This window comes from Cheilinus undulatus, linkage group 10 (genome assembly GCF_018320785.1).
Source record: "Cheilinus undulatus linkage group 10, ASM1832078v1, whole genome shotgun sequence".
NCBI classification, from domain to species: Eukaryota; Metazoa; Chordata; class Actinopteri; order Labriformes; family Labridae; genus Cheilinus; species Cheilinus undulatus.
In genome coordinates, this window is record NC_054874.1 from 22080206 (window position 1) to 22304232 (window position 224027).

The 224027-nt window shown below is 38.8% G+C and overlaps 13 protein-coding genes and 1 non-coding gene across 21 annotated transcripts; 9 read left to right on the forward strand and 5 right to left on the reverse strand.

The window, feature by feature from the left end:
• The first annotated feature begins 1294 nt into the window (after window positions 1-1294).
• Window positions 1295-16595, forward strand: LOC121516228 (septin-8-A-like). Of its 3 annotated transcripts, XR_005992457.1 has the most exons (11): window positions 1295-1377; window positions 5956-6070; window positions 6176-6371; window positions 8357-8543; window positions 8632-8793; window positions 10053-10149; window positions 10314-10482; window positions 13040-13172; window positions 13302-13489; window positions 14894-15011; window positions 15960-15998. XR_005992457.1 is itself a non-coding variant. In XM_041797385.1 (10 exons), exons 1-10 carry the CDS (start codon window positions 1348-1350, stop codon window positions 16012-16014), a joined length of 1332 nt encoding a protein of 443 aa, XP_041653319.1. In that variant the 5' UTR covers window positions 1295-1347; the 3' UTR covers window positions 16015-16595. The 3 variants fall into 3 exon arrangements, 2 of the variants coding, with proteins under 2 accessions (XP_041653319.1, XP_041653320.1); XM_041797385.1 differs by lacking the exon at window positions 14894-15011 and having other exon boundaries at window positions 15960-16595; XM_041797386.1 differs by lacking the exon at window positions 15960-15998 and having other exon boundaries at window positions 14894-15641.
• Window positions 16596-17270: 675 nt separating this feature from the next.
• ccng1 (cyclin G1) lies at window positions 17271-21977 on the forward strand. The gene is made up of 6 exons (XM_041797388.1): window positions 17271-17482; window positions 18448-18711; window positions 18800-19053; window positions 20154-20232; window positions 20491-20601; window positions 20797-21977. Exons 2-6 carry the CDS (start codon window positions 18448-18450, stop codon window positions 20986-20988), a joined length of 900 nt encoding a protein of 299 aa, XP_041653322.1. The 5' UTR covers window positions 17271-17482; the 3' UTR covers window positions 20989-21977.
• On the reverse strand, window positions 21587-24908 carry nudcd2 (NudC domain containing 2). The gene is made up of 4 exons (XM_041797389.1): window positions 24489-24908; window positions 23750-23798; window positions 23510-23661; window positions 21587-22394 (listed from the first exon to the last, which is right to left on the reverse strand). The coding sequence occupies exons 1-4, from the start codon at window positions 24675-24677 to the stop codon at window positions 22311-22313; spliced, it is 474 nt and encodes a 157-aa protein (XP_041653323.1). The 5' UTR covers window positions 24678-24908; the 3' UTR covers window positions 21587-22310.
• A 423-nt stretch (window positions 24909-25331) lies between these two features.
• Window positions 25332-34750, forward strand: gabra6a (gamma-aminobutyric acid type A receptor subunit alpha6a). The gene is made up of 10 exons (XM_041797387.1): window positions 25332-25378; window positions 25484-25590; window positions 25696-25763; window positions 26191-26411; window positions 26499-26581; window positions 26664-26807; window positions 27614-27766; window positions 27856-28106; window positions 30474-30718; window positions 34349-34750. The coding sequence occupies exons 1-10, from the start codon at window positions 25332-25334 to the stop codon at window positions 34368-34370; spliced, it is 1341 nt and encodes a 446-aa protein (XP_041653321.1). The 3' UTR covers window positions 34371-34750.
• Window positions 34751-35494: 744 nt separating this feature from the next.
• Window positions 35495-101496, forward strand: gabrb2a (gamma-aminobutyric acid type A receptor subunit beta2a). 2 transcript variants are annotated; one of them, XM_041797382.1, is made up of 10 exons: window positions 35495-35633; window positions 35753-35853; window positions 36280-36347; window positions 64516-64736; window positions 88230-88312; window positions 93280-93417; window positions 95031-95183; window positions 97435-97679; window positions 98138-98278; window positions 99421-101496. In XM_041797382.1, the coding sequence occupies exons 1-10, from the start codon at window positions 35560-35562 to the stop codon at window positions 99775-99777; spliced, it is 1581 nt and encodes a 526-aa protein (XP_041653316.1). In that variant the 5' UTR covers window positions 35495-35559; the 3' UTR covers window positions 99778-101496. The 2 variants fall into 2 exon arrangements, with proteins under 2 accessions (XP_041653316.1, XP_041653318.1); XM_041797384.1 differs by lacking the exon at window positions 98138-98278.
• A 5158-nt stretch (window positions 101497-106654) lies between these two features.
• On the forward strand, window positions 106655-136927 carry atp10b (ATPase phospholipid transporting 10B). The gene is made up of 21 exons (XM_041798188.1): window positions 106655-107064; window positions 110858-111062; window positions 111469-111554; window positions 111864-111970; window positions 115120-115251; window positions 115487-115614; window positions 116255-116507; window positions 117512-117708; window positions 119922-120080; window positions 120744-121278; window positions 121359-121459; window positions 121546-121672; window positions 121758-121942; window positions 125957-126224; window positions 127984-128060; window positions 128144-128269; window positions 128362-128562; window positions 128678-128758; window positions 129969-130073; window positions 131830-132017; window positions 134418-136927. The coding sequence occupies exons 1-21, from the start codon at window positions 106655-106657 to the stop codon at window positions 134701-134703; spliced, it is 3957 nt and encodes a 1318-aa protein (XP_041654122.1). The 3' UTR covers window positions 134704-136927.
• A 290-nt stretch (window positions 136928-137217) lies between these two features.
• Window positions 137218-145228, reverse strand: fbxl3l (F-box and leucine-rich repeat protein 3, like). Its single transcript, XM_041797928.1, has 5 exons — window positions 145090-145228; window positions 140295-140671; window positions 140012-140134; window positions 139639-139810; window positions 137218-138879 (listed from the first exon to the last, which is right to left on the reverse strand). Exons 2-5 carry the CDS (start codon window positions 140652-140654, stop codon window positions 138236-138238), a joined length of 1299 nt encoding a protein of 432 aa, XP_041653862.1. The 5' UTR covers window positions 140655-140671; window positions 145090-145228; the 3' UTR covers window positions 137218-138235.
• A 6639-nt stretch (window positions 145229-151867) lies between these two features.
• atp7a (ATPase copper transporting alpha) lies at window positions 151868-171313 on the forward strand. Of its 2 annotated transcripts, XM_041797114.1 has the most exons (24): window positions 151868-152139; window positions 153446-153576; window positions 155286-155790; window positions 158054-158830; window positions 160258-160464; window positions 160568-160731; window positions 160969-161130; window positions 161250-161326; window positions 161827-162049; window positions 162141-162374; window positions 162511-162602; window positions 164375-164502; window positions 165697-165851; window positions 165938-166072; window positions 166270-166464; window positions 166634-166816; window positions 166944-167157; window positions 167290-167436; window positions 167573-167715; window positions 168207-168410; window positions 168995-169112; window positions 169208-169310; window positions 169440-169750; window positions 169926-171313. In XM_041797114.1, the coding sequence occupies exons 2-23, from the start codon at window positions 153457-153459 to the stop codon at window positions 169717-169719; spliced, it is 4566 nt and encodes a 1521-aa protein (XP_041653048.1). In that variant the 5' UTR covers window positions 151868-152139; window positions 153446-153456; the 3' UTR covers window positions 169720-169750; window positions 169926-171313. The 2 variants fall into 2 exon arrangements, with proteins under 2 accessions (XP_041653048.1, XP_041653047.1); XM_041797113.1 differs by having other exon boundaries at window positions 169440-171313.
• LOC121516873 lies at window positions 159058-159224 on the reverse strand. Its single transcript, XR_005992516.1, has one exon. It is a non-coding gene; the product is annotated as a U1 spliceosomal RNA (small nuclear RNA).
• Window positions 171314-171446: 133 nt separating the features above from the next.
• Window positions 171447-184236, reverse strand: sfxn1 (sideroflexin 1). The gene is made up of 11 exons (XM_041797116.1): window positions 184196-184236; window positions 182053-182222; window positions 181807-181977; window positions 180383-180481; window positions 178491-178566; window positions 178140-178225; window positions 177900-178027; window positions 177743-177792; window positions 177434-177483; window positions 175110-175157; window positions 171447-174990 (listed from the first exon to the last, which is right to left on the reverse strand). The coding sequence occupies exons 2-11, from the start codon at window positions 182214-182216 to the stop codon at window positions 174894-174896; spliced, it is 969 nt and encodes a 322-aa protein (XP_041653050.1). The 5' UTR covers window positions 182217-182222; window positions 184196-184236; the 3' UTR covers window positions 171447-174893.
• Window positions 184237-184460: 224 nt separating this feature from the next.
• LOC121516574 (serine/threonine-protein phosphatase 2A catalytic subunit alpha isoform-like) lies at window positions 184461-188086 on the reverse strand. The gene is made up of 7 exons (XM_041797925.1): window positions 187849-188086; window positions 187167-187376; window positions 186881-187054; window positions 186714-186803; window positions 186056-186217; window positions 185826-185944; window positions 184461-185721 (listed from the first exon to the last, which is right to left on the reverse strand). Exons 1-7 carry the CDS (start codon window positions 187948-187950, stop codon window positions 185649-185651), a joined length of 930 nt encoding a protein of 309 aa, XP_041653859.1. The 5' UTR covers window positions 187951-188086; the 3' UTR covers window positions 184461-185648.
• A 3035-nt stretch (window positions 188087-191121) lies between these two features.
• atp5po (ATP synthase peripheral stalk subunit OSCP) lies at window positions 191122-194400 on the forward strand. Its single transcript, XM_041797706.1, has 7 exons — window positions 191122-191211; window positions 191491-191541; window positions 191642-191752; window positions 192337-192466; window positions 193623-193735; window positions 193917-194003; window positions 194125-194400. Exons 1-7 carry the CDS (start codon window positions 191185-191187, stop codon window positions 194233-194235), a joined length of 630 nt encoding a protein of 209 aa, XP_041653640.1. The 5' UTR covers window positions 191122-191184; the 3' UTR covers window positions 194236-194400.
• Window positions 194401-194716: 316 nt separating this feature from the next.
• On the forward strand, window positions 194717-196534 carry si:ch1073-44g3.1 (UPF0461 protein C5orf24 homolog). Its single transcript, XM_041797840.1, has 2 exons — window positions 194717-194928; window positions 195199-196534. Exon 2 carries the CDS (start codon window positions 195202-195204, stop codon window positions 195862-195864), a length of 663 nt encoding a protein of 220 aa, XP_041653774.1. The 5' UTR covers window positions 194717-194928; window positions 195199-195201; the 3' UTR covers window positions 195865-196534.
• A 401-nt stretch (window positions 196535-196935) lies between these two features.
• Window positions 196936-221787, forward strand: nsd1a (nuclear receptor binding SET domain protein 1a). Of its 4 annotated transcripts, none has more exons than XM_041797648.1 (24): window positions 196936-196993; window positions 197771-197946; window positions 198504-199360; window positions 199804-199945; window positions 200089-200261; window positions 200343-202143; window positions 202306-202421; window positions 206150-206372; window positions 206444-206547; window positions 206635-206694; window positions 206795-207025; window positions 209791-209883; window positions 209971-210094; window positions 210167-210367; window positions 213495-213674; window positions 215301-215457; window positions 215544-215749; window positions 215894-216006; window positions 216116-216385; window positions 216471-216587; window positions 218397-218538; window positions 218625-218731; window positions 218827-219025; window positions 220482-221787. In XM_041797648.1, exons 3-24 carry the CDS (start codon window positions 198521-198523, stop codon window positions 221288-221290), a joined length of 6408 nt encoding a protein of 2135 aa, XP_041653582.1. In that variant the 5' UTR covers window positions 196936-196993; window positions 197771-197946; window positions 198504-198520; the 3' UTR covers window positions 221291-221787. The 4 variants fall into 4 exon arrangements, with proteins under 4 accessions (XP_041653582.1, XP_041653581.1, XP_041653584.1 ...); XM_041797647.1 differs by lacking the exon at window positions 196936-196993 and adding an exon at window positions 196998-197070 and having other exon boundaries at window positions 197757-197946; XM_041797649.1 differs by lacking the exon at window positions 196936-196993 and adding an exon at window positions 197622-197666.
• The last annotated feature ends 2240 nt before the right edge of the window (window positions 221788-224027 follow it).

Below are 224027 nucleotides of genomic sequence, written 5' to 3' on the forward strand. Positions count from 1 at the left end.
GAACATGTCAAACGAAAAGACACCATAACACCTAGGTATGCATATTCCAGAATAAAAGTAGTGACCAAGGATAGACAAATAGAGACAAATAAAAATAAATAAAAACCCAGAATAACGTAGACCAGTCAAGGCAACGCAGGAACCCAACTACATAAAAGAGACCTAAGGACCAGAGATGTGAGAGCATCTAAAATGTAGAAAGAGATAGAAGGGACTAAAACTCAGAGAAGTAAGAATAAAATAAAACAAATTAAAATTTATAGAGATTTATTGATCATAAAACACAAATTAGAAAGCTAGGAACTGTAGAAAGTCATTCATGAATTAATAAAAATCGTAATAATACCTGAAAACCAGCCAAAACAAACAAACAAACAAACAAACAAACAAACAAAATCATACGTCCCATGTCAAAATAAAAGCAGAAATAGTCACCCATTGTGTTTTACAGTATAAAAAGAGGCCTTTTTTTATTTATTTATTTATTTTTAACAATGTATTATCATTAATCCTGGTGATAAACGTACTGGGTAACTAATGGACAATATTATTATTAGAGGAAAAACGAAGTTCTGGGCAACTGTAGGTATTTATTCATGTTTATGGCATAATTTCTTTTTATTATTATTATTTTGCATGGAGGTTTTTTATTTTGAAATTTTCACCCTTCCCACTGGGTCACATGATATCTTTTTCTCTGAGTCTTTTTTTTTTCAACAAGATAACAAAGAATTGACAGAATTTTTGCATTTTGCACTGCATATTTTTCATTTTCCCCAAATAAATTTAAAAAAGGAGTTTCTGAGGCTCATTTTAACCATGAAATGGCACTGTCTGAAAATACACTGACCGTTTTAAAACGCAGCTTGGTCCATATATTTGATCTGAATTGTCAAAGAAATGAGGAGCAGCACGTGCAGAAATGATATACATCCGTTCTAGGGCTAGATATTCTTCCGTTTTTCATTACACAATGTTTTAAGTGTGTTTTCCCCCCTCGAAATTCAGAAGAGAGGAAGTGGGGAAATAGGCTATACCAAATTATGACAGTAAATAAAGTATTATAGTGTTATCCGTTGACAGTTCTCATCAGCCAGTCTCTCACATAAACACAGAATGAATTTTACTTTTGGAAAAATGTCGTGGAGCTAGTATTCTTGTACCATACTTCATAAATGACATGAAAAGGCTGAGGCAAGCAGTAAATGGTTAGATCTGTTGTAATGACGCCCTCCAGCAACGAGGGGGTGTTGCCTCCAAGTGGCCATATTGAGAACAGAGTGAGTGTGTTAGATGAGAGGAGCAGGTCTGACTGAACACATAATTCCTGCACCGACTCTTGTGACTATGGCGGCCAATGAGGTTGATGTTTTCGCAGTAAGTATGATTATGTACTGTCTGCGGGTAGAAAATGACTAATGATTTGGTGTCCTCGGGCTGGATATAGAAATTAAACTAGCTAACCGGTAAGATTCAGGTGTGTAGGCTAAGGTGATGGTGATGGGCTGTGTGTCGGAAATGCAGCAGGATCGCGGGGATAGAGACGCATTTGACACCATATTCTATTGGAGGCGAAGGCGCTCTTCAGCATCCAACTGTGCAGAAAGAAACAACACCTGGCTGTTTACCTTGTCAACACCCCTGACAGGTGCACACTGGGACCAAAAGACCGTGCGTTTGCATGAATCACAGGACAGCAGGCTGCAGGAACCGAATTAAGAGGATAAACATAAGTAGCAGCCTCTTCATGTGACAGCTAGCTCCACTAAATTGCTCAGCGAATATTGGAATAGACCAGCCAAACATGTCGATTCGTTGTATCATAGCTAGTCTGCTGGTTAGTGTGCTGTAAACAGGGTGCATTGCAAATGATGGGACACTCCATTAAGTTAAGGGTGTGTGAGTTTTTGTCTCACTGTCAGAAGGGAGTTATGGGTACCAGGGCAGCAAGCAGCTTGGACATCCTCCCACCCAGTGAAACAACATCTAAAGAAAGAGCTCTTTGTGTATGTGTGTGTCTCTCTTGTTTGTTTGTGTGTATAAAGAGGGTGAGAGAGAAAAAGAGAGGGGCAGAAGCGGATGATTGTTGTGTTGAACACATCCTGGTCCTCATGTTGAGCCTCTTGCAGGATGCCAGAATCCCAGTGTGTGTCTGATATAGAAGGACTGAACCATTTTCCAGCCTAAACAGTCAGGGGTAACAGTGCAATCAAATGATTTGCATTATTATGCACACATTCAAAAGACTTCATATGTTTTCAGGGTGGTGTTTAGTGTTCCCTTTATAGTTAAAGGGACACAGACCCACCGCCTTAACCACTGTTGTAGAAAGAAAAAAAAGATTAAAATCCTCTTATATCTCTGTGGCTGCATCCACACAGCAGGCTAAGGTGACCTACATCTGATAATTTTTTTTTCCTATGAGATGCAGATCTGTTGTTGTTTTAATGATTGACTGGCACAAGTCACTGGAATTTGCACAAATCAGATTTTGGCCATTTTTAAATGTGGATCCTAATCCGACACAGGCCAGATATTTTATAAGGCAACATCAGTCAGAATATATGTGACTTTGACAGCACTAATCGCAGGTCAACACTGGCAGGACAGGTGGCAAAGGGTAAACCATGGTCAACCAGCCCAGGCTTTCATGATCACAGACAAGTGTCCTGTCAGAGGATCATAGTTATCAGACTCAGTAAAAACAATAACAGTAAAAGAACTACAGTTAAACACATAATCCAAAATAAGAATACAGCTGCAACAACCAATTGAGAAAGACCTGACAGGAAAAAAAGACTGAATGCTAAGATTAAAACTTGTAATACCCCTTTATGACCATTAGTTCACATTAGATTTGATATGATAACCCCTGCTCTCCATGTATGATTTTCCTCATGTGTCTAAATGTTAAGAGGGATGTTCTTCAGCCCAGTGGTATACTGTGTGGTATGGGAATAAAAAAAATGAATGTGCCTAAATGTAATTGAAAGCAGTAAGTATGCGTAAATTTAAATATCTTTTAAGCACAAAAAGGAGAAGGCTTCAGTGCTTTGTTGAGTCAGTGTCAGAGGATACCTATAAAGCATTCAAAATGTATAAACTGTATTTTTAATGTGAAACAATAATACTAACTTCAAAGGGGCTGTCCGTCTCCACCCCTCTTATGATTGGGCCACAGAGTTAAAGAAATTGGATTGGTCGGGAAACTGAGCCACATGCTGTTATTCTGCATAAGCCATTATGCTGATCTACCCAGTAAGAAGTGAACCATCTTCATAGGACTGAAAAAAGGATAACAAACAAGTTAACCCTGAAATTACCTTTATAACAGTAAAGAGAGCCACTTGGTTTTTCTGCAAGGACTAGGTGAGTGTGTTCAGCACCATGAAGTCTGAAACAGGCCAAAGTTGAAAAAGTAAGGTCAACAGCCAAGCAAAAAAACAAAAACAAAATCTGAGCATTAAGGCTTTCAGTGTGAATGCAGCAGATGTGAGATCAAACAGCAGCGATTTCTGGTGATCATTATGCAGTATCATTTGTCGTCTCTCAGCCTGTCTCTGTAAATTGAATTTTGTTAAATGAGACCAACAGTGATGATTATTTTCTTTCATATTCACGTAAAATGGCAGGCAAAGTGAGTCTTCCTCCTACCAAGAAGCAGGCAAACTTTGCCATCTAAGTCTAGCCTTCTGTCACTCTCTGTGTAAACCAGGCCAGACCTGCAGAACAGGCTGCAGAGCAACAGTCTGAGAGCCTGAGTGAAAGTCAGTCAGTTCGTTTACATGCACAGTTAAGTCAAGCTACCTGCTTATTCAGGCCATTTAACTGCACCGCTCTCCTTGTCTCAAAATAATCAATATAATTGGGGTAGAATCCATTTATTAATACAAATATATGTTCATCTCCTCATTGGTAATTGTGGATACAACCCTTCAACTTAAGGCAGGCATACGATGGCGACTCTATGACAGTTGTGGCGGAGTGCCAACTCATACTGTGCCACTAAATTGCTTACGATGCACAACCATCGTGCACGGTTTATGTTTTTACTAACCTTGCAAAGCATATGGATTTGCCCATTTTCGTGTTTCTTACTGGTGAATCCATCTTACAAAGCTCCCATCTAAACAGTTTGGGCCCGGTTAGAAAGTGACAGGACCAATCAGTGTCGAAGGGCAGCAGAGTTGTGACGTATGCAAGCAGCGATAAGAGGCCGGTGCAATTATGGCGGAAGACGTTAGCTTGGATGCCACTAAAGCGCAAGTTTTATCAGAACTTGTCGTCGTGTACTGACATGTCCACAGTCACCATAGTCTGCATTATGCAGCTATCTATGGAGTTTATTCGTTGGTAGCGGCGCACCTCAGTTTGGGACTACGACATCACGTTTTGTTGCTCTGATTGGTCCGTAAAGATGTGACAGACAGAACGTTCATCCAATCACCCTTCGAGTTTTTTTCAAAGACTCTGCCCTTTCCCAAATGCTGTCTATGGAAGGTTTTCCAGATGGATGTGTGAAACAAATCCATTTGGTGTGTCAGGTTATGTTTTTACACATCAGAGTCCAGTGGTCATGCACAACCCAAGTACTCTCACTGTGCAAGTGGAGGAAAGACAGACTATGACTGTATCTGTGGGGTTTCATTTGAAAAAGTCTCATGTAATATGTTTCCAGTCATATTCCCTCTCTCTCTCCCACTGTCTCTTGCTCTATCACACAAAAACAACATCACTATTCATGTCAGCTTGAGATCTACGAGTAGGCGTGTTTCCTGCTCGTTAATTTCCTTTATTATAGCGAGTAGCATTAGAAAGTAATTCCTGGGGAGCAGGTGGCCTAGTGGTTAAAGGCACTCTCCATGTACGCAGGTGGCCCGGGTTCCAAGCAGCTGGTCGGGCCGTAGTCAGGTTGTGGTCGCCATCGTATCCCCCTGTACACTTCACAACAAATGACGCACAATCTGACTGAGAGTTGGCTTGACTTCCGAGTGAGTTGTGCAACCCAAAATTTGTGTCTGAACCGGATGAAATTTGCACAGTTTACACCTGGTTTTAGCTACTATTGGAACGTCTTCCAGCTGACCATTCTAACAAGTTTGCAGGCAACTAACATGGTGTATGTTGAAATGGTGAAAACTTTACAACTCTGTAAACTTTGGATGCGCTCTATGCTCTACTTTTATTACAAATGCGATGCACACCATCACTCTAGCTTGTGGTGGTAACCGAAGGCAGTCAACAATGCAGGTTCTGCTATACCTAGAAGTAATGCTGTTTGACTTTCTGGTCAAAGTCTGGTGTGGACAGACACTGTGGAGAATGTGCAGAACACCTAGTCAAGTATGGGTCAGATAGAGGAGTATACATGCAAGAGGAATTTAATCTCTGACCATTTCGTCAGACTTCAAACAATTAAACTTACAATGAATTCAGTTGGACTATCATATTTACATGAATTTAAAAATCCAGGTTTTGTTGAACAGGATAATATATTTGATCTGACTGCATGTAAATGAAATGTGACAGTTTCTTTGTTTCAGTCATTATTTGAATCATACTTAAATTACCATCCTTTCTTTCTGCATCGTTTAGGCTATAAATGCATGAGAAAGGCTCAACCCTGATTCTAAAGCTTCATGATAAACAGCCACAACACTCTGTGTAAAGTGTGACATAAGTGCTGAAAAGTCAAATGATTTACAGCCGTGCATGTCTCTACTTGAGGAATGTGCCTTGTAATATTGACACATAAGGTTTTTATAGGCCTGACTTTTCAGGTTTGTCAAGCAGAAGAGAGACAGAGAATTGACCTAATTTGTAAAGCATGCTTTGGGGATAGGATCTACCCAAGGACTTTTTAACCTCATGCTCATACTGACACAAGGTTAATATGCTGAACTATTACTAAAAGTAATTAAATCTTCTTTTTTGATCATTTTCCAAATATCTCAGAATGAAGAGAAGCGAAACTTGGAGCTCAGAGGCCATGTTGGGTTTGACAGTCTCCCTGATCAGCTGGTCAGCAAGTCAGTCGCTCAGGGATTCTGCTTTAACATCCTTTGCGTAGGTATGTATGAAGGCAGAAAATACTCATTATTAAAACTTGAGCTATCATTTATGTAGACTTAGGCTTTTCTTTTCTCTGCTCAGCTTATGTTATACTCTTTTTAAGGTGAGACTGGGATTGGCAAGTCCACATTAATGAACACTCTCTTCAATACAACATTTGAAAACGAGGAAGCCAGCCACTATGAGAAAGAGGTACAGTTACGCCCTCAAATGTACAATCTGCAGGAGAGCAACGTCAAGCTCAAGCTGACCATTGTGCACACTGTGGGGTTCGGAGACCAGATCAACAAAGAAGACAGGTGCACATTCTTTTTTGACTTCTTGGATGCTTTAAAGGCTAAAAATGGATCAAAAAGACAGAGAACCCTTGTCTGTTATTAAAATGTCCCATACAAGTGTAGCAGAAATCTCTGTTGCTGTTTCTGTACTGGTCTTTAAAGATTAAGAGATCCAGTGATTTAAAAACTGTCTTGGTCAGATCAGCAGCAGCTATTAATCATGCCCCCCTTTTCCTTTGTTGTACGCCAACATACTTATATGGAACTGAGAGACAGATCTGGCCTGTTTCTGGCCTGTGAAATGAGGGGGTGAAGGGGAGTATAAGATTGGCTGGCAGAACTAATGCAGTCTCAATAGAGACTGAGTGCTCCAACAGCGAGCACAAAAACTTACTTTTTCTATTTTTTGGCCTCAAAACTAGGAAAATAGTTTGTAACTACGATACTAAAAAAAATTCAGACAGTAATTTAAAATTTAAATCCAGTACTATTTAAGGAAAAACTTTTTACTCTCACTCTTACATAGAAAAGCTATTTCTCTTCATATTAATTGGAACACAACTATGTCAATATGTTCATAGCTATGATTATAGCTTTATATACAATGAGTAAAATACATAAAATAGTCAATCTCCAGAAAACAACAAAAATGTACTTTCAAAATAAAATGGGGTAAAATAAAACATGGATGTACAACCCCAATTCCAAAATAGTTGGGTTGCTGTGTAAAATGTAAATAACGGGATGCAAAGGCTTTGCATCCCGTTATCACTGTCTGGCGACAGTTTACTGTGCCATCCAAAAAAATGTTAAAGCTGTATCATTCAGAGAAGAAGCCATACGTGAACACTATCCAGAAACACTGCAGTCATCTTTGGGTCAAAGCTTATTTTAAATGGGCTGAGGCAAAATGGAAAACTGTTCTGTAGACAGATGAATCCAAATTCAAAATTCTCTTCTAGAAATCATGGATGCCATGTCCTGCAGACTAAAGAGGAGACGGACCATCCAGCTTGTTATCAGTGCACAGTTTAAAAGCCAGCATCTCTGATGGTAGGGGGTTGCACCAGTTCCTATGGCATGGGTAGCTTACACATCTGGAAAGGCACTATCAATGCTGAAAACTATATAGAGATTTAAGAGCAACATACACTCCCATCCAGGCAATAAGTCTGTTTAGGGAAGGCCTTGCATATTTCAGTAAGACAATGCTAAGCCACATACCGCATCCATCACAACAGCATGGCTTCACAGTAAAAGAGCTGAACTGACCTGCCTGCAGTCCAGACCTTTCCCCAGTAAAAAACATCATAAACAAAAATTCTGACAAAGACCCAGGACTGTTGAGCAGCTAGAATCCTACATCAGACAAAAATGGGACAACATGCTGCTCCCAAAACTCAAGCAACTGCTCTCTTCTCTTCCAAGATGTTTACAGACTGTTGTTGAAAGAAGAGAGGATTCAACACAATGGTAAATGTGGCCTTGTCCCTAATTTTTTAAGATGTGTCACTGCCATCAAATTTAAAATTAGCTAATATTTTCATAAAATTGTCAAATTTCTCAGTTTCAACATCTTATGTGCTTTTTATGTTCTATTGTTAATGAAATATGGGTATATGAGGTTTGCAAATCATTTCATATGGTTTTACTTGCATTTTACACAGCGCCCCAACTTTTTTTGGAATTGGGGGTTGTAGATACTGCAGGTGCAGATGACAGTTTTCGACCTGAGGACCCATGGTCATATCTTAAGCCCATGTTTGAGGATTTTGAAATGTATAGCCATGTAGTCTTAACTACAAATTCTACAACTTTGGAAAAAAAAGAAGTTTTAAAGGCAAGTACTGCAGTAGTTTAACTGAAGTAGCAACTATGACCTTACTGGAGGAATATTGACTAGAAGAATCTGTGCTTTGACTCTTTGTTTATCACTGCCAGCATGCCTCTTGATTAATTTCTAACAAGGCTTATCTTACATTTCTATGCCCTTTCTTTCTGCACAGCTACAAACCCATTCTTGAGTATATTGATACTCAGTTTGAAAAGTACCTTGAAGAGGAAATGAAAATAAAACGCTCCCTGTTTAACTGCCATGACACAAGAATCCACATCTGCCTGTATTTCATCGCCCCTAACGGGCACTCCCTGAAGTCCTTGGATCTTGTTACAATGAAGAAACTGGACAGCAAGGTGACCCCAGAACAGGACAGTGTGTATTTCAGCAGTTATTTTCTGTTGTTCCTCAGACCATCACTCATACGATGAATTTTTCACACAGGTAAACATCATCCCTGTTATTGCAAAGGCAGACACGGTGTCCAGGAGTGAACTGGACAAATTAAAGATCAAAATAATGAGTGAGCTGGTCAGTAATGGAGTGCAGATTTATCAGTTTCCCACAGAGGATGAAGCTGTTGCAGAAATCAACTCCTCCATGAATGTGAGTAAGAAATAGAGATCATGCAAAACATGTGCCCCATGTGTTTTTTTTACAAGATACTAGTGCATCTCAAAAAATTAGAATATCATGACAAAGTTTAATATTTTTTTGTTTGTAGACTTGTTACACAGAGTGAAATATTTCAAGCCTTTATTTCTTGAAATGTTGATGATTATGGCTTACAGATAAGAAAACCCAAAATTCTGTGTCTCAAAAAATTAGAATATTACATAAGATCAATAAAAAAATGATGTTTTAAACAGAAATGTCAGGCTTCTGAAAAGTATGTTTATTTCTATGCCTTCAATACTTGGTTGGGCCTCCTCTGTGCCTCTTCACTCTTCAAGGTCCCAGAGGCTGGAGGAAGAGTGGAGAGGCACAGAATCCACATTGCTTGAAGTCCAGTGCGAAGTTTGCACAGTCAGTGATAATTTGGGCTGCCATGGCATCTGCTGGTGTTTGTCCACTGTGTTTTCTGAAGTCCACAGTCAACGCAGCCATCTACCAGGACATTTTAGAGCACTTCAGGCCCCCCTCTTGCTGACAAGCTTTATGGAGATGCTGATTTCATTTTCCAGCAGGACTTGGCACCTGCCCACACTGCCAAAGGTACCAAAAGCTGGTTCAATGACCATGGTGTTTCTGTGCTTGATTGGCCAGCAAACTGGCCTGACCTGAACCCCATAGAGAACCTATGGGGTATCGTCAAGAGGAAGATGAGAGACACCAGACCCAACAATGCAGATGATCTGAAGGCCGCTATCAAAGCAACCTGGGCTTCCGTTATACTTGAGCAGTGCCACAGGCTGATCGCCTCCATACCATGCTGCATTGATGCAGTAATTCATGCAAAAGGAGGCCCAACCAAGTATTGAAGGCACAGAAATCAACATACTTTTCAGAAGCCTGACATTTCTGTTTAAAACATCTTTTTTTATTGATCTTATGCAATATTCTAATTTTTTGAGACACTTAATTTTGGATTTTCTTATCTGTAAGCTATAATCATCAACATTTCAAGAAATAAAGGCTTGAAATATTTCACTCTATGTGTAACAAGTCTATATAATATATGGGTTTCACTTTCCGAAAAGAGTGACAAAAAATATTGAACTTTTTTCACAATATTCAAATTTTTTTGAGATGCACTAGTACTGGTTGCTTCAGTACTTGCTTCTCATCTCTTTTGATTAATATTTATTTTGGTGCTGTAGCATTGTAGTAATTGATTAATAAATTGAAAGTGTTATGTGTTACAGACACATCTTCCCTTTGCTGTGGTTGGAAGTGTTGAAGACGTTAAAGTTGGCAATAAGATGGTGAAAGCGCGGCTGTACCCCTGGGGATCAGTACAGGGTGAGTGCTCTGATTTGGTTTGACAAGCATTATAAACAGTGGGGCTGTTTAGTCACATGCCTGCTGCTGAACTATTAATAGAATTTTACTTGAGATTTAACCAAAATATCATGTTTTCTGTTTTTATTAGCTCACTAAGCTGCATTGTTCCCTTGTTCCCTCAGTGGAAAATGAAAACCACTGTGATTTTGTGAAGCTGAGGGAGATGCTGCTGCGTGTGAACATGGAGGATCTCCGAGAGCAAACGCATGCTCGACACTATGAGCTCTACCGTCGCTGCAAGCTGGAAGAGATGGGCTTCAAGGACACAGACCCAGACAGCCAATCATTCAGGTGAAATTAGGCTTAGTGGTGATGTAATGCATGTGGGCACCTTATATCACTTAAATTGCCATAAAAGGCCTCGGCCCTCGTATTATTATACTGACAAATGAGTTAACTGCATTTACAGTGCTTCTAAATGTTTTTCTGTGATGTATTGTGATGTTAAATTTTTCAGAACCAGACCTTTCAGATGGGATTTGTATCTCTAGGCAAGATTATCTGATTTTGTGCATCTGTGATTCAAAGCCTACCAAATGCTCCATCAGACTCGCTGAGTTTCATGGACTTTTGAAATCTAATTTAAAATGTCAACAAAGACACTCTCCCACTTTGGACCAAATCTTCCTCCAGACTCGCATGAACTCAAAAATATTATCATAAACATGAGGAACGAGGGAAATGTTGGATAGGGATAATAAAGGGCTTGAAAAATGATTAAATAATAATTTTAAGAAATATAAAACCCAAGGAGTTCTAGGTTTTGTTTTTTTTTAATTTGAGGTAAAGGAAACACAAAACTATTCTTTTTCCACTAGAAGGTAGGAGCATAAAGAGTGAGGCTTTTTGACTATTTTTAGACTTTATTTTAATTATTTAACTGGTTGGAATAAGTAATTGATGTGTTTGAGTGTATTTCCGACTTATCTGAACCTTTCGGTGCTATCATAAATTAATGTAGAGATAAGTCTTAGCAATTTTCTTCAAATTGTGAATAAAGTCAATCCAGGTTCTTTGTTATCAGACTGATCAGTGTCCAGCATGAAGCTGAACCAGCCCCTTCCTAAATTCTTGGCAGTTATTATCTTTCTTTCAAATTGAGGATTTTCAATCTGAAAGAATGAAAGTTTAAGAAAAGTCTGTTGAAGACTTTCAAGGTTAAAAGCTGTCTTTTTTATCATAGTTAGAGGGCACTTTGTTTGCAGTCAGCAATTAAACATCCATTCCTCCAGCCAGCAATGAATACAACAATAAAAAATACAAGTCCAATGGATAATAACACAATAGGTAGGAGATCAATTTAAAAGCAAGCACGGTTAATCTTATGAAGTAAGTGATTAGAGACAATAGTACAGTTGAAATCAGGGTTAAAAATCTAACCCTACCACTGCTACTGTCTGTCGCTATTACCAACATCATATATTCCTGTTAAATGGAAATGCTGTACATTTAAAAGCATTTTGCCACAAGAACAGTGACCTGAGTGTTCTGACATGAACCAATAAACCCATTACTGTTGAAGGGAGTCTAAGCATTAAATTATTATCAAATAATCAGCTTTGTTTTCCAAATCTAGTATGGATTTTTTTGTTATGTATATTTATATATTTGAAGAAATGAAGAGATTTCTTGTAAGGTTATAAAAAGTATCAACATAATAAATAAGCATTAATAGAAAAATTGATCTGAATTCAATTCTTTTTAATATTTATTTACACAAAAAATGTCTGATAATTTTCAACTACAGACTCAGACTGTTGCCATGGCAGCCACTCGAAGTAAAAATACAGTTGGGAAGTATGAGCCCAATGTTTTTATGAAGAATATAGGTAAATTAGATCTGTCGTAATTGCTATTTCTCTGTTGTAAATATCCAAATCGATCACAAACGTGCAGTCCATAATTTTAAACACTTAAAAAATATTAACTCTTAGAACTTCTGAAAATAATGCTAAAGAGAACTGCCAGTACTAGGGGTGTAATGGTATTTGTATTTGTCCTGACCCATCATGGTTCAGAGGGCACAGTTTGGTGCACGTAGTCCCACAGTGAAAACATCTCAATTCCTCCAACAGTCTATGGTCTGAATGGAGAAAAACAGCAAACATAGATGATAGTATTACAGTATCTGTGTATCTTTTTTTTCATGTTTGATACAGCGCAGGCTGAACCAGCTATCACAGGTAGTTCTTTTTATTATGAGACAGATCAAAATGTAAGCTACACTACTGTAAGCTGAAAAGTAATAAATAAGGGAAACCTAGAAACAGGCCCATAAATTCAGGACTTTATGTTCCTTTTTAACCCAAAAACTGAACCCATATTGAACAGTGACCCCAAAACCGTGGTAAGAGCTGAACTATGACCTCTGTGAACCATTACACCCCTACCAGCAACTCTTGATTTAGACGTCAGGGTGAACATGTGTTTATGAATGTCTGATGTCTTCAGCTGGGCTCTCTTGTTAAATCTACCTGTAATATAGTTGTTCTCATGCTATTGATATATGCAATTGACTGATTACAAAGTCTGTCATCAGCTTGATTCTTTTTGTCGATTGGCATCACTAATATTTTGTAATGATTTGAGAATATGGTTCTGGAAACCAGAGGTGGAAAAAAGTACAATTCTCTTGTACTCAAATAAAAGTACAGTTACTGTGGTTAATATGTACTTACGTAGAAGTTAAAGTACTGGTCTATAAATCTACTCAAGTCCAAGTATTTAACTCAAAGTATAGAGTAGCTACTGATGAGATGTTCAGTAAGATATGATCTTTCTTTATTGGCAACTTCATGAGAACCACAAAGGGTATTGCACTAATTTCACCTTTAACAACCATCTTCAGCCTCCAGGAAACATATGAAACCAAGAGGAAGGAGTTTCTTGTGGATCTGCAGCGCAAAGAGGAAGAAATGAGACAGATGTTTGTCAACAAAGTGAAGGAGACAGAAGCAGAGCTCAAAGAAAAGGAAAAGGAGGTGAGGACCAATATCGTCCTGAAATCATTGTAGATAGGAAACTTAAAGTTGTATTAAAGTACATATTTAAGGAAAGAAACATGTTTTTCCTTACTATGTGCACTAATCCACCCTCACTATCATCTTTAGCTCCATGAGAGGTTCGAGCAGTTGAAGCGAATGCACCAGGAAGAAAAAAAGAATCTGGAGGAGAAAAGACGAGAGCTAGAGGAGGAGATGAATGCCTTCAACAGAAGAAAGGTCGCAGCGGAGACACTGATGGGACAAGCACTGCAAGGTTGCTCACAGCCATTCAAGAAGGACAAGGACAAGAAGAAGTAAGTTCTTCTTTTCTGTGTGTTTGAATTGTATTTTTACTCAAGCAGGCATCAGTATTAGAAAATATTTAAAACTCCCAGCTTTCTTGTGCTACTCACAGATAAATCATTAAATACCACATATACATGATATCCATAAACATCTTCCATGAGCCAGTTTGTATGTAGAGTCGATTGGAAAGAGGGGGAGGTGTACAGTGTGATTAATGAGATAGTGTTATCTTCCCAGAAGTCATGTTGGCTCAGAATGTGATACAGTGACAGATTCAGACCAACACTGTGCACCCAGACATCGAAGGAAGGGTCACAGCTTGCATGACAAAGCCTTTTGGTTATTTGTCTGCAGGCTGACCTGCCAGACTGTATCTCAGGCAGGGGTACTTTTGTTTACATTCAACTGGTCTCATTGATGCTCATGCCATGTGAGACACAGATAATACTCAGACATCCCACATAGAGTAATAATGATAATTTCTGCAGGAGGAAAATTCTGTGTCAGGATGTATTCTTTGTGCTTAAACATCCATCTACTGTTTGAAGTCCTAGATATGCCATGGAAATCCACATTAACAAAGGTGGCCTCAAGCCTGCAAGGCACATTGATTTGAGACATTACATTTGTTGAATATTTTCATCGTGACCTTAATCTGGAAGTAAAATAGTTTGACCAAAAAAAAACAAACAAAAACAATCATTTGGCTAATGAGTAATTGCTCAATTACCTGTCTCCTACATGGGGTATCAAAGAAAATGGTGAGATAAAATTAGGCTGCAGTTAAACTATAAGCCAAATTGACCTGAGTCCGATTTTGTTTTTTCAGACCTGATTTGTTTTGACAGTTTGAACAGCACCACTGTTTTATATGAATCAACTGAAGCGAATGGGGAAGTCTGATTTTAGCAACAGACAAAGAAAAAAATAATAATATAGAGCACTAAGGCTTGCAGTATAAATACAGCCTCAGAGATAGTAACCAGGCACTTACATGGGGCCATCCAATATTAGTACTCAGACTGTGAATTTTCATATGTTTTGGAGAAGGGGATTTATCGTTACTTTCTGGTTCCTAGTGTCTTAAAAGTTGCCTGTGTCTGCTTAAATTAATAGTAAAAGCTGAGTCAGATAAATTGGCTTTTGATAATTATTTTGGGAAAAAAAAAATAGGTTAATATGTTGGAAGTAAATGTTACGTTGACTCTGAACAGCCCCTAAAATCGAGCCTATGACAAGGAAGTTATTGCTTAAATTAGCAACAACCCAAACATTTGGATTTGAATTTCATTCATTCGTTCGTTTGGGATTCGTTGTATCTCCAGACATCTTTTCCTGCCATCAAGCACCCTTCCATTTTATTTTCTTTTTCCATATATTGTCTCTGTCTATTTTGTCCTCTCCCTTTTCAGTTGATTTATCCAACATCCAGGGATACCAGGAATGTGTCTGCCATCAGCATGGGAAAAAGGCCTGTCATATCTGACATTACTTCCTGGCACTGTATGTGTGGTGTCACAGTGACTGCACGTATGTGAGCCTAATAAAGTGATGGCTCTAAGCCACTGTTTACTTATGGGTCAAAAAGGTAGCTTTGCTTTGTGTTTTTGATTTGTCCCTAATGCTGACTGTGCTCAACACACAATCCGCTTAACGTTTTTTTTTTTTTTTTAACACATTTTATACTTTGTTTCATGTTCTTGTCATGAAATATATTTGCCTCCAGTCTTACATTTATGTTTCTCAGTGAGAAGAGTTGAGATTTACTACAGGAGAATTTCAGTTAATGACTGGATTGAACTAATGACTGTGAGCTAGGAAATATGTACGTAAATTAACATTCAGCAATCATTTGTATTTATAACTGCATTATTCACAAGTTGAATGGTTTTCTTTTGGCCTTTTTTTAAAAACAGAATTTCTTAAAATACAGAAAAAAGTTTTTTCTATTCTGTATAGTTTATAGTAGGACATTAAATTTTCTTACATGCATCATACATCTTACATTTTCTTTCTCTATGCAAACACATAAAAAAAGATTGGATTAACTCTCAAAATCCTGAATGTGTGTCAAATATGTTGCATCCATTTATGTTCAAATAAATGTTGGAAAAATTCAAAACTTGTAATCAGTTCATCTGTTGGTCAGTTGAACCCATTCCCTGGTTCCCCCTCAGTTCTTTGAGCTGTCTCATCACATCAGTCATTTGTGTGATTCACTGCATTTCATATCACACTCATCATGATAAACAAAAAAGGTACTCTGATTTGACTGATTTTGCCAACTGTGTTCTTACAAACATGAGAAACATTCAATTCAAATTTGTTTTCTCTGCCATCAGTCAGCAGCTGCACACAGGACAAATAACTAAATGCTTACTTAACTGTGTATTTGCTCCTTTTCATTTTTGTCTAGACTCTGCGATCAATAAATTGCTTGTTCTGATAAATAACATGATTTTTCTTTCCTTTTCATAGCTTCTTTAGTCTACCATCTGCGTGCTCCTTAACCTCTGGAAGGAATTTGAATTAGAGGACTTTCTACTACATTTAAGGATCACAGACTAACTGTCAACTTTATTATTTTTACTATGTGAAGTAACAATTTTATAGGACTGCACTTAACATCAGCCTGAAGTATTCCATGTCTACTAAACCGTCCTTTAAGCTTTTGAAGCTGCTCTGTAGCATGGTCTCTGCATGGCTCCTAATACTCATTCCTAAAAGTTTTGATATGTCATCGCCAAAATCTCTGTTTTGTACTAGATATGGTTCCTTATTTCATCTGCCATGTTGTGCTTGTAGCTTCTTATTGATGACGCTTTACACTGTGAAGTACATATTACAAAACTACATATTGCTATTAAATGTTGTACAAACTTAGAAGTATATTATTTATAAGCACTTTAAATCAATCATAGTTCAATTACTATATTAAATTATCATTAAAGACTTTCTATCACGCTAACATGTCAGCCCTCATGTTGTACCCATTTAGATCTATTATTAAGTGTTATCATTGTTTCTAACTGCAGAAAACGATATAAAGAAATATGTTATTGTTAATTGAAAACGCCTGGATGTACTGCATATAAATTCAGGGTTTATGTCAGAATGTCAGTAGATCTATAATACAGGTCTTTGCAGGCCTGCTTGGAGAATTGTAAATTACAATGTAATAAAGAGTTGCTTTATTGAAAAATGGTCAGTTCTTTTCAGCCTATAACTGCACTTTTACACAGAAAAGACACAGAAAAAAATGTTGTATAAGCTGCACCCCCAGCAGGTTTGTGTTCCTTCCAGACTGTTCCAGAAAATCACCTCCAGCTGCCTACTAAAAAAGGAGAGGCGCCAATATAGTGTGACAATATGTGGGTAAGATATCCTTCACATTCCCTCTTAGTACAAAATTCACTTTAAGTCTGTTTTCTGTCATTCTACCGTCTGAAACGCCTTAAACCATTTGTTGTTATTGAAAATTAAAATCATATCTGATAATTGATATTAAACCTGAAGATATAAATGAATAGTTGTAAATGAAGCCATTTAAATTTACAAATAAAATGCATTTGATTTCTATCATTGTAATAAAATTGATAGAATGCTCTATGTAATAAAATATCCTGTCTTTCCAACTCTGATTGGCTCGCTCATCTGTGAAGGCGGGACATAAAGGAGAAGGCCAAGCCAGCTATCCAATCGGAATTAAGTTCTATGAACGTCATCCGTCGAAGACCAATGGAAACTCACCATGTTTGGGCATGGGCTTGGTTTTATGCCTGCTCTAATACCTAAACTGCCCTTTTCCCCATCGCCTTACGCCAAGGGTAGGGGGGTGTGCATAGGCAGAAATTAAACTCTGCTTAAAACTTTCTTAAGTGAAAGTTCATACATACACTTTTTGTATTTTAAAACTATTTTCATTCGCTCATTCAAAGCGAGTTGGGACTTTTTCCACTGCTTATTTTCCTAACATTTAAAGCAACGTATCTTGATCCAAGGTAAGAGTACCAAACATTCTCCTGTATCATGTTAGCCAACAGTATCTTAAAGTGGCATTTTTCTGATACAAAACCCTAAATAACTTAGTTTCATTGCGGCAAGTGTCTTTAAATCGTGTACTTGTTTATAACATGGTTAACTGATATAGCATTATGTTAGCTTTAGCGGTCTTAGCTATTGATTATGTTGTTTACGTCAGATTACGATGATATTTTTTGACATGTCTGAAACTAAATTAGTTATTTCATGTCCGAAATGTGTCAGCTAAAAGCTGGAGTGTATATTTAATGGTTTGTGACTCCCGGGCTTCATATTATCATGTAGCTCCGTTAGCTCTCCGGTGGAGTGTGCGCAAACGGACATGTCCTGACATGTCGCCTACCTTTCAGCAGGGCCTGTTCCTTCTATATCACCATTCTTTATGCTTTAAAATGTCCTGAAGCAGACGTGTTATCTACTTTTAAGAAATATTTATCAGTTAAAGTATGTAATACTATAATTTATGATGAAAATCTCTATTTGACAAGTCCTTGGTGTGTACATTTCTGAAGTCCAGTTGAGTCCAGTTCAATGACAGCTGGCAGGGGAGGGCTTGTTACTTGATAGCCTACAAATTTGGAAGCACTCCCATATCTTACTTTTTACTAAGCACTACAGATCCCACAATCAGGGCTAGTCTAACTCTTGAACAAACAGAATTTTGCATCCTGAAACTGAGATTGAATATATGATTATATTTTTTTGTATATAATACACTACGTTTGCCTGTCCATGGTCTTATAAGAACATGTGGGCACGCCTCTTTGAGACACATCCTATTGTACATATATGGATAATCAAAAAACACTTTTTTCAGGTTTGACTTAAGTAGACATACCCATACCTGTGATTTAAAGAGGTTCTACATTTACTGCCATATTCCTGTAGTTTTATTTCTAGTTTGTTTGGTTCCGTTTTCCTGCAGATGATTGACACAGTAACAGGACCTGGAGCACAGCCCTTTGCAGTACAGCTGAAGGCCCTGACAGACCTGGAGGCCCGATACCAGCCTAAACTGAGTGGCTTGAGGATCATTGAAGGCTCCCAGGACAATGGTCTCAGGATGACCACCAGACTGAGAGAGCTAGAAGTAAAGGACCTACTCTCTTTGACTAGGTTCTTTGGTTTCAGCTCAGAGACCTTCTCACTTGCCATCAGCTTGCTAGATCGATTCCTCTCAGTAATGAAGGTTTGTAACTGGGATTGCCTCTAAGTCATGTTGACTTCTTCTGAATTATAGTTTTTTTTACTAATATATTTTTCATAATTATCTATAGATTCAACCAAAGCACCTGTCCTGTGTGGGACTGTGCTGCTTCTACATTGCCGTGAAGTCTTCAGAAGAGGAGAAGAATGTGCCACTTGCTAATGACCTGATCCGCATTAGTCAGAATCGCTTTACAGTGTCTGATATGATGAGGATGGAGAAGATCATCATGGAGAAGCTATACTGGAAGGTGAAGGCCCCCACAGCCCTCCGTTTCCTGCGCCTCTTTCACAACCACATCCAGGAGCAGCTCGATGCTGAGAGGTAAGGACAGACGGCCAAATCAACCTGCAGGGCTGAACCATGACTCAACAAGATTATATTTACTCTCTTAAAATCTGTCCTCTTATATTTGGCTTTGAAGAGAACACTTGCCAAAAATATTCTATTAAAGGCTGACAGGAACAGTACTGTTTTGTTGTGGACTTTAAAATGTGTTGATTGTAGTTACTGAACTGATCTGAGAAGATTGATGCCTACTCTGGAGAGCTCAGCTTCACATTTGTCCTTGACTAAATTTTTTATATTTACACTAATCTCAGCATCTACAATCTCATCTATCACCTTGTGATAGCAAGTATTTAAGATACTATGATCATTTATTGATTCCCAATTGGATATGTATCTATAACTGGGCATGATTTTCTCAAGTGAAGCCAGAGGTTGGAGTTAAATGACTTACAGGCAAGACTTCTCTTTGTAGTGGCATTTGTGTCTGCAATATGAAGACTGCCATTTCTTTGTCCACAACATCCCAGGGCTGGACATCTTTTGAGTCTGAGTTTAACCATGAAATGTAAACTATACAGCAGCTTGATTCACACTCATTTCTGTGGTATGAGCTTGTAAGATGAGGCCAATTTCAATGTGATATTCTCACAATCAAGGGAAGGTAAGTTTGTAGAAATAACATGATGCAGATTTCAGATCTGTTGTCAAGAGCAGAAAACAACTTTTGAAATGCTTGTTTTCTTAAGGGTGATGTTACAATAATTTCTGTTCTATTTTAGGTATGGAGAGACTCTCTAGTGATTTGCTTTGACCACACAGTGCCGAGCAGATCTGTGGCTCAAATTTAAACATTTGATCTATAATAGATTGATAGCTTTATTTTTATGTGTTTACAGATAATACCATCAGTGGTAGCTGGCAGCGCAGATTGTTTCACCTATTTGTTTTCCCAAGTGTTTTTACCGTTAAAAGCCAGAGCTTGCTAAAACATAATTGGTAAATACATGTATGACCACAAGTGTACTACAAATGGAAACCAGAACACTTAACAGGCTGAAACTCATGAAAATGTGTGTTGTTTTGATGTAGAATCTGTAAATAGATATCACATTTAAAGTGCTCTCTTTTTACAGCCTGAAGATCCTGAGCATTGAGAGACTGGAGGCTCAGCTGAAAGCCTGTCACTGCTCATTTATCTTCTCCAAAATCAAGGTAGGGACAAAAAAACAGTTGTTCTTTTTTTTTTTAAATGGTCTATTTCCTGTTGTTTTTTAAGGCTCTTAAATGAGCAGGTTTTCTACCCATATGATTGGAATTGAAATGGTTTTATTGTTGCATTTGTAACGATTTGTTGTAAGTTTCTCTCTTTGACATAGCCATTTAAAATGTTCTGTGCCAGTTTTTTTTAGGTTGGTTTACTGTTGTTGTTGCACTACTGTAATTAAAAATTAAAATGTTTCATCATTGCAGCCATCTCTGCTTGCCATGGCTCTCATGTGTTTTGAGACTCAGGAACAACATGACCCTGAACACACCAACAAATTACAAGAAATCCTTAAGAGTCTGCAGCAGCTTTTGAATGTGAGCACAAACTGTTTTTACAATTTTTAATATGCCCTTTGAATTAAAATACCTAAGTTCTTTTTTTCAGTAATTTGACTTGACTGCTATTTCTCAGAGCCTAAAGACTGCTTAATGTCTTAAATTGGTTACCACTAAAATATGGAGCATACCCTGTTACGTCTGGTTAATAGTGTCTTCTTTTCTGCTTTTCAGATAAAAGATGGAGACCTGGTTTGTGTGAGAGAGCTGGTTGGAAAATGCCTGGCTGAGTACGCCACCACCAAGTGCTCTAGGCCCAACACCCAGAGGCTCCGCTGGACTATTTCGGGACGAACTGCACGTCAGCTGAAGCACAGCTACTACAAGATCGCTCATCTTCCTACTATACCTGAGTCAGCTTGTTAAACCTAGGGCTATGACTGGGTGACCTTGTATGCGGATACAAATATTCCAGCAGTCCCTAAACTTTTTTCATTCTCTAATTGGAAACTACATTTGGGGACTTTTCTTGCAGTTTGGTCACCTACATACACAAAGTTATTTTCCTTAAAGATTTCCATCAATGATGATGGACTTCTTTAAGGAAAACTTAAATTCCATGTTTTCCTCAAGTTTGTGTCATACACTGATCAAGCACACTAAATTTTCTGCCTCAACAATAATGAGCAATTTTCATCAGAAAGTTTATCTTCTACCATCCTGCTATGTTTTGCTTTCCTGGTTGAGTTGCTAGCACAAGTGTACAGTATGTTCTTGTTCAAATCCGTACCAAGGTGTTTGGTATTTCCTGGAACGGGTTGCTGGTTTTAAGCGAATAAGTATTGAACCACCTAGGTCCTCAGTCCACCATGTGGAAGAGGAGGGAGAAGGATTTTGTGAACAGCTAAAATGAAACCAAGAAATCGGGCCCAAAATCCTTAACTCCCACCCTAGGTTGCTAAACTGTCCTGATTGCACACTCCTACCCAAGGTGATGATTTTTTTTTTTATTTTGATACAGCGAGGGAGCTCCGGTTTTCTCTGCTTAAGTGAGGCTAGTGACGCTCTTGTCATGTAAAGCTAACCCAACTGTTGGAGGCCCTCCACAGTTAAAGATGAGTTGTTTTCACAGATTCTTGATTTGTGTACACAGAGTGAAGCACATGCATTCATTGACTATTAACTGATTTCAGTTATCAATTAAATGCAGAGAAGTCTTGAAAAAACATTGGTCATTGCAGTGGAAACATGGGTTGGAATTTGATTGCATTTTCTTTGCCAATTTCCCTGTCTACTCTGAGTTTCTTTAAGAGGCTAAACAAAAACGTGTTCTCAAATTGAAAATGGTGAGTTGAATACACCATCTGGTTAACCCATGTACTTGTACCTTTCAATAAAACTTTATTGAAAAGCTATTGCTGTGCAGTTGTCTCATTAGTAAGGGTCAACACACATTAGAAGATTCTTTGAACAGTAACAGCTCCTCTCAACTTTCCATTTTTCAGGTATGTAATTTTCAAGTCCTCTTGAAAATCAATGTCTGTTACAGCTTAAAAAAAAGCTGAAAAGGCTCCTGTGAAAGTAAGTTTATCAGACAGGTAAATCTTGTACTCTTCCCAAATATTCAGTTCTTCAAGAGGCAAGTATTTTCAACTTCTGAGTGCAGTTCATCCGATTAAATCCACTTTTTATGCATTGTGGTTCTCCTTAGGCAGAGGTATCACCTCCATTAATAACTTTCAACATGTTCACTTCTGTAAGCTGGAGAAGTCTGGACCTCCGCCTGCAAAGTTCCCAGAGATCTCTGCACCACTGAAGTCAAATCCAGGATTCTGGTAAAGAAGAAAGAGCATTTATTCAATAACAGGCCATGGTAGTACATATCAAGATAAGCATATACAGGCACATCTAAAAAGTTCATTTTTGCTGTGATTGAATTCCCAGCGTTTAACTTCCTTACATTCTAGATAGATCTCATACAAAATGAAATCTTTTAAGATGTTTTAATCTTGCAGATAACGGTTTACAGTTTATGTAAATCAAGTACCTCAAAATATTAGAATATTGTTTAATGGCACAATTTGCAAAGGTTTCCTGAGCCTTTATTCCCTCACTGGTTCAGTACACACAATCATTGGGAAGATTGTTAACTTGGCAGTTATCCAGAAGATAATCACTGAAACCCTCCACATGCAGGGTAAGCCACAGACGGTCATTGCTGAAAGGGCTGGCTGTTCTCAGAGTGCTTTATCAAAACATTTTAATGGATATTTGTGTATTTGCTTTGCTGGTTTGATTGATTTTTGGTTGTCTGTTGTTCTGTTTTCTTGTTACTGTATGTATGTACACTTCATCACCAATTTACAAAAATGTAATGGATGGGAAGTGCCCAAGTAACAGGGATGAGCTCAGCCTTCAGAGGGTTGTCTAACAAAGCAGATGCAAACATTTTGGGGAGCTTCGAAAGGACTGGACGAAGGCTGGAATCAGTGTATTAAGAGCCATCACACAGACAGGTCCAGGAAACGGGGCGACCAGTGTTGTGTTCGTAGTATCGAGTCACTCCTGAACCACAAACATCATTAAGATTCTCACCAGCTAGACAGTCTGGTCCACAGTTCCAGACAAAGTGGATTAAAATCTATCTGACTTCTTATCAACTCTTTGAAATGCAGAATTGGTTGATCATGCATGGCTAACATTTCAGACTGCACAATGACACATAAAATCGTTAAACTCCTCACATCTTTGAACAGATTAAAGATAATGAATAGACCATAAACACAGCCTTCAGTTACATGTAGGTTTATTAAGAGAGCCTGGTAAGAGATCGATGCCATCTGACATAATAAAAGCACAGTGGGGAACAGATATGCTCCTGGTGACTTGCTATAATCTTTTGGCAACATGCACCATGACCCTACATACTGCACTTAATCAAACTTACCTCCCGCTGGAATCTCTCCAAGGTAAGCTTTCTCTGCATCTGGTCCTGGACCCAGGCATTTGCACAGTACTCACCCTCCAGCAGGGAGGACCAGCAGTTCCCTGCCTCTCTGTTTGTCTTCATCAGAATGATACGGATGAGACATTTGTCCTCTAGGCACAAAGGAGGAGAAGAGAAATTAGAGTTTTGGAGGTCTAAGGTCTTAGTTTAATAGATGTACATTTCTGGTGTACAGCCTACCAAGTGTCCATGTAGCTTCGTCAGACATGGTTGTGTCAAACAACTTGCCCTAATAGAAAGTTAAAAAAGAAAAGAGTGAGTGTGTGTTTTTTTTAATAAAATGACAACACTGTGATAAGTTGCTAACGTCACTCTCAGGCAATGTAATGAGCTAACTTGAAACCATTCCTTCCTCTTGTTACTTCAGGTTTTCAGTTTTTCTTTCAAAATACCTCTCTGCTCTGTCAATATGTTGTATGCCCTTACCAGCAAAGTAACCTCAGTGACTCACCACTTACTGGCTGCTGTAACTCAACCATAAAATAACAAGAATAAGAAGTTTACTTTAAGTTTATATGCCTGCACTTAATCCAAATTATTTTAAAGTTTCTTTTTAAAGAAGAATTCCTCCTTCTAGAATATTCCTTTAAATAAAAAATCTGGTGGTAATTGAGGTGGACACAATTGATTCTGATACCTGACGCCTGCCCTAAACATTTCCTGGATTTATCTGAGTGTGTTCCACGTGTAAACATAAACATCTGGATTTTTCTTCCAGGCTTCATCCTTAATTTTCCTGCAACCCTTCTGGTCTTTATCCCATCCTCGCTCGCGGAAAATCTTCCTGATGCGAGGGACTAGTGCAAACAAGTAAGTCAAGAACTTTCCCAGTGCCTTCAACATTTTCGGTGCAATTGTTATGTTATTAAAATAATTTTAAAATCAAAAACAGAGTCCAGTTATTTACTACAGACTTTACCTTAAATATTTCTGTCCCTTTGACGTGCAGCTCTATGTCTCTGGTTCCTAAACGACATTTCACATCTTTAGCAGTTGTCCCGTGGGGCACGTTGACTTCAATGAAAACCTCCTCCATGGTCTGGTACCAGGAACCCCAAGGAGTCTGACAGGGGACCACCCCGCTCCTCTCCTCGAAGTGTACAGACATGCTGAAGCTTCACACACCGGTGGGCTCACGAGTCGGTTAGCTGTGTGAGTAACGTTAGCGTTATCTTGCTAACTGGGCTGCTCTGCTAACAGTCTGTGACACTTTTTAATAAGTATCTGCTCCTTTCTAAAAGTCTCAGTTGTGTTGAACATTCAGAGTTGTTTATGTTTGCTTTCAGATACAATGTTTTCTATCGGCACGATCCACTCTAGAAATTTCTTCTTCTTCTTCTATCAGCACAGAGGTCACTTCCTGTTTTGAACAACACAATGGCTTGTAGCGCCATCTGCTGCTGCATACAGGAGAAGAAAAGCACATCCATAGTCATTGATTAGCTGGTATGTCCGTTTGTTCTTGTAAATATTAGGAAGCAAAGTGACGACAAAAATTGGAATAAATCGTACTTTTGTTTAAATTGATTAGCATGGTGTTAAAGGAGACCTAAAGAATCAGTGGTTTGTCTAAAAATGGAGTGGATTTACTAATCTGATAATTAGATTACTGTTGGCGCCTCCTGTTTCCTCCTATTCACTTGAACGACACCAACAGGACCTCTGACTATATTTTTCCTTTCTTCCAACATTTACAGTTGTTTTTTTTTATTATGCATGCCTCTAAAAGCATACTGCAAACTAGGTGAAAATGGGGCCCAAGATGTTTTTTCTACAATTAACTTTAATTACTTTTATCTCTTGTATAAGGTAAGTCTTGCCTCCAAACTTGAAGCTAGATCAGAGTACATTGAATGTGATTGTTTGACATCTTTATTATCATTATTATTATTATTATTATTATTATTATTACAGTCTTTACTATGTAAATGGAAATGAGAAGGTTTTCTCAGACAACATCACCCGCATCTTGGACCGACTTTTGGATGGTTATGACAACAGACTGCGGCCAGGATCAGGAGGTTGGTTACTTTTTAAAACTGAAAGCACTTTTGCACACACTAATAATATATAAAATAATGTGACAAATAATGTTGGGATATTTATGTGCATTGTGTACATTGCAGGTGGTGTTACAGAGGTGAAAACAGATATATTTGTCACCAGCTTTGGACCCGTTTCAGATGTGGAGATGGTAAGAAACTGTAGCTGTAAGGAGACCTTTAAGTGCTGACTGTGTGAGATAACAGCGCTTCAGTGACCACTGCCTTATGGGCAGTCTGCCATGAAACCATCTAATGAGGTTTAATCTGTTTGACCAGCCTTAAAACGCCATTATTGATTGTCTCTAAATTGATATGACAACATGTCAGACGGAGCAAATAGCTAAATGGATTGATTAATAATTATCTAGGGTAAGTGGCATCCATCATTGCCTCGTCATCTCTCCTCACCTTCCATTGCGAGCTGAAGTGGCTCTTTTAGTATTTTGCTTTCTGATGAATGATGGGACTGCATGTTTAGAGTGAACCATATAAACATTTGCTACAAATACGTAGGACTGATCAATCAGAAATATAAAATACCATAAAGTTTTACATCCATATTTGTTTATACCTCAGGAGTACACCATGGACATGTTCTTCCGCCAGATGTGGGTGGATGAGCGGCTTAAATTTGAGGGCCCAACTGAGATCCTGCGTCTAAACAACAAGATGGTGGACAAGATCTGGACCCCAGACACTTTCTTCCGCAACTCCAAGAAGTCCCTCTCTCATAACATGACCACGCCAAACAAACTCTTTCGCATCATGCAGAATGGGACAGTACTCTACACCATGAGGTGGTCTTAAATTTTACACTTATTGTACTGATCTTTCTTAGTTAATTAATAAAATATGACTTGAGGCTTGTCTCTGCATGCTTTCAGGCTGACAATCAGTGCAGAGTGTCCAATGAGACTGATGAACTTTCCCATGGACGGACATGCCTGTCCTCTCAGATTTGGAAGCTGTAAGTAGCACGGATTCATGTCCTGGCTCATTAACTTGTCAAACGTTGGGTCTTTCTTTTTCAAAATATCTTTGCTTTTTAGATGCCTACACAAGCAGTGAAATCATCTTTACCTGGAGAAAGGGACCAATAGCATCAGTTGATTGTCCTAAAGAGTCAATAAGTCTCCTGCAGTATGATCTGGTTGGACAAACTTTGTCGAGCGAGATATTCAAATCAAACACAGGTAATACTCACTATAAACTACTCTTACTTGTAAAAAATTAAAGCATCCATTACAACTCATAGTAAAGTTGATATAAAAGGAAAGACTTTTCTTAGCAGCTGTCCTCTTTAAGATGATTAAGTAGACAGGCCTAATGCATGCACACAGTGTGACTTAAAAAGAACTATAGGGTTTAAAACCCATTCAGCACAGTGACAGTAAAGAGGAAGGATGGAGTGCTGTGCCCATGTGGGTGTGTAAATGTCTGTATTTGCTTGTATGCATTCTCCCTTTTCTTCAGAAGAAGAAGCGCTCTCCTACTCCTCCTTGAGACTCATGGAGTAGGGAGGAAAATGATGAGGCAGTCTCTAAAACATAGAGATGATTCCCATTAAGAAAACAGATAGAGAGGGAGCCTTTTTCTGTGTATGTGTGCCTAATGTAGTGTGAGGTTTTTTTGTACTGTGAATGTCTGCATGCATGTGTTTAGACAGAGCAGGGCAGTGTTACGCATTGTGACACTGCATGCTCTCCTCCTGCCCCCTCCTCACTTGCTCCTTCCTCTTCACTTTATCCCATTTCCAAATGTCTGCTGTGCTCGCCCCTCCTTCTCTCCTCCTTTTTGTCCTTCCTCTCCTCCTTCCTCCTCCTCTCCCTCACATGCTGCCTCTCTGTTAGCAGGCTATTCCAGGCCTAACAACAAAAACATATCTTTGTGTCTCTCTCAGCTGCAGTTGTGTTTCAAGGGCAGACAAGGGCATCTGTTCCGTGCCACCCTGTTCGTCCCCACGGGGTTGCTCTCTTCACACGTGCTGTTTATCTTGCAGGTCAATACTCTGTGCAGGTGGTCCACTTCCACCTCCAGAGGAAGCTGGGCTACTACCTCATACAGACGTACATCCCTCTTATAATGGTGGTAGTGCTGTCACAAGTCTCCTTTTGGATCAACAAAGAGTCTGTTCCTGCACGCACAGTTGCTGGTACACCCCATCTCCCACCAGCATTTCCATACTAATCACATATCATTCTCTACATCAATGAGTGTTTGATAATTGCTTTTCCTCTCCAGGCATTACTACAGTGCTGACCATGACCACCCTGAGCATCAGTGCACGTCAATCACTGCCCAAAGTAGCATACGCTACTGCTATGGATTGGTTCATCGCTGTGTGCTTTGCTTTTGTGGCATCGGCTCTTGTTGAGTTTGCAGCGGTGAACTACTTTGCCACCCTGCAGGCCCATCACCTTAAAAGGAAAAAGGCAAGACAGGACAAGCTGGAGATGTTGGCTAGCACCACTGATGATGGGGAAACAGTTTCGGTGAGCACCTGACCTTATGTCAATAATAAAGGGTAAACTGAATTTTTACTGCTATCATGGAGATAATTTAAAGAAGTGCAGCAGATATCTAAGCAACTTTCTGAGCCAGTTTCATATAAATTTCAGTTGAGTGCAGAGAGTTGAGAGTTTTACTGACTAACTTGAAATAAACAAAGGAACAGCATTTTTGTCTGTTGGTATAGCTGGTTTAAAAGGGATGTTTCAAAATTTTTCACATACAGAAAATGAAAGGATGCCCAATCAACTTTGATGAACTTCATCTTTATTTGAGCTATAAAAACAATTTATATGAGGTATGCTTACCTCTTGCTAAAGAAACACAGTCTGCTTACAATAAAGTTTTCCAGTCAGATTTTAAAGGTCCCGGGTCATCCCTGGCTACCACTGGATTAGAAGAAAATGACGCCCTATTCAGTAGAAGGGAGACGCTGACAGATCATCTCTACATCCAGATATAAAACAAGAATAAACTGCACAATGCTGCTTATTTTTTGGAGTGTTGGTGCATGAAGAAGATAAGTACAATATGCTAGTAAAACAGACCTTTAGATGGTGCAGATAGCAACGCATAGGAAAACGACCCATGCTGCTATTTGCTGTCATGCTCCCTTGTCTTTAGATATCAGAGCCTTATGAATTGCGATATTATTATTTGGTTGACCGGATGTTTAAATTAATTTATTTTTCTCAGTTAAGTCCTGAAAAAGCATGGCTCTTAATTTTTCTTGTCAAAATGTTTGCTATAGAATTAACACAGCAGCACTGCTGCATGTTGAATCTAAGATGTATTGTACACTCAGGTGCAAGCTTGATGTTCTGATGTGGACCATATTTAATCGTATTTTTAAAATTTGATGTGGGACAATTAAAAATTCATCAACAGCTGCATTTGGCCAAAGTTTGGACACTAAGGGGTCACATATTGTAAACCAAAAAAAAAAAAAAAACATTTTTATGTAAATGATGTATTTATATTTTTTAAGCACTCAAAAACATTGTTTGACACCTTTAGCATGTCTTTCTAAACATTCATAACTCAAAATGCACCGATGCAAAGGCTGTGGTCCTTGTCAAACTGGTCACAGAGTTGACTCCTGATCTTGGCACTGTTTAGTGCAAGTAATCCCCTCTCACTTAACATTTTCTTTCACTGTGCAGCTGCTTTTTCAAAAACAAATAGAAAGGTTTCTCAAAAGCAGTTTTTGAGGGGGGCAATTAAGTTGCCATCAAAAGTAAGGTAATTGGGTGACCAGATTTCTGGGATGAATATTGGGGACATTTCCTTCTTCTTCCAATATTGTTATTATGACATACAAAAAAAACAAAAAACACATGCACTGGCCCCCCCAGTCCCACCACCAAGAACTGCCCCTGCTTTAGCAGCACATTTAGCTGTATCAGTCTTCTCATCCTATGGTTAGCAATAAAGCAAATTAGAATATTTTCTAGAACAAAGTAGCATTTAAAAAGGACAATTCTATGTTAAAAATCAGTTTATCATTTGTAGAATCTAAACAGTTTTCAAGAATATGATGTTTTAAAGAAATAGGACAGTTAACTACATTTGATATTTAAACAATAATAAAAAAAATACATTTTTCTGTCAAATTTGTTTTATTTCACAGCACATCTTTTCCAAATTCATGCAAACATTTGGAGAGGGGGTAAACTTATTATTGTGTTGCAGTCTAAACCCGTTCAAATAGTTAATGATGGTGAATACAGGCACTGAGTCTCCTCGAAGTGTGATGCAGTGATGTTGATAATGAACAGGAAGTCTGCAGCTCCAGCCTCCACTGGAGAGAGAGAAACCATGGCACAGATAGGAGGTCTGTTTCTATGCATTTCCAAGCAGTCACCCTGCCTCTCCCATTCTTTGCATTCAGGGCACAGCCTGCATTAAATAGTAATATCTGCTGTTGTAGCGCTCTCATCTCCAGCTATATGCTTTATGCTAATACAGTAAGCCACCACAGCATCCTCCTGGGATCCGTCTCACGTGTAGGGCTCATAGTTAGATGCTTTAAAAATAGCCTCAGTGTGAGAACAGAGAACAACTCAAGCACTCCTCCCTGTATAATCTCCTCACCATCCTATGGGCATCCAGCAAACTACCTGCTGCGTTCTATAGGGATGTTGGCATGCCATTGAGAGAAAGCTCCTGTGGGAACAAACATTACTTCCAGGCTTAAATACATGACTACAGCATGTTCATATAATAAACCCTAGATACTAACCGGTGATTCTCCTTTTACACACAACCTCTGCTTTCTGTCTCACTGAGCAGAAAATCAACACTAACCCCATCTCACCTTTCCCTGCTTTTTTCTCCAACCCCCCCACTAGTCTGATGGCAGCCCTCAGGAAGGCCTGAAGAAGAGAAACCATTCACTGGCTCGCAGTGAGCAGGGAGATGCTCCTCCACTGCCCATTTTCCTCCAGCAGGGCTCAGCTTTTCCTCAGATCCCACAGCTGGCTGGAACTAGCCCCATAGACAAGTACTCCCGCATCCTTTTTCCCCTCGCCTTCGCCCTGTTCAACGGGGTCTACTGGTACATCTACCTGGCCAAGGACACCATGGAGAGAGCCAGGTACAAAAGTCACATTCAACTCTCTTTTCATAATAATTTGTATCCTTTTGATGTTATAAGATTGATGTAAATGCTCACCAAAAGCGTATTCATCAGCACCAGAAAATATATTCCCCAACAACAGCACTATGTATACCTATTTTAATGATATAAAAATATTGATGAATCTCAAAAACTTAGAATATCACAAGTTCATTTCTGCAGATTTAATTCAGAAAGTGAAACTTGCATATTCTAGATTCATCTCATAGAAAGTGGAATATTTCAAGACGTTTTTGTTTCTTGATGATAATGACTTACAGCTCATGAAAAACAAATCCACTCTCTCAAATTATTAGAATATTTGAGTTGCAAAGGTTTGTTGAGCCTTCATCCTGCACTCTGGTTTGGTACACACAACTGCAATCATGAAGAAGACTGCTGACTTGACCATAATCAAAGACAAGGAGGGTACGCCACAGAAGGTCACTGCTGAAAGGACAGGCTGTTCTCAGAGGCGCGTTCCACAGCACAACCGTCATGAAAAGAGAAGAAGAAAGCAGCACTGTGGCAGTAGCGGAGAGCTCTACGAAGTCTCTTTTGAATATAATGCGTTGTAACGCGACTTATTGAATGTAATATATTACTATCTGTTTTCTGTGTAACGCGTTATATTACTTGTTATTGTATAAACGTAATATATTACTGTAACATGTTACTTTTGCAACGCGTTACACCCAACACTGTTTACAGTTATCATAAAAGTGGCCATTTCTTTATTAATGTAGAAATTTCAATGCAAAAATCCTATTGTATCTTAAAGATTTACATCTCTAAATTTGAACTAATGAGCCATGAGCCACAACTTCATGATATCCATCTTGAATTTACTGTGAGTTTGATCGTGTCAAAGACATGATGAATATTCTTTATCATTCTATTACTTTTTATTTTAATTATTCTTTGCACACTGTTCATATGTATAACAACAACAAAAACAAAGACAGCTTAGATATGTGCAGGAGAGGTTTGAAACCAGAAAGGGCTCATATGAGGACCTCCTCCATAAAAGATGGAAACAAAATTGAAAGTTTATACCAATATTTACACCCAATGTCTCGGCTGTAAATGTCAGTCTATATTGGCTGTAAATATTGGTCATATGTACGAATATGTTTGTGGAGTTTTAGACAGGACCAACAGACCAACAGCACACTAATAACCCCCCCCCCCCCCCCAAACTTTTTTCATTTTTGTGATATTGTAGCCTGATGCTACAATAAAAAAATTGTTCTCATTAATCTGCACTTCATCCCGATCATGACAAAGTGAAAACAGAATGTTACAGATGTTTGCAAACTAATTAAAAACAAAAAACAAAAATATCACATTGACATAAATATTAAGATCCTTTGCACAAACACTTGAAATCTAGCTCAGGTTCTTCCCACCTCTCTTGATTGTTGCCGAAATGTTTCAACACCTTGACTGTAGCCCATCTGTGGTAAATTAATTAGACTGGGCATGATTTGGAAAGGCACACGGCTCTCTGCAGGCCTCACTGCTGGAAAATGCATATCCAAGGGAAAAAAACCCATGAGGTCAAAGAGGCTGTTGTTGCAAGGCACAGATCTGAGGAAGGCTACAAAAAGTTCTGTTGCACTGAAGGTTCCCAAGAGCACAGTGGCCTCCATAATTCTCAAATGGAAGAAGTTTGGCACAACCAGAACTCTTCCATGAGCTGGTCGCCCAGCCTAACTGAGCAATCGGGGGAAAAGGGCCTTAGTAAGAAAGGTGACCAAGAACCTGATGGCCACTCTGGCTGAGCTTCAGAGACCCTGTGTGGAGACAGGACAAATTTTCAGAAGGACAAAAATCACAGCAACCCTCCATCGATCTGGACTTATTCAGAGTGGGTAGACAGAAACCTCTCCTCAGTGCAAAACACATAAAAGCCTGCTTGTCTTTCACATGGAATTTGTTACAAATTCTTGCACTGAGGATTGGCTATTACCAAGGCACTCTGCCATTCAATGCCAAATTTCAGTTATTACTTTTTGATAAATTTGAAAAAAAAAATCCTAATATTCTGTCTCCACTTTGTTATGATTGGGTACTGAGTAAAGAGTAATGAAAATAAAACATGTTTTTACTATAGCATCAGGCTGCTTAAGTCCTTCTTCTGTATTCATCTTTATCCATTAAACTTTTTAGTGTTCTTATGACAGAATTTTGTTTCATTATTCATCCTAAAACTCAAAGCATGTTTTAGGTCTGAACTACATATTTAAAAACCTGTATTAAAATTGGTATAGAATGAGAATAATGAACTCATTTTAACTTTTTTAATGTGCACATTTGAGAGCTCAGAGGGTTATAAAAAGGTCACTTGAAAGGAAAAAGGACAGTCATAAAATGATTTTTTTTAAAAACCCTGAAAAATAAACAAAAATCATTTTAGTACTTGCTTATTTTCACATTTAAAATCTTTTTACCCTGCATGGGAAGTTTGATGAGCCGCTGGCATAAACACACGGTCTACTGGTGTGATCACATCTCACAAGTTAGCTTCCCTTTGGGGTTTGACCTTGGACCTTTTGAGTCTTGTTTGACATGGCAGCAGAGTCAAAAGTTATCATGCAAAATACTTAAAAAAAAACAGATATGTATGGGAAGGATTGTTTTACTAATGAGCTGAAAGGAGAAGAAAAATCAGATAATGACTACAGACATTTATACACACTTCCTTTGTATGTCAAAGAAGCACAGACCTGTCTTACCCTGCTCTAATTTATGATAGCTTCAGTAGAACAATAACTACCCACAGTTTTTGTCAAGGACTTTTATCTAGGCAGTAAAGACATCAATAATTTCTCATGCTGAAACAGCCCGGGGAGTTGAGACGAATAAAAAAACAGGAGAATGATGTTAGGTGGCGTTGTTTCTGCATTGACGCCAGCACTGTGGCTTTTATCATCATCGTAGGTTTACAATAGAAAGGAGGCTGGCTGCTCAGTTAATTTGAAAAGAAAAGCATGCATCAATATCTCTCCTCTTTTGTGTAAGGGTTTACCTGAGGGTTGGTAAAAACCCAGTTGGCTTTAAAGACAACTCTGCTGCTCTGTAGGGAGCAGGTCTCGTAGGCAAAACAAACCAGAGCCTACTTTGTGAATTAAGCACATAAAAATGCAGCTATTCTCCCCCCGCTTATAAGTGAGCCACTTATAGAACACAAAGCTCCATGTCCAAGAAAGAAAGAGAGACATCCAGTGCAGAAAGACGAAAAAAGAAAGAGAGAAGGAGACGAAGGAGAGAAAGATGTGCGTTATGTAACACTTGGGAGTGCAAATCTGCTCATCATGCTTCTCATGTTCCTGTCAGAGAATTTTTATGCTTGTTTTGTTTATAATGCTCTGCAGAATAATGAGAGAGACAAGATGGAGAGCGTGAGAACAGCTGCATCACATCTATTCCTTTTACGTATATTTTAGCCACATCTCCTGCTCAGCGCTCATGAAGAAGACACTGAGAGGAGGAGAAGAGGGAGCACAGAAACAGTGTGGGCACTGCAGAGAGTCTGATTGAGGAAAGAGAGCGAGGAGGCAGGTTTCTGTAGCCTCCTCTTACATTTTGTGCTCTGCTGTGTTGCAGGGATGTGGATGTTCAAAGCTAAGAGGACCTGGAAAAGGGCACGTGCAGCCAGAGAGACCTTCAGCATCCAGCCTGCCTCACTTCACCCTCCTCTCTCTCTCTCTCTCTCCTCTCTCTCTCTGTATGTGAACAAGCTCTCAGCAGTCTCTCTGCTCTCATCCGACAGAGGAAATGAATCAGAAACTCATTTATTCTACTGCCACACATCTATTCATTTCACAGGCTGTGACCACTGCCCACTTGTGCTCTGATCAGAAGCTGAAGAGCTGCCCTTCACGGGGTCCTCAATCACTTTAAAGCGCATACATAACAACATCTCCGGCCCCTGGATCAAGAAACACACATGTATAGTATATCCTATATATGACACACTTAAGACACATGCAGACCCCAGAAACACATCAAAAAGAAGTGGATGATATAATCTATGATGGCTGTAACTGGTGGTGATGCAACAGTGAACCAATGCTTTCAGAAGCCTGCCCTCTACAGAAGCACAGCTCCAACTACAACAAGATCAAAGGCAATTTAGAGGAGGCTCGCATCCCTCCCCACGGCTTCAGGAATGTACTCAAACCTGAGAAAATGAATTGTGGGGATTGTGTTTTCCATCCCACCTTTCTTACTCTGACTCCCTGGTGCTCCCTTTTGCATTTTCAGATCCACTGCAGGTCCCTTGAAAACATCTCAGGGAAGATTGAATTCTCACAGGTGCTGATGATTTTAGAGATCTATTTTTGTACAGATGGTGCATGATTGTTTACGTCTGTTTAAAAATGTGATGGATGGATTCCCTTTGTAGCCCTTTAATATGCCCAGTAGCATGAAATCTGAAGGAATAAACTTGATGTTAACTTGACATTTTGGCCACTTTAACCCTTTAGTGCATCCTCGTGTTTGACCTTGTCAGCACACCCACTGAACCATCTATCATGTCGTGTAAAAACAATAAAACAAGCCTTAGATAAAAGCTGTTGTTGTTGATTTCTCTTCTGGCATAAGCGCTTGTTTCTTCATTACGCACATCCACTTGTCCCTTTAATATTTTTCTCTGCAATGGAAACTGCTCATCCACCATCATCAGTCTCCACTCTTTGATCTTGGGCTGGCTGCACGCATGCGCCTCTCATTGGCTCCTCTGCACCGTCTGGAGTAAGTTGGATGTGCGCTCTCCTCACTCGCATTGCCAGACCACCTCATAAACTGTTGAGATGGGGAGGATCAGGAAAAACCACTTTGGGATTTTGACTTTTTCCTTATTAGTGACTTTTGTCTGGACTCAAAGGTAAAAGCATTTTTTCGTTTTTCATGTCCTTGCATGTCTTGTAGGCTCTGTGAAAGCGTGCCTCAAGTGTGATATTAATACGCTCTTACACATTACACCACCTTTTTTTTCCTCCCCAGCGTCAAGGATCTCCAAGATCCGAGCAATATGCCTCTGGTAAAAGAAACAGTGGACAGACTGATGAATGGATACGACATTCGGTTGAGGCCAGATTTTGGAGGTAAAGAAGAAAAATGGGGAAAAAAAACCCGCGAATGTCATGTTTTCACGCCCTCCTGACGCGCAATACATGCCTAATGAATCGCAAAATCTGCTTTAATTTACATAATCATCCCTTCACAGCCCAAATAGGCCTTTCCAATTAGGGCTGTGAGAAATGATGAGCATATTTCAGCTGATGAGGAGACGAGACAAGGCTTTTAATGTGATCGATCCTGCTCATCAATGTTTGATTATCCCACTAAAATGATCAAATTAACAGCATTTAAGCTTGAAGGTTTTTTTTTTAATCCGCTCAGGCTGATGATGCACAAGTCTCCTGTAGGTGGAGGAGAGCAACCTGAGCGCGCGCGTCACGAATTTGATGAATTTACATGTTAGGAGAATGATACATGTATGTTGTATTAACGCCTGGTCTCCTCCGCAGGTGCTCCTGTGGCTGTGGGAATGAATATAGACATAGCCAGCATAGACATGGTGTCCGAAGTCAACATGGTAGGTGCATCTTCATCATTATTATTACCCCCATTATATGTTTGCCAATTGTGCCTGGCACGGCTGGAAAGCCTCTGAAGTGGGCTACTTATCACGGGTCAGTGTCTGAGAGCGAACTGGGATAATGTGAGCCAGGTCGAAGCGAATTGTGAATATTTTACTCTGATGGAGGAAGAAAAAAAAAGGATTGGAAGGCTTCCGTTCCCAAACACATCATCGCCATCCTCCTCTCAGTCTCCGCATTTGCAGCTCTGGTTGGTGTGTTGCTGCTGCATTTGAATTCAAAACACACACTCACTGGCGCACTCGGACGCACAGACCCGGCTGCGCGCGCGGAGAGCTGCATGCATGTTTGAGCGTGCGCGTTTGTGCGTGCGTGCGTGTGTGCTCCTTCTGACTGCTTCACGTTGTCAAGCCTCGGTGGTGTAATTTTGTTGACACGCACCCCCCCTCTCTCCATGCAGTCTAAAATGAAAGAGTCCTCCCTCTTCCTCTGCTAACTGGCATCATTTGTTGTTTTTATATTATAAGGCTTTTTAATTCGCCATCCAATCCCATCATCACAGGCCACGTAAATGATCTTCCCCCTACTTCTCAGATGACGTCAGCACTTTTGTTAATAATAAATGTCTAGGCTCACAGCGGTGCAATCCAAAAGGAAAAGAGTGGAGGAAAAGGGTTTGAGTTTGGCGCATGGATATGGAGGTTTGTGCCACTTGGAGGAGGACAGGGGGAAAAGTTCAGCAGCCCATGCAAGAGCACCACCTATTGATCCGTGTGACAGAAAGTAGAGCTCTGCTGCATTTGTCTCTATATGCTATTACGGCCTTTGCTTGAGTGATTTTGGATGCATTCAGACAAATATGAAGCATAGCTTCTGCACAGTGTGAGAAAAACAGCCTCTCCATGGAGCAACATAATGGAGTGTGTTATATAAGACCCTGAAAAACAAGTAGGATATGGAAGGACTAGGAGACGTGTTTTCTATTATTAATTGAGCCATTTATAAGTGAATGTTAGGTTTGGTTTTGGCAGCTTGTCAAACCCGTGTAGGTCATTTTAAGCTCATGAAGACAGGATGTGAGTTTGCTTTGGATGGTCCAAGCTCTCCTTATGATGGGAATGGTTTATTTTGGTGGAGGATGCAGCCAGAACGGAAGTGCCTTGGGGGTCCGGGAGATTTGAAATAGAAACCCCTCTCCCTCTTTTATTTTCCTTCTCTTTTTCCTCTCCTCCTCCGTCCCTCCCTCCCACCACTTCAACTGGATCCCTGGCTGTGACTCTGGGCTCAGCAGCCATGTAATCCACCTCTGCCTTGCTCCAAAGGGTTATCTTACTTAAGAACTAGGCATCTATGCAAGCATTCATCTGGAAAAAAACACTGCTTCGTCCTTCCTTGTGTGTGTGTGTGTGTATGTAACCAAACACAAAACTGTGCACAAACAGTGAATGGCGGCTGACGTCATGCATCTCCCTGTGGCTATGAGCGAGCGTTCATCTCGTTTATTTCTCACAAAAGCTCCCTGCCAAATCTGCACAAGCAAAATTTGACAAAAATTTAAAAAATATCCCCAAACCTCTGTTAAAAAAAAAAAAAAAAAACATCTTTGTGGGACTGTGCTACAACAGAGGACGAGATTGATCTGAGAAAATCAATAATATCAGCGTGATCACCAGGATAGAGCTGCTGACCTGTGGATGAGAGGCTGCTTTGATCTTCCTCATCAGGGCCGGTCGCTTTTAAGATTAAAGAGTGAGGAGGGGGAGACAACAGGAGAGATGAAGCAGGATGAGGGTGGGAAAGAGTTGAAGGTTACTCTGATTAGCTTCAACATCTCCTTGAATGAAATCCACATTCAAATGGAGGCTGAGGACTTCTGCAGACCTTTGGTTCCCATTAAAGAGCTTCGTCCACAGCTCTTTGGACCCCTTGGATACACATTTTAAGTTTGAAAAATAGTTTTATTATTGTTGAGATTTTTCCATACTGATTCTTTATCAGAGTGTTTTCCAGTTCCTTCCTGAGGATACATTCACAACCAAAATGGCCGCTCATTTCCACAAAATGGACATTGTTTTTGCATCTTTTAGCACAAAATTACCCAAGTTTCCCTTTGATTTCTTTAATATTATATTTTGGAATAAAGTGGAACGTCTAAAACAACTTGGTGTAACTTTGGTGGTTGAGCAGTTGTCGGAGGCATGGCATTCGTTTGTGACGGCTGGCTGTGTGAGGGCTTGGATGAGGATTTGGTGGCTAGAACTAGCTCTACTGTACCACTTTCTGGCTGTAAAGGATTACAGTTTTTGACTCCATATTTAATCCTGATCAATCTCATTTTTTGTAAAGACCTGCTTTTATTTTGAAAGAAAATAAGGATCTTTGGGTAGATCTACAAGTAAGATATGAACTTGACAGCAGAAAAAGGACTGAAAGGTAACAGTAAGAAGGTAAATGTTTGATATCACAAGGTGCAGATGATTTTTGACTTGTCCACTGAGATGAAGTAGACATTCAGGTGTAGTGGTGGACTTACTTTACATCACTGTGCAGCAGGAATGGCTTTACAAAAGTGTGCTGAAAGGAACAACAAAACATGCAGTTAAAGCGATTTTAAAAAAATTAGTGCACGGATTATGGGCCATCACACTTGAGAACAATGCATTAATGCTGACAGCCCTGCTGCTCATATGTTTAATGTGAAGCAAGCAGGGGTGGAACCAGAAATCAAGGCTATCCCAAACTTAAGATCAAAAAAATCTAGAGATGCACGATATTATCGTCATGATATCAGTATCAGTACATAATAGATTAAAATGTGAATAACCGTGTCAGCAGAAATATTTTGGCTATAAAAATCTGCCAACATCTGCTGTAAATGTTGACCCTACAAACAAATAAGACAGTGGAGTTTTATTAGGCTGGACCAACAGTCCTACATTAGCTTAAGTCTTTTCTTTACTCATCATCATTTCACATATTTCAAAGTGTGTTTTAAGGACTGAAGTTTTACATCTGAACTACATTTAAAGTCCCTGTAAAGTGATATAAAAAATGAATTGTAGGTTTGTTGTATGCCAGGCTATTGTGTTATAAACCACCAGGCCAAACTTCAGTCATAAAAATCAACTCTAAACTAACTTAGTTAAGCTTCAAAATCATGAAAAATGAGGCAGTAAACTGTTCTAGGATGGTGTGGGCACATCTGTTGAATGAAGCCACACCCACTCATGAGAAATACAGTCCTCTCAAATTTCAAAAATGCTTCTGATCAGAGTGCAGCTGCCTGGCTCTGTGCCACAGCAAAGAGACAGAAGTTGGGAATTAAATTTACTGTTTTCTGGCACAAACCTCTCTGTTATGATACTTTAAATAACCAGATAGATTGGGGAAATTTACCTCACAATGAACAAAAACACAGCATGCAGCTGGCTGTTAACTTTCAATAAAGGCAGTAACATCAACTAACATCAGACTGTACTAGGATGAACTGCTCTGTGGTTTTATATCATTGTAGCATTAGTGTGAATTCCCAGTTAAGACCAGTGATGTCATGGGCCCCTATACTCACCCTGTCCAAATTAAACCAAGCCAGGAAAGAGGTCAACAACTTTCTAAAGGTCTAAATCAAAAATTCAGTCACACATATCTAGTGTGCTAAAACACAAGTTTGGATTTCACTTTAGACAGACTTTAAATATTGTATTGATATCATTTTCAGCCAAGATTGGTTTGTAAATACTGGCCTAGCAGATAATTGTAAAAATCCAATTTTGTGCATCGTTCAACAAATCCATTCATAATAGGGGCAAACAACGCCGTTTCACCTTTAAAAACTTGCTTTTGAGCTAACAAAACTTAAAATGGAATCATTCAACACAATATCCCCATTATTCTAAAATCATAATAGAACATGGCTGAAGATCAATTATTTTCACTCCTGCCTCATAAGAAAATGTCTGATGTGTATTTTATAACTAGTGCAGAATAGAATAGTCTTTATTATCATTGTACAAATACAACGAAATTGAATGCAATCCTTGTAGTGCCATGACAACAAAAACTACTTAAAATCACAGCCATAAAAAAGTAAAAAGAAGTGCAAACAAAATATAGAATCATACCAAAACCTATAACAAAAGAGTTAAAACCATTTAAAAGTGCCTAACGAGATATAAAAACACATAACCACCCACAACAGGGCATTTAACATTCACATTCTGCAGTTGTTATTGCACAGATTCTTTTTTAAAGTGCAAAAGATGCACACAGAAGATGTTCATCAGGTCTAAGCAGCATGCATTGTAGTGATGGTGTTTGCATAAAAACTGCAGAAGCCATCACTTCACTGAGTGCTGCTAAGAACGTTGTGTAAAAGAGCATTAAAATCTCAAATATTGGATTCCAAATATTGATTAATTATGAAAATGTCCAACAATTAATACAATATTAAAAGTATTTTTCATACTTCAGTGTATGAATGAGCTTGTAGAGGTTTAAAAAAAAATCTGATTTCTGTCAGTTTTGGCTTTATGAATGAAATTTCATGTTGTGATCAGTAGGACCCATTTGTTTATTATCGCCCATTTCTTTTAACATTTACCTATCATAACTGTCAGCAGCATCTTACCTCAAGGCCTCCCTCCCACTGCCCCTATGGAATTAAGGCACAAATGTGAGAGAAAAATATAGATGCAGTTTAATTACAGAACAACAGCCCTCTAGACAAAATTCAGGTTCAGGTTAATTTGTTTGTATCCATTGGTAGATGTGTTTTGCTGTCAGTGAGATAGTAGTATCCATTATGGCACACAATTAAATAACAGTAGTAACATGAAACAGCCCATTAGAGAAAAAAGCTATTTAAAACATACTAGAAAATTGTTAAAATCCTTAATTAAAAAAAAGCTGAAAACACCAGTAAAAATATTCAAGATTCCACCAATCATGGCATATAATGGAAAGAAAGTCACTAAAAATAAAAAATATGAACTCACAGAAACCAAGTGTTCAGGCTCAAATCTATGACTAATCTACCATTATTTTGATGATCACTACTTTAGTCTAACATAAGTTGTGACACATGGGGCCACATCACTGGCCCCATGTGCAGATGTTATAATCCTCCATCTTTCCCGACTCTGTCCTCCAAATACTTCCTGTTACTTTCTACTGTCCCATCAATTAAAGCTTAAAATAGTCCAAAGATATTTTTTAAAAAGGGGAAAACAAGCTCCCTAGAGTTCACGCTACTGCATGTTTTGTCAGGAAAAAGTAGTCCATAGCACCTGCAATCATAACTCCTGGGAAAACAGGAAAAAAAAAACAATCTGAGAAGATTTCTTTGTCACCTTTGTTGCTTCACAAATGAGTAAAATGATTAATCAGTCTAAAAAAAAGGATTAAAGCTAAATCTACTAAGTTCCATCAGTTTAAATTCAGGCAAATTTATGGTGCATTTTAACATGAGAAAGTGGCAGAAGAAATTAAAACATTGGAAATGTTGTTACAGCAGGGACATTGATTCAAAAGTTCTCATCCTACAGGTCCATGAGGTCAGAAAAAGACTGATTTTAAAGCCACTATGAGAAGTTTAATGGTGGTTAATAAGCAGATTAAAATTAATACAGATATCCCTTTATGATCTCCAAATGCATAAGACCCTCAGATAATCGAATTAGCCTAGTCAGCAGACAAATGGCTTGACACCTATGTAGCTGTCCATGCAAGTAACTCTATTTTTTCATTAAAACATTTAAATATGCTTATTAGACTACACAAAGATGCATTTGTGACACTCTTTCTGTTTTCAATGTCTCATTCAGTCTAAAGTCACCAGTAAACCCGTAACACTGTGGTTTGCTAGCATTAGCGTTAGCTCTTTTGAGGGCGTCAGTTTCAAATGTGACATTGCTATAAAAATGCTGCTTATGCACCAAAAGCTTAAATTTCATGTTTTCCTTAACTTTCCGTGTACAAAATGTGCACTACAGGCACCAGTTAAGCTCATTTGGTAGAGCAGGCAGCCTTATACAGAGGCTAGAGTCCTGACACACTGGTTGCATGTATTCTACCACTCTCTCCCAATATTTCCCGTGACTCTTCGGCTGTGCCTTCAAAGACAAGGCAAAAAAAAAAAAAAAAAAAAGGTTTACTTAATACAGATTAGCATGGAAATTTTGTTAGCAGGAGTATTTATGTAGCATCAGTATCTTGTGAATAACGTGCCCCTCTGCTGTCAAGGCAGTGGCAGGGCTGAATGAAACAGACTGTGTAATGACAAATGCAAAAGGTCCATATTTGACTGTTTTCCTTAAACCAGGCAGCACAGGCTAAAAACTTTCCTGCAATTAATTTTCTGTTCTCTCTCTCTCTCTACTTAGTTTATGACTCTAGGCACTTCCCTATCTTTATAAAGAGTATTACACTACTTTAACATATACAGGACAAAATCAGTAATGAAATTAGACATATCACTTTGTCAGCAGAGGTTGCCAAAACTGCAACAAACCATAAGTTCCTCACAGGAGCTTTAAGTGGATTACAATGGCTCAGAAGTGATTCTTAGGAAAACTGACCTCCATGTGTATGATCACTGGCTGGATTATACATCCGCAGAGTGTGACCCTGCAGGTAAATGAAGTCATTTCCTGTCAGAAGCAAAAGGATCTGACTGAATTTGAAGTGTGTGTTTTGGAGGCGGCCTGCTGTCATGGCGCTGAGCAGATTTTTGGTTGCAGACAGCTGCTCGCTCCTCTAATTAAAGACAGGACTGCCTCTGGTGCAGAATGAACTCTGCATTTTGGTCCGGGCTGACTGAAGCCATTGTGGCATCTTTCTTCTGCTCTGACATGAAGGGCATGATGGATGTTGAGCTGGCTCTATGAGTACATCCTGGGATTGTAGTTTTTGTTTGCCTCTGTGTGATGTGCACATGTTTGGGGCATGTGTGCATGCTTTGGCTGCAGTCATTTTTCTTCTTTGTGCATCCTCGTGTGATCCGCAGTGATGGCCCGTTGAGGCTCAAAGGTCAGCCGTGTTGTTGGGCGATAAAATCGAGCAGGTCAGTCAGCAGCGTGGACGCTGCTGCTTTGCCTGCATGACATTACAAATGTGCTATTTTGAGAGGGAAGCGTCCTCCGAGTCTGAGGTGTGACCACACATCCTCGCTGGGTGGGCTCTGCTGACTCACAAGGGGGGGGTTGTGCAAAATATGGCACAGGTATGATATCCTGGCCAAGGCCCCCCTCCCTTCCCCAGTTTATCTCTGTTTAGCACGCTCATCTCGCTCTATCACTCATCTCTCTCTATCAGCAGCTGGAAAAGCATTTGCATATCGCTGTTTGTTTTTGCTGAAATCACAGATCCAGGAACCGAACTCTGGTTACAGTGCATTATAACGAGTTCTGCACACACAGCCAGTGCAGCTGATTAAATACAAGTTGTGTGTGTGTTGTCTCAGCGATGCATCAGTGCTGCATAATAACATCCCACATCCTGCATGCATCCATATGTTGAACAGCACTCCAAGGCTGCTTAAGGAGGGAGGTAAATGAGTATTTTCTCTCCTCATCTCTGCTAGTTAATTACATGTAAAATACCTGAGGTTGGTGGTTGTTAAGAGGCACTGCCTGTACTATAATACCACACTCTGAATGTTAATTAGCTGGCTGTGAATTAAAAGATTTAAACAAACCAGCTGTGGTGGCTTCTGGGATGGAGGAATTAGTGGGGCGTGAGCGTTCCCTTTATTACGATCATTATCCTGACAGGCGCTGGTTTCTTTACATGAGTAAGGGGATCTGGCCGTCAGATGACAGAGAGGGGAGGAGGGGGGTGGATGACCAGAGGGAACCCAGAGCTGGCCCTCCTTGTTGTCCCCCTGTGTGTCTGTGTGAGAGAAGCCAAGCTTTCTTGTGTCTGTGAATTAGCAACCATTTTGATCTTGTTTGTCCAAACTGATCCTGTTCCATTTTATTTTCAGCTTGTGGAAAATAAGCTTGTGTTATTTTTACTCAGTGTTGCCATGACGACGCAGCCTTTTTCTTTCTCTCTTTTTTTTTGCTGGATCTGGGGAAGTCAAGGAAAAGCAAATAAGGCCTTCTTTTTTCTTCTAGGGACTTTTTCATCATTTATAATTCAGGTGAATGATGTTCTGTCTTTGAAGGGACTTGAGATTTTCGTTGATTATCAATTCTGCATTTTGTTATAAATACTGATGATGTAAGGACTTAACAACATGTTTATGGTTAAACAGGGTTGCAAAATGCTTGTTACAGTAATAAATTGTGGATACTTTTATCCGTTAGCAGATTGAGCTTTGATCTTTTAAAATGATCTTATAAGCCTATCAAATTTTCAGACCAGCACTGTCTGACATCACTAGTTTTGTCTGATCAAATGTCCAAAACTATATGTCAGAACGTCATTTAAAAAAGCTATAGAAAAAGAAAACTTGAATATTCGTGAATTTAGGAAGTTGCATCCAACATATTGGCAACTTTTGCATGAAAATTTACTACTGCAATAACTTGACTGTTGTTTCGTTCATCCAAAATATTACTAATCACAGTCTGCTCATTTCTCCTGAAAAAATGCTACACAATCTCACACCTTAAATCATGTTGCACACTGTAATGAAAGACAGGTTCTTCTTCTGTGTTTATCCTGTGCAGATGGTTCTGCTATGTTTGCTTCACTGTGCTTTCCCACAAAGTTTTAGACAGGATGCAGTTTGTCATTAGTTATGCTGAGTGGATTCACAGAGTAACAGATTAACATGGTCAGGAGAATAATTACAGTATGAGAACAACACTTTATCGTGCAGCTGTCTTGCAGGTATGCTGTGCTCTCTTGTGAATTTTTAATGCACTGAGGCTGGCTTCATTTGAAGACAGATGAATGTCAGGGGAGATCTTAAGGTTTTGAAATACACAATTATAGCATTTTTGAAAGCAAGACCTTGTTGTAAAGGCTACAATCCATGCAACTGATCAATACTGACAGTTAAAATCTGAATATATGCTACACTTTGCAGCTTGTTTGGTAGAACTGTTTAGTGTAACAGGCTTAACAGGTTTTTTTTTCTTTCTTTTTTTAAACTTAAGTGGTAATGCTACAACTAATGGCTTCCTGAAAAGTTTTTTTTCTTATGCCTTTAATCTAATTTTCAAATTTTAAGAACCCCCACTTTTATTTGGGTTTGCCTTCTACTTTTAAAGCAATGCAAGCTTAAACACAGTTTGCACATTCTGCCTCCAGGAGGCTCTCAATCAAAACAGTAACAAAAGATGATGAGTACATGTGCTGCCCATCTCTGATGCTTACTTTCTGTTCAAATGGAGGACTCAGTTCAATAAATATAGGGCTGCCAAAAGATGAAAATCTTTATTTGCAATTAATCTCAGCATATCTGTAGTTAATCACAATTAATCACACCCTTTATGTCACATTTTAAAATTCCAAAATTTTACATTTTAAACTGTTTTTGTGTCATTTTGATTCTTCTACCATCTTAAAACATGGGGTTTCAATACAGACCTGCTTTGATTGGTAGACAGAAGATTTTAACATGAACTTAACTGTGGAAAAAGGAACTTGGTTTGGATTGAAAATTAAATAAGAGGTTCAGATGATTTTGACTTTTCCACTGAGCTGTCTGTAAATGTTTTAAAGTATAATGAGACATGAAGGAGCAGCGATGTACTTAATTTACATGACTGTGGCTGCAGTGTGAGGCTGACATGCCTTAATCCAAATGTATTGAAAGTGACAATAAAGCATGCAATTAATTGAGATTTAAAAAAGTGCAATAATTGCAGACCTGATTAATCATGATAAACTCAATTAATCTTGACAGCCCCTAATAAAAACTTAGCTTCACAAGGCACCTCATTTTGTCTCATAGATGAATTTCTCATAATGAGGGAGAAAAGCTGTTGAAAGTGCCCTTTCTGGTTTGCTCTGCGAGCTAGTAGTTGAAAATGGTAGTTTATTGATTAGGACAATGATCATCAACTGGAGGCCGGGGGGCCACATCAGGCCCTCCACAGCTTCCCATCTGGCCCCCAGAAGATTAATTAGATTCAGAAAATATGCTGAGGAAAATATACTTTGTTGGATTTAGGGTATATTCTCTTTCTTTCCTTTTTTTCTCTCCTCAGTCCATTCTTGATTAAGCTGCTGTTTTCTGCTTCAACTTAACAGTTCAGGTGCTTTGAAACTGTACTTTTCACTGCCTGAGAATTAAAATGAAAGACCTTGTTCCTTCATGTGTTTTTAACCAATCAGGATGTAGCATTTTCACATCAAGCCCAGGAATATATGTGGCTTAAATATCTCAGTCGCTCCCTTCGGGACTGAGTTCACTGATAAAGGCTAAATATAAGCTACATTTAAAAGACAATAAAATTATTTCAGCAATAGTATGTTAATTGGATAAAAATATTGATGTAATTTAGTTTATTTAACAGTCCAGCCTGAACATAGACCTAAGCTGGCCCTTGTACAAATGTAGCTGGTAACCCCTGCTGTAGGAAACACGCCTTATAAGCAGTTTTTGTTGAGAAGACGCCTAGATTCATAATTCCACGATTCCAGTAACAATGAAGCATCCAAAGTGGGCGTAGCATATCTGTACTTGACTTGGAAATATCTATTTGGGCCACAGTGTGGGTAGCAGAATGCTGAGCCGGCATAGAATATTTGTAGTGCATCACAGGACAAGAGAATGGCAGCTTTCAGTAACAGTTCTTGTTTCCTCATGTATTTGATGGAAATCCAGGAAAGTTGCAACTATAAAACTTAAGAATTTATCTGGCCTTGAAAACTGTTGGGAATATCTGAGGTATATATACTGTAAATAAACAACATGGGATTAGTCATTTTAAAATAATTTAGACATTTCAGAGTGATTATTCTATATATTGGAGCTTTGAAGAGCATTATTCATAGATAAAGCAATTTAAAGGGCTTTAAAGGGTTAAAAACAAAAAAAAGTTTTATTAAGACATGATAAAGACTAAAATAGGACATTAAGTTTGAGCTATATTGTGATATATTTAAAAAGAAACAAATAAATCTGACATTTAACTATTAACACTAAACTTTGCAGAGTAATGTCAAGTGTAAATTTGGTGATAGTCTTTCTTGCTGGCTGATGCAGGAGCCAAAAATCAGTGTTCCTTAAAACAGGCACCAAGTTAGAGAGCTCCATTAAAAGCCTTTAACGTGCTGATGACTCCCTAAATGATTCTGTCAGGCATTTCTTCCACTGGAGCTAAGTAGCTGAAAAATGACCAGTTGCAACGAGAGTCATAAAAGCATCCATGTTGTCACTTCCCTCAGGATGAGCAAGCCTGGCACTTCATTCAGACTGCACTAACTCCCCTTGACCCCTAATATTTAATTTGTACTTAACGGGACACAGAGAGCGCCACTAAGAACAAACTCAGTCTGACCAGTTGATGTGCGGCTCGGCGTCTCCTCCAGCTCAGAGATGCAAACGGACACGGGGCAAAGATGTCTGCAGACGAGCGTGTTATGATCCAAACGTGGAGCTGTCTCCTCGTGGCTGTGCACAACAGACGTTGTTATTAAGGGCAGATTCTCCTCTCTGCATCTGCTGGGCCGCTCTGCAGCAGGGACACAGCACATAAAAGTGTTAGCAATATGGTCAACGTCTGTCTGCGCTGTGGAGCTGCAGAGAGGAGAGAGCTGCTCACACCAGCTATCATACACTTGGTTTAAGGGTACACTGTGTTTGTAATGGTTTTACATCTCTCAAAGAGCACAATGGCATGCATGGGAAGAATTTTTTACTTAAAGCTAAGGCTAATGAATAACCTATCTCCTCCTTTGACCTTACTGGATATTAGATAATTAATTTCCTTTTTTAAAACAATTTTGATGCTTGGTGGGTCACAATAGGTTTGTGCAGACAAATGCCATCATACGTCATCATGTACATTTAAAGTAGGAAGTGCTGTGAAAGGCAGCGGTCCGGATTATATTACAGTATATGTTTTTTGATGTGTGCACTTTTTACTACATTTCTGCAAATCAAGAAGGATATTTCTGGAGGGAAACAGTAGTCTGGGACACATTGAATGTGTGATATGTTAGCGTTACTACTTTGGTTTAATATGCAAAAAGAATTATTGCTCTATGTCATTTTGTTGCAATTCTACCCGTGGTTAACTACAATGAAGCTAGTTAACCACGGCTTCAGACTTTCATGCTTTTGAGCCTGCTCTGAAATTGTAAGAAGAAAGTAGCAAGAACAGATATTTGTGTTCAAATGTAAGGAGTAAAGGTAAAAAGTTTTCAGAAAAACAAATACTCAAGTAAAGTTCAGATATCTTAGGTACAGTTATGAAGTGTTTGGACTTTGTTACTTCTCATTTTTGCATTTGTATCATCCATGCTGATCCTGCTAAGCAAACTTTCGATGATGGGAAATGTATGAGTGGACAGTAGAAGAAAACTTCATAATACAATCAATGCAAATACACCTGTGATTCCAAATGTTATCACCTTTAGTGTTAAATCTCGACTTTGGAACGACCAGGATGCCCCAATCCGAGGATCTAAGGCTAGGAGATCGATAACTCTTGGAGACAGACCCTATAATGCTTTAAAAGAAATAAAATCTTAAAATCAGTTCTAAAACAGGAAGCCGGTGGAGTGAAGCTAAAAGTGGGGGGATGTCGTCTGTTAAAACCAATAAGAGGCCTTGCTGCACTTTGAACAAGCTGGAGGCAAGAGAGTGACTTTTGATTTGTAGAGAATTAATCATAATTTTGAAATATAAGCTACATAAAAAGGATTATACTTTTATTATATGCCCTTCTTTGTTTACTGTCTGTCAGCCGGTGAGATTTGGTCATCTTTATAATAAAAAAACTGTATATATATCAATATCAGTATCAATACTGGTATTGGCTAAAATGAGGTTGACATATTGGCATATCTATTACGGCAAAAATCCAATTTTGTGCATCCCCATTCGCCACACATCCCAAAACCTATGAATGAAACAAGGCATGTTGCACAATAATCATTACATCTCAATTATCCTGTTTTCATGATTCTGGGAAGCCAAATTGGGGTTAGCATTGAAAAGTAACCAGTCAGCAGGAACTTTTTTTTCTGTCAAAGAGGAAGTAATTAACAGAGTTATGTATATACTGTCCAAAATCTACTCTTTTTTGTGAGTTAGACACATCCAAACCTCTATTACTAAAGTATGTCTAAGCAGTTTCAAAGCATTTTTTAAAATTTATTCCTCTATACATTGACTAGGAGATCCAAGAGTGTTCAAACTTAAAATAGTGTTCAAAAGATGACATGGAATCCTCAAGGTGCAGAAAATTAAAAAGGAATTTAGAAAAAAAATTAGTAGTTATTTGTGTAAAAATCCCATATATAAACTGTACTTTCACATATGCTGAAAACTCCTTTTAAAATTCTGATGGTGAGCTGCGTGATTGCACACATAAGATTGAGTTTTTTACCCAGACTTTAGCCACAAGTTTTCCAGCCTGCCCATGGTTAATTTTTGCTTCAAGTTGTGTTGAGCTGATGTGAGAAGAAAATCCTCTGCCATCACAGAATCCATGAAGAATGATGCTTGTATCCTGTGATATACAGAGCTTAACAAATTTATTAGACCACCCTAACCCTAACCAAAGTAAGGTTTATGCCACAGCTGCCCTAAATTAACAGCATTGGTAATTACTAAAATCATTTTCTATGTTTCTGCAATGGTTACACCAATATGTAGAAGCTCTTTAACCAAAATGATATTTTTAATGCTAAAATATAATTATTATTGTTATCCATGAAGTTTCAAATGTACTGATTTACAAAAAAACTGAAAAAATAGTAAAGCACATTATTATTTCTTGATTAATATGTCAAATAATAGTTATTTATTTGCATTCCTGAACAGAAAAATTAGTTTTAGTGGTTGACTGTTATGCTTGATTAATTTCTGACTTCTCAGAGAAGCCCAGTGAGCCAGCTCAAATTTGGGTGAATTCAGTTTGAAATCCCTCATTCCTGTTCAAAATGGTAAAACGTGGAGAGCTCACTGAAAATGAAAGAGTCCGCATTAAAGCACTTCATGATGCTGGATGGCCTCTGAGACAAACATGACCTCATTATGTTCACCAGTATGTCTTTATATCTCCTTAAGGTCAAACTTGTTTAGCACATATAAACTTGTCATCATAGCACCAGACTGTGATGCCATGTCTGCTATTTCTGTGATTTTTCATGCTATCCTCCCAAGAAATGATGAAGGGCAGTCCTGCCTGAAATTTTTAACAATCAGGAGTGCATGTGTGAAACAGATCTTACATAACCAGCCTGGAGTGATGGAGACAATAATATAATACAAATAATTCTAACATCAGCATCTTTTTTTATTATCTAGCAGCATTTATTGGCAGCTTCCTCCATGTTGGATGGTGACAGCTGACGTAGTTGTAATGGAGGTCTTGTCCCAGCTGCAGCCTGTCAGATTACTTCAGTGAAACACAAATGTAGTGCTTGTCACTGTGTCAGGTTGTTAATGGGGGTTTGTTAAACATATCTGTGATGAGACTGTCACTGTAATAACCAGCTCTGTTGGTTCCTAAGTAAGGCCCGCCCCCTGTATTCCTCCATCCCGCTCATATATTCACTGCTGTCATCATATTTTTCCCTTTCGTTTTTCAATGTTGGTGCTCTCCACAAGATGTCTCCCTCACTGACGCTCACTGGGGTGCTGCTGTGTGTGTGTGTGTGTGTGTGTGTGTGATGTTAATGGAGTTTCTGAGGAGTGCTTCTTGTGACAAGGAGACTGAAGGTCGCTTTGGAGACCGACACTCTCGCACGGGATGCTCTGTGTCTTACTTATCTGCTGCGTTTTTTTTATGTTTTGGGTCGCTGCATGCTGCAACATCTTTTTTACCTGCTTTATTTCTCCATCTTGTGTGAGAGAGGAAGAGACTCATACAACAGAGCTTTTATCGCAGGGAGATTATTTTAACCCAAGAGCCAAAATGTTGAATGATTCTGTAATCAATTGCACTTTGAGGGATTAATAAAGTTATTTGAATTTGAATCTTAAATGTACAGGATTCTTCTTTGTTAATGTGACTAGATGTTGATTATATGGCACAGATAGAATCTTTGAAGTGTATTGCTTCATACTGTGGGCTTTTGTGGACTGAATGATTTGTTGGGCTGCATGGTGCTGCAGTGGTTAACACTGTCACCTCACAGCGAGATGGTTCCTGGTTTGTATCCCATTGGGATAGGACCTTTATGTATGGAGTTTGCATGTTCCTCCTGTGCATGCATAGGTTCCTTTGGGGTACTTTGGCTTAGCTGGCAGAGCCAGGAGAGTTAAAATACCCAGGGCTTAGTCCAACTTAAGAAGACCTGAAGACATGCTACCTTAAAATTGCTTATCAGGCAATTATATGTAGGATGCCCAAGGGCATGGCTGGTCTTGATCTGATCAGCAGTTTTGGCAGTAGCTTTTGGGATAAAATTTGCCTTTTTTTTTTTTTTTTTTTTTTTACCAGGCTCTGATTACATTCCCCACTCTTTTAGCATCCAAACTTTTTTAAGGTCCTGGTATGGCAGTGCAGAATCCATATTACAGGCCTAACAGTTAAGTTCAGTGGCCAGCCTACTGTCACCTCAACAAAGTAAAAGGCTTGAATCACTTTAAAGAGATTAGAAAGAAAAAAGTTCATATTTAGTACAATGTTACAACATTGTCTTTTTTAAAGCTACATTTTTGGGCTTTTTTATGCCCTTATTTTAGCGAGGAAGACAGTGGATAGAGTCTGAAATAGGGATGAGAGATTAGGAGAGAGACATGCAGGAAAGGACCCACAGACTGGACTGAAACCCAGGCCACCCATGCACATGTGCTGCGACCTCACTGCTGGGCCTTCTTACCAACCTGAAAGATTCAGGGTTTCTGAGAAAACATTTAGGGCTAAAGACCTAAAGTCACATCTTCGCTCCACCTATGCTTCCTCCCACAGTCCACTCTAAAGACAGTGACTCTAAAGACTCCCATATTGTATGGAAATATCTGTGTTTTAAACCATACAACCACTCACACACTCATGAGTGTCTGTTACATTGGGGTTGACATTAAAAAATGAATCCACTAGAGGGTGCTGTCTCAAACTGACCTCAACAACTCCTTTGTAGCTCCTCTGTCAATCCTTCGCCCACCTGTTGTTGTCATCCCTGTGCCCAGGTGAGCTAATGTTACATGTGTATATCAAGTTCAGACATTTTTCAAAGTATTTTTCTTCACTGTGTTTTGCTGCTCTGGCTAGAACTGTTGGCTACATCGCTCAACACTGCCCCCATGACTACCGATGGTACTGCAACATTTGATCCATACACGTGAACTTCAAGAGGACGCACAGAAAAAAGGACAAATTCACACAGAGTATGGACAGAAAGCTCTGTCCATATCAATATGGGTTATGAACGCAGGGCATAAACGGTTGCGGTTACAAGGTTGCACTAATTTCTCATAGAATTGTTACTTTGTTCACAGTATGTGGTTAAAAACACTTGTGTAATACAATTTTGTACTGGAATGTTACCTCTGATGCACTTTCTTTGTTTTTTTGCTGCATTACCAGTCTACAGGGTATAAAAGTTTACAATTGAATAGTAATTTCTGTAAGTCCTGAAGCACCGTTTGTATCAAACTTGGTAAACATTTAAACACTTTAGAGTTTAAATAAATAATCAACTTCAGTAATCTATATGTACTCATTTTTTGCCTTTTACCCAAAACAATTACCAGTCTTATCTTACAGTAGGGCATGCAGGTTATTCTTTTAACACTGGTATCAGATCAGTATCGGCATCGGTCGATACCCAAAGCCCAGGTATCGGAATCGGTATCAGGACCAGAAAAGGTGGATCAGTGTATCCCTAGCTTTGCAATTAATCAAGTTTCAATTTCAATATCAATGTTGGCTTCAAGATCACAAAGACAAGATAGTAGAGATTTAACAATTACCCTGCAGCATGTTTTGACAGCTGGTTTTGTCCTGTGGTAAATGTTTCAGCATTTGTTGTAATATTTTGGCTATGAAAGTAATGTAAAGTGTGTTTTTACTTATTTATTTTTATTCATTGTTCACTTTTCAAAGTTCTCAGAGTGTTTATGTTTGACAAATGCATGTGTTAAGCTGCTAAAAAAGCAATGAGTAATTGTTGAACAATAAGGGTCTAACCATCAATCAAAATGATTGTGATTATGATTTTATGCCTTATCTTCACTTTTTTCAAAAATAATCCTGTTGACTTAAACCGCCGTCTTCTGGCCAACAATGGCCTAGCGGTAAGGTCGCATCCCATGCACAGAAGCTAGTCTTCCAAGCAGATGGCAGGCCTGACCTATGGCCCCTTTCCCGTATGTCTGTCTCTGTTCATCAACATAGTGGGAAAATAACTCTGTATGTGAAAGCACGTATAAAGTCCAGTTTAGCTATGTCAGCCAGTCCCGTGTAAACGAAAGTCATCCCATGGCACATGAATGACATTATCAGGAGACAAACACTGCACAGTGTCACATTAAAAGCCCAAATCGCTGTTTTCCCCATCTACACAGAAACATTGTAGACAGAGTTTCTAAAAATCTTCACCCTGAAAGAGTTTCCCATAGTTTTCAATTACCTTAAATGCTGTTTTGATGCAGATGAAAGGCCAAATTCTACTGAAAAACCTCATGTTAACAAGGCATGCATTGTCAGAAAGGATGAGAGTGACGGGATGTTTGTTTATATGTCAGCCCTGTGACCAGAGAGCCAGTCCTGGTTGTACAGCTTGGATTGGCTCCAGCCCCCCTTGACCTAAAACACAACAAACAGATGGATGTCTTTATTTCCTGCTGTCTCCATACAGCACCAGAATAATGAACTACATTAAAAGCTGGAATAATCTTTGTATCTTTACAGTCTTTCAGCTGTAAATCAGGTCTGTTTGTCAATAACTCTGACTGTACTAAGAGAGATAGTGGTACGATGCAGCTGTATTTTGTGTCCTTCTCTGAGCTCAAGTGATGTCCGAGCGTTGGTAAGCAGCACCATCTGTGAGGCCATAATTATGCTGCCATTTCACAGCACAGCCAGGAGGCAGCGTGCCGGCCCAGGTGTTCTCTGTGCAGGAGATGTGCCTCTCTATACTCTGATACACCCAAATGTGCATGACGAGAATTGGTGCATGCACAAAAGCATGAGAAAGGAAGAATTTTGAAAGTGATAAGCAATATTTGTGCATGAAAAAATAATTCAGATGCTTTGGGGTCCTGCCTTTTTGCATGCAGGGTAACTATCAGTGATCTCTGTGAGAAGCAGTCATTTTATCAGTCATGTTTTTCCTGCTATGTTAAGTTAAAAATCTGCTCCACCTGTGCAAAGGCTTACTGCTGTTGCCATGTTTACCGTTATGCATTATAGTTACTGACAGAGAAGGTAAGAATTACAGGGTAACTCAGGATACAAAACATGACATGTGCCCTGTGTTAAGAACAGTGTCACAATAAAGTGATTATAGGATAACTGATAGATGGCTTAAGAATCATACATTAGATATTTAATATTAAGTGTCCATAAAAAGGTAAAGTGCAGGACTATGATATATATTTAGCACAATTTGGTATCAGTTTCACCTCTTACCATACTTCATACTGTATCTTTTTCTCACCATTGTCCATCGTTATCCTTCAGCTGTATCTTCATTCATGTGTAAGCACCTTCGGTGAATCATGAAGTGGGGATTGAAATCAGAAGAAATCTGTTTCAGGCATGTTGTTTGTTTTCAAAATTGTTCAAAAAAGAGGTTAGAATTGGTTACAGGGTGTTAAAATGGGTTAAAATAGTTAAAATGGGATAGAAGCAGCAAAACTGGTTTAAGACTGGCAAAAGGGGGAAAATGGGTGGAAAATTCTGAAAGTGGTTAGAAAGTGACAAAAATGGGCTAAAAGTGGCAAACATTGGGTAAAATAGGCTCAGTGATTGTTTTTTCTGTCCATGTATATAGTTTGAGCTTGTGTTTTATTCCATATGCGTATTAGTACAGTCACAAGCACAATGGCAGAATTGGAAGAACAAACTGCAAATATGGTGAAGGGCAGCCTAGAGCACTGGGAAGGATGTTTGGAGGGAAGCTGGAACAAATTTAATGCACAGCAAAATGAAGGATATGAATATCCATCATCTTTTGGATGTGAGGATTTATAGAAGTAGGGAAATTCTTCAGAAAATGCAGAAAATATTGCACGAAACCTGAGTGATATAAAGGAGGCTTTTGAGTCCAATATCTCAGGGGTCGCCATACTGGAAACGCTGTCTTAAACTAACTTTAGATGAACCTTCACAGAGAGCTGGAGCTGAGATGGGTCCTAAGGCCTTTGCACACAATGTTTGCATCAGTCCAAGTCATTTAGATGGTGACTGATGATTCAAAACTGTACCTGCTGCTTTCTTCTCTCTTGCTCGCTCACGTCCCCCCCTTTCTCTCTCCCTCTCTCGCACCATAACCTCACTTTAAACACTGTAATTTGCCCATGTATTATGTGGACATCAACCATGGAAAGATAACAGATCAAGGCGTAAGTTTGTCCTCACAGCTACCTTACACAGAATGAATTAAAAGTTGCTCTTCAGTTTGGCACAGCTGTGACGTTCGGGCAGCTGCTGTACGAAAATCTCTGTCATGATGAATGAATCCAGTGTGATTTTTAAGGAGTGACAGAGCCACAGTCTCATCCTCACAGCTTATTTTTGCGCTTATTTTTACGCTTGAGGAACTGCAGTTTTTTGCATTCGGCTTCATTTTTCAACCATGGAGGTTGCTGTCTGATGTCTACATGCTGTATTGCACATTACCGGCACAGAGAGCTAGCATTGCTAAAGTTAGCAGTGCAGCTAATAAGTCAGGAGAAAGACGACCTGCTCTCTCCTCTCTCTCTTCTGCAGTCTCTTAGGGTTTTCCCTTTTTGTAATTTTCATTTATATATAAAAGGGTCAAGGACAGAGTGTACTGAACTTAAAGCCCCTTGTGTTATTTTGAACAGTGATATTTTTGGAAAATGTAAATATAGTTTGATATAAAAAAGAGGAAAGCAAGAACTCCAAACATGAAAAAAGATAAAATGAGGAAGGAAATACTCAAAAAGCATTTGTTAAAATGGCCAAATCATATAAAAAGCCCACATTTCAACCAAGTAGGTCTTCATCAGGGCTAACAGACAAATACTGGGTTTGTCTGTTAGCCCTGAACCTACCTGTCATTATATTGGATCCCCCCACCCCCCCAAAAAAAAGCACCCAACTTTGTTTACAGGGAATTTAGGCCCTTTTTAGTGGTCCACTGTCATTTGACTAAGCTCACCAAGAAGAGCTGGTTCTTTGGGCTTTCAAACGGCTCTACATCAGGTACCAGTTTGGCTTCATTTGACCTGCTAACTTTTTCAATGTTAAGACGAATTATTGATATTTTTTCTGGTGTTTTACTGCAATCATGCCTAATTTTTGAATTAATGAAAATATAATTCAATTATTGTTGAAAATATACTGTCCTTAGTGGTCAAGCATGCATACATTTTATTAAATCAATTCTCCTGTAATGACAATTTCAGATAATTTGAATAAATGCCTGCTGAGGATTTCCTTTGATAAGAAATTATCCTGAATAGAAATTCAGTTACATTTTGCAGTTTCGGCTTCATAAATGCAAAATTTTGCTGCTTTTTGTGTTTAAGCCAATTAATGACGTATTCGTGTTTTTTAAGTCTTTTGAAAAATTGCGATAGATACTCCTCACTTACATACAAAATTAAAAACTCAATTCGTTTTACTGTGATTCTAAACATATGATGCAGCTCAAAAATTCACCGTATTGTGTTAAAATGCTAATTTAAAGCTATGACTGTGAAAATCAGAAGTTGAAAATGTGTCGATGACACACCAGATACACTCATGCTTCCTTGCAACCACATTTATCAAAATGTCAGAGGACGTTTGGGTCCAATTTCCCTAAAATCAGAGCAGAGAGAACCACTCACAGTGATTGTTGGTGTGAGTCTGTGCCTCCATGTTGCTGAATAATTTCTGCTCCAACACAATCACGTTGCTTAGATTGTTACCACGGGGCTGCAGTTAATATAGTTAGCTTCAGTTTTCTCATTTAGTCAGAGAGAGGGTTGCAGTAACTTCCCCTCAGATGATTCCTGCTCAGAGTGTTCCTTCATCAGCACGGCCAATCATGTCAGGGAAGATGGAGACGTATCGCAGGAGAAGCTGCCTCGGTGGGTGAGGTATGCTGAGCCTGCAGGCGGCAGCTAACGATCCCAAAGGTGATAGAGACATCCGACCGACGGACTGATAATGAGACAGAGAGGGAGTGAGTGTGAGAGAAAGGGTTCACTGGGAGCTCTTGTAAAACAGGATAAGGACGCGGCCGTCCTCACTTGACTTTTCACTCCTGAAAAAATCAACATGGCAGCAGCTCATGTATTTTTAGATGCCCTTTTTACGCAGCGCTTTGGTGGCGCGCACACTGCATGCACTCAGTGATAAGACTTGGAGAGAGAGAGCAGGGATTGCTTTGCAGAGTCATGATGAAAAAAAAAACAACAAAAAAAGACTCGGGATACGTAGAAACATGGTGATAAAAGTAGCAATGATGGCTGCTTCGAGTAAAAGCTCAAGGGCCTCATTTCACAGGCCGTATTTTTTAATTTGTTTTCCTACTCATCGATTGCACTGCAATACACTGCAACAGAGCAGATCCAACTGCAGTGCTGTGTTTTATTGAGGCTGTGTGGGTGTAAGTCTTTTTTAAGAGTGAGAAGCAGAGAAAAGACGGAGAGGAGAGGAGATACGGTTTACTGCTACATCTCTGAGAAGGTGTAGAAAACAGTCTGTACTGTATGGATGCATGATAAAAATCTCAAATCTCTGCAGTTTGGTGATTTATTAGGCGCAAGAAGAAGAGTGAGCAGAGACAGACAGGGAACAAATCTACTGGCTGTTTGCTGAGAGTGTCTTGGTCCGTTCGAGTGGAAGCAGTGGATATTTTTAGCGTGAGACAATACTCAGCCAGCTGAGAAAGTTCCCCTCTGGTTCAGTTTGGAAATTAAGCGAGGAGAGTTGAATATTAACCCCACATCCCCAGCCGCCATGTTCTCTGTTACACAGCATGGCCTTTCATAACACTGACGACCTTTTAGCTGACCTTCTCTTTATGCTGAGTCCATACATCGTGCTGTGAGGCGTCTATAGAGTCACACTCAGATGACACAGTGCTTATGCTTGACATGATCCCCAGGAGTGAATATACACACACTCATAATACCAGCTGAAAGATTTAGTCGACACTGTCTAGTAGGCCTGGATGTTACTGGAATAAACTGGCATTGTGATATCTTTTTTCCTGCCATATATATTGTGACATAAAAATAGAAGCTATCTAAACAGATGCAGTGGTTTAATCAACTTTAATACAGGCAATTAACATCTGAATCATCTGACCGCATAAAAATGGTGTAAAAGCATAACCATTATTAGAACTCCATTCAACAGTTTAAATGTACACATGCCTAGTGGGAAACATTGATTGCTCATATAAATAACATTTTGTATTTACTTTATTAAGTTCAGAATAGGGATATGTGTTCATTGTAAAGGGTTATTTCAGTATTTTTGAAGTTGAGTCGTATGAGGTATATAGTAATAGTAGTGACATGAGCCTCTAGCGATATCAGTGAGCTTTGCCCCTTTAAAAAGAACTCGCTGGTTGTACCAGCCAGGAAGATATACAGCTATACAGTGTAACAGATGGGTATAGTTTCTCCTGGGAATTTAGTGAGTTTTCTGTAAAAAAAAAAAAGGGTCACAAAACAATGTTGGCTCAAACGCATGTACTATTGGAAACTTCTGAAACATTTTATTTCTACCCAGAAATCCTGTGTTTTTTGTCACTTTTTTTTTTTTTTTTCAATGCAGGCTTTGGCTTCCGGTTAAGTTTTCCTGTACTGCGAAATACTGACAAAAACATATAGGCTAACTGGATATAAAATAAAATGCTTCAAATTATTGATAGTGCTTATATAAGAGCCAACATTGTTTTATGGCCCATTTTTATGAAAAAAACTTGCTAAATTCCTGGGAGAAACTGTACCCATCTGTTATGCTGTACAGCCTAGCTTCCAGGCAAGCACAACCAGAAATTCCTTGATGACGGAGCAATGCTCAGTGGAGGCTAATGTCACTTCTAGCGCTTCATACCTCATATGACTCAACTTTAAAAATGCTGAAATATCCCTTTAATGCTCATATGCCAATAATGATGAAGTTGCTATTTGTTCTACAGCCATGGTATCAGTCTTTCTTGATGCTTTAGTGTTGGACAAAACAGGCTTGTTAAAGATATCCAGTTGAGTCTTTTTACTAATGATTGATAATTCAAAATATTTGAAATTATTTAAAATACATTTTCTGGTAATGAGGGCCTGTACCTCTCACCCTGTTGACATAGCCATGGAGAGTCAATACTAACTTGATTATTCATCAGTGTTTATATGGTAGAAGAAGGGATACATCAAATCACTACTTGAAGAAACAATTATTTTTCATGATCAAACATGAAACAGAGATGGCTATAAACTTGCTTACATTTTGCATTCACATCCATTTTCGGATACCAGATTGACTTCAGTTTAGTATTTGCATCCATTCATGTATGCAATAAGATATTTCAAGATTTTTTTTCTTTTTCACCATTCATGTTTAAATATTTTTTTTAAAAATTCATAATGGTACCAAAAGAAGAGGCATGTGGAAGACAAAAGACAATCTCTTAAGGTCTTTGCACACTGAGTCCATTATTTTTGGATTGTGGTTTTTTCAGATCCATAATCTGAAAACATAACTCACTCGAACCTTGCATACTGAGTCCGTTGCATTTTATTCACTGCGAACATTTATAGAATATGCTAAATTGTTTTGTATTGCAACGGAAATAATCAATGAGGATGAGCCTGACTGAGAATCACGCTTGGTCCATCATTCATGAAAAAAAAAAAAAACTACATTGCAAATATCACAGATTAAGCAACATTTCGTACATAGAACAGAAAACCGGGTCAGAGGTCTAATCCAGGATTAAATTACGGTATAGACCCATTTTGGAAGCAGTTACTCAAATGTTGGCTGGCCTTTGCTTCATTACCTTTAGCTAAAACTAACCAAAATATGCTAGCTACTGTATGTAGTGAATGTTACTATTGCCCTGTTTACACGACGTTATGGAGTGAAAATGCAAAAGCTTTGTAGCGTTTTGGCTGTCCGTTTACACGGCAATGCCGTTTTGGTGCCTGAAAACGAAACTTTCTGGAAACGGGCTCCAGAGTGGAAGTTTTCCAAAACGCCCCCGTCTCCGTCTCCGTGTAAACAGGGAAAACGACACTTACTGAAAACGCACATGCGCAGTACGGCTGCAATCAGCTGTCAAGCACAAGTGTCGCAGCACACTGGACCCAGCTGTGGTAGCTCGAGCCGTGATGTAGTTTACTGCTTGTCATGTCACAGACAACTGGACTGAGAAAAGGGGACGCATTATTCTCATTTAGAGGGCTATCAGTGCCATTTTCTTTAGATAAAGTCATGCTATTAATTTTGGAAATGATTACTTTTACCTTTTTTATCGATCATCATGATAATCACCGTCATCACCATCGTAGTGAGGCAGAGATATTTCACGGCTCATATTAACACAAAAATGCTTTCCTAGATCAGTCTTGTTATAATGTAGATATCCACTGAGAATAATTAATTCCCCACTGACAAATTCAGCTTCTCATAAAGCATGGCACTGCACATGAGCACAGCTGGAGCCTTTTTTTTTAGAAAGATATTTCTATTTTCCTATATGTCTGCTTCTTAGAAATGATTTAGACTTTATCTTTTTTTGTTTTGTTTTTAGTTTTAATAACTTATTGAATTACCCTTCGGGGATAAATAAAGTTATTATATTGTATTGTGACTCCCCTGTCTCCTCCTCCACCGGCTACATATCAATGTACAGCTGATGGAGGAGACAGGATTAGAGCTTCCGTGTTTACTTAAAAAAGATAGTTAATCACTTCCAAGAAGCAGATAAAATTGAAAAGGGGGAGGTAGAAATATTGTTCTGAAAAGGCTATCATTCTTTTGCTGCGCTAAAAGCAGGAAGCGCTGCACTTTCTGAGAAAATCCACGAGAAATCAAAGATTTTAGGAGAAAAGTTTGTCCCTGGGAAATCAAACCGTCTTAACAGTATTTTTGTTATAATAAGACTGGTCTTGCAATGCATTTTTGTGTTTATATGTGCTGTAAAATTTCGCTACCATGCTACGGTGGTGATGATGATGAGGATTTAGTGATGAACTACTCTCATGCACATGTGTATGATAAAAATGTTACAGATTATCAAAAACATGAAAAACACTGTCCTTGTTGTAGAGACAGTTTTATTGTGTAGTAAATCACCTTACTAAGGCATTTTTCTGTTTTCTGTGTTCTCGTGTAGATGGAGATTGTTTTCAAACGTGGAACTTTTGGGAAACGAAAACGGAAAACGAAGAAAAACGTTGTGTAAACAAGGCCTTTGTCTGTCAATGTAGCTACTTTAGCTTTAGCAATGTTAGCTTTGGCAGGTGTAGCTAATGCTAACATAGTTATATTAGCTACGTATCCCAAAGCTAACCTTGAACTTGCTTTAGCAAACATAGCATACACTAATGGTGCTAATATAACTTTCACTTTGACTACACAGCTAAATAACCTACGTAACACACGTTTCTAATGTAGCTTAGCTAAATTTAGCTTTAGCTATGCTAGCTGCGTTAAGGTGCTTTCATGGACGACAAGCTTTTTTCCTGTAAGCAGACTGTTCAGTGGGCTTTATTAAACCTTTTGTAATCAGGCTTTGCAGGTAAGGTTTTTACTTTTAAATTTGGTATCTTTACTCCTTACCCTAACCCTAACCAGAAGTTTACTCTGAATATTTGGATAGTTGCAGTGTCTATTTCTGTTCTGATAGAGGTATTGTCTCACAGTAGTTGTCTGCAAGAGGAGCACTGAGAGAGTCTGCAGCCAGACTGTCATGGAGAGAAATCCTCTATTGGAATAAGCGTAAAGCAAAATTGATATTGCAAACATCTGTACTGGTCCATATTTTCAGATATAAAAATAAACCAACACTGATCATTAAAACTATTTTTTTTTCCTTTTTTTATATCATCATATCATATTTCATTTATACATTTATGTGGCATGATTTTACAGCAATATGCAAGTAGAAGTGAAAGCCTAATCCTGAAAAATGATAAAATAGATATGTGAAAAATGAAAATTGGCCTACTTGTATTTTAGAATCATGCATATGATTTAAGCAGTGCCGTGACACATTGTTGTTATTAAATAGCATATTAAAGGCTATACATGGATATGTGGAGGTAGAGAACACCAGCAAACTCCTGGCTTGTGTTTGTCAGTAAAGGACAGCAGGATAGCTGATATAAACACAGGATGGGGGGAGCAGGTGGCCTGGTGGTTAAAGGCGCTCCCCATGTACGCAGGAGGCCCGGGTTCGAGTCCGGCCTGAGGCCCTTTGCAGCATGTCTCTCCCCTACTCTTGGCCCCGTTTCTAAGTCTATCCACTGTCCTCCTCTATCTAATAAAGGCACAAAAATAAATCTTAAAACAAAAACAAAAAAAACACAGGATGGGATGTGGAAACAAAGCCTTATCAGGGCATTGAAATTACGGATGCTGTTCTATACTTCTACACATCTATGTGTAGCCTTTGAAATGTATTAGCATGCTAGTGTCCTTGACCAGAGGCTTTTTCAAAACATTGCAGAGAAATCGGTGAGAGATAAGAAGCTGATGGGTCTAGTAACTCTGCTGCCATCACTGCTGAGGCTAACTTTTTTCTTTGTATGCCAGCTTCTTCCACTTCTTTGTTGATTGTTGAGGGGTTGGCAAACAGATATGAACATTCCTGCCACCAAGACTGGCGGGGAATACTATCATCTGTGATTGCCGTTTACTCTCCACTCAGACATATTCATAATGTCGACTATGTGCACCAAATGTTCCACACCGTAATGTTTGGGACGAATACAAATATCGTGTATGTGTGGACATGATGTCGTTGCTCTTCTCCTGACCGGCCTGGCAAGAGTTCAATTTACTAACTGACTCCAATGATGGTGAAGAATTGTGTACTGACATGACGTCTGCCTATCAGGCTCTTAAAAGGCTTTATACTCCTCCGTGGCAGTGAATGCTTTTCAAACATCTGGAATTAACTGAACACATAGTATTAAGCAGTGTTAATTTTGGCAACTATTTTTAATTTTAGTCTTAGTCTTTAAATGAAATGCATTTTAGTTTTAGTCACATTTTAGTCATTTCTACCCTTTTTAGTTTCAGTCTAGTTTTACTCGACAAAAACTCCAAACATTTTAGTCTAGTTTTAGTCTATAAAAAGTCTTCATATTTTAGTCTTTGCTTTTAGTCCAAGCACTTATTCTCCTGCCTAAATCTGGTACCAAATCATGGTAGTGTGTTCTATGCACGCTGCCAAACCTGGGGTCCCTGTTTTTACATTGTTTTTTTTGACAGCTTTACCCACAGTGGAGAAATTTCACAGATTTTGAATGTCTGACGAAAACTACATTACATTTTAGTCTAGTTTTAGTCATCTTGACGGAAACTAAACTTAGTTTTTGTCAGTTTTAGTCATCACAGATCTATTTTGTTAGTCTTAGTCTAGTTTTTGTAATGGAAAAAAGGCTTTCGACGAACACTTTTAGTCATAGTTTTAGTCGGCAAAATTAACACTGGTATTAAGCCATTTGTTAATCTAATTTGACATTTGCTTGCCTGTATCACAACAGAGACTTAACCTTTGGAATCTGAGAAAACCATGTGGCTTGTGTTTATGTGCCAGGCTGTGCTTTTCACTTCCAGAATAGACTGCCGTTCTTTACAGCATATTCAACATCAGCAGTATTGACTGGATGATCAATAAACTGCATTGCCTTCACTAAATGACCCCCTTGCCCTCTTTTGTGTCTTCCAGGACTACACCCTGACCATGTACTTCCAGCAGGCGTGGCGGGACAAGCGTCTGTCCTACTCTGAGATCGCCTACAATTTGACTCTGGATAACCGGGTGGCAGATCAGCTGTGGGTGCCCGACACCTACTTCCTGAATGACAAGAAGTCCTTTGTTCATGGTGTCACTGTCAAGAACAGGATGATCCGTCTGCACCCTGATGGCACCGTGCTGTATGGGCTCAGGTAAGACTTTGGCTCAGTCTCATATCTTAGACCATTTGTTTTGCCCCTTTGCCTCCAGGATGAGTGTCACCAGGGGTAGTGGGGAAATCTTCCCCTACGAAATGGGATGACCCTTCAAATTCATGATTTGTCATCTGTCTGGATTTTCAAATCAAACTTACAAAGAAACTACTTCATTAGTTTGCATCCTTTGACTCTTGAGCAACCATCTTGCTGATGATTCGCAGGGCATTCTGGTTTGATTTCCCATAACTTTCTTTTTTACAAATCTCTGTTTAAAGAGCTCTGAGCACCCTACCCCACCCTTCTGTTCCAACAAGAAAAGGGGCACTCTACCCATGTGAACATGCAAAATGTAGTGGTAGGGCTACTTGGTAGCAGCAAGGGGTGCATAGGGACTGAAACAAATCTGGTTGAATCAGATCAATCACTTGAGCCTTTTAAATTAACCTGATCTTGATGTCTTGCGAATCTTCACACAACATAAAATTATCAAAAAAAAAGAAAACAGCTGTATATTTTATGACATGGATCTTACATTTCGCCTTCCTTCTTATCGATGTCAGTAGTCTTAAGTTAACAGCTGAGATTACAGAAAGCAGGAGCAACATTGCTTAAAAAATCCATGTGGAATTAAAAAAGATGACACTCAAACTAAGATAAAACAAATCCTCATTCAATCCGACTTTATTTGGAAGTGGCAATAAAGGCTTAGATATACCAAACTATATTTTGTAATCTTCTATCCTAGTTAGGTTTGACTGAATTTGCCGAAAATATTGAAGCTTTGCTGAACAATGAGGATGTTTTAGATGATGTGAGTGTATTTTTGCTGTCTGTAGGGATAAAGATATTCTGACATCTGATTAAAAAGGGAAAAAGACACATGACATGTATGCATTAAGATGAAATGTGAAAGAAGATAGTGAATAAAAAAGAGGTAAAAGAGGATCTATGACAGAAGCAGAGGTGGGCACATGAATCGAAAATATAATTTTATGAACTGTTAATTTGTTAAAAATGTTAATGTCAATACCAGTTGATTCTGTTCGAAATGAAAAGAAATTAACATTGGCATTAATAAGGGCGCAGGTGAGAGGGCGCCCCATGTATGCGGACAACCATGTTCACATCCGGCCTGTGGCTCCTGTCCTGCATGTGATTCCCCTCTTTTTCATCCCTATTTCTGACTCTGTCCACTGTCCTCCTTTATAAACAGGCATAAAAGCCCCAAAATTAATTCAGAAAAACAAATTAACAAACAAATACACATTGCCATTAAAGGGTTCAAAGTCTGACAGTCTGCCCCTGAAATTTTGATGTGTTTTCTCCTCATTATCACAATTACTGTTTATAAAGTGTAGCACTGTACATTGCTAGACAGTCTTGTTAGCTGACCGTTTATATCATTACAAGATCCAACCAAGACAACAGCCACAATCTAGACATCCATCTGACCAACCCATTTAAAGAGGCATTCATCTCATCATCAGAAACTTCCCATATCTTATTCCAACAAAAACATTCCTGTTGCATTGGAAAACGTCCCCAGAATCCAAAAGTTTGATACAAACTAGGGCTGAACAATTTGGGAAAATAATCTAATTGCGATTTTTTTTCCCCCAATATTGTGATTGTGATTTGATATTCGATTATTCCTGAAGTTCCTCATCTTATGTGTCTAACAAACACAAGAAACAAATCATTCTATGTTACAACTAACACAATATTAGATTGAACTAGGGCTTAACAATTTTGAACAAATATCTTATTGTTATGATTTTGACTTGTTTTGTAAATTGGATATGAATTTTTGTATTGAAGGGATTGATCAATTTTATGTCATATTCATATTTAATACAAAAAATGTACAAAAATGAAGAAAGTAGGGTTTTTTTGTAGACCATTTTTTAAAAATGGGTCTTGAATGATTGCATTATATGTATGTAATGCATAACATCTCTGCTGCAAAGAAGAAGAAAATGTATACCAGTATTTTGACACAAATTTCAGGTTAAGAAATATTGCAACTTCTGGGATTTCAAAATTGCAGCAGTCCATATTATGATTTAAACTAATTTTCAGTAAATTTCCCAGCCCTAATAGGAACTAGGGCTGTCAAAAGATTACATTTTTAAAATTGCAATAAATCTCAGGATTTCTGAGTTAATTTGCAACTAATCACACTGTTGTATTTTTTGGTGCTTTGAAATTCCACTACTTGGCATTAAAAACTGTTTTTGTGTCATTTTGGATTTTTCTACTGTCTTAAGCTGAGAATAGACTCCCAGTTTGGCCACAGACCAGCTTTTTAGTAGAAGATCCACAATTTTAACATGAACTAAACCATGGAAAAAGAACTTAAACTTAACTTAACTTAGACAGTAAAAATGTAAATACTTGATAACACATGGTTTAGATGATTTTTGACTTGTCCACTGAGCTGTCTGTCAGTTTTTAAAACTGCAATAAGACATTAAAAAGCAGCAGTGGACTTATTTTACATCACTGAGGCTGCAGGGAGATGCTGACGTGGCTTAACCAAAGCTTGTTGAAAGAGGCAACAAAGCTTTTGATGAATCACAATAAAAAATAGTTTAGTGCATTAATTGTGGATCATAGTTATTCACAATTAATGTGATTAATCTTGACAGCCCTAATACAAAAATATTTCATCGCTAAAGATCCAGGCTAATGCAAATCTACAAGTAACAGAAACGTTGCGGTTATTTCATCAGTCTTTGCTCTGGCCTAGCAGAGCTCATCATTTCATTTACACAAAGCAACATTTCACTAAAAAAGCACCCAGTTGTAAATTAATAAGCTCTCTGATACATCAGTATTTTCTTGCTCAAAAATCAAATGAAACAGAAGTTTCCAAATGACTTAAATGTTAAAAAGATTATAAAAATCAAACACGGATAATTAAAAATTATTAGATCATCAGACATGTGCCCAGCTAAAAAAAGATAACAAAAGTATTGTGCTACAATGGGTTATAGAATAATTTTCTTGAAAAGAAGTTTTAAAAATCTTAAAGTACAGAGGCCCTCTGTGGACAGACCACCATACATTTGGTTTGATTCTACTCATGTCTATTTGCTGTCTATTGTCATGAAGATGGTGCTTATTTGTCTTGTTGTCTCAGGAATACAACTCATGTTTTCTTAAGATAAAATGTTTATATCTTGAGATGTTCAGAGACTTACTTGTTTCTGACATTTACCTGTTATCGCCAAAAAAGGCATGTATGTCCTCTTTGGGCTTCAATGATACAGAAGTAGATGTTATACAGGACAGAGAACTAGAACATTTTGCAGACTTTCATGATGTATCCTTTTCAAATACCCTAGAATTTTCCATCTTTGGAAGTAATTACACTCTCAGACCCATTACCTGAAGGCATGTTTACAACCTGTTTGATTATCTGAACTGTCTATTCATCAAATAACAGCTCTCATATAAGTGAATATAACAGCATGAGGTCAAAATGAGCAGCATGGAGCAGAGTTTATCCTCAACACCTGGTTACAGGAGGAGGAGGTCTGTTGTTAGGCTTACACATCCCCCAAAGATCATCAATATCAATAATGGATCGGCTGTGATCAATTATGAAGCAGGGCAGTGCAAACCGAGTGTGATTGTTCTGGATGGTTCAGGCCGTCTTTGCAGTGCTGGACTGCGATGCCTTTGAGGAAGACTGCCATCCATAATTGATATCTCATAATCAATAATGTAGCAGTTCAATACAAACGCTGAATCTGTATTTGTTCTGAAGCTGCGTGTTTGACTTCACAGGCCAGCAGAGCCTGTCCGTCGCTGTGCTGCTGCCTCCTCTGATCTGTCACCTCCTCTTCGTATGTGTGTGTGTAATGATCTCAGATTAGTGTCTAAAGATGAGATTATTGTTGCTAATTCAAGATGTTTCGGCGTTTAGTCATTCTCTCTCCACACTCACATGCTTCTTGCGCAAAGACTGCTTTAAAAAATTTAAGTATCTGCACTGCACCAGATTATTCATCGCTACATTTTGTTTCAACAGTCCAGAAATATAAATTAAAACGCTCTGACGCAATTATATAAACCTAACACTTTTTTTGCATAACAGTAAAAAAAAAAAAAAAAAAAAAAGCAAAGCAGGAGAGGGTTGTTGTAAATTTGGGGTTGTTCATGCAGCAGAGGGATGCATTTGTTACCTCTGATACGCCGTCCTTGTCAGTGAAGGTGCCTCCCGGCTCCTTGGTTATTTGGTTCGTGGGTTTGGTTCAGGTTTTTATTTGATGCTAGCAAGTCCAGACACAAGCTTCTGTCAGAGTCAGCGCGGCCAGATGCCTGTGTGTGCGCTGTGAGCACGCTGACACATACCTGTAGAGACGGGCCGGCTGGTTGCAACTGCAGGGCTGTGGTGGATGTGCAGAAGAAGCTAACAGAGAGAAGAGTCAGAGTCGTCAACTGGAGGACTGGTTTGATGTGAACATGCACGTCCTGACAGTGTGTGACTGTGTCATTATGTGTTTAACTATGAGTTCATTTTAGACTTTGTCATCAGAGGTGAGGTCTGCACGGAGGGAGGGGTTATTTATATCCTCGAATTACCGAAAAGTAGGAATACCACCAAGGAAAAATAATTCTCACAGAAAGAAATATTTTTTAAAAAGTGCTTAGTGTGCTACAGAATGACCTCTGCGTTTCATTATTAAATTACATGATTTATTAATACATGCCAAAGACTTTCATGTTTTATTTGATTTATTAAAAGTGAAAGTGTTATACTTAGTTACTAAAAATATCATATCATTTTAATTAAAAAAATCTTTTAATACTTTTGAGAACAGATTTCATATTTTAATTCAGTTTACTCCATAAGAGATGGGCTGTTCCTGTGAGTTCACAGCTGTGTTATGTTCACTGTGACTTTTTTGGATTTATAACAAACCAGAGAAAACCTTGATGGTGTCACACTGATGTCATCAAATCTTCAGGACTACAAATGTAAAAACAGGAGGCATGCACATAAACATTGACCATCCAGTTTGAAAAGACTGGTTACAAACTGAGGGTGAAAAGATGTTATCCAGTTGCACCATGAGAAAGAGCATGGAAGGAGCAAAAGATTTTTCAAGACAGTCTGGTTGTAGGCAACCGCTGCCAGAACGAAAAATAACTTTCAAATTAAATTGGGACACCAAATTATTAACACCAAAAGTAACAAACCTGGAAAAGGTCTGGCTGCTGACCCTTAATCAGAGACACCATCTCTGTCAGAACAGAAATACACACTAAAACTTTCAAAATAAAATTGGATTAAACTTTTGTTGGGGGTTAAGGTAAGGATTAGAGTACCAAATATTAAGAGCCAAAAACCTGACCTGCAAAACCTAATTACAAAACATTCAATAAAGCTGTGCCAGTCTGCTTACTGGGAAAAAGTTGTCCTCATTGTAAACATTCTTTTGCCGCAAGCGTAGCTTATGTAGCTGTTTGTACCATGAAGTTGCTTTACCTTTAGCTACATATGCTAAAGCTAACTGAGCTACATTGGCATATGTAGTAACATTAATTACATAGCTATGTTAGCTTTAGCTAAAGCTAACGAAGCTCTGTACATAATTCAATTTCAGATTAGTTCTCTGATCTTTTCGTCTGTTTTAGTTATAAAATGCTTCTTAGTCTGTAATGTTTGCAATATCACTATTTCATGAATGTAACTGCCAGACTTTGTTTATAGATATAACTGAATTTAAAAAAAAATCGTAAACGTTGTACCGGCAAATTACAGCATTTCCTTTCTGAGATATACAGTGTTTTCAGGTGAATGGCCTGTGAGACTGCGCTTATCAGGATAAAATGATGAAGTTCACAGCCACATTGAGTGTTATATATTAAATGTTGGGTATTCACACACAACTGTTGTGGGTTTCCATTAAGTGACTTCTTTAGTTCACTGCTAGCTACTGGTTGAGGTGCACGTGTTTTTGCCAAGGTGTTGGGGAATGATTAGCTTAAAAGCTGAGTAACTGCATTAACTTGAAATTTTTGGTGAAACTGAACAAAACAGCAGCCAAATCTTTTGTTTTGTTTTTTTTACGAACGTGTATGGGGAACACTGCTTGTCACGTCCACGTATGTTTGAATGGCACAAAAGATTTTGTGAAGGCTTAGAAGATGTCCAAGACGAATGTTCTGGAAGCCCATACACATCAAAACCTCTGAAAACTTAAAAAATGGAACAAATCATTTAAAATAACTCAGTATAACAATGATAGCAGAAATTGTCTCCTTTGATAAAGAGACCATTCAGTAAGTTTTACATGTAAATTTAAACATGACAAAAATGTGTGACAAAGCCGCCTGAAAATTTCTGACTCCTAATCAAAAGGAAAAATACAAGCAAATCTGTGGAGACATTTCAGAACAAAGTGAAGGACACCTACTTTTTTTTAGAGAGTGGCTCAACTTTTAAGCTAATAATTTTCTGACGTCTCAGCAAAAACACATGCACTTCAGGCAGGAGCTAGCAGTGAACTAAAAACGTCACTTATTGGAAACTTACAGCAGTTGTGCGTGGTTATTAATTAATATTTAACACTCAGTGTGTCTGTGAAACACATGGTTTTATGCCCATAAGCGCAGTCTCATTATTTAATAGCCATACCTCGCACAGCATCTAGACTGTCTTGGACTATCCTAACCTGCAAAACATAATTACAAAACATTAAAAAAAGCTAACTAAAATGTCTGTTTACGGAAAAAAAAAAAGCTTATTTCAATAAAAACGCAGCTAACGCAGCCAACCTACTACTTCTATGGCAAATTCACTGTTCTGGCAAATTATATCTTCTGTCCTGATGGAGGTGATGCCTTACCGTGCTTTTTCAAAATTGTTTGGCTCTTTTAATGAATAGAGCTCAACAACAGCTTATTCTGAAAATGAAATCTTTTTCATTTTATACATAGCTGAGCATTTGTTTGTTTTTTTTTAAGTTATCCTCAAGTGTCACAGTGACATCTCTGATTGGTGGGGTTTCATGTAACCGTTGAAATGTATGATGCTTTTGCGAATGATCACTGTGGACTGTTGATGATACCCATTCATGCTGTTGCAGTATGACGCAATATATGTGCAAACTATTACTACATTACCATTCAATATTAGGGATGCACAATATTATCGGCCTGGTATCGGCAGAAATTAGCCTTAAGAGGCAAATATCAGTATCGACAGATATCAAAACTTCTGCCGATATTTACATCTAATATTTTGCCTGTGTATTTCAGCATACATCAACTGTAAATTTATCCATATATACTAATATATTAGTGTAGTTTTAGCCCGAACCAACAAACCTATGTCAGTTGAGGTCTTTTTCTTCAATTATCCTCATTTTTAAACTTTAAAGTGTTTTTAAGGACTAAAGTTTGTTTTCTTGGTCATCCTCAAACCTTAAGGTGTGTCCAAAAGGACTGAAATTTTTTTGTCAGAAAAGCATATTTAAATATCAGTATCAGCTAAAATGAATCTCTAAATATCGGCATATCAGATATAGGCAAAAATCCAATATTGTTCATCCCTATTTAAAATGTAAGCACTACAAATAGTACATTTAAGTGTAGAAAAAAATGTACATATATGGTTTGAAAGTTTGAAAAATTAGCCTTAACAACAAATTAAAGGAATTGCAATGGATTGTGGAATACACAATTCCTTAATCTTCATCAAATAAATATGTACACAGTGTTTTTCTCCATTTTCAAAGCCATTTTTGCACGGGTTCAAATGTTTTAAAGTCATGAGTAGTTAGGGAGTTAGCCTGGTTCATAAATTATCAAGTTGATAAAATAGGTTTAGCTCTTTATGCCTTGAATTACAAGGATTAGGGAAGCTTTGTAACATATTTAGCTAAAAGTTTTAATTAAACACATTCTCAGCCATAAAAAAACATCCGGCAACCCTTAAATCTGCCATTAAAAACTGTTTGTTAACAAACAAATGCACTTCTGTTTTCAAAATTTTCTACATTTATCTATTGTTGTTTTATTTCAATTCAAAACAGTATTCAAATGTTAAATTTCTGGTTGTAAATGCCAGACTTTGAGAAATGATGTTGTCTTTTTAAATCCATGTATAATAATAACAAAAGTCAACATATTATTGGCCTCGGAGGTGAACATGATGTGCTGAACTAACTGGAATTAGCTAACACCGTACCTGGGGGAACACTAATAGATTAGTGTGTTGTTTGGTTTGCAGGCAGCGTTAGATGCTAATGTGTGTGCGGGTGGGCTATGTGTGTATGGGTGGGCGTGCATGAGTGGGCGAATGTTATTTTTGGGGTGCATGCGCAGGAGGAGGAGGACGGGTGAGCTTCTTGTTTACTCCTCATTGTCTGTGTATGGAGAGTATCCTGATCCTGCCAAATCCTGCTCTACAGTTACAAGGAGGAGTAGAGCGAAAAGACTGTGACATTGCAGCGGGGTTTGACTCTTGAGGAGAGGTGGTTTGATCTTATTATCCAGAGTCTTACAAAAAAAAAAAAAACATCAGCTAATAACACAGATAGCACACAGGCTGCAAGTAAAATGAAACACAAACCCTGTGTATAGGCTTTCATTTTACACAGAAAAAACTATCTGCGTATGTTTCCTGAGGTATGTTGCTCAAAATGCACAGAGAGAAAAAGAGAGAAAGAGACATGAAGGTCAGACTTCATTCAAAATGGAGAAATTGTTAGGATTCTCCTGCCTCCCTCCCTCTATCTTCTCTCTCTCTGTGAATATTGTAACTCCTTTTGTGAGAGACGACATATCCTCCTGCTATGGAGACCGATGTCCTCTTTTGTCAGGGCAAGAAGTGTTCCACTCTGCCGCTCAATAGATGACATGGCATGGCCAGGAGGAGAAAGCTGCTGAGTGGAGGAGGAGAGGGATTTAAATAAACCCCTTTTCCTGTCAATACAATCAATACAGGCATCGAAGCTATCCATCTCTCTCTCTCTCTTTCATAGTTCTGATCAAACAGGCCGGCATGTGTGTCAGATGTGCTTCTGCTTTGAAATTACGAAGGCTCTCCTGTGATTCGGCATGCGCTGGAACACGCCGGACTCTTTTTGTTGCCACTGCAGACATTTTATTTTCAAATTTGGCAACAGTGCGTGAGCAGGGAGAGACAATCCTGCATGCCATGTTTCCTCAGCTCAACACAGGCTCTCTATCCAAAATGGAGGAAGCTTCTCCATCTTAATTTCACTTGCAGCTCCACTGCAGTGTCCATATATGTCACAATAAGAAGATGTCAGTATAATTAAAGCAAGCACTGGGTTGTTACTGGCTTAGAAAGAACAAAAATTTACCGGGTCTGTGCTATGATGCTCCCTAGAAATAAATTCTGTCTGGGAATTTGTGGTGGTGCTGTTATGTCCGTAAACAAGGTCATTTGGAATAAAGGTGCACAGGCTGCCTTAGGGGGGGCACGCATACTCAAACACAATCACACATGCTCACACACAGAGCCGAGGCTGAACTGTGGGAGAACATGCACAGAAGTGAAAAAAATAGCCTTTTTTTAGAGCTCCATGTCCTGTTAGCTCCGACGCAGAGCAAATGTAGCGTGTTTGAATCTGCGTGATCTGTTCGAGCGCGGCCTCTCCTCCGGCAGGTTGGGATGAGGGAGAGAGGGACTGGCCCTGATGTTGATGAAGAGCAAACAAGCCTGTGTGCTTCATGATCACTGCTGCAGACTCTCGCTGCAGCGGAGATGACGAAGAGGAGGAGGAGGAGGAGAGAAAAAGATGGGGAGGGAATCCTGCAGAGAAATCCTCATGCATCTCTCCTCCTCCTCAGTTATTAGCTGTGTATTAATTGTTAGCATGGGTATTGGACATGCTAGCTAGGCCAGAGGATGCAGAATTAGCTCTTAATCAGTGATGCGGAGTCTCAGACTAAAAAGCTTCGAGACTTCTGCTGATGATGATGTAGGTGGGCTATAAATAGACTGTTATTTTTACCCCTGCCATTTTGGCCTCATTTCCGCTTTTCCCCTGTGCTTCCTCTGCCACCACCATGATTTGGTGATGGTGATGATGGTAAATGATGAGCAAGTCGCCTGTGAGTGTTGGCAACATCCCACCAAGTTGTGACCATAAAAGCTGTAAACTAGGACAGAAATAAGACTCCTGTGTTAATCCCCCAGTGCACCATGGCCCTGCTAACTGGCTCTTATATAAGAGCCCAGAGAGCAAGAAAAAGGAGGCAGAGAGAGACACACAGAGGCAGAGTGAGAGAGAAAGACACAGCATCTACACAGCTCAAAAAATGAAATCCTAAACTTGCCAAGCTGGGCCCAGGGGAGCTGCAAGTCTTATGTAGAAAGATTTCAAATAAACTTTGGCTCTTAATAATTAAAGACAAAGCACTCTTCAAGATAAGTTTGTAGTGATGATGAAGTTAAGTGAGGAGAGATACTGTCATTTAGATTTGACTGCTGCAGTTTGTTCTTGGTTGTTAGGCACAGAAGAGTTTTGTTACAGTTCTTAAACCTGTTTGGCTCAAAAATGTTTTAAACTTTAACCGGCCCCACAAAATGTCAGAGTTTAATGTCATGATTGATATTTATATGTTTCAAATAAATGCCCATCTCATCCGTCATGGTGGAGCAACAAAATAAATCCATCAGTTGTTAGAATCATATCTTTTAATTACTAATGCTTTCCCTTGTTATATTGATGATTTTGGTGTGAGAGGACAGCAGTGGGGGACTCAGAATGTCTGAGGGTCAGGGTTGAAGATAATAAAAGGGCACATGCCTTGTGTGGTAGAGCACCAGTGCACTAAACATTTTTTTTAAATCATGGAATTATATCTACTACACTTTGGGCAACTAGTAAGGCACTTTACCATGTTTTTTCCACTGGAGGACCACCATGAGGGGCACTTTACTCTTCACTTTTGTCCTCACAAAGGGCACCCTAGAGCAGTGGTTCTCAACTGGTGGGTCGGGGCCCAGAAGTGGGTTGCGGAGCTCTTTTTTCCAGTGGGTCGTGGATGTGTGCCTGGAGAAAAGCAGCAAAAAGTTATTAATATGCAGACATACAACCCTACTTTTTTATTCTACTTAGTTTTCCTGCGATAATGAGTACATTTCTGTATCAGATTTCAACTTGTTGATCTTCTTTTCTTTGGATAACAAAGAGAAATGACCAAAATTCTATGCAATCTCAGGGAAAAAGAAAAATGTATGCATGCCCTTTGGTAACTACCCACCTTTCAAACATGTTAGTTTTGTCCAGTCTCTGATTACAGTCATATTTTGTTCCATCAGAGGTCCAAACTGTTGGACTGTTACAGCCATAAAGTCACTTCCATAAACTTAAGCAGATTTTGCCTCTTTTAGATAATTACGTATAAATTTTTAATCTTTATTTTTTTGGATTGTAAGATTGTCTTACATATCATCTTTTTTAATATTGATTTTTTTTTTGTATTTGTTGCTGATCAGGATATCTGTGCTTGACTAGTTTGTCCTGCTACTGCAAACTGACCTGCTGTAAGTGCAGCAAAGTACATGTTCTGAGGAGACAGCTTTTCAGTTAAGCAAGACAGGAGAGAAACAGTATATCTGAACACTGATGCTTTTGACTAGAGTGTAATTTAGTTGTTTTCTTCTTGTTATAGAGGCAGAGAAAACTAAGGCTGTCAACTTTACTTTTTAACTTTTGGATTTTGGGAATAAATTGACAAATTGCTTTATTTTACACCTGCCTTTTCCAAATTAGATTACATGATCGTGCACCTTTCGAATGCATGAGTCAGGAAACTTCATGTCCTGCAAGAAGTGGCAAAAGCCCTGTTTGGATGGAATAAGTATTACCTATGGACCTCTGGTAATTTGTTATAATCATGCAGGACATCTGTTTTTTCAATTCCGTGCAAATCGACCGTGTCTGTAATTTGCAAAATAAAAATTCCAGGGCAAATTACCTACCATATTTTAGCACACACAGGTAGGTACAGGCAGCACTAATCCTGTGTGAATAGTGCTTAAGAAGGTGTTTTGCTTTTGTTGCCGCTACATGAACCTTATGGGCATCCAAGTGGGCACTTAATTACATTTGATCCTCTGGAAAGGCACCCTGAAGGGCACTTTTCCCTGTTTTGTCCACTTGAAGGGCACTGACCAGGGCTGAACAATTAGGGAAAATAATCTAACTGCATAAAGTTGTCCATATATTTGTAGACTTTCATCCTGGTGGCTATGGAAGGAGAAGGAATCTTCATTACTGTGGCTATGCTGGTATATAAACATCACCAAAGTGAAGTTTTGGCTGGAACTTAAATGATTTTAGTGATTATAGCACACCCCCATAAACTGTATTAGTGTTAAAAGAGACAAAAACTTACAGTTAAATTCAGCATCTTGTTTTTCTGTTTGTCACGTGATGTAAACTAATAAATGCTGACACCACATAGTGTCCAGTGTTAGCAGCCATTGTCTCTGTGAAGTAATGTGAACTGAGGTTGTCAAAATTTTCTTTCCTCTTAAATACCATGAAGTTCAGAATGATAAAATCTCCATTGATTAAATGACTGGTTGTAAAAGTACATGCACTTAATGGTCTTCAGTCATATTTCAAACTAAAGTGAAGTAGCACTGCCTAAATTTCACAACAATAGTGGCAAATTTTGGTGTATAGAAAGTGAACAGATCTTGTAAATAGAGGTTTCTCTTGCCAGTTACACCCACAATGTATCTGTGCAATTTAGACTATGCCCTCCTGTTGAATTTAAACAAAAGAATAATTACCAAATGCTCAGTGTCTAGGACTCCTATTTTTGTTGCTGTAGTATCAAATGAGTATCAATTTCTTTTAGTACAGTCTGGCTGCAGACCATTCATCTGAGGCGCCATATATCTCTGAACGGAAATACACACTAAAGTTTTCGCAATAAAATTGCATTAAACTTCTGTTAAGGGTCCGAGTAAGGGTTAAAGTGTTAGGACACCAAAAAGTAAAATGAGCAATTTTGACCTGCAAAACCTGATAAAAAAATGTTTAGTAAAACCTAGTTAACAGTTTGCTTACAGGAATAAGCTCATCCTATATGAAAACATTCAAACATAAGCAGTGTAGCTTACATAGCTCTGTCAGCTGCATAAGATACGTGGATTATTATACAAAGCTACTGTAGCCAAAGCTAAGCTCACAAAGCAGTTTTGTAAGCTATGTATTTAAATTCTCTGTGTAGCTATGTTGCTATATCTACATTTGCTAAAGCCCAAGTTGCCGAAGCTTATTATTGATAACGTAGCTACATAGCCAATGAAGCTACGCTCACAAAGCAGCTAAGTAAGCTAAGTAGGTATGTTCTCTTAAGCAAGTTTATCTTAAGCTACTTTATCTCAAGCTGCATTTGCTAAGGCTCAAGTTACTTTAGCTCATTTAGCTACTAGGCTCATGTAGAAAGCTATAACTGCAGTAAGCTATAGCAACATTTGCAAAGGTACAAGTTGCTATAGCTAATTATTGATAATCTAGCTACATAGCCATTGAAGCTAAAGCTAAGCTGACAAAGAAACTATAAAAGCTAAGTAGGTACATTATCTGAAGCTACCTCATCTTCAGCAATGTTTGCTGAAGCTCAAGTTGCCTTAGCTCATTCAGCTACTAGGCTTATGCAGTAATGTATGAAATAATTAAATGGCAATTCATTATTTAGACTTAACATTTTAAAAAGATGGTCTTGTGATCAATAAGCACTGGTACTGTTTGTGGTATTTACTGTAAACAATCTGTTTACTGAGCACATCTTTATTGCGGCCTTCCCTCCAATATCATTGTGTTTGTGGTCTTCACTGATTGGTTGATGTTCAAAGCTAGACAGTTGGCCAATTATTGAAATCCCTCATGACATTTATTGAACAACTCATTTTTTTCCACATTGAAATAAAGCACACAATGCAAAAATGAATTAAAAATACTAAATATAAAAAAATGGGCACAGTCAAGACCATACATTCTAAACTCAAAATGCTTAGTCATGCTGCTAGCTTACAACTCTGCTAGCTAAAAGCAATGCTAAGTACAAATTTACACAGATTATAGTATAGCACAACTCAGACTTCGACTTTCTTCCTCTTTCCCTCCATAAAACATAAATGACCCTTACTCACAGACAAATAGTGTCAAGGGCAACAATGTAAAGATAATAATCCTGCAGAAGGTGTCTGCTCTCCAAAACTCTCTGATGGTAATTAACTCTCACATGGTCACGGGTCTCTTTTTCAGCCTGGAGGGGCAGTGTTAAAAAAAACTTAACTGACTTCACAAAAGACATGCAAGTGTTCACTGCATGAGTGTGCAAAAATAAGTAAACATTTAAATCAATTACTAAGACTGACCAAAGATGTTTTGAAATGAAATTGAATTAGATATTGAATTGTAAAACTGTATAAATAAGCAGTGTTTATTCAAGTCATCCCTTATTTGCAAGTCACTTCTGTTTCTTGTGTCTACTTATCCTATAAAACAAGTAGAACAAAAAAAACAGCAAGTCCATCGGGATAGATAGTTACCTCTGCAAAGGCAGTTATGTGATCGAGTTCGTTCATTTGTTCGTTTGTTAGCAACATAACTCAAAAAGTCATGGACAGATTTTCATGAAATTTTCAGGAAATGTCAGAAATGGCATAAGGAAGAAATTATTAGATTTTGGGACTGATCCGGATCATTGTCTGGTTCCAGGAATTTTTTTAAAGGATATTTTACTATTGCGAGATAGGGCTAACGGCGGAGGTCTGCGCTGTTACCACTTTACACCAGGAGATGGCGGACATGAGTTCAATCTCTGCAGCATTTTTGGGTGTGTTTCTATTCAAAGTTTTGGAGTTTATAGAATTTGAAAGACGCACGCCCGGTCGAGGAGACAATTAGGAGCATAACAGAGAGAAAGACAGCGAATTGTAGCGAGAATACTCACAATGCTGGGAGGAATTGAGGAATATTCACCCTCTGCCATGACTTTCAGTCGTCTGGTGGGACCATAGGTGAGACTGTCAGTGCATCTGTTGGCACTGGCAGGCAGTGCTTCCACCATGACAGTCCACACGTAGCGAAACCAATGTTTTGCCTCACCGTGTCCCCCACCCCCCCACTGGGGAGAGAGTAATCAGCGAATTAGAATTAGGGACTGATCCGGATCACCGTGTGGATCCAGGAATGTTTTTAAAGGATTCTTCACTATTGGGAGATAGGGCTAATGGCGGAGGTCTGTGCTCTCTGAGTGCTGAGTTCTATTATTTTGATGTTTTCTTTTACAAACCAAAGTATTCAAAGAACCTTCAAAATAAAGTGTCAATATCCCAGTAAAAGGCAGATTTCTGTTCAACATCTTTAAGTAATTATTTACAATAGAAACATGCTGAAATGATCTAATATAGTGCGCATAGATTTCTGACCCATGTATTAAAACAATTCAACTTGAAATAACCTCCTTTCATCTGCAATTGTCCAAGTATTAATCAGACACTTCGTTTGCTATAAATGGATGAACCACTGACACTATAAACTGCTGATCTGATTATAAGCAGTGATGACCAGGAAAAAGCCAAGGTCATGAATATACTTTTTACAGGGAATTCTCTTACAGGCTGCTATTATTGTTATTGGTCACATGATGTGATTATTTTTTACATCAATCAGTGTGTGTTTGTGGGTGCCTCTCACCAGTCCAGGATTCAGTCCCTGTAGTTAAATAGTGTGTCCAGTCTCTCTCAGACAGCCTCGGGGGTTTGGCTCTGCCGGGTGCCAGCCCGTCTCAGCGCTGGCCAACTTGTCGTGTGTGAAACAGGAAGTACGTCTCTCTGAGAGAACCTGTCGGCTGTGACTGGCTCACGCTCAGCAGCTCTTTATTACAGGATGGTGTGACCAGAGGTTGAACCCTGCTCTTGTTTTACCTACAAATGGGATGAATATAAACCCTGCATTGTGTCCTTGTTCGTCATTATGTACAGTTAAACTGTGAACAGTGTACAGACCAGTATACAATGAAAACATGTGGTTTATTACTTTAGTTGACATCTACTGACAGTTAGATATAAATCATTACAGACAAATAATATACAGTGCTTAACAAATTTATTAGACCACCCTAACCCTAACCAAAATAAGGTTTATGCCACAGCTGCCCTAAATTAACAGCATTGGTAATTACCAAAATCATTTTTTACGTTTCTGCAGTGGTTAATACACCATATGCAGAAGCGCTTTAACCTTAATGATATTTTTAATGCTAAAATATAATTATTATTGTTATCCATGAAGTTTCAAATGTACTGATTTACAAAAAACCTGAAAAAATAGTAAAGCACATTATTATTTCTTGATTAATATGTCAAATGTTAGTTATTTACTTGCATTCTGAACAGAAAAATGAGTTTTACTGGTTGAATGTTATGCTTGATTAATTTCTGACTTCTCAGAGAAGCCCAGTGAGCTGGCTCAAATTTGGGTGAATTCAGTTTGAAATCCCTCATTCCTGTTCAAAATGGTAAAATGTGGAGAGCTCACTGAAAATGAAAGAGTCCGCATTAAAGCACTTCATGATGCTGGATGGTCTTTGAGACAAATATGACAGATGGTCTAATAAATTTGTTAAGCACTGTACATACATTCGCTGATTAATGACAGAGGAAATTCACAATGAAGGAAGGTTTCAACTAATAGGAAAATCCAAGATTAACTAAGTTTTACCAGAAATATATCAAATATTAATGTGCCACTAATCAGTGAGTGATATATTATGATAGAGTTTAGCCAGTAAAAATTTTGAATTGCATTTAGGTGCCATAGTAACCATGGTGACCATGGATCACTATATAGGATGGTACTTTATTCCTTACTTACTTATTTCATTGGGCGTTCATTGTCTTTTATTTAAAAGAGACATAAATAACATTAAATGTATATCAAATTATATGTTAATGTCACATTAGTAAATTTTTACATGTTTTTCCATTTCCCTTCTTCTCTGCAAGTTTTTATCAGTTATGCAGTTTTTCTCACTTCTCTTTATTTGCACTTTTCAATGACAAACACATTACCATGGTTTAAATCAGGGTTCCCAAACTTTTTTCCTTCAAGCCCCCCATTTGTATCTAAGAGAAGTTGAGCCCCCCAGGACCAAAACATTTGACACAGTGATATCAAAAATCACCATCAGTTCTTATTTTTTCGTGGCTCAAAGTAAAAGAAAATAGATCAATACATGTTCTTCCTACTAAAAGACCTTTTTAAAATTAATCTATATAAGTGTTGTGTCATGATTTCAGTTAATATTTGCTTATTTTGACAAAACCAGAGGTGTCAAAAGTATTCACATTCATTACTCAGGTAGAAGTATAGATACTAAGGTTTAAAAAGAGTTCTGTAGAAGTTGAAGTATCAACTCAAACTTTTTACTCAAGTAAAAGTGTAAAAGTACTGGTTTCAAAACTACTTAAAGTATAAAAGTAAAAGTAATGTAAAGGGAAAAAATTCCATTAAGGACAAAAGCTTACCACCATTCCATTCCATTTTACCATTCCATTCTATTTTACCATTCCATTCCATTCTACCATTCCATTCTATCTTACTATTTCATTCCATTCTACCATTTTATTCCATTATACATTCCATTCCATTCTACCATTCCATTCTATTTTACCATTCCATTCCATTCTACCTTTCCATTCTATTTTACCATTTCATTCCATTCTACCATTTTATTCCATTATACATTCCATATCATTATACATCCAATTCCATTGCATTCCACCATTCCATTATACATTCCATTCCACTGCATTCCATTCTACCATGGTGCACTACCCCACCTCCCCAAAAAAACATTTTTCTAAAGGCCATAATGATTATGATGTTATATCCAAATGTTAATGTTGAAAAATTTGAGATATACACCTGTTTCAGCCGTATTTATGCCCATTGAAAATGAACGTATTTTAGTACAATGCAAATACATTCAAGAACTACTACCAACCTCCTCACTGATGCTTGGTTGGGACATTTCGCGCGAGTTCTCTTGAGTCTCTGCCACGGACATCTTCGTACAAAGCTACACACGTCTGATATTTCCTTGCTGGAGTGTGACGTGATTTGTGTCATGTCTGAAGGTGCAATGGATCGTGTACAAACCAATAGGGTGTCAGAATGGTATTATGTTTATACTTCTCATCCAACCACAATTAAATTTACTCTATCTGGATGGCGCGAGTTATCTGGATAGTTTTTTGGGTTTCTTATTTGTTTTTTGAATGATGACAAGCTGGAATGAAAACAAGCTGAAATGAAAGAGGACTAAGGGGGCTTTTTTTTAAATGTAAGGAGTAGAAAGTACAAATAATTGTGTGAAAATGTAAGGAGTAGAAGTAAAAAGTCGGCTGAAAAATAATTATTCCAGTAAAGTATGGATACTCAAAATTTCTGCTTAAGTAAGTTAACACAGTATATGTACTTTGTTACTTGACACCTCTGGACAAAACCAACAAGCTGATGTTGTGCACATCCCTGCAGATATCATTCAGAACATATTTCTGTGTAACTTGAGGCTGTTTTGTCAATGGTGTTATTGCCTCATGTTAAGCTGCTTTTTTTCGAGAATAGAAAGTCAAGTTATCCAAGTTTTGTCTCAGGTTTGCAAATTGATAAATTTATCTTACCAAAAAGTTGTCTCTTTATCAACTGTCTAGTTAGCTTCACAAGTTTGGAACCTTAATAACTCTCTCCTTTGTTGCCATTTAGCCATGGACTATAGACAAGTGGTTCCCAAATGGTGTGGCAAGGCACTGACTGTCTTGAGGGAGGTCTAGTTGTGATTTGGGAATTTGAATACAACTTTACAGTAACTAAAGATACTGTAACATGTTATAGAGGCTTGTTTGCATGGAGATATATATATATGCAGTTATTTTTTGTGAGCCAAATTTATTGTGGCAACTTAAATGTATAGCTACATGCTGTTCTCTCTCTCTCTCCTCTTAACAATGCTCTTCTCTGTGTACATATGAAACCCTACAGAGACATGTGTCAGACTTCACTGATAGAGACAGACAGTGTCATTGGAGATTGTTTTTTTTTGTCAGATCTAAGTCTTTAATGGTAGTAAGTTTATACTAACAATAAAACACTAATTGTTAATGAACTGTTTATTCTAAATAAAAGAAAAACTGCAGCAGGTTTCATGAACATATCTACTTCTCCTCAAACCGGTGTGTAAGGGTCTTTATATGTGTAAAATTCAACTGAATTTCTACTGTAGTGTTCCCATTGTTTTTTATCTGTTAATTATCTATAAACAGCACATTTATCATATTCCCTGCCAATAAAGACATGCCCAACATTTAAATAGCGTTCTCTTAACAACGCAAATGCAGAGATTTAAACATTTATTTGTTCCCCATAATCATAAAGTATTAAGGGAATATCTACCAATTAGTTTTTTTTTTTTTTTTTAACATAGCGCACACCCCTGGCTCACGCGGGTGACAAAGAGACACACAGCTGGAGTGCACACACACAGCACTGACGCACTGGTCCTCCATGATCAGAGAGGAGCTTTAAGAGGAGAAAGTTTTGCTGTTTATTCTGCAGTATTCTGAAACTTTTTCCCTCAACAGATATAAGCCTGAGGTCTATACTACCAACATGTCAGCGTGCGTTTCAGTCTAGGTGTGTGCGTGAGTGTTGCGTTTGTGTGTGTGTATCACTCTTATGAAGCATGAAACCAGACAAGGATGAGAGGAGAGCAGCCAACGGTCCTAAAGCAACATCCAAGCTAACAGCTAACGCTGGACAATATAGACAACCCCACCGCCATGATCGTAAAGCCCTGCCGTAACAGACCAGGAGTAGAGCGAGAACATTTTTTTTTGGTCACAGAAAGCTTTCAGTGTTGCTCTCTGCGCTTGTTTGGATGAGACACAGTTCAGACAAAAAGCACTGCTGCGGCTCGGTTCCAGCTAATGACAGGCCTGCTAGTGGAATCATTAGCTGGGACACAACAACTCATTAGCTGTATACAACAACCATAGACTGTAGAAAGAATTGGACAAACCCTGTGTGACGTCAGTGATCTGCTTACAATAGGCAGACTCAAACGGCTCTTGAAGCCAATCCGTGGAGGCTTCCATATTGAAATCGCGGTCTCAAATGAATTTTGGATCAACCTAACGGCCCGCCCACTAAGCGGGACTTCCTGTCAGCCTGCTAGCTAGCATTCCGGTTGACAGAAACGGAGCCTCTGCCTGCTGAGCTGTCAATCAAATGAGACGGGCCAATCAGCTTTCATCCTAAATATAATCCAAACTATCGTGGTACAAAAAAATTCACCCCCCGTACAGTGGGAGCACAATAAGACACCAGCTAATGAGACACATTTGGTGTTTTGAACCAGGCTGTAAACCAGTTTATTTTGTGTGTCAAAACCAGCTGTTTAACACGCGTGCAGATGGAACTTCCAGTGTTCCTGCAGCCAGCCTCAAGTGGACACTCGCGGTATAGCAACTTTTTGCACTTCTGCATTGGCTTCATTTTTTAGGACCGAAGGTTACCGCTTGACAACAACTAACCCTTTCCTTGTAACCATCACATAATCATGCCAAAGCAGGGTGACAGAAGAGCGATAACATAATTTTCTGTTGCAGAAAGCTTTCCATGAAATGTGTTGGTCTGGCCAAGGCTGAGCTGACATTCGGCTAGCAGCCATAAATACAAGCTCAACAAGTTACGCTTTCCCTCTTTAACTACCACACACTCACACTGAAGCGGTTTGGCACAAGAGCAAAAACACCCTTTCTGTTACAGAAAGCTTTTAGTGTTGCTGTCTTCGCTGGTTTTAATAAAGAAATGTCCAGTTTTGACAAAGTGCTGCTGTGACTTAGTCAGAGCTAATCACTACACAAGCAGCTGTTGTCCACAAGCATTCACACAAGAAGTTACCTTTTCTCCCCCCAACTATCACATAGTCATGCTAAAGCAGGTCAGCAGAAGAGTAAAAACATCTTTCACAACATGAATGCTTATAGGGTTTTTTTTTATTCTTTGTCATACAGAAATGTGGCCCAGTTCTGGTTAAACAGAGGCCATGATAAAGCTGTATCTGAGTATTTAGAGCAGTGGAGGCAGCTATTAGAGGGCCTTTAGCACAAGTAAACCCCGCCCATAGTGCAACTCTGTATGTCTGGCTCTAGTTAACACAGTGGAGGCAGCCATTACTGCCAGCATTCAGTACAAGTAAATGCAACTCTGTATTGTAAGGCTTGTAAATTAGTGTCACTTAGTCAGAGAGTTACTTACTTACTTACTTACTTACTTACTCAGACACAGACATTGCCATGTGTACGGCTGACCTCAGCAGTCAGACAAAAATGTAAGAAATACAGGTCATCAAAGATTTTCATAGAAATATTTATCTTTTCATGTTTCTACAACATGGTCTTCATTCATTTCATGGTATTGGCATGTGGTCTCAGTATTTTTTGTTATGTTGTTATGTTTTCTTACAATTCTGAAATTTACTTGGGGACCACATTAAGTGAGAAGGGCAGCCGGGTTCACATTACAGACTGTAAAACGCTGAAATCTGTTACTCATTTCTGATTGGTCCCCAAAGTCACATGGTACAGCAGGATAGACATGTCTGATTGGTCTCAAAATTCATGTGACATCAATGAGCAGTAAAGCCAACAGACTGTGGAATAAAAACAAGCAAGGAAGCACTTGGGGGAGAAGTGGTGGTGAGAGGTATTTTAGAGTACTCATTTGGTATCGATACCAAAAGAGTACTTTGTAAATATTGGTATACTGTATCTATACTATTATCTATACTCCCACCACTAATGAATACACACTGTAAGACTAGCAAGTGAAAGTTTGTTGTTTAAAAGTTTAGATAAGATAGTTTAAATACAGCCACATCTGCCCTGTTTCTCACAGTTGACAGAACACGTTTAGGTTTAAGTTAACCATACTTCACCCTTTCAAGTATTTTTTGCATTCCACTCATTTTTTTGATAATCATTTCTTAATCTGCTGGGTCTTTACAGAATGCCTTTGGACATTAAATACTTTTGCACTATGAGTGAAGTTACCTGCTGGGTTAGAGAATTCCCGCCTGTGTGGAAGAACACTAATGATGCGTTCTATCAACCTCGGAAGTCAGATGTTGGAACTGGGAATGACGAACTGGGAATGACGTCACCCATGAGTTGAATGCGTTCTATTTGCTACAAGCTTGTAACTGAGGGTAATGGGGGTTGCTTCGACTTACAGTCGAATTACAGTTCAGGGCACATTTTTGATGAGGTTAATTCAGAATTTTCAGAGTTCTGAGATCAAATGGAATGCAGCACACGTCAGAACTGATGTACCGAACATGATGGAAAAGTGCCTTTCATTTGTCACCACTTGAAGTCACAAAAGTTAGACTATTCCTTGAGGTATAACTGTTTGAAATTAAAAAATACTAAAGATTTAAGTGAAAATTACAAAGTATAAGAAACATAAGTTAACCTAACATACATGTACAAGTCAAATTGAGTCGATGTAACTTAAAATGGCTTATTACCTGCTACTTAACAAATACTGTTCTTCAGTATTAATTAAGTTTCTTAAACTCAAGTGCAAGTGCAGAATACTGAAAAAGCTAGTTTACTTTGCTGAGGTTAAAAAATGTTTTTATTTCGTTTTTTTAAGGCATCGGTTTGCATGATTTTTTTAAAGAAAAGTTTACTAATCGGATTTTACAGTGATGTGTTTCAGTTTCACTTGGAGACCTTGAGCAGGAGCTAAAGTGCACCAAACCAAAATACTGTTGCTTTAAGAGTAAAAGAGTTATAAAAAGTTGCTAACTCACAAGCTAATGCAAACACCACGCCACATTTCAGGATTCAGAGGAGTCCTGCTTGTCTGCTGGGGCTGAATGTTTCACTTGGTGAATCAGTCTCCTTCATTTATTCATTCATCCTGATTTATTCATACTGAGCGGCCCATTGAGAGCTGTTTATATTTTACTGGAACCCTGTGTACACAGGACAGTAAAAGCAAAAGGCAAAAATCCTACATTTAGGCAAGCAACTGTTAGAAATGAAATATGAGGACAAAATGGGTAAAAACAAAAAAGGTAGAAATAAACATTGGAGGAAAACATTTCCATAGCTGTAAACTGGGAACAAAGAACATAAAAACTATGAGGATTTAACTTCCTGCTAGGAAGACTTTCTCAGATTCATTCAGGACAATATGAATTGTATTTTTGCTTAATTCACTTCTATTTGTTGATATTTTCACTTTGAACCTGGGGTTTTCAGTGTTAAGGTAGCATCATATTTGTCATCCTCTTGCTTTGTGCTGTGCCTCACACTCTGCAGTGAAGGTCAAATGAAATGAACTGGGCTGCTCTGGCTGCCTCCATGAATCCTTTACTTTTTCTTCCCACTCTGTGTAGGATCACCACCACTGCAGCCTGCATGATGGACCTGCGCCGCTACCCTCTAGATGAGCAAAACTGCACCCTGGAGATCGAAAGCTGTAAGTACTGTTGTCCCTGACAACCGCCTCTCACGCCCACACGTAGACGTAGATTTAAACAGATCCCACGTACGTGTGTAGCACTGGAATGAGGAATCTGAAAACCATCTGCGGGCCAAGGTAGGAGGACAGTTGATAAGGCTGCATGTAAAATGCTGAGAAAGGCTGATGAGATATCACGAGATACACATCGAGAAGAGGAACATCACTAATGGCTCACTGACTGATAACATCCAGCCTAATTAATTCAACTCCAGCAGCAGTGGCTTCCCAAGGCGTGGAGGAGCCTGATTAGGTCCAGTGTTTCAGGGATGTGCTGATAGTGGATGTTATGTGCAGCTCCTTTCCCGAAAAACTGCCTCCATGTTTGTACAGTACAAAGAGCTCATTTCACACGGAGCTCATAATTGTACGTGATCTGGCCTTCTTGAGCAGAGGGAGGGAGCATGGAGCAACATGAGAGGGAAAGACGAGGTCCTCGGCGTGTTTTATCTGGGTCCCCGGAGAAAAGGATTATAGGGCTGGGATGTGGTGTAGGGCTCAGTCTTTCCGGGTTTGATCACACCATTGCCAGCAGCGCTAAACAGCACAAAAACAGTGTGGGTCAGAACCGCCTCTCGCCGCTCCTCTCCCATTATGCTCGCCATCTCTTGCCTCATCACTCCCCCTTTTTTGCCCGTTCCCTCATCTCCTTTCCTTGCACAGTCTCATCCTCTTCTGCTTTTTCTTTTCAGCCTTTTTATCTCTCTCTCCATCACTCATGCTCTCTTTTTTCTCTTCCTCTTACAGGCTGCACAACACAAAATGCGCACACTCCTTCCCTCTCCTTCATGCACACAGCTCCAGTTTTGATCACCAGGCAGTATCTACTCTCATATGGATTAACTGGCAATGATTTTAACGTTGGAATCGCTTCATGCCAGAACGTGCTATTTTATTCAGACTAATGAGCCCAGAGAACTCTCACTTCCCTTAATAAACTTGATGCATTTTTAACGGACACAAGTCTTAAAACCACAGATCCCATGATACATCAGCAGCTCTGTGCTGTGGCTCAAGCCACTGGCCTACACTGAGCAATAATTGATTTCTACTGTTCCAACGCTAAAGATTTACTGTTTTGTATACATTCCCATGCAAACACACACCCACACATGCATGCATATCTTAAGGCTGCATTGTCTCTCTCTTCACGTCACTCTTGTGGGACTCACATGACAGCCCAGGAGGGGCGCAGTGATGTAACACGTTGACATCTCTCCCAAAACATACAGAGACAACCATCCAGAACTAACAGACCTACAAACTCACTGACCGCTTATATACAGGCCATTAAATGCTCCCTTTACGATGCACCTCATGCCAGTCCCCGTCCTTTCCTCGACACCTTCCTGATCCCAGCCTGTCATGGCTGATCACAACTGAACTGAGCTGCACATCAAAACAGCAGCATGGTGGACTCGCCTCTAATTGGGGTGATGCCGGGTTGCACAGAGCTGTGATAATGATAATGCAGACGAGGAGGGGAGGGCTTACTGTATCTGCAGGAGCTCAATTTCAGCCTCAAACACATTAAGGGCTATGGCTGCACCACTGCTGGGATGTTTTCAGTCTATTTGTTTATTTAAAAAGCAGATAAAATGCAGAAACCCGAGGACAATGCATATTTTTATAACAAAATCATCAAAAACCATTAATTATGTGATTCTACTTGGAAATATTCCCAAATTCTTGCCCCCTATTCTTTCTGAACAGTTTGATTGTTGTCTTTTTCCTCAAAAAATCTTAAAATAACAACTGTATTGTTGATTTGTTCATTTTTTGTGATAATGTACAAGCTCTAAAAGGAGTTTTGAGCTGGTTATAACACAAAGTAAAATGAATATCAATGCTTTTAGAGGTTCTTTGCAGATAATGTCACACAGGAGCAGAGAACCCCCCTTGGGAGGCAAGAAGTGATTTCTGCATGGAGAAACGATACCAAAAAAGCCATGTTTTGAGCTCTTTATTACAATACTCTTGTATGGTCTGTTTCCACAAAGGGATCCAGTTTGGTTTCGCACAGCAGACTCTGATCTTACCCGTGTGTCTCCAATTGATGAGTTGCCAGTCTCACTTGTTGTAACAGGAAATCTGTTTTCTTTTAAAGTCCCTGTAAAGTGATAAAAAACAATCTTTATTTTAGGTTTGTTGTTTGACAGTTTACTATGTCATGAACCACCAGGCCAAATTTCAGTCGAAAACATGAGCAAGTTTTTAAAATTAAGCTTCAAAATCATGAAAAATGAGGCAGTATAATCTGCTCTAGGATGGTGTGGGCGTGTCAGTTGAATGAGCTGAAGCCACACCCACTCAGGAGAAATACAATATGAGCTTGCTGCCTGGCTCTCAAGAATTAAATGTAATGTATGTTAAAACAGCTTTACTCATGCTCACTTTAGTGGTGTGAGTGCAAAAAAGAAACCAATTTCATAATGAATTATTACAATTTAGGGTAGTAAAACTTGCCAAAGTAAAACAATCATAATGCAGATTTGAAAAAAGTTTTGTCAGGTCTGTCCTGAAGAGAAGAAGTAAACAACTTTTAGATTGCATGTTTTAAATGGAGTTTGGTTTGATACATTCTGGTGCATTTCAAGTAGTCAGGGAATCTGAACACTGCTTGGCTTCAGACACAGTGTCAAGCAGCTTTTTGGCTCAAATTTAAATATTTGATTTATGATGAACTGTTGACTGCACTGTTATGTTATTACAGAGATAAGTAAATTATTCTAGTACTGTTGATGGGAGTTGGTTTGTGGTGGTTGAGTTCTGCCTATTTGTTATCAACACAGAACATTTTACCTGTATAAATCAAAGGCGGCTGACACGTAATTCTTAATTACAGCTCAGTCTACACCTGTACTACAAATGGAAACCAGAACACTTAACACGGTAAAAATCATGACCCCTGTATGTACAGATTCTACGTCTCTATGTAAATCTGTAAATAGAGATTAGGGAAATCATACACAGACAGTAAAATGACATTACTGTTCAGGTAATGTCCATGCGGGTTTATGTGCAATAGAGCTGCTGTTGATAATACTAGAAGCACCAGCGTTTTATCTCATAATACAAGCTAAAAAATATGAACGTTATTAGCCTATAGGTGAAGTTTGCCACATCTGACACTTAAAAAAAAAGGAGAGAAGAAGGATTGATCCGCACTACTTACTTCACCTTGAATGTCAGTACTGCTTCAACAAAGACAAATGTGTAAATTTTTAAAAATCAAAGCCCCCAACTTTAATTATTCATCACATCTGAATAGGTCACTGCCTCTATTTTGAGTGTGAGGCAGACACAGCAGAACTCAGAGCGGGGAGATGGCTGCTCCCTGTTTGCCTGCAAAGCTCTTCATGTCAGAGTCAGTCTGCAACACCGACTGCGCCTGCGCTGCTTTCCATCCATGTGCAACAAACACATCAAGCTCCAAATCTCTGCCGCTCACAGCAACAACAGCATCACTCCTCAGTCCTCATCATGCCTCAGTGTTTCCTTTTTCTGTTCTAAATCCTGGTACATGTGCAGTTATGTAGAAATGTTTTTAACACTGTAAAGCTTAAAGGAAGTCTCACTGCTTTTTTCCTTCTTAAGTGACTCACCAAACATCAAAGAGATCAGACTTTACATTACTGCCAGCCAGCCTCCAAAGCAGACAGAAATAGTTCCTTTTTCCTACCTTGCAGTTACAGCCATTGTTTCAAGTTGATGTAAGTAGGTTATGAAAACAAACAGTAATCCATCACAGCGGACATGGAGCTGCATTTTTTCTGAATGTTTCTAGGAGATGCAGTAAAGAAGGCAGTTTTGAATATTACTATCACAACTACTACAAGGTTTAACTTTCTAACACCACAATGTATTCAGAGCTATGCTGTTAGAAAAACAAACATAAAATTGATTTAATGTCCCGATGAAACTTAAATATCATTTTGTTTTCTGCATTAAGAGATAGCTATTAGACGACTGACAGCCAAGTGAGTGATCTTTCAGATTTACAGCCTGCATTTAAACTGTATAAATCTTAGTAAAGTGGTCCATTTGTCTACTGAAGGCTTTTGATGCCAGCTGTAGTTGGATTTCACCATATTGGAAATGCTCTCTCAACCTCTTTTGGTCAAGTAAGACCAGAACAGCTACACCACAGCTAGATTAGCCTGACTCCTTTTATGAGTAACACTCACTCTTCATAAAATAAAAAATGGATGAGTGATAACAAAATTCAACAACTATACAGTCTGTGCTGAGGCAGTTTCAGCTAAGCGCAGCTCTGGGAGGCTATTCTGACATCTTGCAAAGAAATTCAAGCAGAGACTCTCCAAAAACTCACACGTTTAATGGATGCAAGAATTGTGAAGGTGATATCAAAGAAGGGCTTCTATGTTAACATGTACCTTGGCCTGTTAAGATGTTTTTGATTGAAATAGCTTTTGATCTCAGTAAATATGACCTCCTGATGCTGCATTTTGAGTTTTTATTTTTGAAAAAAAAAAAAAAAAAAAAAAGTTATCATTGGAAGGTTTGTTTGATCAAATTTGAAATATGCTGTAATAGCTGATGACTTGACTGTCATTTGCATCAACTATTCAGGAAAATTAGAGAAAAATATAGTTTGCATAATAATTTGGAACGTGGTATAATAATAATTAAATTACCCTACAAAGATTTTCAGGGCTTTTCTGAGGGGCTTGCACCTTACTGTTGGGACCAGGGATGCTCCCCAGGGAATATTTTGGATAATAAAAATCTGTTTTAATGCTTTTATTTTTTACTAAATTTATTCAAAAATGTGCAACACATACCAAAATAAATCCATAACTTTTGACTACATGTCTTGTTTTCATTCTGCATTGCTATTATACAGAAACTCACCCGTAACTATGATGTACTTTCATTGACATTGATATTGTTTCTCTCCACAGATGGCTACACCACGGATGATATTGAGTTTTACTGGCGAGGTGGAGATGGCGCAGTGTCTGGTGTCGACAGAATAGAGCTGCCGCAGTTTTCCATAGTCGACTATAAACTCATCTCCAAGAACGTGGTCTTTTCTACAGGTACACAACACAACACTCAAGCTTGTCCCAGACTTTGAGCTTGACCTCAAAAAGAGTGCAAATGAAAGCAATTCATTTAAATTCAAACAAAAATATTTGGTATAGTACAACTCCAAACCTCAAAAAGTTGGGGCACTGTGTAAAATATAAATAAAGATGGAATGCAGTGATTTGTAAATCTCATAAATTACAATTTCATAAAAAAAATATTTGCTTAATTTGAATTTAATGGCAGCAACACATCTCAAAAAGTAGGGATAGGGCATGTTTATCATTGTGTAGCATCCCATCTTCTTTTAAAATCAGTCTGTTAACGTGAGGAGACCAGTTGCTGGAGTTTTGGGAAAGAAATGTTGTCCTGTTCATGTTTGATGGAAGATTCTAGCTACTCAACAGTCCTGGGTCATCTTTGCTAGATTTTTCATTTTATGATGCAACCAAATGTTTTCTATTGGTGAAAGGTCTGGACTGCATGCAGGCCAGCTCAGCACTGTGAAGCCATGCTGTTGTGATACGATGGTTTAGCATCGGCTTGCTGAAATATGCAATGCTTTCCCTGAAAAAGACATTGTCTGGATGGAAGCATATGTTGCTCTAAAATCTCGGTATACTTTTCAGCATTGATAATACCTCTCCATATGTGTAAGCTGTCCAAACCATAGGTGCTAATGCAACCCCATACCATCAGAGATGCAGGCTTTTGAACTGTGTGCTGATAACAAACTGGAAGGTCCCTCTACTTTATAGTCCAAAGGACACGCCATCCATGATTTCCAAAAATAATTTAAAATTTAGATTCATCTGACCACAGAACAGTGTTCCATTTTGCCTCAATCCATTTTAAATGAGCTTTGGCTCAGAGAAGATTGCACCATTTCTGGATCATGTTCACATATGGCTTCTTCTTTGCATGATCCAGCTTTGACTTTCATTTTTGGATGGCACTGTGAACTGTGATGATAGACTATGATTTCTGTAAGTGTCTCTGAGCCCATGCAGGGATTTCCAGTACAGAGTTATGCCTGTTTTTAATGCAGTGCCACCTGAGGGCCCCAAGATCTCAAGCATCCAATCACTCACAGTCAGCCTTGAGCACAGATATTTCTCCAGATTCTCAAGATCTTTGGATGATGTTTTCAAAGACAGTTTTTCACATAGTGGTAAACTGCCCATCTTTACTTCTGAGAGACTCTGCCTCTCTAAAATGCTCCTTATGTACCCAGTCATGTTGCTGACCTTTTCCCAATTAACATTATTAGTTGCAAAATGCTCCTCCAGCTCTTTTTCATTAGCACTACTTACTTGAGCAGCCTTTTGTTGCCTGGCCCCTTCTTCTTTGAGATGTGTTGCTGTTATAATATTCAAATGAGCTAACATTTTCATGAAATAAAGAAATATCTCAGTTTCAGCATCTGATATGTTGTTTGTGTTCCAATGTGAATAAAATGTAGGATTATGAGATTTGCAAATCATTGCATACATTTTAAGAGCGCCCCAACTTTTTTGGAATTGGGGTTGTAAATGAACATAGGTGAAGACAATGTAGGTTTTAAAGACTGTCATTAAGGAAAAACTATTTTATCCCTCTTTCTTTCTCCCTGTGTCTCCCTCAGGTTCCTACCCTCGCCTGTCCCTCAGCTTCAAACTGAAGAGGAACATTGGTTACTTCATCCTGCAGACATACATGCCTTCCATCCTGATTACCATCCTCTCCTGGGTCTCCTTCTGGATCAACTATGATGCTTCAGCTGCCAGAGTGGCCCTGGGTAGGATCGCCTTGCTGCTGCTGCACAGTGACCCTGAGAAATATCCCAGAGCAAAATGATAACAGAGCATAAAAATGGCTGTTTAGCAGACACAGAGCCCTATACATGTGCTTTACATGTTTACATTAATGTGTGTGTCATGATCTCAGCTGTGACTCTGTTTTCCCACCGTTTACTTGTCCTCTCATTAGCTCTAAGCATGTGAGTGATAGCAGAGTGTGATAGGCTGCCTGGCTAAATGTCTGTTGTTCAGAGATGACTATATGCATGACTCATGCAGAGCGTGAAGCGCTGCAGCTCGACCTTGAAGCGTGCTGTCTTTCTCTCACTGCCTGTCTATCCATCGGATACTCTCATTGGTTGAGCTTATCAGAGCCAGATCTCGGCTAAATTTCAGCTAAAAGGAAGTTTGCTCATTCCCTTAAATCTGCCTCATCCATTGGTTTTTATGCTTTTGCACATAAATATAAAACATGCACTGAAACAATAAGCTCATGATGTTAAACTGGAGTATGACAGGTCAGAGCAGCAGACAACATGGCTCTAAGCTTTTTGTGTGTCGTTCTTGTCACACACCATTTGTTTTGTGGAGTGGGACACATGCGGTTTGGAGCCCCAGACAGTGCGTTTGGAGGGTAACGTGATTCAAAGATCTGCCTCCTCCCAGCGTCCTGAAAACATGCAGCGAGCTGGCGCCACCAATGAGAGACGAGGCTCCATGCTACAGTGACACTACTGGCTGCTGGGTTATTTATAATATGTGTGAATCTGACCAAATGCAGATTGTGCATGCAGATGACTAAATGTATCAAGCAAAAGCGTGTATATCAAAAAAGCAGGTGAATTGTGCTGTGACTAATAGCAGATGTTTACAGTGCTAACGTTGTGCTTTTCATATGGCCTGCAGTTTGTTTCATGTCCATTTGGATATATGATTGGATGTAAACCTTACAAACATAAGCCACTCACGGTTCAGTCCCAAGAGGTTTTGATCTCTTTAACCATATGGGTTCATATTCTTTCAGGCCTGTCTGTTTGCTATAAATAAGTGCTATATAATACACTCTACATGAACAACATCAAGGCTGATGCTCATGAGCACCTACAAAAAACCTTTGAAAATAAGCACCTTATCTATATTTTCTTATGTGATACAAATTCACATTTACTGCACTCTATAAAAAACTAAGTAAATATTTAAAGGTACAGTCTGGGACATTTTCAACTTTTCTATAGCAGATGATGTTGGTTGTGCCATTTTGTGGAGACTACCATTTTCAAAGCAGGAGGACTGCATTCAAGTCCAACCTGTGACTCCTTTCCTGCATGTCATTCCCCATTCAACCACCTCTGTTTCTGATTCCATCCTTTATTGCAAAAAACTCCTGAAAATACCGCCCACCCCACCCCACACCCCCATTGGCAGCAAACTGCAGAAAATCTTGCTGCTTTTAGAGACAAGTGTGAATAGTTCTGAATGAGTTCTGAAATTTTCCTTCAAATTTCTGAGTTTTATATGTGAAAAAGGCTATAAAATGACATTAATAACCTAAGGAAAACAAAAGAGGAAAAAAAGACTATTATCCCTGCAATCGCCATGTCTATATGCCACATGTGGTGACACAGTCGGCAGAAAATTGAGAGGCTGGAGGGTTCTGGGAGGAGGGAAAGCAGTGCCTGGAGGCACAGCAGAGGTATGACCAAATAAAACTTTTTTTGGGGGGGGGGCTAGAACCTGGTGCTAAAGATGAACTTCACTCATTTTACTTTTCAGAAAGGTTCACAGTAAAGCTTGTCTTAAATTAGCATGCTGATATTTTCCATTGAATTCAAAGCACAGCTCAGAAAGCTTGTAAGAAGCACTGCTATAAGTTGTTTTTTTTTATTTATAGAATATCAAGAAAACAAGTATTTGGCCCTGATTATCTGACTAAAATAGCTCTCAATCAACAGAATTAATGTTATTCATAATAATATGAACTTAATTAGCCATTAACATGGACACAATTCACTAAAAACACAACTCTGGGCACTCTGGTGTTGCTAAAAGAGATTTCAAGGGATACCAGAGTTGTTGGGATTGATCCGCTGGGGGTTATGAATTGATCATATAAATCCATTTGACAGATTATAAAAAAATCATGACTTCATTAGAACTGATGACCTTATTTTTACCCTGCTGTTGGTAATGATGTCTTTCAGTGTTTTGTAGCTTTATTTTGTTTCTAAACGTGTGACCTGTGGTATCCAGGGATCACCACGGTGCTGACCATGACCACCATCAACACCCACTTGCGAGAGACGCTACCAAAGATCCCCTACGTGAAGGCTATAGACATGTACCTCATGGGGTGCTTTGTCTTCGTCTTTTTGGCCCTGCTCGAGTACGCCTTCGTCAACTACATCTTCTTCGGCCAGGGCCCGCAGCGGCAGAAGAAGGCGGCTGAGAAAGCAGCCACGGCTAATAACGAGAAGCTGAGACCCGACCCCAACAAGGTATGCATGCAGGCTAACTTCTGTGTAGAGTTATATGTGCTGTCGGTTAATATGTGTGTGTTTGTTTCTGTGGGGGCAAAATGACTGGTTCTCCTCTCAAGGTCAATGTGATGCTGTGATCAATGCTTTATGTCCTTTACCAGCACTCTTAACTCTGCTCTAGCTCTCCGTTTCTCACTGGTTTAGCCTTGTGTTTCATCTTTATAACTCAGACTAGGATCTGAATGCAGAAGCAATGATTGGCTTATTCTTTATCTGCATATTTCTGTGTCTCTCAAAGGGTGAGGCATCTTGGAAAAATCATGCGCTGTGGTGCCAAAGCCTTCCCTTTACATTTGATTCAGCTGCTAACGATAGCAGGAACAACAGCAACTTTAAAATAAAAACACCCTTTCCTTCTGAGTGTGGCAAGCTACGATTTCCCCCTAAGTAACAGTGCTGATTTTGTATGCTTGCAGTGGCTGGTGGGAAATGTAGTTCAGAGAGATGATGCTCTGTATGCCAGAATGAAACAGAGGGAAATTGACGCATATGACTCGATGTGGGATCCCATCTTTGTGGACGATGCCGCTTTAGGACTAGGCGAGCAAAGAAATAAGGTACTGGAGGTTTTGAAAGTCAAAACTAACAATGTCATCAATCTGAATCAATCCAGATCAGAGGAAAATGCTGTAGTTTTTGTGCATTTCTTTGATTTCTATAGATTTTTTAAGGCAACTTTGATCATCACTCCCACCATTGTGTTTTTCCCTCTCTTGGTTTGCTCTTCATGCATTTTCCTGACAAACATGGCTTAGCAGTTTGATTTCTGCAGGCATTTATTCAATCTGGACTTGGGCTGTAAATCTCTATCAATGGGAAATGACAACAAATATGGCAAGAGAGAAGAAAACATCAGTTTTCTCTTAACATAAAATTATTTAGATGCAAAAGATGTGAAACAAAAAAGTCAATTGATAACTCTCTTATGACCAAGTGAAGCATTTAAAAAAAAAAAAAGGATGTCGGATAAGAGAAAGATGATTTTCAGTTTGATGAATAATGCCAAAAAAGTGGCTTCTCTTCAAAGTGTGTTACACAAAAACACAAAAAAATACAACAAGCTCCATTTACAGCGGGACAGGATTGGATTTTAGGGACGTTTTTTCCTCAGAAGTCAGGCTATGGATGAAGAAATGTTGATCCGAATTCACTTCCCACAACGTCTTTTCCTGACCTGCCCTGAACCTTTTTAGCCTCTCCTCCATCTTTGCAAAGTCCTTACTATTTCTCTCAACCTTCTCCTGTCACATTTTTTTCCTTTTGCTTTTCTCTTTTTCTTTTTATTCAGTTTGTCTTGTGAATCGACAGAATTTTAACCACACTGGTTGAAATTCTGAGATGACAATGAAGATATCTCCATGAGAATTAGTTTGTGGAGTGCGTTGTGCCTTTCCAGGAATGTTACCTCATAGTCTTGTGGTTGTATTATCACTTGATATTTACTGACAGATGATCAATGATTTAGTTTGTAATATTTTAAGATCCTTAAATTTTTCTTAACTGTAAGTAACAGTTTTTTAAAATCATTTGCATTACCCATAATAGCACCTCATCAGTATTCTTTTTTTAAAAGTGAATTATTTACTGTAGCTGTAGCTGTTTTGACTGATAGTTTAACTAGTTTGAACTAAAAGTCACTCTAGATTTTCCCTTTTCAGTAACTTCTCATGGCTCCACCTTTTTTTACACCCTCATACAGATGACTCCTGATGACAACATCCTGTTCAGCACCCTCGAGATGAAGAATGAGATGGGTGGTGCCGGGGATCTGTCCCGGGGCCTGGGAGCACCCGGTGACCCCCGTAACACCATGCTGGCCTATGATAGCTCGACACTGCAGTACCGCAGGGCAGCCATGGCCCGTCAGAACTATGGCCACAGTGCGTTGGAGCGCCACGCTCAGAAGAAGTCGCGTCTACGGAGACGGGCCTCCCAGCTCAAGGTGAATATCCCAGACCTGTCCGACGTGAACTCTATCGACAAGTGGTCCAGGATGATCTTCCCCACCGTCTTCTCCTTCTTCAACGTCGTCTACTGGCTTTACTACGTTCATTAAACCCGGCACGTCCGGCAGCCAACTTTTGTGGCGGGCTTGCAAAGAAGAAAGGGGGGGAGGGAGTGGGGGATTTAGTAAAGATGATATAAATCTTGAGAGAGTGAGAGGATGTGAGAGAGACAGAGTGAAAGATGAACAGTGCACCAACTTTTTTAGCTGGTTCATTTTAGAAAAAGTGAGGAGGATGCAAAGACTTTTGGATGGACTGCAGCAGCACCCAACACTTCAGTCAGCAGTGACTCTTTTAGGATTTGGGAAACACCTTAAAAGGACTGACAGACACTCGAAAAAGAAGAGAGAGTTTTAAAAAGACAGAAATGGTGCCTGTTCCAGAATTTCAATATATCACTAATATTTGTCATTCGTAGCTTAATCTCTGTGGATCAAATATTTATGCTTGTGTTTGCATATACTTTAAGGATTTGTTTTGTTTAGTATCTATTTACTTCGTAGCCGAGCTGTCTGCATCCAGGAAAGCTTTATAAATGATTTTAAAGGAGTCATCCTTGATAGTCTATTTTCCTATAATTACTGTATATCAAAAACATCCTTTAAAAGCATGCTTATGTTTGATTTCATTTGCATCTGTTATGATGATGATGATGGAGCGCAAAGTATTTTAGTTTTATTAATTGAGGTTGGTGTGTGAGTTACCATTTCGCTTTGGCTTTGCACAGCCCACTTGGGTGGATTTGAGCATCTGGAGCTGGATGACAACAGCTGGACAGCAGGGGGCGCTCTTTTCTCTGGACAACCCTGTAGGGCTTTAATGGTGCCAATGCTGAGAAGAAAAAGCTTCTTCACTCGTTAAAGGTCTCTTACTATCTGGTAAAAGAGCGGGACTGATGGACACTTAACGCTTCTGCCAAGTTTCTGTTTTTTGCTTTTTGCTGTGCTGACAGAATCCAATCCATCTCACCATTTGTTATTTTTTTAAAGAGAATATGTGACTCCTCGGTACTTTTCTGCCATTGTGTGAGGAGCTTCAGAGGCGGAGAATGGCTTTAACTTGACTTAAGCTGGTGTAAGAACTTTGCTGTTAGATGAGCTGAGTTTCATTGCAACCAGAGTTGCTGCATAAATATGGCAATCCACAATCATCATTTATCAGTAGATTTGAATGATAGAAGTACGATGCGTTTCATTGTGATTAGGTTTCTGTTCTGAAAAACTGTAGATAAACATAAAAATCATATTTAAAGAAAAAGATGATTCATTTTTATAAATCAATACTCACATTATTGTGTAAATATTATGGATTTATTCTATTTAAATGGGTCTCTGTTGTTGTTTTTGCAGTTGAATTACAGATCAAATGTTCCATTCAGTCGAGAAAAAAAAAAAAGAAAAGAGCAATTTAACTGAGGAAAAAGAAAAACACGATTCACAACTTTGCTGACTCTGTACTTTTGGGACTTTTCTCTCTTTTCTTTCTTTTTAATGGACTCTTAAAAGCATCTACTTGCTGAAACTGAAGCACTTCCAGACACCAGTGACTTTTGGGTCAATGTTTTGTTCTCCTGAAATGACTAAACAAGGACCCCACTATCCAGGCATTGAAGTCAGGCATATTTTGTACAAAGTTTCTGTAAATTCCAATTGTAATATTTCATAATGACTGTAAATATCTTGTGTAATGATTGTCAACAATTATGAAGATGTATCTAAATTCAATTAAAACTCAATTCAGTCTATCACTTCAATAACAGAGAACAAGGGCGGCGGCTTTATGTGTCCCGGGTGAATGTGTGGCTGTTTGTAATTACTGACTGTGCTCATGGTTGACTGAGTGTCTGAACGAGAGCGCTAGTGGCTTAACCTGAAGTGTGGCAAGAGGAAAGCGAGAGAAGCAACTCTAGGGGTGAATAAGGGAATGTGAGGGCTTCAGCTGGGGATTTTTGGCTATGTAATGGATGGAGAAGCAAAGCAGTCAGAGTGAGAGGCCGCTGCAGTGGTGGTGGTGGTCTGGGCTTGAGCAGGGCTGAGCGTCAGCCTCGGCCTTGGGGGACATTAATGCAGAGAGCCAGAGATATATGGAGGCACTCTGTGGACTCAGCTGTGGCTGCGAGGGCTGGAGTTACAAAAAAAGACAGGCAGGGAAAGAAAATAAAGGGCAAGAAAGAGGGCGATCCATCCATCCATCCATGCCTCGTCCTCCTGACTGCACCCAGCACTGCACTACACTGACTTGACCACTGTTACAGCCCTTAAATGGGTTCTACTGAATATTTGATGATGCAAAACACTGAATATTTAATATTTAAGAAAGGATTTTGTTCTTGCAGGGACTAATCTGCAGCTAATGTTTGATTTCCAACCTAGAGGACTAGTGATACAAGATACCAACAGATGAAGGTTGATCTGTATGATTTAGAAATAGGGATGCACTGACACCACTTTTTTCAGACCAAGAATGAGTATTTGCATTAAGGTATTCACCAATAGAAAGGACAAATCTGCTGCTGCATGCTTGTGCATGTAGTGTTTTCAAGCAGAAAAGAGGAATTGATCCCTGGTTTATAAAGCTAACATTTTGCATGGCTGAACAAATTAAAATTAAAGTTAAACAAGAGGGTATCAGATCAGTGCATAAACACATGTACTCACTGACACCATTACCTGCATCTTAAGCAGTATCGGAACAACTCTAATTTTTTCCCTTCACCTTGGTAAATAAACTCTGCATGCTCTTAAATGACACGGCACAGGCAGGAACAAGCAGATCTGTTAATAGGTATCATTATAAATTAATGCAAAAACAATTATCTGAGGTTATTTTGTAGGCTGTGATCACAGAGGTCATGTGATCAAAGGCAGGCACATATTGATTGTCTCTGAAATGTTTTTTTAGTATAAGATGAGGCAAAAAAAGTATAATTCCTCATAAAGCTTGTCATTTTAGGTTTTAAGTTCATTTAGACCAGTGGTTCTCACCTAGTTGGCCATTATCATGACACAGTATGTAAATTTGGTAAATTTTTTGAGGACTTTTGAAGACAACAGTTGAGATAAATACTGGAAATTATCATTGTAGAAAAACCTAAAAAAAAAAAAACAACAACAAAAAAAAAAAATGTATGAATTTACCTATGCCCACTTCTGTATGTAGAATTTCTGTCACTTTTTTTTGTCCTAGCAAACATTTGCGACTCACTGGAAAGACCTCCACAACTCACTTTTGGGTCCCAACCCACCAGTTGAGAAGCACTGAATAAGACCACCAAATGGGGGCAGTAAGGACTCTGTCATAGATTAAACTGATCCTCAGATAAAGTGATTTTTTTTTTCTTTTATACCTATTGGTTGGTTTGTGCCTGGGTGTAAACTCAGTCGACAAAGTTTTTGTTTGGTTAACTTCAGGCCTATTAAAATTATTTGGAAAGTTCCCTTTATTTTCATAAGATGTTCCTGATCCCTCCTCTTGACGATATAGCAGTGCATATGCAGTCTGCTCTACTTTTCTCATCCTCATTTATGTCAATATACCACCAAACAGGGCTCCAAAGTAGCCTACTTTCTAGAATAATGAGAAGCTAAGATCATAATGTACTATAAATCTTACTGAGTACAGCTTTAGCGATGTTTTATGAGTATGAGTTCTTAGGCTTGATAATAGTGCATCCCTAATTAGAAATAATATATATAAAATTTTTGTAACTTGTGAAATGGTACAGTCCAACTACAGACACAGAGAACATTTCACAAACACTAGTGGACGTTTCTCCCTAAGCTCAGGAAAATGGAGGACAAATTAATATGTAACACAGAGAGAGAGAGAGGACTGCTCCAGCTGGAGTTTGTTTTTGAAAGAAGAAGACAGAAGAGACCCATCCCTGCTCTGAATAGACCTGCACGTGGCTTGTGTGGCTGTGTGTGTGTGTGTCTTCTGGGAGCAAAGACTCTAAGTGCAAAACTCTCTAAAAAGGCAAAGTGGTGTTAAAACTGATGTAACGCGACATGTAACCCTGTTCCAGGTTCCACCATGCAGCGGTAAAAATCAGCTCTACATTACTGTTCCCCCTCACTCTAACAGATGTATTATCCCACTACACTAGACAGATGGTTTGTGCTAAATTGGCCCTCTCTTTTCCTGTCCCGCTCTTGTTTCCTCTTTTCAAAAAGGGCATTCGTGTTGACATGTAAGAAAGGGGGGGGGAGGCAGATGCTTCCTGCTTTGTAGTGTTTCCATGTCAATGCAGTAATTAGGAATGCACAGACCTCTGCTCTGTGGAATCGTGTGTGTTTTGTTTCCAATTGTGTCTTTTAGTCTCTATGTGTGTACGTGTGGAGTGCAGACTCACAGCTGCGCCTCTGTGCCGTCGACATGCCAGCCAAGCCAAACCAAGCCAGAGCTGACTGGGCCGGGTGAGAGGGTGAGTCTGGCACGCTCACGTCACGCCACTCCCCTGCTGTATATTCATCAGATGGAAAATGCACGCTGTGCTCACCTGGAGGGAGGAACCCGCCTGTGTCAGCTGTTCAAGGACAAAACAGGAAATCATTTAAATGCTTTGATTAATGATTACATGCAAGGTTGAGCGTGGCATCCTGAAAATAAAATGCACTGAATGTCCAACTATATCTAATGCAGTAACACCTCTATACACAGATTCATAGTATGATTGTAACTCTGTCTAAAATTTAAATATAAGCACAAAAAACGGGAGACCCAGTGGAAATCTGGCCTATTTAAACAGGCTCTGCAGTGGGCTCTGGAAAAGACAACATATGTTAACATGAGGAAGTGGAAGGCATCCTACATGCAAGCCATCTGTGCAAGAAGCTGCTTTGTTGTCTTCCATTACACGTAACACGTCTCACAAACATACATGTAAACACGAGATTACCCAGTTTTGTGTGATCAACTTGATCAAACTCTCCAGTCACATCTGAACTTCTACAAGTATTCTTCCAACCATCTCCATTTAAGAAAGAGCTTTACACAATGCTGTGTATCTCCATCTGTAAGGGTTGTGTGTGTTCATTCACACTCTGCAGAGTCGTCCTATATGTTTGCCCCGAGCAGTCTTTACACTCTGTTGTGTTGTGATGTCAGGTCAAATACATTTATGACCCACTGCACCAGTTTTCTGCTCTGCAACACAAGATTGTCAGCTCATTTGAGAGCTTTGTGTTTGCAAGTAGGTGTTTTATATTTCTAATCTCTAGTTTTCATGCGTTTATGACATTAAAAACTACTGGGCTATGCAGCTTTACTAAACGTGAAGAACTATGTCCAGTAATTTCCTGAGTTATGTTATGGTTATTTCACACTGGGGAAATTTCACTCACCATGCTTAGGGTTGGAAGCTCAAATGTTATAATGTTTTGTCTAAGGCTGGATGTAGTGTAAATTACAGAGGCCCTAAGCAGAAATGCATTTTTCATGAGATATAAACTTATCCCTTTTGAGTCCACCAAGTTGCAAGGACACCAAACAAACATAGAAATAGGCTTAGCCTACCTCACTAATTCAATACAGTGCGAAAACCAGATTTTTTTAACCCCAAGACAGCAAAAACGATGGGTCGAAATCTCATGAGAACAACTAAATCGATAGATGGATGGATCGATACCCTATTAATCCCAAGGGAAATTCAAGTTATCCGATAGCAGTTTACAGACAAATGATATGAGACATCTCTTACAACCTGTGACTGTTGAGTGGACATTAGAGTAACTATATTCGGTACACTTGGCAAACAGAATCTTTGAAGATACTTGTGAACCACCATGTGTACCAGGGCTATAAAATTAAAGTAGAAAAGATACAAATGTAAGCTAAACGCTTTTGAGACACTCTATGTTCTTATTCTAGAAATGGACGTTGGCTATTTTTTTAATGCTGCCTTTCAAAATGGTACATCTGACCACAAACTTAACTTACAACATAGTTCTCCAGTGATTATTTTGGCAGCTATTTTTAATTTTGGTCTTAGTCTTTAGATGAAATGTCTTTTAGTTTTAGTCATATTTTAGTCATTTCTACCCTTTTCAGTTTCAGTCTAGTTTTAGTCGACGAAAACTCAAAAACATTTTAGTTTAGTTTTAGTCCATAAAAACTCTGGTAGTGTGTTATATGCACCCTGGCAAACCTGGGGTCCCTGCTTTCTACAGCTGAGAGGCTGAATAGCTATAGATGTATTACAGATCACAGATTTTGAATGTCTGACGAAAACTGCATTACATTTTAGTCTAGTTTTAGTCATCTTGTTGAAAACTAAACATACTTTTTGTCAGTTTTAGTTATCACAGATTTATTTTTGTTAGTCTTAGTCTAGTTTTTGTCATTAAAAAGGCTGTCAACGAAAATTTTTAGTCACAGTTTTAGGCGACAAAATTAACTCTGTAGTTCTCGGATATCTACTGCTTAATCTTTTGAAACTGTGACTTGCATGAATTCAAAACTTTATTCCTATATAATTAAGATGTTAATCTTAAAATCTTTTTTTCTTCAGCACTGCCCTAATATTTTCTTGTGGCTTATCAGTGGATCATTAAAGAATATATTTGACAGCTATTTTGAGCAAAATGGGACATGTTGTGTAGTTGGTGGAATGACAGGTAACCATAAAGAAGCTGAATCACTGAAGCACTAACAGCTACCTTTGGGCAGCTTTATTTACCCTCTGTTTGAGACTTAAGAAGCTCCAGTTGAAGGAATGACAACACACCTGTCAATGAAAAGGGGCGGGCTAAAGAACGAGGTGTGCTGTCACTTGTTTAAACCTGGCAAAAGGCCCCAGACACTCACACCTACAGACACAGAATCATTAAAGGAGAGGGTGAGCCTAAGAAGTATTTCCACTCACCAGAAGTCTTGAGGGGATGAGAATGAAAATTCGGTGAGAAGAAAAGGAAAAGAAGAAGAGCAGCCATGACGTGGAGGAGCCCTCTGGCCCTGGTGAGGGATGCTCTGAGAGGTCAGAGGGCCCGTGACAAAGACCTTCGCAACTTGGTGTCCAATCTGCCTTACGAAGGCCTGGAGAAGGGAAAACAACCAAACCGCTACTTCCCCAGAAATGCTATCAAGACCACCAAATACTCCCTACTCCTGTTCATCCCCATGAACCTCTTTGAGCAGTTTCATCGCCTGGCTAACATCTACTTTGTGGGTCTGGCTATTCTGAATTTTGTTCCCGTAGTGAACGCCTTCCAGCCTGAGGTGGCTCTGATCCCCATCTGTGTCATCATGTCTCTGACAGCCCTGAAGGATGCCTGGGAGGACTTCAGGAGGTACCAGTCTGACAGGAAGCTCAACAACACACCGTGCTTCATTTACAGCAGGTAAACCACTCAAAGAAAACCATGTTCTGAAAAAGCATGCAGTACTTTGTCACTTTAATGGATGATGTGTCATGTATAGGCACTCATGCTGCATTCAAGACACTTCCACATCTCTGTTTATGATTCTTATCATCCCTCATGTCTGAGAGTATGTGTAGATCTGTGTGACTAACTCCTCTGCTTTTTAGCACCACATGATAATTTTAGACTTTGAAACAGAAACTGTGTGGGAGATTATTCCCTCACAACCGTATCTCTCACCATCACATTGTGCACATTTGATGGAATCCTCATCTGTGCATTGCATCAGCAAAGACAGTGAGGTTAGCGGTTATCTATTTTTATATTACTAATGAAAAATGAATAAACCACAAAAGAGGGCAAACACAGTTTCAGCCCTGTTACTGCTGTGATTTTTTGAGTAGGGAAGGGAGGAGGAGACATTAAATTAATCCAACCACCAGTTTTGAGTTTACAAGTTAACAGATATTTGGCAAAAGCCTGTATCGTGTGCTTGTCTCTGTGTGTGGTGCTTTATGTGGCCTTTGTACAGACTCAAGGGATGCAACATTTTAGAACAATTTGGGAAACTCACCAGCTGATCAAGGCTTCTTAGCGGATCCTGGATGTCTTCACACCAGACCAACAGCAGTTGAATCGTGTCAAGCAGGCTCTCGTGGGTCTTTCACAAAGGCTCAGTGGGTGGGGATGCTAAAGCTCCATTTTGGGCTTGTAAAGATTAGAACAGCATCGATTAGCTGGGATTACTTTGAAGCATACAACTGTTTCCAGAAGGAGCTCCAGAATACATTTTAGACTTCCACACATTTCCCTTGTTCTCTCCTTGGGTGAACTGTATTCACAGGTGGAGAAAATTTGCAGTGGTGAATGAAAAAAATCAAATAAATATTCTTCTCAGGAATTCAACCCTAAATAATCAGACCTTTTCAAATGCACGTTTTATTTCCCGCCATCACCCTTCACCTGCATGCTCTATTTTAAGAGGTATGAAGTGTGTTTCTTTGAAAGTGAAAAGCCTTATCTTGAGGGTCATCCTCTGTATCTCGCCTCTATCTCAAACTCTCAATAAACCATCTGTGCTCAAACATGCCAAACAAGAAACATAACATCCATTAATTCTTGCTGATTAGATGCCAACTCTTGTTATTGTGTTGTTAAACATGTTTTAATACCGCTTCAAAAACCAGTAACCACACCTCTCAACCTTTCCTGTCTGGTGTTTACAATAATGACATTTCTTTTCATTTACATGCGGAACTGGTTATCTTAAGTGTCTCTTTATCTTGAGGGTTTGTTTTCAATGCAAAATGCTACTACTCCCTTGCTACAGCTTTATCATAAATATATCAAATAGCAAAATTTGTTTTTAAGAAAATTTTTCTTTTTTCTGTCAATATCAGGCAAATTAACACATTACCAAATAAGCCAATGCATTTGTCTGTTTTTAAAATATCTAAATATTCTTATTTTTAGGCTACAAGTCTTGATAAATATCTTATTTTAAGATACAAAATATGAATAGTAATATATTTAGTAATGTCTAATAAGCGCAAAATTTGTTACATTTTGTTTAACAACAAAATTTATTTTCCTAGTTCTGTCAATATCATACAAGTTAACACATTGCCGAAACTCTAATAGAAATGAATGTATTTGTCTATTTTTAAAATATCTAAATACTCCTATTTTAGTCCACAATCACTTTGTTAGTCCAGATAAATATCTTATCTTAAGATACAAACATATTCAGCAACACACAATAATTTATAAGTGAAAAATTAAATGTCACTTTTGTTTTAATTGTGATGCTTTAACTAGCAAGGCTATTATAGTTAACTTTCTAAATGACTAAAACTTAATGTAAAAATAATTTTAGTTAACTGAAACTAAATAAAAACAAAGCTTTGCAAAAAATTTAAAACAACTTAAACTTAATTCTCTGCTTACAAAACGAACTAAAATAAAATAAATCACTGACAAAATCCTTAGTTTTTGTCTATGACAGCAGCATACTGAGTGGCACGTACATCCAAAGCCCGGAGAAAATAAAACCACCTGATTTGATTGGAGAAGACTTTACACAATGGTTATTAAAAAGGTCAAGAACCCTTTTGGTTCTCATCTCCCATCTAATCTAAAATATAATAAAAACCAAAGTAAAATGGAACATATTTGCAAAATAAAAACTAAAGTAACAAACCAGCAGAAAAAAACTTACAGAAACTAAAATTTAAAACAAAAGGTAAAAACCACATAAATATAAAAAATACTGAAAAAAAAATTATAACTCTGGTAACTAGTTTAACAATCTAAGAAAGGGAAATTTGCGAAATGCGAATGTTGTTTTAAAGTAATTGTTATTCAGCAGTTTTTAACAGTCATTGCTATTTATTACAGATAGGCTTGTAATGGGATGAAACTGGATGGTTAAACAGTTTGGAGTGATGTGGGATAATTGTGAGAAAGTTCTACATTTTAGAAGAACATGATTAGCTGTCTTTTGAGTTTATATGCATGTTTGATACTTTCCTTCTGTGTTTTATAAATGAAACACCCAGCAACATGTAAGCTCCCCTGGTAAATCTGCACTAGCTTAGTCTAGCTAACCTTAGCTTAGCCTAGCCTAGCATAGCTTACCATAAAGACGGCAAAGGTAAGTGAGCCTGCCACCTGAGAGGCTAGGTGTTAATTGATTTTTAACTTCGTGAAGAGTGTCAAGAGAAACATTCGTGTTAGTACAGAAAAACTAACCTCTCTTCATTTATATTCTTAAGAGAACAAAGTATAACTTTTTTTCTGTCAAGTATCAAGCTAATGCAAACAGCGCTTTAGCTAGGATTAGTTAGGTTAGACTTAGTTTAGCTAAATTTAGCTAAACCTACCTTGTAGACCTTGCACACACGGAGGGAGTGAAGGTGGGCGAATAGCATAGTAGACGGGCTAATTTCATGGTACCGTTTGACTAGTTGGATTTTCCATTCATCTAAATTTTGCTTTTACACCTTATGCTGACAAAACATGTGTGACAGTGATATGAAACTTCTAATCGTAGTCTGGTAGAAATCAAATAAAAGCGTTTGCAAAAGAGAATATATATTCGTTGAAAGCAATGTACGATCGCCGATATACTTTAAAAAGACCATTTGCGTATCTGGTATGAATGTGTGCGGTAGATAATTATGCACCGTTTCAAATAGGCCTCTATTTAGAGAACAGTGCTATTTGTAACCTGTTGGATGACGCTAACGCTGTGAAGCGTGGTGGAGTCCTTAGAGCTTTCCTGTCAAAAAAAAAAAAGATTGCGCAACCCGGTAAGTATAATCCAAACACAGCGCTAAAAATACACAATCCCCCCTCCTGGCTTTGTTTGGGATGAGGTGTGGTGATGTGTGGCAGCTACCCGATCAGGTCCTACATGCAGGGCAGCATACCTGCGGCTCTCCGTCACCGTTGTTGGCTGGCTTGATATGCGGTTCCAAACTATGAGGCTCAATGGAGCCTCAAATAGATTATAATGAGTTTAATTTGAGTTTCTCTCTCTTGTAGTTTCCTTGTTCTTTTATTTGGGTAGATTTCCAAAAATAACAGCATTTATTTCCCATTTAGTTTTAATGTTTATCCTTAAGCTTGAGCCGCTCCTATGATTTTTTTTATTATTCATAACACTTTCATCCATTTCTAGTGAACCAATAATTCATTAATTGGCCTATTTATTAGGTGACTAGATAAATGCATGGATACATATATAAACTAATTTAATGTCTGATTTCAGGAGAGAAAAACAATTTATAGAGAGACGTTGGAAGGATGTGCGAGTGGGGGATTTTGTAAGGGTGGTGTGCAATGAGATCATCCCAGCAGACCTCCTGCTCCTGCACACATCAGATCCCAACGGCGTGTGTCACACTGAGACGTCTAATCTGGATGGAGAGACCAACCTAAAGCAGAGGAAGGCAGTGACTGGCCTCTGTGTCTCGGTGAGGAAATTGTTTTCATTTCACACCTGAATATAAAATTTGTTTATTGTCTTCTTTGTCTATGTTCTGGCATGCTTTCCACCTTTTCCTCTGACTGACATTTTATACACATCAGCAGCACTACTGTCTCCTGACCTGGCATAGCTAACTGAACATTTACAGTCACATGTGATCACTCTGCTTTGAACATTTACGGTCACATGTAATCACAGTGCTTAAGTCAAAGTCAGTAAATGAAAGAAAACACATACCTGTTGGATAACATACCTAAAACAAATATTTGTGGACTTAAGTTGTTCTTTCTGTGGCTAGTAATTATTTAGTCTGTCTGGAACTGCAGGTTGAGTTACATTTATAAATTTTCCTTTCATACTTAAGTGACTTTACACCTCCTCTTATTTCCCAGGATCCTGACTTTGAACCTGAAAGCTTCAACAGTATCGTGGTGTGTGAGAAGCCAAACAACAATCTGAACCATTTCAAGTGTTTTGTGTGAGTATCAAATACACAGATCACACGTGATTCCCAAAACAACTTCTTTGGGCCTTTCAGAGCAGCCAAGCAAAACTAATTTCATCCCACTCGCTGCACTTTCTGATGCCTCCAGAGGCATTATTGGGGCTGTAATAGACTATAATCGATTTCCTCGGGCACCACAGCTCTTACAGCCAGTCTGCCCATTCTGTCCAGCTTTGGCTGTAAAGCAGGCGAACGGCTAATGAGAAAAATATAAGCAGTAATGAATATCTAACAAGATCTGACAGTACAAAGGAGGTTTCTCACTTTCCCCTGCTGCTGCAGAGAGAAACCTGATAAGGAGAAGGTGGGTGCAGGAATCGAAAGTCTGCTGCTGCGAGGCTGCACAGTGAGGAACACGGACCACGTTGTCGGCTTCGTTGTGTATGCAGGTATATTCTCCCTTTTCTCAGCTGCTTCAGTACTTTGACCTTGAGCTTTTACTGTTTATGTTGTCATAAGCCATGGCAGGCTATAAGCATAGCTCATTCATGTGTCAAAATTAACATGGCACAACCCCATAAATATATAAATTGAAATTAAATTTTGTAAGTTTATGTCTTAATAAGTATTGTGCACTTTTAGTTGCATAATAACTGATGTCTGTATTGTCTACATTATGATTTGAAATAGCTTTTAATTTGATGTAAAAATTAAGTTTCTTTTAAATGTGGTTTAGTGGAGGGAGTTTAGTCAATCAATGCCTCTGTAAAGCTGTATTATAGCGCAGGATTGTTCAGCCATTAAGTATGCTATCATGCTTGCACTGAGAATGCTAATATCCCTCAAAGTTTGAGACATTAGCATGCTAGTTTTTGCTAACTAGCATTAAAGACAATGTACAGCTTAGACTGGAGAGAATATAATTGTAACCGTTTTAAATTTAAGTCATTATGTTGGTTATGAAACAACGCTTTTATAAAGATACTTAACCAACTGTCAGCACCTGGGGGTACAAGAAACTCAAAACAAGAGTCAATAGCAACAGCAAAACCAGCTGTTTGGCATTGGCAGAGAAGATTTAGCACATTTTTCATGGACACAACCCACATACTCAGTTCCACTGCTCATCCAAGAAATGCATATCCTTTTTTTCCCTTTTAAATGGCATAATTTAAAAGGGAAATAAACAGGCTTTCCAACAATATAAGATTTACTACAAAGAAGCATTGTTACAACAAATAAATAATCTACCAAACACAAATTTCTTTACTTTTAGTGCTAAGTTTGGCCTACTTTGTCAAAAAATGATGTCTTTTTAATTATATTTAATTAAATTATAGCCAGAATATTCAAATTTTTTGGAAATGAAATGTTTATTTCACTCTTTACTGAAATCCAAAAAAACATCAAAATTCCCATAAAATTTAACATTTATATTTGTTGTATATCATTTGGTACTTTAGGTGTTTTTGGTAACTGATAATCTACTTGAGGGCATTTTTATCATTTTTCAGATTATACTCAAAAATTTTTTCTTTAGTAATTTATGTATCATATTGATTAGATAAAGGTATGTATCAAATATGTGACAACAGGCTTTAAGGGGTTCAACAATCATTCAGAATCAATGTTATTACGTGAAAAAACATCAGGGTAATATGATTGAATTTACAGAATTTTGAATACAGTTGAGATAGTTTTCAGCATTGGTTCTTAACTGGTCGAGCCCCAGGACCCACCAAAACGCCTAAATGGGAAAATGTGACCCAGATTTCTGATAATTTTCCAATCGTCATTTTCATTTAATTTAAAAAAGTACAGTTTGGATCTCAGGCAATGCTAAACGTGACACAACAAACAAAGGAAAAGACAAAATGTGTTTTAAAGGAGTTTCATGGATTTGTGGTGCACATTTTTACTATACACATTCAGAACCCATTTAGGCTGGCCATACACTACAGGATTCTAAGCCAAATTTGAGGCCAGATTCGCCACCCCAACAATCACCTTCCCCAAGATTGTGGGATCAACACCATAATTTTTCTGCCCAGACCTTGAATTATAAATATGAAACACAATATTTACGATTCAAGGATGTTATGTCACTGACCGAATACCCACAAAAATCAATGAGAGTGAGCAGGTGTTATGTAGGCCTACTTTCACGGAACAAACATAAACACAACTGTTCCTTCCATCCGGCCAGGATTTTATGCCTGTTCTTTTCCTTGTTTGATTATCTTTTGCTGCAACTGTAACACATGCCAGGGCAGTTTATAGTGGAGGAACAATCTGGGGGGTATCAATAGACATCAGTGTTTATTTTTCAATTGAAGTCACGTGGTCACGCGAGCTCGTTGGCAGGTTGGCAGGTGTGTGGTCTCAGTGATCTAATGGTCTGGCTGAAACATCTAATGCATGCGCTCAGAGGATCAAGAGATTAAAAAATTGGTTGAGTTTGTCCTTATATCTGTGGTTTTTAAAAAGATTTGCAAATCTGCTAGTTTGTGACCAGCTTTAAAAGATTCTGTGACCCTCTTTTGGGTCCCAACCCACCAGTTCAGAATCACTGGTCTAAGGGTGAGTTTAAAGTTTGACATGCTGTTGTCAGGGAAGAGATCATTTAAGGTTAATGTCATTAGGATTAATATTATGATAGGACTGCACAATAAATCAATATTGTAGCATTATTACAATATGAACTTTCATACTTGGCACATCCCAAAAGTCTGAATCTATCACATCAAATAAAAGATAACTTTATGAAAACAAGCAATGCTTTTTGTATACATTTTACTTGTTGAATGACGGCCTGAGCTATTGACTTGATCTTATAGCATTTCAATGCAGTCTTTTTAAGTTCAGGCTAGCTTTTAACTTCCCCCACTATTGGAGTCAGTTAAGGGAAAAATATTCCTTTTGGAATTGTTTTTGATTTCATAGAAACATGTTGCTAACAGCTATAGCTAAAGGTCTGTGGTTCACCGGATATCTTTATCACAATATTGAAAAATATTATTGGAGATCACATTTTTGTCATATTGCGAGGGCTTAAGGTAAAAAAGACTTAGTTATGATACAATTTGAATACTATTGTGCCATTCAAATTTCAATTGAGCATTGCTAATTGTACTAAAGTCACTGTACCATTTGGAGTACTGGAATAGCTCTTCATGCAATCTGTTTCTCAGAAAGAAAAGATATTACATTGCCATTTTTCCATTATTGTTAAGCCCTTTTCATGAGGTCTAAGTGTACAAAATATGATGGTGATTCAGGCATCCTATGCTAAGATTTTTCAGCCCACATAAAATGGTTGATCGACTATGTTTTCATTTAGGATGTCTGTAAAAATACAAAATCAGTCTTTAAAAATGTTGAAAAATGAAGTGTTAAATTTTGTTGTTTTAACCTGTCATTGAAAACAAAACATAAGAGAGGAAACGAGATCTGTGTCCTTCATAGTCCTTGGCTTGTTATTGTCTTTGACCAGGATGAGAACACTTTTTGGACATAGTAACCCATTTCCTGGGTGGTCATGGACCATTTGGAGTTCCTGTTGCTTATTTCATCAGCTTCTTCTTATCCCATCTTTAAGGCCATGAAACCAAGTCCATGCTCAACAACAACGGGCCAAGATACAAGCGCAGCAAGCTTGAGCGGAAGCTGAACATAGACGTCATCTTCTGCGTCATTCTCCTCTTCACCATGTGTCTCTTTGGAGCAGTGGGTCAGTAATGATTTACGTAACTTGATCATGAAATCACAACACAGACAGGCTTGTGATTAATTCTTTTACATTAGTGGAGTGTCGTTTAATTTCCAAAGCATAAAAAAAAAATAGCAAGTCACCTTGGGTTAAGGCGTGAGCACATACCAGAAGACGGGGGAAGGTGTGCTGTTAAAAATAGCTCCTCTGTACACGACAGTCAGTGTGATTAATCCTCATGTCCTCACACATGCAGGTCACAACTTATGGCTGAAGGCACTGCCTGGTGTGCCCCCTTACCTGGTCCCTGACAGCAGTGGTCATCTGGACAGCCCAAGTCTGTCTGGTTTCTACATGTTCTTCACCATGATCATCCTCTTGCAGGTGAAGGAGTCTGTTTTTATTAGAAAGATTTTAATAAACAGAGGTTTCTTAAATTCCTTCAAATATCAATCTCTTGCCTAGCCTCCCTTTTTGCCCTTTTTTCTTCAATATCTTCTCCTGTTGCTTCTTTTCTAAAAATATCCCTCTTGTTTTTATTTTGTCATAACTATTCTTAACCACTCCCTCCCTTCTCTCATCTCTCTTTTCCTCCTTTGTCTCCTTTTGACTCCTTCATATCCCTCTTTCAGTATTTTGTCTCCTCTAATTTTCTGCTTTTTCCCTATTTTTACTTTTTGTTTAGAACAAAAATACTTCTTTTTTCATTTTTTGGTGATCCTCCATTCTACATTCAACTCTTTTTCCTTTACTGTCCTTTTTTAAAATCCGTCCTTTCTTTCTTTCCTTCTTTTTCTTTCCCTCTCTGCTCCTGTACTTTTTAGTCTTGTCTTGTTTCCTTGCCTTTCCTTCGTTATTATTTTTCTCAACTCTCCTGTCTTTTGTTCCCATTTTCTCTTTTGTTGTCGTTCCTTTACTTTTCATCTTCTTTCTTTCTTTCTTTCTCTTTCTCTTTCTCCTTTATGTCTCATTTTTTCTCTCTTTAACATCCTGCCCTAACCATTGTGTCTCCTCTTCACTGTAGGTCCTAATTCCCATCTCCCTCTATGTGTCTATTGAGTTGGTTAAGATCGGGCAGATCTTTTTCATCTCTAATGACGTGGATCTGTACGACCCGGAGACAAACAGCCGGGTGCAGTTTAAGTCCCTGAACATCACAGAGGACCTGGGACAGATTGAATACATCTTCTCAGACAAGACTGGCACCCTTACTGAGAACAAGATGGTGTACCGCAGATGCTCCATCATGGGCACTGAGTACCCACACAAAGAGAACAGTAAGTGTTTGTGTTTAGATATTTTGTCATGTCAAACCTTCTATTTCAGTATACTTATAAAATTTGATCTTTCAGTTTTCAGCTGGCTACACTACTTACTGAATTATTGTCACAATGGCACACGGCACAGGACAAAATGATTCTGGTGTCCAATAATATTTTCAATAAAACATGAAACACCTACAGATACATGCTACAAAAATATATCAGTAATAATATTTCATTGGTTATAAAAAGGAAGGGCTGGGATCACATAGATTTTCCCATGATGGTTAGTATGATCAAAGATGCAAAACTGACCTTGGTCAAAAAACCTCAGATTACAGTCAACCTGAACAGAACAAATTGTTAATGAAAAATATAAGCCCAATCCCTAAAAAGTTAGGGCACTGTGTAAAATGAAAATAAAAACTGAATGTGCAATGATTAGCAATTCTCATAAACCAGTATTTTATTCACAGTAAAACATCAAGAACATATCAGATGTTGAATCTAAGATACTTGACCATCTAATGAAAATATTAGCTCCTTTTTAAATTTGATGGCAGCAACATATCTCAAAAAGGTAGAGACAGGGCCATGTTTTTTGTGTAGCCTCCCTTTTTACATACTATATATACATGTATATACTGTATAAGTTTTCAAAGGTAACTAGAGTTGTGGAGAATACTAGAGTTGTTAATATGTTCAAACAGATGAAATGCTCCATTGCAAATTCTTGCCATTCTTGGTAACGCAACCCACTCTAGTTCACTCCAGGTAAGTGACTGGAAACAGGTTAATGTATGTTAGTGTCACGAGGCAGCTCACTTCAGGACACATTCAGGTTACATAATAATCTTATTTTTATTCTCATTTCCTAGTTGGCCCTTTGACTGACTATTAAACATCAGATATGTTATTTTAGTGACTAGAGATGCAAGCAATATTGATTTGCATGTGTGACTCTGTCTTGCACATCAGTACTAGCTCATTAGATCAACATGTTTTTTGGGGATTTACAGCCATCCGCCTAGCTGTCCTTGGAGGTGAGGAAACAGAGGAAGATGACATCTTCAACCAAAAGCCACAAGCTGCAAAAACTGGCTGGTCTCTGGATGCTGAGGACGAGTCTGAGGACATACATAAACACAACCGTGGCAGACGCAGGAGCAAGCTGTCCAGAGCTGCATCGACAGACGCAGCCTTTAGCAGTGAGCTGGTAAGATGAGGCTTAGTTGACAGTAAAGGTGCTATTTCATCCAGAGAAGAGGGTTGCAATTTCGAAAATATATTTTATGTAACCTTGAGTTTACTAAGAGTATTCCCACTTAGATTAGAAAAAAAATCTTTTTATCAGGGAGTCCTGACCAAGACTGCATCACAAAGTTTCAATCAAAAAAACTAACAGTAGACCAACAACAAGAAAAAATATGCAGTAAAACATTTGCTGCACTGGTCAAATTGTCCTTAATCCTAGTTGTAATATTTCAGCCAGGACCACTTTGTCAAGAAACATGCATATTTGCAGCTATAAATATTTCTAAATTAGCAGTTATTAATTAACACTTTTGCTGGGTTTTTTTTGTTTATTTGTTTGGCATTGTGGCTGTTCTGGGATCCCCCTGCCCTTCCACGAACCTACATGGAAAGCATCAAGCAGGAACAGCACACGTTCCTGCTCCGATAAGGAAAGCCCGAGGCAGGGAGAGAAGTAGCAAAAACCCAGAGCAGACCAGGCATCAGTGGCAACAGAATGACACTGATTAATTTAGAAGCAGAATGAAGTAGGTGCTGGGGTGGAGTAGGGTTGCAAGAGAAGTTTGAAGAGAGAGAAGCAAAGTGTAGCCAGGCAAGAGCAGTTTAAATAAGGCAGGAAGGGAGTGATTAGCCAATAGCGTGCTTAGAGCAAATCACCTTGCTTTCAGCTGATGAGGGCCTGAACTAACGCTATGTGCTCGATGTTTCAAACTAATACAGCACTTAAGTTAAAGGTGACCCTGAAGCCCAGATCAAGATGATGGAGCAAAAACAATAAAATACAAAGAGAGTTTATGAAACAACTAACATGATGAGACAATGAGACTGATGGTTAAAGCTACAGACACTTTTAGGAGTCAGTAATGAACATAAACCAGAAGAAGTTTGTGTAGTATGGTCTTATAAAGAAAACTTTTCTTATGTGCAATCCCTATTTTATTTAAGAAAGACAAACCTAGTTTCTAATACAAGATGAAATGATGTGTGCAGAGACCCAAGTCGGAGAAAAATGACAAGGAAAAGAGTACAGCAATGCAAGGTAACAAGAACCTCCCACATTTGATTTGACTCAATTCTCTTCATTTACACATGCTCTGACATTCCAAGTCATGGCTGGGCAGCTTGAATAAATGCCTAAGAATGAATTATGAAAGCCTGTTTTTATAGTGTGAACTGGCCTAATATAATGTCAGGAGAAGAAGCGGTTATATAGCCTTGTCTTACCTTACAAGTAACTAAATTAAATTTTCTTTATCAAGTTGAAAGGAAACATGCACACAGTTAATTTATGTTTGCATCAGAGGAGAAATGTAAACTTTTTTCTCTTGTGAATATCTTACACTTGGGTATCTAAATGTCTTCTTCAGCCTTTATTAGTGCTGATAAGATAGAAGGATGAAAATTAAAGTAATTCTTTGATTGAATCAGTTTGGGGGAATGCTTATTTCATTTGGCTAGCTCAGAGCTGAAGAATCTTTTCTGTATATTTTTGTTGTCTGATAGAGGAACTGCCATCTATTCTGAAACACATGGATTCTTTGACTACTGACTTTTCTTGTGACTAGATTTTAAAAGGATGTTCATTTGTTTTATATGTCCAGTAAAGTGTCCAAAGTGGTATTTGTCTAACTAACTTTCACCCATCCCTGTGTCAAAAAGGCCCCATGGTCTCAGTCCCTGCTGCAGATGGCTGAGCTGCTAGGTGTCATGATGAGCACATCCATTTTGGCTCAAAGTTACCCCTGTGTCTGTGACGGGACATATGGTCATGCTGGGCTCTGCTTGGCAGCGAGCTCTGATTTCACATTAACTGTAAACGTGCTCTATAGATTAGTTACCTCCGTAGTGTAAATCTGGGGCTTTTTTTGTGCACAGGGATCAAAGGGCAAGAAGCCTGGAGGTACAGGATGGGACAAAAAAAGACTTGTGTTTGTGCCCAGCTCATATTTTACTCATGCTGTGTCTCTAAATTAGAAGAACAGATGTATGAATTGAATGGGTTTTTTTTTTACAAATAATCTTATCCTGTACAGAAAAAAACTGTAATTCAGAAGGTTAAAAGCTAAAATAGTTTTCCAAGTCCTGTCGTTTTAAATCGTTTAAAGCCAAACATGTGCAACAGTTTATTGACGTGAGCTTTTAATTAAAAAACTGATTAACTTTTTACTCCAACAGGAAACTGAGGTGATTCCAGACAGGAAGCTGCTTCAGCAGATTAACAGGGCACAGAGCAGCAGCAGCAGCAGGAAGATGGATCCTTACCTGGACTTTTTTCTGGCTCTCACCATTTGCAACACGGTGGTGGTTTCCATGGCAACAGCTCAGAGACAGAGGGTGAGCGCTTCGTTTACTGGCTGTGTATGGGAAGAAGAGAAGGAGGACACGGTCTGGAGAGAAAAGATGGATATAGTATTTGTTGTCATAACACTCCCAGTGTGTAGACTGTAAAAGCAAAACCAAACTTTTCATCAGAATAGCATTTTTTCAAAACTATGAATTCATTGTTTTCTATCTTCTTTAGATCCATACATTCCTTGCCCATTTTTATGGCAGCTGCACTGCTGCAAAATTTCCAAACAAGAGTTAAAAATGTACCAATTAACTTTAAAGCTTTAGTTTTATTTGAGCGGTTTCTTTAATTGTTTCGCTCCAAGTTTCTGTTCTTTCATCAGTCGTCAGCACTAATTTTCCATCTTTATAGCCCCAGTTGTAAAGATTCCTCACAGAATTAACCACATAGTAAGGATTAAATTCAGGGGTTGGCTTTAATAAATTTAGCACACGCTGCTCCTGACTGTGCTGTTCTGAGGTCTGACAGATGGGAGAAAAATGTGGTTTCCCTCGAGTTTATAATCTAAGGGAAAAGTGCTCAAAAAGAACAAGGTGGAAAAGGTTGGCAACCATATGGGTGTCTGGGGCTAGAAAGTTTATTTTATTTTATTCCTTATCTTTTATTTTAAAACATACCATGACACAACAAATTATTTTTTCTTTCAGACAAGAGGGTTTTCCTGCTCCTCTCGGACAAGTAATCCAGTGAATTCTTTATCCAACTGGGTGAAAAAGTCTGCTTCTGTTTGCTGTTGTTTCCTCTCCTCTAAGAGCAAAGCAAAGAGAAATCGCACTCTCTCAGAAGGCTCTGAGGACCACATTGACACTCCTGTGAAATTTGAGGGATCTGGAAACATGGATAGGCTCCAGACATGTTCGTTTCATAGTCCATCTCAGTCTGTCAAGCCTGCTGAGTCCTCAGATAATCTGAGCTATGAGGCAGAGAGTCCAGATGAGGCAGCCCTGGTGCATGCAGCTAAGGCATATGGCTTCATTCTGCTGGCTCGCACCCCCAACAGTGTGACGGTGAGGCTCCCATCAGGGGAGGAGCTAGTGTTTGAGGTGCTGGACACCTTGACTTTTGACTCCACCAGGAAGCGAATGTCTATTCTGGTGCGACACCCAATCACCAAAGAGTATGTGCTGTACACTAAAGGTGCAGACTACGCCATCATGGAGCTTCTTGGTACACCATATGCAGGTATGTGCTGATGAAACTGCATCTTCACTCCTACATACTGTATTGTGCAACTTTTTAATACTGTATCATATTATTTTCAGAGCATCTTAGTGGACATCAGAAGAATATAGCAGCAGATACTCAGCATCACCTTGACTGCTATGCTAAGGAAGGACTGCGAACACTCTGCTTTACAAAGAAGGTTCATGATCATGTTTGTATGTTGACTGGCATCTCTTTCCTGTTCTAAAGGGGCTCTTGGTCATCTTTCTTCTGCCCTTGTTGCAGGTTGTGAGTGAGAAGTTGTATGAAAACTGGTCAGTGGTCAGGCAGAGGGCCTTGGCTGCCATAGACAACAGAGAGGAGCTTGTTATGGACTCTGCCGTGCAGCTGGAGACAAACCTGTCCCTGTTAGGTGACTCACATCAGCCCAGCACACTTCAGTCATGTAAACTCTGTGTATGGATCATGCCAAACTTTGATGTTTTGTCCTCCTGCAGGTGCGACGGGGATTGAGGACCGTTTGCAGGAGAGTGTTCCAGACACCATTGTTGCGCTGCGCGAGGCAGGGATCCAAGTGTGGGTGCTGACTGGTGACAAACCAGAGACAGCTGTCAACATCGGCTATGCCTGCAGGCTACTGGAAGAGGAGGATCTGGTGATTAACATGAGCTGCAAAAACAAGGTGAGGAGGCTGCAGTCTGCCCTATGTTTACATGCAGTTAGAAAAAGTCGAGTTATTATGTTAGTCAGACTAAAACTGGACTTTTAAAATGCATGTTAACATTCTTGCCTGAACGAAATTGCTCTAAATCAAATTTCTTAAACTAAAACACCTAGATAATGTGGTTAGAGCTCAATTTACCCAGACCGGACCTGACCAGGTCCTGAACCCTGTGTTGGACTCTTTTCTTAATCCCATTCCTGCTGGATATCTGACCATTACCGCCTGCTCCAGTAGTGTGTGCCATCCAGTCCCGCCTGCAGCTCGCACAGATTCTGACAACGAATGACTAACATTCAGAATAACATACAGTGCAGGGTAATTAAAGAAATGGTAATATTAATTTGTTCACTTAAGCACCAACTGAATGAAAGAAAACTCTAAGAAACAGCCCCACACTCACATCACCGTCATCCGTAATGCCATTCATGGATGCAAACTAGCAGCTGAGAGCCTGCAACTGATTTATGGCCTTGTTATATGGTTTAGTAAAAGCAATGCCAAAGTAATATTTACCAACTTATTGATATATCATTTATTTCAAAGTCATACAGAGGTGGAATTGCTTCCTGATCTCTGGAAAGTTTGTGCATCATATAAACTGCACTTCTATCAGCTCCCACAGACACTAGGCTCTACTCTATTTATCAGTCTTGTCACTAATGCAATTAGACCAATTTGCATGGCTGCACAGAGACAGATCCATGTTCAAACATGTTTTTATGCAGCACCAGTAACTAAGGGCGCACCAATGGATCGGCCGGCCGATCGATTTCCTTAATTTTGGGGGATCGGCGATTGGACGATACTTACATATGAAACCAATCTTATCCACCAATCTTATCTACCTCTACCTACTAAAATGTGAAAAATGAAAGACTAAAGGACTAATTTAGTAGTTTGGACAGCAATGCTCTAAACTTTTCATTTATATTTGAGAGAACTACCTCGTGTGCAGTTAAAACAACAAGTTTGTATTGTTTCACGGGTATTGTTCAGTGTTTTTCAATAAAATAAGATTGGAACAATGACGGTGTATGCTGTCAGTTATTAAAAAAATTGGTATCGGCCAAAATCTGAATCGGCAGATCAGGCTTTTTAAAGACTGGTGATCGGTGATTGGCCAGAAATTTGCAATCGGTGCACCCCTACCAGTAACTACAACTGAAAGTAACAACACTTCATCCTATTTGAATAGTACCAACAGCAATGTGACACATCTCCTGTATTACAGTATCTCTTTTTAATATGAGCATAGAGAAATGCTTTAAAGATAGCTTACTTTGATCAGGGTGTGTGGAGAAGGTGTATCATCTAATCCAGGCATGACAAATATGTTTCCCTGTCAGCGTGTTTAAACAGAGTCCACTTATTTCCAGGCTCTGTCACTTACTCTCAGTTATAAAGAAAAATTCATCCACAGACTGGAATTTCTGTGTTTGCATTGTAAAAGGAAAGTTAAAATCCTCTTTTCCATGTCATATATTTTTACCATCATAGTAAACATTTGCTTTCTGTAACATAAAATTGATGTTATGGGATCCTCAAAGCAAGAATCAAGTCAAGTTGACTTTTATATGCATAAAAAAAAGGTACTGAAAGTCAGCTGTTTAAGCCTCTGTAAAATCATACACACCTGATCCCTAATTCATTTTCCACACCCCAGTTAAAATTAAACTTAAGGCGAGATCTAATGCACATTTGCCTTTTTCATGTATTTTGGCAATCTGTGATTTTTATGTCACCAAACACAAACATCTTGTTTCAGAAGAAGGTACTTACCTCTATGATGGTATTTCAGGACAAGTTGTGTGACTTTAAAGGCAGTGAGTTCAGGAGGTTTTACCTTTTTGCTTGTCTCAGTCCAATTTAAATGGCCAAACCTTTTGGTCCACTTTTACATTTTAACTAAAGGTCAAATCTCACATTTCCACTTGAGAAAGGTAAAGGTGTCAGGTGTGGGTCCTGCTTCTTTGAGGTCATTAAAGGAAGTGGAAGTACAGGAAGGAGCCCCTCATAAGAACCTGACTGCTTCTCATCATCCCAGGCTTAAATAGGCTAAAATTACCTGCCTGCTCGAGTGGAGACATGGAGAGCTTTCTGGAAAGAGATGGCTGCTTTCAGATGGGACCAGCAATTCATGATGAATGGAGTCAGATACCCCCAATACAATATCTGCTGCTTTGTATCTAATAACCAGTCTAATATTCAACACTCAGAGGAAATACCGCCTTGCTCATGATCCGGACTGAAGGCAAATTGGTAATGAACTATTTTTATTGTTGTAACTCGATGACCATCTGAGGGATGCTCTCCCACAGTCATCACCCAACCACACCTAATGAAATTTAACCACCATTAGATGTATTATATAAAAACGGGATGTGACCCCTTTTCTTTTTTTTTATTGAAGTTTCCGTTTGGCTAACAGGCTGGAGTTATTTATACACAACAATGATGATTCTAATGGGACCTTAGCATCATAATTGCATAAATATGACTCAACAGTAGAGTACCAGCCCATTATCTGTACTAAGTTTGTTTGTCCTTCAGTATTGGAGCTTCACTACAAAAGAGTTGTTTAATTATTCTTCATTTTTTTTTTATTAGAAACAACCTTTTTATTATATTTTTGCATCTCCATTAACTTTATTTGAGATACAGCTGATAAATTTCACTAATCTCTGAATGAATTGATCTACAAATATCAAACATTTGGGGGGAAAAATTTCCCCCTATGTGTTTGAGATAGCAAAACAAGTTATAGTTAAGCTCAGGGGACGATTAATCTCTTTGCTGATCTTGACCTGTACATGTTTAAGAGGAGTTCTGTTGCAAAAAATGTATCATTCTTCACCTAAATGTCTCACATGCAACTCAATGAATGTTTTGCGTGGATTTCTTTTTTTTTTGAAGGTTGTTTTGATAGTTTGTTGTTAAACATATTTACTTCCGCCAAGGAGGTTATGTGATTGGGTGGGTTTGTTTGCTTGTTTGTTTCTTTGTTTGATCGTTTGTTTGTTCGTTTGTTAGCAACATAACTCAAAAAGTCATGGACGGATTTTCATGAAATTTTCAGGAAATGTCAGAAATGGCATAAGGAAGAAATTATTAGATTTTAGGACTGATCTGGATCACCATCTGGATCCAGGATTTTTTTAAGGATTCTTTACTATTGGGAGATAGGGCTAATGGCAGAAGTCTGTGCTGTTACCACTTTACACCAGAAGATGGCAGACATGAGTAACTTTAATCCCAGTATTTTTGGGTGTGTTTCTATTCAAAGTTTTGGAGTTTATAGAGTTTGAAAGACGCACGCCTGGTCGAGGAGATGAGTCGGAGCGTAACAGCAAAAGAAAGACAGCGAATTGTAGCAAGAATACTCACAATGCTGGGAGGAATAGAGGAATATTCACCCTCTGCCATGACTTTCAGTCGTCCAGTGAGACCATGGGCGCTTCCGCCATGACAGTCCACACGTGCCTCACCTTGTCTCCACCCCACCAGGGAGGGAGTAATCGGCGAATTAGATTTTGGGACTGATCTGGATCACCATCTTGATCCAGGAATGTTTTTAAAGGATTCTTCACTATTGGGAGATAGGGCTGATGGCAGAGGTCTGCGCTCTATGAGTGCTTTTCTAGTTGCTGATATGCACCAACTAGCAGCAACTTCAGTAAATAACATCAGATAAATAAAAGTAATCAGTCTTGCCATTAATGGTCTCATTACCTTTAGCAGGTCATGTTAACAAACAGAAACTCCTGACAGGAGCTTTGAAAATACTGTTTTGTGTAGCTTCTTTTTCTGGTCAAACCCTCTAAAGCCTGAAGACTAAAAAATAAATCTCTTCATTTGAGAACCTTGACTGTTAAATTACTACAGTAATAAGCTGATATGTTTTTTCAGCTGCTGTATGTAAAATTTATGAAATGACAATTTGAACTGCTAGATAAGCATCTGATGTTTTCTCAGCTGGCTTGCATCTCCATCTTGGACTGCACTTTGGAGGAAGTGAGGAGGTACAGCGCAGACCCTCGTAATGTGGACACAACTCAGGACATCTCTTTGGTGATTGATGGACGGACCCTGACCATGGCTCTGTCGTCAGACCTGCAGGACCGCTTCATTGAGCTGGCAAGGCGCTGTCGCTCTGTGTTGTGCTGCAGAGTGACGCCACTACAGAAGAGCAGAGTGGTGAAGGTGGTCAGGGAGAAACTCAAGGTCATGACCCTCGCCGTTGGTAAGACGTGCCAGTTTTGTCCTTTTTTTTCGTAATGCTATTATGTTGTGCATTTACTTTTGTTCCCACTTCTATGCAAAATAATAAAGTTGCTAATGTTGCTAAGCTATGTTAGCTTACGTAGCTAAAGCTACTGTTGCTGTGTGTCAGGATAGTGGTAAAAAACTCAAAAGAGGACCCAAATGTAGGGAAAAACTCAAAAATGATTTAATTGACAAACAAACTTACTTAAAACTAAATCCACAGGAAACCAAAACTCAGTCCAAAAAACAAAGCAGCAAAAACACACTGGAGAATTACTGGAAGTAAGACAGAGGAGAAACACATAGAACCTAAATACACAGGGAGTGATTACACAAGGAGTGACAGGTGTGGTTAACAAGACCCAGGTGAAACTAGTGAGGGTAATCACAGTGGAGGGAAACTGAGGCAGGAAGAAAAACTAGAAACACACACAAGGGAAGGCAACTACAAAATTAAACAGGAAACATGGAACATTTCACAAGACAGTAGCAAGAAACACACAAGGACTGAAAGACAACTAATAGTACACTAGAAACTAACTAAGGAAACACTGCTTACACTGGAGGATACAAAGACAACAAACTACAACCAAAGGGAACACAAAGAACACAACACAAGGAAGGAAACTCAAACACAGAGAGGGAAAAGGATTTACAAAACACACTAGAACTATACAAGAAATAATGAAACACAAAAAGTCATTGTTAAACACACTAGAAACATGAAATACACAGGAAAACACTAGAGAAACTAAGAAACATAACAAATCAACATAACAAATCAAAACCTGGATCATGACACTGTTGTTGACATAGCTGCATTAGGAATGAGATTCCTTATGTGTCAGCCTTTGGTACAGCATGCAATATTTTCACCACATATGTAGTGTCTGTCAAGTAGGCACTGTAAACAAGTCATCTACCATCACAACTATAAAATATTAAAGATTTCTCTGACTTTGAGAACTGTTGGAAATATTTCAGGTGATGTACATACTCAAATAAAGAACATATAACATCAAAGTATTCATTCTTGAATTCAACAAATACTTTTAATTTAATTTAATTAATTTTCAACAAAACACCAAGAATTTACTTATTTTTTTGGTCTCCTGGGTGAAGATGTTTTGGTCTTTGGATATAATATGCTCTTACATAGTAGATATGTAAGGAAGTGCACGTTAGCTTGCTGTTGTAGTGTAACACTTTTCATAGAATCAAGAAAATGCAGATTTTGTTTTCACCGGCACTAGTGCTTTTAACTTTCAAATATGAAAATGTCTGTGAGGTCTGTCATTTTATGAAATAGATCTGGCTAAGTGATTTAATTCAGAACGTAACAGAGGGGAACCTGAAGGTAATTTCTGCCTACTTCATTCAGGTTGTCTTATCTCATTCTGAGTCACTGAACCTGCAGAGAAATTCATTGTTAGGCTTTAAACTGTACATTACAGATCTGAGTCTTGCTGAGTCATTTCCCTTAGTTTTGTACATACCTTTTGAAGGAAATGTGAGGATGTATAGTTTTATATCAGATTATAATTCATTTAATTAACAAAACACTGTGGTTAATACAGTATATGGAGCTTTTGTTTGTATATGAGGGCAAATATCCAAAATAAAATTAGCCTGTGCTCAACATAATGTTTGCATTGTATTCCCAGGTAAATGCATATTTTAAATAATGGCTGCCTGAACTGTAATTGCTGTAAATCTGACTTTTACTCTGGTTTCAGGTGATGGTGCAAATGATGTGAATATGATCCAAGCAGCTGATATCGGCATTGGGATATCTGGCCAGGAAGGCATGCAGGTCTGGACTGAGACTCAGGCTTTTAAACGTGTTGTTGTTTCTGTCTGCTACTCTGAGCATCAAAATATTTTTGTCACCTACAGGCAGTCATGGCAAGTGATTTTGCCATATCACGCTTCAGACACCTGAAAAAACTCCTCCTGGTTCATGGACACTGGTGCTACACCCGACTGGCCAACATGATCATTTACTTCTTCTATAAGAATGTGGTAAGTCCTGCTTTATGAAGCGCTCTGCTGTATGAACCATTATATTGTCTGCATTAATTATCTAATCATCCTCAGTTGTCTGTGTTCTTCAGGCCTACGTGAACCTGCTCTTCTGGTATCAGTTCTTCTGTGGCTTCTCCGGCACTGCCATGATAGACTACTGGCTGATGATTTTCTTTAATTTGTTCTTCACGTCTTTGCCGCCCATCATGTTTGGAATAATGGACAAAGATGTCTCTGCGGAGATTCTGCTGGGTGTGCCTGAGCTGTACAGGACTGGACAGGGTGAAGGGGTCAGTGACAGTATGTGACAAAAGAGAGATAACATAGTTCCTGGGTAAAAACTACAGAATACTCAGATCAGTATTTTTAATTTTGGTGTTTCTAAACTTGTGTATGCTTGTTTAGGAATACACAATTGCTACCTTCTGGGTTTCCATGCTTGATGCCTTCTATCAGAGTCTGGTGTGCTTCTTTATTCCATACCTGGTAAGACAAACTTATCTGATTCTCTGTCTTAGTTCTCACATTATAAGTTAAGGTGTAAGGTGCATTCTCTAAGACCTCAACTCTAATTGCTTATGGTACCAGGCACTTCATTTTACCATTACAGCATATAGTTTGATAATACTTCATCAATGTAGGGGGGTCCTCAGAGCACAACTGTGCAAAACTGCTATGGCATCCAACACAATAATGGAGGACATTAAAGGGGACATATTTTACCCTTTTAAGACAAGTATATATTGGTCTCAGGGGTCCCCAAAACATGTCTGTGACGCTTATTGCTGAAAAAACACTCCAGTATTGGATTTTTGCATGTCTAAAAACCTCTCTGTTTCAGCCCTTCTCAAAACGAGCTGTTTCTGTGTCTGTGGTTGTGGCTTTGAATGGTAATTAGCTGTCTGACTCCGCCCCTGACCACACCCCTCTCAGGAAATGGATGCAGCACTCGTAATATTACAGACACTTTTTTCCAAAGTTTAGACTGGGATTTGAACCACCAAGCTCCAAGACTATAGTCAGCAGGATAACCCACTGAGCTATTCAGCATCTCAGCTGGTAGCTGAGAGGATCAGTAGAGGAGGGCGGAACTTTCCTCAAAGTCGGGAAGGGCCAACCAAACCTTGGGGCTGGTGCCTAGGCCCCTGGTGAGGTCACTAGATGTAAAACAAGCTGTTCTCAGATTTTACATCTAGTGACCTCACTAGATGTAAAATCTAGTGAGGTCACTAGATGTAAATCCGCTTGTTTTAGCACACATTTTCTGAAAGGTGGAGAACGAGAGGGGGAGAGGGAATGGATTTTTCTGGTACTTGAGGGGATTGTGGACAGGCCAGGGACAAATACTTGTGTTACAAAAGCCTGAAGAAGTGTTTTTAGCATAATATGTCCCCTTTAAGGGAATACCAGAATCTCCTTCTGTGGCTTGCTGTTTTGTTCCAGAGATGTTTGCAAGCATTGAGACAAGTCTGTAGTTAGCAGTGTCACATTTTAGTCACATCTCATCTTATTTGGAACCTTAACCAGAAGTGATACCTAAAAGTACCGGGTACCAAGTATGTTACCTTATGGAAATTTAAAAAAACAGTGCAGTCAGGAGTAGAGCAAGTACCACATAGTGAAAGATAACCTTACCAGATTTTAACAGATTTATACTGGTTTATAATGTTTACCCGGCATTTGTTTTCTTCTGCAGGCTTACAAAGATTCAGACATCGATGTTTTCACCTTTGGAACACCTTTGAACACAATTTCTTTGTTTACCATCCTGCTGCATCTGTCCATAGAGATCAAAGCCTGGGTGAGTGCTGCACTCATGAAAATCTGTGTTTTACTTTACTTACACTGATGTAAAACTCCCATCATCAGCTAATTTCTCTCAGTGTGCATTCAGAAAGATATTCTTTAGCATCTGGAAACTAGAACATGCCATTTTTGTTTAACTTTATTTATTAAATGTAATACAGATTACATTGTGCAGAGTGATACTGGGGAAAACTGGCATTACAATATCTTTGCTTCCTGCAGTGTATACTATGTTACAAAAATTACAGGAAACTATAACAAATAAATGTAGTTAGTTTTATTGTGGGGCCTAAAATTTGAATCACACAATAAAAACTTGATTATTTTACCCCAAAAACATGTGATGTGCGATAATATTGTTCAGTATTGTCATAAGAATGTGAAAAATGTATTGATATTGTTAGATCCTGAGTTACCCGTGTACAGGAGATACCATTATAGGGCCTGGTTATTAGTCCCTTCTGTGGTTAATCAGACAGGGTCAGCTGATACCTGTTAAAGCTGGTGGCTTTGAGCCATGCCTATCTGTAACCTACTTCCAGACACCCACCTTGCTGGCTCCAATACAGCATCTGGTTGACTATGATACTGTTACTGGCATGTCTTCTCTTATTGATCTGAGCACATGGTGTGAGGTGCTGATTGGAGATATTGATAATAGATCCCTGGGGGCCTGTCAGTGTTGTTGGCAACATATAGGAGCTAGAGCTGTCAGCATTAAAGCATTAATCAAGATTAATTAAGTTGTGTAATTAGTGCATTTACTATTTAAATCCTGATTAATTGCATACTTGACTGTGTCTTTCAGCACACTTTGTTTAAGCCACTGCATTGTCCCCCTGCAGCCACAGTGATGTAAAATGAGTACAGCACTGCTCCTTAATGTCTCATTTTATTTTGAAAAACTCAGCTCATTGGACACGCCAGAAATTGCCTGCAATTTCTGTTATCAAACATGCACTATTTTCACCATTTCCTTGATTTTTTTCCCGTTTGTAACAATATATTTTTCCGTCATTAATGCCATACTCTGCAATCTGCCCAAATTTCTTTTTCTCCTTCAAATTTAAGCGGGTTTGTATCCAAACAGGAAGTCATTTTTCCTTAGTTAAAAACTGAACAAAATTAAAAAAGGAAACAAAAAAAATTTAAATGCAAAATAGTGACTTTCAAAATGTGATTTAAAGGGAGATTAATTGAGATTAACTAGAGAAATTTCGAGATTAAAGCTTTACACTTTTAGCTATTTGGCAGCTCTAATGGAAACCTTTTATAAATAGTAATACGCACTAAACCTTAAAGCCTGTTTCAGACTGGGAAAACTTATGGCAGGCAGTCTGAAACAGCAGGAAGACCATGAAATGTTGAAGAATGTCTCTTAGCTTTAGCAAGAGCTACCGACAACATGTTTCTGGATCCTACATAAGTCCAATAAGCCTCTCTTTTGTCCACTACATTAAAAAAACACTTACTCTGAGAGTAGCAGCTAGTTAGCTTAAGCTTCATCAGACTGCATCAGAATGTATGATTGCCAGTGTAATCATGCTGAATGAAGAGGCAGTGCATGTTTGAATATTTTTAGAATTAAATGTTATAAGTTCGGACTCTCAGGATTTGTTCATTGCGAGTGCTTATATTATGGTAACAATTAAATCGTGCTTTATTGTGCAGCCCTCATTCATATACAAATCAGTTGTAATATTAAGCTGTAACCAAACTATCTAACAGCCATTTAATGCATTGGTCTGCAGACGTGGGTTCACTGGGTCGTCATGCTGGGCAGTGTGGCCGCGTACTTCATTGTCACACTGGCCTACAGTGGCATCTGCATCACCTGCAACCCTCCATCCAACCCCTACTGGATCCTCCAGAGCCAGATGGCTGACCCCATGTTCTACCTTCTCTGCATCATCACCACTGTGGTGGCTCTGCTGCCCAGGTAAAGTCACTGTTACCTAGCCTGTGGATGGACTTCTGATGGCCACTCATATCCAGTGCCCTTATATTATATTTTACATATTTTAATACTTTGTGTTATCCTATATTCTACTGTTGATGTTGACTTGTGTATTTTTGTACTTTTATCATACTGCCTGCACCTTCAGAGTATATTGGCAAAGATTGTGAAATTCCCTCCTATTTGCCCTGTTTCAGTTTCTTTTACCTTTCTTGTATGAAAAGATCAGTGAAGGACTTTTCAAAAATGTTCACAGGAACATTTACTAAACTAAACTAATTAACTAAAAAGAAATACTTAGAGCGCAGTTAGAAAGTATTCTACGGTGGCGTATTGCATTCACTTGAAAATAAAAAATTTCATCCTGTTTTTACGAGATACTATCTAGAAAAAAATATATATATATATTTTTGACTTTCCTGTTTTTACGAGATACTATCTCATAAAAACAGAAAATTATTTATTTTTAACTTTCCTGTTTTCACAAGATATTATCTCGTAAAAACAGGATTCCCCCTGACGCTCTCTTGCATGACTGGTTGCTGCATTTCTCAGCCAGTAATTAGAGGTTAAGAAATAGTAAGAATCTTTCCAATCCTGACAGATGTTGATCCAGAGCATATTGTTTCCTCAAAAGTTCCAATGCCTCCTAAGTTCTCTCAGTTCTCTATACGTTGGTTATGGTCTCTTGAACTGTACAAATAGCATCTGCGTGAAAACCCATCCACATGATCATGTCTCAGGAATATCATCTGCTCCACGTAATAGTTCTCTGCCCATAGGTCTGGTCAAATCCTGTTTTTATGAGTTAGTATCTCGTAAAAACAGGAAAATCAAAAATAAATATTAAAAAATCCTGTTTTTACGACATAGTTATGTCGTAAAAACAGGACGAAATTTTTTTATTTTCAAGTGAATGCAATACGCCACCGTAGTATTCAGACCCCCTCCACTTTTTTTTTTTTTTTTTAAGTTGAAGCCTGATGCTAAACATTTTTGTTCTGATTAATCAACACTAAGTACCACATACTGACAGAGTGAGAATAGAATTTTAGAATTTTTGAAAATTCATGAAAAAAAGAAAACCACAAACTAAAACTAAACTATCACATTGGCATTTTGCAACAACACTTGAAATTTAGCTCAGATTCCTCCCATTTCTCCCAGTCTTTTCTGAGATGTTTCTACACCTCGACTGAGTCCACCTTTGTGAAATCAAACTAACTAGACCTGATTTGGAAAGGGACACACGTCTCCGTAGAAGGCCTCACAGCTGAAAATGCACATCAGAGCAAAACCCAAGACGTAAGGTCAAAGAAACTACCTACAGAGCTCAGAGACAGGATTGCTGCAAGGCATAGATCTGGGGAAGACCACAAAAAATTCTGCGGCACTGAAGGTTCCTAAGAGCACAGTGGCCTCTATAATTCTCAATTGGAAAAAAAAGTTTTGCACAACCAGGACTCTTCGAAGAGCTGTTTGTACACCCAAACTGAGCAGCTGGGGGAGAAGAGTAACCAAGAACCCAATGGTCACTGACTGAGCTCCAGAGATCCTGTGTGAAGATGGGACAAAGTAACAGAAAGACTAACACCACTGGAGACCTCCACTGATCTGGGCTTTATGGAGGGATGACTAGAAGGAAGCCTCTCATCAGTGCAAAACACATGATATTCGGTTTGGCTTTCACATGGAGTATTATGCAAACTTCAAGCGGGTTTTCATGTGATTGCACTGATGAGGTGCCTTTTCATAGGCCTTTTATGGCCTTTATACTATCTTGCGCAATGTTTAGTTGTTATTATCTATTGTCTTATTAGAAATAATATGCAAATAAAGCAAACTTAACTGAACTACATATTAATATAGTAGTACTTAGATCACAAAAATATGGTCAACATTATTCTAGATCACATCATTCTGCATAAAGATTCCTTTTACTTGTTTTACTTTAAATGTTATTTAGGTGATGCTATGCCCTTAGTTAAATCAACGACCTGAGTATTTATTTAGTAGACTATATTCAGGCTGATGACGGATTGTAAGTAAGCATTTTAGGACTGAAGAGTCAAAAGTTCAGACACGTTCTCTAAAAAAGCTGTCGTTATCATGATAACATCATTAATGTGTTAATGTTGAATTGTGTCTTTTACCATTAACAGCTCTGTGATTGTGAGGTTGTTGGGGTGCGTCCACAGTTTCAGCAGATTTGTCATTAATGATAACTGTGAAGTCCAGGAACGACTGCAGCACAGCTCGCTCTTCCTCCTGCTTGCTGATGCGTCTGAAAGTGCTGATATTTAGAGGGAATGCTCTGATTTACATCAAAGGGCCGCATATTTTCACTGGCCTACTTTCTCACCACCACGCTCTCTCCCCCAGGTACATGTTTCACGTGCTGAGGAACTCTGTCGCCCCCTCCCCACTCCTGCAAGCCAGGCAGCTGGACCGAATGGAGCCATGCACAAGGGAGCAGTGGATCAAGGAGTGGAGAAGTTTCAGGGGCAGCAGGGTGGTCAAACGTTCCAGGCTGTCTACCCCGCCCTCTCCTACCCTGGAGACCCCCGTAGACTTTTATTGCCAATCTCCCACCCCCTCAGACATCATGGGAGAGGAATTCACACTGAATGTCATCTCTGAAAAGTGCCAAAGGCCTCTACACATGTGATGATTCATTAAAAACATTTAGAAATAAGACTATTATTTATTCAGACAACTGTAATTATGTTACACCAGCTCAGATAATCCCTGATTCCTGTTTGGATTTTAATTTTTCAGTGGGATGGTCTTACATAAATTAGGGAGAAACAGTCCTTCTCTCTGACTTGAGACAAATCATCATTTCTTTGATGAGTTCATTTTGTAATGAAGAGATTGATGAAGAGCATGTAGGGTCCTGTCCTCCTCACTCTGCCTATAACAGGCTGCCATACTGAATACATAAGCCTGTTACTTTCCTGATGGGTTTTTGGTGCATGCTGGTAACCCAATTAGTCATGCCACCCACCCCTCCAAAACGTGGCACTTTTCCAGAACAAAATGCTTAGCTAGTTTGATGTATTCCTCTCACCTACATCTTTTAAACAGACACAAAGCATCCTATAAGAGAGGCTAACCATGTCTGGGTTACAGATCTCCCATTTAATATAAAGAGTCATGTTTTCATAGGCTGGGCCTGAGACTCATTCCTGGAATATTTATTTATCTGTAAAAATCTGCCGGCATTGTGTATGATAACATTATCACCGTACGTGTCCTGTATGGCTTTGTCTTTCTGTGTGTAAACAAAAATGATGTATAATGAAGAATCTCAGGAAAGGACTCGTACGCTCCACAGTCAGATGGTTTTTTATGTAAATGGAGTGTGCACAAGCTGAATCCACTGGTAAAAAGGGCTGAGTTATCATTGGCATACTTCATTCTACAGTAGCAGCTCTGCTTATATAAGGTCCCACATCCTCTGGTCAGATCACTGCTGCACCCTAGTGGTGAAAATGAAGAACTGCATAAAGGTCAAATGGGACAAAGTCAGAAAAACAGACATTGAAACAGCTGAGATGGGGCTGAATGTAATAAAGCCACAAAACGAGGAATTTGATTTAAAAACATACAACTTTTATTAAGAAATAATATGGCAAAGTAAAACAAACTTGTGGTATATTGAAGCAAACCTGAGCAAGCCTGTTTATGCTGCACTTATAAAGCACTAAATGTTTGACATAAATAATTTATTGACAAATAAACAAATACAAAGCTTTTTGTATTGTGTTCTATGGTGGTGGTTCCCACATTTTTTCCTTAGCCCCCCCCCCAATGATGGTGCATTAGGGCCACTCTAGAAAAAAACGATAATAAAGACAATCTGTTAATTTTCAAGAACAGAAAACCCTCTAAATTCTCACATTTAAAAGTCATTATTTTACAAGGGAAAGAATGCTTTTAATGTTGTAAATATACATAAACCAAAACTTTGAAGTTTTGAAACTATAAAGTCAAAAAGTGCATTGTTTTCAGTTTAGCTTCTTGTAAATTTTTTACTTTACATCATTACAGATTTACAATTTTAAAAACTTTACATTTCAAGTTTCTGGTTGGCAAAAGACTTTGAAAACTTTGAAAATTTTTCTTCAGTATTTCCGATTTTAAACGGACATTCTGATTTTTATTTCTTGTAAATAAACAACTTTATATGTCAGTAAAGTTGTTTATTTATGTTGGGTTTTTTGCCAAAAAATTAACCAATTCTCTTCTTTTTATCTTCTTGATTGACCCTAATACATTTTGTTTCTAATCATGGTTATAAAAAATATGTATGAACGTCTAATTTTGACAGAGCAGACTTGAATACTCTGGGGCTTATTTGCTGTATACACAAGGATAGTTAGCACAAAATGAATATTTAAAACAAGTACTAAAAAACTGGCATTAAAAAGACAGTTTCAATTGTAATTTTGGTGGTAAAAAATTAAATTAAAACAATAGTTACACAGACAGCCAAGTTCTTGGATGACATATCTTAGACAAAGTAAAGACATCCAGTGTGACATCTAGTCTTATTCCAGTGCTTTTAAATAAACTAAATGTCCATCTATAAAACAATTTTTAGAAAAAGCATTGGAAATTATTAAAAAGGCTTTAAACATAACAAAAAATAGGAACATGATATGCATATTAATGATAAAAAACATCCTAAAAATGTCCTTACATCATATCACTTATCATTTGTTGACTTGTACATTGTGACTTGTTGTTGTTTGCTGTCTTTATATTACATGAGACAATTACAAGACAAACTCAAATGACAAAAACAAAAGTCATAAAATAATACTTTCATTGCAGCAACAGAAAAAGCTTGATAATTCCTCACAGATTATTAGTTTATTTTACAAAAAAATCCAATCTTGCAGACTATTTCAGACCATCTGAATGAAAAATACCATCCATTTTGAAGATGAATAAAAAGAAAGCAATCAGAACATGATCTACACTAAACAACACAAACTATTTAATGTCCTTTGACTCTTTCTAAAAAAATAAAAGAATACAAAACACCCTGGGGTGTTTTTCATAAAGGTGAGAACCTTGCTATGAATTAATCTCTTACTGTCTTTTATTTGTATCATTTGTGCTTCAGCTCCTATTGTCTCCAGATTAACAGACTATACCCTGGGGAATGTAGAAAATCACAAATGAAAATAAGCACATGTAGAGGATTAAATCAGGAAAGTAAAGGAGAATTTACAACAAATTTTCCCTTCAATTCATTTGAAGGATGATATGCAAGGGCAAATGGATGGGGATGCTTTTAGCACAATTCACCAGCAGAGGGCAGACCTGCATCTTTGGTCTAGCTGTCTTCCAGGCTTCAGTGACTGTCACAGACTGACGCTATGTACAACATTTAAAAAATCTGAATTGCAATAAACAGGAGTGGTTTCAGTTATTTGGAGGCAGAGACCAATGAGGCATCTCCCCATTTAGCTGAAAGCAATTAAATTTTGAAGCAGTTTTCCTAGTTACAAAGCCAGAGATCAACAGGACAGACCCAAACCTGAAATACAAATACCCATCAGTAGGCTTATCACCAATATCTGCTCTTTCTGCTACAATTCATTCATATGTATTTATTGAATGCAATTTTACCTCACAGTTATTCACTAATTCATTGTTTTAGTATGTCTTCAGGGATCTACCTGACTTTGTTTTGCATGATATGAAGACATATTTAGGCTTTTTGAGAAGCTTAGCTGTTGGGGCCACGCATCCTCCTAGGACATGTTTAGATAATCAAATCTACTTTCATTTTATTTTATTCTCTCTTGACACCATTTTACATTTACAGCTTAATTACTGGAGGTAATTTTAGATATATACTTCATATTTGATGTATACCTACAAATATTTCTAATGGCCCCTTGGGTCCACAACGTCTCATGAAGTTCCTTACCTTTGCCTGATGTTTAAGCATCAAAGGAAAATGCATTAAATGTAATGTGTTGTAAGGAGAAATAGTTTTACATTAAGACCTGAAACACTGATTCTTGCCCACTTTTGTCTAAAAATGACCCTTAAGTATGATCTTGAAGCTTTGTGGCCTTTTAAAACAAAATGTGTGGCTCTTAACACTGTTTTAGCATAACTATAAAGTATGCATGATAAAAGCAAAGTTCATTTTTGTCACTTTCTGGCTTCGTGTTAGTCTACCAGGTTGGCATCATGTCAGGGAACCAGATGCGGCCCAGGTGCTTGGACACCTCACTGTGGATCTGCTCCATGTTGTAGCTGCTGTCCGGGATCAGCACCTCCTCCATGATTGACAGCTGAGTCAGCCTACCCCCACACATCTTAACAAACTCTACAAAGCCGCTGCACGTCACCTCACACTCACCCAGCCCAATGGCTGTCAGACTTTTACAGCGTTCTGCAATGCGAATCAGCTCCTCATCCAGGGGCTCCAGACCATTGGCACACACCACCAGCTCCACCAGCCGGGGGCAGTTCAATCCGATACGACCCAGCATCTCTTTGCTGACAGCCCGGCCAAAGTAAAGGTGTGTGACGGGGGTCTCCTCGCGAAAGAATGGCTCAAACTCCTCTTCATAGAGGAAGAAGTACATGACGATGTTGACCTTGGGGGAGTGTCGCACCAAAGCCTCCCAGCTGCTTCTTTTGATGGTGTGAAAGTGAGTCTGCCCAGGGTTCTCGCTCACCACATCAATGCGTAGGTGCTCCAAGTGGACGTGTTTCTCAGAGGAGAGGGCGAGCAGGAGTTCATCACTCAGGAGGTGGTAGTTCAACGCCAGCTCTCTGAGTCCATGGCACTGATCGGCAACACACAGGATACCTGAGGACAGAGAGAGAAGAGGGGACATCTGGATGAACAGAAATGAGTAATGGGCTTTACCCTGAAAAAAGATTCAGTCAGCTGATCTGCCTCTTTGGTACAAACTGGCATACATCCAAACAAATAATGGATGCCTTAATAGGCCCAATGACTTCCTTCAATATTTGAATATGAAAAATATCTCTTACTACAGGCAGAAAAATACATTTAAAAAGTTTCTCTGATGTGAGGATGAAGAGCTGTGGACGGGGGGCACCACACTGGAATCTCACCTAGGGTGCCAAAATGGCTAGAGCTGGCCCTGTTACATGGATAATACTATAAAACATTATTATAAAACAGAACTCAAACATTGTCATTGAGTATAATACCATGTAGCTGTTATCATTTATCCTGAGTACAGTTTAACTTTTAGTTAAAGCTCCTGTGACAGACTTTCATTTTCTGTTGATTCTGGCACCCCCTGTGGACAAGGCAGGTTCTGTATTTTCTTTGTAGATTTTGCTCTGTCTCATAAATGTTAAAACAAACGGTTATTCTCAAATCAAACTCTTAGGATAGTATTTGCAATGTGAAATGTAAAGAAAGGCAACATTTCGTCAGTCTCTTCAAATGATAGCTTCTCCATGACAGAGGGTTCAGACACTCAAAATAACTGATGGAAAAGGTCAAGATTTACAAATGTCGCACGACATTTCTCTGACTGCTCTATTTCCAATACTAAAGGGGCAAAAAATGTTTTCAATTCTGTGTCCTAACCTGCTGGTGAGACATGAGGGCAGCTGCTCATTTTCAGCAACTTCAAAGTGTCGCTGTTGTTGGCCACCAGCACCTTCAGGGACGGGTCATCCACAGGCGTATCATCGATCTTGATGGAGGAGAGGGACTTGGAGTTGACAAACACGACTGTGAGTGCGGACACAAAGTGCGCCTGAGGAAGGACCAACAACAGTTGTTTACATTTACAGTCATTTCAGCATATGTACATAATAAATGTGCAGATTATTTTTGCAACAAGTGTAACAGTGATATGATTGAAGTCTACAGCCTAACATGCTCTCATCATGTTTCTGATCATTGCATGTAGCAAACAGGGCATTAGTGTTCAAATAAAGCACAAACAGCCTCTTACCTGAGAGACGTCCATGAAGCTGGGCCGCGCTGTGGAGATCAGCCCCAGGGTCTTGATGGTGCAGTTCACCAGCTGGGAGAGAATGTCACAGGCCGCCTCTGCAGACTCAGTGCAGCTGTCCACCTATAGGGTTCACCGTTGGGTAAGAGAAAACGCACACCAGCTGATGAGTCGTGATCACTTGAGCAGCAGATGGCTTGGATTAATATTGTTTTGAAGACAGCAGTGCTGTGAAACTGAGGAGGAGGAAGTGAAAGGAGAGGACAGCAGGAGAGGCTCCTACCTTGAAGCTGACGTACTGCAGGTGCTGAGCATGCTTCTTAATGATCTGCTGAATGAGGTCAGGGTGAGTGGAGCGCAGGTAAGACGTGGCCGGCTGATTGAGCTCAAACTCAAATCTCCTCCACAGGTCTGGGGTGTGAAAGACGTCATTCCAGCGACGGCACACTGACGACGCCCTGGCACGGTCCACCAGGGACAGATGCTGGAAGATCTGCAGGACGACGTGGTGGGGCAGATTGCCCCAGTCCTCAGATGGAGTCAGGGCGAAGTTGGACGCCCCCCACTTATGTCTCTTAGCCTTTTCCCCATGGGAGGAGAACGTCTGGCACTTTGTTTTAAGGCCTGTTCGTCCTCGTTTCATCCTGACTGATCAGCACTCTGGCAAGAAAAGAACAAGAAGTTTAAGTCCAATCATTAAAATACTTTATTGCAGTTGGATGATATATTTATCCAGGCTATTTTTAAGCCTCTTAATATTGTACTTCAAAGTACTGCATGGGTTTTTTTCTTCTGTGGTCCCTCACTCTGACAGCTCATGTCTATATAAGATCCTGTTTGAGTATCTGTGTTTGTATCCCTGGCTGGCGTGTACAATATGTAGTATGTCCAATAACTGAGTAAAAACTACAATTCCCCTTGAATATTAATAAAGTACACATTAATATGTAATCCACTGAAATATCACCATACACATTGTTATTTTCTGTCTCTGAGTCTACATAACAGATGGTATTTATCTAATAAGTACATCTCAAGACCGACTATGATAAGAAGTATAACCTGGAGTACTTTGAAAGTGTTTATAAAAACATGCGAAACACGTATTTGTTTCTAACATTGTTTCTAGTGTTTATAAAGAGTTGATTGGGGTGTACACCTTTGACTAAAATGATTTATTCTTATTCCTCAACAGGCAGAAAATTGACACCAACTCGGTGTTGACTGAAGAGCCAACAAAGGGATGAGTTCAGGAGTAGACGGCACTTAGAGGGTGAGCCCAGGACAGCGGGATTCAATGCTGATCCGTCTGGAGATGTTGTAAGCTTACCAGCGAAATATGAGGTAGAAGGGCACCCGCTTGATTACCTGAAAGTTGCCATCTTTTACAAGACCATCCTGCAAGTCTCATGTATGCAGCCAAGGGGAGCATATGTAGTCCCACATAACAGATCTAAGGGGGTTATTGAATGTTAAAAGTGTTAGTGTGCATAGAAAATATAGATTTTGGTATCTGTGTTCATTGAGTGAAACTCTGGAATATTCTGAATGAAGAGCTAAAGAGATGTCCAAACTTCAACCAGCTCAAAAAGCTATTTTATAATTAAGTCTTTAGATTAAATATTTCATTAGAGTCACATTTTATCATTGTCACTCTTAAGATTAAAAACTCAAAAACTGTTGTCAACTTTTAGTCAATAAAAAGTCCCTGCATTTATTCAACTTGTACTACATCAACTAGCCAATTTGTAAAATTAATATAAAAGTAAAATATTAATATTATTGCACTACTTATGACTAAATTTAAAATATTGATGATAATAGTGGCAAACCTTGAATGATCTCCAACACTCTAGTCTCTCCCAGTCTTTCCAAGTCCTCTTAAATTGACTTATCAGTTTTTATTATTAAATATCCAGTTTTGTTAACGTCGTATTTTCTTTATAGGAAGAAGGGTTGTTGGTGCACATTTTTAGCCAATGAAATCAACAATGATTTCATGAGAAATTATTAAAGAGTTTGACTGAGATGTTTCTACACCTTGATTGGAGTCCACTTGTGGTAAATTAAATTGATAGGACACGATTTGGAAAGTCACACACCTCTCTATAGAAGGCCTCACAACCTACGATGCATATCAGCGCATAAACCAAGCCATGAGGTCAGAAGGCCACTGTGCTCTTAGGAATCTTCAGTGCAGAAGATGTTTTTTTAGCCTTCCCAGACGTGTGCCTTGCAACAATCCTGTCTCGGATCTCTGCAGGCAGTTCCTTTGACTTCATGGCTTGGTTTTTGCTCTGATATGCATTGTCAGCTTGGAGGCCTTCTATACAGAGGAGTGTGTCTTTCCGAATCATGTCCAATCAATTACCACAGGTGGACTCCACTGAAAGTGTAGAAACAACCCAGCAAAGATCCAGGTAATGGGAGAAACCCTAGCTAAATTACAAGTACTTTTGCGAAGGGTCTGAATAATTGTGTCAATATGACATTTTTGTGGGGTTTTTTTGGGTTTTTTTTGGTCATACATTTGCAAAAAAAGTCTAAAATTCTGTTTTCATTTTGTCATAATGGGGTACTGAGTGTAGATTAATGAAAATAAAACTGAATTTAAACAACTGAAGCTTCAGGCTGCAACATAACAAAATTGAAAAAAGTGAAGAAGGGTCTGAATACTTTCTCAGTGCACTATGCACTTCTCTGTGCACTCTTAATTTATTTTTCTTTTTTCACATATCAGTGCAAATTAAGAGGAATGTGTACTGTGTTGTATGGGGTAAATTTGTTTGTATTTGAAATGTAGGACCATATATTGTATTTTTAAGTTCCTGTTTTATTGTCATACATATGATAATAAGCACAGACCACATGGGCTTACATGACCCCAAGAATTTAGGCTATCCACAACCAGAGTGCATTTGGTCTATTTCTTGTCATCACACAGAAGAAGGAGGTTAAAGAAAATCTAGAGACCATTTAAACAAACTATTTTCTCTTCCAGGTTTTTGAGACAAAAGAAATCTAGTCTAAACACATCAGATGTAAACAGCCATTCCAGTTTTTGCTTATCTGGCCACAGAAGTATTTCAGGATTTTGACATGCCATTTCATGATGCAAAACTTTCTTCAATCATTATATCTTGTACAGTGAACTCCCTTTGCACTTCAGCAAGATCACACAACTCACAAAGTATGTTTTCTATTGGATTATTCAGAATTGACCAGCCTCAATGGCCAGAGGAAAAATACCAAATGTCAACTTTGCAATCAAGGATCTTTGGTGTCTTTATAAACAAGTTATATTCAGAAATAAAGTTTGGTTTAATTTTGTGTTTACGCCCTTAGTTTTGGTTTGGGCAAAACAATGTCATGTCATTTTTTTCTTCGAACTTGTTCTTAATCTCAGTTTGTTGAATCTGTCTTCTGACATTTTGATTAGTTATGCCTTTTACAGGCTATAAAAAGTAACAAACAAGTAAAATAAGCCAAATTATATTGCCCATGATTGATTTCTAAAATCAATAAAAGGGAAAACATCCAAAACATACTGTTTATAGGTACTGTATATACCAGGGAAGCCATTCCATACTTCTGTGAATTGCTGGGTTCGGAGCAAATCTATGAACCCTAAAGGGGGTTCATCATATTGCTCTGTTTTGCACATTATCCACACCCCTGCAGCATAATACAATATTGGAGACACACAAGCAAAGTTTAATGAAGGTGGAATATCCAATATCATCAAATATTATTAGTTTGTTAATGACAGATTTTTTGTACATGCATTTTGTATGTAAATATAAATCCATAGTATATATACACTTTGATCAAGATAAACTTAAAAGTCCTAAATCTATGTTTCGATTGATAAATGTATCAGTATTAAGTTTGGATGGTGTTATTAATGTAAATAAATGACATGTAAAGATATAAATTTGTATTTCATAATTGTGATAATAACTTGATTTATAAAGCACCTTTAAAATCAGGCTGACAAGTGAAATACACAGGGCAAAAACAAGCAGAAATGAAAACATTTAGATGTGGGAAAAACCCAAGAACATGAAATGTTAAGTAACGTAAGGACTACAACATAACTGTTTTTGGTTATTAAAGCTGTGTAACTGGATACGGTTAAGAAAATAACTACTGGTGAGGCGTTTCTTCAGGGAAGCTGGAAAATCCTCTATCTGTGGTTTACTGAGAATAGATAAGATTGAATAAACATGTACTTCTTCTCACTTCTTTTTCAGATATGCAAACCTGTTATCAAGTGTCTATCATAGTCATCATGCTTTCTATACTATTAGAATCTCAAGGACTTTCAACAAGTTAAAATAACAATAAATAAATAAATAACTCAGTTCAAGTATTTTAAGCTGACAGAACTAAATATCAATACATGAAAATCAATACTGCCTATGCACAAAATACTTCTGAAGAACTATGATTGAAATAAACGTTTGAAAACTCACCATGAAAACTTGTCAAAGCTTTAACAGTGATGCTATAGCTGAGCTGTTTCTCCCTCTTTGACTGAACCTGAGTGTTACCGATGTCAGCTACAGCATGCATAAGGACCGATCTAAATCCTTCACCTCCTCCACTCAACAGCTGGCCTCCTGCTCTGCACTCTTCAACCGAATCTGAGCCTCACAGTGTTTTACTGAGGACCCATGTCTGTCTTTCTTAGGAAGATCTTCACCAACCAAACCTGTTCGCCTCACAGTAAACACAGAGCTCGTTGGTCCACCTCCAAACAATAGTTAGGCACATTTCTTTGAACTTGTCACTCTAGTTACTCTGCTGTCGTGTGGACTACTTTTAAAATGCATACTCAAAATTAACTGTATTTTGTGTTTTCAAGTCATGTCATCCCTCTGTACGGTCACTTTATTCGTTTTTACCAACATATTTTATTGTGAAGAAGATCTCGTCATGCAAAAGGTTAAATTGGGCTGAGATGAGCTGCACACCACCTGTAGCGCCAGGTAAACACACATCTACCCGCGTTAGCAAACAATAATCACACTGTATCTAAAACAGAGAACAAACGTCTTTAAAGACTGGTTACTAACCTGAAGCGTCTAAAAACAACACTTTTCTCTGGGAATGGTGCTCTGTCGATAGAGAAGCCGGCGTTCACTCGGAGCCATGGCTGCAGATGACTGGAGAAATCCTGGCTGTTGTGGATATAGGACAGCAGGAGCCGCTCCCATAATAAGCTCTCCTCTCGGTTTTAGCGACAGCTTGACGGGCTCTGCAGAGCAGCCTGTCCACGTGAGCAGAGGAAAACATGGATCTGCTCGGCTACATCTCCAAACCACCATCAGACATGCAGAAACACAGAGAGAGCATTTTTCAGCGGGAACGACTTTTTTTTATCCGTGTATTTATTTGATTCCCCTCCCCCGCCTGTTTGACTATATTCGCGAGCTCTCGTGAGGCTGTTTACTTGTTTGTTATTGTCATGTCGTGACCCTTCAGCAGAGTGCACAAGATATATGTGCACGCGAGCTGAGAAAGTAGGTCAGTATGTCAAAGTGTGCACGTGAGTGCGTGTGAGAGGGAAGGGGGATATTAATATAAATGAGATAAGAATATGGTTTGGCATTTGGGGTTATTTTGAACTGTTTAAGATATTCAGAATGAATGCTCTTACATCTAACAGAAGTGTAGGTGTTATATTTACAGAATTCAATATCTGTAAGACTTCAAAAATATCAATATGATATCTGTGGTCTTCAGTGGTTTACATGCCATCTAATATGTCATGTTGTTAAGGTCGTCCGGCCATGACACAGAGCTATGGAGATGAAATAAAAACATCACACCCTCTCAGATAATCTCACAAATCTTGAGCTTAAGTTGTAAAGTTGACTCGTTAAAACCGACAGGCTGCTTCTTATGACTGCATCTCATGTTTCTAATGCTTTTAAAGCCAGAACATACGATGTTATAATGTACAAATTGTTTGTTATTTCACCATATGTTTCCATGATCATTAAATAGTCTATTTTTGTTTTGTGATTTCTTTTTCTTTTTTTTCATGTTACGGAATATTTTTGCACCTTATTTTGAAATGTTTTTGCCTTATTTAATACATTTGCATTTTGTTTAGCATTAAAGAGAATATTTTTGTATTGTATGATCTCCTTTGTTTAGTAGCCTCAAGGGTGTATCGTGGCCCTGGCCACCCTAGAAATCCAAATGGCCACCCAAGTGGTCATCCCAAAATTCCAAATTATAGCTGGTTATGTGCTTTGTCTGACCTCATCCGAACTTTAATACGTTTTTGTTTTTTTTTTTGTGTTGTATGCTGCTTGAAGCCTTTTTGGCATAGCACTTTAATTGGACATGTTGGACAAGTCAAGTCAGACAGGGTGATGCTATTTACATACCTAAGGTCAGCCCGACATAAAGCAGGGTCAGGCCACACTATTTTTTATTTATTATTTATTTATATGTTCATTTAGTTATTTATTTATGCATTCTTTTATTCTTTAGTTTATTTATTCATTCATTCATTTATACATTTAGTCATCAAGGGTACTTTTGTATCAGTTGTTTAACTGGACATCAGAATCAGAATGGGGTTTTATTGCCTAGTACCTTTTTCTCATACAAGGAATTTGACTTGGTGTTTGGTGCAAAACAAATACTTATGATATTTAGAGGCTATGAAAAAAATATATAAAATATTAATGGGTTAGACTTAAATAGACTACAGTCATGGACGAAAATGTTGGCATCCCTGGAATTTTTCCAGAAAATACACCATTTCTCCCAGAAATTGTTGCAATTACAAATGTGTTTGGTATACATGTGTTTATTTCCTTTATGTGCATTGGAACAACACAAAAAATATGAAGAAAAAAGACAAAATTGTCATAATTTTACACAAAACTCAAAAAAATAGGCCGGACAAAATTATTGGCACCCTCAATTTAATATTTGGTTGCACACCCTCGTAAAAACAACTGAAACCAATCGCTTCTTATAACCATCAGCAAGCTTCTTACACCTCTCAACTGGAATTTTGGACCACTCTTCTTTTGCAAACTGCTCCAGATCTGTCAGATTTGAAGGGTGCTTCTTGCAACAGCAGTTTTGCGATTTCTTCATAGGTGTTCAATGGGATTTAGATCCAGACTCATTGCTGGCCACTTCAGAACTCTCCAGCACTTTGTCTCCAACCATTTCTTGGTGCTTTTTGAGGTATGTTTCAGGTCATTGTCCTGCCGGAACACCCATGACCTCTGATGCAGACCCAGCTTTCTGACACTAGGCCCTACATTGCAGCCCACAATTTTTTGGTAGTCTCAGATTTCATGATTCCTTGCATACAGTCAAGGCACCCAGTGCCAGAGGCAGCAAAATAACCCCAAAACATCTTTGAACCTCCACCATGTTTGACTGTAGGTTCTGTGTTCTTTTCTTTGTAGGCCTCATTCCATTTTCTGTAAACAGTAGAATGACCTGCTTTTCCAAAAAGGTCTACCTTAGTCTCCTATGTCCACAAAATGTTCTCCCAGAAGGATTGAGGCTTACTCAGGTACATTTTTGCAAACTCCAGTCTGGCTTTTTTATGTCTCTTTGTCAGCAGTGGGGTTCTCCTCGGTCTCCTGCCATAGCGCTTCATCTCATTCGGATGACGACATATGGTCTGAGCTGACACTTTTGCACCCTGAGTCTGCAGGACAGCCTGAATTTGTGTGGAAGTTGACTGAGGATGTTTATTCACCATTCCAACTATCCTGCGTTGCATTCATTTGTCAATTTTTCTCTTCCATCCATGTCCAGGGAGATTAGCCACAGTACCATGGGTTATAAACTTCTCAATTATATTACGCACAGTGGACAAAGGAATTTCAAGATCTTTGGAGATGGTCTTGTACCCTTGAGATTGTTCATATTTTTCCACAATTTTGCTTCCTAAGTCCTCAGACAATTCTCGGCTCTTCTTTCTCTTCTCCATGTTTGGTGTGACACACACAGGCACACAACACAAAGGTTGAGTCAACTTTTATACATTCTAACTGGCTTCAGGTGTGATTTTTATATCGCCAGCACCTGTTACTGCCACAGGTGAGTTTAAATGAGCATCACATGCTTGAAATAAAATGATTTACCCACAGTTTTAAAAGGGTGCCAATAATTTTGTCCAGCCCATTTTTTTGAGTTTTGTGTAAAATTATGTCAATTTTGTCTTTTTTCTTTAGATTTTTTGTGTTGTTCCAATGCACATGAGGGAAATAATCACATGTATACCAAAAACATTTGTAAATGCAACAATTTCTGGGAGAAATGGTGTATTTTCTGGAAAAATTCCAGGGGTGCCAATATTTTCGTCCATGACTGTACTATAGAAAACATATAGTAGCAAACTAAACATGTAAAATACAATATAAACATCACGAAGAGTATGTACAAAGGTGCCAGAATGATAAACTATACAGATGTGCAGGTTTACTGATGAATTGCTTATACTGCAATATTTTCTAAATGAGTATAGTACACACAGTGTGCAATTATAAACATGCATTATTCTGTCTGCTGGTTCTGGGGTTCAGTGAGAGACTGTAAGGAGGTGGGGGAGGGCCAGAGTACTGTTCATTAGACTGACAGCAGAGGTGAAAAAACTGTTCATGTGGCAGCAGGTCTTGGTCCTGATTGATCTCAGCCTCCTGCCAGAGGGGGAGAATGTCATGTTGGACAAGTCAGGTCAGACAGGGTGAATACTATTTTCATACCTCAGGCCATCCCCACATAAAGCAGAGGTCATTTATCTATTTATTTATTTTTGGTCTAAGATGGTCAATATGTCAGATTTGGTGATCACTGAACCATAAATTTGTGCGATAACTTGACTAACAGACATAACTGAGGTATATGATAAGTCCTTGCAACCAGTTTGATGGCGTTGGAAAGAAGACGGGCAGGGCTGGATTAAACCCAGAAAGGAGATTATAAAAACAAATTAAGTCATTGTACAATACTGTATTTGTTTGTCTAACCAAGCAATACAATGAATGATATGCTAGCTCAGTGCTAACACTAATGGCATTTACTTACTAGTTGCTATTTCTAGACATTTCTTTCCTTTTTACTCTTCTTTTGCTTTGCCATTTGGTTTGTTTACATCTGTATCCGTGCTCTGTGCTCTCATTGGTCAGTGTAACTGACATCACAGAAAAGTTTGTAGAGGGCGGAACAAAAACAAAAAATGCTGGACTTTCTGTCAGCAGGTCATGAAATGTCTCAGATGTGTTCTTGATTGTCATTCACTGTGAAATGCTACATGAGATGAAATGACAGATTTTGGAGCTGACAGGTCCTGAATCCATACACCTGGTAGGTCAGGCTATAATCGAGCTTAAAACATGTAGCCTAACCTCGGCTTAAGTAACTGCATAGTCAGGCCACCCCAGTCAAAAGTCTGCCTATGCCACTGAGTAGCCTGGGTATTTGTGTCCACTTGTACTTCAACACCAGGGCAGGGCCATGTTTTGGCTTTGATTTCGCGAGCAAATGTTACACTCAATGTCAACTGATAGACAAAGACAAAGATTATGGTCTATCCAGAAATAGAAGGAGCTAATTGAATTAACTCAAGTTACCATGGCTGAGGAGCTTCTTGTGTAATTTTACTTTTTGACTTGTTTTTAGAATATGTAATTTTACATTTTCTTGAGTTCATTTTCAGACAAGAATAGTACCCTTTCATATCTTAAATAGCATCCATTAATGACTTTTTAAAAAACATTTAGAAATAATGCTAAAGAAAGGAGCTTTCAGAGCTTTCTGCCAACTACAGGAACTTAAAATTGTTTGACTTACATTACTGTATGATGATCAGTAGCACATAGTAAGAGAATGATGCCATATTACATCCAAAACTGTTGTATTTAACTTTATAATGCTGTGCATATCCTTGTGTTTTTTTCTGCAGGCACATGAAGGAATGATTATATATCACTCCTTTAAAGTAACAATTCAGCACGTAGTGCTTAGAATTGAATAAATTTACTGAGCAGTAATTTCATTTTTCTCGTCAGTAAATAAGCAACTGTATTTTGACTTAAGAGTAATATTCTTGTACTCTGTGAACTATTACCAACTTGGCATCTCCAAAGCTGTTTTGAAAATTTTTACTATTTTTTTTTACCTTTCCCTTCTTCAATAGAGAAAAGAATTTCCAGTTGTAATAAATTGCTGTCCTAATCACTGCTGAACAATGGTAGTCTATAGTTACTTTGTTGAATCTACTGCCCTCCAATGATGTGGAATTACTGCAACACAGACTCCTGTTTTCATGGCTGTAAAAAACTCCCACTTTACTCACTAAGTTAATTTGTTGGACATGTTTCACTGATTATAGCAAAGCTTTAGTGAGCCACAAAGACCTGCTCCTTAAGATATAAAGGCCATCTCCATGGCCCAGACTGTGTGTGGTGCTGCTCCACATCCCCAGACCCCTGATTATGATGATGGTAAAATCAAAGTATTATTAATTGATTTAATTCATTATTATATGGTTCATACAGTTGTAGTGATGATTACAGATTTTGAGCATGGCTTAACTGAGGGTAGGCTACTCATCCCAGGACAGGGAGAATAACCCTGTTGTCACATCTGACATTCTCGAAAATGGGTTTCTCCTCAACATCTTTTACTATATGCAGTATTTCCAGGTTTGTTTTGTGGGTTAACCTCTGGTACTGACTGACTGGTACACTGTAAAATAAAATTAGTTGAGCTTACTTAAAAAGTGTGGAAACTCATTGCATCAGAAATAACAAGTAAACCAAACTTGACTTTTGCGAGTTCGAAGAACTTGTTTATTTTAAATGCACTGTAATTATACCAGCTTGATATTTCTGAGTAATAAACGTTGATGCTATCTTTGTTATTTTGAGTGTGCTATACTAGTTTTGAATTAGTTATTTCAAGTGTTCAAAAATAATATTTAAGGTCAATGGAGTTTACAGTACTTGAGCTTAATTACCTATTCTAAATCAGTCATTTTTAGTGCACCATATACCCTAATAAGTTCTTAGAACTCAGAATATTACAGGTAATCAATTACCTTTAAAACCTTAAGTAGTGCTTACTGATTAACTTTTTAAAAGACATTTTAGGTTACCACTGCACTTAAGATGGGCTTTCTCAAATAATCATATTCGATGATGGTTGTCAGTGACCCACTGATCCAGTTGCTGATGTATTGTTTAGCTCAGAAACTGTTTGGGAAGCGTGTAAGTGAGATAGTAATATTTTACTCATGGTCCAACAGGGTTGAATGCACAAAGGCATTCTTGTAAACCAGGCAGATTAAGGAATGATATTCAAATAATTCGGGTACAAAACAAAAAAATACTAAAATTGTTTTTGTACTGTTAACTTAGTTAGTTAGTTTTATTTACTCTGAGTTGAAAAAGGTTTTTGGATTTTTAAGTAAACACAACTTAATTTCTTCTAACCACCTTTACTGTTTGGTCTTATAGGATACAAGTAAGCCTAAATATGGAATGATTAAAAACAACTTACAAAAGTAGTTCAGAAAATATAGTCAGTTTCAACCCCCTAGCATCATATAAAATGGCATTATTACATTTAATAATTTGAGTAAAATATGTGTGCAGATATCAATTAAAGATCAAAACCATAACACTGTTAAATTTCGCCAATAGAACGTAATGATACCATATAAATAGCTAAAAGAATCGGATCCTCTTGCTGAACAGATCCGAATGTCGCGGATCCCTTAAAAGAGCTTAAATTCCCACCACTAGTTGCTATGGATTTTGTCACCGTGGTTCCAACAGGTTCTGCGCTCCTCCCCGTCGCCGTGACGCAGCCGTAGAGAGACGTCAGTTACGTCGGCACGAGAAGAAGAAACAAAACAGCTTCCAGAGATCAGTTTCTGTAAAGGGGCAAGAAAACGATGACCGCAGACACATTTATTGTTCCTCACAGGCAGCAAGATTTGGCGACATGTCCGATTTATTCCTGGTAACACTGGGTGAGGAGTGGAAGCGAGCCCGCTTGCTAGCTCAGTTTAGCCCCTCTGTGTGACAGCTAACGTCAGTAGCCTGAAGCTAACTGGTTACTTCTCGTTGAACAAGGTAAAGAGTTTTTCTTTTCATGCTAACTGTAGCTGTGACTTTAGCCCTTCAGACTGGACATTTGGTGTGGCGTTTGAATGTTCTGGAAGGATAAACTCTTTTGTCTTCTCCCTAACTGACCTTAAATAGATTCCAGTTTGTTTGTGAGTTTAGCAACACGCAACCGGAGGGAAACTCCTCTCCTTTTACTATTATTTAACTTCGTTAAGTTAGCCTTGTTTGAGCTGCTTTCACCTTAGTTAACTTAGCTGCCATCACTTATAAGATGAAAAAAGCTTAAAAAAACATTTCATATGGATACAATTAAGTCTTTTATTAGCAACCCTTTTGGGGACTTTGACAGCCATGCGCGTAAACACTGATAGAAAAAGGTTTTTGTTCATTTTGTTTATGTCGTGTTAAATGTAGATAAACTGCACATGACCCTTCTTGAACAATATATTTGTTCTATTTTTCAATTGAATTGTGTTTTTAAATTGTTTTAACAGGGTTCTCTAATGTTATCCAGTCTTAACATTCACAGTCAAGATTATGAGACTCATCAGTTGAGGAATTGATAGCTATCCTAAAATCTACAAGGTGACCTTTTAGGTGTATTTAAAACATGAAGTAAAACTCACATCTGTCATTTTTCAGATAGACCTGAAGCTGTTGGTATCAGCTGAGTTGGCTTCTGGCCAAGTGACTTGTAAAATATTCACCAGAACATGCCTTAATCTACCTGAAAGTGTCTGTTTCCTATCTGACATTGATGATGGAGATTGTTGTAGTTTTAATGTATATGATGTAATGGTTTAAGCTTGAATCTGTTGTAAAGAAGATAGAAAATAATGGCCTTATTGTTTGCTTAACATATCTAACATTCCTTTACCTTACTGTACTAGAGGCTTTTTTTAGTTTTTATTTTGCTATGTGGAGCTGCCAGAAAAGAAAACAATAGGTGCTGGCTAAATAAATTAATCTTCTCTGACATCACTGGGACATTTCCGAGGTTTGTTTGGTGTTTCTGTGTCCTGTTACATAGATAACCATTTATCTGTTTGAACAAAAAGTTACATAAAGGAATTATGTTAATGACTGATATCATCTAACAGTGTTATAGAATTGTAAAACATTCTTTTATTGCTGATTTTATATGAGAGAGCATAACATTATTGCCACTGTTTATTTTCAGTATTTTCTTTAGTGTTACATTTTAAGAGCAGACATTGCTTGCTTCCATTTGCCAATGACCATTTATCTGTCTTGTCTTTAGTCCAAACTTTTTTTATTTAATAATGCTCTTGTTCCTCTTTTGTCATTTTAGATTAAGCAATCATGACACAGAAAGTCAATCTGTGCTCTGTTTCCCTCGGAGTGCAAGGTATGACTTGTGGTTCTTGCGTCCAATCCATAGAGCAGCGCATCGGGTCTCTCCCTGGTGTGATTCACATTAAGGTAAAGTCATCTTAGTGTAGATAAAAGAAGGGTGTTTACTTTCTTTTTGCATGTGGAGTCACGGTGAGGTGAAATTCTTGAAATTTGCTGACTGCTTTTTGTTTGCACAGCACTTCCGATTTTTAAAGAGGAAATGAGATTACTATAGTCACTGCTGTAGCAATAAAATCTATGCTCAAAATTAGAAAAAGTGAATCAGGAGATTGTGGAAAAGACAGTGATGCTAAAATTATTCTGTTCACCAAAGGTTTCTGCCCATTTAAGCTTTACAAAGTTTGATTAAACTCACATTTTACTCCCTCTGGCCTGATTGAAACCAAGTAACATCAATGAAAGATTACTGAATGGCTGTAGTTGTGGTCTGCTGTTTGTTTATTGTGTTTTTACCCCTCAGGCTTTGGTTAAATGAGAAGATAACTTAATAGTATGTCCCAAATAATGCTCTGCCCTTTGCCAGACAGTGACAGCAGGTCGATAAGCTGCCTGTGCCCACAGGAAATGTCATTTATGTCTTTAGAAAATCAGTTTCTGGATCCTGTTAAGTTAATCTATGTAGACATAATTAAGGGCATGGCTATTTTTCTCTGTAAAACACTGGCTCATTGCAGGCTGTCCATTCCTCCAATTTGTCGAAAAAGAGGAAAATCCGGCAAGCGGGCACTTGCTCACTCACTCACTTCTAAACCCCCTCTGTGATTTGAACTTATGGTTCAGTCAAGTGATCCCTTCAGTGTGTCACATGTTTCCTTCCTGGGGTCATCATGTTGATAGAAACACGGTGAGCTAACCAAGGGCATGGGATTATTTTTATGTCTTTCTTTATGTTGAAATCAATTATAAAGAAAAGGCAGACTTAAATTATGCATTTGACTATGTAATTAAAAAGTTATTTCTTTTTAAGAATGGAATGTGTTCACAAAACAGAACCATTTCTTCTTACAGTATCTAAACACTCCACAACAACTCAATGAACACAGTTTCTTATCGATGATAAGTGCCAAAGTACCCAAGTACAGCCTTTTTCATGTTTTAAATCTGTCACTCGATGTCCACTAATGAAGAGTCTCCTCTCACTCTTCAAGCAGACGGTTAAAAAAGAAAACAATCATCCCAATTTCATGTGATGCCAAATTTGCACATGCTAAGTGTTACCTGGGGACCTCTGTGTCTGCTGGAATATGGTTGCTTTTTTGCCCTTGAATTTTCACTTTACAAATTGGAGACATGGTTGATTCACATGGGGTTAAAAACACAGATGCCCTTTGTAATTGGTACAATTTACCAGAGGTCCCCAGGCAATACTAATCATGTGCGAATAAAGCGTCATTATGATTATTTTTTCACACCATATCTTATTATTATGGCTCTCTTCTTCAGCTGCTAATGCCAAATACATGGAACTAAAAGCACTTATTGTCCTGTACTTGTTCAAAACTGATTATTTTCGTAGTTTTTTGCCAGACTGATAGAGGTTAATATATCCTGAGGTATCATCACTTCACTACTTAGCCGTGTTATTGGCTTATAGGCTGTGTTTTTGCAGATTATAAAAAATATGCAGTTGTTAATGTGAATACTTAAGCTCAGGTTTCACTGTTATTTAGACATTATTATTGCAATTATAAGCCTGATAATAAGTCACTATTTATCTGAAGCTGCATAAATATAATCTTGTATTATGTTTACTTATCTCGACTTTCTTTCTGTAGGTGTCTCTAGAGCAGAACAATGCCACCATCATTTTTGACCAAGGCCAACAGAGCCCAGAGTCTTTATCAGAAGCCATTGAGGACATGGGCTTTGACTCCAGTCAGTCAGAGTCAAGCACAGCCACACCTATCTCTACAGATACCATGCTCATCCCCACCTCAAGCCTGACACCAGCAGGTCAGCAGGAGGCTTTGGAGAAGCTGTCCCAGATCCAGGGTGTGCTGGATGTCAGGGAAAGCCCAGCACAGATGGGTCTCACCGTCACCTTTGTCCCTTCCCTGACTCCTTCCCAGCAGCTGAGTGAGGTTGTGGCCAGCGTTACACCGCCAGAAATCACCACACCCAGCAGCCCCCTGAAAAACGGCCCAACCATGTCCCCATCTCACTCATCAGGAGTTGGAGTATCACTCCTGAAGTTGCGCATTGAAGGAATGACCTGCCACTCCTGCACAACCACAATTGAGGGAAAGATTGGAAAACTGAAAGGAGTTGAAAAGATCAAAGGTGATGCACTTAGCCTGCTCACACAGCCACATTTTACTTCCATGTCTGAGTAACATTTTAACAGTTTCTGCTCATCTCATGTTTTGTTTGTCTGTATCAACACAACTGACAGATTGTTAATGGGATTTAATATGACTCATGAAATCCTTTCATCCTCTCTTGTTAAAAGGGTGACAGTTCAGTGGATAGGATATGATTATTTATGCAAAGTACAATAATTACACTGGTCATGTGTGCAACGTACATTCTGTAAAGTTTGTTTTAAATATAAAAAAAAAGATATATTTTTATATTTTAATTTCTATACTTTTCAAAAACTAGGTACAAGAGCTCCTACAGTTACAACGATGCAATGTGATTGCGTACTATACAAATACACACATGAAAAATGATAGAATAAGTAAAAACAAAAAACTGATTAATATAAAAACATGTACACATACAAACATGATAAAGTACATCAAGGCATACAATAAGTAAGTAAGTAAGTAAGTAAGTAAACTTTATTTGTATAGTGCTTTTCACAGACAGTAGTCACAAAGTGCTTCACAGTAGTAGACATATATAAAACAATCATACAGTCGAATAAATAATGTAAAATACAACCAAACACAATACTGGATCAGTTTGGGCTAGATTGCTTGCCGAAACAAATATGTTTTTAGGTGCTTTTTGAAAGCATCCACTGAGTCCAGTGAGCGCAGGTCTAAAGGAATTTAATTCCAAAGGTGAGGCGCGGTGGCTTTGAACGATCGGTCTCCCCGAATTTTAAAACAAGTTCGTGGAACCATCAGCAGGTTCTGCCCAGACGACCTCAGGCTTTGAGCTGAGATGTAGGGCTTAATTAAGTCAGCGATGTAGGTAGGAGCCTGACCATGTAGGGCTCGAAAGGTCAGCAGCAAGATTTTAAACTGAACACGATACACAACAGGGTGCCAGTGAAGAGATTTTAAAACAGGTGTAATATGGGACTTCCTGTTGATGTTGGTCAACAGCCTCGCTGCAAGGCGAGCCAACTCTTTTTGTTGAGGCAGGTGAACAGGCTGTTGCAGTAGTCTAGCCGCGAGGACACAAACGCATGAATAATCATTTCAAGCTCGTCCTTAGACACCATGGGCCTGAGCTTAGCAATATTGTGCAGCTGAAAGAAGCAGTTTTTAACCAGCTGTCTTGAATGATGTTCTAGTGACATGGCTTCATCAAAGATCACCCCAAGATTCCTGAACTTAGTTTTAGCCGAGAGGCTCAGGTCACCTAAGTGCTACTTGATAGTGGGAATGGCACTATCCGGGGCAATATTAAGACTTCGAGCTTTTCAAGAAGGTAGAAAATTTAAAAGAGGAAATGGAAAAAATGGAGTTGAACATTTATGAAGCAAAGCTGTGTTTTTATGACAGGCCAAGCAGGTTTTCCTACATTTCACAAGTTGCAGTGTGCTTCACACAAGGCAGCAAATTATAATTGAGGGTATTAATCGTAAGGTTTGAGGCAACCAAATAAACTGAAGAAACTTCTGATATTATTAATGCAGGTTTTATTTAAGGATATTATTGGCTCAGCATGTGTCATTTTTTCAGGCCTGTTAGAACCCAGGCAGTGGATGTTCCACCTCCTCCAGCTTAAGGCTAAGTCAAAAAAACCAAGGCTGTAACAGTACCCCATTATATCTTTATAAATACAATTAGGGGAAAATTAGAATTAAGGAATCAAAAACATTTTTCTATACCCATTTTGTTTGTTTTATTGTCACTTTTTCAAAGATATGCTTTGCTTTATTAGTGATAATTTGGGTTTAGAATTGAAAGTATTGCTTATTTGAAATATAATGAGAAAAAAGACATTGAAAATTTGTTACCAGAGAAAAGAGACAGAATTGTCCTATTTATTCATTAACTGACTTCAGTTTCATTTCATTTTAAAAAAACAAAATTGTGTCTAGAACTTGGTATTGTGATATGTACTGCACTCTGAGTTTAGTCTTTCATTTCATTCCTCTTACTAACAGGTAAAAGCCCTATGTTTGAGGATCTCAAACTCACAGGCTGTTGAGAGTTTAAAGATTGTTTTTACTGGTAGAAAAATGCATCTGTTTTTATTTCAGTGAAATAAGCATAGTCTCTTAGGTATGTTGTTTAAGTTATACTGCCTAATCATCTATTAACACATGGCCTCTTCATGTTGCAGCACGATATTTGCTAAATACTAAAGTCATTAATGTTTTGTGCTTGTATTTTTAACTTGGCTATTTCTTATTTCTCCTCAGTTGTTTTGGAGACTCAGGAAGCTACAGTCGTGTACCTGCCTTACCTCATCACTGTCCAAACCATCGTTGACCAGATCGCTGTGGCCGGCTTTAAGGCATTTGTCAAGTCCAAGCCTCAACCTCTTCAGCTGTCCCCCTTGGATGTTGAACGTTTTGTTGACTTACAAAAACCAACTGTTTCTTCACCCTCAGACTCGACAGAGGAGACTGAAATCTTCATAGACACAACACTCACAACTCTCAGGGTAAAGGGCATGCACTGCCGATCATGCGTGGTCAATATCCAGGACAATATCTCTTTGCTGCCTGGTGTCTCTTCTGTGGAGGTGTCCCTGGAGAATGAGAAAGCATCTATTTGCTATGATCCTTTAAGGATCACAGTGAATCAGTTACAGCAGGCCATTGAGGCTCTGCCCCCAGGAAACTTCAAGACTCAACCCTGGGACTCCCCTTCTCCTCTCAGTCCTGTCCCTACATCGCTTACGTCTGCCTTACCGTCACAGTGGCCTTTAGGAGCACCCAAGGCCACATCTGCTGCCTTACAGACTTCTTTTATTCAGCCTTTAGCATCTACAGCTACTATTCACATCGAGGGGATGACATGCAACTCCTGTGTCCAGACCATTGAGGGCATGATCTCCAAAAGGAAAGGCGTGATGTCTGCCCATGTATCTCTGTCTGAACACCAGGGAGTCTTTGAGTACGATCCACTCCTGACCACACCGGAAGAGCTGAGGGAAGCCATAGAGGACATGGGCTTTGATGCCTTCCTACCTGGTGAGAGGATAGATGTTGTGGTTATCAAATCAGCTGTACTCCAACCTACTAGAAACGCTTAAACAGATATATTAGTGTTTTGATTGGAGACTTAAAGAAAGTAGAACAACCAGCTCACTAAACGTCTTTTAACATCTTTTAATCTGGGCAGAGCAGCAAAGTACAAGACAGCAACAGACATTAGATAAGATAAGATAAGACTTTATTGATCTCCAGAGGGGAAATTCTGGAAAAAAGTGCGGACGCAGTCCCCCACTACCAGAAATTACGCAGTCGAGATTCCCGCATGTGGGGAATTCGCACGGGTCAGCCCAAGACTGGAGTGCAATGGCCAGACCTTGCCATGGGGGAACCACCTTCCTGATCAGGGTGTCGCCCCCTGCCAGGTAAGTATATTATTCAGCAAAGATCCTTCATCAGCTTCCGTTGCTGGTCTTTCTGCTGCTGCTTTACCCAGATTAAAAGATGTTAAAGGAGATTTAGTGATGAAAGTTCTACCATTTGTATGTTTTTTTGTGGTCACACTTGAGGCGTTTGCAATGCTTTCCACTGTTTGATTAGAGACTTGCCTACACATAACAAAGGATCAAGTCTGGCTTTCCTTTCAAAACAGTGGTTCTTCCTGCTTTCTCATTTGCACAGAATTAGTTCCCCAGTTTTTTGTCTTTGTACATAAAGGTGTTAATGAAAACTTGAATTCTTGTAATGGACAAACGAAAGTTACTCAAATTTGCACACCTCACTTTTGTTGTACTTTATCCCCTCCTTTTAACAGGAAACAGGTCCTTTTTTGGCACGAGTCAGCAGTCTTCCTCACTGTTAATAAGGATTTACATTTTGTAAACAGTATCTCTTCCTTTTAACACTGAAGGCTGTGTTGAATGTGAAGATTTGTTCTGTCTCCTGTGCCGAATTATTAGTGGTTCAGCTCCGTTTCAGTGCACAGCTTATCACGTAACTGTAAAGCCTAGAAAACACTCTTCATTGCAGTATAATCTGCAAAACCAGCCATGTATCAATTACATAACTTGGAAAAAAAAAACAATTTTGGCATACAAAGCAAATTACCATCATAGACTCTAATTTTAAAGTCACTTTTTGACCTGGGGTATGTACAGGACAGACTATGTGTGGGTCGTCTGTATCATCTGAGACTAGTGTGCAAGGAGGGTCAACCAGTCACCTTCCTTTCCTCATCATTTGCTGATTAAAAACTCTTCTTGGCCACAGGGTTTCTTTAACAGGGTGGTTTTTTGTTGTTGCATAATAGTAACACTTAACATAATAACTCTCAAAATCTGAAAAAATCGTTGCATAAATTTAATATTTTTGTACATGGATGTTTACATATAATTTGACTTTGAGGTTTGACAAAATAGCAAACAGTTATTTCACGTCCCTTTCATAAAAATCCTTTTTGTCCACAGAGACCAATTCTTTGCTGCCTGAATCCAATTTTGGTCTCTCAAAGTCTACAAGCCCAGCACCTTTGAAAGAACTGGATGGTGATATTTTCAGAGAAACCCCTAAGGAACGCAGCAGAGAATCAAATTCCAAATGCTTCATCCAGATTGGAGGGATGACCTGTGCCTCCTGTGTAGCAAACATTGAACGAAACCTCAAGAATGAAACTGGTCTGTTAAAACTCTGTTTGATCTTTAAGTTTTATTTCAATGAAAGCGCACATACCAAACAGATTTCTCTCAGCTAAAGAGAACATCTTTTAATTCTGTGCAGGGATCTCTTCAGTTTTGGTGGCACTGATGGCGAGTAAAGCAGAAGTTCGTTACAACCCTGAACTGATCGACCCTGGGAGGATCGCTGATTGTGTGAAGGAGCTTGGCTTCACTGCCTCTGTGATGGAGAACTACGAAGGCTCAGATGGAAACCTTGAGCTAGTGGTGAGCAAACAGTAACAATATCTTTTGATTGTTTGAAGAAAATAAGATATGTACAGCTCTGTTATTTAGTTCCACAAGAAGAAATCCATGACAAACATTTCCACTTCAGAACCATCTTGCATAAAAAAGCTGTTCTTCTTCAGTATAATGAATCATGTCGTGTTCTTCACTTCATCCTGCCTATTAGATATTTTAGCCTGTTGCTCCACTCACTGGTTCTTCTTCACCCTCTTCCAGGTCAGAGGAATGACATGTGCCTCTTGTGTTCACAAAATTGAATCCAGCCTTATGAGAGAAAAGGGGATTATATATGCTTCTGTTGCCTTAGCAACAAACAAAGCACACATTAAGTATGACACTGAAGTAATTGGCCCACGAGACATCATTAAATTGATAGAGGTATGATTTTATATTCTTTGTAACAAACTGTTGTACAGTGTTTGTTTGGTTATTGTTTGTTTTTGCATGAATCCAGAGGAATATAAAAATAATTTCATTATTCCTTTTTACTGTTGTAGAATCTGGGATTTGAAGCAACATTAGTGAAGAGAGACCGCACTGCAAGTCACCTGGACCACAGCAAAGAGATACGACAGTAAGCAACACTGTTCTTTTGTACACCACAAACATACAAAAACCTAATTGTATGCCTTCTTTTGTCACAATTCTCAACATAATTTCAGAAGTAGACTTGCTTACAGGAATTGTCAGAGGTTGGGTGTAATATTAAATACATTTTAAATGTCATATCTAATCTAACGACGCCAGATTTACACTGCACAGCGAATTCACACTGACTAGAAAATGTGTGTACACAAGCTGAGACCTGACATGAGATTTGAGCGTATCCTTCACTCACGTCCACATTGATAAATGCCGATTGATACATGGAAATTAGTGTACATTCAGTTTTCTGACGGAGGCAGGTTTATCAGTTTGAACATTAAATATCTTTTCTCTATGCTGTAGTCAAATGATTATAGGTTGAAAATTATTTCATGACTTTTAATGTGCATTGTTTTCTTCTATTATGAGAATTAAAACCAAGTCCACAAAATTTAAAATCTCATTCACAACTACTCTGGCTCTCTTGAGGTGGAGGAAATCTTTCCTGGTGAGCTTGATATTCTGTGTTCCTGTCATGGGCATGATGGTCTACATGATTATTATGGACCATCAGATGCATTCTTCTCATCAACACAACATCACAGCAGAAGACCGAAACCGCTTTCACTCCACCATGTTCCTGGAGAGGCAGCTCCTCCCAGGCCTGTCCATCATGAACCTCCTCTCCTTTCTCTTCTGTGTGCCTGTACAGGTAAATCAGAGGGGATGGCTGCACTTAAGCATAGTAAAACTTTTATTTTTAAACATGCACATATTTGTCCATGCTTCTCTCTTTGTTTCAGTTTATTGGAGGTCGCTACTTCTACATTCAAGCGTACAAAGCTCTCAAACACAAATCTGCAAACATGGATGTGCTCATAGTTCTGGCTACCACCATCGCCTTCACCTACTCACTGGTTGTCCTGATAGTAGCAATGGCAGAGAAGGCAAAAGTCAACCCCATCACTTTCTTTGACACACCGCCAATGCTCTTTGTCTTCATTTCTCTGGGACGCTGGCTGGAACAGATAGCCAAGGTTAGTTCATTATCTCAGTCAATATCAATGGTTTAACGTTCATTTCTATGGTGTAAAGCAGGAACTTTATTTGACTTAACATTCACTACAAACTGTTTTTTGCATATGTGCGTGTGAACTTTATTCTTCAATCAAGAGCAAAACATCAGAGGCTTTGTCGAAGCTGATGTCTCTGCAAGCAACTGAAGCCACTGTGGTCACTCTCAGCAGTGATAATTCTATTCTCAGGTACTTCCTTTACTACTGTTACACTCATTACATGCTTCGATTTAGTTTTATAATGAAACATAGCTTAAATTTTGAATTTGTAATGACTGTATGAGTTGTAAAGTGTCTAACAAATGATGATTATAGCCATCAACATTCACAGGTGCATCTAGAAAACAGAATATTGTGGAAAAGTTTAGTTTTTTTCTGTAATCTAATTCGAAAGGTGAAACTTTCTTTTATACCATATTCTCTCCTCTTCTGAAGCTGGCTCACAAGAAAGCCCTCAGCCAGTTTGCTGAAGACAAGCAGTCCAAGAGCATGAATTACTTTAACTATATCCTGTAATCTGACGAGACAAAGATAAACTTGTTTGGCTCAGACAGTGTCCAGCATGTGTGCCAAGCACCAAGATAACTGTGTCTTGCCTACAGTCAAGCATGGTTGTAGTAGCGTCATGGTCTGGGGTGGCATGAATGCTGCTGGCACTGGGGAGCTGCTTTGAGGGGAAACATGAATTCCAGTATGTACTGTGACATTCTGAAGCATTTCTCCAGACCTGAACCCAGTCAAGCACCTGTGGCGCATCCTCAAGCAGAAGGTGGAGGAGAGCAAGGTGTCTAACATCCATCAGCTCCTTGATGTCATCATGGAGGAGTGAAAGAGGATTCCTGTAACAGCCTGTGCAGCTGTAATGAATCCCATGCCCAAGAGGATAGTACAGTAGATCCTTAGTGGGCTTTCCATCAGGCTAACTAGAATGGCCGTCTGAGGCGGCAGACCCATGCCGAAGCAGCGCCACTGAGGAACTCACGCTCCCATTGATTACTATGGTGTTCAAAATTTCAAAGTCCGAGAAAAAACGTACGGGTGCGCGGATCATCACCAAATTCTAATCGATTCGCCCCTGTCACTATCCCAATATTCCCTGAAAGTTGGGTGAAGATCTGACTTTCCGTTCTCGAGTTATCTTGTACACATACAAACAAACAAACAAACAAAGATACAGAACCCTTTACATGACCCCCTGCCGATTTCATCTGTGTGGGTAATTAAGCAAAAAACACAGTGGACGGAAAACCAGTTATTAGTACTTTTGACACTGCGGGCAGGTGCCAAGGCTAGTGGAAAGGGCAGCTGTCATCTTCAGAAAGGTTTTCTACAGACAGAAAATCTCCTGGGAGAAAGCTGTGTTGACCCTGGATGGGGTCAAACAGTGGCGAAACAGCAGCAGATGACATGGCAGTCTGAATCATCACTGACTGTGGGAACCTAACACTAGAGTTCAAGCAACTTGGATAGTTTGACTCGACTCTTTCTCCAGATTCTGGGACCTTTATTTCCATTTGAAAAGCAAAATTTACTTTCACCCCGATGACAACTTTTGGACCACTGGGCACTAGACTGTTGCCATGTCATCTGCAGGTGTTGGTGAATGAACTTCTCCACGGTATTCAAATTTTTTTAAGATACACCTGTAGGATGATAAATGTTGTCAGTACAACTGAGATTCGGGAAATATTCTGTTTTAATGGGATCTTTTAATCCTCTGTGACCTCTGAAAACACCGACAGTCATCCCTATCTTAGAGTACCATTTGATTTCACTGCATCTCTTGTTGCTTAGAGGAGAAAAGATAGACCTTGAGCTTGTATTTTAAGACCTTTTGATCTGTTACTTTATTTTCAGAGAAAAACCTCTCACTTAACAAATAGTAATGGTAATAATCAATTATTGTATTAGCAATGTATTATTTCTGACGTTTACATTTTTTGCATGTCTTTGCATCCCAGTGAGGAGCAGGTGGATGTGGAGCTTGTACAGCGAGGAGATGTGGTGAAAGTTGTTCCTGGAGGGAAGTTTCCAGTAGATGGGAGGGTCATTGAGGGACACTCCATGGCTGATGAGTCTCTCATCACAGGTACTGTATGTGATATAAAGGACAGTCTGGGCACAGTTTCTAAATTGTACCAAGGAGCTTGTCTCTGTCTTTAATAGTCCTCTGTTTATGGGAAGCAAATGAGTCCGTTTGTCTTGCATTGCTATATATCACTGCAATGTTTACAATTTAAACCGTACAATAATAACCTGGAAATTTGTCACAGTAATTTTCAGTATTCAATTACACAAACTTACAACATTTTAGAATATGAAAACATGTGTGACTAGTCCCCAACAGAATATTTTTTGCTCTTACCCAATCAAATAAGCAATTATTCATTATTTGTGTGGCCCCACTTCACGAAGAATGTGATCACAAGACACTTTGGAAAGAGAGCTGGTCTAAACTGTACTCTTTGTGACCCAGCTTTAATTCAACATGAGCAAAACACTTGACAACATGTAGCAAAGCAATATTGGATTTTAACAGTCAAAAGTATTAAAAAAACACATGCTGGGACTGTGTTGGGCCTGAGAGTGGGCGGAGGTAGACACTAAAAGAAAGAGATAGATATAGAGAAACACTGCAACATGAACAATGAATAAAACAGATGAATGGATACAGCGCTAGTTTCAGTGTTGAATAATTTGTGGTATTGGCAGTAACAACATAGTATGATAACAGAATCATCAGTTTAAAATAGATGTAATAACTACAGTAAAACATGGGGAGGACTGATAGTGAGAATTTTAACAGTTGAAGTGGAGCAGTTACTAGATATACATTAACATTTGTAGTAGTGATAAAAATGTTAAGCTGATATTGATAGATAGAATAATACAAACTGTAGCTTCCTCCCCAACACCAGTTTTTCAGTAATTCTGTTGTTCAGTGTTTTTTTTTTAGCATTAATTCATAACCAAAGTTGTCTCAAGACAGTTTTCAAAGAAGGCAGATTTAGACTGTACTCTCTGATGTGGCCTGTTATAATAAAGACCAGCACTAATCACCATGAGCACAACACTAGCATTGTGTAGCTCTATTACAGTGGCCAGAAAAACCTTCCCTTTAAGTGGCAGGAAGCTTGAGCAGAAACGGACTCATGTTGACAGCCCTCTGCCGAGGCGCATGGTTTGGAAAGGGGTTGGAAAGAGAAAAGCATATGACCTGCTCCTGTCTTCTGCTCCCATGGACTCATGTGTTTTCTTACCAGCTGTTGCTTTGTGCCTACAGGGGAGGCCATGCCAGTGACTAAGAAGCCTGGGAGTACTGTGATTGCAGGCTCCATTAACCAGAACGGCTCCCTGCTGGTCAGCGCAACACATGTTGGCATGGACACCACACTGTCTCAGATTGTCAAACTAGTGGAGGAGGCACAGACCTCAAAGGTGAAGCATCTTGTTTATATTTGAAATATGTCAGTCTGCTTTCATGGCCATAGCTCAGGTGTTTAATTTGTGACATTTCTTTTTAGGCTCCCATCCAGCAGTATGCAGATAAGATCAGTGGATACTTTGTTCCCTTCATTGTTGGCATATCTGTCCTTACATTGATTGCCTGGACTGTCATTGGGTTTCTGGACTTCTCTCTGGTGGAGGAGTACTTTCCTGTGAGTTTTTTTTTTTTTGCAGTTTTGACATGTAAATGTAAAAAACTTTAAATCTTTTCCATTCACTTCCTTTTTTTAATAAATGTTACTGCATCTGATGGTTTTATTTTTATTAATTTCATTTATATTTTTCTTGATAGTTAGGGTTAAAATGATAAAGATGAATTTAAATTAACAGCTCAATTTCCTCCCTGAAGGGTTATGACAAGAGCATCTCTCGTACCGAGGCAGTGATTCGCTTCGCCTTCCAGGCCTCCATTACTGTATTATGCATCGCCTGTCCCTGTTCCCTTGGCCTGGCGACCCCGACAGCTGTCATGGTGGGCACAGGGGTTGGAGCCCAAAATGGCATCTTGATAAAGGGAGGAGAGCCACTCGAGATGGCACATAAGGTGTGGTGATGATGACATTGTGACACCCTGTGTAGTCAGCCAGTTATGTAACGAACCAACTGTCAGCACATTATGAAATGGGTCTGTTTTCTGTGTTATGAAACTGTATTAGTCTAGATATCAATCCGATATAACGCATAAAAACAAATCATATCTCCTTTGTTGGCAGGTCCGGTCCGTGGTGTTCGATAAGACTGGGACCATCACATATGGTGCTCCAAATGTCATCCAAGTCAAGATAGTTGTGGAGGGCAACAAGATGCCTCGTTCACGACTGCTGGCTATTGTCGGAACAGCTGAGAACAACAGTGAACATCCTCTGGGAGCAGCTATCACCAAATACTGCAAGCAGGTTGGTTCTTACCTCGCTTTAAACGAAGCTGTGATCCCTAGAAACTCTATGTCTTGTATCATTTATCCACCATTTGATCTAGATTTTTAAAAAATGAAATTAAACTTGTATATCTACTTGTGTGCAGGAGCTGGGCACAGAGGCTCTTGGTGTGTGCACAGACTTTCAGGCAGTGCCTGGCTGTGGCATCCGCTGTCAGGTCAGCAACACAGAGACTCTGCTGAAACAGGCAGACAGCGACAGTGAGGACAACAACCAGCGGAACAGCATCCTCGTCCAGATCAGTGACACCAGAACGTCGGCCACCTCACATCCTCTCATCATGGACCCACAGCCCCTAAGTATGCTGGGAAATACATTGCTGACTAAACCAGTTAAATATTTAATCAGTTCCTTAGTTTTAAGTGATTGCAGTGGTGGAGAATTTGTTCTTCCTCATAATGTTTTCTAAATGAAGTGTTCTCTGTGTGTAGGTGTCGTCCAGACAGACACTTACGTTGTCCTGATTGGAAACAGAGAGTGGATGAGGAGGAATTGTCTGCAGATCAGACCAGACATAGATGACGCCATGGTAGAGCATGAGCGGAGAGGACGCACTGCTGTTCTTGTAGCTGTGGACAGTGAGTACTCATGAATATGAATTGTAGTTTTATATGTTTGCATCATTGTCTGATGGACTCTGAAGAGCTTTATCTACAACATATGTAAAAAAGAGTGCTTACAATTTTTGTTGTCAATCATTTTATTTGTGCATAGATCTGCTGTGTGCAATGATAGCCATAGCTGACACAGTAAAACCAGAAGCTGAGCTGGCTGTCCACACTCTGACCAACATGGGGCTGGAAGTTGTGCTAATGACTGGAGACAACAGCAAGACTGCAAGAGCCATAGCATCTCAGGTATGGTAATTGTGACAATGAAGAAATGAGTATGCACCAAAATCACTTAATGTTATATTTTCAACTTCATTAAAGAATATGCGAAGGAATTTATCCATACATACATTATCTATACTGCTTATTCCATGTGAGGTTGTGGGGGGCTGTAGCCATCCCAGCTGCCATAGGGCGAGTGGTGGGAAACACTCAGAACTAATTGCCAGTCAGTTACAGGGCTGATATACAGACACAGTGGCAGTCACACCTACAAACAACTTAAAGGTAATCTAATAAACATGTTTTGGACTGTGGGAGGAAGCCAGAGTTCACGGGGTGAAACCACACATTAAAGGGAAAACATTCAAACTCCACACAGACAGGCCCTGTGGGAATTGAAACCAGGAATGATCTAGCAGTGAGGCCTAAGAGTTAACCACTGCACCACACCCAGAAATGCATTGAATTTATGACCATATATAGATTTCACTTAACTTCAAACGTGTCTCCCACAGGTGGGTATCAGGAAGGTGTTTGCTGAGGTGCTGCCCTCCCACAAGGTAGCCAAAGTGGAGCAGCTGCAGCAGGAAGGAAAGAAGGTCGCCATGGTGGGCGACGGTGTCAACGACTCGCCCGCTCTGGCCATGGCTGACGTGGGCATAGCCATAGGAACGGGGACAGATGTGGCCATAGAGGCAGCAGACGTGGTGCTGATCAGGGTGAGAATCTTCCCTGGTTGCCGTTGAATTAATGCATGTAACTTGTTATCATTGAACATGTTGATTGTGCAGCAAAGATATAGTTAAATGCTTTATTGTTAGTATGACGTCAGCGAACATCCAATGCTGTTTTATGCAATGCCATGTCTGACATTTAAGATTCTAGATTGCAACTGGAATGGAGTGAAATTTTCAAAAAAGCACATTACTTTTATTTGGCCCCTTCTGTGATACTGTAGAAACATGGTGGTGCAAGATTGTGAAGTCCATTGAGGGAGATCCTGCTTACATTTGAATAAAAGGCGTATTCTAAGTGAATACATATAAAACATTTTTATATGGTCAGTTGATTAAATACTAATTTAACATACTTAAAAATTTTATGTTCTGTGAGCAAGTTTGTTCTGTGTAAATCTACTAAATATATATACTATATATATATATAATTGTACCTTTAATACTGATTGCCTCCCTACATGGCAGCCATCAGCATATGAAATTTGAGTGAATAGGTGTGAAAGGGGGACCTGCAGTACTTTTTATGCCTCTTTTATAATGATAATCTTGTTTTGTCTTGTCTGCAGAATGATCTCTTGGATGTGGTTGGCAGCATTCACCTTTCCAAAAAGACCGTCAAGAGGATTAGGATCAACTTTGTGTTTGCTCTTATCTATAACCTGATTGGCATTCCTATAGCTGCTGGTAGGTTGAAGATGACCTGGTTTAAATAAATAACATTCCTGAATATGTCATAATTTTGAACACAGTGGTAATCTGAGCTTGATGTGAATCTACAGGTGTGTTTCTTCCCATCGGTTTGGTGTTACAGCCGTGGATGGGCTCTGCTGCTATGGCACTGTCATCTGTCTCTGTGGTTTTGTCCTCCCTTCTTCTCAAATGGTAATGAGATACTTAAAGCTTTGTTCAAGGCTTTTTTATATTTGTGCTTTGCTTTGCCTCCTTTTTTAGCATAACAATCTCTGACTATATTTACACTTTTCCTTGTATCTGTTCATTTTATTTATGTAGTTACACGAAGCCTACTGCTGAAAAGTTGGAGGCCAAGCTGGGGGGCAGCAGGCGGCAGGGCAGCCTGTCGGACGTCAGCGTTCACATTGGCATGGGTGATGTACGTCGTCCTTCGCCCAAACTCAGCCTGCTGGACCGCATTGTAAACTACAGCCGTGCCTCCATGAACTCCCTGCGCTCTGACAAGCACTCCCTCAACAGCCTGGTGCTGAGCGACCCTGACAAACACTCCCTGCTGGTGGGGGGAGGGCTGTGCGAGGAGGAGGAGGAGGCCTGCTGAATACGCGTCATCACACGGGCCTTAATTCAAGGCAAGGCTGTGCTAAGTTAAAAGGGTTTTATTGAATAAAGGCCCATCCATCCAGCAGTTGTAGGTGCCTCAGGGCTGCACTATCCACTCAGAAAGCTCTCATGCCCCTTGTTTTCTGTTAGCTCAGCCAGCTGATCACATGCACTTCTAAACATGTGAGTGGTTTCTTCTTTCAGTTGCAGACTTTCCTTTGTTGAGGCCACCGCCCTGCAGCAAACCCTTTTCACCAACTCCTTGACACTTTGATCCTCCAACACTCTGCTGTTTGCAGGGAATGAAGCATCTTCAGAGCCTTGAAGCAGGCATGCACATCCAGGACGTAGAATAATCATCAGCTCTGCCTCTGTGCTCTTCTGCCTGTACAATCTTTAACATCAATCCAAAGTTATTTTAACAGTGGTTCCCCTTGAATGAGTGGACACTACAGAGTTATATTTTAAACAATTTTCCTTCAGTGGAAAATTATAACTGTCGTAAAATTATATTCCAGAGTATTTATATGACCATTATTTATCTTTTTTTTTTTCAATATGTCTCATGTGAAAATTAAGTTGTTGATTCCAAATGCAAATATTAATCGTAAATATCCTAAAATGTGTGATAACTGCATATAAGAAAAACCTAAAACTCAGTCGAACAATGAAGTGTTAAAGCAGATTTTGTGCAAAATGCTAATGGAGTGAGTTGAAATTGTGGGTGTTACATAAGTGCCAATTGAAATGCCACCTTGGCAAAGTCCAACACATTCCAAAGATAGCACTGAGTGTACACAGCTTACCTTGGACTTGATGTGCACTAAGAGCGATTGCAGAAAAGGTCAACAATTTAAAAGCAGAGACGTGAAGAGGTTGACTGTGAAAGGCAACAGAAATGCAGTTGTGTCGACCTGCTGCATCTTTGGATTATTATTTAAAGTGTCAGTGAATGTGAACATTTTCCTCGTTATACTTAAACAGGAGTTGTTACACGTGCTTGCATTTATTTTTCTTGTTGCAAAGAAAACAAGGTTGTGAAGCAGTTTGATATGAAAGGCCAAAATGTAAATGCGTTTGTAATGTTATCACGCTAAACAAGACGATGTTACTGTTTAGTAAATTTGTGACTCTTTGTAAATCCTTGTACTTTTTCACACTGTTGCACATGATCAAAGATAAACAGGGAACAGTAACAGCCAGATCAGCTGACTAGACACAGATGTGTCCCAGCATTCCCACCAAACAAGTTACTGACAGACAGCTGTGGAGAAACGGAATAGTTTCTATCCTAATGTTAAGTGTTTCGATTGTAACTGCTCTGATTTTGAATTTCCATCTTGATATTTTGATGGTTAAACTGCCTGTGCTTTATTTTTCTTCTAAGTCAAATCGGTAAATCATCTCTACAGTTCAGCTGATTATTGATAATAGTATATCCTCCTGCTGTCCAATGGTGCATCATGGCCCTTAGCTGAGTGCAACTATGCCAATCTGTTTTTGTGCTTTGCTTTGGAAAAACATCCATGTGTTCAGTCTGTCATTGTTCTAAACTATCTGTGCCTTGGAATAAAATGCCTTTGCCACTGAAATGTGTCAGGTTTGAACCAGAAGAGGGCGCTGTGGGGCTAACAGTGACACAAACATGACGCACAAGTTTCATCAACTTTATTCCATCCAGTTAGTTTACACATGAAATCACTCCAGTGTACTGCAAAACGATCAAATACCATTATTACCATATTATATCTCTAAAAAATCTTGAATTAATGCAAAGTTTAATCTACTTCTTCCTCTTAAGTCTGGCTTTGGCTGCAGTGACACTTCATTGATTTGGTAGATTGAAGATAGTGAAATGTGAATTGTGTTGATTTAATCTGTTTAGCACACAAAAGAGGAATTAGTTCTGCAATCAAAGGTTAAGGGGGTAATAATCAGAAATAAATTCTATCAAAGGGAACATTTAATCTTTTTCTTTTCTTTCTCCAAAAGATTTACAGAAAAGTATCATGGTCAGGAAACTGAGCAGGTTCAAGTCCTAAAAATGTGCAGCATTTAAAATCTGTTACAACATTGTGCTTCTCTCGACTAAAAACACTGCAAACGGCTGTGACTGGAAAATGCTACATTCAGTTTACCTTTAACACTAGAATAACAAACTTCACACCAGCTGGGGAACAGCTCCAACTCCAGCGTCTCTCTGGAAACACTGACGAGCAAAAATAAAGTTACCCTTATTCTAATATGCAAGTCGATATTTACAGTACATTAAACATTTAACACCTTACAGAAATGACACACCATGATGAGCAAAAGATGCAATGAAATCAAATCAATGTCCACAAGCATTAATGAGGTCTTAAAATGTGTAAACATTAAATGGACCAAAAGATTTGAACACATTAAGTCTCTTCATGACTTAAGATCAAGGAAATCGGTCGAATATTCTCTTTGTATGAGTCAAGCCCACTCCAATGACAAATCATGCATGTTGCTGTTCCATCCCTCACTACCATCTATTGTGAAACCCAATTTGTATTTGGCACAAACTTTTTACACCGGCTGATAAACAGGGTATCCTTTTCATGACAGCCGAGTAATATCAAGTTCACATTTTACACCGACTGCAACCAAACATATCAGACACATTATCAATTTAATACTGCAGGGAAGGAACAGAACAAACGTTACAACATCAGACTGCACCTGCTTTATCAGCTCGACAGGAGACGGCTATGATGTAACCACAGGTAATAACTGAGGGTTACTTGAGCAGAGGGTGACACGTGATTCTTGATTTTAGTAAAAGAATTCCTTAAGGTCATCATGTAGAGATGAAAGTATTTCTGTATCCAAATGTTTTAGTGTTGAAGAATCCACAGAGCAGGTTGAGTTAAAAGAGACTCTTTACACCTTGCATTAACATCCACTGTGAGAGACAAGTGAACAGCCTTTTCCATAAATCGGTCTCACTGGCCACCCTCCATGTCTCTCAGTGGGTTTTACACAATTTAATCCGCTAGGATAAGTGGTACTTTTACAAAGCTGGAACTTCTATGTCTATTATTGCTGGTCCAAACCTTGCAAGAACATTTTAGCTTGATTTTAAACAATTTCAGTAATTTATGATCAGACACTCCAGATAGACCGCTTTACATTGCAGGAGGCATATTTCACATGCATACACAGTGTTTGGGAAAAGCAGAACCTAGACCTTTCAAAAAAAATCATTCCAGGCCAATCAGCACGACAACACACATGAAGTAGGCTAGTAGGCGTGTGCCACTGCCAGCGATAACCTGAGCTCAACAAACAGCAGATGTCATGTCAATACCAATTCTTTACTATCAGTAGAGCCAGTCAGTAAACCAAACTCTTACTGAAGCTGGTTAGGAGAAGAGCAAAAATGTATTTTCCACAAAGGAAAGCCTTCAGTGCAGTTTTAGCTTTTCTGTAATACAGAAATGTTGAACAGTTGCTTATAGGCTTAAAGTCGCTTGAACTAAACCACACCCCACCTCTTTCCTTACAAATGAAACTGATTTCTCGGACCGAACCAAACATCAGCTTGACGCTTTGCAAGACAGATCTGCTTGACGACAGTGATGAAATCTGGCCAATCCATCAGGGTTGCAAGGTTAAATAAAAATCTACTGAAAACTGACCAGTGAAATCTGAGATTGCTTTGTAGTTCAACAGAATCACTATGGCGTCAGGCAAAAACCTTGTATCTCAGCTTTTCACGTTTTTTTCCCCATAAATCAGTGTTACATTTGTCACTAAGTTCAAACGCATTTAAAAGCAATTTAACTGTCAAAAAGATTCAAACTTTGACCATTCAGAGCAAAGTGTAAATGCCCATACAAAGGTGATGTCTACTTCCTACCAGATCACCCAGAACGATATTAGTGCAAGGTGTAAGCCGCCTCTACATCTTATTTTTGTCAGTTGAATCCTTCTGTACATTATCCTTGTGTTAAACATTCTTGACAATGTTTTTGGCATTTTTCCCTCAATACTGAACTCCACATTGAACACAGACTTCAATTGTAAATACATGTACATTAATACTTAAAGACAATCTCACTTAAATCAAAAATATTTCACTTTTTGAGGGAATGATCAAACCTCTTAGAATTCTGTGTTCAGACGCTGAATACTATACCAGTCCTGTGTAAGGCATTTGTTGATTATTGATTTCAAAGTGTTTAAAATACTGTGATTAAAAGCTCCTGGATTAGGGCTTCGATAAATTATCTGAAATAATCTTTAATAACACTATTTTTCAACACCATTTAGCTCTCCTGAGTGTAGCCTTTGTGTGAGTAAATATACAGTGAAATTCATTTTTCTTTGAATTATGGTTAAAATCCCATGATGATGCATGCATGAGGAGTGGTTTGTTCATGCATGTTTGGCAAGCAGAATAAATATCATGTTAAATACTGGTAATTAAGACTTAAAATAGCACCGTGTTGGCTTGTCTTTGGCTGCCAACACTATAATCATCACATTTTAACAGGTAAATCCCTGGAGGAATAGTTTTCAGGTTTACGATTATAAGTTCAGAGGCCTAAAGGCTCTTAGTGTTTCTTATTTGGCAAAGGAATAAGATTTTGAGTATGTCTGAGTGAATACTTTTCATTGAAACAACACTGTTAGAAAGAACGTTAGTATAGATTTGGCAGAAAAATGTGCTGCAGAGGTCTTTGAGTATTCAATGGTCTCATTAAGATAAATTCAAAAGTAAATAAAGTGACTGCCAACTTCAGGTAGGAAGGTATGAAAACGGTTTGGCACCATGTGCAACAAGTCGCTATCTTAAAAAAAAATACGGCACATTAAAAAAAAGGCGCACTTAAATTAAACCAAGCATGGGCCAACAGATGTGAATCAGTCACGATAAATGTCCTATTTTTCTTCTGGCCCAGTCAGAGAACATCTTGTAGTGTAGTTTCAATAAAATCAACAATCACAGTGACAAAAAGCAAACATCGCAGTAGAGAACAGAGTGAGTGAGAGACGAGACCTCAGACCACCATCTGAACGTTGGAAATGAGGAGACACAAACTTAACTTTGGCACACTGAATGAGGATAACTGGCAGAGAGAGAGAGGACTGAGCCTGCAGCTGTGTTATGGCAGTGTTTGGATGAGGTGAGGGGCTGCACACTCATAGCCCTTTGTTGAAGTAGACCCTCTCCACTCCCGGGTGGTTGGCTCGGATCTTCTCCTGCAGCTCCGGCTCCAAGCGGCTGACTGACATGGAGCTGGTGGAGGATATGGAGTGGTTAATAGGTCAAACACATATACTGCAGCCAGGCGTATTATGCAACTTTTCAGGGCAACTCTGCACAGATTCAAAGCTAGCTTTTAATGTTTGACTCACCTCTTCTGAGGGAACAATGCACAGCACAGTGGAGTGGCAAACACCAGGCTGGAAAAGAAACAGTTATCTATTAAATAAACAGGCTTTCAGTCCAGAGTCTCCTGTTCTGACTACATGTGACTGTCTAAACAGATATCTAGCAGACTAGAGGGAGAGTAGATTAGATTTGTGATCACAGAATGCTCATTATTTCACTTACAGGTGGACAAATGTGGGGTTTTTGAGATGGCAGCCCATGTAGCAATATTTTTTAAATTTAATTCTAAGACTTTACAGGTTTAAAAACACATTACAGGGAGGGAGGCCTTGGACGATTGAAGCTCTGAGCACTACAAAGTTAAAAGACATAATTGCACATCAGTGGTTTGTGCTATGGCTCAACAAAAAAGGTCAGTTCTAAAGGGGGCTAAAGATTTGGACTGGTAGGTTTTTTTTTTTAATGTAATTTTGTTTCTGTGTGCAAAGTAAAATAATGTAAGCATCCAAAATAAAACTAGGGTGTTTGAAAGGTGTGTTTAAAATCCTTGCTCTGTTTAACAGCACTGAACATACGCTTTTTAAAAGTGAACATTTAATAGGGGGGCGAATGATATAACCCTCATCCATAAGAGCAAAGCTAAAAACTATCTGTAACATAGTCTCTTTTTTAATACGACAGACAATTCGGTCTGAAAAGTTTACATATTACAGATTTGAAAAGCATTCATATTAGTTCGTTATGGTCATACTAATGACAAAATTTGCTGAATTACATTATTTCAAAGATTTAAAATGTTGGGTAACTAAATCTTGCTTCAGTTTTCAACACCTGAGATTGCTGCTTGATTTGCTTGCAATTTCTAATGGACTCATTCTTTTTTCAATACTTTTTGACACAATCTATCAATACAGTTATACAGATGTTGTTCAAAATCCTCCAACCCCACTGGATTGCTGGCATAGCCAAGTGGTAATGCATGCTTTGCTTACAATATATTAGGAGCCATCAGACAGTTCTCTATGGAGTAAATTGTGATGGAAGATAACCTTTTTGCAAATCTACAGATGGCTCCTGGTGTTTATAACCCGTTGACAACATTTGTGATACAGGTGCAAGGTGTTTATTCTTAGCTTTGATACTACAAAATCAACATTGCAAATCAAGAATAATATGAGTATCTATTACATGCTTTGCGATGTAAAACTTAGCAGTGTTGCTATTCATCTTTGATTTTGTCACAGATATTTAAACACATCAATGTCCTGTTAGCCTGTCGGCAAATAACAATGCTCCAATTTCTTCTTCTAATGTTTTCTTGGTGGTAGCGACCAATCAGGGCCAGCCAAAGATCAACAAGAGACAAGACAGTTATCTGCCAGATTGGAGGGGTAAAAATAAAAAGCCCTTTATGGTCAAAATAATGAAAAGAGAAGATTTGTGCTCCTAAAATGGGATTCATGCGCCTTTTATGCACTGGAATAACACATGTGAACAAACTGTGATTTGGTTTTGAAGAGATCAATGACTAATAGTTTCTGTTGTGGGTTTGTTAGCAAATTATTTTTCCTCCTGATAGGAGGATGTGAATGCGAATGCAGATGTGAAAAAAACGCTTGTTCGTTGTTGAGCTGGTTGTGATATGCATAAAGTTCTATGAGATTCAATTTTTGTTTTGTTCTTTAACTTGGTCTTTCTAGTCATATAATCTTTGATACCTTCATCCGACATCTTTGCAGCACACGTATTCTGATAGTCTTGGCTACCCTTAAAAATGATCTGGTTGTACTTAAAAGGGTTGAGATTCTACAGGCATATTTGCATAAAAAATACAGATGGACCAATCAGCTAAAACTGCCTTGGAGTTCCAAGGGTTAAAACGTGTAATATTGAAAAGTATCAAAGTGCTGAAAATGTCGATAGCCATAGTGTGTGTGCACACGTGTGTGACATATCATTATGGCTGAACAAAGGAATGTGACACATGATATTCATTGGTTGTTCTGAGGTCAAAGGAGGCAAAGCTAGCCAAGAGACATCAGGGACACACTTGAGAGGATATGTAGATAAATCTGGACAGGAAAACAGGACAGGATGTGTTCTATTTTGTAAAAATTGTGATAAGACGAACAAGTCTTTTTACTAGTTCTACACTCAAGTACCGAGACACAGAAATCCAAACAAACCTGGCAAGACACTACAGTGGTTTAAAACTAACTAATCTTACCTGCACATTCCTCAGGAAAGTACTAAGTGACATTTTGATCCTTGATGTAATTAATTAGGTTGGAATTTCAAAGGAATTTCACATGGCTGTCTATCAGGTGGAGCATCTGTGACGACTCACCAGAATCCCACCAGGCTGACTTGAATAGGTGCACTCATCCATGGGAACTTCTGAAAAGAGCAGGCAGAAACACGAATGAGAGACACAAAAGCAGAGCTGAATCCCCTCACTGGAGCGGCCTCATGTCTGCGCTGCTTTTCTCTTCTGTGATGTGCGATTACTAAAAGAAAACCGAGTCATGACACAGTGTGGAACATCAAGTTCCAACCATTTCACTTTCACCTCTGTGGTATTTTATGGGAGTAAAGATGAAGAGGTTCCTGCAGCCTCTGTAGTGTAACAAAGAAACTTAATCAGAAACATGCCTACCTTCAGAAAGGCCTTCTTCTCCAAATGGTTCATTAAAAATGGAGGGATGGCTGGAAAGAAACAAAGACAAATCACAGCATAAACCATTTTCTACTAAAACTTAAGTAAAATAGAACAGGGTTTTTTCTAGAACAATGCCAAAAAAGGATTTTTATACCCATTCCTGGAGAAGCCATGAGGATTCTGGACACCACGACCTGAGAGATAGCTTGCTGTGCAGCTTTTGTCGACTCTCCTAACCTGTTATCATTCTCGTCTGTTACAGGGATGCCGTGTTTAAGTTCTCTGAAGGCAAGAGGCAAAGAAAATTCAATTAACTGGCCATTTCTTTACACCTACAAAGATGAAAAAAGCCATTTAAGTTTTGCTATTGAAATAATAATGTGCTTCAAGTTACCTTTGTCTCATCAGAGGGATGTTGATACAGTTAGCAGCAGCAACAGCAGCGAATGGGACGAACCGTCCAATCAGTGGAGAGATGTGCTACAACAGGAGAGAGGAGACATAAAAAGCCCATAAATTTAATCTTTACTCTGGTGCAAGTCTAAGGCTGTAATTCATGTTCTGTTTTTGTTTCTTTCTTTGTACAGCAAGATGAACAACATGCTGATACCAGAACACGACCCTGTAAATAGCATAGCTCCTCTATCACAGGAGACCATTTGTGCATGGCTAAGTTCACCCATTAACTTTATCAGAGGTCGATACATTAGGATGAGACATAAAATGGGGTTACATGAACTGATACCTTTGTTAGTGCATTTAGTCCAAGAGCCGTGGCAACTGCTCCTGTGGTGGCAGACACATAAGCCGTGCCGAGCTGGCTGTAAACAGGAGAGTCATGCATTACAACACGGTTACATGAAAAGGGTTAATTAGGGCTGGTATCACTCAGTGTATTTACATGCACAGTCATATTTAACTACAGTTATAGCTCTATTAGGCCATTTGTTTGGACTACTGTCTTTGCCCTAGTAAACATGCACAGAGAGTGAAGCGATTATTATTGATGAGAGTATTTCCTTCTCTGCCATGGTAGGCAGCAAGTATCTAATTTCAGCTATTTATTGTGGACCTTCTTCCTGTTGACCTTGCTAACAAGTGAGAAAGCAGCTAACCAATCATGTTAATTTTAACCTCAGCATTAGTCTTAAGTCTTCAGATTAAACTTTTCATCACTTTTAGAAACATTTAGTCATTTTCTAAATCTCCACAGTTTTAAGCCTGGTATACACTCCAATTGTGGACTGTCCCAGACGAATTATGACAATTAGTGGCAATATCTTTGGTTGTGGCTCTAAAACTGTGGTCCTACATCTCACTGTGAGTCAGGTTAGGGTTAAGGTGACCATCTCACAATGGTACTGCTGCCAAAAACCAAAATACCAACCAATAGGAATGCAGTTAGAAATGACGGAACGATGAATGCGACACTAGCCAACAAGTTAGCATTTGAATGGAGAAAATGCTAATCAGCAGAAGTTTGTGGGATTCCAACAAGGAGGAACATCTTAATCCCAGAAGTTTTTTTATGCATATGAATGCTGTGATTACAGCTTTGCTGTTGCATTGCTTCATTTTTTGCCACCTATGGCACTGGCAGTGTATAGGGATGAAGCACATCGGTGATGTTTACTTCTTGCATTCTGGCATACATCTTAGCCTGCGATTCAGCTGCATATAAATGTCATCGTTGAGTCTGCACACCACAAACTTGATGTTGTTTGAGATTCATGTCTTACAGTGTAGCATGCCAGAAATGTATAAGATTGCTAAAAATAAATAGTCTGTATGAGTCATTTATCTAGATTCACTTGACAACAACTCATTTTAGTACTGCATTAGTCCATAAAAGTCCTTACATTTTAGTCCAAATATTTATTTTCTTTAAAATAAATTAATTAGCCAAGTAGTAAAATTACTATAAATATAAAACATCCATATTAAATTACTATCAATACAATAAACAAATCATGATGATATTTTATTTTCCTTCACCAAATAGTTATTTTACAGAGTTGACCTTGAACTAATCAAAACGTAACATCTGCCTGCTTTATTTAGTTAAGTTTCAATCTGCTGGTTTAAACACCCATTTCAACCCTGGAATAATACTTTTAACTAATGATGATGAAGACAACTGTTCTGCAGCTGCAGCCAATGGTATAACTGAATGTTACTTCCATCAGCAGATGATGAACATTTTGAGTCATATTTTTAGTCCAGGAAAATTACACTGTTCTTCAGTTTGTTGGACATTGAAAACATCAAACATTTTTACAGCTTAGTACATTTTGTGCATACTCTTTGCTTTAAATGTTTTACTTTTGGTACAAATGTGATGAACCCTATCCCTCTAGCCAGTTTTAACATCTAAAGGTAGACGACAACAGGACTTCTGATATGCTTCACATTAATGCAGTTCACTTTGGGGTTAAAGGTTGTGAGGCATGTCCAGAACACCTGCTTTAGTCTGATCCAGTGGAGGTGTATGCATGCAAAAGACAATCTCCAACCACACAATCTAGGTGTGTTAGTTAGATTCCTGTTGGACTTGTATGCATTTCAAAAGTCCAGTTTTAGTCGAGCTAACACAACAATTTGACATCTTGTAGCTGCATGTGAAGACATATCTCTTACCTGACTGTGATCGGAGCATCACCACTCCTATTGGTATAATTCACTATTGCGTTGAAAGACTGATTGATCCACTGCCAGAACAACACAGCTGGAGTCGTCCTTAAGGATTAAAAACAGAGAAGTTAGTCAAGCAAACAATAAAACAGAGCTGATGGTGAAATGTGTGTTGTATTAGATTAGAAGAATAACTTTATTTGAACATTTGAATCACTAATGTCTAAAACTCTTACCTTTCTTTAAGGTCAGTCTTTGGTTTTACATAAAACATGCAGCAGAAATGATATTTAGGTTGCAGTAAAGATTGTTTTTGTAGAAATATTATCAGGAGCCAACCTTTGTTTAATCATCTAAACTAGATTTTCCTTGGCAAATTATACTTAGTAGTAGCAGCATATAAAGATCAACTTGTAATTTTAGAAAATAATAACGTTAAATAATCACAGCAATCAAATAAAAGTGCGGATGAAAAAAACTCAACACCCACTCAGTCTGTCTTTTACCCACACACAGGTGAACAGGGTGCTTTTGTTTTTTTAAGTGTTATCACTCATATCCGTCTAACCTTGATCTCTAGATATATATATAACTCAAAAATATGACATTAGTTTAGATAAAATGCATGCCTTCTGCAAGTACCTTTACATGTGTGCTTACAGCAGAACTGCATAGTGTTTACTTTATTAGAGTAAATACATTTGAATTAGACAGACATTGTAATCCCCGAGGCAAAAAGAGCACTGAGTCTAAGTTCTCATTCATCCAGCTCATGATTATCCTAAGCTTGATCCAAAGGGGAAACTGAACCTCAACCTAGCGCAGTTGCCACATTTGATCAAGCTTCAGGTGGCTTGAGAAATGGTGCAAAGAGACATATAGCCTAGAGTGACTTCATATAACATACAGGTACAACTAAAAAAAAAAGGAATATCATGCAAAAGGTTATTTTTCCCCATGATTAACCTCAAGAAGTTTAACTTTTATAAATTATAGATTCATCGCATACAACGTGAAATATTGCAAGATTTCATGAGCCTTCCTTCTCTTTTTCTGTTTCAGTTCAACCACAATCATGGGAAATACTGCTGATTTTGTCCAGAGGACAATAATTGTCACCCTTCATAAGGAGGGTAAGCCACAGAAGGTCACTGCTCCATGCCATGTTGCATAGATGCAGAAATGTATGCAAAAGGAGCCACAACCAATGCCAGAGTGCATAAATGATCATAATTCTCCAGAATGTCTACATTTCTGTATTATAAATCCTCTTTTGGATTGTTGTTTTGTAATATTCTAATATCAAGATAGTGGATTTTAGATTTTGTAAGTTGTAATCATCAACAATTAAACAGAAAACAGTCTTGAAACTTTGCAACTTTTAAAATCTACCAGCTTTAGTTACAAACTGAAATCCTGGACGTTCTTACTTGTAAAACGTCATCATGCAGCCAGTGATAGTCATGTTCATGGGAACCTGCGCCGACATGCGGCCGATCAGGATCATTTTCTCCCCCGTGTCAGGATGGAAAGCTGAGTCAAAAATATATTTGGCCCTCCACAGTTCATCTTCTGTCAAACCTGGGGAGACTATTCCTTGTCTAGGAGACAGTAAAGGGAACATTTAAAATTCATCTTGAGTTTACATCCTCTGCTGTAACTGCACCTTTATTTACCTGTAGTCAGTGATGACTTTGTGTGCATGATCTAGTTGTTCATTGGTGAGGAGGACGTTCCTCGGGTCTGTGACGGTGAAGAAATGTTTAGCCCGGCCTATGAATGTGCTCTGGTCCCACCGGGGCTCCTTAATGTTTATGGAAGTGGAGAGCTCTGCTGCCATATTTATCTGGAGAATAGAAATGTTACTGTTATCATACAAGGGATTTGGTAATTAGCACATACTTGATTAAGAGGAAATTCTCTCCCTGCGCTCTGTTACTGAACATACTGCACATGTATAGGGCTGAAATGCACAAACAGGATTTTGTGAATTAATGGAGAGATGTCAGAGTGAGGATCCTCACACAGAATTGCCCCAGCAGTTTGTAGGTTTGGCACATTACACAAGGACACTAAGGCAGTTAACTGGCACCTCTCCAGCCTCAGATTTGACATGGACTTGAACCAGTGACCCTACGGTTTCCAACCCAAGTCCTTACATACTAGGCTAGCCATCCACTAAATTATGATTCAAACATTAAAATCAAAACAAGAGCATTGCACAAAATTAAAGCACAAGTTGTTTTTTTCCTGCAATCAGTTAGGGGTTAATTATCCAGAATTACTGTGTTAATATAGGCTGATATTGTTGCAGGGCACTTCTTCTGCACCAACTCTGGGGCCTTGTCTAGTTTTATTTTGCAGACACAAGTCAGTGTAGGAGGACTTGTGAAAATAAAAGCCCCTGTCTGGATTGCCAGGGTTCTTATTCAGCATATTGTTGCCATAGTGATGGCTGACCTGACATGAGGGTTGTGAAGCACTAAATTGCAGAGCCCTATAATAAGAGCAAACCAACCCCCAAACTATGGCTGAAAACAGCTCCAGGGAAGAGGCAAAAACCTCTGCATGAGCAGCATGTGAGTAACTGAAACGTTAATTGTTTCTTTTATCAATGAACAGCAAATTGCATGAGAGTAACTTGAGCAATATCAGTTATGCAATATGCTGGTTCATTGTCACCATCACTGGTTAGTAATAAATGAGCTGTATCCATTGATATTTTCACAATCTACAAGCCAGATAAGAGAGAGGGTGAATAGTGCTCTATCAAAAACATCAGCTCTGTGGATGTGCATGCTCACTCTCCACTGTGTGTTGGTCCATGTAACCCAGTCTCATCTGGTTTTTAACTCTTTGTGTTACGCTCCACATCAACTGCAGGGTGACACTAAAGTGCAGCAAGTCAGTGCAGGAGTCTGCAGCTGCAGCATGATGAAACTCCACCTGAAATTGCACCAAAGATGGCTGCTGGATTGACATGAGTTCAGTGAAGTGTCTTGTGTCCTGGCGTGCTGTCCCTTTAAATTGAATTCAGCTCCATAGGGTGCTCACGAGATGACAACAAAAGTCTCCTTTGTGAGTTAATCCAATAAAACACTGCATACTTTTGAAAAGTGATTTACTGGCACATCCTGTTATGTATGTGACATTAATATTAGCTGGATTGATAATAAATGTGATACTAGAGGACTGAACTTTGGACTAACATGGCCTTTGATCTACAAACCCTGAGCTGCTTCTGCCCTCACTCTCAGCCAATCAACGGCAGCCTGCGTGGCTACACATTAACCTGCGATTCACAACATCTCCTTACAAAAAAAAACATGATACACACAGCATCGATTAACAGCTATTTCAATCCGTATTTACGTTATATCTGTTTTGTATAACACAGGAAAATGGTATTTCTGGCTGTGGTCGCATGGTAAACACGCTCTCTGACTGGATACGCTTAATTGTTCAGCCCGCCGTAGACCAGTCAAATCTGGACTGTAAACTGGAGGTGTTCTTGCATCTGCACAAAGCGGATTCACATTAACTAAACAGTGAATAAAACAAAAGAAATAGCATCAATTTTAAAAGGCCCAATTAAGCAGAGCATCTGCCCAGTGAGATAATTGTACAGCTGTGCGCTCCAGATTCAACTAGTATCAGCCTGCCACATCCACACATCCAGCGGGCTGCTCAGGCTGCCAACGCCGTGTAATGACACTTTCCCTGCAGCCCAATAAAACAAGAAAACAAGTGCATGCTAGCCTCCACCATGTCGACGTCTGGTTGGATCCATTTAAAAAAAAACACGGACAGGTTACTTACTGCACTGTGGGCTCCAGCGGTCCGCAAGAGGTATCCCTGAAAGGCTGCAGTCAGCTAATTTTACATGCAGCAGCGTCAGAGCAAACACAGGCACATACCCCAGTGACAGGAACCCCGGCGACAAAATAAAAGCCCTTCTCCAGAGCAGCAGTTCACACTGAAAACGACCGCGGATAAGTTTAAGCGTTACTTACCCTTTGAGAACCTGAGTAGAATGCATAGCATTTGTTCTTAGAAGAATAAACCTAAGTGAACCTTTGCGTGACAGAAGGTTTTATTTCACAACGAACTTTAAATAAGACTTTTATTTTTTGTAGTACATCCGTTAATGCTCCTATATTTTCTTTAACTTGATTCAAAGGTAGTAAATCATTAATAACTGGTAAAACTTTGGATTTCCATACACATACATTTTGTGTACACTCTTTTAATACTATAAGGGGCACTGATATCAAGAGTTTTGTTAAAAATAAAAGAAGCATTCTTTGGCTCATGCAAAATAAATATATAAAAGCATACAAAAATATAAACAAAACATAACAGTTAACAGCAAAATTATTTCACTTTAGTGGCTTGGCCCTTCCCTGTTTTCAAATTTATGATAAATCAATGCATTTAAATTAATAAAAACAACAAACATAGTAAGATTTACCAACTTCCTGCACACATTCACAGACTAGTAATTACTAGGATTTGGGCGTCCGTTTCCATCTAGTGGTGGTTGGCAAGAGGGAATTATGCCACAAACCATACCTAGAGGAAAATAAATGACCAAGCTCCTTGTCTTTATTTTGTATAGCTGTGACTGGAAAACAGCAAGTTGATATTACTATATTTTACAACCAACGTGATTGTACCAATATTGCCCATTTAAATGAATTACATTTAATCCCATAAGAGGCTGCAGAGCAGAAAGAGAGCTACTTACACCATAACAGGGTATAAAAAAACTTAGTCTGTCAGTGCTGTGTGATAAAAACCAAATACAAAAGTGCAGATAGAACAGATTATCTCTGAAGTCTACCTCTATAATATATATGCACAAATTAAACGGTTGCACTTCGGTTACAAAAAGAAAATAGTTCACATAAAAGTACTGCAACCTTTGAGTAGAGGCCATGCCAAGTGAAAGATGCAGACAGATACTGTACATGGAAACACACTCTGGTTGTTATCAACACCCTCACAGAAAAGATTTTGCCATTATTTTGAGCATTAGTTCATTCATGTTTCCTGACAAACCAGCAGGTATTGTGACGGTACAGTTCATTGTAGCAATCATTATAGCAATAAAAACATCATGCACAGAGAGGAAAGGTTGAAAGAATAGTGGTCTTTAGCTAGATGAGATCGTTTCCATTTCATTGTGATTATGGCACACTTTTTTGGTCCATAAGGTTATGAATGACTCTTTTTTTAAGGTTCAGCCTTTAATGCCATCATCCTGTGATCTTTACAGGAAATAGTCCGGTGTACGCCGTGTAACATGCGGCTCTCCTCTGCGTGGTGCAGGATCGAACTGTAGGCTAGAACAGGAGAAATGCAGAATTCAACACACATTCTGATATTTTTTAAGTCAGAAAAGAAAACAAAAATATAAGCATGTAAACAACAAAAAATCTTTACTTACAAAGAGTATTTCAATGTATCATCAAGTTCCATGATTGCTGCTTGGTTTCCACAACGATAACAATAGTTTGGTGCGCTGAAGATCGTCACTACATTGCGGTCATGGCACCAATTATAACCCTGGGTTAAGAGAATACTTTCTTATTATCAATACAGCTTGTTATATTCTAGCTGCAGTGTCCCTGAGGGAAAAAAATAGAAATACTATCAGAATTAACATCGTCATTGTACCTCCATCACCAGCTGGTGGGCTCTTGAAACCAAAGTTAGGCCATTTGCATGGTTGAAAGTCTCTGAAATGTCTTGCCCAAAGGTGTAACCAGCACCACGGGGGGATATTCCCCAGCCACCACGATCATCTGGGTCTGACCATAACAAGTCACACATTGGACCCTGGAATGAGTAAAAAAAAAAAGAAACACCTCAGAACACTGTAGTCTACTGTACAAGTAGAGTAAATCAGTTCAATGTGTAAAACTGTGGTTTTGCACAGCAAAAAATTAACTTCTTTAGAATTTAAAGTTATCACCATGTATTATCAACCTGCTGCTTTGTCTCTTAGTTATCATTTTAAAAAGCAATGAGGAATAAGAAAAACACAGTGTCCTAATATTTTAAACGTCTATTTCTTTCTTCAAACATTCCTTGAATTTCTATTACTTTAAGTTACTACAAATTGTTTTGCTATTTTTTGGTAACTGAAAACTCCAGACAGATATCAGTGTTAAGAGAATGTATAGCAGCAATAACACTGTTGGGGCATCCTTGCAGCTCCATCCACAATGTTCTCCTAAACATAAACGTTTTAACCTACATATGCTATTACAGCAAATAAGAAAATAATAAACCATCCTCAAAGAAAAGTTCCTCTACTGTCTGCAGGATTTACCTCATGAGGAACCTCTTGCAGGCGATCCAGCGCTCTGATGTGTTCCAGTGTGTCTATTGAAGGGGACAATCCTCCATGGAGGCAGAAAATCTTGCAGACAAAAAAAAAATTAATGAATGACATATGCTTTGCAACATATGCACATATTTAACCCCAGAAAACCATACCTGGTTATCTACCAGTGCAGTTAGAGGCAGATAGTCAAACAGATCTGTGAAGTATTTCCAAACATTGGCATTTCCATATTTCCTTAAGCACTCGTCGTAGAAGCCGTACACTTGTGTGATCTGTCTGCTTTCATGGTTCCCTCTGAGGATCGTGATTCTTTCACGGAACCGTACCTACAAAGAAAAATGTGTTCATTAACCAAAGTAACATCCTTTCTATATAACTCCACAGTCCCTCCAATAATGTTGCTAACCATATCAAAGAATATGTGGGGCTTGTTTTTACCTTAAGAGAGACCAGCAGTGTAACTGTCTCCACAGAATAGTAGCCTCTGTCAACATAGTCTCCCATGAAGAGGTAATTAGTGTCTGGAGACTTCCCCCCAATCTTAAACAGCTCCATAAGGTCATGAAACTGACCATGGACATCTCCGCAGACTGTTACCGGACATCTCACTTCCTGCACATTGGACTCCTTGGTGAGGATCTCCTTAGCCTTAGGAGAGAGAGCAAAAATGAAGCTAATTAAAATGCGAAACAGAGCATGGTGCAATGTAGGGAACCAAGAAGGTCATTTTTAAGAAACATGAAATCACTGACAGCGCAGAATGTTCATTTTAAGTTAGCCTCTGAAGACTACAGCACAGTATTGTCTCAGACAGAAGAAAATATTAATCTGCAGTCTGCTATGGTTGTATCAGTGCTCTACAGTATAGAGGCACCGGGAGTGGGCGTAGCTAGGGAAAACATATTTGCGGGCATGTCCCTCCATCTTCTAAGCGAGTGCTGCTTTTCTGAAACATAATGCAGCTGAAGCCAGACGGTGCACTCCAAAGCAAGGGAACATTATTTGTGTGGTCCTGGCAATATTTCAACTATCAGTACAGAAGGTGTAAAAGCTAACGGTCCGCTAGCATGAGGAAAAGCTAATGACTGATAGCTGCGCTGCCTTCCTGCGCAAACCTTACCTTTTCACACAGGACTTTAACCTGATTCTCTGTAAGCTGTCTGCACTCATTGAGTTGTTCAATCCATCCGTCCAGCTCCTTGGTAAAAGACTTGTCGTCCATGCCTGGTTTGCCGTCAGCTAATAAGCCGAACAGCTTTAAAATTCGTCGGGAAAACCTCTCGCTATTTTGTTCGTTTTGGTGGCCCGGCTACGCTACGTCCTTAGCAAGCTCCCTGGTCATTCGCTGCGTATGTGTATGTGTGTGCACGCGCGCATCTGTGTGCGCTACGTGAAAACAAATGCGTCAGCTGCCGTGCGTCCCTGCAGTTTAGTTAGTGGGGACAAAAATCTTAAGTTCACATGGCACAGAAAGGATGTACCTTTCCTTTTGGAACAAGGGCTTCTGGAGTGGCGAAGAAAAGACTGTCTCAGATAAATACCAGAACCAGTCCAGTCGGCTCTAGTTCAAAACAAGACAGAGCAAAAATAATATTGACGTCATTGCATCTCTCATGGACCCTTCAAGAGGTGAATAAAATGCCTCTTAAAATGTTTTAATGTGTCTGAAATTACATCTTTGTTTACTCTAAACGCTGACTTGGCTTGCTAAATGTATATTTTCCGAAGGCTGTTTAAAAAAGAAGTGTAAAATGTATGGAAGTCCAACCTCGCCAATATGGTAATCAAAAGGACCAGATCAGGACTGACTGCTTTTTAGACTGTGACCCCTAAGCTAAATAGTTACAGAAAAACATTCCTTAAACATGCAGACACTTAAAGCGGAACAAATGGACAACCATCCACCATTTATTTGGCAAAATGTATTCCGAATAAAATGCAAAGTGTTGAAATGATAATAATGCTTAAACAAAACAAACCTGTGTAAAGTAATTTAACATATGCATTTTCAAGGTCCTAGAGCATGTTGAGCACCACAGTATAAGGCAATGAATCATTGATTCAATGAATCAATTTAATGAACCTTTTTATGCATTTGTTTTGTAGGAAAGTGGCAACAAGGGAAAGCAACAGCAGGCCAGACTTGAATTCATGCTCAACTGGAGGACTACAACCTTTCAAACATGGTGTGTGATTTAACTGCAAAGCCAGCTGCGCGCCAATGAACCATTAATTGATTAAATAAATTTAACCATTTCGGGCATGATCAGGTTGCCATTCAATTTAAATGTCATGCTTTTCATCCAGTTTCATCTTGTTTCATTTCAATTACACTGATTTATTCATTGTATTTATATTGTATATATATCATATTTTCATTGTTTTATGAAACCTGGAAAACATATTTTATTTTGAAAATACATAATTACTCTAAACCAAAGTAGAGTAATACAAATTACATTATTTCTTTCAGCCTTCTCTCATACAAATCACCAACTATTTGGACTAAGAGCATATATGTGAGACATTTCCATTTGCAGTTAACTCAATATTTGTCAGGAAGATTCAAAATTGGGTTTGAATGAAAGCTAAGAGGGTCCCCTTTAAGATGCTACTAAACACAATAACTTTAAACGCTGAAAAATGTTGTTTCCATGAGCCTAAACCAGGTTATGTACCAGTGTCTAACAGGCAATTATCAGTAAGGGGTGGCTTACTTCATGACTGATAAGTATGAGTCAGCAACCGATCAGGAGAATCTATTTTGCCAAAAAATTACAACAGACATCGGTCCTATTCAAAAATTCTTACAAAAGTTTGCCACCCTGAGTGGTACTGATGTCTGGTCTGGCTCATGGACTTATAGGCTAACATTCACTCCTTGTTTGTAGGCTTAGCTGATTCTGTCTGTTTCATGGACAAGGAGCTAAAACCTAGTCAGTGAGTAGCCTATCCTTCATTTGAGCAGGAATTTAACATTTCAGATTATAACAAATTTTGTTGTGGGTGAGATAAAAGCTTATCTTGGCCTATTTATTGTTTGGAAAATCATTGTTGGACTGTATACTAATATTTAAGCCCAGAAAATTGCCTTTTTTTTTTTTTTTTTTTTTAGCTAATAGACTACTAGCTAGTCTTGCTAATGTCAAATCAGAGCTTGTCAGAATGTCATGGGTTTAAATGTAATTTGTATGAAAGGATAAGCTGAAAGGCAGTGGAAGTTGGCTGATACTAGTATAAAATCTCTTTTAATAAAAAAAGGACTGTTTTAAAAAACACAGTTTTAACTAGCATGCAAAGATATTGTTTTAGAACTATGAATAATTAACTTAGCCCCACAGAGAGGTAACCTAACCACCTCTTTCAGGTCACATTTGTGGTACTTTAACAGACCATGGGTTATTTGTGAAGTTGGTTGGTGTAGGCTAAACTGTTTAGGACTATATGCAGCAGCTGCTGTTAAATATGGAGGCCATTTAAAGACACCTTATGTGGGTAGCCAACTACTTCTACATTTACTACTACTACTACTACTACTACCAGACTACTGTACGCAAGTAAAAGTGCTGTTACTTGGTTAAAATTTACTTAAGTAGAAGTAAAAGTACCGGTCAATAAATCTACTCAAGTAAAAGTAAAAAAGAAGTCATTTAAAGTTTACTCTAAGTATTGATTACTAAGCAGATACTGTTTATCCACAAGGGTTTTCAAAGTGAAATATGATCTTCCCTTAAAGTGTAATATAAACAAGAGAATATGGATCTCCCACCAGGTTATTTATTATAACGTGTGACCTCATGTAGTGAAATGCAGCAACTGTTTTGGGAGGTCATGTGGGATAATTCTCTCACTATTTGCTACTAACCATCATGTGTTATGGAAGTCAAACTTTTAACCATTTTATTGTTGACAGAATGGTTGGACCTACTTGCTTTGTCTTTTACTGCTTATTTTTTTACTCAGTACATTTTAAAATGTAACTAAGTAAAATATTTCCCCCAAAATATAATCAAGTAAAAGTACTGTTTTGAAAAGTACTCAAAAAGTAAATTCACACACAAAAAACGACTAAATTAAAATAATTTGAGTAAATGCATTATTTATTTATTTTTTTTAACTTTCCACCCCTGCTACAGTATTACTGCTACAAAAATAGGCCTTTCTTGCATGATAACCACCATCAGAGACTTTGGCCATTAAAAAAAGGAAATCCTCTACCAATAAGGGGAATTCAGTTTTAAGGGGGTTTACTCGTTTTATCAGATACCAAAATAAGACCATGCTTTTTGTAAAACTGGGTTCTCTTTAGTGTTGGATTAGCAATTTCCCATCAAAAAAGACCTCTTTCCCTTAAAACACGTCAGACTGAAAAGACTACATTACCCACAAATACACAGTTTCCTCTCAAATGCTCATGCGCAGTCGTTTGCTCTACTCTGGACAGCTGTAGGAGAAAATGGCAGCACTCATGCTAGGACAGCAGGTAAGACGTTCAATGATTTCTATGCTTTACGTCCGTTTTTGATCCTTTTGGCCATTTCTTATATATAAGAATTATATTTTTAATATTTTAATCTTTCTGGACACCAGGGGGTTGTATTGCATTTCAAACAAATTCACACGAGGCAGTGCACTTGAATGACTGCTAACGTTAGCTTACAAGCTAGCTGCCTTGAACACAAGCGGTACATGGCGTGCCATAAGTCCATCAGCTGAAGTCTAGTTTTCTCTGCGTAAAAATCATGCATTTTCTGTTTTCTAGGTCCGTCAGTTCAGCACGTCTGTGGTCAGACCTGCGGCAAAGCTGGTGAAAGTAAGTAACTACATGAGGTTAACAGATCGTTCAATGTTGCCGATAAAGACGGAAATATGTCTCATCAGGTTGATTAATCTTCACTTATTTTTCCCTCTAGCCCCCCATTCAGGTGTATGGAGTAGAGGGTCGCTATGCCACTGCTCTGTTCTCAGCTGCTAGTAAGCAGAACAAATTGGACCAAGTGGAGCAGGAGCTGGGGAAAGTCTCTGTAAGTTCAAATAAGACAACAAACTCCAGTTTATGATGTAGAGCACAATGATAATAAGAAAGACTTTATTGATAAAGCACCTTTAAAACGCGGGTTTTAAAAGTATGCTGACATACAACCAAAGCATACTTAGAGCACAAGATAGGTGAAAAACCCACTAAGCATTAAAAAAACAAAAACACTCAAATTAACCAGACTATGGTGACCCAACAACATAAGAATAAATAAAACAAAATCCCCAACCAGAGTAGCCCAGCCAGCCCTCAGGACTATTATCAGATCCCCATCATTATAATAACTCAGTAACATGAACTGAGACCAGGAGGACCAGAGTTGCAATTTAAAGAGAGCTGAATAATGAAAAGAGATCAACACAATGGATGATTCTTGATATTTCATCAAAATTTTAATCACAGGTTGATCAGTATTATTTTTGTGTGTAAACAAAACTTTCCTTATCAGATGTGGTGTTTATTTAAAGAATTGGACTTCAAGATAATGATTTCAGTGTTAGGATGTTTACCAGTACAACTACCTTTGTTTGAGAGCATACCTTGAATTTTGCTTTGTTTCATGTTTTTTAGGCCCTGATAAAGGATCCCAAGCTCTCCAGTGTTGTAATGAATCCTCATGTAAAGCGCAGCATCAAGCAGAAGACCTTCGGAGATGCTCTCACAAAGGCTAAGCTTTCACCCATCACCATCAACCTCATCAGTGAGTGATCACGCACCATGTCTAAAAGACCCCTGTTTGTGCCATAGTTTTGGCTTTGATTATATCTGTATTACTTTTTGGGATCATAGCTTCTGGTCTCTGTAGTTGTTTACTGAAAAATTTACTGAATACACAGGATGGTATTCAAATATTAAATAAGCTCCATATAATTGAAAATCAGAAGACTCCAGCTGGTTTGGTTCAGTAGCTACAGTAACTGGAAGCAGGGGAAACTGCTTTATATCTGTGTTTTTTCACTGACAGAGTACAAACATTAAATGTATTATATTAAATTAGTCCCTGTAAAGAAGTACTGTCTTGTTGTTACTTTCTTTCATTTATGTTTACAAACCAAATTTAAAAAACACATCACATATGTCTTTTATTCTTTGAGGTAGTAACTGTGGTAACATAATTACACTCTGTAAGAAGTTTCCTTCTCTTTATTCATACCTTCATATTTTCAGAAGGTTTGTGTCAGATTGAAGTGTAAAACCAACTTGGGTAGAATAATATGTACAAACTTTACTCTGCTGCTGTCTTGCTTTCTGCCAGAATAGATCCGCAGCACAAAAACACATTTTTCTTTGGAATATTACTTTGATATTAATATATATGTTTGCTGGCTGTGCTCTTTTAACAAGTCATTTGTAAGTGTTTTTGATAGGGTTTTCTTTGACCTCTGGAGGACCTTTGGAGGTCACAGAGAGCTGAAGGTTGTAAAGCCTGCTGACTACACTGTGTAGCTGGTTTGCATGTAATATTAAAAATGTTAGTGTATTTTTGCTTTTGTATGTGAATATTTGGAAATCTGCCAGTTTTAGTTAAGCAGTGATATGATTCAATATATTTTGAGATTCCAAAATACAAATATGACTATAGACATGGTCAGGCTGAGAGGAATTTGTTAGCTCTGTTATGCATTTCCAATAGCAGCATACTGCTCAATAGGATGGCTGCATTGATATTGACTTATATTTGCCTATGTTTCTACATTGGAAATAATGTTTTTGCATTATAATCAGTGAACTGAAGTCACATACATTAGTTATAAGTATCTAATACCAACATTTTAAAATATGAATTTTTCATTATTTTTATCACCCTATTTCAATTCATGCCAATTGTTGTGGTATCATGCTTTTTTACTCTCCAGATGTTTTGGCTGACAATGGTCGTCTTACCTTAACTGGGGATGTTATCACTGCTTTTGGCAAGATGATGAGTGCACACCGTGGAGAGGTCATCTGCTCTGTCACCACTGCTCAGGTATGAAACTAGTAAGCATACGTGAAATGTGTTCCTGGATATCCTTGGGCAGTCTCCTAGAGATGAAGACTGGTCAATTCAAAAGAACTGTTCATATTATGTGCCAGTCACTCATAAGTAATGAATTTGCTGTAAATATTTTGCTCAGTCTTTTAAACATAATTGTGCTTATCCATTTCAGCCTTTGGATGAAGCTAATCTGTCTGATCTGAAAGTAGCTCTCAATGGCTTCCTTCAGAAGGGTGAAACCATCAAGCTGGAAACAAAGGTAAAAAGTCAATGCTTGTCATCAGATATATTTAGTTTTAAAAACTATTGGGTATTTTTTGTGAAAGAAAATAAAATTGTAAAAGAGTGAGCATGTAATAATTTTGTCATTCTTCTCCTAGTTGGATCCTGCAATCCTTGGTGGCATGATTGTCAGTATTGGAGACAAATATGTGGACATGTCCACCAAAACAAAGATTCAGAAGCTGACCAAGCTCATCAAGGAAACCTAAGTCCTGTGGACTTAAATTTGGAAAAGATTGGAGTTCACCATCGGGGGAAATGCTGATAAATGTATATTGCTACCTGCTCTAGCACTGCAGTTGCTCCATTGATCCAGTGTCTGTGCTTCATATGGATGTTAATAAAAAAAATAATAATAAACTACAAAAAGTGGAGGATGGCCTTTTGTTTTCATTGAGGACTATGACACGTTTTTTTTTTTTTTTTTTGTAGCAATGACTGGTGATGATGATATAGACACGATTTCTTAGTGGTTAAAGTAATATAAAATAGTCATTCAAGTAATTAATATTTTTCGAAAAAGGTAAAAATATACAATGTTTTCAGTAGACCCCATTTTGCTACGTTTAAAGAAGGTGATATTTAGAAGAATCCATGGATGTAAACTGCACTCAGTCTCGTTTCCTGGATTCCCTTGTGCGCATGCGCGGATCGCGCATCCTGTTTTATTAATTTTTTTTCAGGGCGAAAATGGCTGCCTCTCTCATCTAAACCTCTGCCTAAAGGATTAAATGAGTATGATATAGGCAGCAGAAATAACAGTGCCACTTCAAGACAACAAGGATGGGCGCAAGAGAGTAGTTTGTGCAGCGCTGTTATAACCATGTTGGAGCTGCCAGAGAAAGAAAACGCATGCGATCCGAAATTAACCCTTTCCAGTTCAACATCCACTGACAAATAAGGTACGAAGAATTAATTTTAACTTCATTATAACAGTTAAGAATTCTAGGCAAAACCACTTGCATTGATTCATATGGTTTATTTTAAAGCTAAAGCTGTAGTTTACATCACTTCGTTTGGACATCACGTATGTTTTGTAATGTAACGCTAAAAGGCCTGCCCACTCCTGCAAAAGGGAGCATCTCGAAATTCTTCTTTGGCTTTGTGTTTGTCCGAATGCACGTGTGCATGGCCCTCCTACCTAATTATTGTACTTCTCTGCACTCCTACAGAAAATGATGCATCAAGTGACCAGCAGCAGCAGTGACTATTGTATGAGTGGGCTGGCAGAGGACTGTCACCCAGTCAGCCACTTTGATTTATGTAGCACACAATCCAACAAATTCTACTCCTCTGCCACAACCTCTGGTCTGCAGCTGTCCCTTGCAGGCCTGGCACCTTTACCACAGGGCATGCACAAAGCCATGGCTTGTCAGATGCAAGACAACCAGACTGACTTCCAGATTCAAACAGTGAGGATTGGTGAGCATGTGGTGCCTGATAGCTCTAAGAAGAAGAAGGGCATGGTGAAGTCTGGGCGGAGAGGGAGGCCATCAGGCACCACTAAGTTAGCTGGTTACCGCACAAGTACTGGGCGCCCACTTGGGACAACTAGAGCTGCTGGGTTCAAAACCAGCCCAGGGAGGCCCCTTGGTACCACCAAAGCAGCAGGATATAAGGTCAGCCCTGGCAGGCCCCCCGGCAGCATCAAGAGTCTAGCTCGGCTGAAGAAGCTGGAGTTCGACTGTGACACCGCCAAGAAACTTGACTTTAACAACATCAGTGTTCCCAAGAAATTGGACTTCACTAGCTGTGAGGTTCCATCTTTTCCATATGCCATGATGGAGAAAAGACCCCTCTGTGAGCCCAGTGACAAAGTGGATGAAACCAGTGAATAGCTGGATAAACATTTAGTGCATGAGAAGCAGGATGTCAAGGAAACTAAGTGTCTTTGTGTCTTGACTCTGATTAAATTTCAAATGTACAGTGTTCAACATGGTCCACATGTTCTCATAATAACTGACTGAATTAGAAGTATGTTATTCCAGCGTGGAAGAAATGCATGCATAGTAAATACTAACAGATCAGTGTAAGCAAAAAAATGTATTTAGCCATTTTAAACATTACCAGAGACTGGATTTTTCCCTCTTATATTTCTTCTTCTGATTCATTGTTCTCTCATTCACTTTATATTTCTGTGCTCTGTTTCTTGTGATATTTACTACATTTATAAAAGTTGCATTTTAGTACAAACAGCCAGCACACTCATTTTTTTCCCCCTAAACCCAATGACTATGTGGATAATGTGCTGATGTCCAATCTGTGTAGTCGAGTTGTCTTCGTTTTACTTTGTAACCATCCTACATTATTGCAGTATTTATTTTGCACTTTGTGAATGTAGTTTTGCTTGTTTTGTGACGATAGCAGATTTGTCCTCCAAAACTCACTTGATAAGCACTTCCAGGTGTACATGTATGTTGTTATGCTCTTTGTTGTGTTATAAAAAAAGAAAAAGTTTTTTGTGAAATATGTAATAAATGCTAATGTGTTGTATGTGATAAATAAAAATCTTTTCCACATAACTATTTTCAGTCAAATTGAAATCATGTTGTTCTCTCTGTTGCCACAAGGGGGCTCGTGTCCTTAGATAATAATAGTCAGCAGAATACTACCTTTATTTACCCCTTGTTAATTGAAATGACTCCGCACTGACGCTTTGTGAACTTTATCGTGCACAGTGTGATTCCAGATGCTTAAAGAATGTTACGCTTGGATGTAAACGTTACACATCTGATCCATCAGGGTCGTTTGAGTGACTTATTTGTCAAATCTAATTGGTGTTTCTACCGGTTAATTTCCTATAAAGATGAAGGAAATGATCCACCATGAGATTTGTGAGAACACCCCTGACATGTCTAAAAATCCGCATAGCGAGGTCTGTTGCCTTGCTGTCAGGTCGGCATGTCACTGAAAGCTCTTTGTTTCATCTTCAAGGACTGGCCCACTGCAGCGAGCCTATTGTGCTCTGTAAGTTTGCGCGTTTGTGGAAATATAGGCTTTTTGCGCTTGGAAAATCCATATCACCTTACTAGAGGACAAACTGTGTGAGTGACACTGGAGTTTTACTCGGGGAATATTCCGCGTAAAACGCACGCTCAGAGCCAACTTCTTTATCTTATTTTCCTGAGCGCCTCGCGGCCTGTTTCCTCTTGTCAGAGGACTCCGAGGAGAGGCAACATGGCGCACATAGTCTGGTCTGATCGGAGAGGCCGTGTGGCTGTGTGCGCACAGCAATCATTTTGTTGTCTCGGTGTGTCTGTATCACCGATTTGCACCAGTCAAACTCACATAGAATGAGCGATACATACAGAAATAGGGCAGGTTTACACAATCGGCCATTCATTCGTTTGTAATCTATGTTGACTCGTTTTTATTTTTAACCAGCGACAGCCAGAAACTTCACCTGGATGCGCTTGCACGCGCGCGAGTCAATGCATGTGTGCGTGCGTGCTTATACGTGTGCGCGCGTGCACGAGAGTGTGAGCAGGGTGAGTGTCACGGCCCTCTGCAGACGGGGGGTTGGGTAGCAGTGCCGATTGGTTGCTGCTCACCAACACAGTCAGTCTGGGCTTGTTTTAACATAACCAGGGGCACTTCGACAGCAGGCAAAAAGCATGTAGTAAATAAGCCGCTGTGGATGGTAGGGGACCGGGGTTGGCACACTGAATTTCGCCGCTGTATGATGTTGCAGCGTACCGGAGATTTACTTATTTTGTATCTAAGGTGACAGTCTTTTTTTCAAAGGGCCGCCGCTGATGAGGCGATGAAGTGCAGAGAATGAGAGCTGTGCCTGGGCCTACAACCAGTGCTGCTGCAGCTGGGATTGTGCAGATCCGCTCTCACAAACCGAGAAAAGCCCTCGCTTTGTGCCACATTCTCAAACATCCGCTGTTGGTTTCACGGTGACCGACCTCCAAATGGTGAGTTTTTTCCGCCTTTCTCCACGTGTTGTGAACTTAAAGGTGATCAGCCCTTTTTGTGAGTTAATAGCAGCTTCCTCTGTTTGGCTGTAGCTTGTTTGTGAGCCACTCAGTGTGTGTCTGTGATGGCTCAGTGTCAGCACCTCTTACACAGCCCCAGCGCTCCTCCATTGACTGGAAAAGTCTACGATCGTCATGACCCTCAACCATTAGACAAAGCGGGCCGATTTTCTGTTAGTTTGTGAATGAAATGTGGAAGAGGAACACGGCAGCGTTTGTGGGTTGTGTTTTGTCCGACCGGCCTCTAGTATGGAGGCCATGCAATGTCGGCTTATGTGTGTGTTTGTAAGTGTGCGCTTAGTCCGTAGCTGGTATGCTCCTTTACAGGTTTCTGTCGGACCCTGTACTCTATTAGTACTCTATTTCCACAATCTCTCTTATGTGTCTGTTTGCATGCTTTGTTGTTTAGAACAGCAGACAAGCTTAAATAGAAGCCACACTAAGATAGGAACTCTAATGGCTCCTTGTCTAACCTACTTCTTTTGTTTTTCTGACAGGATACAACCGTGACAACATGAATCAGTCAATCAGACCGCCTGTTAGGGTAGGCTCAGTGTTTGGTTCAGGCCAAACAGAGCTGAGGCCCCACAATGGTCCTGTAAGCACTTCCTATGGAAACCAATGTGGCATCGTGAGGCGAGGGTCAGAGCAACCATCAGCCTTGCAGCTGCCATCCTCCAGCCTCAAACAGCCAGCTGTACTAGGGTACAACCAGCCAGACCGATCCCATTGCTACAGTCCTTTGAGAAGGCTGCAGGACCTAAACTCTGTGGTCAGTAGGCCCAAACTGGAGAGAGACCTGCAGTCCAATAGCCACTTCCACTGTGCAAGCCCCATCAGTGATGATGATGAGTTTGAGGCACCATCAATCCAGCTGCCTCCCTCTCCTGGTGATGATGACATGGAGACGCTGCAGGACGTGAGCAGAAATGGTTTCTCCCCTCACAGTCCGGACAGCTTTGAGCACTGCTCTTCCATATCTAACGGCTACCTGCATTTTGAGTCAACACTGTTTGACAGCAGTGACATTAAGGAGGAGGATGATGGGGGCGGGCATAGTAGTAGTGACGAGCTGGCGCCTTTTCACCACTCCCCAAAGTCCGGTCAGGATCGAACTGTTACCGACAGCAGGACCACCTGCAGTTCAGTGGAAGATAAAAGAACATACAAACCCACTTTGTTTAATCTGATGTCCAAAACTATATCTGAACTCAACCCTACACTAAGCCCCAGTGCACTGCCAGAAATCACTATGAGAGATGGGTGGAGTTTGGGTGAGGAATCAGGGAGTGAGGATGAACTGACCTCTCCTGTTGACCCTGGACTTGTTTCACCAGCTGGCACCAACTCTAATGTGAGTCTGCAACACCTGAATGTTTACATTACTGGGTAACTACTGGATAACATTTAACAACAACGGCTATGTTTGTTCTTGTTCTCAATGAAAAAGGAAAACCAGCATTCAAATAATATTAAAATGTAATTTGATTCTACCAGAGCTGCAGGCTGTTTGCTTGTTTCGAAGCCATCTTAGTATAATTTTATAGACCTGTCAGGGATTAGTTCCACACAGACATGAGAGTGAAAGTTTAAATTGAAACATTAAAATGAATACACAACATTCAGATTAGGCTGTAAAGTGAATAATACATACTAATATATCATCTTTAGATCTGTTACAACTTTGTTAGTTCAGTAGTGACAGGAATTTGATTTGCTTGTAACTAAATTATAAATACTACAGTTTAATTGTTGTCTGCATTAAATGTTAAAAGTCTTTTCTGATATCCTGTTTAGTCTAACAGCCCAAAGAAAAAGCCTCTTCCTGCAGTGAAATACTTGGATGGAGACTTGGTGTGGGCTAAATTTAACCGCCGGCCCTGGTGGCCCTGCCATGTCATATGTGATCCAGACCAGGGGGCTCACACCAAGATGAAAGGTGCGTTTTCTTTCCTAAAAGAGTAAAGAAGTGAAAGCCTTTAATTCAAAATTGAGTGTATATTCAGATCGTTTCTGATAATCAAATGAATTATATGCGTGCGTATGGAGTAATTAATACGTTTATTTTGAATTTCTTTTTAGTTCCCAGTCCCCGTCCTTGTCGGATGTATTTTCTGGAGATGCTTGGCCAGGTTGCAGAGAAGGCCTGGGTCCCAGAGAGTGCCATTCTGCCTTTTGAAGGAGGCCATCAGTTTGATGAGCTTCCTGTACTCAGACGGAGAGGAAGGCAGAAGGAGAAGGACTACAAATACTCTGTAATTCTATAAAATAACCAGACAGATATTGAATCACCATATTGTGAATATTATTTTAAATGTTTTTTCTTCTCTTGGCAGATACCGAAAAGTTTACTTACGGCGTGGAAAGTCAGCGTGGCAAAAGCAGAGTATCTCCTCCCACTTCGACAAAGGAATACGGACACTGTTCTTTCACTTTCTACGAATGGAGAAGAGCGTGTTCCCAGCCCAGTGTCTACTGTAAATCCACAAGAGTCTCCCTCTGTCTCTGTGGATATAAGTCAAATTCCATTGCCTATTAAAAACCCCCATGGAAACAAGTGCCATCTCATCAAAAACTCTGCTGCAGCTCAATCCAACAAGAGTAAATTCTGCAAAAAGAAAAAGAAGTGTTTATCTGACATATTTGGACACATTGTTGGTGGCTCAAAGGAGGGGTCTATTATTACGAACATTACGGATCCATTTCATACTACCAATCATGCACTGAAAGAAGAGCCAAAAGACTCGCCTTATGCAGATCTGGATTCAGTCCCAATGCTGCATCGTCCTAAACGCACTGTGACGTCTCAACAACCAGATGTAGACACAAACATCTGGAAAGAACAGGGTTCAACTAAAAGGAAGTTTGCTGAAAGAGTGAACCATTCTACTGATTCCTCTACTATTTTAACAGATAAAAAGACATCTCATGAAACAAACTCTGAGCAGAGTTTTGGTCGCTGTAATGAACTGTCAAACGGTTCGAATGAAAAGCACTCTATGAATCTTCCTGCCAGTAGTGGTCTAATGACTCGGGCTTTGAGGGCAGAGGAAGAGACAGATAATAAAGATGCACTGGCAACGAGTCAAAGCTCAACAGATGCCCCTGCTGACGCTTGTCCTGGTAATGCACCTACTAATACATCCATCAAAAGTGAAGGGTCTCCTCACTGGGAATCACCCAGCAATGCATCATGCTCTACAAATCACAGCCCTGCAAGGCGGCGTGCAAGGAAGCCTGATAAAAAGCGCATTCATAACGGCTCATTAGTGACATCTAAGAGTTTAGTCTCAACTTTACCCGCTGTGAAACCTGTTAAGATTAAAATAGAAAAGCTAGATCTATCTTCTTCTTTCTCCCCATCCTCCTCTCTGTCTCCGATGGAGGCTTTCCAGGATCCAAAGGAACTAACGTTTAAATCTCTTGTGAAGGAGGACAGCAGTGACTCTGAGTCGGCTGCATTTAAACCCGACTCCAATTATAAATTCAGCACCTTCCTCATGCTCCTTAAGGACATGCATGATACCAGAGAAAAGGAGGGTAAACCCCTCACTCTGCCGCCATCACCAGTCCTGATCAAAGAGGAACCTCTGGTCATCCCTTCGTCTACAGGAGAAGATTTGCTGAAGGGTACTGGTGATGGTTTTACTCAAGGACCTAAAACCGAGAGCCAAAACAGAGCTGTGAAAACCAAGAGCAGGACTAAACCTATAATGACAGCTGACACCTATCACTTCGAAGACTTTCCGGTTCATGTAAAGACTGGGGGCTCGGATAAGCAGCGTAGAAAACAGAAACTTCCTGCCAAACTAAAACTCAGTATACCCAGACTGTCTCTTGACCTGGCTGACTTGGCTTATGGTAGGGAGTTAGTTAGTGGCCACACCGACATGGCTGATCCAGGGTCTGCTGATCCTTCAGCCAGCTACCTCGATAAGAACTCAGGATCCGCTATGGCTCCAAAGAAACGCTGGCAGTTGGTGGAGGAGGCTGCTGAGGATCAGACTGAAGGTACGAGCGAGGCGTTTACTGCGATGAATGGGTCCTACCCTATTAAAGCATCACCATATTCAGATCTGGGGGTTGAGAAGAGGGAAGAAAATGACTCGCACTTCTCAGAAACAAGCAACATGGCCGGTGAGACAAAAATTCTGAGTTTAGTATGACCACTTGGATGTAAAATGTGCTTTTTTGTGCATGTGTGTGTTGATGTACTTTTCTCTTTTCAAGTTTAGACCTCATTGTACTTGAATTTGGTTTTGATCAATTTAGTAAATGCATTTTTGTGTTTTTCTATAGAACATTCAGAGAACAAACGCCTCCGGAAACCAACTAAACGGCTCCTTGAATCAAGGGAAGAGTACGAACAAATATTTGTGCAAAAAAAGAAATCAAAGAAAAGCACCTCAGAATCGGTAAGATTTTCCTCCTAGTTTTTCATAGCATGAGAGCCTCGTTCACACTTTTGCAGCCAAACTCAACATTAGTGAAGTTAGCTAGTTCTAACTAGCCTAAAGCTCAAAACTACAAACAAACCCCTGCTGTTACAGTAAGATATGAACAACTCCCACTTACCATGTGGAGTAATAGCATCAGTATCACTGCTGGCAAATGCTACAATCAAATCTGTATCATAACAGTTATCAGGCTCTCTTTATGTTGCTTTTGTACTGTACATGTTATTATGGCATCTGCTGCAGCTGTTATGTCATTTAAAGTGGCAGTAGCTTTAGAGCCAACAGGCCTATCATGACTCATAAGTGCAGTTTGATTGATTTTGTTTCAGATCTCTTTAGTGACTTATCAGTGTTAGATCTTTTAAACTTTGAAGTTGCTGTCAAGCCAGAATAGAGGGTATGCTCTGAGGGGAGTAAAACAAATGAATACCTGTTTTAGATTATGGATATTTGGACTGGACAGAAAGGCACTGCAGATTGTTGACATTCATATATCAAGTTTCCTATATGGACTTCATTTCAAGTTGCTGTTAACAAAGCAGGAGTGGGGTTATGGTTATAATCACTAACTGACTGCTTGTTGTATCTACTGTGATAGATGAGCTTCATCTTGTGTCTTTTTATTAACGCACCATTACAACTCCTAACATTTCTGTGAACATAGAAGGAGGATCTATACTGACCATGGTGAACATCATCAAGATGCAGTTAATAAAAAGATGGCCTACTGATATCTGTCACCACTTCAAGCCTTCTGCCACTCAGCGGCTGGAAGTGCACTGACTCATGTTGACTGTGACATCACATGCATATCCTTTAAATTGACAGCAAAGTAACCGTGCTGTTTCTTTGGTAAAGTTAGGTGCAAAGCTTTACATTTACACCTGCCAACTAGCCAAATGCAGGTGGATTTCAGCCATGGCTGTTAGCAGAATCTCCAACTAGCCACTATGGCCAGCGAAATTTGTAAGTCTCACAACCTGTGCTTCACTCTAACCATGCTTATCAGCTAGTGTCAGTGTTTATGATGTAGATATATGTTGCAATGAGGCTGATCTGCAGGTACAAGGGTCAGATTTCCCCAAAATAACTGTAAAGTGTCTCAGTCTCTTAGTGCGTTTATGCATCTTTATGCAGCAGCAATAGCTTTCATGCTGTATAACAGTGACCCACACTACACATACACAGGTGCTGACATATTGGTGGTGTAGACTTAAGGCTTCTATCTCTTGAGAGCAAAAGTTTCAGAATACTGGATGATAAACACAAACCTACACTTTCTCCTCCTGCTTTAAAGCTCCTCTCTGTCCATGGAAGATCAGAGCATCAAGGCTATTTGTGTGTATGTACACGCTCCAGCTGTGTGAGTCAGTCTGTCATGTGCATGAGCCAGGGGTGTGCACCATGTTGAAATATTGTTTGATCCACTAACAAAGACCACGCTAGTTAGAAATTGGTTTAAATAGTTTAATACTGAGATAATGAAATGGAGGGATGTGTGTAAGGGTCAAGGAATGGAGGGATGAGGGGATGAAAGGATTAATTTATGAGAAACCGAGCAGACAGTTGCAGAGATGGTATTGGACTGTCTTGACCTGGTCTGATCCCATGAAAGGTGAAGATTTGGGACTTGAGTTGGTGCTGTTGATTATAGTCTAAGACGGATGATTGACTATCTTGAGGGAAGGAAGCTGGAGAACTTGAGACCTGGATGAAGCAGGTTCGATGACCTGCTGTTGTCTGCTGCTGGTGGTATGACGTCAGGGAACCAGTGGGGAAGGGTCTCTGGATGGGCATCTCATTGTCACTCACAGTAAGGATCCCCCAGTGGTTCCTGTATTAAGAGAGAGAGAAGTTAGGAATAAAAAGGCTTTGAGTGGGAGTTATGTGAAAGCAGGGTCAGGGGCATATGGATGAGTGAGGCATGCTTAAAGACGTCGGTCAGCAGAAATGGGATTAGGAAGAGGTGTGGTGAGGTCCTGAACCAAGTTTATAAAACTACATTTAATATTCCTTTAATATTATTTGTTTATGGAGGGACAAATAAATGTTAAAACCTCTGCATATGTGTGCGTTATTAGATATATCTGCAGTAAATATTATAGATCTACTGTTTATTGTTAATTAACAGATTTAAAAGATGATAGAAACAGTGAAGCTCTAAATATGTTTGACTGTGGCAGTGATGACATTTTATCTTCAATTGGTCAGTGGCTGTCTCTAACAGTGAACTTCAGTAAAATGATAAGGTTGATGAGGGATAATAGAGAATGTGTTTCATTTCATACCAGATGTACCCGATTTGGGATATATGTAACACATAGTTTACAAACAACAAAATTGAGGCTAGTGGAAAAGCTGAGCAGCTTGTAACTTTGCAAAATCACCAGAGCCACAGTGGCTGGTGAGCAAAAATATTTATGTTAAGCCCTGGTTAGGTGGTATGTCACCATTTATTGAAGTCACTCTCTGTACCACAGAGCACACACGGCAAATAGTTAGTAGAGTCAGTTAGCAGGTGTGTAGCCTCTATGTTGGTGCCTGTCCAAGTCAGTTAGTAGAGCAAGCACCCATAGAGGCTACACACCTGGACTTACTGATCACAGGTTGAAATCCTGATCATGGCGCTGTTCAGTGCATGTCTTCCCCAGCTCTCTTCCTCCATATTTCCTGTCACTCTTCAGCGGTTGCATCCAGCAAAAAAAAATCTTTAATAACAAAATGTGACACTTTTAAGTGATCATATGGAAATCTTGGGTATACTGTGTATACCTCCATATCCCCAAGAGTAGTGAATAAACTACTGAGTAACTATGGAAAATTTGCTAATCTATTTTTACATCTCCAATTTTGACCCCTCTGAACCCCTAGGCTGTGAACCATTGCTCTTAAAGAAGTAGTGAACATTTTTTCATCTTTACACTGAGGTATCTGACTGTGTGATAAAACACATCAATGTTGGTGTTGCAGCTGAAATTTGCACCAAACTGATAAAAATCTGGATTTTATGACTTCTAATTAGCTCAAACGTTCATCTGCTTTGAAAAGTCTTTCCTGAAAAGGTGGGGCTTTCTAAGTCGCAAATGATATATAAAAGTTAGAACATTAGCACCTCTAACTGACTTTCCCATTCAGAGACCACTCCCATCCTCTCCTGCACCTGCACTTCTTCAGCTCTAAGAGGCGGAGTTAGCTCTGAGCTGGAGGTTCACTTACACTTTAAAGTGTTTTTTATTTAATCCATACATACACCTGTTGGATCATTTTACTGTGCAGCATTAAGCACGTAGTTGATCATCTATTTGGATTGTATAGTGATATCTTGTGCTTTAAAATGTAGAATAAACTCATGTGTAGAGATGCACAATTGTGCAAATGAGGGCCAATATTAATGTTAAAAATAACAAATTAGCTGATACTAATACTATTAATCTTTCATAAATTATTTTGGTGCAAAATGCCCGCCATGACATTTTCTCTCCTGTTTGACTAAGAATAAAGCATTAAATTAATCTGATAACGATGTTAAGTTTGCAACTTGCAATTTCTTTGAATTTTTGCAACATCACTGTAAACGCTGATCATCATTTTGTGAGTGTGTTACTGTATGATCTGTAAAATGTTATCATCCAACAAACCATGTATCTAAATTCAACATGTTACTTTGTTTTCATGTATGTACATAGCAGACATCAGTCATGGCTGCACCATGCGATGTCAGCACAGAAGAACTTCTTACCTCGACCTCACCTTCGTCTTCCGTGGAACCTGCCGAGGCACCGTCGGAGCTGGAGCAGAGTCTGTCTGATGATGAGCCCTCTCTTGCCACACCCTCAGTATCTCCAACCACATCACAACCCACTCTTGACTCAGAGGCAGCAGAAGAAACTGATCTACCTCCCGAATCTGGTAAATAAATGCATCTGATATAAATGATCGTCTCTGTGTGAGATGCATTATTGAACTCTTTTTCTCTTTAGACACTGGGTCAGTAATCCAAGAAAGAAAAAGGCCAAGGAAGCTGTCACATAAGGTGCTGGAGTGTACAATAGAAGAGGTGTCTGCTACTCCGATCAAGAAAAGGGTATGTTTGGAACCTGGAATTAAATAATAAACAATTTAACACATGTTTTTGAGGAGCAAAGTTAATAATTGACAGTCTGTGTTACAGGAGCCAAAGCGAAATGGTGGAGTTAATGCAGGCATGAAAGCATCTGCCAAGAAAACTCAGGTACTCCAAAAGCACAGTCAGTTTCCTCATGCCTGATTACACAATGTGATGTAAAAAATCAACTTAATAATCATAAACATTGACCTCTCCCTCTGGATAGGTTGGACTTTCAAAGAAAGAGAAGCGTGTGCCTAAACCGTCCTCTGCCCCTCCTTCTGCTGCTGCCTCCCAGGACTCAGAAGGCAAAGATCGCCTTGGGGTCCACACTCCAACTATAGCTCTCTGCTCCCCCCCAGGATCAAAGACCCTGAAGCAGGAGAGTGAGATTGAGGCCTGCAGCACGGATGAGAAACAAAATGGACACACTGGAACACTAACACCCAAACCTGAGGTGGGCATGTTTTATTGATCAGCAGTCCTTTATGAGAGAAAGCAGTCTGTCATATCTTAACATTTGAAATCAAACCTTAATGGCAAATGTGTAGAAAAGATTTAATGAATAGACAAAAAGCAAACAATCTTACTGAAAATTAAATCATAATGCTAAAAGAAATGGTCAGACACGAGGAGATTTAGTTAATGTATCTGAAAGGAGTTGAAAGAGTTAAACAATTATTTAATCCCACACATTGTCCATAAGTTAGTGATTGTAAATTATCAAGCTTCTAAGTTGTTATACTGGTATGTTTTTAAAAAAATAGTTATTTTCTTAATAATAACAAGTTTTTAAAAAGAAAATAACTATTTAAAAAAAAATTATTTTCTTAATCTTGACCAGATATTACATTTTATTTCCAATTATTGCAGTATTATGAAAATAATATTTTATTTCTTCTATATAAGTCTGATTTAAACATAAAAAAGAAACAATTTGAGGCAGGTGTATATTTTTATCTCACTTATTTGTATAAAGGTCACATATTTTACCCTTTCAAGACTTGTTTATATTGGTCTCAGAGGTCCACAAAACATGCCTGTGAAGTTGCTTTAAATGTTAATGAGCTGACTCCGCCTCTGACCCCGCCTCTCTCAGGAAATGGATGTGGCCCTCCTGATCCTCTCCTCAGCTGGCGGCTGGGAGGAGGATCAGGAGAAGATGGCGCAACTTTCTTCCAAGCAGGGAGGGACAACTGAACCTGGGGGCTGTGCTAACTCCCCACATGACTTCATGAAGGGAAAATCTGAGAAAGACTTGTTTCAAAACACATTTTCTGAAAGGTGGAGAAAGAGAGAGGGGAGGGAATGGATTATTCTGATTCTAGGGGGGATTGTGGACAGGACAGGGGCACATATTTTTGTTAGAAAAGCCTGAAAAAGTGTATTTTGCATAATATGCGAGTATAAATGTATAATTATATTCAAAAACATATAGAACTTTATAGAGAGTATTTAATGTACTATTCATAATAAACAAATGCAAATGCTTTTGCATTTATTTGAAAATTGAACTTGGAAAGTTAAAAAAACATGAAAACTCTAATTTCAAATATTTAATTTTAAGAAAAATGAAAACTACAATGCGAAAGAAATAGTAAATTCCTTAGTCAAACATGATAAAAACTAGTGACATTGATAGAGCAGGCCCCTCTTTTCAGAGGCTACGGTCAGGATGTACATTGCCTATAAAGGTATTAGCCCCCTTGGAGTTTTTACCCTTTTATTGATTTTATAAAACAATCATGGTCAATATAATTTGTCTTTTTTTTTTTTTTAAGAAAAAAAAATGCTTTGTGCAATCTCTGGGAAGTGTTAATATAATTTTTCTACAATCTTTGTTAGGAATACAATGCCTATAAAAAGTATTTAACTCCATTAGATATTTTGATTTAATTAATTGATAATGGGCCATATAATTTAGCTTTTTTGACCAAGAAATATATAAAACTTAATGTCAGCGTGAAAGCAGATTTCTACAAAGTAATGTCAATTGAATAAAAAAATGTAATGCAAAATATGTGACCGCAAAAATATTCACCCTCTACAAGTGAGTCATAGGTAAAGGCACCTGTCTCAGTCAGGCTCGCACATTTGGACAGTGCAATTTTACTCCATTCTTCTTTCTAAGCTCTATCTTCTGGAAAAAAAATACAAGATACAGCTGCACAAATGAGTGAATTCCAGTTACATTAAATACATTATTTTTATAAAAGGAAATCTCTGTTGTTATCATGAGAGGTTTATAACAATAAAACCCAAATAGGATATTAAACAGTTATTCCTGAAAATGTGGTAATAGTCAAAACCCCCTCTTCACCTTTGAACATTGCAACATTCAGAGCTTTCTTGTTTTATATGGCTTTATGCTTTATATTTCACAGAAAAGTACAAAAAAAAACCTTTTACTGTAGTGTGGGTTGGAATTTTGAATGCAATTTCATCCTTGTGAATCACAATCTCCTGCTCTGTCAAATTTTTACAATTTTTCTGGTATTATCCATTTTTTACTTAGACTGTTTGTGCTATTGGAGCTTCTACAAAAATCAGACATGTTCTGATAAATGTAAGATAAATGTTTATATACAGTGCTGAACAAATTTATTAGACCACCTGTCATATTTGTCTCAGAGACCAACCAGCATCATGAAGTGCATTAATGCGGACTCTTTCATTTTCAGTGAGCTCTCCACATTTTACCATTTTGAACAGGAATGAGGGATTTCAAACTGAATTCACCCAAATTTGAGCCGGCTCACTGGGCTTCTTTGAGAAGTCAGAAATTAATCAAGCATAACATTCAACCACTTAAACTAATTTTTCTGTTCAGGAATGCAAGTAAATAACTATAATTTGACATATTAATCAAGAAATTATAATGTCCTTTACTATTTTTTCAGTTTTTTGTAAATCTGTGAATTTGAAAATTCATGGATAACAATAATAATTATATTTTAGCATTAAAAATCTCATTTGGGTTAAAGAGCTTCTACATATTGGTGTATTAACCATTGCAGAAACATAAAAAATGATTTTGGTAATTACCAATGCTGTTAATTTAGGGCAGCTGTGGCATAAACCTTACTTTAGTTAGGTTTAGGGTGGTCTAATAAATTTGTTAAGCACTATATATTTAAACCCTCATACCCAAAGGGTGATTCCTCCACTTTTGCCTTTTTATTTGTCTTTCTAAAGTCAGAGCATGACTTTTTGTGTTTGCAGGCGCTGTCTGCTGGTTTGAACGACAGCTTCTCCTCCCATGCAGATGTGAAAGGGAAAATAAGCGCTACAACTTTAAAGGAGAATGTCTGTCAAGTAAGATAATCCTTTTTTCTTTTTGGTTGCTCTCCCTTACTTATAACTAGTCTATTATTAAATCTCATGGAGTGTTTGTTCATGCAGGTGTGTGAGAGGACAGGAGATCTGCTGCTGTGTGAGGGACACTGTTATGGAGCCTTTCACCTGCAGTGTATCGGTCTGTCTGCCGCTCCAAAGGGAAAATTCTTTTGTCCTGAATGCAAAGCTGGTGAGTGTCTGACACTGGAAACCGTCTCTGATCATAAACATTTCCTCACTGAGATGTTACTTTTTCCTGTAGGTGTCCACACATGCTTTGTGTGTAAGAAGTCTGGGAATGGGGTGAAACGCTGCATCATACCACTGTGTGGGAAGTTCTACCACGCTGACTGTATCCTGGCATACTCGGCTACGCAGCCTCATAACAAAGGCGTCCGCTGCCCTCTACATGTGTGTCTGTCCTGTCACATCGCCAACCCTCTCAATATCTGCTGCTCCAAAGGTAAGCTCTGTTTTATTGTGAATATGAAATACATCATTGCATTGGCATGTCTGAGAAGATCCACAAAGAGGTGAAGTCATGTCACTTTTTTCAGCATTGTTCAATATTATTAAGCACCTTTGACAGGAAAAAAAAGTCATTTTAATATTTATTATGGTGCTGAACTAGATTTTATGCTCATTGATAAACTGAAAAAAATGAGCTTGGATACATCTGTGTTCTGTCCTTACAACCATGATGGTGTAATAATAGTCTAACACATTCAGCACCAGTGGCACCTTCATTAAATGTTGTCCATTCTGCAGATAAAACTAGTTTTGTTAGATTTAAATCCTGCACTTGCTTATAAAACATGAATATACATATATGCTTATAGCTCTTGGTGACTGTTGCAGATGGGTGTCTTTTCCATCTGATATGATACTACTGGTGCCCATGAGGCTCTTTTGTTTCTCCCAGTTGCTAAACTCCTCTTTGAGTTATTTCGGAATCACCTGCTATCCCTGAAGATAATTTAGCCTTTCTTTAAAAGAGTTCCAAAATGTCCTGGAAAATCTGGAAAGCAGCTGAACAATTTTCCAGTCATAGGAAATGAGAGGTCCAGGAACATCTAGCGAATTATAATACAGATGACATTGTCATGTGAAAGGCCTAAATGTTGTTAATAGGTCTGATGTACAAGATAAGCACATTTGAACATCATCATTAAGGCCTTTGCACACTGAGTCAGTTTTTTCCTCCAAATTGTTGCACGGAAAAAAATAAAATCAAGCTCAAATTGTTCCAATCATGTTTGCACAGTGACCCCCAAATTTTTGTCTGTCATATTTTTTTTCGGAACAGATTCGATTTCATGCCAAATTTCGCATCAGTTCATGTCATTAAAATGGGTGATGGATGATTCGAAACAGTGTCTGCTGCTTCATTCTCGCTTGCTCACACCAGATGGACACTTTCTCTCTCTCTCACTCTCTCTCATCGAAACCTCACAATAAACATCGTAGTTTGCCAGTGTGTTATGTGGATATCAGCCATGGAAATATAACTGATAAAGGCATAAGTTTGTAGCCTACTCACAGCTCATCAAGGAGACAGAATTAAAAAAGTTACTCTCCATCTCTCCAACTTGTCTCAGCACTATGACCCATGAGAAGGTGCTGTATGAAGCTTCATCAGGATGAATGATTTCAGTGGGAGTGACAGAGCCTCAGGCCTGCACTACAAACAATTTGACACATTCTATTCATTTTCACAGTGAAGGCAAAAAACAAATGCATCGGACTCAGTGTGCAAGTTCTGAGTTCATGACATTTTTTCGGATTACGGATCCAAAAAAAAAAAGCATCGGAAAATAATGGACCCAGTGTTTAAAAACCTTTACTGTTATTTTTGAGAATGGTTCCTTATTGTTTTACATTGCCTAGTTTAATTTTCATTTTTCTGAGAGTCTAGTGGCAAAATTGGGTTACAAAAAATGCCCAAAATGTTACTGTAATGAACCTATAGTAATCAAATTAAGTGCAACCAGGGGTGGAAATAACACACAGCTGTTGTACTCAAGTAAATGACAGTTACTCCTATTAAAATTTACCCAAGTAAAAGTAAAATGGTGTGTAATGTAAAGTTTACTTTAAGTTCTGTGTAGTGAGTAGCTACTGTGGAGTTGTGCTCTAAAATATGAACTTACCTTACTTGCAAGATCCACAAGAAAATAGATCTCCAACCAGGTTGTTTGGGTAAAGTGACACCTCTATAATAAAACTAAATACACCGCAAAATTAGCAGTGTTAATAAAACTTATGTAGAGTTAAATTTAACACTTTAAAATTGCCATGCCAACCCACACGACATATGTAGTTGAACTACACCTTTGAAGTGCTAAATATTTTGTAATTCTTGAAAACCTGTGTCAAGCTGGGTCTCCTGTGGCAAGCAGAGAGTCAACTCTAACTCAGCAGATAACTTCACTCAGAGTTCAGTCCATTTCTTTTGGAGCTACAAAAGTTATGTACTCAGGCAAAAATACAGTTACTCTGGTTAAAACTTACTTAAGTAGAAATAAGATATTGATTTCAAAATACACAAAAATACAAGTACCCCCCCCCAAAATAACCACTCAATTACAATAATTTGAGTTAATGTAATGAGTTATTTTCCACACCTGAGGGCAGCACACCTGTAGTTGTACTTGAATTATTCTGTGATCAATTGATGATCACTTTTGAGCATGTAAAAGCTCATGGTTATAGCCATAAAATGCACCTCTCCCCAAACAGTCATCGAGAGAAAGGAAAGTATTTATGTATGAGCACAATTTATCCTTTGCTTACCAACTAAATCATCACAGACAATGTACAAGAAAAGTCCTGGAAAATGATGTTTTATGTCTTGACCAGTGTTTGATGTATTGACCAGACACATCAGGATTTATTGTGGTGGTTAAGTGTTGTTTTTTTTGTTTGTTTGTTTTGTTTTATTTTTTTTTTAGTTTTTTGTCTGGGATATCAGGCCTGATGGATAAATTAAGAGTAATACATATAGAAGAGGTTGTAGGTGATATTTGTTCAGTATACTTTGCTGGCAGCAGGCCAAAACCTTGCATCCCCATTTTTCACAATTTCTTTTCACAAAACAATGCTATGGTCATCCTGTACAACTGCCAGTGTTTTTTTTTTTTTTTACACATTTTAAACTAATAAAAAGTATCAAAAGGCTGCTGACTACAACTTTTCAGTGTTAAACTCTTTGAAAAATGCAGTGGGGTTTTTTCATTGCCTGAAAAGTGGTGACTTTGGTGACAGGAGGGTTTGATCTGACACAAGTAATTTATTATTCAACCCAGGTACAGCACCCTGCCATGCTTTCATCATCTTAAATCCTTTGAACAAGACCTATTGCACCACTACCAATAGTGTCTACTGTGGAGGATTCTGGCAACCTGACCAAACTTTAAGAAACACCTGCTGCTCAGGATTTTTTATAGCCAAATGTGCATGTAACCATAGAAGCTTCCAGCACACTCAGAACACAGTGTCATAATTGTCTGTTTTTTTCCCCCCAAACAAAACCTTGATCAAAAGACAAGATGTACATAGATTAAGCTCTGTCTCGTGTTTTTGGATCGTAGGTCGGTTGGCGCGGTGTGTTCGCTGCCCTGTTGCCTATCATGCCAATGATAACTGCATGGCAGCAGGCAGCTTGGTGCTGGCAAACAACAGCTTCCTCTGTCCAAACCACTTCACTCCCCGCAAGGGCTGCAAGAACCATGAACACATCAATGTGAGCTGGTGCTTTGTCTGTTCTGAAGGTAAGGTATCCTTCCGTCAGGTGTAAAACTACAGAATAAACTCTTTAAACTTGAAACTATTTCCCAATCAATTCCTAGGTTTAAAGTGTTCATAAAAATCATTCAAGTATGTTTTTGCACTTTTAATCTTAACTACAGTGTAAAACTTAGAAATAAGATTTCCTACTTTTAGATTAACTACTAAGATTAACTACTTTTAAGCCCATTAAGTAAAACACCTGACCATCCATTGTCATCTTCTTTATGGTATCAATTCAAGATCTTTTTTTTCTCAAAGTCTTGTCTCAAAATACTTAAAGAAAGCTTAACTTGCATACTACTATATAAAAAAATTGTACATACATTTTCTGCTCCATGTTGTCATATTTTTATGTTACAGTTATCAAAAGCCCTACCCAACTACGTTATTAATGTAACAGGTTACAAATTGAAGGTGCGATAGAGTCTTAAAATGTATGAAGAGAATGTTGGAAATGGGTCAGTGTGTTTCCTGGTAGATCCATTTCCTGGTTGAAACCAGAATCTAAAATTGGGAGAGACTCTCCTGTTTTTAACCAAAAATGGAAAAAACGAGTCGTTTTTCCATTTTTCAATTCATTTTGGTAACAAAAATGAAAAAACACACAACATTTTTAAAAAGGGGTCAAATTTTTGTTCTTTTTTCAATTCTGGGATTTTATTTTCTTCATTTAATGAAATGTTTCAGGAAAAGGAAATTATGTGACCCATTGGGAAAGGTAAGCATTTCAAAATAAAAGCCTCCATGTCAAAACAACAGCTATCCATTGCGTTTTACAGTATGATAATAGGCCAAAATTCTCTATATACAGTGTGTGATAAATAATGAAAATGTAAACATACTGGTGATTTAAGGGACTGGAATGAAATCACCACTATGTTTACAATTTATGTTTTTTTTCCCCAATTTTTGGTCAAAAACGGAAAAACAGAATAACGAAAGTTTCTCCTGATTTTTTGAGTCTGGTCTCAACCAGGCAATAGATCTGCCAGAAAATACACTGACCGAAAAGCTATTAAAAAGGATTACATTCAATTTACATTCAGATACCCTTGATGAAAGCACCTCATGAAAAGCATTTTAGTCAAAAGACTAGAAAAACGATATACAAATGCAATTTTATTCCTTTTACAATTTAAGATCGGCTGATGATCTACTCTTAGATGTCTTTTTCTAACATCAACTTGAGTCGTCTGACAGCACACTGATAAGGAAGTATTAGTTGGAAGTCTGCTGTTTAAATTGGAAGGTATTAAAAGTTGGCCTTCACTCCCAGATGCTTCACAGATGATGAAGATTGTTATTGTCACACTTAGAATAACCAGAATGTCCTGAATTATCCACTTGTGTCAGCATCATTACTTTTTGTTTCAGTCATAGTACTGAAATCAATCAGTCAATTGAATACACCTTTCTTGTGTAACAACCAAACAATAGTTTCTTTTTTATTAACCATTTCATAATGTTGCAGAGTTATGAAAAAGCGCACCAATGGTTTAACATTTTATAGACCATTTAGTAAAAGTCTTGACATGACTGTTAACTATTAGACTTGATTAATAGACTTATGAGATACAAACTAATCCATGTACCATCTGGTTTTGTAGGGGGCAGTCTGTTGTGCTGTGAAGCCTGTCCTGCTGCTTTCCATCAGGAGTGTTTGAACATCGAGATGCCCCAGGGCAGCTGGTTCTGCAATGACTGCAAGGCCGGGAAGAGGCCTCGTATAAAAGACATCCTGTGGGTCAAATGGGGTCGTTACAGGTAAAGCTACAGCACCACTTTTCCTTAAGACATGGGATTTCAAAGCATCATCAAAAATCCTTCTATTTATGTCTCTGACTCTTTAGGTGGTGGCCCGCTGAGGTCTGCATGGCTAAAGATGTCCCACATAACATCTTGAGGTTGAAACATGAAGTGGGGGAGTTCCCGGTGCAGTTCTTTGGCTCTAAAGATTTTGTGTGGACGTACCAGGCCAGAGTGTTCCCCTACATGGAGGGTGACACGCATAACATTGAGAAGATGGGAAAGGGTGCAGATGCAGTTTACAAAAAGGGTTTGTACTTGTATTCAATAATTGTTTTTAAATACTAAGTATATTTTTCTGGTTTAGATATAATGAAATGTGGTCTTATTTTGAAATTAAGGTTGTGTTCATGCTTGAATTTATGTTTCAACAAACTTTTTATTGTCTTTATAGCCCTGACTGAAGCAGCAGAGCGATTCAGAGAACTTCAGGCAGAAAAAGAGATGAAGCAGCTTCAGGAGGACAGAAAAAATGACAAGAAACCCCCTCCATACAGACACATCAAGGTACTTTTTGCCCCCATATTTTCATATTTTGTTCTTTGGTAACCTGACTGAAGTGCAGCCTTATGAGATGTACGGTTAAAGATATAACACCCTCATCATTGTCTCTCAGGTAAATCGGCCAATTGGGAAAGTGCAGATCATAACAGCTGACCTGTCTGAGATCCCACGCTGTAACTGCAAAGCTTCTGATGAAAACCCGTGTGGCATTGACTCTGAGTGCATCAATCGCATGCTGATGTATGAGTGCCATCCTCAAGTGTGTGCAGCAGGGGAGCGATGTCAGAACCAAGCTTTTATGAAGCGAGAGTATGCACCTGTGGAGATTTTCAGGACACTGTCATGCGGCTGGGGTTTACGTGGCTTATCGGACATCAAGAAGGTATTTAAGAATGCATTAGGGTATGAAAAATGTAAGAGACTACAGTATAACACTTCATTATTTGTTCTCTTTTGTTGCTGTTCAGGGAGCCTTTGTGAGTGAATACGTAGGAGAGATGATCGATGAGGAAGAATGTCGAGCCCGGATCAAACACGCCCAGGAGAACGACATCTCTAACTTCTATATGCTCACACTGGACAAGGTGAACCTGATAACCATAAGCACAAACTCTGTATGATACAGCTAAAAAAGCATTTGGTGTGCCCTGTTTGGACACACAGTAGATTTTTTAGTTTAGAAATTGTAATTTGTATTTACTCCGATAATACAAAATGCAGTTTTTAAATAATGATTTCATTTATTAAGGGGGAAAAAAGTCATCCAAACCCACCTCTCCCTATGTGAAAAAGTATTTGCCTCCTTTGGTCAATCATGAATTAACTGGGATTAACCCCACTTTTAACCCCACAAACTAAAAGCACACTACAATGTGACAGTTGTTGTGTTTCAAAGTTTATTCTTACCTACAAACATTGACTGAGTTTACATGGACTTGAGTATCCCGGTTATGAGTCATATCCCGGTTTTCATCATATTCAGGATACTGTGTTTACATTTGCACAGAGAAACCCGGTTATTCATACCCCTATATACATGAGAGAAACTTGTATCCTGGTTTCTGTTCACTGTTATTTTGAGTTTAAAATATTTAAATGCTAGCATTAGGAGTGAAAGGGAGATCTCAAATGAATAAGCTTATTATAACTTGCCATTTCAAATTTTTATCACTATTAGGTGATTATTATTATAATTATTATTATTTAACACTACGAAAGTTTGGCAGAGACGCCAAGAAATAACGAAGCATCTTGCAGTTGACTGACTTCACTAAATAACTTTCCTGGAAATGACTTCAAAATAAAAGTTTGTGAAAACGGGGGCAGCTCAAAGTGGGTCTTAAAAAGGAGACGCTTTTATTTAGAAAAACACACAGGAAAAGTAATCGTTTCTAAATGTCAGGACTGGGAGGAGTTAACTGAGCTTACTGAGCTTACTGAGTGCCGTCTTTCCATCTTCAGCTCACGGAGCTCTAACTCATGGTGTGAGCGGTCATTCTCTGTCTCTACAGTAAACTATGCTCACATTTAATTCATGGCTGAAAATTTAAACTGTTCAGTTCATGTTGTATCTAAATATGAGTGTGTTTTGACTGCCATCAGATCACAGACTGATCCTCTGCAGTCACAGCCGCTCAGCTGTCACTCTCTCTGTGCAGAGAAGATCAGCTGATCCTCCGCCACACAGATGCAGTGTTTACAAGTAGGCTATCTGAAGTTAAATTAAGTTCAATCAAAGTTGTGCCTGCGCACATAGTCTGCAGCAGCCAGAAAACAGGATACTGTGTATAGATGGCACGGTATCCCATTTTCTTTTGGAGTTCTCCAGGTAGCAGAACCAGGTTTCTCAAAACTGGGATACTGTAATATCCCGGTTTCTGCAGGTATATACATGTACAAAGAGAAAATGGGATACTCAAAAAACCTGACAGAAAACAAGATACTCAAGTCCATGTAAACGTAGGCATTGAGCATCAAGTATGTACTCTGCCTCAAAGTCCAAAGCACAAAGCCTATTTTTAATATTCAAGCAAAAAAGCACCAATCTAGCTGTTTCTTGCTTTGCTTTACATCTGCCAAATTCATATATTTGGGTGTTGCTGCGATCATTTTTGAATCAAACCCCCTTTAAAGAGGTTTATTTGTATAGAAAGGGGCAAATTTTTCCTCAGAATGACAGCTCATAATGGCTGCTTTAAATATGAGAAAATAGCACTGACAAACAGGAATACTATTCGCTAGGTGGCACATTTAGGGGTACATTTAACTCTTGTGTGTTGTGTGTCTAACAGTCTTATTTGCTTAGATTTGTCAGTGCCTAAGCTGTGCATCAGGCCCTCAGTATATGTAGATCAGATGCTTGGTGCTAACAGGTTTGTACTTTGTTATTTCAGGACCGTGTCATTGATGCTGGGCCCAAAGGGAACCATGCTCGCTTCATGAACCACAGCTGTCAGCCAAACTGTGAGACTCAGAAGTGGACAGTGAATGGGGACACCAGGGTGGGGCTGTTTGCTCTACAAGACATCCCAAAAGGTTTGAGTGGCCACCTAAGTCTTATGTTGGTCCTTTTCTTATTTACATCTGAATTGTGTAAGAATCTCAAACAACATGTACTTTAGGTGTGGAGCTGAAATTCAACTACAACCTGGAGTGTCTTGGAAACGGAAAAACTGCTTGTAAATGTGGAGCACCAAACTGCAGTGGTTTCCTGGGTGTCCGGCCGAAGGTAAGAGCTCACATTTGAACAATTTAAAGACAAGGGGCTACACTTTCACCCTTTAGATGTTATTCTGACTATTTTTGTACCTTTTCTTTGTTCAGAACCAGCCGTCGGCAGAGAAACCGAAGGAAGGGCGGAGGAGAGGCTATATGAAGAAGAAGACCAAACAAGAGGTTAAAAAGGAGAGGGAGGATGAGTGCTTCAGCTGCGGTGATGGAGGTCAGATAGTGTCCTGTAAGAAGCCTGGGTGTCCAAAGGTCTATCATGCTGACTGTCTCAACCTCGCAAAGAGACCTGCAGGCAAGTAGAAGTGGAAAGTGCTTATGTATGGATGAGTTTGAAATGGCATAATGCCACTTATTTGGCAAAATGTTGGCTTAAATTTTTAAGAAGCCAGACTTTTAAAAAAACTGTGTTGCCAGTGTTACCCTCAAAAGAAGCATAGTTTATTTGTGTTTAGTCCAGAACCATATAAAGAGATTATACTTCCATCTATTATCTATACTGTTTGTCTGGGGTAGGGTTGTGGGGGGGACTGGACCCAATCCCTGGTGTGATACAACCTGAACTGACTGCCAGTCAGTCACAAGGCTGACATTTACAGACAGATTAAAACTCATGACATTTCTTGTCGAGGTGAAAAACGTCTCAGGAGATTTAATCTTCATAGATGGCCCCAAATAGGCCACAAAGTGATCCAATAGCAGTGAAAAGGGCCCTTCTAGTGTTCCTGAAAGTTAAAAACCATATATTTTTTAAAATCATGATTAGAAACATAATGTACATCAGCGTATTAGGGCCAACGTAAAAGTTAATATAGGAAGAGAATCTGCTCATTTTTGAGTGAAAAAGTTAAAGTTGGGGAAAATACTCAATGTTTTTAGATTATAACGCTGTATATTCACTAGACAACAGAATTCAGAGTTTAAAAAGTTTAAAAAGTCTTAAATTTTGACATTAGAAACTGAAAAAAATCAAGTCAAAAATTGACAAGAAAACATGATAAAAACTTTGGTTGGATTCTGGACTTTGAAAATGTTTTGGTTTTGGTTCATGTACATATATGGCTTTTACTTTCAAACATTTCTAACTTTTTAAGAATTTCTTTTTGAGAATTTAGAGTTCCATATTTTTTCCCAGCATGGCCCTGACCCCCCTTGTACAGTTGCTATGGTCCTTCAAGCAGGTGGCTCTTGTTCAAGTCTACATGCCATGTTGCTCCCAACTCTCTAATCTTGTTTTTCTACACCATACACCTTCTTTCCCAAATTAAGGCTGGAAGCCCCATAATTAATCTTTTTAAAGAAAAAATAAACAACATGTTTGTCAACAAATTTATTGAATGCATTTCTCATGAAACAAAGATGCAAGACTATATTTTAATTATGAAATAGTGCATAAAAGATGCTAATAGATGCATAATAATTTATCAGTCTGCAGGAGCTGGATGGTAAAAGTTTTTAGGTAACTTCCAGACCCCTCTTATCTGATGGTGCCAAGCATTATCTTTCAAATTTTAAACTGTTTGATAGCATTGTCAAAAGGTTGTTGCTATGGATGAAAAATGTTTTAAATAAATTTAAGTTGGTGGCACAGGATATGTAATATTAAACATTTCATAGATTTTTCATTCATTTTTTTCATTCGTTTTTTGTTGTGATGTGGTTTGTGTGTGATGGTGTCCCTCAGTCCCAAAGATATCCATGCCCATTTTCTCAACTTTTCTTACCTCTCACTAAATGGATCTTTTCTGCAGGGCGATGGGAGTGTCCATGGCACCAGTGTGATATCTGTGGAAAAGAGGCGGCGTCCTTCTGTGAGATGTGTCCCAGCTCCTACTGCAAAGAGCATCGAGAAGGAATGCTCTTCATCTCCAAACTGGATGGCAAGCTGTCCTGCAGCGAGCATGACCCCTGCGGACCTGACCCGCTGGAGCCGGGGGAGATCCGTGAATATGCTCCCACCATGACCTCCATGAGGCCTGGGGCTATAGCTGCGCCTGTTTCTCTTCCATCTATCCCTGACTCCAGGAGAGGCAGTTACACCCCCATCAGCTCCCCTTCTGGTCAGGCTGCTGTCCTGGGTCCTCCTCCTCGTCTTTACATCAACACAAAGACTGCTACGTCCAGCTTCATCCCCTCCAACAGGGCTTACCTCACAGACAGGACTGAGGGCAAAGGGTTCTCCACTCCTTCCTCTTCAAAGGGTGAGCGAGAGGACGGGGAGGTGGAGGATGGAGAGGTGTGTGGGTTAGAGGTGGAAGATGATGATGAAGAAGAGGACGATGATGATGATGATGATGATGAAGAAGATGAAGATGATGAAGATGATGATGATGATGATGATGATGATGACGACGACGACGCCGCCGAGGAAGAAGGGGAGGAGATGGAAATAGTGGAAGAGGATGAGGAGGATGACCAGCTGTACGGAGGGAGCCTGGAGGAACAGGATGAGGAGGATGAAGGAGGGGATGTGTATGACACTTGGGATGATTATGTGGATGAAGATGAGGGAGAGGTGGAGGAGGAGGAGTGGGTGAGAGTGGAGGATGATGACAAGTGACTCAGTGCATCAACTCATAGAAACTGATTAAAACTCTGAAAAGACACTTAAAGGCAAAAAGTCCATGAAAGACTAGAAGATTTTGATATTTTGGTACCTACTTGAACGCATCACTGCCTTCTCTTTGGTACGGTGTTGCCTTCTCGTCCTCACACTGCTGGACTCTCAGCTTAGAGGTATACTGGTGCTAAGGCTCGAGGACTGATTCAGTCCATCTCTTTATACTTCTGTTTAAATGTTTATTTGTGTCTGGTGCTGTTATGTTCTTCTGTTTATATTGTTTACATTTTTTGTCCTTTTTTAAAATATTTGAAATACAAGAAAAAAGGTGAGAGCTCCCACCTGACCAAACTGTCATCATAATGCCACCTTACATTGTTGTTACTGTCTTAACCTTTCTTATAACAAAAGTGATCAAAATAGTGTTTCTCACTGGTCTTTGTTACAGTTTAGCACATTACCTGCTTGGTGCTTCTACGGAATGCAAAAATAAAACCCACTGGAGTCATCAAGACTTACTCACTTTAAAAAATGCTCATTCTTTGTACTTGTTCGTCTTCTGTTTTTCCAGATGGGAAGGTCTGAGCTCAGAATAATAACCAGGCACATAATTGTCTTATTCTGTTAAGATGAGTTACATGGTTGAGCTGGTTTGTTTTACACAATCAAGTTAGGCTAATAATTTTTCAATTTCTGAAAATAGAAGATATGCATTACTTTTAATCCTAGCTGTGCTTTAAGCATGTTTCTTGATGATTTACACAGCTCTTACTGTTCTTCATTGCCAAAATTGTTTCATTAACAGGGTTGATGGGTGACTGTACGGGGAAAGCAAAGCTGGAAGACGAAGACCCACTCGGATCACCACCAACCGCTTCACGTTTCAAACAGATTTTCCCCACTCAGCAACACACCCACTTGAGAATAAGACTGATAGATGGATTGATAAATCTAGTTTCCTGAGGGATAAGCAAGGAGCCCATAAATGGCATGAGACATCTCCTACGTTTAAGCACCCCCCCAAACCAAAACATTATTTACACAAACTTCTACACAGAAGTGAAAACATTTACCACATTAAAAATTATACTTAAATCTAACATTAGAAATTGTACTATAACCAAAAGTTATATAATAATATTAGAGACAAAAAATTTCAAATCTTTGCAGATAAACACAAATGAGCCTGTATACAATTTAAAGCAAAAATAAGTTTTGGTCTGTACAGCAGTGTCAATTTTTGCAGTTTTTTTTTTTTTAATTTTAGTTTTAGTTTTGGTCTTTAGATGAAATGTCTTTTAGTTTTGGTCCCATTTTAGTCATTTCTATGCTTTTTAGCTTTAGTCTAGTTTTAGTCGACAAAAACTAATTTTAGTCTCATTTTAGTCCATAAAAAGTTCTCATAATTTAATCTTTACTTTTAGTCCAAACATTTATTCTCTTGGTTAAATCTGGTACCAAGTCATGGTAGTGTGTTCTATGCACTCTGCCAAGCCTGGGATCCCTGCTTTCTACAGCTGAGAGCCAGAATAGCTATAGATGCATTTTTTTTTTTTTTCAGATTTACCTACATTGGAGAAATATCATGGATTTTGAATGTCCAACAAAAACTAAATTACATTTTAGTCTTGTTTTAGTCATTTTGAAGAAACTAAACATACTTTTTGTCAGTTTTAGTCATCACAGATCTATTTTTGTTAGTCTTAGTCTAGTTTTTGTCATTAAAAAAGGCTGTCGACAAACATTTTACTCAGTTTTAGTTGACAAAATGAACACTGCTGTACAAGAAGAAAACGTGTGCTTAAAGTTACAGCTACTCTTTAAAAAATGAAGAAATTTGATTTGAATATGGACTGAACAAACGTGTGACAACTTTGTTACCGTTTTTAGTATATACAGGTTTGTGCAAATGTGCATATGATATGTGACTGAGATGTAGTCCTGAGACTGGAGAAGTCAGCGGGCTTAGTGAGGTGTAGTCCTGGGGCCAGAGCAGGCTTGAAATAAGAATCAGCTTTATTGGCCAAGTACACTTGTGGAACAAGGAATTTGACTGGTTAGCTTTCCTCTCAATGTACAGGAATTTAACAGAAAATACAAAAAACATAAACTTGCAAAGTGTTAACATTAGGATTTAGATAGGTACAAGCTTTTGCCTGTATTATTTCTAGCCGTGTAAATGACTGTAGACAAGAAATAAAACATGCTGCATGTGTTCATCAGACATTTAAATGTGTTAATCACATTTTACAAAAGAAAAAGTGAAAGTATGTAGATCCTGCGAAGAAAATAGCCCATTTAAGTCAGGTTTAATCAGTGGCTGGGTGTTAAAGAGATAACAAAATTCGGATCCTTTTGAGGTTAAAATGCAAAATTAGGATACCATATTATTGCAAAACACCCAGAAACTCTGGGCCACAATCCTATATGGTTTAAAGAAGTTAGATGTTTTCCCCCATATTTTGTTTAATGTATATCTTGAAATGCATTAAAACCAGTGTTTGTTATTATAAAGTAGAATACTGTATATCCAGACAACTATGTCTTGCAAATTTGCATGGCTTAGGATGTGGATATAGTTATGTGAATATTTGTTAGATGCAGGGACATTTCATGTGCTTAGGGACAGAAAAGGCTGGGCTCAAAACTAGTCCTTATTATTTGTAGAGGGTGGGACAAGAGAAAAGGCCATTTTGAGGGGGGTTAGGGGCTATTTGGTATTTCAAATATTTTTTTA

Coding starts and splice junctions, on each gene's coding strand:
- atp10b (XM_041798188.1), top strand. CDS start 106,655: ATGACGTGGAGGAGCCCTCTGGCCCTGGTGAGGGATGCTCTGAGAGGT. Junction 115,615..116,254: donor CCATGATCATCCTCTTGCAG/GTGAAGGAGTCT, acceptor TCTTCACTGTAG/GTCCTAATTCCCATCTCCCT. Junction 121,673..121,757: donor GACAAACCTGTCCCTGTTAG/GTGACTCACATC, acceptor GTCCTCCTGCAG/GTGCGACGGGGATTGAGGAC.
- fbxl3l (XM_041797928.1), bottom strand. CDS start 140,654: ATGAAACGAGGACGAACAGGCCTTAAAACAAAGTGCCAGACGTTCTCC. Junction 140,135..140,294: donor TGCAGTACGTCAGCTTCAAG/GTAGGAGCCTCT, acceptor TGAACCCTATAG/GTGGACAGCTGCACTGAGTC. Junction 138,880..139,638: donor CCCTCATGTCTCACCAGCAG/GTTAGGACACAG, acceptor CTCTGTCCTCAG/GTATCCTGTGTGTTGCCGAT.
- LOC121516228 (XM_041797385.1), top strand. CDS start 1,348: ATGGCGGCCAATGAGGTTGATGTTTTCGCA. Junction 13,173..13,301: donor TCAAAGAAAAGGAAAAGGAG/GTGAGGACCAAT, acceptor TATCATCTTTAG/CTCCATGAGAGGTTCGAGCA. Junction 13,490..15,959: donor AAGGACAAGGACAAGAAGAA/GTAAGTTCTTCT, acceptor TCCTTTTCATAG/CTTCTTTAGTCTACCATCTG.
- nudcd2 (XM_041797389.1), bottom strand. CDS start 24,677: ATGTCTGTACACTTCGAGGAGAGGAGCGGGGTGGTCCCCTGTCAGACT. Junction 23,799..24,488: donor AAGGGACAGAAATATTTAAG/GTAAAGTCTGTA, acceptor ACTTTCTATTAG/GGCAAGTTGTTTGACACAAC. Junction 23,662..23,749: donor CGAAGCTACATGGACACTTG/GTAGGCTGTACA, acceptor CTTTGTGCCTAG/AGGACAAATGTCTCATCCGT.
- nsd1a (XM_041797648.1), top strand. CDS start 198,521: ATGAATCAGTCAATCAGACCGCCTGTTAGGGTAGGCTCAGTGTTTGGT. Junction 202,144..202,305: donor AGAAACAAGCAACATGGCCG/GTGAGACAAAAA, acceptor GTTTTTCTATAG/AACATTCAGAGAACAAACGC. Junction 216,007..216,115: donor CTCCATACAGACACATCAAG/GTACTTTTTGCC, acceptor ATTGTCTCTCAG/GTAAATCGGCCAATTGGGAA.
- si:ch1073-44g3.1 (XM_041797840.1), top strand. CDS start 195,202: ATGATGCATCAAGTGACCAGCAGCAGCAGTGACTATTGTATGAGTGGG.
- gabrb2a (XM_041797382.1), top strand. CDS start 35,560: ATGGGGAGGATCAGGAAAAACCACTTTGGGATTTTGACTTTTTCCTTA. Junction 35,634..35,752: donor ACTTTTGTCTGGACTCAAAG/GTAAAAGCATTT, acceptor TTTCCTCCCCAG/CGTCAAGGATCTCCAAGATC. Junction 95,184..97,434: donor AGCTGCCAGAGTGGCCCTGG/GTAGGATCGCCT, acceptor TGTGGTATCCAG/GGATCACCACGGTGCTGACC.
- atp7a (XM_041797113.1), top strand. CDS start 153,457: ATGACACAGAAAGTCAATCTGTGCTCTGTTTCCCTCGGAGTGCAAGGT. Junction 161,131..161,249: donor ACATCATTAAATTGATAGAG/GTATGATTTTAT, acceptor TTACTGTTGTAG/AATCTGGGATTTGAAGCAAC. Junction 168,411..168,994: donor CAGACGTGGTGCTGATCAGG/GTGAGAATCTTC, acceptor TCTTGTCTGCAG/AATGATCTCTTGGATGTGGT.
- atp5po (XM_041797706.1), top strand. CDS start 191,185: ATGGCAGCACTCATGCTAGGACAGCAG. Junction 191,542..191,641: donor CTGCGGCAAAGCTGGTGAAA/GTAAGTAACTAC, acceptor TTTTCCCTCTAG/CCCCCCATTCAGGTGTATGG. Junction 191,753..192,336: donor AGGAGCTGGGGAAAGTCTCT/GTAAGTTCAAAT, acceptor CATGTTTTTTAG/GCCCTGATAAAGGATCCCAA.
- gabra6a (XM_041797387.1), top strand. CDS start 25,332: ATGTTTTTTCTACAATTAACTTTAATTACTTTTATCTCTTGTATAAG. Junction 25,764..26,190: donor CCGTTTCAGATGTGGAGATG/GTAAGAAACTGT, acceptor TTTATACCTCAG/GAGTACACCATGGACATGTT. Junction 26,412..26,498: donor ACAGTACTCTACACCATGAG/GTGGTCTTAAAT, acceptor GCATGCTTTCAG/GCTGACAATCAGTGCAGAGT.
- ccng1 (XM_041797388.1), top strand. CDS start 18,448: ATGATTGACACAGTAACAGGACCTGGAGCACAGCCCTTTGCAGTACAG. Junction 19,054..20,153: donor GAGCAGCTCGATGCTGAGAG/GTAAGGACAGAC, acceptor CTCTTTTTACAG/CCTGAAGATCCTGAGCATTG. Junction 20,602..20,796: donor GTCTGCAGCAGCTTTTGAAT/GTGAGCACAAAC, acceptor TCTGCTTTTCAG/ATAAAAGATGGAGACCTGGT.
- sfxn1 (XM_041797116.1), bottom strand. CDS start 182,216: ATGGCAGCAGAGCTCTCCACTTCCATAAACATTAAGGAGCCCCGGTGG. Junction 178,567..180,382: donor GATGCTCCGATCACAGTCAG/GTAAGAGATATG, acceptor TCCTGTTTACAG/CCAGCTCGGCACGGCTTATG. Junction 175,158..177,433: donor GTCAGCCTGGTGGGATTCTG/GTGAGTCGTCAC, acceptor TTTCTTTTCCAG/CCTGGTGTTTGCCACTCCAC.
- LOC121516574 (XM_041797925.1), bottom strand. CDS start 187,950: ATGGACGACAAGTCTTTTACCAAGGAGCTGGACGGATGGATTGAACAA. Junction 187,055..187,166: donor CACTGCTGGTCTCTCTTAAG/GTAAAAACAAGC, acceptor TTTTCTTTGTAG/GTACGGTTCCGTGAAAGAAT. Junction 186,218..186,713: donor TGCAAGAGGTTCCTCATGAG/GTAAATCCTGCA, acceptor TACTCATTCCAG/GGTCCAATGTGTGACTTGTT.